Source organism: Sus scrofa, chromosome 1 (genome assembly GCF_054392235.1).
Source record: "Sus scrofa isolate SSC_HxYL_T2T_F1_AM1 chromosome 1, Sscrofa_HxYL_maternal_Yorkshire_Landrace_v2.0, whole genome shotgun sequence".
NCBI lineage: Eukaryota > Metazoa > Chordata > Mammalia > Artiodactyla > Suidae > Sus > Sus scrofa.
The window spans coordinates 139,723,602-139,953,105 of record NC_139383.1 but is presented as its reverse complement, the minus strand read 5'-3'; the positions used below and the strand labels follow the sequence as shown (position 1 = coordinate 139,953,105).

Below are 229,504 nucleotides of genomic sequence, written 5' to 3'. Positions count from 1 at the left end.
TTGGTTCTGAAGCCATACCCTTCTCATATGAACATCCACCTATTTGAAAACTCAGATAAGATTAAAATATCTGAGGACCTTAATGAAGGAAGTAGGTACAAACCATAGTTAATCCCTGTGTCGCTGAAGAACAGTAAAAGAAAATTGTTTTGAAGTTCCTCATGAAACTATCATTTCTCAAAAATGAGCACATCCATTGATATTGAATGATCAGTATTATCTATAAGACAGACAAATATGAAAAAACCTTACCCAATCTGTAGTCAAATCCTAATCATGATAATTTGATTCTTATAAGTCTAAACTAAGATATATTTGCATTTTTAAATATTTTGCTTTATCCTTCAGGATCAGGTTAAATTCCTGTGGTCCTATGAATGTTATCTTTCCTTTTGATTGGCTTTTTTTCTCAGCTATTACTCAAAGGATCAAATGGTCGTTTACCTTCAAAAGTCAAAATTCATTTGTCATAAAAATAAAGATGTAGGTGTTCTCTATTTTTGCAAACTTCTTGAAAAATTTTTAAAGTCACTAATATTGTCTGTTACCCATGAAACTTAGTTTTCTTACTGGAGTTGTTTTATTTCTTTTCTATAAGCCTAAAAAATAAAAGTTTTGTATTGTGCATTTTGGTAACCTGGAAAGGACAGTTCAAAGAATCATTTGGCTTGTAATAATGGTCTCTGCTTTCTCGGGTTTGAAGTACATAATTGTAATACTTTTTCTAGTTATTTGCATTTGTATTTGTTCAAAGTATTGGCTATTTTTATAACATTCTTTGGAAGTTTTTCCTTTACTGATGGGAAGCAGATTTTTTTTTGCACTATTAAAGTAAGTTTGTTATATGAAATCTTTTTTTTTTTTTTTTTTTTTTTGTCTTTTTGCCATTTCTTGGGCCGCTCCCGAGGCGTATGGAGGTTCCCAGGCTAGGGGTCAAATCAGAGCTGTAGCTGCCAGCCTATGCCAGAGCCACAGCAACTCGGGATCTGAGCCGCGTCTGCGACCTACACCACAGCTCAAGGCAACGCCGGATCATTAACCCACTGAGCAAGGGCAGGGACCGAACCCGCAACCTCATGGTTCCTAGTCGGATTCGTTAACCACTGTGCCATGACAGGAACTCCAAATGAAATCTTTTTAAAGCAATGTCTCTTTATGAAGTGCAATTTTTTTTTAATGATGTATCCACTACATCTTTGTAGATATACAAAAGAAAATTCCCTTTAGGAACACCCACCTATTTGAAAACTCAGATAAGATTAAAGTATCTCAGGACCTTAGTGAAGGAACCAGGTACAAACCATAGTTAATCCCTGTGTCTCTGAAGGACAGTAAAAGAAAACTAAATTTTTTTTTTGTCTTTTCTAGGTCCACTCCCGTAGCACATGGAGGTTCCCAGGCCAGGGGTCTAATCGGAGCTGTAGCCACTGGCCTACGCCACAGCAACAGCAACTCGGGATCCGAGCCGCGTCTGCAACCTACAGCACAGCTCATGGCAATGCCAGATCCTTAACCCACTGGGCAAGGCCAGGGATCAAACCTGCAACCTCATGGTTCCTAGTCGGATTTGTTAACCACTGAGCCACAACGGGAACCCCAAAGAAAACTGTTTTGAAGTTCCTCATGAAGCTATCATTTCTTATGAGTTATTGGAATGGTTCTCAAAGTATAGTCCCTGGATTAGCCACATCAGCTTCACCCTACAACTGCTGATTTAGAAATGCAAAGTAGGTTGTCAGTTTTTACTTCCTGGTTTTTTGCTTGTTTGTTTGTTTGTTTTTGTCTTTTTCTAGGGCCACACCCGTGGCATATGGAGGTTCCCAGGCTAGGGGTCTAATCGAAGCTACAGCCGTCGGCCTACGCCACAGCCACAGCAACTCAGGATCTGAGCCGCATCTGCAACCTACACCACAGTTCATGGCAATGCCGGGTTCTTAACCCACTGAGCAAGGCCAGGGATCCAACCTGCAACCTCATGGTTCCTAGTCGGATTTGTTTCCACTGCAACACGACAGGGACTCCTCTGATAAGGGTTTAATATCCAGAATACACAAAGAACTCCTTCAATTCAATAACAAAAAAAAACCCCAGACTACCCAATTTAAAAATGGCAAAGACTGGAGTTCATATGCCGCAGGAGCGGCCCAAGAAATGGCAAAAAGACAAAAAAATAAAATAAAAATAGGCAAAGAACTTGAATAAATGTTTCTCCAGAGACAATATACAAATGGCCAACAGGTACATGGAAATATGCTCGTTATTTGCATTAGGGGAATGCAAATCAAAACCAAAATGAGGAGTTCCTGTCGTGGTGCAGTGGAAATGAAACCATGAGGTCTGATTGGACCCCTAGCCTGGGAACCTCCATATGCCGTGGGTGCGGCCCTAAAAAGACAAAAAGAAAAAAAAATGAGATACCACTCACACCTTCTATGATGACTATAATAAAAAAAACAGAAGATAAGTATCGGCATGGATGCAGAGAAATTGGAACCCTTGTGTACCGTTGACAGGAATATGGAATGTTGTAGCTGAAAAGGTGCAAGCAATTCCCATGTCCATCAGTAGATGAACAGATAAACAAAATGTGCTTTATTACAATGGAATATTAGTTGACATTAAGGAAAAAAAATTCTGATACACACTTCAACGTATACGAATCTTGAGATGTTATGCAAAGTGAAATAAGCCAGTCATGAAAAGATAAATACTAGGTGATTGCACTTATTTGAGATACTTAGAGGGAGTTCCCTGGTGGTTCAGTGGGTTAAGGATCAGCCATTGTCTTTGCTGTGGCTTGAGTCACTGCTGTGGCTCAGGTTCTATCCCTGGACTGGGAAATTTTGGATGCTGAAGTCATGGCCAAAAAAAAAAGTAACTACCATACTATTTTTCAGAGCGGGTGTACCATTTTACATTCCCACCAACAATGCATCAAAGATCCAATTTCTCTATAACCTCATCATCATTTAGTAGTATTAGCACAATTTTACATTCATTATTCCAACAGATGTATATTGATGAGTGTGGTTTAAATTTGCATATTCTAGTAGCTAACTTTTTTTTTTTTTTTTTTTTTTTTTTTTTTGGTCTTTTTGCCATTTCTTGGGCCATTCCTGCGGCGTATGAGGTTCCCAGACTAGGGGTCGAATCAGAGCTGTAGCTGCCAGCCTATGCCAGAGCCACAGCAATGCGGGATCCGAGCCGAGTCTGCGACCTACACCACAGCTCAAGGCAATGCAGGATCCTTAACCCACTGAGCAAGGCCAGGGATCAAACCCGCAACCTCATGGTTCCTAGTCGGATTCGTTAACCACTGCGCCATGACGGGAACTCCCATCTTTTTGTGTATTAATTGACATCTGTATGTCTTTTATTTTTTTCTTTTCTTTTCAGCCATGCCCATGGCATGCGGAGGTTCCCAGGCCAGAGATTGAACCTGCAGCACAGCAGCAACCTGAGCCACAGTATTGACAATGCCGTATGCTTAACCTGCTGAGCCATGAGGTAACTCCTGTATGTCTTCTTTGATAAAATATCTGTTCATGTCTTATGCCTATTTTCTAATTGAATTTTTTTTTAACTGCTACACCTGCAGCATATGAAAGTTCCCAGGCTAGATCAAATCGGAGTTGCAGCTGCTGGCCCACACCATAGCCACTACAACATCGAATCCGAGGTGCATCTGACCTACACTGCAGCTTGCGGCAATGCAAGATCCTTAACCTACTAAGCAAGGCCAGGGATGGAACCTACATCCTCATGGAGACAGTCAGGTTCTTAACTCACTAAGCCACTATAGAAACTCCTAAATGGATTGTTTTTATTTGTTTTTTCAGAGTTTTTAAGTTCTTTATGTTTTATAGATATAACTCCTTTGTCAAATATATAGATTGCAAATGTTTTATCCCAGTCTATAGCTTGCCTTTTCATCCTCAGAGTCTTTGAAGAACAAACTTGAAATTTTAGTGAAATCCAACTTTATTGTATGGGTTGTGTTTTCGGTGGCATATCTAAGAATTCTTCACTTAGTCCTAGTTTCTGAAGATTTTCTCCTACATGTTCTATAAGTTTTATAGTTTTATGCTTTACATTTAAATCTTTTATCCATTTTAAATTAATTTTTTAGAATGTTTTTGTTTTTTATTTTGGGTTTTTTTGTTTTGAATTAATTTTCATAATAGGTTTAGGATGAGGTTCATTTTTTGCCTACGCCTGTCTAATTGCTTCATCAGTTTTTTGAAAATCCTATCCTTCTATTGAATTACTTTTTTCAAGCAATCAACTTTCTTGGTTTGCAGTAATTTTATAAAATAAAATATATAATATTGATCACTTTAACCATCACTTTAACAATTCAGTGATAGACATTCTAGTTGTTTTTGATGCAAATGTTACTCTAGGCCCTAGAATATAGGGCATGTTTTGAAGAGAGAAGTTGCTAAGTCAACAGATAGCTAAATCTTAAACTTTACTAGATAAAACCAAATTGTTTTCACAAATGTGTCAATCTTCAGTCTTTTATTCTACCTTCTGAAACTTTATAATTTTCCTATTCACATTTAGATATTTAGTAAACTTGAAGTTGGTTGTTTTTGTTTGTTTTGCTGCACTCGCAGCATTTGGAAATTCCTGGGCCAGGGATCAAACCCACTCCATAGCATCAACCCAAGCCAATACAGTGACAACACTGGATCCTTAACCCACTGCACCACAAGAGAACTCCTGAAGATGGTTTTATGTATAATGGGAGATAGAAGTTTATCATTTTTTTTGCATAAGCGGATACCCAATTGTCTGAGCATCATTTATTGAAAAGGCCATCTTTTCCCTACTGATAAATGATTTGTGATACCTCTGTCATAAATGAAGAATTCATATATGCACGGGTCTGGTTCTAGGTTCTCTATTTTTTTCCACTGATCTATTTGTCTATAGCCAAGACAATAAAACAAAATTTATCAAAGTTCCTGATGTGGCACAACTGGTTAAGGATACAGTGTTATCTCTGCGGTGGCACGGGTTCAATCCCCAGCCCAGCATGGTGGGTTGAGGATCCAGTGTTGCCACAGCTGTGGCCTGGATTCAATCCCTGGCCCGGGAACTTCATTTGCTGTGGGTGCGGCCAAAAAAAAATTTTAACTTAAAGCCAAGCTCAGTCCCAAGGTTACAGATCAGACTTGGAACACAGACAAAATTTTGAAGTTGTGTTCTTTCACAAATGAAGAACACCTGAAGGCCAAGAGATTGACTCCTAACTGTGATAAATTTGCTCCTAAAATGTTCATATCTTCAGTTTCAAAGTTTGTGAAAATAAACAATAACATATCAGCCTAGGTAAGACCTATATTGCTCACAGCTGAAGAAAATCGAGATGTTTAGACTGAAAAAGGTATAAATCCCAAGTGGTGTAATATATCATATATATATATATATATACATACATACATACATATATATATATAACCTATATAATTTTCTAACTCTTTAAATTTCACTAGGAGTAGCTTAACTAGGGCAAAAAAGTAATGAAATAGAAAATTTTAATCACCACAGTATCATTTCCTTTGAGAGAACCTCAAAATCCAGTTTGGGAATTCCTGTTGTATCTCAACATGTTAAGAACCTGACTAGCATCCATGAGGATGTGGGTTCGATCACTGGCCTCACTCAGTGGGTTAAGGATCCGGAGTTTCTGTGGGCTGTGGTGAAGGTCACAGATGTGGCTCAGATCTGGTGTGGCTGTGGCTGGTAGCTGTAGCTCTGATTTGACCCCTAGCCTGGGAACTTTTGCCGCAAGTGCCGCCCTAAAAAGCCACACACACACACACACACACACACACACACACACACACACACACACACACACACACACACACACACACACACACACACATCAGCCTGATGTGCATCTTTGAGCTGTTTTTGCACAATCTAAACCTCCTTGAACTTTCAACCACCAAATTAACTGGAGCTTAAAAATTGATGACGCTGACCTTTGCTGACCCTCTTGACTTCACTCAACTAGGATTTTTGTCAACCTAAAGTAAATTTTGCTTCATTTTAATGCTAAAATGGCCACTGCAAGGGCAGGAATTGCCAGTGTTTTTGAACATGCAAGTATGTTTGAGCATTTTGTTGTGCTGTTCAACTAGAACTCCATCTCTACGTGGACAATCACACCTGCCCTTTCATGAATAGGCATGCACCCTTAGCTTAACATTTCCCTGATCTTGCTGTTCCAGAAGACAGTGCTTTGAGAGCTATCTCCCTGTCTATTTACATGTCACAAGGAATAAAATTTCTGCCATGATCAAAAGTACTTGGTGTGTTCATTGGCTATGCACCCCAAACCATGGATCCACTGAAGTTAATAACAATTTCTGGCGACTCTGGCAGGTCCTGTAGTGTTGATCCGGCCACCTGGGGTCTCTTAGTCAATCACAGGTCTGCTTGGTGACTATCAGTTCAGAGACTGCTTATCAGTTGATCTCTGTGGGCAGAGTGACCACCTGAACAAATTTATTCAGCGCCAGCAGACCTCAGAAGGTGAGTAGAATTCACAACTGGTGCTATAATAAGTGCAAATATGGGGATAATTTCATTTTTGCTTAAACAACTGAGATATGGCTGAGGAAGAAAAGGACAAGAAACTCAAAGTACAAGGCACCCTTCTGGCTATTGGTCTCCAGTCCACCTCAGGCAACCCATGGGATTGGATGGATCAATGTGGGTGAGTAACCTCGGCCCCCACTGAGGGCCCAAGTGTAGCCACCAGTGAAGTTGGGCCCAGTTAATGTGCTTTCTGCAAGAAGGAAGGGCACTGGAAAAAGGAATATTCTGACCTCAGAGAAGGAGACCACAGAAATTCCAATGCCCATGATACCATAAGTAATGGAGGACTGATAGGGCCTTATACTCCTGGTAATGTACTATGCTGATCTCCCCAAAGGAGCCCCAGTTTGCCTTAGAACTGGAAGGGAAAAATGCAGAATTTTCCACTGCATGCAGGAGTTCCCAGGTGAGGGGTCGAACCCAAGCCATAGCAGTGACAACTCCAGATACTTACCCCCTGTGCCACCAGGGAGCTCCCCAAGAGCATTTTAATTATTATAGTTTTATCATTTGTCTTAATTGCTGGTCTGTTGAGGCTCTTTTATTTCAGGATTTTTGTGAGTCTCCTTGCTTTTTATTTTACCATATAAAAGTGAGAACTAGCGTGCTCAGTTCCAAAAAAAAAATAATGTTGGCATTTTTACTGAGATTCTGTTTCATTAAATTTATTTTTTGTTTGTTTGCTTTTTAGCGCCGCACTTACGGCATATGGAGATTCCCAGACTTAGGGGTCTAATTGAAGCAACAACTGCCAGTCTATGCCAGAGCCACAGCAATGCCAGATCTGAGCGATGCCTGTGACCTACACCACAGCTCACGGCAACGCCGGATCCTTAACCCAATGAGTGAGGCCAGAGATGTCACCTGCGTCCTCATGGATGCTAGTCAGATTTGTTTGCCACACCCGCAGCATATGGATGTTCCCAGGCTAGGGGTCCAATGGAGCTGTAGCCACTGGCCTATGCCAGAGCCACAGCAACGCAGGATCCGAGCAGCATCTGTGACCTACACCACAGCTCATGGCAACGCCAGATCCTTAACCCACTGAGCAAGGCCAGGGATCAAACCCGCAACCTTACGGTTCCTGGAAGTCAGATTCCTTTCTGCTGCACCATGACAGGAACTCCTGTTTAATTAAATTTAAAGATCAACTAATGGAGGACTACTATTTTTAAGATGTTGTGTCTTCTATTACAAGTAGATAGCATGCTTTTCTGTTTTGTGTCCTTTAATATCTTTAAGTTTCCTTTAATGTGTATCTTTCTCATTAAGTTTATTTTATAAACATATGACATTTTATATTTTTGTTGCAATTTAAAATAATCATAATAAAGTCAAAACAAAATTTGTACCAAAAATTCAAACCAAGCACAAAAGAATACAGATGAAAATAAAGTCATCCAAAATTTTACTAGTGAGCATCCATCCACAAACTAGGTTCTCTTAGCCATAGAGAAGGGCAGTGACTATTGGGTATGCAATCAACAGTGGTTGCCACAAATCTCTTTGGGATTTCTATTGGGAATTCACTGATTTTGGAGAATTTTTAACTTTATAATATTGAACCCTTCTGGGAAAATACTTTTAGATTTCTTCATGCAGGTCTTATTGCTAGACATTGCTACTGTGAGTGGGATTTTTTTTTATTACATTATATTATCTAGTTATTGTTAGCACATATTTAATAATGCTCTGACCTTTTTATATTTTGTAATTACACCAATGTACTGTCTTATTGTCCTTTATACTATCTAGGTATATTATCATATCTGTAAATATTTTCCAACATTTGCATCTTTTTTTTTGTCTGCCCCATAGCATATGGAGTTCCCAGGCCAGGGATCAGATCCAAGCCACAGTTGTGACCTACGCCACAGCTGCAGCAACTCTGGATCCTTTAACCCACTGTGCTGAGCTGGGGGTCGAATCTGCATCCCAGACCTCTAGAGACATTGCTGATCCCATTGTTCCACAGCAGGAGTGCCAGCACTTGTATCTTTTATTATTCATTTTTCATCTTACATTATTTCACTCTTGTATTACACCTAGGAGCACTTCCTGGACAATAGTAAATAACAGTGGTAAGAGACAATTTTTTTTTTTGGTCTTTTTATTTTAGGGCTGCACCCGTGGCATATGGAGGTTCCCAGGCTAGGGGTTGAATCAGAGCTGTAGCTGCCGGCCTACACCACAGCTCACAGCAATGCTGGAACCCCAGCCCACTGGGTGAGGCCAGGGATGGAAACTGCATCCTCATGGATGCTAGTCAGATTTGTTGCCTCTGAGCCATGGTGGGAATTCCCTTGTTCTTGATTTTAATGAAAGTCATTAGCAAAGATGATTAGCAAAGAGATGATGAAGAGCAACTTTTTTTATATATAATTGATCATGTTAAGCAAATATATAATTCCTTTGTATCTTTTCTTTAATCAGGAATTTATTTTGAATTTTATTGGATATGTAAGAGAGCAATACTTGGCATGCTAAAATGTCTCTTTGGTTTATGAAATATTTCAAACTGAAACCCAAAAAAGTTGGGAAGTAACTTTGACCTTCTCCCTAGCTACATTAACATTTTTTAGATAGAGGGCTTATTCCCATTACAGAGCTGTCATGAGTTCACTCTGTGTCCCATTGTCTCTGCATTGCCCAGGAAACTTTTGCCAAATGTTTGCTTTTTCATCTACTTGTGAATTGCCTTCCTCTCCTTTGAAGTCCAAATATCCTTTGTCTTTAGCTAAAGATGGTACTTGGAGTTCCCATCGTGGCTCAGTGCTTAACGAATCTGACTAGGAACCATGAGGTTGCTGGTTCGATCCCTGGCCTTGCTCAGTGGGTTGAGGATCCGGTGTTGCCGTGAGTTGCGGTGTAGGTCACACATGAGGCTCAGATCCCGAGTCGCTGTGGCTTTGGTGTAGACCGGCGGCTACTGCTCCGATTAGACCCCTAGCCTGGGAACCTCCATATGCTGCAGGAGCGGCCCTAGAAAAGCAAAAAGACCAAAATAAATAAATAAACCAAGGGGCTCTCTCAAAAAAAAAAAAAAAAAAAAGGTATCTAAGGTGAGGGTTTCTCCTATTTTGGGGATTACTCAGATTTTGTGGGGCACTCCCAGGTATACATATTATTAAACTTTAGTTTGATTTTCTCCTGCTAATCTGTCTCATGTCAATTTAATTTTTAGACCAGCCAGAAGAACTTAGAAGGGTAGAGGAAAATTTCTTCCTCCCTGATAGATGCTTCTCCAAAATGATGAAATTAAGCGTATGTTTTTTTTTCCCTTGACCTACTAATATAGTCAGTTATAATAATTGACTTCCTAATATTGAATTATCTTTGCACTACTCAAATAGATTACTTGGATATGACATGGAGTTTCTCTTTCTGGATTTTCCTTTTTATGCTCCAGACTATGCTGAGATCACCTTTTTTCCTAGAGACAAATGATCAGATTTCTGCTCATCAAGTTTTGGTCTGATTATTTGCCTTCTTGAGATTTCAGATAGGTCACTTACATAGTAATGTAGGATATATTCAAAATTTTTCAATTACATATTTATAAATATTCTCATGGATTGCTAATTTAACTGTTGGTGAGAAGTCTATTTTGTCTCATTTCCAACTTCTTAGTGAGTTGGAAAAGAAAGAGGAAAGAAACATAAAACTACTCAAATTTGTTTAAGCAGAAAAAAAAAAAGGGAGATCATCAGAACATAGGGTTATCTCACAGACCTGGAAAGCAGTCAGACTTCAAAACTGTTTCCATCTTAGACTCTCCTCTACTTAGTTTCTCAATTTCTTAATCATCTATTGATGGAGCTTCTCTGGTTTGACATCCCCACAGCCACAGGAATTTTATTTTATTTTATTTTATTTATTTTTTGTCTTTTTAGGGCCGCACCTGAAGCATATGGAGATTCCCAGGCTAGGGGTCCAATCAGAGCTGTAGCTGCAGGCCTACACCACAGCCACAGCAACACCAGATCCGAGCCATGTCTGTGACCTACACTACAGCTCACAGCAATGCTGGATCCTTAACCCACTGAGCAGGGCCAGGGATCAAACCCACATCCTCATGGATCCTAGTTGGATTCATTACCCCTGAGCCACAACAGGAACCCCAGGAATCTCACTTTAATGAAAGGTCAAAATCATGTATCTTCACTCAGCCAGGAGGAGCTGTCAGTTTGCAGATGCTCTAAGGAGGAGAGTATGTGAAAAATGGAAAGTGAAGGTTTGTATTGCTAGTATGGAAAGCAGTACAGTATTATCTCCAAGTACTATGTATAATTTCTATATTAGGTTGATTCTACCTCCAGAATGCTTCCTGAATCTGTTCTCTTTGTCATTTGCTCTAACTTAAGCCTTCATTTCTTTCCTGAAATATTGCAAGGGCTTCCTAACAGTTTTTACTGTCTTTACTCTCACTCTCCTGTCCTTCAATGCCACAAGGTAATGGTGTGAGGATTAAATAAAAAACTACAAACTTTCAAGCACTCCATAAATACAAAGTAGTGATGGGAAACAAAAAAATAGATCAAAGTAGGATTCCCCTTAGGACACGCAGATCAATCACTTCCCCACCCCTGTAGGCCCAAGCAAGCCAGATGGGGGGCAGGGGATTGAAGAGGGACCAAAGCTCCCCTAGACCAAGATGCTGGGTGCAACTCTTCCCACACAACAGGTGTGGCTCCAAGCAAACACATGGGATTCAAAAGAAACTTCTTGAACGGATGCTCAATTTCCACCAAAAACAGTGAGGATATAGTTTACCTCTGCATCCTCAGTAACTACAAGAGCACCTGGCATATGGTCACCTCTCAGGACCTTCTGAAATGGGATTAACACTAAATGTGGGCTCTAGAAACAATCAGGCAGCGTGCAGTGAGAAGCTCTCTTGATTGGAGAAACTTGGGTCATGTGGTTAAGCACAAAACAATGTGGCTTTAGATTTCGCTGATGTTCTAGGCAATCCTGAGTCTAGGAGCATTCACTGTGCTCTGCAGCACTTCTGGAGCCCGAATGGAGCACCACCTGATCCACAGCAACTGAGCCTGAGGCACAGGATGGAATTCAGTGTTTACCTACCAGAAAGGGTGGGGGTGGGGGGGGTAATGGATGCTGGGCAAGCAAAGTCAGCATACTGAAAATAGAATTATTAAGTCAGAAAACACTCCTTTTCAGTTTTTTTGTTTGTTTGTTTTTCTTTTTACGGCTGCATGGGCGGCATATGGAAGTTCCCAGGTTAGGGGTCAGATCAGGAAGCAGCCTTGGAGATGAACTTGAAATTCGAGCTGGACTGAACTTGCAAAGAGAAGGGAAGAAAAAGGAAAGTGTGCATTTCCTTGCAAGGTGATTGTATCCTCTGAAATGTCAGTCCCATTAAGGCAGGTATAGTCTAATTGTCTTGTTTGTTTTTTAGGGCTGCCCAGCAGCATAGGGAAGTTCCAAGGCTAGGGGTCAAATTGGAGCTGCCTACACCACAGCCACAGCAGCGCTAGATCCCAGCCGCCTGTGACCTACACCGCAGCTTGCTGGGCAACACTGGATCCTTAACCCACTGAGCAGGTCCAGAGACTGACCTGAGTCCTCAGGGATACTAGTTGGGTTCGTTACCGCTGAGGCACAATGGGAACTCCCATTGTCTTGTTTGCGATTGTAACCCCAATGACATCAGAATGTCCGTCACTTAGTAGGTAGTCAATAAACATTGGTTCAATTATTAAAAAAAAAAAAATCTAAGCATATGACTTGTCCACTTAAAAACTGAATGATTTCCCCATTACCTAAGGAATAAAGCCAAAGCTCCATCATGGTCTTAAGCCTTTTCATAGCCTGAGCTAAATGTAGTTTAACAGTCTCAGCATCTCTTAAGACACTTTTCTTCCCTCATCAGAGAATGCTATTCCTTGACTATTGTTGTTAATTTCCATACCCATACTACTCCATCCACTTGTACTCCATCTCCTATTCTTCGCCCAGGAAAACCCTGCTCACCCTTTAAAACCGGAATAAACTTTCTAGCAAACTACGGTAAGATTTATAGTCTCAAAATCAATGTTCCCTTCCTTGCAGTTCTGCAAATCTCCAGTAAAGTACCACAGCCTGACTAATATTTCAGGTGTTCCTCTTTCTCCTTCACTAGCTCTGTGTTCCAGTTTCATCCATCTACTCAAGGGTCCTCAGCTCCACCACCTACAAGGGCCAGGGAGCGCCTGGCTCTGGAATTGGAGAGTCAGGGGCTCTGAGAAATCTGAAGGGCCAAATGCCCCAGCTTAGATACCTAACAAATCAAGAAAAGCTCTCAAGAACCTACGTATTTCCCAGAGGGGCTGAGGAGCCCGCCCGCAGTGCACACTGGGAGACGTAGTTTGGGGCCGACCCACTACCTCTTGGGAGTTGTAGTCCTTGGTTTCGTAAAAGGAAGAAGGAGGCGACTTCCAAATTTTGAATTAGTCCTTGTGGGAAAAAGAAGAGGGAAATCCATAACCTTCTGCAAGGTCTGGGCCCTATCTCTGGGTCTCAAGAACGTTGGCCAAAGGGGAGGAAGGCGGATCCGAGAGGGGCGGGGAGACGTTACGTTGACGCGGACGTGACCCTGCCCAATAGCATTTGGCGGGATTTCCGAAGGCTGCAGGTTCGGCGCGCGCTGCGGCCTGAGACCGAGGTCTGAGGAGAGCTCAGACGCGCAGCTGGGAGCTGAGAAGTTTCGTGTATTCCGTGCCGAAGGCCGGAGCAGGGGAGTAGAGAGGTGGACGCTGCGAGGGGCTCTGCACTCCGTCCGGGGTCGAGCGCGCGCGGGTCCAGCGGACTGAGGTTCGGAACGCTCAGCCGGCCAGAGCGGGTAGCGCTGCAGGCCGAGGTGAGTGTGAGGCGCGGACCCGGCCCCTTCCCATCGCGGGGTTTGGCTAGGGGTAAGCCGGACTCGGACTGGACCCAGGCCCCGGGCTCCAGCTCCCGCCGCCGGCTTGCGGGCCCCTCCGCGCCAATTGAGAAAGTCGGAGAAGGCGGGGCGGAGCTGGGATGTGCCCTGGCAGATCTGACCCTGGCAGCTCTTTGTGGCGAAAATAGCAGCTCACTCTAGTCTTTGGAGCTGGGAGGAACTTAGAGGCCTTCACTTCCAACATCCACTTTCTGGGCATGGGCCAGGAAGCCAAGACCCAGAGAAGTGTAGAGCCTTAAAATCACAACTGTTAAGCCAGAGCCAGGGTTTCCGGATTTCTGGTCAGTCCCTTTTCCATAACACAAAGTTTAGCTTACAAAATACCCACCTCCAGTTGCCCAAAAGATATTTGAATTGTCTGATGTGGGAGACCTTTCACGTGATGCCTAGGGAATGATCTGTAGCGAGGTTTGTTGTTTTTTTCCTTAAACTTTAAAGTGAAGTGTAATATAGAAAAGTGTACAGATCGAAAGTGTATACAGCTTCATGAATCGTTATAAAACGAATATATACCTGTGTAATCACCACTCATGTCAGAAATAGATTTTTCTCAGCACCCCGGAAGCCTCCCTTGTGCCCCCTTATCTAATACTCTCCTTTCTCCCGAGAGCTAACTAGTTGACAGACGGCTAACACCGTTGACTAATTTTGCCTGGTTTTGATTTTTGGCCGCACCAGGGACAGCCCCAGGACAGTGATGGAACCCGCCCAACAGCAGGACAACGCCAGATCCTTAACCTCCTAAACCATAAGGGAATTTCTCCGTTTTTGAGGGTTTTTTTTCTGTCTTTTGTCTTTTCAGGGCTGCACCCATGGCATATGGAGGTTCACAGGCCAGGGGTCGAATCGGAGCTGTAGCCGCCAGCCTACTCCACAGGCACAGCAACGCCTCCCCAACCCACTGAGCAAGGCCAGGAATCGAACCTGCAACCTCGTGGTTCCTAGTCGGATTCGTTAACCACTGAGCCACGACGGGACCTCCTGTTTTTGAGTTTTATGTAAGTAATACTGTATATTTTCATGTCTGGCTTTGCTCAACATTTTGTCTTTAGATTCATACGTCTTTGCATTTGGCAGTAGTTCTTTCTGGTTGCTGTATTGTATTTCTTACTCATTTTACCTGTGGTAGATATCTGGATTTTTTTCTGCTTCTCAGCTTTTATGAGAAAGGTTGTGGAGAACATTCCCACATACATTTTGGTGCACACGTGTATGGTTTGCAGTTGGTTAATAACACAGAGTAGTGAAATTCCTGGGTCATGGCATTTGTCTATCTTTTCTTTCTTTCTTTTTTTTTTTTTTTTTTGTCTTTTTACCTTTTCTAGGGCCTCTTCTGCAGCATATGGAGGTTCCCAGGCTACCAATCAGAGCTGTAGCCACCAGCCTATGCCACAGCCACAGCAACGCTGGATCCTTAACCCACTGAGCAAAGCCAGGGATCGAACATGCAACCTCATGGTTACTAGTTGGATTTGTTAACAGGTGAGTCACGATGGGAACTCCAGCATTTGTCTATTTTCACCTTCCATATTTAATACTAGTTTTCTAAAGTGGTCTAATTTACACTTAAACCAGCGGTGAATGAGTGTTTAGTTATCCTACACATTGGCTAACATTGTCAGTCTTTTAAATTTTAGCTATTATATAATGGTTTTAATTTTAATTTTCTTGATTAATGAAGTTGAGCATTTGTTGATAGGTTTATTAGCCACTGGGGTATCTTCTGTTATGAAGTGCTTGTTCACATCTCTTGCCTATTTTTCTACTGGGTTGTCTTTCTTATTGATTTGAAAGAATTCTCTATGTATTCTGGTTATCAGCCCTTTATATTCATAATTGTGGTAAGTATAACAGTTTATTTTTGTGGTAAATATTTTCTCCTCGCATTTTTCATTCTTTCAGTGGTGTATTTTGATGAACAGGAGTTCTAAGTTTAAATATAGTCTAATTTTCCAGTCTTTTCCTTTTTGATTATTGCTTTACGTGTGCAGTTCAAGCCACCTTTTTCATAAATTACAAAGGGAGATATTTAAATTGCATTCAGGTGATCCTGATATTTGGAATTATAGATCACATTATGCTAAATCCTCAGTCTAAGAGCTGTACTTGAAATACTCAAGAACAAATGTCATCTTTCAAGTCCAAGAATGGAGATTTATTTTCCTTTTCTCTTTTCTTTCTTTTTTTCTCTCTTTCCCTCTTTCTCTCTTTCTTTCCCGCACCTGTGGCATATGGAAGTTTCTGGGCTATGGATTGAATCCCAGGCACAGCTGTGTCCTGTGCCACAGCTGTGGCAACTCCAGGTCCTTAACCTGTTATGCCACAGCAGGAACTCTTGTCTGTTTTCTTTTGAGTTAAATTTATCCTATTGTTAAATTGTCCAGCTTGTTGTGGTGTGATTTGAGTCCATTTATTCTTGTGGACATCAATACTTGTTTGCTTTTACAATACCTCAAGAAGATATTTAACATTTTTTTGTTCTCCGTTCTTTTCAAACTGAGCAATCTTAACTCTTATCATATTAATCTGACTTTTCGTATACCCCTTACACTTATGGAATATTTCAAAATGAGTAGGATACCTGCATATTACTTACTCATTTGTGCATTCAATGAGGTCTAGAATTGATTAAACTAGTGATCTTTCATTTTCATTCATGTCTGGGAGTTCCTGTTGTAGCTCAGTGGCTTAAGAACCCAACATAGTATCTGTGAGGATGTTTGATCCCTGGACTCCCTCAGTGGGTTAAGGACCTGGTGTTGCCACAAAATGTGGTTTAGGTTGAAGATGCAGCTTGGAACCCACCTTGCTGTGGGTGTTGTGTTGACTGGCAGCTGCAGCTCAGATTCAGTCCCTAGCCTGGGAATTTGCATTAGCCTCAGGTGTGGCCCTAAAAAGAAAAAAAATTTGGATTGTGATGATTGTTGTACAACTATAAATGTAATAAAATTCATTGAGTTAAAAAATAAATATTTAAAAAAAAATTTCAGAGTTCCTGTCGTGGCTCAGCGGTAATGAACCTGACTAGTATCCATGAGGATGTGAGTTTGATCCCTGGCCCCTCTCAGTGGGTTAAGGATCTGGCGTTGCTGTGAGCTGTGATGTAGGTTGCAGTTGTGGCTTGGATCTAGCGTTGCTGTGGCTATGGTGTAGGCCAGTGGCTACAGCTCCGATTTGACCGCTGGCTTGAGGACTTCATATGCTGCAAGTGTGGCCCTAAAAAGACTAAATATATAAATAAATTTCATCCATGTCTATTAGAAGCAAAATGTGTGACTACAAGCTATGATCCTTGTCTAAGATGGGAAGTACTTCTCTCATTTCAATCCATTGTTTCTCTATCAGGAATGGAAGCTTATGGCAATTAACCTATACCTTCATTTCACTCCTGTTCCATCAACCTCAAACCCTGTTTGCTGGAAGGAAACAATGGAACTGAAGCAATTTGTTTATTTTTAAAAAAGTTTTAAATTGTTAATTTAGAATGTTCTGTCAATTTTGCTCTATAGCAAAGTGACCTAGTTATACATATATATATATATAGTCTTTCTTTCACATTATCCTCCATCATGTTCCATCACAAGTGATTAGATATAGTTCCTGGTGCTGTACAGCAGGATCTCATTGCTTATCCACTCCAAATGAAATAGTTTGCATCTACAAACCCCAAACTCCCAGTCCATTTCCACTCCTTCCCCTCCCCCTTTGCAACCACAAATCTATTCTCCATGACCATGAGTTTGTTTCTTTTCTGTGGATGGGTTCATTTGTGCCATATACTCGGTTCCAGATATTAGTGATATCATATGGTATTTGTCTTTCTCTTTCTGACTTACTTCAGTTAGTTTGAGAGTCTCTAGTTCCAATCATGTTGCTACAAATGGCATTATTTTGTTCTTTTTTATGGCTGAGTAGTATTCCATTGTGTGTACATGTACCACATCTTCTTAATCTATTCATCTGTTGTTGAACATTTAGGTTGTTTCCATGTCTAGGATATTGCAAATAGTGCTGCAGTGAACATAGGGATGCATGTATGTTTTTGAATGAAAGCTTTGTCCAGATATATGCCCAGCAGTGGGATTGTTGGATCATATGGTAGTTCTATATTTAGTTTTCTCAGGTACCTCCATGCTGTTTTAGGTAGTGGTTGTACCAGTTTACTTTCCCACCAACAGTGTAGGAGGGTTCCCTTTTCTCCACACCCTCTCCAGCTTTTGTTATTTGTAGACTTGCCAATGATGGCCATTCTGGCTAGTGTGAGGTGGTACCTCATTGTAGTTTTGATTTGCGTTTCTCTAATAATTAGTGATGTTGAGTATTTTTTCATGTGCCTGTTGACCATCCATGTGTCTTCTTTGGAGAAATATCTATTCATGTTTTCTGCCCATTTTTCTATCCCGTTTTTTTTTTTTTTCATGTTTCTTTTTTTTGTTTGTTTCTTTGTTTTACTTTTGAGTTGTCTGAGTTGCTTGTATATTTTGGAGATTAGGCCCTTGTCAATTGCATGGTTTGCAACTATTTTCTCCCATTCTCTAGGTTGTCTGTTTGGGTTTTGTTTTGTTTTTGTCTTTTGTCTTTTTAGTGCTGCACTGGCAGCATATGGAGGTTCCCAGGCTAGGGGTCTAATCCAAGCTGTAGCTGCTGGCCACAGCAATGCTGGATCCTTAACCCACTGAGCGAGGCCAGGGATCAAACCCGCAGCCTCATGGTTCCTAGTTGGATTCGTTTCCGCTGACCCATGAAGGGAACTCCCAGTTTTGTTTTGTTTTTTTGTGGTTTCCTTTGCTGTGCAAAAGGTTGTAAGTTTGATTAGGTCCCATTGGTTTATTTATTTATTTATTTTTGTCTTTTTGCTATTTCTTTGGGCCGCTCCCGCAGCATATGGAGGTTCCCAGGCTAGGGGTCCAATCGGAGCTGTAGCCGCCGGCCTAGGCCAGAGCCACAGCAACGCGGGATCTGAGCCGCGTCTGCAACCTACACCACAGCTCACGGCAACGCCGGATCGTTAACCCACTGAGCAAGGGCAGGGACTGAACCCGCAACCTCATGGTTCCTAGTCGGATTCGTTAACCACTGCGCCACGACAGGAACTCCTATTTTTGTTTTTATTTCTGTTGCTTTGGGGGACCAACCTAAGAAAACATTTGTATGGTTGATGTCAGAGAAGACTTAAGAAAACATTTGTATGGTTGATGTCAGAGAAGACCTAAGAAAACATTTGTATGGTTGATGTCAGAGAATGTTTTGCCTATGTTCTCTTCTAGGAGTTTGATGGTGTCTTGTCTTATGTTTAAATCTTTAAGCTTTTTTTTTTTTATTACTCAATGAATTTATTATATTTGTAGTTGTACAATGATCATCACAATCCAATTTTATAGGATTTCCATCTCACAACCCCAGTGCATCCCCCCATCCCCCAAACTGTCTCCTTTGGAAACCATAGGTTTTTCAAAGTCTGTGAGTCAGTATCTGTTCTGCAAAGAAGTTCATTCTGTCCTTTTTTCAGATTCCACATGTTAGTGAGAGCATTTGATGTTGGTGTCTCATGTCTGACTGACTTCACTTAGCATGATAATTTCTAGGTCCATCCATGTTGCTAAAAATGCTGCTATTTCATTCCTTTTAATGGCTGAGTAATGTTCCATTGTGTATATGTACTACATCTTCTTGATCCACTCCTCTGTTGATGGACATTTAGGTTGTTTCCATGTCTTGGCTATTCAAAGTAGTGCTGCGATAAACATCAAGAGTACCTGTGTCTTTGCGAGTCATGGTTTTCTCTGTATAGATGCCCCGGAGTGGGATCGCTGGATCGAATGGTAGTTCTATTTTTAGCTTTCTGAGGAATCTCCATCCTGTTTTCACAGTGGTTGCACCAATTTACAGTCCCACCAACAGTGTACTAGGGTTCCTTTTTCTCCACACCCTCTCCAGCACTTATTGTCTGTAGACTTTTTGATGATGGGCATTCTCGCTGGTGTAAGGTGGTAGTACCTCATAGTGATTTTGATGTGCATTTCTCTAATAATGAGTGATGTTGAACACCTTTTCATGTGTTTTTTGGCCATCTGTGTGTCATCTTTGGAGAATTGTCTGTTTAGATCTTCTGCCAGGTTTTTTGATGGGGTTGTTTGTTTTTCTGGTATTGAGCTGCAGAAGGTGTTTATAAATTTTGAAGGTTAATCCCTTGTCAGTTGCTTCAGTTGCAAATATTTTCTCCCATTCTGTAGGTTGTCTTTTCATTTTGTTTAGGGTTTCCTTTGCTGTGCAGAAACATTTCAGTTTGATTAGGTCCCATTTGTTTATTTTTGTTTTTACTGTCATTAAGAGGTGGATCTGAGAAGATGTTTACTGTTGTTTATGTCAGAGAGTGTTTGGCCTATGTTTTCCTCTAAGAGTTTTATAGTGTTTGGTCTTATATCTAGGTCTTTAATCCACTTTGAGTTTATTTTTGTGTATGGTGTTAGGGAGTGTTCTAATTTCATTCTTTTCCATGTGACTGTCCAGTTTTCCCAGCACCACTTACTGAACAAGCTGTCTTTTCTCCATTGTATATTCTTGCCTCTTTTGTCATAGATTAGTTGGTTGTAGGTGTGTGGGTTCTTTAAGGTATTTTGAGTTTACTTTTGTGCATGATGTGAGGATGTGTTCTGGTTTCATTGATTGATATGCAGCTGTCCAGTTTTCCCAGTACTACTTGCTGAAGGACTGTCTTCTTCCCATTTTATATTCTTGCCTCCTTTGTTGAAGATTAATTGACCATAGGTGTCTGGGTTTATTTCTGGGTTCTCTGTTCTGTTGCATTGGTCTGTCTTTTTTGGTACCAGTACCACACTGCTTTGATTACTGTGGCTTTGTAATATTGTTTGAAGTCTGGGAGAGTTATGCCTCCTGCTTGGTTTTTGTTCTTTAGGGTTCCTTTGGCAATTCTGGGTCTTTTATGTTTCCATATAAATTTTTTGATCATCTAGTTTGTGAAAAATGTCAGGGGTAATTTGAATCTGTAGATTTCTTTGGGTAGTATGGCCATTTTAATGATGTTAATTCCTTTAATCCAGGAGCATGGGATAACTTTCCATTTCTTTGAGTCTTTTTTTTTTTTTTTTTGTCTTTTTGCCATTTCTAGGGCTTCTCCCGCAGCATGTGGAGGTTCCCAGGCTGGGGATCTAATCGGAGCTGTAGCCGCCAGTCTATACCAGAGCCACAGCAACATGGGATCTGAGCCACGTCTGCAACCTATACCACAGCTTACAGCAACACAGGATCCTTAACCCACTGAGCAAGGGCAGGGATCGAACCCACAACCTCATGGTTCCTAGTTGGATTTGTTAACCACTGAGCCACGACGGGAACTCCTCTTTGAGTCCTTTTTAATTTTCTTAATTAATGTTTTATAGTTCTCAGCATATAAGTATTTTACCTCCTTGGTCAGGTTTATTCCTAGGTATTTAGTTTTGGGGGGTGAGATTTTAAAAGGTATTGTATTTTCATGTTCCTTTTGTAATAGTTCATTCTTGTTTTGTTTAGTTTTAGGGCCAAACCCACAGTATATGGAAGTTCGCAGGCTAGGGGTCGAATTGGAGTTGTAGCTGCCAGCCTACAGCACAGCAACACCAGATCCAAGCCACGTCTGCTAACTATACCACAGCTCACAGCAACACAGGATCCTTAACCCACTGAGCAAGGCTAGGGATTGAACCCACAACCTCATGATTCCTAGTCAGATTTGTTTCTGCTGAGCCACAAAGGGAACTCTGACTTTGCTTTCGTTAATGTGGTATGCTAGTCAGGTTCATTACTACTCAGCCACCATAGGAACTACCTCAAAATTTTTTTTTCAGAGTAGTGTCTTGAGGAGTTCCAACTGTGATACAGTAGGTGAAGAACCTGTAGCAGCTAGGGTCACTGTGGGGTGTGATCCCCAGCTTGGTGCTGTGGTTTAAAGGATCTGGTGTTGCTAACGCTGTGGCTTGGATTCAGTCCCTGGCCTGGGAACTTTCATATGCTGTGGGTATGGCCATTTAAAAAAAAAAAGAGGAGTTTCCATCATGGCACAGTGGTTAAAGAGTCAGAATAGGAACCATGAAGTTGCAGGTTCTATCCCTTCCCTTGCTCAGTGGGTTAACGATCTGGCGTTGCTATGAGTTGTGGTGTAGGTCGCAGATGTGGCTCAGATCCTGCATTGCTGTGGCTGTGGCATAGGCCGGCTGGCTACAGCTCCAATTAGACACCTAGCCTGGGAACCTCCACACGCCGAGGGAGCAGCCCAAGAAATGGCAAAAAGACCAAAAAAAAAAGAGTGGTGGAAAGTCTGCATTCATTTACCAGTTTACCAAGCACCTGATGTTTATAATGTATCCTAGGGTATATATACATAAATAATTCTTGGTCTCTATCTTTAAGGAATATGAAACAGGAGAACAGGGGGCATAGGTGATCTCATTAAGCTGTCCTTTAAGAAGCAGAATAGTCTTGGCTCTACCTAATGTCTTTTTTTTTTTTAGTTTATTTTTTATTACTCAATGAATTGTAATACGTATAGCTGTACAACGATCATCACAACCCAATTTTATAGCATTTCCACCCCAAACCCCCAGCCCATCCCCACTACCTCCCAACCTCTCCTTTGGAAACCGTAAGTTTTTCAAAGTCTGTGTGAGTCAGTGTCTGTTCTGCAAAGAAATTTATTGTGTCCTTTTTTTAGATTCCACATGTAAGTGATAGCATATGAGGTTGGTGTCTCACTGTCTGACTGACTTCACTTAGCATGATAATGTCTAGGTCTACCCACGTTACTGCAAATGCTGTTAGTTCTTTTAATAGCTGAGTAATACTCCACTGTATATATGTACCACATCTTCTTGATCCACTCCTCTGTCGATAGACATTTAGGCTATTTCCATGTCTTGGCTATTGCATAGAGTGCTGCAATAAACACTGGAGTACATGTATCTTTTCAAGTCATGGTTTTCTCTGTATAGATGCCCAGGAGTGGGATTGCTGGATCAAATGGTAGTTCTATTTTTAGTTTTCCGAGGAATCTCCATCCTGTTTTGCATAGTGATTGCACCAATTTACAGTCCCACCAACAGTGTACTAGGGTTCCCTTTTCTCCACACCCTCTCCAGCATTTATTGTTTGTAAACTTTTTGATGATGGCCATTCTGGCTGGTGTAAAGTGGTACCTCAGTGATTCTGATGTGCATTTCTCTAATAATGAGTGATGTTGAACAACTTTTCTTGTGTTTTTTGGCCATCCGTGTGTCATCTTTGGAGAATTGTCTGTTTAGATCTTCTGCCAGGTTTTTTGCTGGTTTTTTTTTTTTTTTTTTTTTTTTTTGGTATTGAGCTGCAGAAGGTGTTTATAAATTTTGGAGATTAATCCCTTGTCAGTTGCTTCAGTTGCAAATATTTTCTCCCATTTTATGGATTGTCTTTTTGTTTTGTTTAAGGTTTCCTTTGCTGTGCAGAAACTTTTAAGTTTAATTCAGTCCCATTTGTTTATTTTTGTTTTTATTGTCATTACTGTAGGAGGTGGATCTGAAAAGATAGTGCTGTGGTTTATGTCTGAGAATGTTTGGCCTATGTTTTCCTCTTAAGAGTTTTATGGTATCTGGTCTTATCTTTAGGTCCTTAATCTGCTTTAAGTTTACTTTTTCATATAGTCTTAGGAAGTGTTCTAAGTTCATTCTTTACATGTGGCTGTTCTGTTTTCCCAGCACCACTTATTGAAGGGGCTGTCTTTACTCCATTGTGTATTCTTGCCTCCTCTGTCATAGAATAGCTGACTCTAGATGGGTGGGTTTAATTCTGGGCTTTCTTTTTCTGTCCTGTTCCACTGATCTATATTTCTGTTTTTGTGCCAGAATCATATGGTTTTGATGACTGTAGCTTTATAGTGTAGTCTGAAGTCTGGGAGCCTGATTCCTTCAGCTCCATTTTTCTTTCTCAGGATGGCTTTGGCTGTTCTGGGTCTTTCGTCCTTCCAAACAAACTTTAAAATGTTTTGTTCTATTTCTGTGAAAAATGCCACTGATAATTTGATAGGGATCGCATTGAATCTGTAGATTGCCTTGGGTAGTATAGTCATTTTGATAATATTGATCCTTCTAATCCATGAGCATAGTATGTCTTTCCATCTGTTTGTGTCATCTTGATTTCTTTCATCAGCATCTTATAGTTTTCAGAGTACAGGTCTTTTGTCTCTTTGGGTAGGTTTATTTCTGGGTATTTTATTCTTTTTGATGCAATGGTAAATGGGATTGTTTCCCTAATTTCTCTTTCAGATCTTTCATAGTTAGTATATAGAAATGCAGTCGATTTCTGTGTATTAATTGTGTATCCTGCGATTTTGCCAAATTCATTGATGAGCTCTAACAGTTTTCTGGTAGCATCTTTAGAATTTTCTAGGTATAGTATCATGTCATCTGTAAACAGTGATAGTTTTACTTCTTCCCTTTCAATTTGAATTCCTTTTATTTCTTTTTTTTTTGTCTGGCTAGGACTTCCAAAACTATGTTGAATAGTAGTGGCAAGAGTGGACATCCTTGTCTTGTTCCTGATCTTAGTGGGAATTCTTTCAGGTTTTCACCATTGAGAATGATGTTATCTGTGGGTCTGTCATATATGACCTTTATTATGTTGAGGTAAGTTCCCTCTATGCCCACTTTTTGAAGGGTTTTTTATCAGGAATGGGTATTGGATTTTGTCAAAGGCTTTTTCTGCATCTATTGAGAGGATCTTATGGTTTTTATTCTTCAGTTTGTTAATGTGGTATATCACACTGATTGATTTGCAGATATTGAAGAATCTTAGCATCTCTGGGATAAATCTCACTTGATCATGATGTACAGTCCTTTTAATATATTGTTGGATTTGGTTTGCTAGTATTTTGTTGAGGATTTTTGCATCTATGTTCATCTGTGAAATTCGCCTATAATTTTCTTTTTCTGTGGTATCTTTGTCTGGTATTGGTATCAGGGTGATGGTGGCCCCATAGAATGAGTTTGGGAGTGTTCCTTCCTCTGCAATTTTTTGTAATAGTTTCAGAAAGATAGGTGTCAGCTCTTGTCTAAATGTTTGATAGAATTCGTCTGTGAAGTCGTCTGGTCCTGGACTTTTGTTTGTTGGAAGTTTGTTAATCACAGTTTCAATTTCAGTACTTGTGATTGGTCTGTTCATCTTTTCTATTTTGTCTTGATTGAGTCTTAGAAGATTGTACTTTTCAAAGAATTTGTCCATTTCTTCTAGGTTGTCCGTTTTATTGGCATATAGTTGCTTGTAGTAGTCTCTTCTGATCCTTTGACATAGTTGATCTCATTAAGCTGTTCATGTTTAAGAAGCAGAATAGTCCTGGCTCTTCCTAATGTCTTTCTGATAACACCTGTCTAGATGGAGGGGAAAACCTGTGACAGATTTGTTTTTACTGCCATGAACTCATGGCAGTGATTAAACCAAAAGCCTAGCAAGCAATTCTTCAAGGCATTTATTATAAAACTATGTTAGCACCTCTGCTTTCTCTAGAATTTGTCCTCATGGCTATCTATATTTTTCAGTATTGAACACTGAGTAATGGCTGTGCAGATGCAGCTTGAATCAAATGCAGATACTTCGGTGGAAGAGGAGAGCTTTGGCCCACAGCCTATTTCACGATTAGAGGTATGTGCTTTGTTGTTTATTTTGGAATTACAATGCTGGATGAGACTGTTCTACCATTTGGAAAAGTCACAACCTTTACATACACCACTGGTTTACTACCTAAGGTCAAGACTCAAATTAGAATTTTCAGGAGGATTCTCAAGTGTTCTGTGGAAAGGCTTAAGTCAATTGCTGAACATGTCTGGCTAGATCTTTTCTTTTGTCAAGAATTCTCCTACTTTATCATTGTTCTTTCTTAGAGCTGGATTGTTAGAAACTAAGGAGCCCTAGGATCCCATGGTAGAGTCTCTGCTCTTTGTCTTAAGTATGAAATTACTGTCCAGGAAATTACAATGACCTAGGCCAGCGATGCATTAGGGGAGAGGAACAGTGTCTCTCCATTGACCTGGATCTGTGCTGAAGTAACTAGAAAGACAGCTGTCATAGGCCCGGAGAAGGGGTTGGTGTTAAAGTGTAAGAGCCAAGCTTCAATTCAAGACTCTTCAGAAGAACATCAAGCACCAGAGCTGGGCCTTTCACTGTTTCTGCCCATTGCATTGTACAGAGACCCCCATGGTGAGTGCAACTGACTTGGGCTGAAAAAAGTAGGAGAGAATGCTGAGAAAGCCTTTATTCTTTTATCTCTTTATGCATGTCCCTCCCGTCCCCAGCTAAACTTGAAGACTCTATAGGTTACTTAAACAAGTTGCTGATAAATGTTGGAGAGTTCAGAGTCATAACTTGGTTTCGTGAGCACAATACCTGTGTATTGAATATTGCTTAAATATTAACAACAGACCTGGTTTCTATGGGCAGCGACTATTCTCTCTTCTCTCTCAAACCTTCCCTGACCCCCTAATATACACACATCCCCCCTTACTCATTCTCTCCCATAAATCATGGCTTTGGTGGCTAATAAAACCAAAACTGACTTTGTCTTTTTTTTTTTTAATTATTTTATTTTTTTTTTTTTTTTTTTTTGTCTTTTTGCTATTTCTTTGGGCCGCTTCCACAGCATATGGAGGTTCCCAGACTAGGGGTCAAATCGGAGCTGTAGCCCCCGGCCTACGCCAGAGCCACAGCAACGCAGGATCCGAGCTGCGTCTGCAACCTACACCACAGCTCACGGCAATGCTGGATCCTTAACCCTCTGAGCAAGGGTAGGGACCGAACCCGCAACCTCATGGTTCCTAGTCAGATTCGTTAACCACTGTGCCACGACGGGAACTCCTTTTTTTTTTTTTTTTTTTTTTTAAGGCCACATCCATGGCATATGGAAGTTCCCAGGCAGGGGTCGAACCAGAGCTGTAGCCGTTGGCCTGCACCTCAGCTCACAGCAATGCTGAATCCTTAACCCACTGAGTGAGGCCAGGGATTGTACATGCATCCTCATGGATACTAGTCGGGTTCGCTATCCCTATCCCTGAGCCATGATGGGAACTCCCTGACTTTGTGTATAGGAAGAAAGAGATGCCTTTGAATGTGGTTTTTTTTTTTTTTTTTTTTTTTTTTTTTCCCGTTCTTTTCTAGGGCTGCACCCATGGCATATGGAGGTTCCCAGGCCAGGGGTCTAATTGGAGCTTTAGCTGCCAGCCTACACCACAGCCACAGCAACAGAGGATCCAAGCCTCGTCTGCGACCTACACCACAGCTCACAGCAATGCCAGATCCTTAACCCACTAAGCGAGGCCAGGGATCGAACCCACAACCTTATGGTTCCTAGTCGGATTCACTAACCACTGAGCCACAACACGAACCCCTGGATGGTTTGTTTTTGAGAAGTGGTCTGTAAATCCCTGACCAAGAGTAGTTTTCCCCATTATTAATATCAGTTGTTAAAGCAGAGCTTTCCAGTCTTTGTGCTCCCAAGAAGGTACTGACATGCTAAGATAGTACTCCCTTTAGCTCTGGGGCAGTCTTATCTGTTTATCCCAGCTTAGTGTAAAACATATTGTTTTATGTAGAAAACATTGAGGAACACTGGCTTGAAATGGCCTTTTAGGGCTCAGGATCTCAAAGCTCATTTAGAGTCCCAGTTGTAAAAGGTCGAAAGTTACAGGTTTAATCCAATTCATGGTAGGAGTCCATTCTAATATACATTGTGCTAGTTTACTGGTTTTGATGATGAAAAGGTTGATAATACCTCATATGTAGGACATACTTTTCACAGCTTTTGCATATAATTTCACAGTTACTAAAACAGCTCTGTTGGAGTTCCCATTGTGGCACAGCGGAGGCGAATCTGACTAGTATCCATGAGTACGCAGGTTCGATCCCTGGCCTTGCTTGGTGGGTTAAGGATCCAGCGTTGCTGTGAGCTGTGGTGTAGGTCACAGATGCAGCTCGCATCTGGCGTTGCTGTGACTGTGGTATAGGCCAGTGGCTATAGCTCTGATTCTACCCCTAATCTGGAACCCTCCATATGCCATAGGTGTGGCCCTAAAAAGACAAAAAGAAAAACAACCAAAAAAAAACCAGCTCTAAAAAGACAAACAAATTTTAAACCCCACCTAAAACAGCTCTATCAAGTATGTAGGGACAATATCCATATCAGATGGATAAGCATACCGAAGCTTAAATTTATCCATGGTTTTGTTCACTTGCAGCAATGTGGCATAAATGCCAATGATGTCAAAAAATTGGAAGAAGCTGGATTCCACACCGTGGAGGCTGTTGCCTATGCACCAAAGAAGGAGCTAATAAATATTAAGGGGATTAGTGAAGCCAAAGCTGATAAAATTCTGGTGAGTACGGCTTATGTGACCAAGTGAGGCAGTAGTGGAAATAGTGCAAAAGGGTGTACAGTGAAAGGCAGCAGTTGTCCTCTTTCTCTCCCTCCTTCTGTCATCGTCTTCGTCTTTACAGAGGTGACCGTGTTAATTGTCTTTGTATGTGCCCCTTCACATAAATTGAGATATTTTCTAAGGAATTGCGGAATCATTGAGTATGGCATAAATACTGCCACATTGACTACCAGTTTGCACTCCTGCCAGCAGTAAGTGGTATGTGTGTTTCTGGATAATATGATCTCATGCCTTAGAAATATACTCGTTAGTATGCAGCCACAAAAAAATTTTTTAAGAATATTCACTGACATAGGAAAAATGTTCCTGATAGAAGAAAGCAGGTTAATGGGAGTTCCCGTCGTGGCGCAGTGGTTGGCGAATCCGACTAGGAACCATGAGGTTGCAGGTTCGGTCCCTGCCCTTGCTCAGTGGGTTAACGATCCGGCGTTGCCGTGAGCTGTGGTGTAGTTTGCAGACGCGGCTTGGATCCTGCGTTGCTGTGGCTCTGGCATAGGCCGGTGGCTACAGCTCCGATTCAACCCCTAGCCTGGGAACCTCCATATGCCACAGGAGCGGCCCAAGAGATAGCAACAACAACAACAACAACAACAACAACAAAAAAAAAAAAAAAAAAAAAAAAGACAGAAGAAAGCAGGTTAATGAAATATGTTTGTGCACATATATGTTTTTGTTTTTAAAAATTGTGTAAATACAATTACACAAATACAGTGTATACCACACACACTGGGGATAAATACATTAAAATATTACTGTTGTTTCTAGGAGTTACCGTTGTGGCTCAGTGGTTAATGAATCCGACTAGGAACCATGAGGTTGAGGGTTCGGTCCCTGCCCTTGCTCAGTGGGTTAACGATCCGGCGTTGCCGTGAGCTGTGGTGTAGGTTGCAGACGTGGCTCGGATTCCGCGTTGCTGTGGCTCTGGCGTAGGCTGGTGGCTCCAGCTCCGATTCGACCCCTAGCCTGGGAACCTCCATATGCTGCAGGAGCGGCCCAAGAAATGGCAAAAAGACAAAAAAAAAAAATTACTATTGTTTCTAGTCTAGTTAACATGACTAGCCTTTCAGCATGTATAATCTGTTAGTCAGCTAGTTATAAGCGAGATTCTTTAATAATAAAAATAAAATATGGGAGTTCCCATTGTGGCATAGCGGAAACCAATCCCACTAGTAACCATGAGGATGTGGATTCAATCCTTTGCTTCGCTCAGTGGGATGGGGATCTGGCATTGCTGTCAGCTGCAGTGTAGGTTGCAGACAAGGCTCAGATCCCACGTTGCTGTAGCTGTGGCATAGGCCAGCAGCTGTAGCTCCCATTCGATCCCTAGCCTGGGAATTTACATATGCCGTGAGCGCGGTCCAAAAAAAAAAAAAATCATATATGTATATATGATTACAAGTCATATGTTTAGTTTTATTAACCTTAATAAATGACATAAAAGTGATTTTACTGGCTTAATGTAAATGAGTTATTAATAATCTTTTATATTATTTAGCACTTTAACTTTGAAATCCCATCCATTTCGTAAACATGGTATTCTCACTTGGGCTTCATACCGATGCTGAAAAAAATAAGTAAGGCCGGTATTATCTCTTTCTTACAGATGAGGAAACTTAGGCACAATACTTCTATCTTAGTGATAGAACTAAGACTAGAATCCAGTTATTTTCATCCTGCTATACTGTGATCCTTTATCATTTCCCTCTAATGTCTTACAGCTTTTATTAATTTTTCTTGTTTCATATACTCCTTTGTTACTCATAATACCTCATGATTACATTTAATTTTATGCACTTAGCCTTTGGTATTTACGGGCTTTCCCCCCTCCCCAAATCTATGGCATATAGAAGCTCCTGGGCCAGAGACCAAACTCTTGCCATAGCAGCAACCCTGGCTGTTGAAGTAACAGTGACGGCTAGTTAACCTGCTGTGCCACAAGAGAACTCCTACAGGCATGCTTAGAGATAATTGTGGGTTTGGTTCCAGATCACCACAATAAATTGAATATTGCAATAAAGTGAGTCAGAGTTTTTTGGTTTCCCAGTGCATATAAAGGTTATTTTTATACTATGTTGTAGTCTGTTAAGTATGCAATAGCATTATGTTTTAAAAAACAGTGTTCAGGAATTCCTGTTGTGTTTCTGGTTAACGAACCCAACTGGTATCCATGAGAACCCGGGTTGGATCCCTGGCCTTGTTTAGTGGGTTAAGAATCTGGCATTGCCGTGAGCTGTGGTATCGGTCACAAATTTGGCTCAGATCCTGCGTTGCTCTGGCTATAGTGTAGGCCAGCAGCTATAGCTCTGATTCAACACCTAGCTGGGGAACCTTCATATGCCATGGGTGCAGCCCTAAAAAGACGAAAGATTAAAAAGCAAAAACAAAAAGTAGTGTACATAGAGTTCCCACTGTGGCTTAGTGGGTTAGGCATCCAACTGTAGTGGCATGGGTTGCTGCATAGGTGAAGGTTTGATCCATGACCCAGTGCAGTGGGTTAAAGGATCGGACATTGCCAGCAGCCTGGGAACTTCCATTTCCTATGGTTATAGCCATAAGAATAAATTTTTTTTTTTTTTGTCTTTTTTTGCTATTTGTTGGGCCGCTCCTGTAGCATATGGAGGTTCCCAGGCTAGGGGTCGAATCGGAGCTGGAGCCACCAGCCTACGCCAGAGCCACAGCAACACGGGATCTGAGCCACGTCTGCAACCTACACCACAGCTCACGGCAACGCCGGATCGTTAACCCGCTGAGCAAGGGCAGGGACCGAACCCTCAACCTCATGGTTCCTAGTCGGATTCATTAACCACTGTGCCACGATGGGAACTCCCAGAATAAAAATTTTTAAAAATGTTAAGCATCATTTAGCCTTCAGCAAGTCATGGTCTTTTTCCTGGTGAGGGTCTCACTCCAATGTTGATGGCTGCTAACTGATCAGGGTGGTGGTTTCTGAAGGTTGGAGTGGCTATGGCTATATCTTAAAATAAGACAACAATGCAGTTTGCTATATCGATTGACTTATATCCTTTCATGAACAATTTCTCTGTAATATGCAGTGCTGTTTGATAGCATTTTACCCACAGTAGAAATTTTTTCAAAGATGGAGTCAGTCCTCCCAAATCCTGCCACTGCCTTATCAACTAAGTTTTTGTCATATTCTAAATCTTTTGTTGTCATTTTACCAGTCTTCATAGCATCTTCACCAGGAGTAGATTCCATTTTAAGGAGCTACTCTTTGCTTATTAGAAGACAGTCCTCATCCATGAAAGTTTTATCATGACATTACATCTGATCTGTACTTCCTCCACTGAAGTCTTGCACCCATCAGAGTCATCTGTGAGGGTGGGAATCAACTTCTTCCAGACTGCTGTTAATGATATTTTGATCTCTTCCCATGAATCATGAATGTTCTTTTTTTTCTTTCTTTTTTCTCTTTTTTGCCATTCTGCAGCATATGGAAGTTCCTGGGCCAGGGATCAAATCTGAGCTGGAACTGGGACCTACACCACAGCTGAAGCAGTATCAGATACTTAACTCACTGCTCCAGGCTGGGAATCAAACTAGCACTTCCACAGAGACAAGCTGGATCATTAACCTATTTCACCACAGCAAGAACTCCGACAATTGTTCTTAATGATATCTAGAATGGTAAATACTTTCCTACTCATTGTACATCATTGTATATCTCTATCACAGCTCTTGGGTGACTAGGTGCATTGTCAACAAGCAGAAATATTTTGAAAGGAATCTCTTTTTCTTTTTATGGCTGCACCTATGGCATATGGAAGTTCCCTGGGCTAGGGATTGAATCTGAGCTGTAGCTGCCAGTCTACACCACAGCCATAGCAATGCCAGATCCGAGCCACATCTGCAGCCTATGCCACAGCTTGTGGCAACACTGGATCCTTAATCCACTGAGCAAGGCCAGGGATCAAATGCGCATCCTCACAGAGACTATGTCAGGTTCTTAACTAGCTGAGCCACAATAGGAACTCCAAATCTCTTTCTAAATAGTAGGTCTTAAAAAAAAGTAGAGGAGTTCCCGTCGTGGTGCAGTCGTTACTGAATCCGACTAGGAACCATGAGGTTGTGGGTTTGCTCCCTGGCTTTGCTTAGTGAGTTAAGGATCCGGCATTACCATGAACTTTGGTGTAGGTCGCAGACACGGCTCGGATCCCGCGTTGCTGTGGCTCTGGCGAAGGCTGGTGGCTACAGCTCCGATTTGACCCCTAGCCTGGCAACCTCCATATGCTGCAGGAGCAGCCCTAGGAAAGGCAAAAAGACCAAAAAAAAGTAGAATTTGAAGAATTAAGTAGTAAGTCTTAACAGTGGATTCAGTGGGTTTAAAATATTCAGTAAACTGTCGTAAACAGATGTGCTGTCATCCAGACTTCATTGGTGCTTTTATAAAACACAGGAAGAATAGATATAGCATAATTCTTAAGGGCCCTAGGATTTTCAGAATGGTAAATTAACATTAACTTCAACTTAAAGTCACGAGCTCTATTAGCCCATAAAAAGAGTCAACCTCTCCTTTGAAACTTTGAAGCTAGACATCAACTTCTCTGTAGATAGGAAAGTCCTAGAGGGCATCTTCTAATATAAGACTGTTTTGTCTACATTGAAAATATGCTGTTTAGGATAACTTGCTATAGCTTCTATATCAGCTCACATTGCACTTTTATGGTTTTTTGTAGTTGTGGGAGTTTTTTGTTTTGTTTGTTTTGCCATGCTGTGCAGTGGCTCGATGTGGGATCTTAGTTCCTAGGCCAAGGATTGAACCCAGGCTGCAGTGGTGAAGCTGCTGAATACTAACCACTAGACCAGCAGGGAACTACTTGCACTTTTATGTTGTGGACCTAGTTTCTTAAACCTCATGAACCAACCTCTGCTAGCTTCACACTTTTATTCTGCAGTTTCCTACTGATTAGGCTTTGGCTTAAGGGAATTGTTGTGGCTGATTTGATCCTCTATTCAAACCACTGAGACTTTCTCCATATCAGCAATAAGGCCATTTGGCTTTCTTACCATTCATGTGTTCACTGGAGCAACACTTTTAATTTCCTTTAAAAACTTTTCCCTTTGCTTACACAACTTGACTAATTGTTTGGCACAAGAAAGCCTAGCTTTTGGCCTATTTCAGCTTTTGACATGCCTTTCTCACTTAGCTTAATCTTTTTTTTTTTTTTTTGTCTTTTTGCCATTTCTTGGGCCGCTCCCGTGGCATATGGAAGTTCCCAGGCTAAGGGTCTAATCGGAGCTGTAGCCACCGGCCTACGCCAGAGCCACAGTAACGTGGGATCCGAGCTGCGTCTGCAACCTACACCACAGCTCATGGCAACGCCGGATCCTTAACCCACTGAGCAAGGGCAGGGACTGAACCCGCAACCTCATGGTTCCTAGTCAGATTCGTTAACCACTGCGCCACGACAGGAACTCCACTTAATCATTTTTAGCTTTTGATTTAAAGTGAAAGATGTGACTCTGCCTTTCACTGAACACTTAGAGGCTACTGTAGGGTTATTGATTTGCCTAATTTCAGTATTGTCTCAGAAACAGAGAAGCCTGAGGAGAGGGAGAGAGATGGGGGAATAGCCAGTTTTTGGAGCAGTCAGAACACACACAATGTTTTATCAAGTAAGTTCAGGGTTTTATATGGGTGTGCTTTGTGGTACCTGAAAACAATTACAGTAGTAACATCAAAGTCCACTGACCACAGATCACCATAACAAATGGAATAATAATGAAAAAATTCGAAATATTGTGAGAATTACCAGGATGTGACACAGATATGAAATGAGCAGACGCTGTTGGAAAAGTGCAAGGTTGCCACAAAACTTCAACTTGTGAAAATGCAATACTGTGAAACACAATAAAGCAAAGAACAGTAAAACGAAGTATGCTTGTATGTGGTTGCATAGTTTGATTAGCTTTACTCTTTAAGTTTTATATAGTATTTATAAAATTATGTTTTTATAGTTTACATTGACTACTGTTATAGCTTCACAGGAATTGTCTCTGAAAAATAATCTTCAAAGGCTAATGAATCTTGAAAAAAAATGCATCCTACAACTTAAGTGCATGTAGTTCTGCCACATAAATTAGTCAGTTGGACAGTGTCTGAGATTTGTGTGTACTTATTTAATGCCTCATACATCAATATATACACAACTCAGTAAATTGTTTTCTTGGATATTATACTAAGAGCTTTGATTTTTTAAGCACTGTCAGGGCTATTTATTTAGTAGCATTCTATAATACTAATTCAGTCAGGGGTTCCTGTTGTGGCTCAGCAGAAACAAACCCAATTAGTATCCATGAGGATGTGGGTTCAATCCCTGGCCCCGCTCAGGGTTAAGGCTCTGGCGTTGCCATAAGCTGTGGTTTAGGTCACAGATGCAGTTTGGATCCTGTGAGTGGCTGTGGTGTAGGCTGGCAGCTGCAGTTCCAATTCAACCCCTAGTTAGGGAACTTCCTTATGGCACACCTGCAGCCCTAAAAAAATAAATAAATAAAAAATTGCTAATTCAGTCAGAGCTCAAAAATCATAAGTAATTATTAATTTAAACTCTTAATGATATCGATGTCCATGGCAGTACAAAGCTGTCATATATTGGGTTACTCAAATAAATAAATGTTTGTTGAAATGGTAACTTAATTGGAAATACGGAGTGTGAGGGGGGGATAGAAGGAGCCTACCTCAACATAATAAAAACCGTATATGAAAAACCCACAGCTAACATCATTCTCAGTGGCGAAAAATTGAAAACACTTCACTAAAATGAGGAACAAGAAAGGATGTCCACTTTCACCACTATTATTCAACATAGTTTTGGAAGTCCTAGCCACAGCAATCAGAGAAGAAAAAGAAATAAAAGGAATACAAGTTGGAAAAGAAGTAAAACTATCACTGCAGATGATATGTTACTATACTTAGAAGACCCTAAAGATAGCACCAGGAATTTCTGTTATGGCTCAGCAGTTAACGAATTGGACTAGCATCCATGAGGAGGCAGGTTTGATCCCTGGCCTTGCTCATAGGGTTATGGATCTGGTGTTGCCGTGAGCTGCGGTGTAGCTTACAGACACGGCTTGGATCCTGCATTGCTGTGGCTGTGTCATAGGCCTGCAGCTACAGCTCCAATTTGACCCCTAGCCTGGAAAATTCCGTATGCTGCGGGTGCAGCCCTAAAAAAAAAGACAGCACCAGGAAACTGTTAGACCTTATCAATGAATTTGGCAAAGTTGTAGGCTACAAAATAAATCCACAGAAATCAAGTGCATTTCTATATTCTTTTTTTTTATTTATTTATTTTTTTTTTTGTCTTTTTGCTATTTCTTTGGGCCGCTCCCGCTACATATGGAGGTTCCCAGGCTAGGGGTCTAATTGGAGCTGTAGCCACCGGCCTACGCCAGAGCCACAGCAACGCAGGATCCAAGCCGCGTCTGCAACCTACACCACAGCTCACGGCAACGCTGGATCCTTAACCCACTGAGCAAGGGCAGGGATCGAACCCACAACCTCATGGTTCCTAGTTGGATTTGTTAACCACTGCGCCACGACGGGAATTCCGCATTTCTATATTCTAATAATGGAAGGTCAGAAAGAGAAATCAGAGAAACCATTCCATTTACAATCGCATCAAATAGAATAAAATACCTAGGAATAAACCTATCTAAAGAGACAAAAGACCTGTCCTCTGAAAAACTATAAAACGTTGATAAAATAAAGATGACACAAACAGATGGAAAGATATACCATGCTTTTGGATTAGAAGAATCAATATTGTCAAAATGACTATATTACCTAAGGCAACTTACAGATTCAGTGCAATCCTTATCAAATTACCAAAGACATTCTTCATAGAACCAGAACACAATATTTTAAAATTTGTGTGGAAACATAAGAGACCCTGAATAGCCAAAGCAATATTGAGAAAAAAAAAATGGAGGAATCAAGCCTCCTGACTTTAGACAGTACCACAAATCTACAGTCATCAAAACAATATGGTACTAGCACAAAAACAAATAGAGACCAACGGAACAGGATAGAAAGCCCAGAAATCAGCCCAAGTACCTATGGTCAACTAATCTATGACAAAGGAGGACAGAACATTCGGTGGAAGAAAGATAGTCTCTTCAATAAATGGTGCTGGGAAAACTGGAAAGCTACATGTAAAAGAATGAAAGTAGAACACTAACACCATATACAAAAAACTCAAAATGGAGTTCCCATCATGGTGCAGGGAAATGAATCCAACTAGGAACCATGAGGTTGTGGGTTCCATTCCTGGCCTCGATCAATAGGTTAACGATCTGGCATTGCCATGAGCTGTGGTATAGGTCACAGATGTGGCTTGTATCTGACATTGCTGTGGCTTTGGTGTAGGCCAGCAGCTACATCTCCAATTTGACACCTTGCCTGGGAACCTCCATATGCCTCGAGTGCAGCCCTAAAAAGCAAAAAAAAAACAAAAAAAGAATAAACTCAAAATGGATCAAAGACCCAGATGTAAGGCCGGATATATAAAACTCCTAGAGGAGAACATAGGCAGAACTCTGACTTAAATCGCAGAAACATCTTGTTTGATCCACTTCCTAGAATAATGACAGTAAAGACACAAACCATTGGGACCTAATCAAACTCAAAAGATTTTGCACAGCAAAGGAAACCACTAAAAAACGAAAAGACAACTCACAGAATGGGAGAAAATCTTTGCAGTGATGCAACAGACAAGGGCCTAATCTCCAAAATATACAAACAACTCATACAACTCAACAAAAAGACAAACAATCCACTTGAGAAGTGGGCAGAAGGCCTAAATAGACATTTCTCTAAAGACGTACGGATGGCCTACAGGCATATGAAAAAAATGCTCAATATCACTAATTATTAGATAAATGTAAATCAAAACTAAAATGAGGTTTCACCTCATACTGGTCAGAATGGCCATCATTAACAAGTCAACAAATAACAAATACTGGAGAGGGTGTGGAGAAAAAGGTATCCTCCTCCACTGTTGGTGGGAATGTAAATTGTTACAACCACTATGGAAAACAGCATGGAGGTACCTCGGGAAACTAAATATAGAACTACCATATGATCCAACAATCCCACTGCTGGGCATATATCTGGAAAAGCTTTCACTGAATAAGATGCATGCATCCCCGTGTTCATGGCAGCACTCACTATTCACAATTGCCAAGACATGGAAACAACCTAGATGAATGGATTAAGAAGATGTGGTACATATATACAATGGAATACTACTCAGCCACAAAAAAGAACAAACTAATGCCATTTGCAGCAACATGGATGGAACTAGAGGCTCTCATACTAAGTGAAGTAAGCCAGGAAAAAGACAAATACCATATGATGTCACTTATTTGTGGAATCTAAAATATGGAACAGATGATCCTATCTTAAAAAACAAAACAAAACAGATCATGGCCAAGGAGAGCAGACATGGAGTTACCCAGGGGGAAAGGGGAGGGAGTGGGATAGATGAGCATTTGGGGGCTTTTTTGGATGCCAACTCTTATTTTGGAATGGATAGGCAATGGGACCCTAATGTACAGGACAGAGAAATGTATGTGATTGGGTCACTTTGCTGAACAACAGAACTTGACAACACATTGTAAATCAACTAAACTTTAATATGTATAATAAAAAGATGCAAGTTTCTTACACTTCATTGAAAGACTGTGGTATTAAGTCAATTGATGTCCCTAAAACTATTTGTTGTTTTTTTTTTCTGGGAATCAGTTTTTGTGACTGAATAAATCCTGACCTTACTTATGACTTGTCAGACATAAACTCCTTGTCAGACACTGAAAACTTCTACAGACTTAAGACTTACCTAGCACAGATGAAAGCAAGTTTGTTATTATATCAGTAAAAAAAAATGTAAGTAAAGTTCTGCCAGATAAGGAAGTTACATGGTTTTTACATCAAATTTCACTTTGGAGTTCTTGTCGTGGCGCAGCAGAAACAAATTCGGCTAGGTACCATGAGGTTGCGGGTTTGGATCTCTGGCCTCGCTTAGTGGGTTAAGGATCTGGCATTGCTGTGACTGCGGTGTGGGCCAGCAGCTACAGCTCCGATTCAACCCCTAGCCTGGGAATCTCCATATGCTACGGGTGTGGCCCTAAAAAGACAAAAAAATTTTTTTTTCACTTTGGTTGTAATCTGTTCTTTAGGAGCTCATAGACTAGAAGATGGAGGGGTTAAAATGACAGAAAGGGAAAGCATCTCCTTCTATGAAATTTTTTTTCCCTCAACAATTTTAATTAAAAATTTTGGTTCCTCTTGTGACTCAGCGGTAATGAATTGAACTAATATCCATGAGGACTCAGGTTTGATCCCTGACCTTGCTCAATGGGTTAAGGATCCGGCATTGCCTATGGTGTAGAGCGAAGACGTGACTTGGATCTGGCAATGTTGTGGCTGTGGTGTAGGCTGGCAGTTGCAGCTCTGATTGAACTTCTAGCTTGGGAACTTCCTTGTGCTTTGGGTGCGGCCCTGAAAAAGACAAAAAAAAAAAAATTTCTTTTTTTTTGAACTTACTACAAAGGTGAAAGAATTTTTCAGTGAATATTTATATACCCACCACCAAGACTCTACCATTGACTTTTCTTTGATCGTTTTAGGGCTGCACCTGCCTGTATTTGGAGGTTCCTAGGCTAGGGGTCAAATCAGAGCTGGAGCCGCTGGCCTACACCACAGCCACAGCAATGTCAGATCCAAGCCGTAACTGTGACCTGCACCACAGCTCTTGGCAATACCAGATCCTTAACCCACTGATCGAGGCCAGGGATAGACCCTGCGTCCTCATGGATGCTAGTTAGAATGGTTTCCTCTGAGCCGTGATGGGAACTCCTTTTTTTTTTTTTTTTTTTTTTTTTTAAGGGCCACACCCACATCATATGGAAGTTCGCAGGCTAGGGGTCAAATCAGAGCTATAGCTGCCTGACTACACCACAGCTCACAGCAATGCCAAATCCCCGACCCACCTAACAAGGCCAGGGATGAACCCATGTCCTCATGGATACTAGTTGGATTCATTTCCACTGCACCACAACAGGGACTCCCAACATTTTAATGTACTTCCTTTATCACCTATCTAGCCATCAGTCAATTTTAATGCTTTTCTAAGAAAGTTGTAGACATCAGAACATTTCCCCTTAAATATTTTAGCATACACTAACTAGAGTTCAGTATCAGTTTATAGTTTCTTCCCCCCTTGTTATTTTTATCTTCTAATTTTCTTTTTTTTTTTTTTCCATTTTTTGGATGACATTTTATTTTTTTTTTTTTTTTATTTTTCCTAGGCATATGGAAGTTCCCAGGCTAAGGGTCATATCAGAGCAGCAGCTGCCTTAGTCTATGCCACAGCCACTGCAACACAGTATCCCAGCTACATCTGCTACCTATGCCACAGCTTGTGGCAGCGTTGGATCCTTAACTCACTGAGCGAGGCTAGGGATTGAACCTACATCCTCATGGATACTAGTTGGGTTCTTAACTTGCTGAGCCACAGTGGGAACCCCTCTTTTCTAATTTTCATTAATCTTTTTTTTTGTCCTGAAGATTAGTAGAAGTTGTAGGAAAAAAGAAGAAAGACATTCTCAAAGACATTTTCTTTTTTTCCTCAAAGAAAAATTCTGAAAATTTGAGAGAGAAAAATGTAAGTGGATCTCTACAGGTATAAAAATAAATGATAGCACATTTCTTTTCAGAAATCTGGATGGTAGAAACTTTTAGAGCAATGCCTTCAAAGTTCTTAGGGAAAATAGTTTTAAACCCAGAATTCTATTTGTAGCTATATATATATAAATCTTTTTAGCCACACCTGTGGCATGCAGAAGTTTCTGGGCCGGGGATTGAACCCACAGCACAGCAGTGACAATGCCGGATCCTTAACCTGATGCACCACCTGTCCTGAAGCAATATTATTAACCCGTTGTTAGGGCAAAATACATTTTTAGAAATACAAAAATTCAGAACACTTTTCTCTCATTCACTCTCTTAGGAAGTTACTTGAGAACATACTTTCTAAAATGGGAGTAGAAAACATAGGTTGTAGGTTAGAGTGCCTCCAACTCAAGGAGTCAGTGAAGGAAGGCCCAAGACAGAAGACAGCCTAGAGACAGACAGCCCCCTTTAGAGAAGGAAAGGAGATCTTCAGGGGAAAAGGAGGATCAGGAGAATACATAGTAAGACTGAGAGGTTGGAAATTTTGAGAAATAATAGAGAATACTAGAGAAAGACATGGCTCATATATAAAAGGAAGGTAAAATGGAGCATGGTTTTGAAACTAGTGGCATATAAAAAAAAAATTCATTTGAATTTGGGAGTTCCTTGGTGGTCTCGTGGTTGGGCCCGAGTTCATTTTCTTAATCCCTGGTCTGGGAACTAAGACCTCATATTAACCTGCTGCAAACTGTATCGAAAACAAAAAACACTCCCCCCCCAAAAAAAGAGATTTTGTTGGAATTTGATAGAAACCTTTGAGAGACATTGGTTGATAACATTGGAACTTTAGGAATTCCTGTCATGTCTCAGTAGAAACAAATCTGACTAGCATCCATGAGGACACAGGTTAGATCCTTGGCCTTGCTCAGTGGCTTAAGGATACAGCATTCCATGAGATGTGTAGGCTCAGATCCCATGTTGCTGTGTCTGTGGTGTAGGCCAGCAGCTACAGCTCCAGTTCAACCCCTAGCCTGGGAACCTCCATATGCCATGAGTGCAGCCCTAAAAAGACCCCCCCCCAAAAAAAAGGGGGAGGGGAACTTTACTGAAAGAATTGTGTTTCTACTATAAACATTGTAATGAATTTTCACTTCAAGTATTAAGTATATAGAGAAGTTTAGAGAATAACGCAAATCTGCTATTAGCTATTCATTGATTTTAATTTTTCCTTTGTGGAAAGTTTTAAATTACAGGTTTAATCTCTCTACTTGCTATAGATCTATTCGTATTTTCAAATGATGTATTTTACCGAATTTAGGTTCAATTTCAGCTGATCGTTTGGTGCCTGGACTTCGATTTATGTCTTTCTAGGGATTTGCCTATTTCATCTAAGTTACCTCATTTATTGACATAATTTTGTTTTTGTAAGGTTTATAAGTAATGTCCCCTCTTTGATTTCTGATTTTAGTGATTTGAGCTTTTTAAAAATCAACTTCGTTGACTTTTTTCAAAGAACCAAACTCCAGTTTTAATGGGGTTGTTTTGTTTTGTGTTTTTTTGGTTGGTATTGAGCTGAAGGAGGTATTTATATATTTTGGAGATTTATCCCTTGTCAGTTGCTTCAGTTGCAAATATTTCCTCCCATTCTATGGGTTGTCATTTTGTTTTCTTTAGGGTTTTCTTAGTTGTGCAAAAACTTTTAAGTTTAATTCAGTCCCATTTGTTTATTTTTTGTTTTTATTGTCATTACTGTAGGAGGTGGATCTGAGAAGATGGTGCTATGGTTTATGTCAGAGTGTTTGGCCTATGTTTTCCTTTAAGAGTCTTATAGTATCCGGCCTTATATTTAGGACTTTAATCCATTTTGAATTTATTTTTGTGTATAATGTTAGGAAGTGTTCTAATTTCGTTCTTTTCCATGTAGCTGTCCAGTTTCCCCAGCACCACCTTTTGAAGGGACTGTCTTTACTCCATTGTATATTCTTGCTTCCTTTGTCATAGATTAGTTGACTGTAGGTATGTGGGTTTAATTCTGGGCTTTCTGTACTGTTCCACTGATCTGTATTTCTGTTTTTGTGCCAGTACCATATGGTTTTGATGACTATGGCTTTTAGTGTAGTCTGACATCAGGGAGCTTGATTCCTCCAGCTCCATTTTTCTTTCTCAGGATGGCTTTGGCTGTTCTGGGTCTTTCATACTTCCAAACAAACTTTAAAATATTTTGTTCTAGTTCTGTGAAAAATGTTCTTGGTAATTTGATAGGGATTGCATTGAATCTGTAGACTGCCTTGGGTAGAATAGTCATTTTGACAGTATTGATTCTTCCAATCCAGGAGCATGGTATATCTTTCCATCTGTGTCATCTTTGATTTCTTTCATCAGCATCTTATAGTTTTCAGGTAGGTTTATTCCTAGGTATTTTATCCTTTTTGATGCAGTGGTAAATGGGATTGTTTCCCTAATTTCTCTTTTTGATCTTTCATTGTTAGTATATAAAAATACAGTCAATTTCTGTGTATTAATTGTGTATCCTGCAACTTTACCAAATTCATTGATGAGCTCCAACCGTTTTCTGGTAGTGTCTTTAGGATTTTCTAGATATAGTATCATGTCATCCGCAAACAGTGGTAGTTAAACTTCTTCCTTTCCAATTTGGATTCCTTCTATTTATTTTTCTTCTCTGATTGCTGTGGCTAGGACTTCCAGAACTATGTTTAGTAGTAGTATGAGAGTGGACATCCTTGTCTTGTTCCTGATCTTAGCAGGAATTCTTCCAGCTTTTCACCATTGAGAATGTTAGCTCTGGGTTTGTTGTTGAGGTAGATTCCCTCTAGCCCACTTGCTGGAGCATTTTTATTGGAAATGGGTATTGGATTTTGTCAAAGGCTTTTTCTGCATCTATTGAGAGGATCATGATTTTCTTCAGTTTGTTAATGTGGTGTATTATCCTGATTGATATGCAAATGTTGAAAAATCCTTGCATCCCTGGAATAAATCTCAGTTGATCATAGTGTACAATCCTTTTAATGTATTGTTGGACTCTATTTGCTAGTATCTTGTTGAGGATTTTTGCATCTATGTTCATCAGTGATACTGGCCTGTCATTTTCTTCTTTTGCAGTATCTTTGGTTTTGTTATCAGGGTGATGGTGTTCCTCATAGAGTTTGAGAGTGTTCTTTCCGCTGCAATTTTTTGGAATAGTTTCAGAAGGATAGGTGTTAACTCTAAATGTTTGATAGAATTTGCCTATGAAGCCATCTGGTCCTGGACTTTTGCTTGTTGCAAGGTTTTTTGTTATTGGCTTTTTTTTTTTTTTAAGTCCACACTTGTGGCATATGGAGGTTCCCAGGCTATGGGTCTAATTGGAGCTACAGCTGCCGGCCTACACCACAGCCACAACAACACCAGATCCTTAACCCACTGAGTGAGGCCAGGGATTGAACCCGCAACCTCATGGTTCCTAGTTGGAGTCGTTTCCACTGCGCCACAATGGGAACTCCTATTGAAAGTTTTTTAATCACAGTTTCAATTTCAGTACAGGTGATTGGCCCGTTCATCTTTTCTATTTCATCTTGGTTTAGTCTTGGAAGATTGTACTTTTCTAAGAATTTTTCCATTTCTTCTAAGTTATCCCTTTTATTGACATATAGTTTCTTGTAGTAGTCTCTTCTGATCCTTTGTATTTCTTTGATGTCTGTTGTAACTTCTCCCTTTTCATTTCTTTTTTTTTTTTTTTTTTTTTTTTTGCCTTTTCTAGGGCCACTCCTGTGGCATATGGAGGTTCCCAGGCTAGGGGTCTAATCAGAGCTGTAGCTGCTGGCCTACACCACAGCCATAGCAACGTGGGATCCAGGCCATGTCTGCAACCTACACCACAGCTCATGGCAACACCGGATCCTTAACCCACGGAGCAAGGGCTGGGATTGAACCTGCAACCTCATGGTTCCACAACGAGCCACACTGAGAACTCCTCCCTTTTCATTTCTAATTTTATTGATTTGAATACTCTCCCCCTTTTTTCTTGGTGAGTCTGGCTAAGGGTTTATTAATTTTTTGGATCTTTTCAGTGAACCAGCTTTTAGTTTCATTGATCTTTCTGTGGTTTTCTTCATTTCTGCTTCATTTATTTCTGTTCTGATCTTTGTGATTTCTTTCCTTCTACTAACTTTGGGTTTTGTCTGTTCTTTCTCTAGTTGCTTTAAGTGTAAGGTTAAGATGTTTATTTGAGATTTGAGATTTTTCTTGTTTTCTGAGGTAGGTTTGTATTGTATTAAATTCCCTCTTAGAACTGCTTTTGCTGCATCTTGTAAGTTTTGAATTGTGTCTTTGTTGTCATTTGCTTCTAGGTATTTTTTAATTTCCTCAGTGATCCATGGTTGTTGAATAGCATGTAGTTTATTCTCCATGTGTTTGTGTTTTTTGCAGTTTTTTTCTTATTGACTTCCAGTTGTATAGTGTTGTGGTCAGAAAAGATGCTTGATAGGATTTCAGTTTTCTTAAATTTACCAAGGCCTGATTTGTGGCCCAGAATGTGATCCATCCTAAAAAATGTTCTGTGTGCACTTGAGAAGAATGTGTATTCTGCTGCTTTTGAATGGAGTATTTTGTAAGTATCTATTAAGTGCATCTGGTCTAATGCATCATTTAAGGCCTGTGTTTCCTTGTCGACTGTCTGGATGATCTGTCCATTGTTGTAACAGTCCACCACTATTATTGTGTTATTGTCAGTTTCTTATTTTAAGGTTGCTAGCAGTTACCTTATGTATTGAGATGATCCCATGTTGGGTACATATACATTTACAGTTTTATCTTCCTCTTGGATTGATCCTTTGACCATTATGTAAGGTCCTTCTTTGTCTCTTACAATATTTTATGGTTCATTTTGTCTGACATGAGTATTTCTACTCCAGCTGTCTTTTGATTGCCATTTGCATAGAATATTTTCTTCCATCTTCTCACTTTAATTTTTTATGTGTCCCTAGAACTGAAGTGGGTTTCTTGGAGATAGCATGTATCTGGGTCTTGCTTTTGTATCCATTTAGCCAGTCTGGGTCTTTTGGTTGGTGCATTTAGTCCATTTACTTTTAAGGCAATTATCGATATGTATATTTTTACTGCCATTATGTTAATTGTTTTGGATTTGTTTTTGTTGGTCTTTTTTCTTCTTTTGTTCTCTAATCTTGCGGGTTCGATGACTAGCTTTTTTTTTTTTTTTTTTTTTTTTTTTTTTGTCTTTTGTCTTTTTAGAGCCACACCTCATGGTTTCTAGTCATATTCATCTCTGCTGTGCCACAATGGGAACTCCAATCGATGACTATCTTTAGTGTTGTGTTTGGATGGCTTTTTCTTACTTGCGTATCTACTGTAGATTTTTGGTTTGTAGTTACCATGAAGTTTTGATAATAGGACGCTATATATGTACAAGATTGTTTTAAGTTGTTGGTCTCTTAATTTTAAGTGCATCTTCAGTATCCTGCATTTGTACCTTCCTCTTTTCAAGATTTCTGGATTGGGAAAAAAAAAAAAAAGGAGTTCCCGTCGTGGTGCAGTGGTTAACGAATCCGCTAGGAACCATGAGGTTGCGGGTTCGGTCCCTGCCCTTGCTTAGTGGGTTAACAATCTGGTGTTGCCGTGAGCTGTGGTGTAGGTTGCAGAGGTGGCTCGGATCCTGCATTGCTGTGGCTCTGGCATAGGCCAGTGGCTACTGCTCCGATTTGACCCCTATCCTGGGAACCTCCATATGCCTCGGGAGCGGCCCAAAGAAATAGCAAAAAGACAAAAAAAAAAAAAAAAAAGATTTCTGGACTGGGTAGCACATTTTTGGGTGGATAATTTCCTACCTTTACTATTTGTATACCTTTACTGGTGAGCCTTCTCATTTGTAATATTTTTGTTTCTAGTTGTGGCCTTTTCTTTTCTACCTAGAGAAGTCCCTTTAGAATTTTTTGTGGAGTTAACCTTTGTGGCTCGATGGTTAATGAACCCAACTAGGAACCATGAGGATGTGGGTTCGATCCCTGGCCTCGTTCAGTGAATCTAGTGTTGCTGTGAGCTGTGGTGTAGGTTGCAGACACGGCTTGGATCCCACTTTGTTGTGGCGTAGGCCAGCAGCTACAGCTCTGATTCGACCCTTGCCTGGGAACTTCTGCATGCCTTGGGTTGGACCTAAAAAGAAGAAAAGAAAATTGTTGTAAAGCTGCTTTAGTGATGCTGAATTCTCTTAGCTTTTGCTTTCTGTAACACTTTTGATTTCTCCCTAGAATCTGAACGGGAGTCTTGCTGGATAGAGTAATCTTGGAGGTTTTTTCCTTTCATCACTTTAAGTAAATCATGCCATTCCCTTCTGGCCTGCAGAGTTTCTGCTGAAAAATCTGCCAATAACCTTATCGGGCTTCCTTTTATGTTATTTATTTCTCTTCCCTAGCTGCTTTCAGTATTTTCTCTTTAATTTTGGTCAGTTTGATTAATATATGTTTTGGGGCGTTCCTCCTTGGTTTTATTTTATATGGTACTCATTGTGCTTCCTGGATTTGAGTGATCCCTTTCCCATGTTAGGGAAGTTTTCGGCTATTATCTCTTCAAATATTTTTTCTGTCCCTTTCTCTCTCCTCCTTTTGGCATCCCTATAATATGGATGTTGGTGCATTTAACATCGTCCCAGAGTTCTCTTAGACTGTCTTTATTTCTTTTCAGTCTTTTTTCTATTTTCTATTCTACGTCAGTGATTTCCACCAGTCTGTCTTCCACCTTGGTTATTCATTTTTCTGCCTCCTATATTATACTGTTGGTTTCTTCTAGTGAATTTTTTATTTCAGTTATTGTATTTTGCATCTCTGCTTGCTTAATCTTTATATCTTCTGCTTCTTTGTTCAGTGTTCCTTATAATTTTCAATTTTTGCCTCCAGTGTATTTCCAAGATCCTGATTCATCTTTACTATCATCAGTCTAAAGTCTCTTTCATAGAGGTTGGTAATCTCCAGATCACTTAGCTGTTTTTCTAGGGGGTTTTTTTTTGTTGTTGTTCCTTTATATGAGTCACTATTCTCTGCCTTTTCATTTTGCATAGATATTTGGATGGTCTCCTTCTTGTAGCCAATGGTTGTAGCCTCTCCTGCTTCTGATGTCTGTTCTCCTCATGGCTGAAGTTTTAGTAGTTTCCAACCTATTTTGTTGAACATTGTTCAGCACTTGGTTTTGATTTCGTTGTTTTCATGAGAGAAGGTGAGCTCCATTCTTTCTACTCTGCCATCTTAATCTCATCTTCCCCCACTGTTCTTGTTTTACTAAGCATATTTTGTTGATTCGCCATTTGTTTTTCCCAGACCGAGGCAGCTAAATTAGTTCCAATGGGTTTCACCACTGCTACTGAGTTCCACCAAAGGCGATCCGAGATCATACAAATTACTACTGGCTCCAAAGAGCTTGACAAGCTACTTCAAGGTATAGTAATCCCTTATCCTGTGTTGTACGCTGCAGTTAGCAAAGCATCCAGTTATAGAACTTACCTAAATAAAATATTTGGGTCCAGTTTATATGTTAGATAGATTAAGAAAATAAAGAGTAGCATTCACATTGAAGCAATAAGACCACTTACAAAGTACTAAAATTATCTGCCAGTTAAATAATCTAACCTAATCTCCATTTAATATTCTATTCTTAATCTCCTTCTGCCTAATAAATACTTATTCTTAGCCATTAAAAAAAGAAGAAGAAAGAATCCTTCTATTCACCACAAGTTAGAAAATCTGATGGCTGGCTAAAATACTCCATATTTCAGTACTACATTGTCGTGTCAACAAATGTAGTGACATTAGTCTTCAGGACTTTATGGAAAGCTGTAAAGTTTTTGAATTTTTGAAAGCATCACAGTCCTACATTTTTAGAAATTTAGCTTTGATTCTTGTTGTTTCCTCAAATATTTGATCATTCCAGTTTCCCCTTTCTTGGGTGCAAAATAGCGTGGGTTCAGGAATGCATACACAAATTTTAGCATTTGCCCTCCTTCTGTTCTCCTTCTCATCATTTACTAGCTATATTACATGGTATTTGTTTTATACCTCAGTTTTCTTCATAATGAGGACAAAAAGACTTCCTATCTTATGAGTTTTTGGAGTTAAATGAATTGATACATATAAATACATAGCACAATGACACATACATAACGGACATTTATTAAATATTAGGTGTTACTTATATATATAGTTTTGGCTGTACCATGGCATGCAGAAATTCTGGGCCGGGAATCCAACCTGTAAGGAATGCCAGATCCTTAACCCACTGAGCCACCAGAGAACTCCTGTACACATCTTTCTGATGAGCTCCTAGGACATTTTTATGATTATTATTTCTAAATATTTGTATTGTGCTGTTTTTTATTGCCGTTTTATTAGGAGGAATTGAGACTGGATCCATCACAGAGATGTTTGGAGAATTCCGAACTGGGAAAACCCAGATCTGTCATACATTGGCTGTAACATGCCAGGTGAGCTGCTGGGCCTCTAACTCATCAGAGCAGCAAGAATGAGTTGATTCCTGCTATTAGCAAGCATCTGTTAGCATGGACAAAAAAGGTACTTTCTCTGTCTTCAAGAATGCTCTAGGAATTCCTCTTGTGGTGCACTGGGATCAACAGCATCTCTGCATTACCAGGGTGCAGGTTCAATACCCGGCTCAGCACAGTGGGTTAAAGGTCCAGTGTTACTGCACCAGTGGCGTAGGTCACAACTATGGCTCAGTCTGATTCCTGGCCCAGGAACTCCATATGTCACAGAGTGGCCAAAAATAAAAGGGAAAAAAAGAATACTCTAGTTAGTTCAAAGATAGACTCCTAGTACAAAACTTCCACAGCATAGAAACTTTCAGATTATCAATTTCATACATTTTCTTACCATCCGCTAGTCCTCCCCTGGCTTCACCTGCCCTCTTCACTAGTCTAAGTTTTTATGATTCATCATTAAATAATTCTTTGTTAGTCTTTCTTTACAACTACTCTCAGATTTACATCCCCATCCCAAGAGATGTCAATCTTAGATGAATGCTCTTTTCAGCACCTCTTCCCAAATAGCTGATCATATTGGAGAAAAATTCTAACATTTCTAACCATCTAAAGATGATTGGTGGAGTTCCAGTTGTGGCTCAGTAGGTCAAGAACCTGACTAGTATCCATGAGGAGGTGTGTTCATTCCCTGGCCTTGCTGAGTGGGTTAAAAGGATCTGACATTACTGCAAGTTGTGGCACAGGTCGATGCTGTGGCTCAGATCCTGTGTTGCTCTGGGTGTGGTGTAGGCCAGCAGCTGCAGCTCCAATTCGAACCCTAGCCTGGGAACTTCTGTATGCTGCAGGTATGGCCCTAAAAAGCAAAAAAAAAAAAAAAAAAAAAATTTAATATACCTAAACCTACTGACCATGGTAGCTTACCCTCGACTACCTTAAACATGCTGAAAACAGTGAATTGAGCAAAATCATCTAATACAAAGCCTATTTTATAATAGTGTTGACTTTCTCATTTAATTTATTGAATACTGTACTGAAAGTGAAAATCAGAATGGTTATAAGTGTATGTTCGTTTACCCTCTGGCTCATGTGGCTGACCGGGGGCTGCTGCTCACTTCTGCTGCCTAGCATCATGAAAGTATTGTACTTCATACCAATAGCCTGGGAAAAAAATCAAAATTCAAAGTACACTTGCTGATGAATTTGTTTCACTTTCACACCATGGTAAAGTCGAAAGATTATAAGTATAGCTGTAGTTAAATTGAGGACTATACATATTTATATATATATATATTTTTTAGGGCCGCACCCTGTGGCATACGGAGATTCCCAGGCTAGAGGTTTAATAGGAGCTATAGCTGCTGGCCTACACCAGAGCCCACAGCAACACTGGATCCTTAACCCACTGAGTGAGACCAGGAGTCGAACTCACAACCTCACAGTTCCTAGTCGAATTTGTTTCTGCTGTTACATGACAGGAACTCTGAGGACTGTATTTTATTTATTTATTTATGTATTTATTTATTTTTGTCTTTTTAGGGCTGCACTCATGGCATATGGAGGTTCCCAGGCTAGGGTTCAATTGGAGTTGCAGCTGCTGGCCTACGCCACAGCCATAGCAACACCAGATCCAAGCCGCGTCTGCAACCCACAGCACAGGTCAATACCTGATCCTTAACCCACTGAGTGAGGCCAGCGATCAGACCTGCATCCCTGTGCATGCTAGTCAGATTCTTTTCCACTAAACCACGCCAGGAACTCCCATAAAAAATATTTATAATGTCAATGTAATGCTGTGAGATACTTAGAGATGGTATGTGCCATAAAAAAAAAATAATGGATTTTGTTAGTATTCTGTGTCTTAGGTAGGGTTCAGATTTAGTGAAACACATATATCTTCAGAGACTAATAGGACTGATTTTGCTCAAGTCACCCAAGAAGAATTGTTTTTTGTTTTTTAATCGGAGCTGTGGCCGCCAGCCTACGCCAGAGCCACAGCAACGTGGGATCCGAGCTGCATCAGCGACCCGCACCACAGCTCACAACAACGCCGGATCCCCAACCCACTGGGCAAGGGCAGGGATTCAACCCACAACCTCATGGTTCCTAGTCGGATCCGTTAACCACTGCGCCATGACAGGATTTCCAGATCTTTGATATTTTTTCATAGAAAAATAATGCTAATTCATCAATATTAGAAAGGATTACATGTCACTAGCCTAAGAGCTGGAACCAGAGGTGTAGAGATGTTAAGTTACTGTTTAAATCTAAATATTTCACTTCTCATTTGTTCAGATTTTACAGCTAAATTAAGTGAAACCCCATTATGTATTAGATCTGTCTGATAATGAGGTTATGTAAAGTTGAGAGCCATACTTAGGTTACAAAATTGAATAGCCCATGTCTCTTCAAAGTACTAAGAGTAATTTTGAAATTCTGAGAAGACAGTTTAACCTAAGTACCAATTTAAAAAGTGCATGCCCTTGACAGAAAATATGTTGCACAGATCTTTTCACATATAGTCAAGGATACATTTACAAAGAATTTACACCCCCCCACACAGCATTATAAAATAGTCAAAGTTCATCGCTTCTCGGCCTTTTGGTTAAGATCAAGTGTAAAATAGTCAAAGTTCAGAACAACCTGCATCACTACAAAGTAGGAAGAAGAGTTGAATTATGGTACTAAGCAGTTATCAAAAATAGCTACCTTGGTGCTGCCCCAGCCCAGTAATACAAGATGGCTGCAGTGGCTCCCTTCTGCCTCAGGAGGTCTGTTTATCTGGGAAAGAAAACTCCCTCTCATACTAGAACTAAAGACACAAGAAAATGAGAGAAGAGAGAACCTTAATTCTTAGGGACATAGCCCCCCAAATACCAAGATTTTCTCCTCCCCCAAAACTGAGGCAATTTCTGCTTTTTGTCCTCTTGGCCAGTGGTTTCAAACCTTTCCTCTATCAACACCCTCTTTTGTTGTATTCATATCCTTTCTTTCTTCCATGGATTCTGGTGATTTGAAGGATTTTATCTGCCACCCTGCCAAATGATAACATAATTATTTTCCCCTTTCCAAATTAACAGAGTTTTCCATAATTGAGTATATACTAAACTCAGTGCCCTAGAAGTGGAGTGTAACATAGGTCTTCCAAGTGCTTTCTGTGTGTCAGGCAGTGTGCTAAACACTTTACATGAACTATCTAATTTTCAAAACAGTGACATAGGAAGGGGGAGGGCCAAGGAAGTGGGGTGGATGGGGCGTTTGGGGTTGGTAGATGCAAACTATTAATTACATTTAGAATGGATAAGCAGTGGGGCCCTACTATATAGCACAGGAAACTATATCCCATCTCTTGGGGTGGAGCTTGATGGAAGATAGTGTGAGAAAAAGAATGTATATATATGTATGACTCGGTCACTTTGCTGTACAGCAGAAATTGACACAACACTATAAACCAACTGTAATTTAAAAGAAAGAACTATGCCATAGGTAGGTTTTATCTACATTTAGAAAAGGAAACCGAGAATATTCTCAGAGTCACACAGTAAGTGGCAGAATCATATGTATAAAAGGTGCACAGAAAATTATCTGGAAGATTTCTCCTGAGAGATGGGAATGATGGAGAAGAGCTTTCAATTTTTACTCTACCTATTTTTATATTGTTTGATTTTTTTTTGTTTATTTTTGTTTTTATTCATGCCCTTGGCATGCAGATGTTCCTGAATCAGGGATCAAACCTGAGCCACAGCAGTGACATCACCTAAAGATTTGGTGCTACCAGGAACTTAATGTAAACTTTCCTGAGGGATTTTCCTCGAATTTAAAGTTGTATTAGGCTCCAGAGTAGATTTCAACTGTGGAAACTACCCCTTAGCAACATTCACTTGAAATTTGTAGAACTCAAAAGGGTGTCTGGCATAGAATAGGTAGTCTAAGAAATTTCCCTGAGCAGCTCATGAGAACAGTTTTCATGGCTTTCCTTTCTTAAGCTCTTACTTTCTCTTATTTTTCTTTTTCTATTGTGTTCATCTTTAACATCTCTTGTGTACTATTGGAGCAAACACCTTTTTATTCTTTCTTCCTCATACTTTAAATGTGCTAGGGATGCCCCTGGTGTATTGTCAGTCTTCTTCAGCAATTCAAAGGAATGAACTCTGCTCAGTAAAGGGAAGTGTAAGTGTGGTCTGGATATGCTAAAATTACTTGAGTATTGGATCAGGGTCTCTTATTTATTTATATATATTTTTTGCTTTCCAGGGCCGTACCCGCGGCATATGGAGGTTCCCGGGCTAGGGGTCAAATTGGAGCTACAGCTGCCAGGCTACACCACAGCAATGCAGGATCCAAACTGCATCTGTGACCTACACTATAGCTCATGGCCAGATCCTTAACCCGCTGAGCGAGGCCAGGGATCAAACCCACAACCTCATGGTTCCTAGTCGGATTTGTTTCCGCTGCACCACGACAGGAACTCTCAGGGTCCTTAGCTAAGTAAATGATCTTCCAAATAATTTTTGTCTTGAAAGTATTGATTGGATTTGTGTTGGTATAGTCATAGAACTTTTTTATTAAAACATTAGAAGTTTTTAGGAGTTCCAGTCATGGTGCAGTGGAAACGAATCTGACTAGGAACCATGAGGTTGCGGGTTCAATCCCTGGCACTGCTCAGTGGGTTAAAGGATCTGGCATTGCTGTGAGCTGTGGTGTAGGTCACAGACACGGCTCGGATCCAGTGTTGCTGTGGCCATGGTGTAGGCTGACAACTATAACTCCAATTAGACCCCTAGCTTGGGAACCTCAATGTGCTGCAGGTATGGCCCTAAAAAGGCAAAAAAATAAATAAATAAAATAAACCTGGTAGTTTTTAAAAATAATTATTTATTTATGTATTTTTTTTGTGTTTTTAGGGTTGCACCTGCGGCATATGGAAGTTCCCAGGCTAGGGGTCCAGTCGAAGCTCTTGCTGCCAGCCTACACCACAGCCACAGCAACGCCGGATCTTTAACCTGCAGAGCAAGGCCAGGGATCAAACCTGCAACCTCGTAGTTCCTAGTCAGATTCGTTTCTGCTGTGCCATAAAGGGAACTCCTTATCACCTACTTTAAACTATATTTCTAAGCAGTTCATCTCTGGCTGGATTCTAGCCTCAACATATTATGGGTCACCACGAGCTGGGGAAGTTGGTCAGTTCTATCAGAAGTACACTGTCACTTCCACTTTTTTTTTTCCTCTCTAGCTTCCCATCGACCGAGGTGGAGGTGAAGGAAAGGCCATGTACATTGACACTGAGGGTACCTTCAGGCCAGAACGGCTGCTAGCAGTGGCTGAGAGGTAGGTTATTGGATCAGATGACAAAACTATGGCTCAGTCTATCACTGTACTAATTGCTAGGGTTAGTCTGGCTGAAGGGTTCTCCTATTGCTCCATATCCTAAAGTTGTATGTATTTCAAAAGAATAACCTCCCTTAGAGAAAAACATTTCTTTTGTAGTCAAAAATCTATGAGTTGCTGTCAGACTGGATTAAAAAAAACAAGATCCAACTATATGCTGCCTTCCAGAGAACCACTTTAGATTCAAAGACACAAGTAGGTTGAAAGTAAAAGGATGGAAGAAGATACTGCATGCAAACTAACCATAAGAGAGCTGGAGTGGCTATACTAATATCAGACAAAATAGACTTCAGACAAAAAATTAGTAGAGGTAAAGAACATTTTATAACTAAATAGTTTATCTGTAAGGTAAAATAAATAGAAACATATACATCCCTAATAGAACCCCAAAATATATAAAATAAAAATTGATAAAATTGAAGGGTGAGATAGACACTTTAAGCATAATCACTGGCACTAAAACTTCACTCTCAATAATGGATAGAACCTTTGCCAGATGCCCTGGTAAAGAGCATCTAGAAAAAAACCTACAGGGTTCCCATTGTGGTGCAGTGGAAAGAAATCCAACTAGTATTCATTGCAGGTTCCATCCTCCTTGCTCAGTAGGCTAAGGGATCTGATGTCGCTGTGAGCTGTGGTGTAGTAGGTCACAGTCGGTGGTTCAGGTCCTCTGATGCTGTGGCCATGATGTAGGCTGGAAGCTGTAGCTCCGATTCAACCCCTATCCCAGGAACTCCCATATGCTGTGGGTGCAGCCTAAAAAGCAATTTTTAAAAATTTTTATTGAACTATAATTAAATTACAAGGTAGTGCTAATTTCTGCTGTACAACAAAGTAATTCAGTTACACACGTATACACATCCATTCTCTTTCAGATTCTTTTCCAGTGTAGATTATCACAAAATATTGGGTAGTTCTCTGTGCTATACAGCAGGTCTCTGTTGGCCAGTCATTTCATATGCCTCAGTGTGCTTATGCCAATCCAAAACCCCCAGTCCATCCACCCCACCCCATCCCCGCTGGATCCCCTTTGGTAACCATAAGTTTTTCAATGTCCTTAAGTCTGTTTCCGTTCTGCAAATAAGTTTATCTGTATCCTTTTTTTAGATACCACATATAGGTGATGTTATATGATGTTTGTCTTTCATTGTCTCACTAATTGTGATAATCTCTAGGTCCATCCATATGCTGCTGCAAATGGCATTATTTCATTCCTTTTTATGGCTGAGTAATATTGTATATATGTACATCATTTTCTTTAGCTCTCTGTCGATGGACATTTAGGTTGTTTCAGAAAGACAGGTGTTAACTCTTCTCTAAATTTTTTTTTTCCCCCATATGGACTCTATTTTTTTTTCTTGTTTTATTATTTTAATTTCTTTCTGTTGTACAGCATGGGGGCCAAGTTACTCTTACATGTATACATTTTTTTTCCCCACTCTTCTCTAAATTTTTAATAGAATTCTCCCATGAAGCCATCTGGTTTTGGACTTTTGTTTGTTGGAAGTCTTTAAATCATTTTCAATTTCAGTCCTTGTGATCGATCCAGTCATCTTTTCTATTTCGTCTTGGTTTAGTCTTAGAAGATTGTACTTTTCTAACAATCTGTCCTTTTCTTCTAGGTTGTCTGTTTTATTAGCATAAGTTGCTTTTAGTAGTCTCTTATGATCCTTTGTATTTCTGTGATATCGGTTATAACTTCTCCTTTTACCTTCCTAATTCTAGTGATTTGAGTCCTCTACCTTTTTTTCTTGATGAGTCTGGCTAAGGGTTTCTCAATTTTGTTGATCTTTTCAATGAACCAGCTTTTAGTTTCATTGGTCTTTTTTCTTTTTTTGTTTCTTCTAGGGCCACACCTGTGGCATATGGAGGTTCCCAGGCTAGGGGTCAAATCGGAGCTGTAGCCGCTGGCCTATCCCACAGCCACATCAACGCTAGATCCAAGTCGCATCTGCGACCTACACCACAGCTCACAGCAATGCTGGATCCTTAACCCACTAACTGAGGCCAGGGATTTAACCTGAAACCTCATGGTTCCTAGTCGGATTTGCTAACCACTGAGCCACAACAGGAACTCCTCATTGATCTTTTCTGTTGTTTTTTTTGTTTCTATTTAATTTATTTCTGCTCTGATATTTATGATTTCTTTCCTTCTACTAACTTTGGGTTTTGTTTGTTCTTCTTTCTTTAGTTATTTTGGGTGTAAGTTTAGATTGTTCATTTGAGATTTTTCTTGTTTCCTTAGGTAGGCTTTTATTGCTATAAACTTTCCTCTTAGAACTGCTTTTGCTGCATCCTGCAGATTTTGGATCATTGTGTCTTCATTGTCCTTCATCTCTAGGAACTTTTTTTTTTCTTTTTTAGCCACTTTGTGGCATGTGGAATTCCCAGGCCAGGATTCAGATCCGAGCTGCTGTTGTGACCTATGCCACAACTGTGGCAACACTAGACCCTGAACCCATGGTGTCTGGCAGGGTATTAAACCTGCATCCCAGCCCTCCAAAGACACTGCTGATCCCATTGTGCCACAGCAGGAACTCCTCTAGGTATTTTTTTATTTCCTCTTTGATTTCTTCAGTGATCCACTGGTTGTCTAGTAGCATATTGCTTAGTCTCACTTAGTTGTATTTTTTGCAGTTTTTTCTTGTCATTGATTTCTAGTCTTATAGTGTTGTGGTTGGAAAAGATGCTTGATATGATTTAAGTTCTCTTAAATTTACCAAGGCTTGATTTGTGACCCAGAATGTGATCAATCCTAGAGAATTTTCCATGTGCACTTGAGAAGAATGCGTCTTCTGCTGCTTTTGAATGGTATATTCTATAAATATCTTTAAGTATATTTTATTATATATTCTATAAATATCTATTAAGTCCATCTGGTCTAATGCATCATTTAAGGCCTGTATTTCCTTGTTGATCTGCTGTCTGGATGATCTGTCCATTGCTATAAATGGGTTGCTAAAGTCCCCTGCTATTATTGTGTTGTTGATTTCTCTTGCACTGTAGCAGCAGCCCAAGCCACTGCAGTAAGAATGCCAGATCCTTGACCTGCTACACAACAAGGGAACTACTTTTTCTATATATAGTAGTTTCTTCCTCTTAATCCCCTACCCTTATTATGCCGCTCCCCCGCCCCTCTCCCTGGCAGCCATTGGTTCTTTATATCTTTGAGTCTGTTTCTATTTTGTTATATTCATTTGTTTATTTTTAAAATATTACATATAAGTGATAACATACAGTATTTCTCTGACATATTTCACTAAGCATAATACTCTCCAGGTCCATCCATGTTTTTGCAAATGGCAAAATTTCATTATTTGTTATTGCTTTGTAGTATGCCACTGAATATGAAAAAAATATATAGATATATATCTCACATCTTTTTTATCCATTCATCTATTGTTGGCACTTAGGTTGCTTCCGTATCTTGGCTGTTGTAAATAATGCTACTATGAACATTGGGATATATCTTTCTGAATTAGTCTTGTCATTTTCTTCAAATAAATACCCAGGAGTTGGATTGCTGGATCATATGACAGTTCTATTTTTAGTTTTTTTGAGCAGTCTTCACACTGTTTTCCATAGTAGCTGCACCAATTCACATTCCCGCCAACAGTGCATGCAGGTTCCCTTCTGTGTACATCTTACCAACACTTACTTTCTTTTCGATAATTCTGACAGGTGTGAGGTGATATCTCAACCGTGCTTTTGATTTGCATTTCCCTAGCGATTAATAATGTTGGGCATCTTTTCATGTGCCAGGTATTTGTTAAATATGCAAATTACCATGATTCTTCCCTGAAAATTGTGATTCATTAAGTCTGGTTTAAGCCTTGGAATTTATTTTTTTTTTTTACAAGTTATTCTTATCCTTAAGGAAGTTCTAGAAACACTAAGAGAGGGTGCTTATTTCCAACTAAATTTTCTAAGTGAGGAGAATTAAAAATTCCATATGCTACTTTAGGAATGTAAGCACAGAGCTCCCCATAACTTTCTCTGTGAATTCGCTGAGAGAAAAGCCAACATGGTTCTTTTTTTTTTTTTTTTTTGGCCACGCCCTTGGCATCTGGAAGTTCCTGGGCCAGGGATCAAACCTGAGCCACAGTAGTGATAATGCTGAGTCCTTAACTCCTAGGCCACCAGGGAACTCTGGGAGGTATTTTTAAATGCAAAGGGTGAAAAAAATCATTGAGGTATATAAGATGAATTAAGGTATCACTTATTTAACCATACCAGATACATGTGCCATATTCTATAATAGCTGTAACTAGTTACTAGCAAGAAAAAAGGAGAAAGTAGAGATGAAATGTACTTAATTCTCTTGAAACACTTAACAATTTTAAGTCCTTGCTTGGGTTTTATTCCTATATAACAACAGTTTATCTGAATTTGTTTGATATTTGAGTGATTCATTTTTTTTTTGTCTCAGTCATAATTCTGTCATGCTCCCCTTGGTTTTTCCAGAACATTGTTTCCTTATATTTGGACATTCTCATTTTGGTTCAGGAATCTCAGAGAATAGATGTGATTTATTCTGAAGTCCTACCAGGTAGAGCTACTCTAAAGTAGTTGCTTCTGTCATCTCTTTCTCTATAATTTGCCTAGGCTCCCTAACAAAAGGGAGTTATAGTCTTTAACCTTCTATCACTTCTTACCTACTCATCCAGGTAATTTTGTGGTTAGAGATGAATTTCTGACTTGCCCATTTGCCCGAGTTCTGTGTGCAGCTTCAGAATGTTCTTTCTCCTAGATACGGCCTCTCTGGCAGTGATGTCCTGGATAACGTAGCATATGCCCGGGCGTTCAACACAGACCACCAGACCCAGCTCCTTTATCAAGCATCAGCCATGATGGTAGAGTCCAGGTGTGTGGTCAACAGAAAATACTCAACATGTTCCCAGAGCCCTTAGCCTGAATTTTGTATAGGCTGTGGCCAGTTTGACAGTAGCTTGAATTAAAAATGGGGAGATTGAAGTTTTAGTTCCTATTTTAACCCTGTTTTGTAGTTTAGGTCAAGTCACCATTAAAGTATGAAGCCTTAATCCACGTGAACTTGTTAGAAATTCTACTTTGTTATAGGTCAACTCAGAAATGGATGTTGTATAAATAAATAACTGTAAATATGAAAGTTTAGGGTAGTGAGGAAGGAAGCAGATTCTGACACAGGTAGGCTAGGAGTAGACTTCAGAAAATCCATGTTCCCTGTAGGTATGCACTGCTAATTATAGACAGTGCCACCGCCCTCTACAGAACGGACTATTCGGGTCGAGGTGAGCTTTCAGCCAGGCAGATGCACTTGGCCAGGTTTCTGCGGATGCTTCTGCGACTTGCTGATGAGGTGAGTTGTGGGGTAGGGACAGAGAATGCCTACTTTCAGGAGCCGTGAATTCTAAGCGCCTAGCTGGGAGGCCAGGATACCAGGGCCTGGTAACGTCAAGATATCAGATATAGAGACTTGAGTCATTCATTCTTTATGGGGGTAGGGTTGGCAGCAATAAGGTTCTTGGAATATTGACCACAAAAAATATTTATCCTTTCCCTGTCAGTTTGGTGTAGCAGTGGTAATCACCAACCAGGTGGTAGCCCAAGTGGATGGAGCAGCCATGTTTGCTGCAGATCCTAAAAAACCTATTGGAGGAAATATCATTGCTCATGCCTCAACAACAAGGTAAAGTGATGGGACAGATGGCTTCATCCTGTAATGTCATACTAACTGTGATGATAACATTTCCATTTAAACCCTGTTAAAGCTGCTGTTGAGTAATCAGACACAGGAGCCCTTGCTTAGCTTAATTGTCATGCTCTGGTTAGAACAGTGTTTCCTTTTAGTTCATAAAAGAATTAAAAGTACTCAAATGTGGAAGGATGAATATGAAGAAGTGTTATGTCTCTCATTATTAAAAAAAAAAAAAAGTTTCGATATGGAAAATCCTCTTGGGCAGGAAGTAGAACAGAAATGGAGAAATGGATTCTTCTCGAATTGGAAGTGCCCTAAAGAATGCAGAAAGATCCCCAGTCCTTCTAGGAAGTACATATGCCTAAAAAGGTTTTAGATCTATCATAAATAGGAATAGAATTTTTATTTATTCATTTATTTATTTTTTGTCTTTTTGCCATTTCTTGGGCCGCTCCTGTGGCATATGGAGGTTCCCAGGCTAGAGGTCCAATCAGAGCTACAGCTGCCAGCCTACACCAAAGCCACAGCAACACTGGATCCTTAACCCACTGAGTGAGGCCAGGAATCGAACCCGCAACCTCATGGTTCCTAGTCAGATTCGTTAACCACTGAGCCACAATGGGAACTCCAGGAATAGAATTTTTAAATTATAACTTTGGTGCTTTGGCCTGTGTCTTTGCCTCAGACTATACCTGAGAAAAGGAAGAGGGGAAACAAGAATCTGCAAAATCTATGACTCTCCTTGTCTTCCTGAAGCTGAAGCTATGTTTGCCATCAATGCGGATGGAGTGGGAGATGCCAAAGACTGAATCATTGGGATTTTTACCCTGTGACAAACCTGAAGTGCTGCAGCCTAATGGAGAGGACTGCTCCCTGGGGTTCTTCCCAGGCCTCTTTCAGCTGTGACTGCCAGGAAAAGGCTTCCAGGAAAACAGCTATTATATTGGCTTTTTTATGGTGTAAACACGAGCAGGTCAGTAGTCACAAGCTGATCTGAAATGTTTATTCCTTCTAGAGTGTATTAATCTCTCTGTGAATTCTTTGGTTTTGGGGGGTAGGTATGAAATACCTTTGACATCATAGTGCCTTGGAGTTGACTCAGGATTAACTGCTGTCTACTAGACAGTCTTAGGTCTCTTGAAGAACTAAAGCTAGGGAGGCAGGCATGACTTCTCTCACTGTCTGAATAATGTTGAAAAAAAAAAAGATGCCTGAGCTATGTACAAAGAGAATGGATCTCCTCACAGGTTTCTTTTTCTCTGTTTATAAAACTGTTAAGTCAGAAGCAGGTTTTTAAGTTTGTGTTTCTGAATTATCGTATATAAGAATTCACTGTTAGATAAGGGTATGGAGTAGGCCCGCTGGGCCAACAGCTCTTTATCACTTACTTGATTTTTTAATGCTAAGGCAATTCAAGAGAGTTCTGGAGTCTTAAACATTTCAGAAGCTCTTTAAGTAAATTCACTGTGGAGCTGCTAATAAAGTAGTTATTTGTAGTAAATGTGCTGGCTAGAGGAGTTACTCTGGTACAAGCTGTATATTTTAAGATAGGGCCTTCACAGTATTCTTTTAGCACTGGGTGGGGAATCACTTAATACTGCTTTAAAATCGAAACTTTAGAAGGGAAGCTCCACATTCAGATGATCCTGTTTATTCTCCTTCCACTTAATAGAGATTATTATAAGATGGCTACACCATGGTTTTTCTCTGGCCTTTGTTTTGTATTGTATAGGTCTGGTACATACCCAGATTATTCTACTTCAGGGGTTTCAGATACTCCTTCTCCTTCAGACTTCTACTCAGGATGGGTGTTAACCAGCTCTTCCAATTTCAAAGGACCTCTCAGCTAGTATCAAGAGGAGAGGCAATGCAAATCTCTCCTGTTGCCTGTGTTAATCCTCCTGTTTGTAGGGAGATAGGATGACACAACCTAATGCAGCTTTGTTTTAAAAACAGTTCTGTTCCCTCACTTTAAAGAACAGAATATACCTCTTAGGTCTTTTCTTAGACTTTGTGCTATTGGTCCTAAGAGGACCAGGGTATACCTGCTTAGTTGGTACAGGCCCTTGTTAGACTAAAAATAAGCTCTTACCTGTGTTTACATGTAACTAAAATTTTCTCTGGAAGTAGCAATAACCAAAGAGCTTATTCTAAGCTATTTGGTGCTATTTTTCTGCAATAGCCTGTGTAGTGGGAAACAGTTATGGAAGAAGCAAGCAAGAGTAAGTAGCTGAGGGAGTTCCCACTGTTGCTTAGTAACAAACCCAACTCGTATCCATGAGGATGCAGCTTTGATCCCTGGCCTCATTCAGCAGGGTAAAGGATCCAGCATTGCCGTGAACTGTGGTAGGTTGCAGACACAGTTCAGATCCCACGTGGCTGTGGCATAGGGTAGCAGCTGCAGCTCTGATTTGACCCCTAGCCTGGGAACTTCCATATGCCACAAGTTCAGCCCTTAAAATGCAAAAAAAGAGAGAGAGAGAGAGAAAGTAGCTGATAACAAGCATGGAAAAAAGAATATAATCACTTCTAGTTAAATTTGGTTTATTTCAATTTTGTACCAAAATATATTCCAGGCAACTCCTCAGATCATCACTTTAACAATCTCATAAATCTTATGTATTTCTTTCATTCCAAAAGCTGCCAGGACTCTGGAAGTTAGGTGGTCCAGCCCTTGGCCCAGGAATATAGTTAGAATCCACATGATAGGTAAAAAGAGGCAATACCCATGGCCTGCCCTGACGCTTTTATTCTGGCAGGTTAGGGAGTAATCTTAGGACTATATACTTTGGTATTGAATATTATTAATCAGTGAAAACGATTAGAGAGTACAAGTTCTGTGTTTTGTTCCTATAGCTCTTTAACATTCATCCACCTCACCAGCAGGTGGAAGGCAGTCTTCAGTGCTCTACCCACACTCAGGCCTAGGGCAGATATTATACTAGCCTTGATTTTTCAAGAATTCACTTTAGTGAGAGAACGACAGAAAACCCAGGCCTCAAGTACTTCCCCAGTTTCAGATTGGATAAGGGATTAGAATAAATTAACCAGTGGACAGTAGGGAGAAATTGGGGAATGGTTGCAGGTAGCAGGCAGACCCAGGAGTCAGGATACTCCCTTAACCAGTCTTGTTAAGTTTCCTGATCTAAGCAAGGTCTCTGGGAAAAAAGACTTGATTTTCTTTTTTTCCTCCCTCTCAAGTCATGAAGGCCACTGAAATGTGATTATTCTCCTAAAATTACTTCCAATTCTTCCAGGTCCTTTTGGAAAGCTGAATCCTAGGAAGACAAGAGAATAAGACTAGGACTCAGAATCTAAACCAACATTTCCCACACCTCTGGTGCCTGAGAATGGGCCCTTTGCTTCCTTTCTGAGCTGTTATCATAGTCTTTTTTTCCTACTTTCCCAGGATAGCTTGAAGCCTATGAAATCTGTCCCCTCTCCTATGTGGGATGTATAAGAAAGCCCACATGCGGAAGTGCACCCTCTTGGAGGGAAAGACGACCTCAAGATACAATATTCTTTCCTGAGAAGGTCACACAATGGCTCAGTGAAGGATCCCAGTGTTAGAAAAGCTCTGAAGTATTTATTACCTCTTTAGTGACATCTGGCAGCTCCAGGGCCAGCTTCACCCACTGTTTTGCTTCAGGGTTTTTCCCTAGTTCTCTGTAGCACTGAAAAGAGACAACAGTGAAAACCTGGCACAAATGCCACCAGGAACTAGAAGGGGAAGAGTATGTATGTACACTTTCAGGAATTCAGGCAGGCAAGTTTACCTTGGAAATATATATCCTTCCTGCTTTGGAAAATCCTGGTTTCAGTTCTTCGGCCTAGAGATGGGAGAAGGCATTTTAGTAAAGGGTTCCCAAAGTCGAAATCAGACTAGAGTTGGTTAAATAGAGAGGTCCAGTGCCCAACCTGGAGACTGATTCAGTGAGTCTGGGAATCTGCTTTTTTTTTTTTTTTTTTAAGCTCTTTGGTAGTGCTAATTTTCCTGTAGAACAAGCACACATAAACCTGCCCTCTACCAGAAACCCCTCCCAAAATGTCCTTAGGGAAAACAAAGTCGCTCTGGCCTTTCTGGCTGCTGTCCACCACTCCCTTCCTTTCCCGATACCTTTAGGAAGCTCTGGAGGGCGTCCTGCACGGTGGCACTGAGAGGGCTTTCAGACAAGGCTGTAGCAGTCTTTTTTTCTAGCCAGCTCAGGTGAGAGACCTGCCACAAAAGATCAAGGTATTACCAAAAAAACTTAAGTATCTTTAGGAACACTGAATGTTCTTTATGGAAAGCAAATAGGAGTGGATCCAATCACCACTAACTTGACTGTTTGGAGGAAATGACACATAAGCCAGACCAGGTGATCCTCCAAGGTGATCAGTGTCTCAGGACTTTTAGGGCCCTCATGTTAAACCCTGGAATTTGGCTCACCTGGTAGCACCACCTGCCAAGGAGAAAGTGAGTCATGGGATTTTCTGGCTGGAGAGCAATGGCTTTGTCCACATGTTCCTGAGGGGGGAAATATAAACGAAGATCATATTCAAGAGTTATTAAGGGAAGAGGAGCAAGCCACAGAAGCTGTAGGAACACCCTTCTCAAGGAGGTAGGATGGAGCAGGGAATCTGGTCTAGATCAGCACCAGGGAAGGAGGAGAACCCTTTCCTCACCTTGAAGCTAAAGCCACTCTGGATGCGCTTCTGGATGCTCTCATGCTCAGCCAGCTGACCACAAAGCACTGCATACCTAGGGGGAAGCAGCAGCAAGCTCAGGCCAAGGACTAAGTACCATCCCTGCCAGGAATAGGCTTCCCACCCATGCCCTCATTGCACTGCCCCTGTGCCCACATCCAGAGCTGAAAATAACATTTCCATCTGTATACAATTCCTCTTCTCATAGACCTGTGGTCCCAATTCATATGCTTTAGCAAATACAGTGGTAGGCTCACAGTTCTCCAAAGTACACTAGGTACAGAAAAGGTGAGTCTTTCACAGTATTTAAGCAAGGTCGCAAATCTCCAGATATCCCCTCATAATGAGCATAGCCACAGCTGTCATAAGAACTTAAGCAGGTATCTAAAAATCAGCATCAAAGTGTATGAGACCTGAGCATATTGTTTTTTGTCTCCTGAATAGACAATAAAAGAAGGTCTCGTTAGCCTTGGGAAGCTATTTTGGAATGGGATACTCTAGGAATTTCTAATGTTAGCTTGGGAACCAAAAGCAGCAGAGGGAAAAAAAGGCTTCCGATTTCAGCTCTCTCCTCCACTTCCTCCCTCTCAGGGGAACAAAGCCAGCCAGCTTCCCATCTTCTGCCTTCAGAAACAAAGGTCTTATTACCTGACCCCCCTCTAACACTGTTTTTAGAAGCACAGTTGACAAGTAAGTATCGAAAGGCCCAAGTTGCTTTTTCGTGTATTTACTAAATATCCAAGTATATTCCAGAAGCACATATCCACTTTTAGTTCCCCAAAAGTAGCTAAGAAAGCCGGAAGTCTATTTCCATTCTTGGGAGCCCAGGAGCCTCAAGGAAAACAGCATCTGTGATACCCAAGTAACAGTGACCTGGCTTCTGAGAGAGCCACTACAGAGACAAAGTCTTCAGCAATAGATAGAGAAGCAGCCTCTCTCAGCTCATGATCTGAAGGCAGTTATGGGAAGCAAGCAGGGAGGTGGGAAAGGAATACTGTCACTAAAACTCTGAGGTGCTAGAACCAGGCCCTTGGACACAGTTTGGTTCTGACCCATGCAAGCTGGCAGAACTATTGCCTCATGAGACCACAAACAGGGCTGATGTTTTTGTAAACTAATAAATTGACTACTAAACTTCCGGGGGTGAGCTCACATCTACTTTTCTTCACGCAAGCCAAGTGAAGAAGCCAGAGTCCATCACCAGCCAGGGATAGAAGCTAGAGGAATGAAGAGCTTGTGAGGAGGGGAGCTGCAAATGTCCCAGCCTCCCTGAGGAACCAAGAACCCACAAGTTTTGTAGGGTGACTAACAAAGCTACTCATTTCTCCACGCCGCAACAGAAAGCTGTACTACTTACTCTCCCTCGTCTCACCTTCAAGACACTTCCCAAAGAAAACCCCTGGGTCTCTAGCTTGGGTAGGATGGGACATATGGAAATAAATGTCTGAGCTCCCTCTCCTGGCCCCTCTGGTCAAGGCAGAGAAAAGAAAGGGCTCTCCTCCACTCTAACCCATGCTGGCTCTCCCCTGCAGGGTGTTATTACCACTGGTGACTTTCAGCATTCTCATCCCCCTTCTCCAGGGCGGCCTCCGCTGCTTCTTTTCCTGTAGGACAGAGGGGATCCAGAGTTAACAAAGGGCTCCCACGCACCCTTCCACAGGAAAGGCTGTGAAAGAATGACTGCTCCAGCTCTCACCAGTCCCCACCCAAGGTGGAATTGTAAATAGGTGTGCATGTGAGCAGAATCAAGAGCTTCAAACAGCTTCTCAGGGACGACTTCTGTTTCAACCTTGTCATCAGCTGCTCCAGTTACCTTATAACACCCACCTGAAATGCTCAAAGCATTTCAAATATAAAAGGACTCAAAAGCAATCAGAAACTGTCCCCAGTAAACCATTTCCCTGGAGGGTTAGTGATTTGGGGTCTGTGGATAGGCTTCAGGCTGTCCATGAATCCCTTTGAAGTTGTGTATAATTCTAGGTAAGTGGGCATTTTATTGGGTAAAGGATCCATAGCTTTGATCAAATTCCCAAGAGGATCCATAATCTAGGAACATTAATCATGGCTCTAGGCCAGAACTCCTCAGCAGAGCCAAATGGACTGAGGTCTGACCAAAGATGACTCTCACGCAGTCTTACCCCAGTTTTCCAGGCACCAAAACTAACAAATCAAAGCCTAAACCCATGCAGGCTCTTGACAGAGGTCCCCTATAACATCAAGGGAGCTACAGCCCTCGAGATGAGTCTATCCCGTCTATACTCTAGAGAAAAGAGCACACTGCAAAATGAATTTATTTACAAAGCAGAAACAGACTCACAACTTAAAGTTACCAAAGGGAAAGGGGGAGGGAGGATAAATCTGAAATCTTGGAGTAACAGATACAGACTACCATATATAAAATAAACACTAAGGACCTACTATAGCACAGGGAACCATATCCAATATCATGTAGTATCTTTTCCTAAAATGGGAAAGAATCTGAAAAATAAATATAGTTCTCCTGTGAAACAGCAAGTTAAGGAACTGATATTGTCACTACAGTGGCTTGGGTCACTGCTGTGGCACAGGTTCAATCCCTGGCCCAGGAATTTCCACATGCTATGGGCATGGCCAAAACAAAAAAGATAAAAAGATAGACTTTACATGTCTATCTATCTATCTATATACACACAGACATATATGTACACATATCTGTATATATATAACTGAAACTCTTGGCTGTACACTAGAAACATAAATCAACTATACTTCAATTTAAAATTTTTAATAAAGTTTATTTAAAAATTTTTAATGGAGAAGCCTTGGAAGAGACCATAGAATGGAACAAAAGTAATGTGTTGAGGTGGTTAACGACAGTGGATGAGAACCCTACATTCCTCTAAGCAGAAAACCCATACAGCCCCATCACTGAGGGACACTGTCTCTTAGGGGACTTCTCTCTGCCTCCTTCAAAGCACTATCTCACTAGGAAAATAAAGGTGAAGAATGAGGCAACTGGTTCCTACTGCCTCCTAGTGGTCCAGCTTCTGGAGCCAAAACAAAATGAAGACATATAGATCTAGCAAGGATGGTCCTAAAAAAGCCAGAATCCCAGAGCAGAGCCTTCAGTGCCACTCCATAGTCACCTGACCTCTAGCAGGAACAAATCTGTCCCAGGGTGCTAAGCTTGGGACCAGTGCTGGCTGCAGCCATTCCTTTTTGACCCACTGCCCCACTACTTTTTCAGGGTTCACACTGGCTGTTACTATTAAGAGGCGATCAAAAGGGAAAGGAAAGTTTGTTGCGGCCAAGAATCCAAAAATCACCCCCAAAGGCTGATCAGAATCCTCACCTGAAATGGAGGAGGGGAAGCAGAAACTGTTTTGAAAAGAAGGAAGTAGTAATTAAACAAGCCCCTTTTGTTAAAACTTCCAGGGGGTTTTCTGAAGGTCTATATCAAACATTGAACACAACCGACCTGTTCTTTCCATATTGGCAGAAATCTACTGTTTAGAACAATGACTTTGAGGTACTGTCAGATTCTATGTTATCAAAAATTCAGTGTTTGCAAGGCTGTACTTACAAAAGTGGGAAACCAGACAAATCTACTTGAGATAGTTCAGTTACTCTGAATAACTGAATCACAAAATCTGGAAGTCCATTGATGGTACCTGACTCAAAGGATGTGTAACTAGGCAGTACACATCATCTTCCCCACAAAACCAGTCTCGCTTTAAAAATCCCAGGATTCTCAACAACCTCTTGACTGAGAAGATGCGCCCTGAACCTGGCACAAGTCAGATGCACCCTATACCCCTGTGTACAGATTCTGACTATAGAGTTGCCAACCAGACCCCAGGGACTTCGAAGCTAGCAGTATGCTTCCAAACTGCTCCTTCCGGGTGCTCAGCAAACACACTCCACTCATTATATTCCTAAACACCTGCCATGCAGGCTCCATGACTGAACCCAGATTCCTAAAAGCAGCAGCAAAAAAACCTCAGGTTAGGAAAGGTTTTGCCCTTTGTAATTGAGAAATGAGCGCCAAAACTTGTGATACAACCACAATTGACCCTTGAGCAACACAGGGGTTAAGGCACCGCAGTCAAAAATCTACATGTAACTTAGCCCTTTGTATCCTGGGTTCCAACCAACCTCAAGACTAGTAATGTAGTGTTTCCTCTTGAAAAAAACCCACACGTAAGTGGACCTGTGCACTTAACAGGTCAGCTTTACTTCTAAAGTCATATACACTTGTGTTACTCAAGCACCACGATGTGCAGAAATGCAGAGGCTGCTCTCCATCTCCCGAGGAAGTGGGTCCTCGGGAGCCAGTCTGTCCCTAGCAGCTGAGCCCCGACAGCCTGCATCTTGGCAGTTCCCCTGGGCTGTAAGACAATGGGCTGGCTCACCCCCAGAATCAGTCGCCTTCCCATGGGAACCTGTCCACACTCACCACTGAGGGCATGGGACTTCTTCTCACTCGCCTCCTCAGCAAGCTCACACATGTCACTGTAGGCCCGGGCCAGGCGCCAGAGGAAGTCCTGCCGGCTTCCATGCTGCAAACCAAACAGAAGAATGAGGCCTCCTTCGCTCAGCTACAGAGAATTGGGGTTTTGGCCTCCCCATACCCTACATCTGAGTGTGCTACAAACACCGATATCCAGCCCTATGTGACTTCTCACCTGCAATTAGCTGATGACATCATCTCTAGTCTAGATTGCACAACCCCCAGACTGAGGGCATTCTGGCCCCCTAATACTGTACGGAGGAAAGGTCAACTCCAACTTAATGAGGCACAGTAAGAGGAGTCTTGCTGACAAAAAGTTGTGAGAATGCCCAAGAAAAGGAAAGACTCTAACTTTGGGGGCATTTATGGCGATAAATTCTAGCGGTGAACCTGAGGAAAAGGGAGCTGTGGCTGGGTGACCTACACACTTTGTCACTTGTGATGAGAACTTCAGATGGGCCAGGCAGCTTTGGCTCTGCCTCAAGAGAAATAAAAGGACGAAAACCTTCCAGTTCTTTCAACAGTTCTCCATTGGAGAGAGAGGGAGCTCTTTTGCAGCAGCTCTACAGGAGGCAGCTGGCAGTCCTGGTGGTGGCAGGGAAGGATGCTCTGGGGCAGCAGCACACAGGCCCCTAGGGGTGGTGTGTGGCCTCCTTGGCAGAGGATGTACAACCCCGAGAGGCAGATGCAAAACTCGCCATCCCGCCCTCATTTCCCTTCCTGACACATCACCTTGCAGGGTCAGTGACACAGTGACCTGCTTCATTGGCTGGGGGTTAGCAGCGGGGAGGGAGGGCAGACAGGCATCTGGAGCCTCACCACAAGCTTGTTTTTGAGCAGCAGCTGGAAGCCCTCACGCTTGCCCTGCTCATCGCCCTGGTGCAGCTCGTCCGCCTGCTGCAGGAGGGGTAGCACATGTTCCAGGCCAGGGGAACCTCCAGCCTCCAGGGCTCCAGGCGCCGGCCCCAAAGCCACCTCTACTTCGAGGTCCAGAGAATCCCTTCTCCCCATCTTCACAGTCTCACAGCTCACTTCATCTTCCCCGTCATCATCACTCTCCCTTTCAGAGTCCCGCTCGTAGTCTGACTCAGCGTTGGCTGTTGTGTAACTGTGGCAGAGAAATGTAAGTGACAGGGTCAAGGGAAGGGCTTATTTAGCCTCAGAGCCCCTAGGGTCTGGGCTCCACCCACAAAGAGGCACTTTCCATGGCACTGTTGTGCCAAGCACCAAGAAAGAACCATTCTCCCCATTTAGGGGCAGGAATTAGTCCTTGAGAGAAAGGTTCCTATGGGAAATATGATCTGGAAGGGGAAGAGAGACCAGCTGGGGGCCCTGTGACAGAGGCCAATATGAGGATCCCCTGCTTAGCTACCAAGTCTGCCAGAGAACAGAAAAAGAACACCTAGAAAGACATGTACCAAAATGTCAGCAGATCTCAGGGTAAAGGAGTTAATTCCCCCCCCCCATATTTTAGTGTCATATATGATTGCTTTAGTGAGTGTATATATATATATATATATATATATATATATACACACACACACACACACACACATATATATATTCTTATGAATAAAGAAGAATTTAAGATAACAACCTTAAGATGTAGGTAGAGCTGATCTGAACTAGATGGCTCACCAGGCTAAGGGTTTGTCAATCATTTTTGTTTTATCAGCCAAATGCACCTGCCAGCCAACATGGGTGGGTGCCAGCCTCCGTGGCCATGGGCGCCCATAGATACCCACATTTTCTTTCTCAATTCAATGTATACCTCTATCCCAAGTTAGCAACCAAATCGAAACCACAATAGGAGGAGCCCTTGGAAATTTTGGGAACTTGCTGAGGAAGTCGGACAGAGAGGGGAACTTTGCAGCTGGAAACAGAAAAGGAGGAAGATGCAGACAGAACCCCTTAGGAAGGTGTCTGTGAGGCCACTGAGAGCCAGGTGTCTCCTGGGGAGCCCAACCCTGATGCATCCACCGAAGAGGAAGCCAAGTGTCTCCTGGATCTTGGCCTCCTCCACCAGCAGCTAATTATGGTGTTTTCCCTAATGAGCAACTGAATCAGACAAAAACTGAGCAGAGCAAAAGGTAAGGCTTCCAGGGGATCACAACCAGACACCAAAGAGCCCTCGAGACTGAGTGAAGGAAAAGTAGGTTCTGTCAGAGCCAGAAGGTTCTAAAGCACAGGGAAGATCTTTGGATCATTTAGGGATAAGTTTCCCTCCATCCTGGAATGAAGGGGTAGGATCCCTTGGGGTGAAGCAAGGCAGACCTAAAGCAGAGATGAGGTAATCTATAAGGCAGCCCACAGTCCGGGGTTGAATGCCATAGGCCAAAGTGCTGTCATCATCCAGAAAGCCAGAGATGGCAAGTAGCAAGTGAGCAACCAGACCTGGTGCCTGATCCATCCATGCGGTTTCTCTATAGAGGAGCTTTCAGACTCATTTAACTATGGAGCTCCAAGAACATCCACTATAGGAACTTGCAAGGTATTTAAAACCTTCCTAACCTTGCTTTTTAAGAGGTTATCTAAGTATCTCTCTCCTCCAGCAATTTGCAGTAAAAACTATAAAGGTATAAGGAAAAGTGGTGTCAGATTTCACAACCAGCCTGAGTGGTGATGAGCAAGACCACACATGGGCAGCCTAGAGAGACTCCCTACCGATTTGAGGCTTGGACAATAAGCTGCTGCAAGAGAGAAAGTCAAATCAGAGTCCACCACTGCCCTACTCAGCCCAGCCAGGCCCAAAGGCAAAATGGGTAAATGGGTTATTTAGGGTGGGAGCCTGAGTGTCATCACCTTCTCTTGCAGAAAGAAGGGGAGACACCCTTCCCTGCTCAGCTGAAGGCTGCCTCGGCAAATCAGGACACTCCCAGTGAGGAACCCCACTTATTCCTGCTAGAGCCCTGGCATCAGCACAGTTTCTCCAGGGAGCTGAGCCAGGAGAAAGTGCTACAACACTGTGATCTTTCTAAAGGCCAGGGAGCTCAGGTGGACAAGGAAAAGGAGAGGTCGGGAGGGGCCTTGCTGCCAGCCAGAGTGAGAGCTGGTCACCCTGTGAGGCAAGGAGGCTCTAGAAAGGCTGGCATGAGGAAGCCTTTTATTGCACCTAAGCCCCATTTCAAGGAGCTCTGCCTCACTAGTCGGCAACCCCGCTGCCTGACATGCAGTGGGCAGGCAAACACCTGCTGAGTGAGTGCTGCCATCAGGCCCAAGGGTTCCAGGGCTTGAGAAGAGATTTATCATGTGCCAGAGTGACAAGGGCTCCTGTCTTGACACTCACCGCATTCTCACATTTCCTGGACCACCAACCTCAAGAGAAATCCACCAGAGAAAAAGGGGCGGCCCTTTTATTTCACATGCCTGGCAGCTTTTGAGATGAGTCAGGAACAGGCAGGGACCTTTGAAAAGGCCCTTTGGACCTGTGCACTCGGGCGGGGCACACTTCCTCCTGTGGGCTGGGACCTGAGGCTCCCTTGAAGCAAGGGAGGCCAGAGCTGCCCAACTGTCCTCCTTGAGGACAGGAGAGCCTCCAAGTCAGTGATCAAGGACTCAGTTACACACACACCCCCTCTTAGCAATTAAGTTTCTTTGTTTCTTTCTTTCAACTCCTAAGCCCCTTTAGAGGTGCTGAGCTGAGGCATTCAAAGACAACCAGGCATGAACGCTGACCCTGAGAGACTCAGTGGTGGCAAAGATAAGACCAAGCATAATGAGGTGATAAAGGAGTGTTGATGAGGCTGCAGGCAATTGCTCTTGGCTGGGATGCTGGCAAAGGAGCTGGTGTTTTAGGGCAAGTTGGGTTTTGCCAGGGGACTAAAGCTTTGTTTGGTACAATGCTCTAGGAACAAGCTCACAGACGCACCCAGGGACTCTGACTCTGACACATTCAGTCAATCCCCTGGGAGCTCAAAGGTGCTATTTTATTTGGACGAAAGAGGGCTGTCAGCAGAGTAGAGTCACCCATCACATTGTCTTATCCTTTCATCCCTCAAAGCATTCCTTCTCTGGGACCCACGTACTGCCCACGTACTCAAATTCCTCCCAGAATTCTCCCTTGACCTATATGGCACTGACCATGGCCACTGCTCCAGATAGAAGCCAGCTAAACCAGAGTCTTGCACCACACCCACCGTCAGCTTCCACGTGCCACAGGATGATGGGTCGTGAGGCTGAGCCTTCGGAAGCTGTAATTAAGAGAGCCACCCTTTGGAGTTGCCTTGTGGCACAGCAGGTTAAGGAGCCAGCATTGTCAGTGCAGTGGCTTGGGTTGCTGCTGTGGTGCAGGTTCAATCCCTGGCCAGGGAATTTCTACATGTCTCAGGTGTAGGCAAAACAACAACAACAAACAACAAAAAAGAAAGCCATTCTTCATCTCACTCCTCTATGGATAGTCGGAAGCCCTGCCCTACCCTTTATGGCCCCAGTGAGCACCCCAAGCCATGAAGCACCCACAGGCTTCCCTGGTTCTTACTGCCCCCAGAAGTTTGTACAATTTCTTAAAACCATTATTGAGGGCTTTGAGTTCTATATCCTAGTCTTAGGCAGAGCTGTGACCTCTCTTCTTCCGTTATACACTCTCATACAGTTCAAATGTCAAAGAATGGGTGTGTATATATGTATAATTGAATCACTGTTGTACAGAAGAAATGATCACAACATTGCAAATCAACGATACCTCAGATGAACTTAAAAGTTCAAATGTCAAGTGACCTGCTTCCTGGGGTTCCTTAAGTCTCAGGGCTCACTATCAACTTCTTCACCCTTTCTTTTCAGTCCAGATGTGTCAATTCCCTTTTTTTGGCTGCGCCCATGGCATGTGGAAGTTCCTGGCCCAGTGATTGAACCCGCGCCACAGCAGTAACCAGAGCTACAACAGTGTCAACACCAGATCCTTAACCTGCTAAGCCACCAGGGAACTCCAGATGTGTCCATTACTCATTTCACTGTTGTCCCCTCCACCGCAGCCCTCTGGAAGCGTGTGTCAGCCCAGAGGTACTAGGTAAATTGAATAGAAAAGGGACACTTCCATGTGCCCTTGAGAACACAGATAATAGGGATCAGACAACCCAGGCGACTGCAGTCATAAGGGAGGACTAACCTCTCTACAAGACTACAGGTGTATCAAGAGCCACCTGAGCAATAATCAAATTCAGCACAGATGCCCAATGGCAGTGACATGGAAAAAGACAGTAATACTACTCTTTCATTAGAAAAGCAAATGAGAGGCAGGAGAATACAATCCTTCAAACACGAAAACAAGGCTGAAATTTCTGAGTAAGAGGTACTAAACAGAACAGGCTGTACTGCTCTGGGCAGGCAACATGTCTTCCTGTGGAAGCCATTCTGTGCCCTGACCACCAAGCCATCCCTCAGATGGGAGAGGAGCCTGGCTGAGCCTGATCGTAGGAGCTATACCCCTGGGGCGAGCATGCATCAAACAAAGCCTCAAGTCTCCGTCTGAGAACAACACCTACTTCATAGGCTCCTAGTGAGGACTAAGTGAGGAAATTCCCCAAAGTGCTTTGCCCAGTGTCTGTCACAGAGGAAGAATAAATGATAGCTAATATAATAAAGTGTTTCAGCTAAAGAGGGTCATGCCGCAAAGATCATCCTCAACGGATGGTTCTAGCTTCCAGTTGCCATGTGTGTTTACAGCTAAATCAGTCATTCTGACCCAAGAGAGGCTTGCCTGTTTACTTAGTCTTTTCCTCGAGGTGGAAGAAAGGTTAGCAGAGGCCAGCAAGGAGAGATCAGCCTCTAGACCTCACACAGGCCACGTGGATGACTGGACCTTGAAGCAGATAAGGGCAGAGGCTGCCACTGAGAGCATCGGGCTCCGCAGCAAAAATGTCATTCAGACTCCAGCCTTGGGACCAGAGATTCAAAGTGGGACTATTGCTTTAGAATCCCAAAGCCTGACCAGGTTTGGAGGCTGTCCACCAAACTCCTGCCTGCAGCCCTGTCTCCCAGTAAGGTCACACCTGCTGGGCCTCCAATTATTACTCAGGTCAGTCACTGCTCATCTGTGAAGCTCCGTGAGCCTGGCTCAGCCACTCAGTGAAGGAAACGCAGTCACAGAACACAGCTTACCAAGTCCTTGTGATAACACAGGAAAACACCCAACCAGTGTTACAGGAGAACAAAAATAAAAGATAATAATAACTACGTAAAAAACAAACCTACTCAGAGTAAATAAGAGATGCAGGCACGAACTGCTATTAACAAATGGAAATCCTTTTGACTGGATGATGTAAGGTGGATGGTTTTTCTTATTTCAACTATCCTATATTTCATTTATTTACACCCTTACTTAATTCCAAAAATTATTTACAGCAGCTTGGTATGAATTTTCCATTATAAACCTTACTTTTACAAAATGTAACCTAGCTGAAGCCACAACTGTCTCCAGGAGAGATGACTCACCCCCCTTCGCTCTCTGCATCTGTGAATGTGGTCCCCGAGGTGGCTGTGAAGTAGACAGAGCTGGAGCCAGTGGAGTCACTCCTCTCCCGGGAAAACAGGAACCTTCGCCGACGAGCCACTTTCTGGTTCTCTTCAATGTGGGATCTGAAAAGCAGGCCTCTTTCTAGAGGGTACCATTGGGCCCCATCCAGCCTGCCTTCCTCCTAACCAGGAGGGAGCCTCTTACAACTGCTGCTCATTAAAGGGCCAAGAGTGGAGAAAATCCTGGGTCTCTCTCCGCAGGACAGCAAGGAGAGCAGCTCCCTAGACCCAGCCGTATGGCAGACCAGATTAGTCAGAACGAAGCATTTCCACTGCTACAACAGGCCATGAGGGCCCACAGGCAGCAAGAACTTGTGGAAGGCAAGGAATCACGCATATGGCCGCCCTGCCAATTAGGTGAGAAGCTATAAAACTGGCTTTGGGAGTTCCTGCTGTGTGGCTTAAGGATCCAGTGTTGCCACAGCTGTGGCACAGATCACAGCTGCGGCTCAGCTTCGACCCCTGGCCCAGGAACTTCCATATGCCACAGACGTGGCAAAACAAAAACAAAACCAAAACTGGTTTCCTCCTTAGAGACAGAAAGCAAAGGCCGAAAAAGTTGGAAAGGCAGGGAAAATTTGGGGTGTTGGGGGCAAGGCAAGGCAGGAGAGGAGGCTGCATTACTCACCGGACCTCCCCCACAATCTGCCCAGCAATCCCCTGCAGGCTGCTCCTCAGCTCCTCCACCTCCCGCCGCAGCGCCACCAGGCTGGTCAGCACAAACTCCAGGCGGTCCAGTACCTCCTCCTGCCCTGCTCGTGGAAGAGTGGACAGCACTGCAGCATCGCCAGCCTCACCTGGGACAGCCCTCAAGGGCCTCACTGGAGGAAGGAAGACAGGAGACTGTGATGATGTCCATGGGATAGAGAGGAAAAGATCTTGCACCCAGAATTCAAGAATACTTGCTTCTGACTGGAGTTCAATTTACAAAGCCTTTTTTTTTTCTTTCTTTCTTTCTTTTTTTTTTTTTTTTTGGCTGCACCCGAGGCCTATGTAAGTTTCCTGGCCAGGGACTGAACTTGTGCTGAAGCAGGGACCCAAACCACTGCAGTGACAATTCCAGATCCTTAACCCTCTGTGCCACAGGAGAACTCCTACAAAGACCTCTGATGGTCAGAGAACAATGTGGTTTTTTGTTTTTTTGTTTTTTGGTTTTTTTTTTTGTCTTTTTAGGGCCGCACCCACGGCATATGGAGGTTCCCAGGCCAGGGGTCCAATCGGAGCTGTAGCTGCCGGCCTATACCACAGCCACAGCAGTGCCAGATCCGAGCTGCGTCTGCGACTTACACCTCAGCTCATGGCAACGCTGGATCCTCAACCCACTGAGCAAAGCCAGAGATTGAACCCGTAACCTCATGGTTCCTAGTCAGATTCGTTTCCGCTGAGCCACGACGGGAACTCTTTTTTTTTTTTTTTTTTTTTAAATACGTTGTTTTAGTTTCAGGATATCCAGGAAAAAAATAAATAAATAAAGGTCACATCTCTAAACAAGTGCCCTCTCTTCCAAAAACCTTACACACCAGAGCCCCTCAGCAGTACTGCAGACCATGGCAGATACTGTAAAATGCTTGCAAGAGTGTGGTACCTAGAAGGCAGGACAGTGACCTTGCTAGAGTGAAATAAAAAACCTTTACCTGCCTATATCATCCCCAAATCCCAGTCAGTCAATACAAACCACAGAGCAAAACTAAAACTGAGCTCACTCAAATTCTGATCTTTCATTTCACAAAGAAGAGCAAAGAAAATTCTGAGCTCCTCTTAAGAACTTCATTTAGTATCATCAGAGAGGGGCAAAGAGAAAAGGGGCAGCTACTGAAAGAAAAGGTACACCGGAAAAAGCCCATTCAAACCCCATGGTGAAACACCATTGCCAAGCCCTGAATTGAGCTCTAGCTCTAACAGTAAATGCTGGAAAACTGATAGCTCCCTAAGGCAAATGGACTGGAAAATGTAAAACAGAAAGGAAACCAGGAAGGCAGGACCCACAGTCTAAGCAAGCATAAAGCTGTTAAAGGAGATCCAGTAACAATCTAGGCCAGGTTACAATACACACCCAACAATGTTCCACTATGTAAGGCAAGAAAGATCCCTGGTGGGGGGGGGGGAGAAAGCTCCCTGGGAATGTGGCCACTTTCACCCAACCTCCATAGAAGAATGACTACTGCTAAGAAATTACAAACAATACAAGGAAAAGAAAGGAAAGATAAGCACACTTGCAATTCTAGGTTATCACCAGGCTATAAAATGCTGACAAACAATTGCAATCTAAGGTGATTGCAAAAGAAGTCTTTGAAGACTCCTCTTGCAAACCTTCTGGCATTTGGTAAGAGGAGAAACCACTCGTTCCCATTAACACAGGGTGAGATGATTTGAATGCTTCTCTATCATGCAATCATGAGGGGAGTGATTTAAGCCAGCCCTAGATGCTCTACTGTAATGAGTTAACTAACATGAAAGCTTTATGAAACTGAAAACATTACCCATTTCAGCTATGATTGGCTGTCAGCCACATTCTGCTTCAGCTGAAGTAAGTGCACTCCCAGCTCCATGGTATGGCAAGTCCACAGGACCAGGTGACCAGGCCCAATCCTGAACTTAACTTGCTCTGTGACAACCTCAAGAAAGTTACACAATCTTTTTTTGGGGGGGAGGTGAAGGAAAAAAAGATAGCTTTATTGCTTTGCCAGGCAAATGGGGCCACAGCAGGCTAATGCCTTAAAGACTGTGCTCCCACACAATCCTTTTCTTTTTTTCCCTTTAATTTTATGTCTGCACATGTGGCATATGGAAGTTCCTGGGGCAGGGAGTGAACTTGAGCTCCAGCTGCGACCTACAGCCCAGCTGCAGCAAGGTCAGATCCTTTAATCTAAGGCACTGGGTATTGAGCCCATACCTCCTCAGTGACCCAGCAGGTTCTTAACCCACTGTGCCACAGTGGGAACTCCAAGCTTTTTCAATCTGTACTTCCTCATAAGAAGGATTAAAAGAACTTGGACTAGATAGTCTCCAAAGTGCTTTCAAATTTTAACACCTAATTTAATACAAATGCCTCAAAAATTTTAATTCCTATAAGATTAGTTTTTCCTTTGGCCTTCTTTTGGACTATTCCTTTGCTTATTAAACATCTCATCCACATTAAGCAAGTGCCTTTAATATATACAAAGAACTACTGTGACCAGAACATACATACATATATATATATATATATATGTATATATATATATATATATACACACACACACACACACACATACACACACACTCTCCTGGGATTACAAGGGAAAGACTACAGACATAGAAGACTGCTTTTCCTTTTCAATAAACTTTCCCCAAAAGTGAAACTCTCGGGCACCGCCCTCACCCCCCTACTCCTTTCTCAGTTATCCTGTCCCACGGGTTCTGCTAAAGGCAGCCCCGACCCCAGACCCATCCCTCAGCAGCCACTGCGCACGGCCTTAAAGGACCAGCTCCTACCGTGGCGTCCAGGCTCTGAAGTCTGCGTATAGTCCAGGGAGTTTGACTGGCTCTGGCCGTGGCGCCGGGTCCTTTTCCACCGCTGACTGTAAAGGGCACACAGGAATCCAAGGCCCGCGGCGGTGCCCAGCAACAGTCCTAGCCCGGCGCGGGCGCCACCCAAGGCCCCCAGACTAGACATGCTGCACCTGCAGCCCGCGTGAGCCAGCAGGAGCAAGCAGGCGGGAGTGGGGGAGAGAGATTCGTGAGTGTGGTCCATCCATTCCCAACGCCGAACCCGTGGAGATGATTTCCCTGAGCTCCCATCCCCCCTTCCCTAAGGTTTCCGCTAGCCCCGGCGCCGCTCACCCAGCCTGGAGGCAGCCTCCCCTCCAACACGCCGCCTGACTGATTTCAGCGTCAGGTTGCTGGGCCTCCAAACGCCTCCCCCAGCCTCACGACACTGCAGACCGCAAACCCGCCGCCTTGGCTGCAAACTCCTGGTCTCCGGGCCGCGCCCTCTGAAGGAGCCCTGGACTGTCAGGAGTTCAGCTCAGGGTCTCACCCTCTTTACGCCGCCGCTTTCCACTGTGGCAGCGGCAGCAGCCTCGCGCTGTCAATGACCGTGACGTCATCAAACGGCGTCAACCATCATCCCCGCGAGCCTATAGGAAGGCGCGGTGAGATGACAACCGAGGCTTCTTCACGGGGCGGGGCCATGGGCACTTCTAAAGGGGCGGAGCCAGCAGAGAGCGGGAAAGTGGAACCTAGAAATCAAGAAAAGGAGGAGAGCTGGGAAACTCCCTGGGCTGGATGCTCTCGCAGTAACCCGCATCGTCTGTCCAGCTGGGGTTCCATTTCCCTCCAGTCACACCAGATGACTTAGTGTTCTCTGAATATGCTCCGCATATTCACACTACCTTTGCATCTACTCTTTCTGTCTACAGTGACCCTTTCAACACCTGGAAAATGCCCCCTTTCCTTAAATCTCGGTCATAACTCAGACTTTATTTGATTGCAGCTTAATTTGTTTATGCTTTTTTTTCTTTTTTGGCCACCCCACAGGCATATGCAGTTCCCAGGCCAGAGTTCAGATCCTAGCTGCAGTTGTGTACCTGAGCCTTGAATCCTTCACTCACTGTGCCTGCCAGGATGGAACCTTGTGGCCCAGGGCTCCCGAAGCCGCCAATCCAGTTGCGCCACATCAGAAACTCCAGTTTATGCCTTTTTGCTCAAACCATTTACTAAGCATTAGACAATAGTGCCTTTGGACCTTCAAATTAGAACAGATAGATTGTTGATTATCCACAAGAGGTCCCTGACACTCCAGAGTCAGCTTCTGCCATCTGACACCTAAAAACTTATAGAACCATACCCCAGCATTAACAAAAATCTTACACCTGGAAGTCCCCTGTGGCACAGTGGGTTAAAGGATAGGGAGTGGCAGAGCAGTGAGGCAAGCTGATTCCTGGCTGAGGAATTTCAACACAGGGGGAGGGGTGGGGTGTGTAGCCAAAAAAAGAAAAACAAATATACCCCCATGTATACAAAAACATAAAAATCTTAAACCTTGCGCTGACTTTATTACATTAATCAGGGACAGGATTATTACAAACTTTTTTCATTTTCAAAATGTAAATAAAATTAATTCCTCTAATTACTTTTTAATTTTTTTGGCCACACCCTGGCATGTGAAAGTTCCTGGGCCAGGGATGGAAACCATGCCATAGCAATGTCCCTGCAGTGACAAAGTGGGATCCTTAACTTGCTGCACCACAAAGGAACTCCTAATGATAATATTTTTTAACATTTGGGTGAGACTGAAACTGGAGATGGTCTCTGATTGTTCAGATAGCATTTCAGGTTTGTTTTTATTCTAATTTCTGTTAATCTTTTTTTTCTCTTAACCCACCTGTGGCCCATGGTCTCTCTCTCTCTCTCTTTTTTTTTTTTTTTTTTTTTCTTTTTGCCATTTCTTGGGCCGCTCCTGTGGCATATGGAGGTTCCCAGGCTAGGGGTCGAATTAGAGTTGTAGCCACCGGCCTTCGCCAGAGCCACAGCAACTCAGGATCCGAGCCGCGTTTACAACTTACACCACAGCTCACAGCAACACCAGATTCTTAATCCACTGAGCAAGGCCAGGGACCGAACCCACAACCTCATGGTTCCTAGTTGGATTCGTTAACCATTGAGCCACGACGGAAACTCTGGCCCATGGTCTCTTTTATAATTCCATTTTACTCCTGTGATTGTATGCAACTTGTAATTTTAGAGACTAAGACACGATTTTATGGACTATGGAAAATACAGTTGTCCACATTCCTTAAGAGTTAAATTATAATTCAGTGGGGGTTGAAATATCTGGACCAGCCCTCTCCAAATCCTTGACTAGATATTACATTGATTTACTTTTAAATCGTGAGGTATTTTACACATATAAAAGTACCTTTGATGAGTTCCCATCATGGTTTAGTGGTCGTGAATCCGACTAGTATCCATGAGTATAAGATTTGATTCTTGGCCTTATTCAGTAGGTTAAGGTGTCTGCATTGCCCTGAACATGAGCTGTGGTGTAGGTAACGGACTTGGCTGGGATCTGGCTTGTTGTGGCTGTGATGTAGGCAGCTACAGCTCCAATTGGACCCCTAGCAGCCATAAAAAGTAACAAAAAAAGTAAAGAATCATTTAAAAGCGAGGTGTACCCATCTCACAGCCTAAGGAATACTAAGGAATAGAACTTCACCAATACCTCCTACTACCGCTTAAGGATTTGGTTTAATTAGAACCTCTTGAGATACACTAAGGGTAACTTTATTGGTGGTAAGAAAATAATGTTTTTTATATCTTTTCCGTATTTTTTCCTCAAGTTACTGAAGTAAGTATATATTTCTTTTTAATAAGAAAAAATATTCAGAGTTCCCGTCGTGGTGCAGTGGTTAATGAATCTAACTAGGAACCATGAGGTTGTGGGTTCGATCCCTGGCCTTGCTCAGTGGGTTAAGGATCCGGCATTGCCGTGAGCTGTGCTGTAGGTTGCATATGAGGCTCGGATCCCAAGTTGCTGTGGCTCCGGTGGCTACAGATCTGATTAGACCCCTAGCCTGGTAACCTCCACATGCCACAGGAGTGGCCCTAGAAAGGGCAAAAAGACAAAAAAAAATTTAAAAAAAAAAAGAAAAAATATTGGAGTTCCTGTCATGGCGCAGCGGAAATGAATCCAACTAGTAACAGTGAGGTTGCAGGGTTCGATCCCTGGCCTCGCTCAGTGGGTTAAGGATGCGGCGTTGCCATGAGCTCTGGTGTAGGTTGCAGACGCGGCTCAGATCCTATGTTGCTGTGGCTGTGGTGTAGGCCAATGGCTGTAGCTCGGATTTGATCCCTAGCCTGGGAACCTCCATATGCCACGGGTGTGACCCTAAAAAGAAAAAAAAAAAGAAAAAAAAAAAAGGAAAAGACAAAGAAAAAAGAAAAAGAAAAAATATTTACTTTGGTGGGAATGAAAACTCATTTCCTCTAGGAAAACTTCCCTGACCACCTGCTTGGTGGAATTAATATTTTTTTTTTATCTTTCTTTGCTTTTGAGGCAACAATTGGTTCCATGATTATTTGCATTCTAGTCTGTCTAGGCCATTGGACTGCTCACTCTTCCAGAATAGGATTCATGCCTGATTCATGACTAGCACAGCCTTAAAGCAAAAGCTGTCCATAAAAGCTGAATGGAGGAAGGAAGGAATAAAGAATGACCAATATCCAGACCCGGTCACACTGACAATGCTTTTGTTACAAAACCAGGCTTGTTTGCCCAACACATGGCAAGCCAAATGCCAAGACACAGAAATTTGCAGCAGAAAGAATACATTCACAAGGCAGCCAAGAGACACCAGGAGACAAGAGAACAAATCTCAGCTCTGCCTCCCTAAAGGCAAGGGGCTTGCGATATTTATGGGAAAGAAAAAAAAAACCAGGGTTGTCTTGGGAGTTCCTTGATGGCTCAGTAGCTTATCTACCTCTTTGTCTCTGCCGTGGCCCTGGTTATTGTTGTGGTATGGGATCTATCCCTGGTCCAGGAACTTTCGCGTGCTATGGGTGTGGCATATACACATACATACACATACACATATACGTGTGTATATATATAGAGATACATTTAATATGTTATATACACATATATTCCTTTTTATGTCTTTTTTTTTTTTTTGCCATTTCTTGGGCCGCTCCCGCGGCGTATGGAGGTTCCTAGGCTAGGGATCGAATCAGAGCTGCAGCCACCGGAGCCACAGCAACTTGGGATCCGAGCTGTGTTTGCAACCTACACCACAGCTCATGGCAATGCCAGATCCTTAACCCACTGAGCAAGGCCAGGGATCGAACCCGCAACTTCAGGGTTCCTAGTTCGATTCGTTAACCACTGAGCCACGACGGGAGCTCCCCATATATTCCTTTTTAAAGAAGCAGAGTGGTCTTAAGCATGGGGAAAGGTGACTGGTGGGAGGAGAAGGGGAGGTAAACAATATTCTGCACAGGCATATCTGGATTATATGCTTCTTCATAGGATGCATGTTCAAAAATGGAGGTTCTTAGCATGGTCTGAGGTGAAGTTTTGGCACTCTTAGGTCAAAAGGTGGTTCACTGGACACCTGTACAGGCTCACTTTTAGGGCCAGTGGACTCAACCAGTCTTAGCCAGCTTGAACTGATCAAGAGATGACTCCAATTTCCTAAAAAACAACATAAGCCCCCCATTACAATAGCGTCTCATACTTCAGAGGTGTTATCTATAGAGGTGACTAATGAGTCTTCTGATATGTTACCTAGGCTATATGATGCTTGGAGGGTATGCAATTAAAGAAAGGAAAAAAAACAAACAAACTAAAGCTAGCTTAATCAGTGGAGGCAGTTTACAAGCAGAGGGGTGTTAACAAGCTGTTGTCTTATCTGTTGTTTTGTAAAACAGGCTCGAGAATTCTCAAAAAAAAAAAAATCAATCAGGAGGCATAACTCTCCTAGACTTCATACAATATTACAAAACATAGTAATCAAGACAATGTGGTACTGGAGTTCCTATCGTGGCACAGTGGTTAACGAATCCGACTAGGAACCACAAGGTTGCAGGTTCAGTCCCTGGCCTTGCTCAGTGGGTTAAGGATCCGGCGTAGCCATAAGCTGTGGTGTAGGTTGCAGATGCAGCTCAGATCCCGAGTTGCTGTGGCTCTGGCATGGGCTGGTGGCTACAGCTCCGATTAGACCCCTAGCCTGGGAATCTCCATATGTTGCGAGAGCGGCCCTAGAAAAGGCAAAAAGACAAAAAAAAAAAAAAAGGCAGTGTGGTACTGTACAAAAACAGACATACAGGCCAATGGAACAGAACAGAGAACCCAGAAATAAACACAGACACCTATGTTCTATTAATCTTCGACAAAGGAGGCAAGAATATAAAAGGAGAAAAAAACAGTCTCTTCAGCAAGTGGTACTGGGAAACTGGACAGCTGCATGTAAATCAATGAAACTGGAACACACCCTCACACCATGCACAAAAATAAATTCAAAATGGCTTAAAGACTTAAACATCAGACAAGACACCATCAAACTCCTAGAAGAGAACATAGGCAAAATATTCTCTGAAATCAACCATACAAATGTTTCTTATGTCAACCAACAAGGGCTTAATCTCCAAAATATACAAACAACTCATAAACTCAACAGCAAAAAAACCAATTGAAAAATGGGCAGAAGACCTGAATAGACATTTCTCCAAAGAAGACACATGGATGGCCAATAGGCACATGAAAAAATGCTCAACATCACTAATTATTAGAGAAATACCAATCAAAACTACAATGAGGTACCACCTCACACAGGTCAGAAAGGCTATTATTAATAAGCCTACAAATAGGAGTTCCCATCGTGGCTCAGCAGAAACGAATCTGACTAGCTTCCATAAGGATGAAGGTTTGATCCTTGGCCTTGCTCATTGGGTTAAGGATCTGGTGTGGCCATGACCTGTGGTGTAGGTCAAAGATGCAGCTCAGATCTCACATTACTGTGGCTGTGGCATAGGCCAGCAGCTATAGCTCCGACTCAATGCTTAGCCTGAGAATCTCCATGTGCTGAGGGTGCAGCCCTAAAAAGACAAAAAAAAAAAAAAAAAAAAGTCTACAAATAACAAATGCTGGAGAGGGTGTGGAGAAAGGGAACCCTCCTACACTGTTGGTGGGATGTAAATTAGTACAACCACTATGGAAAACACTATGGAGGTACCTCAAGAGACTAAATATAGAATTACAATATGTTCCAGCAATCCCATTCCTGGGCATATATCCAGACAAAACTTTCATTCAATGAATACATGCACCCCTTTGGACTTCTCATGTGGCTCACAACAAAAAATACATGCACCCCCTATATTCATTGCAGCACTATTCACAATAACCAAGACATGGAAACAACACATATGTCCATCGAGAGAGAATGGATTAAGAAGATGTGGTACATATCTACAATGGAATACTACTCAACCATAAAAAAAAATGGGAGTTCCCATCGTGGTGCAGCGGAAATGAATCTGACTAGGAACCATGAGGTTACAGGTTCAATCCCTGGCCTCTCTCAGCAGGTTAAGGATCCAGCATTGCCATGAGCTTTGGTGTAGGCCACAGATCTGGCGTTGCTGTGGCTGTGGCATGGGCCAGCAGCTGTAACTCTGATTAGACCCCTAGCCTGGGAACCTCCATACGCCATGGGTTCGGCCTTAAAAAGCAATAAAATAAAATTAAATTTAAATTAAAAATAAAAAAGAACAAAAAATGCCATTTGCAGCAACATGGATGGAACTTAACTTCTCACACTAAGTGAAGTAAGTCAGAAAGAGAAAGACAAATACCATATGATATCGCTTATATCTGGAACCTAATGTATGGCACAAATGAACCCATCTACAGAAAAGCAATAAACTCACAGACATGGAGAACAGACTTATGGTTTCCAACAGGTAGGGGGAGGGAGTGGGATGGACTGGGAGTTTGGGGTTAGTAGATGCAAACTATTGCATTTGGAGTGGACAAGCAATGAGATTCTGCTGTACAGCATAGGGAACTATATCCAATCACTTGTGATGGAACATGATGGAGGATAATATGAGAAAAAGAATGTATGTGTACCTGGGTTCACTTTGCTGTATAGCAGAAATTGATGGAACATTGTAAATCAACTCTACCTAAAAAAGATCTTTTTTTTCTTTTGTCTTTTTAGGGCCGCACCCGTGGCATATGGAGGTTCCCAGGCTAGGGGTCAAATTGGAGCTGTAGCTGCTGGCCTACGACAGAGACACAGAAACACCAGATCCAAGCCGCATCTGCGAACTACACCACAGCTCATGGCAACGCCTGATCCTTACCCCACTGAGCGAGGCCAGGGATGGAACCCTAAACCTCATGGTTCCTAGTCGGATTCGTTTCCGCTGCACCACGATGGGAACTCCAAAAAGATTTTTTTAAAAAAGAATTCCTGCTAGTCACAAGCCTTTGTTAAAGTTAACCCTGTGGGCACAGTTCACTTTCACAATGAAAAGCTGAGTTGTAGAAGAACAATTTCCTCTCTTTTTACAGAGAAGATCTGCCAGATAAACCGAACGTGGCGAGAGGTGAGACCAAATGGGAAGACCGAGGGGGGGAATTCATTTCCTGCTGGATATTAAAAATGTTATCTGGAGGGCATGAATCTGCCAGGGCAATCAGTAACGGGGTGGGTGATTCTGCATGGAGCACCCTATCTTATACTGCATCTGCAGACCTGTCTTGCAAATGTAATAAATCCCTGGCAGTCTGAGATAGGCACTGCCCTCATGTCTATTCCCCACCCATCCACAGCCCAGCCTGAGAGAAGAGAGCAGAGTAGACCCTGAGCCCCTGTCCTGCTCTCTGCCTAGAACATGAGAGCCTCATGTGCCTGGCTCTTTTAAGAGAGACAGCATATGCCTTTATGATGGCCTTACCTCTTGTGTCTAACCTCTAAGGTACTTGACACTAAAAAAGAAAAAAAAAATCTTATAAAATACCTAATGGCTACAAAAGAATATTTATTTATTTACTTACTTATTTTTTGCTTTCCAGGGCCGCACCTGTGGCATATGGAGGTTCCCAGGCTAGGGGTCAAATCTACAGCCTCCAGCCTACACCACAGCCACAGCAACATCAGATATGAACGGTGTCTGCGACCCACACCACAGCTCACAGCAGCACGAGATCCTCAACTCCCTGAGCGAGGCCAGGGATTGAACCTGCAACCTCATGTTTCCTAGTGGGATTCGTTTCTGCTGCACATCAATGGGAACTCCTACAAAAGAATATTTATAATATGTGCATAAAAATTGAGTACAGGAGTTTTCCCTGTGGCACAACGAGATCGGTGATGTCTCTCTCTTCAGCACAGGATGCATAGCATAGGATCCCCTGCCTGGTGCAGTGGGTTAAAGGATCCAGTGTTGCCCAGCTGAGGCTCAGATCTGATCCTGGCCTGGGGAACTCCATATGCCATGGAGTGGCCAAAAAAGAAAAAAAAAAAAAGGAGTGCATTCATAATCCTTTGCTCCCTTGTCCTAGTGTATGAAAGAGAACATTGATTTTGTCTTTTAAGAACACTGCCTGTCTCCATCCCATCTCTTTCAGAGATAACCATTACTCTAAATGTTACATTTATCATTTTCTTTCCTTTATAATTTGAGTATATGTTTTTATCTCAAAACCATCTACCACTTAATTTTGCAAGTTTGTGAACTTGAGGTAAACAGATTCTGTATTTTTCCAAGATTCACTGTTTCATTCAGCATTTTCATTGCTATAGTTTTTATTGTAAGAATCAACCAAAAATTTACTCTAGGAATTCCCTGGTGGCACAGCAGGTTAAGGGTCTGGTGTTGCCACTGCTGTGGCAGAGGTGCAATCCCTGGCCCTGGAACTTCTGCAAGCTGTGGGTGCAGCCAAAGAAAAAAGAGGAGGAATTCTTGCAGTGGCTCAGTGGTTAATGAGCCCAACTAGTTACCATGAGGTTTCAGGTTTGATCCCTGGCCTTGCTCAGTGGGTTAAGGATCTGGCATTGCTATGAGCTGTGGTGTAGGTCTCGGATACCACTGGGTCCCGCATTGCTGTGGCTCTGGCGTAGGCTGGCGACTACAGCTCCGATAGACCCCTAGCCTGGGAACATCCATATGCCTCAGGTGCAGCCCTAAAAAGACAAAAAAAAAAAAAAAAAAAAAAATATATATATGTATATATATATAAAGACAAAAAACCTTATTCCACTTCTGATGGCCATAAAGACTATTTCCAGGGTTTTTTGCTAATTACAAACAGTGCTGTGGTCAGTGAGTTTTCCTAGGTTTATCTAGGAGAGGTTTGGTAGGTCACAGTGACGCATATCTTAAACTTTATTAGGTGATGCCAATTTGTTTTCCAAGGTGATTGTATCAGTCTATAACAATTTGCAATCCTAACAGTAATATTTCTTTTCTTTTTTTGGCAGGGAGGGCAGAAGCGGCATGCCTGAGGCAAATGGAATTTCCTGGGCCAGGAATGGAAACTGCACCACAGCCGTGACCTGAGCTGCTGCCATGAAAATGCCAGATCCTTAACCTGCTGCACCACAAGAGAATCCCCCCAACAATGTTTCAGTTGTTAGACATCTTCACCCAATATATGATGCTTACAAATTTTGATTTCTTATCTTTTGGGAAATCTGTAAAGCAGTATCTCATTGGGGTTTAACTGGCATTTCTGGGATTTCTAATGATATTGAACATCATGTTATATGTTTGTTGGTCATTTCCACTCTCTCTTTTGAAAAGTGCCTACTGGAGTCACTTGCCCATGTTTCTTCTACTCATTTATCTTTTTCTAATTGGCATGCATTCTCTATATGTCCTGGGCATTGATCATTTGTCAGTTTACCAAATCCTTTTTTGAGCACAAACATGTCTTTTCTTTCTAGCTAAACTGTTGGTCTTGGAGGTAGATAATAGGGTTAGAGAGTAGAGGATAATAAACAGTAAGGATCCTTTAGGATCACAATTTTCCATTTTCCTTGTACCTCTCTTCACATCCATCACTGTGCTGAAAGTTCTGAGCATGCCCTATGAGTGTCCTTCGGTGATATGAAGATTTTTCAGGGGCCTGGGAGGGAAGGTTACAGCCTGTCTTCATTTGGCTTTGCTTTTTAGAGAACCAATCACAACGAGGCAGATAAAGAATGTTGCTCTGTCCAGAGTTCCTGTCGTGGTGCAGCGGAAGCGAATCCGACTAGGAATCATGAGGTTGTGGTTCCATCTCTGGCCTTGCTCAGTGGGTTAAGGATCCAGCGTTGCCATGAGCTGTGGTGTGGGTTGCAGACGGAGCTCCGATTTGGCGTTGCTGTGGCTCTGGCGTAGGCCAATGGCTACAGCTCCGATTAGACCCCTAGCCTGGGAATCTCCATATGCTGCAGGTGCGGCCTTAAAAAGGCAAAAAAGCAAAAAAAAAAAAAAAAAAAAAAAAATTGAGCTGTCAGATTTTGATACATCCAGATGAGGGGGTGGAAACGGGAGTTAAACTCGCTGCTCTCTCTTTGGTGGCTTGTGTGAGGAAATTTTTTTTCCCCCAAATGTTGCCTTGTGATCTCTTGCTCATGGTGCCGGGTCTCTCCAGATTCGAGGGAAGCTCTGAGAACCGAGGTCCAGATTCCATTAGTTTTAGTCCCTTCAGGCCTGGAGCTCAGCCAACCGCTCAGTTCCCTTTACGGATTTACCTACAGGGCCACAGAAGTGCAAGCTTCCGCCGCTGTACTAAGAATTAAAGTCAGAGGCGGGAATGCGTAAGTGCACCCAAAGCAATTGCTGAAGCACTGAAGGAATCTCAGGAGACAGTCTTGGGGCCAGGAAGTGGGGATCCGCTAAATGCTTTAGAAACGTCACTGGGTGGGATAGGCAGGAGCTTAGGAAGCCTCAGTAGGGTCGCTATTTGCTCCCTGCTCCATTTCACTGGGTGGTGGTGGTGGTGTGGGGGGGGTGGGGGGGTAGGAGGGACCAGCACGACTTTGGAACCTGTTACTCTGCAGGCGTTGCAGTAACAGAGTGCAAAGTCAACTAGCGAGCAGAGCGCCACGGCCCCCCAGCCAGCCGAGCCCGGCGGGCTACCCCAGCCTTCAGTGCGGGGGTGCAGGGGCGGCCTCCCCAACACACAGCCCCCTCCTGGTCTCCGGAAGATCTGAGGAAGAAGGTAGCTGGCTGGGCGGGTCCCAGTGCGTAGCAGGAGGGTAGGGGGCAGGACCCGAATCGCTGAGCTTCGGGGCGCGTCACGGGCAAACGTTCCTGATTGGTCGGCCGCTGGCGGTCACGGACTAGGCGCTCTGGGATTGGCGTCGCCGGAGGCCACAGCCAGAGTAACCGGACTCCGGGCGGAGGGTTGCAGACCAAGTACAAGCGGCTGGAGTCCGCGCTGGCCTAAAGGGCAGAGAGGTAGCCCGGCCGGGTCGTGCCCACCATGCCCTACCTGCTCATCAGCACCCAGATCCGCATGGTGAGTTAGTTATCTGTCCGCTGTTCTTGGAAGTTGGCGTTGGGCCGGGGCCACGGCCAGGAGCATGGGGTGGAGGGAGAGAGCCGGGGGGCGGGGGGGGGCAGGACGGCGCTGCAGACCGCACATTGGTGCCTCTATCCAGGGCCATGCCCTCTGAAGGCTGGACCCGGAAGCTACCCGGGACACGCCCCCCGGCCCGCGGGGGAGGGAGGCTGTGGATCGAACCCAGGCAGGATCCAGGGACTCTGCGAGCTCCTGCGGCCCGGCGCCTCAAGGGCCGCGAAGGGGGCCAGGTGCATGTCCTCCCCGCCACCAAGCAAGCTGCAGGCGCCTGCGGCTCCAGTCCTACCTGCCTGCAGGAGATCGGAGACTCCGGGGGGACCCAGGAAGTTCCGGTCTCACACGTGCAGCATCCACTGCCCTACACAGAACCGCTATGCGCGGCATGGGGTGGGGACTAACCCAAGGGAAAGAGGTTTGGGAAAGGAAAGGATGAAGATGCTCAAACACCTGTGCCAAGTGACCTCACCCACAGCTACTAGCTGCACCCTTAGGCACTTCCAGGAAAAGCTCTCCCTGAGGCCTTAGGAAAGGAAGAGAAGAACCAGAGACAGCCCATGGGGTTAGAGGTTTAAGAAAACCAGGCACCATCAAAAGCCACGCCCCTTTTCAGTTTACTCTGCAAAAAAGAAGATGCTGGCCGCTCCAGGAATCCCCTATTAGTTTCTCAATATGACTGGGTCCCCCAGATGGGCAGCAGGATGTTTGTTCTTCTGCCCTCTCCCTCCCCAGGGCTTGGAGGGTCCATCAGAGAGTACCCAGCTCCCTTGGGATGCAGGAAATAGCAGGTGGGCTCACCATTGGACAGGAAGGGTCTTGGCAGTGTCACAGTGTTTTAAGAACCAGTTAGGGGGTTCCCATTGTGGGGCAGCAGAAACGAATAGACTAGCATCCGCGAGGACGAAGGTTTGATCCCTGGCCTTGCTCAGTGGGTTAAAATGATCCCATGTTGCCGTGAGCTGTGGTGTAGGCAGAAGATGCCACTCAGATCCTGTGTTGCTGTGGCTGTGGGGTAGGCCGGCAGCTAAAGCTATGATTTGACTCCTAGCCTGGGAACCTCCAAACACCCTGGGTGCTGCCCTAAAAAGACAAAAAACAAAAACAAACCCAAAACCAAACAGACAAAAAACCCAGTCAGCTGTGTAGTTGTTAAAATGTATGCTTCTGGGTCTCTTGACAAACCTCTAGAAGCACTCTTTAAGCCTGAAGCTTGGGAACTCAGTGATTCTCAGGCAAATAACAGTTTTATTGACATAAAATACATATAATCATAGAATTCACCAATTTAAAGTATACAATTCGATGGCAGTGGGTTTTGTTTTGGTTTATTGAGAATTATGCAACCATCACCATAGGCAACTTTAGGCTTTTCCATCACCTTGAAAAGAAACCCTGTACCTACACCCTGTACCTCAGCTGTCACTCCTCATTGCTCCTGGGCCCCTCAACCCCAGGTAACCACTCATTTACTTTCTGTCATAATATGCGGTCTCTTTCACCTACATGATGTTTTTAAGGTTCATTCATATGCATCAGTACTCATTATTTTTTGGGGGCTGCTCCCAAGGCATGCACAAGTTTCCGGGCCAGGGACCAAACCTGTGCCACAGCTGAAACCCAAGGCATAGCAGCGACAGCAGCAGATCATTAGCCTGCTGAGCCATCAGGGAATTCCAGTACTCATTCTTTCTTATTGTCAAGTAAAATTCCATTGAATTGCTTTACCACATTCTATTTATCCACTGTTCATTACTTTTGGTTTTCACCTTTTAGTTATCATGAATAATGCTACTGTGAACATTTGTGTGCAAGCTGTCCTGTGGACATATGTCCTCATTTCTCTATTCTCCAGGTGACTCTGATACACAGATACGGGTGATGGTGCCTGGCATGAACGTGCCAGTAGTTAGGTATTGCCCAGCTAAGAGGGGACAGGGAGCCCACACTGCTCAGTCTCATCACTGGTGGACTTCACCCCTTCCCAGCTTGTGTTTAGACCCAAGATTCCTTCCCTTCCTCTCCAGCCTTTAACTGAAGGTGGCTCAGAGCCAGCAGGCAGGGGAGGAAGGAGAGGTGAGATCATTTACCTCTATCTGGCAGCCAGCCAAGCAGCCACTGTGGCTTACCTTGCAGGAGGTGGGCCCCACCATGGTGGGTGATGAGCACTCGGATCCAGAACTGATGCAGCATCTAGGAGCCTCAAAAAGAAGTGTCCTAGGAAACAACTTGTAAGTAGTAGTATTCCTAAGGATCTTCTCCCTGCCAGCCCCGAGTCCTGCCCTTGTTCCTATTACACAACCACCAAGCCCAGGACAATGCCACTGCCCAGCCTCAGGGCCCCTCTGACTGCATCCTGGGGCTCTGTCCTCTGTAGGGTGGGCTCCATCTGCCCGCTCTCCCACAACCCCCCAGGCCTGATCTGAGAGTCTTCCCACTGGCCCTCCCTTCCCAAGAGAACCCCTGGACAAAGTCCCAGAACAGAGGCCAGGTCCCTGAGTACAGGACTCCCAAATGGGCTGCTCCTTGCCCTGTTCTCTCATTTCTAAGCTAGACCCCCCATGGAGGCAAAGACAGGCACCGAGAAAGGCCTCTGCCTTGAAGAGCTGGTTGAGTGACAAAGCTAAGCCCTAGAAACATGGGTCTTGCTTCCACTTCAGCTGATGCTTGGGGACTTGGCCACATCCCTTGGCCTCCTTCATAAGAGCTCCAAAGTCTAAACAGTGCCTGCTGCTTCCTTTTCTGTCCCTCGCTCCTTCCTACCCTGTAGGAAGGAAAAACCCTGGCTACACAGGCTCGAACTCCTGAGAAGAATCACCAGAGTTCCCCCCAGTTAAAAGAAGGCGGAGGAGGCAAGCTGGTCCCAGCCCCTTGGTCAGGGTCAGAGGGCTGAAGCCAACTCCATCCCTTTGCCAGGAGGTTTTTGTCTCTGACATGGCCAGCCCTTTATCTGCTCAATGGCCCTTTAGAACCAATTAACCCTGAAAGAAGGGAAACCAAGAATTCTCCATGCTAGGGAGTGGCACCCAGAGGAAGGAGCTCTTGGGGGCCAACCTTATCGTTCATGACTGTAGGACAGCCAGGCAGCAAGAGGGCAGAGGTCAGGGAGAGGAGGCCGCTCCTGCTGAATGGTCAGTAACCCCGGGCATGTGGGCCTGTTGCAGGTTCTACTATCTGGATGACATCGGGAAAGCCGCTTTACCCCTCTGTTTGCTCACTTATAAAATGGGCACAACTGTAGTACCTGCTTGAGGTTGTTGGGAGGAATAAATGAGATGATGCAAAGTGCTTAGCAGGTGAGGGGGCAGCGAATGCGTAGTCAGCTGGGCACCCAGAAAACCTCAGTCCCTGGTAGGAGTATCCCTGATCAGGCCTGATTTGCAGCAGAAACTGGGTCTGTACATGGGGCTGCACTGCGTACCTCCTCATACCACACTTCTTCTCTTGGCAGTTGTGAGTACTATGTCAACGACCCTCCTCGAATAGTCCTGGACAAGCTGGAACGTAGGGGCTTCCGTGTGCTGAGCATGACAGGGGTGGGCCAGACGCTGGTGTGGTGCCTGCACAAGGAGTGACCCTCTCACAATGAAGAGCGACTGGCACCCCTTCTTTGGAATGGCTGCCACGGGTGCCAACCCCAAGCCCCTGCCTCACTTACTATCCTGCCCGTTCTTCACAAATCGTCATTTTCCTCCACCCAGCACCACTGGCAATGAATGGCCTTCTCAGAAACCTGCCTTGGCCTGTGGGGGAGAGCAGAGCCCCTGGTCCTGGTGCCCCAGCTGCCCCTCCAGCTTCAGACCTGGTGCAGGGCCTGGAGGAGACCCTGTCCTGTGGCAGACTGAGGGGCTGGCAAGAGCCAGGCTGCCCCTGGCAGTGAGTTGGTTGTCCGCCGCATGGCATGGCTCCAGGACTGGGCAGGTGGGTCCTGCATAGCTAGTCCAAGCCAATAAAGAACTGTGATGAGTGGTTGCTCCTCTGCTCTTCTGGCCACTGACTCTCACTGCTTGGAGTACCTCCCTGGGGGTCTGCCCACTCCCCAGGAAGGACAGCCAGGCCTGGGTAGGGCCCTCCGAGGCAAAGCCCAGAAACTGGGGCCATGCACAGGGCAAGCCTGCACCCTACACCTATGTATGCCATAGAGGTAGACTCTTAAAAAAAAAACAGAAAGAAAAAAGAAAAGTTTATTGGTGATGTGTAAGAAAAGGGCTGTAGGGTGGGAAGGCTTGGGGTAGGAGGCTAGGTGGGCTGCCCCGCCTGCTCCTCCTGCTGCATCTGGGCAATCAGCTGCTGCCGCTCAGCGGCCTGGCGCATGCGCATCATGACGAGGCTCTCGTAGTCCCTTTCGGATAGCACTGAGCCCTGGAGGACAGAGGGGGGACAGGGAGGGGTCAGCTCACAGCCTCACAGACTCGGAGGCAAAGCTGCCACCAAAAGTCAAGGAAGGAGGACGTCCAGGAAGGGAAGGACCCCAGAACATCCCACAGTTCCAACTCACCCTTGTTCTTTCCGAGCAAGCAGGCCCCCGGCCAGGTTCTCTGCTGGCTCCCCTTCAGCCCATCTCAGTCAGCTGTCACCCCGGACTCACCTCCTCTTTCCCAGGCCCTTCACATCTACAGTCAGCTCCGGTCTTTTCCCGGTGAATCACTTCCTCACCCTCTAGCCAGGCCCTTGACTCTTTTCATTTCCTCCACCCCATGGCTTCTGCTTCTCACAGGCTTCCAGTGAAGGGGAGTTGTCAGAGGCATACAAGCACACCCTTCTCTGCCAGGTGGAGGTGAGAACAAGGCCCCCTCCCAGCTGCTCACCCTTCCCGTGGTCTGGCTTCTGCTGAGGATGCTGAGGGAGCCCTATCCTAGACATGGCCTCGCTCAGCCTCACCCCAGAGGCCAAGAGAAACAAGCAAGAGCCTGGCTTGCCTCTAAAAATACATACCAGGGCTCCTGGAGGGCAGGGCCCTGTGGCTCTTTCTTTTATGAACTTGTCAGCACAGTGTCAGGGATTAAAGGGTGTGATATTTTAATAATCAAAAGAATAATAAACAACTACCTGAGTGGGCCAAGGCTGTGGAGTGGAGGCAGCTCTACCAGACAGCCCTGAGCCACCAACCCCACACCCTGATAAGGTTGGCAGTGAGACTTAAATCACTTCCTCCCTCAGTGCAGATGAAGCTGTTTGAAGCCCAGCGGAACTGGCACAGGAGCAAGCCAGGCCAGGGGGCTGCACAGCAGAGAGCTGCTAAGCCCTGTTTCTGTACCTCCGGCCAGTGCACCCTTGTGGAATAAGCCAGGAAAAAAGTCTGGTGGTCAGTGACCCGAGGAACAAGAAAGGAGTGGCTGGGGTTAGGATGCCAGGCCTTGGCCAACTGGTTTGGACTCAGGGGTGTACGGAACCAGGAAGTGTTACTCAACTCAGATCCCCCTGCTTCTCCTATCAGCCCCACCCCTCCTCCTCTCTCCAGGGCTGGAGAGTTGCCCTCCCAGCCAGGCCTACGTCCTAGGCTTGACCCAGCCCCTTCCCCAGAGAGGGTCCCCAAATGAGGCCCAGGCAGCCTGATGGGAAGAACTGGAGGTAGTAGGACCTTGGCCCACAATTGTCCTTTCCCGCCCTGAGGCCATCCAGAATAAATGGAGGAAGGATGAGGAAATGGAACAGCCAGACTTGGTGTCAGGCCAAGGGGAGGGCAGTTCTCCCCTCTCCAAGGTAATGCTGCTCTGCTGAGAAAACCTAAAGTCACCCTTGGCATGCCCCAAGCCCAGCCCTGGGAGGAGCCAGCCCTTTATAGGCCTCCTTCCCCATCCCTGTAGGCTCTGCTAATGAGGGCCTGTCACCGGGTCCCAGGGCTGAGTCACCCACACCAGCATCAGGTCTCTCTCTTCCTTCCCCAACAATCATTCCACACACCTGCCTTTCAATTAACCCCACCTCCCTGAGCCCCACCCCAGACTTCTGGGGGCTGGGGGGCCAGGCCTGCCTGCGAGGGCCTAGGGCACAGGGGCTGCGAGGCAAGAGGCAGCTGGTGACACACAAAGCAGGGCTGCCCCTACAGGAGTCCCCAGAGGAATCTTACGCTCCCCAGTGCCCTGGGGTGTTGGCCGCGCTGCCCCAGTCCCTGCCTGCGGATGCTGCAATTACCTCAGAGCGTGAAACCGGGCTTCCCACCTGACTGAGTCAGCTGAAGACAACAACATATCTCCAGCGCACACTAGCACACAGCCAAGCCACTAGTCAGAGGCCAGGAGCCACGGCAGAGAGGCAGGCCCTGCGCTGGGGAAGGAGAAAAATCCACCTCTGACTGCGGGAGAGCTGCCCTCACTCAGGCTCCGTAAGTGCTCTTCCCTCCTCTCAGGGTTTTTCCACTGCCCTGTCAAGTATCCAGGTCACTCCAGTCCCTCTGGGAAACTCCCACCAGGAACTCCCAGTTCCCTGCTGTCCCAGACAAGATCACCCACTTCCGCGGACCTCTGCTCACCATCCAGGACACTTGTGCTGAACAGAAAGCTGGAGGCCTCTGCTTCTCACCATTCACTGCTCCAGCGGACCCGATGGTCCCCAGCTGCCCTTGAACCAGGCTTCTGAGGTACCAGGCTAGTCTGCTGGCTCCCTAGGGCCCCATGGAGACCTGGCGGAAAGGCTCCTTCCGCAGCGCCTCCTTCTTCAAGAGGCTGAGTCTGGGGCGGCCGAGGCGACTGCGGCGACAAGGCAGCGTGCTCAGCCAGGCCAGCACAGCCGGTGGGGACCACGAGGAGTATAGCAACCGAGAGGTCATCAGGGAGCTGAGAGGGAGACCTGATGGGCGGCGCCTGCCACTGTGGGGGGACGAGCAGCCCCGGGTGACCCTGCTGGCCCCGCCCAAGCCCCCGCGCCTCTACCGAGAAAGCTCCAGCTGCCCCAACATCCTGGAGCCCCCGTCGGCCTACACCGCTGCCTACTCAGCGACCCTGCCCTCTGCGCTCTCCCTGGCGGAAGCCCTTCACCAATACACAGAGGAGGAGCTTCTGGACACGCCCCCCTGCCAGAGGACACCTGCTCCGGACCTCAGTGATCCCTTCTTCTCCTTCCAAGTGGACCTGGGGATTTCACTCCTTGAGGAAGTTCTACAGATGCTGAGGGAGCAATTTCCCAGTGAGTCCAGCTTCTGAATGGGGGGCAGGTGGGCAGAGGTGGGGCAACGGGAAGAGCCTGAAGCCTGGGGACCCAGAGAGGGAGGGGACAGTCGTGGATTAAGAAAAAGGTAGGGATAGGAATCCTGCTTGCCCTCTGGGTCCTGAACAGTCCTCTGAGTCACGCCTGAGTGGAGGGACAGAGGTGCAGAGGCAAGTTGCAGATGTGCGGGGGGTGGGCACCTGCTGGCAGGAGCCCTGAAAGCAGAGAGCTGGGTTGGGAAAGGGAGGCCACATGGCCACCAGAGGGACCAAGGCCAGCAGGGGGAGGGCGGCATAAGGCATGGTCAGGGAATGGAGGACACACAGACCAGGCACAACAGCTCCCTCTGATACCACTGCCAACAGAGAGAGGTTACAAACAGGCTTGGGCAAAAAGTGTTCCAATCCAGGCTGGAGATGAAAGGAGGAGATCTCAGGAGAGAGAGGTGAGCCAGGCCCAACCTTGTCCAACATGGTAGCCACTAGCTACATGTCTCCGTTTAGCCATATATGATTAACAGCTACCACACTGAATGGCACAGAATGAGCGTTAACACTGTTGGAGAAAGTTCTGTTGGGCAGCGCTGGCCTAGACTATGGCCTGGGGCCTGGTGGGTTAGGGGAAGCATGTGGGGCCTGCGAGGGAAGGGGGGGCTGGCACAGTTGGAAGTGAGGCAGGAAGAGATGGAGAGTAACTCAGGAAAAAGGCCCAACAAATGACTAGCAGAGAAGGGGGCATGAGAAACTCAAAGTGCCAACACAGCTGCCTGGAGCACCCCCTGGAGCCCAAGGACGCTGGCTCTAGGGAATGCCAGCTTATGAAGGGGGCTTTGGGGAACTCCCAGAATTATGAGTGATGGGGGTCCCCGGGAAAGGCAGCAAAAATGGTGGCAGGTTTCCCTCCTTCCTGTGTCTAAGAGGCTATCAGAGGACTGGATTGGGGATGGACTCAAAGCTCCTGGCTATTATGGTGAAGAGGCACAGCTGGTCTCCAGAATCCTCACCAGGACTGAGAAGCTCTGCTCTGCTCACAACCTCTGATGACAGGGGCTATGGTCCCACCCCGAGGCCTGGAAAGAAGATCTGGAGCCAGAGCCAAACTGGCTGCATGTGGTTCTTTCACTCAGGCCTTTGCAGGCATGGCAGAAGGAGAGGGAGGCGTGGATGCACACTGCCTCCACGACCCAAACCTGTGGCCTTCCCTCATCCTGTGTGGACGTGCTGAGCTGAATGGCTCCCCCATGGGCACAGGAGATGATGAATAAAGTTCTGTATAACACAGCCTGTGGAGTGTCGACTGGGGCTGTGAAATGCTGAAACTTAATGGTGGGGAAATGGTCTCTAGAGAAGGGTCCTCAGTCAGGCTCAGACCAGTTCCTTTTCCTGCTCTGTCCGGGGTCTGGGACATACTCTAGAGAGCTTCTTATCCTCACAGCCTGGCTAAGGGGCATGTAGGAGGTGGGGGGAGGGCACGCCTGAAGCAATGGGAGCAGACACCTTGCTGACCCGAGGGGCATTCTTCTCCACAGAGGGGCTGGAACACATCAGCCTGAGGCTCCCACAGACTCCCAGGCACTTCAGAGAAAGGAGAGAGCCCTTGTCCCACCAAAATGGGGGTGGGTGTGACCAGGGCTGTGTGTGTGTAAGCATGTGCATGTGGCTGAATGTAAGCCTTTGAGGATCTGTGAGGACTAAGACCTGGCACTGGGCATGGGTCAGCTCAAGTCTGTGCTTCACCTCCAGTTGGGCACCAGGCAGCGCCTCAGTGTCGGCAGGGTAACCAGTGTCATTTCTAAAGAGGAGATATTTCCAATTGCCTGTAGGTCCCTGTCTGGGGCAGCCACAGACACACTTGGAAGGAAGTTGGGGAAGAAAGAAGAAAACCTGTCACTGGTCCTTTCCCTGAAGCACCGGGTCACCTCAGCACCAAACACTTCACACCACAGCCAAGCAACCTGCAGGCCAGGACAGCACCTTTGGGTGATGGTGAGAGCCGCAGCAAGAAGCCAGAGGGTGAAAAGTCAGGTCTAAGAATTCCCGGCACTCAGAGAGGAAAGGGAATCACGTCGTCCTGCTTGGCTTGGCGGACCTGCTGGTCTCACTGTATTCCCCATGACCAGGATTTGTGGGAAAGGGCCCTGAGAAGAGCCCGAACAGGAAAAGGTGTCCTGAAGCCTGAGCAGGCTCTGCTGGGTGAAGCCTGGCTCCTTACCTGGGATGCTCCTGGGTGGCTGGGGCCCATCGAACTCTGGGGCCGTCCCTCCAACCAGGAAATCTTCAGAGGGTTATCGACCAGGCCCACTTCATTCTGGACAGCCAGCTCCTGTCAAACACAGCATACAGTCCGGGTCCCATCATTCCCATCAGCTACAACTGGTTCTACCCCCATGGAAAAAACCAGAACCAGTGCTCTCATCCTCCAAGCCAGGTGGAGCAACCTTCACAGGGCAGTGTGCTGAAGCTCAGACCCTCCTTGTGGGCCTCATGAGCCATCTGACTGGGGAGTGGAGGAAGGGGAGAAGGCAGTGCGTGGCCCCAACATGGAGGGACACTGGCTCCCAGAGGGAGGACATACGGAGCCTGGCAGCAAGAAATGAAGCCATCCCTGGAACATCCTCCCACCCATCCCTTTATTCGCTGTGCCTCCACTCCCGAGAGCTGGAGGGCCCCTCTCTGCGAAACCTGGGCTCTGAGCTGGCCCGGAGATCCCCTGGGAGTGTGGATACCTAAGCTCACAGGGCCCACAGAATTGGGTTCCTCCCCTGGAACAGAAGGGCTGTCTGAGGCCCCTAAAGCCCCACATAGCACTTACCGCAGCCCTGACGGTCGCAAACTCCACCACGGCAGTGCCTGCCTTCTTACTGGAAAGTACCAGGTTGAGCACCTCTCCATACTGTGAGGATAAGGGGGTCCCAGTAAGCATGGCTCAGCCTTCAGGGTGGCCCAGCTCACGCCAGAGACAAGCCTGGGCTGCCCTGAGGCCACTAGGCCATTATCAGACAGAGGATAACCTCTCATTGCTAGGTTCCTAGATAGGGTAGATCGGAGATGGGAAAGAAAGGTATTTTTTCCAAAATACAGAGGACAGCAAAGGAGAGCTGGGCAGAGGTGGAGATTTAGACCTGCAGAGATGTGCAGCCACCTCGGTGAATGAAGGACACGAAGAGGACAGGGCTTTGGTGCCAGATGCCAACTCCCTCTCTCCCCACAGACCCGGCCAAGCCCTTTGCTTCCAAGGATGGCCAGAGCTAGACCTGGCTGGAGTGGGCACATGGCAACATGGGTGACTACAGGGCCGTGGCCTGGGGAGAAGTTTCTAGACTGTCCTTTGGTCTATGACACAGAAAAAAAAAAGGCAGGAGCTGTGAAGGAAGGTTAGGCCTGGAGATCCTGGGGTTTGGGCTGATGTGGGGCCTCAGGTGATGGGTAAGAGGGAAGTCAGCAGGGCAGACCTTTTGTAAAAGCCGCAGGAGGACATCTTTGGAATAGCCACCTTGGGACTCGGACTCCTTTGTGCTCTTCCACTTGAGCTGGAAATATAGCAGTGGGTGTCGCCATTCAACACTGACCTTCATCCCAACAGGACCAGCCCCTGCACCCAAGCTTTACAATCTGAGAAGACACCCCATTGGTCTTTAAGACACAGGTAATCTAGGGGGCACCCCCCCAAAATGTGTTCCCCTTGAAAATGGACAGGCAGGTGGTCTGCTCACCCACAGCCATGCTTCTAGCCCTAATGAGGCTCTCCTTTAGGGCCTCAGGGAGGGCAGCCCTGCAGCCTTAAGAGCTAAGAGCAGCCTTTCCCAGCCAGCTCTGACACCTAGGCAGTGGGAGGATGGAAGGGTGGGGGTAGTGGTGGGGCTCCCAGAGATCCAGCATCCCCCAGAAGCCCTTGTTCCCCCAAAGCATTTATTCTTGCTGAAGAAGACAGAAGGAGGTGTGAGGTGGCCCGGGGATCCTACAGGGCTCACCTTTAGCTTGGGGGTTCCTTTGCTTTCAAGATTTTCTGTCATTCCTAGAAAATTTAGAAAATAATTCCAGGTAAGATAGAATACGAGGGAGTCAGTGGTTCTCCCAAAGGAGAAACAGCCCAGGGCCAGAAGGACTTAGAAAAGGTCATTCCTGACCAGGGACAGTATTTGCCCTGCCCTGAGTAGGGTCTGGTAGGGAAAGTAGAGGGGCCCCCACCCCGAGGAGCTGCCATCTTGGGGGCAGCTGCCCAGATGCCTGAAGGCCATGGTCAGCATTCTGCCCAAGAAGGGCTGTGAACACCTCTGGGGGCAGGAGGCAGAGGTAGAGACAACACAGTTCTACTGAAACAAAGTACCCCAGAGCCCCCCCGCTCCACTCCACTGGGTGATCGGCTCCAAAACAGAGCCAGCTCTGCTTGGGACTAAAGACCAACTGGGCCAGGAGGTCTCAAGAAGGGTGAAAAGCTAATAGGCCCCAGAGAACTGGAAGGAAGAAGGGACAGGCGGCATGTGTCCCAGTGGGATGCCTCCGGGGTTTCTAGCAGGTAGAAGCTTGCACAGCAGCTCCTCTAGGCAGCCAGTGTGGCCACTATGGGCTTTGGGAGCTGCCTTAGAGGGGAAGGTGGGTATGGGGGACGGACTCTCACCTCTCAACCTCTGTTCCCGTTCCTGTCGGATCTGCTCCTGGATCAGCCTCTGCTGTTCCTCCAGCTGCCGGGAACCCTCTTCTCGCAGGCGTTCGATCTGCAGGGTGGGGGTTGGGGAGGGTGACAATTCTGTGCAGATCCAGTTCCAGGTTGGCTCACCTTGCAAAGGTCCCTGGGACGTTCCACCTGCAAGCTGGGCTCAGCCACCTGCAGGTAGGACAAATTACCCAGATCCCACGGAGAAGGTGGACAGGGCTGCCCTCCCCAGTCATGGCAACTCCTGGGCCCACCCGTCACCTCCTCCTGCAGATGGTCACATGGCTTGGATGCCCACCTCTTGTTCTAGCGTCCTGGCACTCCGGCTCTCCTCCTCCTCCTCGCTGCCATGGGTCTGGGCCTGCAGCTCCCTGGCCTCCAAGTCTAGGCACAAGGGTGGAATGACCCGATGTCTGGTCTAAGTAGTTTCTACATGTCCCTGGCCCACCTGGCTCTGGCTGCTTCCCAAAGCCTCACGCAGGATGAACCCACCCAGCAACCCTGCCTGCCACCTCCATGCGCATGAGCTCCCGAGTTCATTTCCATTGAGAAAAGTCATCACAAGGAAGGAGAGGCTCCAGCTGAGTGGTCAGGGTCTGGGAGAGTTACATCAGCTCACAATGACCAAGCTGGTTCTCTAATCAGTGAACAAGGTATGGGTGGGTGCTTCTGTTAGCAGCCCAGGGCTGTGGGTCAGAGCTGCCAATGGGTGGAGCTGCTGGCTTCTCTTCCTGTAGTTTGGCACTGCAGCCTGACCTGCGACCTTGTTTTTGCTTACATGTTCTTCCCACCACTGAGCTCGGGTTCCTGCCGTCTCTTCCACCTCCCCTTCAACTCACATAAACAGAGCCTCACCGTGGACCTGGCTACAGCTGCTCCTATGGGCAGCAGCCTCCATGCAAGGACATCACCTCAGGTCCAGGAACCCTTCCCACTTTCTAAGAGGAACCCGCTTGTGGCCCCCTCCCAGGCCAGCTGCCGGGGCAAACACTTCTCTCAGGTCTGGGACTCGCTACCTTCTTTTCTGTTCACTTTACTTACCTAAACTCTTCAGGTTTGTTTGGTTGTTTTTGATGGATGTACTCGGATGGTATATATACATATTAAATATATGGATATCAAAACAGGCAAGGAAAAGGGGAGAAAAACCAAATAAAGAATACCCGGACCAGTCTTATGGGGTTAGTGAAGATGTTCTAAAATTGATTTCCAATTACAGTTGCACCATTTGGTAAATTTACTAATAATCACTGAATTGTTCACTTGAAATTAGTGGAGATAAGATAAACAGAATGTACATCAATAAAGCTATTTTTTAAAAGATGAATGCCCAGATCTCTTTGGATCCTGCAGAGGGGATTTCTCAGAGTGAAAGCTCTGTGCCAAAGAGAGCTGCTATGAATGAAAAGTTCCAAGAGGGCGTGGCCAACACAGACAGTGACTGGATCCATGCTGTACAGGTTCACATCCTGGCTCCAGCAAGTTCTTATCCTTTTGGTGCCTTAGCTTCTTGTAAAAAATGGGTTTCAAAGAGTTCCTGTTGTGCCTCTGTGGGATCCTGACTAGTATCCATAAGGATGTAGGTTCAATCCCTGGCCTCTCTCAGTGGGTTAAGGATCCAGTGTTGCTGGGAGCTGTGGCATAGGTCACAGATGTGGCTCAGATTCTGAGTTGCTATGGCTGTAGCATAGGCCAGCAACTGCAGATCCAACTCAACACCTAGCCTGGGAACTTCCATATGCTGCAGGTGCAGCCCTAAAAAAAAAAAGGGGGGGTGGGGTTTCATAACACCCAGCTCCTTGGATAGATGTGATAATTAAAAGAGGCAGTAAAACATGTGTCACAATGCCTAGCTAATAGCACATCCAGTCATTGTTATTATTTCTAAAACTGTCCTTTAAGAGCCACCCTAAAGGTAGATAGGAAATGGTTCTGCCCAGAGCCAGGGCCACAGAGCTCTGAGTTGCTGGAACTGAAGCTGCAGGAAGAAAGGTGGAGGAACTGGATGAAAATGGTCCAGGGAAACCGCAGGCCACTAGCACCATGCTATCACCTACCAAGCTTCACTTTCTTCCTTCTTTCATCAAGTTTCTGGGTCCTCTCTGCTGCCTGCTTCTTGGCTTTCCTGACCTTGTCATATGCAGCCTGGCAGGAGAAACGAGCAGAGGGGAGGTGTCAGCCGGGAACCCACACAGAGCTGGCCATCTCCCAGGCCTTGTTATCAGCCCCAGAGTCGTCAGCTGGCAGCCTGGTGACCGGGTCTCCAGGCTGGGACAACAAGGACCTTACTGCACAGCTGGGTCTAGAGGATAAAGCACACAGTGGTCTCTAAATTCAAGGACAATTCAGATGGAAGAGGATGCACTTACCCTGGCAGCAGCATCGGTCAGTACCTCCAAGGCCTGAGAAAGCTGGTGGAAGAGTTCAGCTAAACATAGGGATCAAAAAAAAGAGAAAGGAGAAAAGTCAAGTTAGACTTGGTGATGATGTGCTCCCTAAAAAAGCACCTCAAAGAAGCCACAGGGTGCCAGAAAAGTAGACATCAGCAGATAACAGCCCAGGAAGGATGAGCACATCAGCAAGTGACCAGGTGCCCCTAACCTGTGAAGTGCACCCACGGGGCCCAGCTCCCAAAGCCAGGCTGAGGGTGCGCTCAACACCACACCCCAGGGGGTCGGTTTACTTCTCTCCGTGCCTATGAGAGGCTCACCTGCTCTGGGATTATCCGGATTTTTGTCTGGGTGGCAGGAGAGGGCCTTCTGTCTATACGCCTTCTTCACCTGGAAGAGTCAAGATTTGGTTATTCATTTGGTTCATTCACCCCAGGACGGACAAGAAAATGTTGCTAAGGTGATAAGGGAAATCCAGGGACTGCTCTCCATCACTAAAAGAAAGGCTGCCACACTGAAACATCACCTCACAACCACAGAGAAGATCTGCAGCAGAGGCAAAGGTGGTGGAGGGAGCCAGCACTGTGGCAGAGGGGCAGACCTGCTTCCTGCTGGGTCCCCTACCTCACTACTGTGGGCTCCTGGCAGGGGCAGGTTTCCCTCCAGTCACCTGGAAACAGGCACTCTCCTGCACTCGGTGTAATGGAATGTAAACTGGGGCAATCTTTCTGGAGCAAAATTTAGCCAATAAAATTTTAAATGTACTTTTCCTTTGACTTTTTCTGGAATTTGGACTTGTGGAGGCATGCCAAAATAAATATACAAGGATGTCCACTAAAACACAGTCTATATTAGCTCTCAAGTAGAGCCAACCAAAATCTCTGACAATAGGGAGACCTGCAAAAAAAAATTCATAGACGAAGTCTGTATGTGCTGACTAGGAAGATCTTCAAGTCCTTGTCACAAGGAAAAAAACTGTAAATACAGATGGTGACAAGTAGCAAATCATTATGTTGTACATCTTTAACACAATGGTATATGTCAATTGAACCTGAGCCACCACAGAGACAATGCCAGATCCTTAACCCACTGAGCCACAGTGGGAACTCCTACTTGGCATCTTGGGAGTACTGGGATGTGAGTTCGATCCCCAGCCCAGCACAGTGGTTTAGGGATCTGGTGTTGCCACAGCTGTGGCTTGGGTCACAGTTGGGGCTCAGATCTGATTCCTGGCTCAGGAATTCCATATAATGCAGTGAGGCCACAAAAGAAAGAAAGAAAAAAAAAAAGAAACAAATAGCAAATCATGTTGTACACCTGAAACTAACACAATGGTGTATGTCAATCAAACCCATGCTACCACAGAGACAACACCAGATCCTATGCCACAGCAGGAACTCTTACTTCTCAATTTATACTTTCCTGAGCTTCAAATTTTCAAACCTTAAACAATTCTTACTTTATTATCTTTTTTGGATAACAGAGGTTATCATGATGGGGAGGCTACGGTCCATTTTTATTTTTATATTTGCACTTCTCTGTATGAAAAAGAAAAAAAGTTGGTTTTTCTTTTTTTGGCCACATCCATGGCATGTGGAAATTCCTGGGCCAAGGACTGAACCTGTGCCACAGCAGTGACCCAAGCTACAATAGTGACAACACTGGATACTTAACCACTAGGCCATTAGGGAACTTCTAGGTACTATTTCTGATGTTAGTAAATATAAACAAACATAGCTACATGATTCTCTTTTATATATTCTCCACTCATAAGGGACAGCAGAGCACAAAATCCCAGAATCTGCTCTTTGCTTCCAGAGGCCTTGCCCTCACTTCTACCTGTACACCTTCCCTACTGTTCAAACCTCTTGGGAGGAGGAGCCCCTAGACTCAGAACGTCTACCAGTAGCTAAGCGGACTTTGCAAGCTTCCGGGAGGAAACCAGTGTGCTAAGTAAGGGTCTTCAGAGGCAAGCAGCTAGCACCTCCAGGGGAGGGCCTGTGGGCAGATGCTTAACTCCATTCCCACCTACAGAGCCCGGGAGGGCCAGCAGTCACGTAGCCCAGGACCGCTGGGGTTGTGCTGCCATCTGGTGGGCCAAAGCTAGCACCACACTTTCACCTTGGCGAGGCCAACCAAGCCTTTCTAGCTCTCCCGGCTGAGCCTGGAAGCAGGAACCACTCCCAGGACAGGCTTTGAGCAGAGAGGGCATAGAGGGCGTAGACCTTCCAAAGGCCCACCTGTGTTCACCCCCCACCCCAACTTAGGCCTTCACCATTAAAAAGTAATGACAACAATAACAAAATCTATCTCTGTTTCCACTATTTAAAAAATAAAAATAAGGAAACAAGAGGTGATAGTTTTATACACAGTCTTTTTTTTTTTTTTTTTTTTTTTTGCTTTTTAGCGCCACACCTGTGGCATATGGAGGTCCCAGGCTAGGGGGTCGAATTGGAGCTGCAGCTGCCAGCCTACACCACAGCCACAGCAACGCGGGATCTGAGCAGCATCTGAGACCTACACCACAGCTCACAGCAACACCGGATCCTTAACCCGGTGAGTGAGGCCAGGGATCGAACCTGCCACCTCGTGGTTCCTAGTCGGATTCGTTAACCACTGCACCACGACAGGAACTCCCTCAAATCAGTCTTTAAAGGCATAGGGGGCTGAATAGTCTGTGTTTTAAGATCCTATTAGAAAAAATTACAAGGTGAAGACAGGATTAAGATGGCAGAGTAGAAGGAATGAAGCTCACCTTCTCTCATAAAAGCAAAAAAAATGAAAACCAACTGCTGAACAACCTTCAACCAAATAGACTGCAAACTATCAAAAAAGATATCCTACTTCAAAAGACAAAAAGGAGGCCACATCAAGATTACACGATATAAGCAACCCCATACCTGCTGGGTGGGCAGCCCATGAACTGGAATGTAACTGCATCACAGAGACTTACCCACAGGAGTGAGAGTTCTGAGCCCCACATCAGGTTCCCTGCCTGGGGATCTGGCATTGGGAGGAAGAGCCCCCAGGGCATTTGGCATTGAAGGCCAGGGGGTATGTGTGCAGGAGCTCCATAGGACTGGGGGAAACAGAGAATGAATTCTTTTTTTTTTTTTTTTTTTTTGTCTTTTTGCTATTTCTTTGGGCCGCTCCTGTGGCATATGGAGGTTCCCAGGCTAGGGGTCGAATCGGAGCTGTAGTCCCCGGCCTACACCAGAGCCACAGCAACGCAGGATCCGAGCCGAGTCTGCAACCTACACCACAGCTCACGGCAACGCCGGATCGTTAACCCACTGAGCAAGGGCAGGGACCGAACCCGCAACCTCATGGTTCCTAGTCAGATTCATTAACCACTGCGCCACGACGGGAACTCTGAGAATGAATTCTTGAAGGGTGTACACAGGCTTTCATGTGCACTGGGTCCCAGGGCATAGCAGAGACTCAATAGGAATCTGGGTCAGACTTGACTGCAGTTCGTGGAGGAGCTTGTGGGAAAATGGGGTGACTGGCTCACTGTGGGGGAAGGACATTGGAGGCAAAGGTCTGGGGAATAATAATGAGCATGTGTTCCTTTAGATGTGGCCATTTTGGAAAAATCCGGTCCTACCCATCAGGGCTGAGAAGCCCCAGGCCAAACAATTATCCAGGTGGGATCACAGCCCTACCCATCAGTAACCATATTGCCTAAAGAACCCCCAGGCACACAACCTGGGCCTTCACCCAGAGACAGAGCCCCACCCACCAGAGGGATAAGAATCAGCTCCACCCACCAGTGGGCAGGCACCAGTCCCTCCCATCAGGAAGCCTGCAGCAAGCACCTGTACCAACTTCAGCCACAAGGAGGGGGACATCAGAAGCAAGAGAGGCTACAACCCTATTGGCTGCAAAAAGGAGACCACACCAAAAAGCTAAACAAAATAAAAAGGCAGAGAATTATGACTCAGATAAGGGAGCAAGAAAAAACCCAAGAAAAACAGCAAAGTGAATGGAGATTATCAAACTCCATGAAAAAGACTTTAGATTGATGATAGTGAAGATGATTCAAGACCTTGGAAATAAACTGCAGGCAAAAATTGATAAATCACAAAAAACAATGAGCAAAGAAATACAAGATTTAAGGATTAAGCAAGCAGAGATGCAAAATACCATAAAAAAAATTGATTAGAAGCAAACAACAGCAAGAATACAGAAGGCAGAAGAATGAATAAGTGAAGTGGAAGACAGACTAGTGGAAATCACTGATGGGGAACAGAAAAGAAGATGAAAAGAAACAAAGACAGTCTAAGAGAACTCTGAGACAATGTTAAATGCAAAAAAAAAAAAATCCATTTTATAGGGGTGCCAGAAGGAGAAGAGAGAGAAAAAGGGTTAGAGAAGATACGTTTAGAGATAACAGCCAAAAACTTCCCTAATATGGGAAAGCAATCACTCACTTAAATCCAAGAAGCACAATGAGTACCATATAAAATAAACTCATGGAAGAATACCCCAAGACACATATGAATCAAACTCACCAAAGACAAAGAGAAAATATTGAAAGCATCTAGGGAAAAGAAATAAATAACATACAAGGGAACCCTGATAAGGTTACTGACTGATTTTTCAGTAGAAACCCTGAAGGCCACAAGTGAGTGGCATGATATACCTAAAGTGATGAAAAAAACCTCTAACCAAGATTACTCTACCCAGCAAGGTTCTCATTCAGATTTGAAGGAGAAATCAAAAGCTTTACAGGCAAGCAAAAGCTAAACCACTAAACCAGCTTTATGACAAATACTAAAGGAACTTCTCTAGGTGGAAAAGAAAAGGCCACAACTTGAAACAAAAATACTACAAATGACAAGGCTCACCAGTAAAGGCATACATATAGTAAAAGTAGAAATCGTGCACACACAAATAAGCTACCAAAATCAGAAATCTTGAGATGAGGAGGGTACAAATGAAGGACACTGGACATGCACCTACAATTAAGAGACCAACAACTTAAAACAATCTTGTATATATAGAGACTCCTATATCAAAACTTCAGGGTAGGAGCTTCCATGTGGCACAGCAGAAACAAATCCAACTAGGAACCATGAGGTTATGGGTTCGATCCCTGGCTTCACTCAGTGGGTTAAAGATCGGCATTGCCATGAGCTGTGGTGCAAGTCACAGACGTGGCTCAGATCCGGTGTTGTTGTTGCTGTGGCTGTGGTGTAGGCCGGCAGCTGTAGCTCCAGCAGATTCGACCCCTAGCCTGGGAACCTCCATATGCCTCAGATAAAAGCAAAAACAACAACAAAACAAAAAACAAACAAAAACAAACTTCAGGGTAACTGCAAACCAGTAATCTACAAAGGAAACACACAAATAAGAAAAAGCAGTCCATACAACACTAAGGATAATCATCAAACCAAAAGAGAAGAGAACAAGAGAAGGGAAGGAAAAAGACCAATAAAAACAAATCCAAAAGTTAATAAATTGGCAATAAAAACATACATATCAATAATTCCCTTAAATGTAAATCGACTAAATGCTCCAACCAAAAGACATAGACTGGCTGAATGGATACAAAAACAAGACTCATATATATGCTGTCTTCAAGAGACCCACTTCAGTTCTAGGGACACAGAAAAACTGAAAGTGAGAGGATAAAAGAAATTATTCTATGCAAACGGTAACCAAAAGAAAGATGGATAGCAATACTCATATCAGACAAAATAGACCTTAAAATAAAGAATATTATAAAAGACAAAGAAGGAAATTACATAATGATCAAAGGATCAATCCAAGAAAAAGATATAACAATTATCAATATATATGCACCCAACACAAGATCACCTCAATATATGAGGAAACTGCTAACAATGTTAAAAGGAGAAATTGACAATAACACAACAATAGCAAGGGGCTTTAATACCCCACTTACAGCAATAGACAGATCATCCGGACAAAAAATCAACATGGAAACACAGGCCTTAAATGATGCATTAGACCAGATGGACTTAATAGATATTTATAGTGCATTACATCCAAAAGCAGCAGAATACAAATTATTCTCAAGTGCACATGGACTATTCTCTAGGACTGATCATATTCTGAGCCACAAATCAAGCTTCAGTAAATTTAAGAAAACTGAAATCATATCAAGCATCTTTTCTGACCACAACACCATACAACTGGAAATGAACAAGAAAAAAACTGCAAAAAACACAAACACATGGAGACTAAACAACATGCTACTGAACAACCAATGGATCACTGAAGGAATCAAAGAGGAAAATAAAAAATACCTAGAATCAAATGACAACAAAGACTCAACAATCCAAAACCTATGCGATGCAGCAAAAGCAGCTCTAAGTTGGAAGTATATAGCAATACAAGCCTACCTTAGGAAACAAGAAAAAGCTCAAATAAACAACTTAACTTTACACCTAAAGCAACTAGAGAGAGAACAGACAAGAGCTAAAGTTAGCAGAAAGAAAAAAATCATAAATATCAGAGCAGAAATAAAGACAACCACAGGAAAAAAAAAATCAATGAAACTAATAGCTGGTTCTTTGAAAAGATCAACAAAATTGATAAACTCTTATCCAGACTCATCGAGAAAAAAAGGGAGAGGACTCAACTCAATAAAATTAGAAATGAGGAGTTCTTGCTGTGGTGCAGCAGAAAGGAATCCGATTAGTATCCATGTGGACGCAGATTCAATTCCTGGTTGCATTCAGTGGGTCAGGAATCCTGTGTTGCTGTGGCTATGGCTGTGGCCAGCAGCTGTAGCTCTGATCTCAAACCCTAGCCTGGGAACTTCCATATGCCATGGGTGTGATTCTAAAAAGCAATAATAATAATAATAATAAAATAAAATGAGAGAATGATGCCCCAGTTATTTAAAAATAAAATAAGGAGTTCCCGTCGTGGCGCAGTGGTTAACGAATCCGACTAGGAACCATGAGGTTGCGGGTTCGGTCCCTGCCCTTGCTCAGTGGGTTAACAATCCGGCGTTGCCATGAGCTGCGGTGTAGGTTGCAGACTCGGCTCGGATCCCGTGTTGCTGTGGCTCTGGTGTCGGCTGGTGGCTACGGCTCTGATTAGACCCCTAGCCTGGGAACCTCCATATGCCGCAGGAGCGGCCCAAAGAAATAGCAAAAAAAAAAAATAAAATAAAATAAAATAAAATAAAATAAAATAAAATTAGAAATGAAAAAGAAGTTACAACAGACATTACAGAAATACAAAGGATCATAAGAGACTATTACAATCAACGGCAATAAAATGGAACCTAGAAGAAATGGACAAATTCTTAGAAACTACAATTTTCCAAGACTAAACCAAGACAAAATAGAAAAGATGAATGGACTAATCAATCACAAGTACTGAAATTGAAACTGTGAATACAAACGTTCAACAAACCAAAGTCCAGGACCAGATGGCTTCACAGGTGAACTCTATCAAACATTTAGAGAGGCATTAGCACCTATGCTTCTGAAACTATTCCAAAAAATTGCAGAGGAAGGAACACTCCCAAACTCATTCTATGAGGCCACCATCACCCTGATACCAATACCAGACAAAGACACCACAAAAAGAGAAAAGAAAATTACACGCCAATATTATGATGAACATAGATGCAAAAATCGCCAACAAAATACTAGCAAATTGAATCCAACAATGCAAAAGGATTGTACACCATGATCAAGTGGGATTTATCCCAGGGATGCAAGGATTTTTCAATATTTGCCTATCAGTCAGTGTGGTCCACCACATTAACAAACTAAAGAATAAAAACCATATGATTGTCTCAGTAGATGCAGAAAAAGCTTTTGATAAAATCCAACACCCATTTCTGAGAAAAACCCTCCAGAAAGTGGGCATAGAGGGAAACTATCTCAACATAATAAAGGCCATAGATGACAAACCCACAGATAACATCATTCTCAATGGTGAAAAGCTGAAAGAATTCCCACTAAGATCAGGAACATGAAGACAAGGATGTCTGCTCTTGCCACTACTATTCAACATAGTTTTGGAAATCCTAGCCACAGCAATCAGAGAAGAAAAAGAAATAAAAGGAATCCAAATTGGAAAGGAAGAAGTAAAACTATCACTCTTTGCAGATGACAGGCCATAGATGACAAACCCACAGATAACATCATTCTCAATGGTGAAAAGCTGAAAGAATTCCCACTAAGATCAGGAACATGAAGACAAGGATGTCTGCTCTTGCCACTACTATTCAACATAGTTTTGGAAATCCTAGCCACAGCAATCAGAGAAGAAAAAGAAATAAAGGAATCCAAATTGGAAAGGAAGAAGTAAAACTATCACTCTTTGCAGATGACATGATACTACACTGAGAAAATCCTAAAGACACCACCAGAAAACTGTTAGAGATCATCAATGAATTTGATAAAGTTGCAGGATATAAAATTAATAGGAGTTCCTGTCATGGTGCAGTGGAAACGATTCCAACTAGGAACCATGGGGTTTGGGTCCGATCCCTGGCCTCACTCAGTGGGTTAAGGATCCACTGTTGCCATGAGCTATGGTGTAGGTCACAGATGTGGCTCAGATCTGGCATTGCTGTGGCTTTGGTGTAGACCAGCAGCAACAGCTCCCATTAGACCCCTAGCCTGGGAACCTCCATATGCCACGGGTGCAGCCCTCAAAAGACAAAAGCCAAAAAAAAATAAATTAATTAATACATAGAAATATACTGCATTTCTATATGCTAACAATGAAGGATCAGAAAGAGAAATTAGGGAAACAATCCCATTTACCACTGTATCAAAAAGAATAAAACACCCAGGAATAAACCTACCCAAAGAGACAAAAGACCTATACTCTGAAAACTATAAGATAACAATGAAAGAAATCAAAGATGACACAAACAGATGGAAATAAATGCCATGTTCTTGTATTGGAAGACCGAATATTGTCAAAATGATTATTCTACACAAGGTGATATACAGATTCAATGCAATCCCTATCAAATTGCCAAGGAGATTTTTCATAGAACTAAGAACAAAATATTTTAAAGTTTGTTTAGAAGTACAAAAGACCCAGAACAGCAAAGCCATCCTGAGAAAGAAAAATGGAGCTGAAGGAATCAGGCTCCCTGGCCTCAGACTACACTACAAAGCTATAGTCATCAAAACCATATGATTCTGGCACAAAAACAGAAATATAGATCAGTGGAGCAGGAGAGAAAGCCCAGAATTAAACCCACCCATCTAGAGTCAGCTAATCTATGACACAGGAGGCAAGAATACACAATGGAGTAAAGACAGCCCCTTCAATAAGTGGTGCTGGGAAAACAGAACAGCCACATGTAAAGAATGAACTTAGAACACTTCCTAAGACTATATGAAAAAGTAAACTTAAAGCAGATTAAGGACCTAAAGATAAGACCAGATACCATAAAACTCTTAAGAGGAAAACATAGGCCAAACATTCTCAGACATAAACCACAGCACTATCTTCTCAGATCCACCTCCCACAGTAATGACAATAAAAACAAAAATAAACAAATGGGACTGAATTAAACTTAAAAGTTTCTGCACAGCAAAGGAAACCTTAAACAAAACAAAAAGACAACCCACAGAATGGGAGGAAAAATATTTGCAAATGAAGCAAATGATAAGAGATTAATTTCCAAAATTTATACACACCTTCTGTAGCTCAATACCAAAACAAACAAACAAAACAAACAACCAACCAACCCCATCCAAAAACCTGGCAGAAGATCTAAATAGACAATTCTCCAAAGATGACACACGGATGGCCAAAAAACACATGAAAAGATGTTCAACATCACTCATTATTAGAGAAATGCACATCAAAATCACTATGAGGTACCACCTCACACCAGACAGAATGGCCGTCATCAAAAAGTCTACAAACTATAAGTGCTGGAGAGGGTGTGGAGAAAAAGGAACCCTAGTACACTATTGGTGGGAACGTAAATTGGTGCAACCACTGTGGAAAACAGTTGGAGATTCCTCAGAAAGCTAAAAATAGAACTACCATTTGATCCAGCAATCCCACTCCTGGGCATCTATACAGAGAAAACCATGACTTGAAAAGATACATGTACTCCAATGTTCATTGCAGCATTATATGCAATAGCCAAGACAGGGAAACAACCTAAATGTCCATCGACAGAGGAGTGGATCAAGAAGATGTGGTACATATATACAGTGGAGTATTACTCAGCTATTAAAAGTAAAGAACTAACAGCATTTGCAGCAACATGGATGGACCTAGAAATTATCATGCTGAGTGAAGTTAGTCAGACAGTAAGACAACAACATCATATGCTATCACTCGTATGTGGACTCTAAAGAAAGGATACAGGAGTTCCCGTCTTGGCGCAGCAGAAACGAATCCAACTAGGAACTGTGCGGTTGTGAGTTCGATCCCTAGCCTTGCTCAGTGAGTTAAGGTTCCCGCATTGCCATGAGCTGTGGTGTAGCTTGCAGACATGGCTTGGATCTGGCATTGCTGTGGCTGTGGCGTAGGCAGGCAACAACAGCTCTGATTAGAACCCTAGCCTGGGAACCTCCATATGCCGTGGGTGGGGGCCTAAAAAGACAAAAGACAAATAAATAAATAAATAAATAAATAAAAATTTAAAAAGGATACGATGAACTTCTTTGCAGAACAGATACTGACTCTGACTTTGAAAAACTTATCGTTTCCAAAAGAGACAGGTTGGGGGGTGGGGGGAATTTCCGGGCTGGGGGTTTGGGATAGAAATGCTATAAAATTGGGTTGTTGTGATGATTATTGTACAACTATAAATGTAACAAAATTCATTGAGTTAAAAAAAAAAAAAGAATTCCTGTCATGGCGCAGCAGAAACAAATCTGACTAGCATCCATGAGGATGTAGATTTGATCCCTGGCCTCACTCAGTGGGTTGGGGATCCAGCTTTGCCATGGCTTGTGGTGTAGGTCACAGATGTGGCTCAGATCCTTCATGCTGTGGCTCTGATTTGACCTCTAGCCTGGGAACTTACATATGCCGCAGGTGCAGCCCTAAAAAAAAAAAAAACAAAAAAAAAACAAACGTTACCAGTCTGATGCGCTGGCTAGACCTTAGCAGCAAGAGAGGTAAAACAAGAAAGTCAGAGCCAGATTGGTATTCGTTTGTTTGTTTGTTTTTTTCTGCGGCCCCCATGACATATGGAAGTTCCCAGGGCAGGGATTGAATCTGAGCTGGGGCTGTGACCTACACCTCGGCTACAGCAATGCCAAATGCTTAAGCTACTGCACTGGGCTAGGGATCCAATTGATGCCGAAAGAGACAAGCCAGATTATTAACCCACCATGCCATACTGGGAACTTCAGGCTGGCATTCATTCTTAGGGAGAGAGGTCTAAAGGTAGGAGGGGAGCTCTCTGAGAGACCTTCTGTACAGCATGGAATCTACCCCACCTACTGGGGCCACTGATGGCATATAGGAATGGAGGGGCTGAGCTAGAGCTGTGGATACAGAGAAAAAACAGGAATTTCCCTGACACTGAAAAAGAAGGACACTGCTTAGTAAGGAGGATGGCGGTTGCAAACAATGAATCACATTGCGGTTGTGAGATGCCTGTAGAGAAGTCCTTAAGAATGGAAAAACAGAAAAAAGAGTGGCTAATTTTAGCCCTGAAGGCCTCACAGAGGAAGCAGTATCTGAGTTGGATCTGAAAGGTGAGTAACAGTTCTCCAACCAGAGCCAGAAAGGGCAATGCAAGACAAAGAGTGTGGAAGAGTCTGACTTCTCTTTAAGGCCCAGACCAGCTTAGAGGAGAAATATGTTTTCTTTAATTAGGAAAAGGTACTGAGAACATAAAAAGACATGAAAAAGGAAAGACATGATTGCAATAAAACATGGGAATAAAAATACAGTTTTTGTCAAAAGATAGTCAGCTAATGAAAAAAAAAAGGACTTCAAGAGTTCCCATTGTGGTTCAGCAGTAATGAACCTGACTAGTAACCCTGAGGACATGGGTTCTATTCCCAGCCTCACTCAGTGGGTTAAGGATGTGGCACAGGCCGTGAGCCGTGGTGTAGGTCACAGACACGGTTCAGATTCCACATTGCTGTGGTTGTGTCACAGGCCAGCAGGTGCAGCTCTGATTCTACCCCTAGCCTGGAAACTTCCATATGCTGTGGGTGTGGCCCAAAACAGACAAAACCAAACCAAACCAAAATAAACTCTTCAGCCAAAGAAAAGCAATGGAAGAAAACCAGGAAAAAAATAAATTCATACCACCAAGTTTTAAAGCACAAACTTGGAATGAAGAAATGATAGGGAATAAAAGCATACCTATAGGCAAAGAAATGCAAACTGGGGCTGAGAAGAGGAAAAAAGATTAAAGAATGATAAAGTTAACTCATGTATGATACTGAAAATATAAGAAAGTTAACATGATTCATAAGGTATGTGTGATTCATAAATCGGAGGGTAGAACAATTAGACGAGAAAGCCCCACGGTGTGTGTGAGCAGGGCCAGAGAATGAACCAGGATGCATGAATGAGGAAGCTTTTAGGGTCTTAAAGCCCTAAAGAACCTGAACCTCAAAGTTCTCTGTCAGCTAATGAAAATTTAATGTAAAGTAAAAGGCAAGATTAATGGAATATATAAGCAAGGCCAAGAAACAAACAGTAATAAATGTTAAAGTTCAATGTATGATAAAAAGTATTACTAAAATTCATTACACTGAGCGAAAAGAAGTTAGATCTTCATGTCAAACCAATATCAAAATAATTCCAAATAGATTAAAAAAAAAAAAAACCTAAATACAAAAAAATGAAACTAGGAGAAGTTCCCAAGAAGCTCAGCAGGTTCAAGATCAGGCATTGTCACTGCTATGGCTCAAGTTTGACCCCAGGCCTGGGAATTTCTATATGTCGCAGGAGCAGCCAAACAGAAAAGAAAAGAAACTAAAAGAACTCAAAGAATGAAAATGAAAATGATGGGACCATTTATCTGCTTTTAGGACAGGAAAGAAATTCCTAAGCATTAAAAGGGAAGAAATCACTCATGCACATGCATGGGCGCGTGCGCGCTTGCCCCCACACACACACACACACACACACACACACATATACACGCATACTTATACAAAATGAGTGGATTTATAATGAAAAAATCTTTAGGAGTTCCTGTTGTGGCTCAGCAGAAATGAATCTGACTAGTAACCATGAAGTTGCAGGTTTGATCCCTGCCCTCACTCAGTGGGTTAAGGATCCCGCATTGCCGTGAGCTGTGGTGTAGGTCACAGATGCAGCATGGATCCTATGTGGTTGTGGCTGTGGTGTAGGTCGGCAGCTGTAGCTCTAATTAGACTCCTAGCCTGGAAACCTCCGTATGCTGTAGGTGCAGCCCTGAAAAAGCAAAAAATAAAAATTAAAATAAAAATTAATTTATCCAAGTAAAAAATCACAGACAAAATTAAGACAGGGAAATGAAAACATGTATCTGCATGAAAGATGACAGACAAATAGTCTTTACAAAGAAATCACACAGAAAAAAAAACAAACAAGAAAAAGACAACTATAAGAAAAAAGAAATAACATGAAAGGACAATTCATAAAATATAAATGGTTAATAACATGAAAAATGCTCAGCCTCACACACAAAAAGTAAGCTTCTTTCTATCAACTGACAACAAAGGAAAAAAGGATGGTATTTTATATTGGTGGCTTTGTGGTGAATATGTAAATGGCCACAATGATTCTAGAAAGCAATCTGGCAGTATATTTCAAGAAATTTTAAAAAGTACAGACCCTTTGATCCATCAAGCCCTCTTGTAAGAGCCTGTTCTAAAGAAATACTTAGAAATTTATACAGTAGAGAGTTTCTGTCATGGCTCCAACTAGGAACCATGAATCCAACTAGGAACCATAAGGTTGCAGGTTCGATCCCTGGCCTCACTCAGTGGGTTAAGGATCCAGCATTGCTGTGAGCTGTGGTGTAGGTTGCAGACGTTGCTCGGATCCCTCATTGCTGTGGCTCTGGTACAGGCTGGCGGCTACAGCTCCGACTGGACTCCCAGTCTGGGAACTACCATATGCTGCGGGTGCAGCCCTAGAAAAGACAAAAAGACAGACCAAAAAAAGAAAAAAAGAAAAAAAGAAATTTATACAGTATTTATAAACTCTGCAGTACATTTCTAACAATATATAAAAGAGAAAGTCAGAAATCATTTACATTTCAAAACAACAAAAACAGTAGGTAGCACTCAGACCTACAATGCTTTCCCTGTAGAAAGCTCTGTTTGAAGTGCTTTACACAGAATAACTTATTTAACTCTTAACACAGCCCAATGGGATAGAAATTGTTATTATCCTCATTTTACAACCGAGGAAACTGTGACATAATGAGGCATTAATTATGATACTGAAAATCCATTCAATGAAAAACGATGCAATCATTATTTCAGACAATAACTGTTCTCCTCTGGCCAAAGATAGATTTTCTTTTTCTTTTTTTTTTTTTTTGTCTTTTTTTTTTTTTTTTTTTTTTTGCTATTTCTTTGGGCCGCTCCAGTGGCACATGGAGGTTCCCAGGCTAGGGGTCGAATCGGAGCTGCAGCCACTGGCCTACGCCAGAGCACAGCAACGCGGGATCCGAGCCGCGTCTGCAACCTACACCACAGCTCACGGCAACGCCAGATTGTTAACCCACTGAGCAAGGGCAGGGATTGAACCCGCAACCTCATGGTTCCTAGTCGGATTCGTTAACCACTGCGCCACGACGGGAACTCCCCAAAGATAGATTTTCTATAAGAGTTTTTTCTATCAAAGAAAACAGTGTGGCTCCTGGCCCACCCATGCCATCAAAGGCCGAACTGGGAGTCTACACTTCCACCCTCGCCAACTGTAACAAAGCATCCCAAACTTTTTGCCAAGGTGGCATCAGAGAAGGCCAAGAACGGAGTTTGTCCTCACCAGACGAAAATATTAAAATATCCCTGAAGGAGAGGGTCATAGTTGACATTTACTTTTTACAGTGAGCTTGTATTACTTTTCAGATCAAGAAAAAACTGTTAAACAAACAAACAGGGGAGTTCCTGTCGTGGCGCAGTGGTTAACGAATCCAACTAGGAACCATGAGGTTGCAGGTTCCATCCCTGGTCTTGCTCAGTGGGTTAAGGATTCGGCATTGCTGTGAGCTGTGGTGTGGGTTGCAGATGCAGCTCAGATCCTATGTTGCTGTGGCTCTGGCATAGGCCGGTGACTACAGCTCCGATTAGACCCCTAGCCTGGGAACCTCTGTATGCTGCAGGAGCGGCTCAACAAGAGACAAACAAAACAAAACAAAACACCCCAAAAAACAAACAGAACTAAATTCTCAAAGTTAGAGTGGATGAATGGATAAAAATAAAGAAACAAAACAAAAAAGATCTATTTAAGATAAAGGAGTCAACTCACCAACAGGAAATAACATGTGTAAGTATCTATGTAGCCAACACAGGAGACCCTAAATATATAAAGCAAATATTAACAGACCTAAAGGAAGATATAGATGGGAATTCCCATCGTGGCACAGCGGAAATAAACCTGACTAGGAACCATGAGGTTGCAGGTTCAATCCCTGGCCTTGATCAGTGAGTTAAGGATCTGGTGTTGCTGTGAGCTGGTGGTGTAGGTTGCAGATACGGCTTGGATCCCGAGTTGCTGTGGCTGTGGCAAAGGCCGGCAGCTGTAGCTCCGATTAGACCCCTAGCCTGGAAACCTCCATGTGCTGTGGGTGTGGCCCTAAAAAGAAAAAAGAAAAAAAGGAAAGATATCCCATGCTCATGGTTTGGAAGAATCAATATTGTTAACATGTCTTTCTTTCTTTTTTTTTTTGTCTTTTTTAGGGCTGCACCCATGGCATATGGAGGGTCCCATGTTAGAGGTCTAATCGGAGCTGTCCAGCCACAGCAACACAGGATCCAAGCCTACACCACAGCTCACGGCAATGCTGGATCCTTAACCCACTGAGCGGGGCCAGGGATTGAACCCGCCACCTCATGGTTCCTAGTCGGATTCATTAACCACTGAGTCACGATTGGAACTCCTGTTAACATGTCTTTACTGCCCAAAGCAATCTATGGATTCAATGCAATTCCTATCAAAATTCCAATGGCATTTTCACCAAAATAGAAAACACAATCCTAAAATTTGTATGGAACCACAAAAGACAAGTAGGCAAAGCAATCAAGAGAAAGAAGAACAAAGATAGGAGTTCCTGTCGTGGCGCGGTGGTTAACGAATCCGACTAGGAACCATGAGGTTGCTGGTTCGAATCCTGCCCTTGCTCAGTGGGTTAACGATCCGGCGTTGCTGTGAGCTGTGGTGTAGGTCGCAGATACAGCTCGGATCCCGCGTTGCTGTGGTTCTGGCGTAGGCTGGCAGCTACAGCTCCAATTCGACCCCTAGCCTGGGAACCTCCATACGCCGTGGGAGCGGCCCAAGAAATGGCAAAAAGACAAAAAAAAAAAAAAAAAAAAAGGAGAACAAAGATATAACTGTCAAACTCCTGATTTCAAACTGTATTACAAAGTTACAGTGATCAAACTGTATAAAAAGGATACACATGGGTATAAAAACAGATATAAACATCAATGGAACAGAACAGAGGGCCCAGAAATAAACCCACACATACACAGTTAATTAATTTATAGCAAAGGAGCCAAGATATTACAATGGGGAAAGGACAGTCTCTTCAGTAAACGGTGTTAGGGAAACTGGACAGCCATATGAAAAAGAATGAAACTGGACCATTATCTTACATCATGTACAAAAATTAAAGTGGATTAAAGATTTGAATGCAAGGCCTGAAATCATAAAACTCCTAGAAGAAAACATACAGAGTAAGCTCCTTAACATCAGTCTTGGCAATGATCTTTTGGATTTGACAGCAAAAGCAACAAAAGCAAAAATAAACAAGTGGGACTTCATCAAACTAAAAAGCTTCTGCACAGCAAAGGAAATTATCAACAAAATTAAAAGGCAACCTATGGAATGAGGGAGAAAATATTTGCAAATCATATATCCAATAAGGGGTTAATATCTAAATACATAAAGAAACTATACAATTCCACAGCAAATAAATAAAATAAATACCCCCAAAATCACAAACAACAACAAACCAATATGATTAATAAATGGTAGAGGATCTGAAAAGACATTTTCCCAAAGAAGGTATACGGATTGCACACAGGTACATGAAAAGGTGTTCAATATCACTATTAGGCAAATGCAAATCAAAACCACAATACATTACCTTACACCTGTTAGAATGGTTATTATAAAAAAAAAAATAAGAAATAAGTGTTGGAGAGGATGTGGAGAAAAGGAAACCCATATCCTCTATTGTTGAGAACATAAGTTGGGGCAGCCACTATGAAAAACAGCATGAAGGGTCCTCAAAAAATTAAAAACAGGAGTTCCCTTCGTGGCGCAGTGGTTAACGAATCCGACTAGGAACCATGAGGTTGCGGGTTCGGTCCCTGCCCTTGCTCAGTGGGTTAACAATCTGGCGTTGCCGTGAGCTGTGGTGTAGGTTGCAGACGCGGCTCGGATCCCGCGTTGCTGTGGCTCTGGCGTAGACCGGTGGCTACAGCTCCGATTCGACCCCTAGCCTGGGAACCTCCATATGCCGCAGGAGCAGCCCAAGAAATAGCAACAACAACAACAACAAAAAGACAAAAGACAAAAAAACAAAAAAAATTAAAAACAGGAGTTCTCTTGTAGGGCAATGAGTTAAGGATCCGGCATTGTCACTGCAACAGCTTGGGTTATGTTGTGGCGTGAGTTCCACCCCTGGCCCAGGAACTTCCATATGCCTTGGGTGCAACAAAACAAAACAAAAGAAATTAAAAATAGAACTACCATAAGATCTAGCAATTCCACTTTTGTGAATTTATCCAAAAGAAATGAAAACACTAACTTGAAAAGATACATGCACCAAGTTCACTGAAGCATTATTTACAATAGCCAAGATATGGAAACAACTTAAGTGTCTACTGATGGATGAATGGATCAATATGTGAGATTTTACACACACACAGATAATATAGTCAATGGAATATCATTCAGCAATAAAAAAGGAGCTCTTTCCATTTGTGACAATATGGATGGACCTTGAGAGCATTATGCTAAGCGAAATGAGTCAGACAGAGAAACACAAATGCCACATGATCTCACTTATGTGGGGAATCTAAAAAACAAACAAATTAAGAAACAAACTCACAGATACAGAGAACAAATTGGTAGTTGCTAGAGGCAGGCAGGCAGACAGGCAGTAGGGGATAATGGTGGGCAAAATGGGTGAAGGGGATCAAAATGTACCAACTTCCAGTTATAAAATAAGTAAGTCATGGTGAGTTTTTTTTTGTCTTCTTAGGGCCACACCTGAGGCATATGAAGGATCCCAGGCTAGGGGTTTAATTGGAGCTGTAGCTGCTGGCCTACACCAGAGCTACAGCAACGCCAGATCCGAGCCGTGTCTGCAACCTACACCACAGCTCACGGCAACGCCAGATCCTAAAACCCACTGAGTGCAGCTTCCTCATGGATATTAGTCGGGCTCGTTAACCACTGCGCCATGGCAGGAACTCCACTAAGTCATGTTAATAAATAAGTAATGTACAGCATGGTGACTATAGTTAATATTGTATGGTATATTTGAAGGTTACTAAGTGAGTACATTTTAAAAGTTCTTATGACAAGAAAAAAAAAGTAACTATGTGTAGTGCTGGATGTTAGTCTTATTGCGGTAATCATTTCACAATATATTACTATATTGAATCATTATGTTGTATCCTCAAACTAATATAATGTTATATGTTAATTATATTTCAAAAAAAACCCCAAAACAAACAGGGTTGTTTAGCTTCTTTCAACTATTCTAAACTAGGAGGTAACGTGGTTCACTGAAAGAAAGAAGGTTCTGGAGTAGAACAGATGTGTTTTCAAATTGTGAATCTTCTGCATATTACTAGCATGACTTTGGGCAAATTATTGAATCTCATTCAGTTTTAGATTCTTCAACTACAAAATGCAGGAAGTATCCCCTACAAGGAGGGCCGTTGAGAGGATTAAAGAAAATAATCCATGTGAAGTCCCTGACAAAAACCAGGCACAATATAAGGCCCAAACCTCTCACTTATCCACTCCTGGGAGGGAGGTAAAATGTGACACCAGTTCAGGATGATGCCAACATGACAAGAACTCCAGGGAAGAGCACAGGTCTACAGAGTGCCCAGGTCAGCCCAGTATGAAATCTTGAGGTAGACAAGCTGATTTTGAGTCTGCTGAGGGCAGTTCCAAATTCTATCCTTGGTTAGCCTCCAGGGGCTCTGAACTACTCTCATTCAAACTGCTGAGGGCACGAGTAGGTAGAGCATCTAAACTGACTGTGAGCCAAAACCCAGCAGGCCTGAGACTACCGGTCAAGTGTGTCTGTCCTGATTAACTAGTTATGACTATCTTTAGCTGCTAAACCTGCCCTGGGCAGGACCCATTGCTGGCTTTTATCATGGAAGGCCAGTTTTGACTTTGAACCAATTGGCCTGGAGTTTGGTGTTTTGTGTTACAAACAGGATTCCCAGCTTTGCCCAGACTTCCTGGATTGACTAGTGCCAGAAGAATTCTCATCATGTAAACACAATTCTACAGCAGGCCCTTGAAAAGCTTCCGTGTCAATATTGTTTATTACGAAATAATTCCACCTTTTTAGCAGCTCAGGAGGTGGGTTCAGGGCAAAAAGATGCAACAATATTTTTCCTAACTATGATAAATTGGGAAGGAAGAGGAACTGTCTGAAGAACAAGAAATAGAAGGACTCTATGTGTAATGATATAGGAGAAAGGACCATCTAATCCCAGGCATGGGGGGGAGGGGCAGCTCCTCTATGACACCGAGTCTGCAGGTGCTGGGACACCTAGGCAGGGTTGCAGCAGCCACCAGAAGGTGCCAAAGGCTACTACTAGCTTGTCTTGACTCTGGCAACTTTCCTCCTTTACCTATAGATCTTTCCTAAATCCTCAGTCCCCCAGCACTTGGAAACATTCATCTGCATTTCCTGAGACTTCACAAAAAGGAGCCATGTGACAGTTGAGGGGTCACCCACCCAAAACCCCTTGCCCAGACAATGGTTTTTCAGAGGACCAGGCCCAGCCTCAGAATGACAGAGATCTCAGATGATCATAATCTCCATGGGGACTTTATAAACTCCAATTTGCAGAAGTGTGGTCTTTCTAAAATGTTACTGGCTACCCTCTCCCCTTCTCCATCCTAGGACACTACTTGAGTTTTATCTGACTTCCGTATTGCAGGGTCATCATTCAGACAATAAACTATTGAAGAGCACAACATGTTCAGATGCTACTGAGGGCAGGGTGAGGCTTTTCCAATGCTTCCTTAGGTGGTGATCATCTTAAATTCTACCTCTTACTGTTTTCCTTTTTTTTTTCTTTTTTTTTTGCTGTACCTGCAACAGGCAAAAGTTTCCAGGCCAGGGACTGACCCCAAGCCATAGCAGGTACTCGAGCAGCAGCAGTGACAATGCCGGATCCTTAACCCACTGAGCCACCAGGGAACTCCCTCTTTTTATAGTTTTTCTGTCTCTTCCCTAGTCAGCCTCTACTAGACCATGCCAGATGCCAGAGTGTCTCTGGAAGTGCTTATTATCTATTTTTATTCTGGTATAATCTGGAAAAACAGATAAATTGGTTATAACTGTACTTCAAATGAGACCATACAGCTATAGGATATTATGGAGGTTCTTACAAATAAAAGGAATGTGCTTTAGGGGACGGGGGCTTTGCTTATCCCTAGGGCCCAGAACACTGGACAGCACCCAGTACTTGGGCACACAATAAATATCTACTGAATGAAAGGGGCAAACACTCACTTGTTCTCAAATTAGGAAGCCTTAACTACGTTCATAACTTGAGGCCTATTGAGGAGCTGAAGGCAATGGGTGCTGTCCCGACCCTGGGAGACCTTCCCATGCTATTTCGTAATTTACCCTTCTATCTGCTTACACTTCCTCTTGAGAAACTAAGTCTGGAAAAGGGGAGAAATCACTATTGCAGACTGATAAGAGAAGTGGGAACTAAATGCTATCCCCCTAAGCCCACATCACAGAGAGAAAGAATAAGTCATGAATTAACAGCCACCCACCCAGCCCTTCCTGGGGGCTCCATCACTCGTTCGTCCACTGGCAGCAACCTGAGCCCAAAGCAGGGAGAGGAGCTTGGACTTGGGTCTCCCACCATCTCCCTTGGGCTTGGTGCCAAGCACCCAGCAAGAGTCTCTGAAAATCCACCTGCCTCCAGCTTTACCTCTTGAGAGGAATGAACCCTGACTCACACAAAAAAGCCAGGTACTGAGCAGTCTAATAAATAATAGCCATCATTAACCTAAAAGAAAGGTGCCCTACAAAGAAGCAATCATTATTTTTTAAAAGACTGCTATCCTTTCCTATAACAAAACTTGGAGCCAGGTAAGTGGTGCAAGTAATTAAGTCCAGTTCTCAAAAGCCAGACTCATCGGTCAGACAATATTTATTGTGTGCCTCTGTACTTCCAGATATGGAGGACACACAAGGAGGCAACTCTATGCGACAACAGTTACTAAATGAACAAACCATGCTGGTGAATCAGCTAGGAAGCCATTACAGGCCCAGTTCCAGGACTGAGAACAGTCAGTAATCTAGGTCTGGGCAGTAATTTCTCCCCAAGCCTGGGGAGGCATACAGCTCCCCACCCCTGTACTAGCCACAATGCCAGAGGTTATGTGACTGCCTGATGTCATAGGCAGGAAGTAATCCACAGAGCTCTAAGCACTTACCTGGAAGTCCCCTCTACCTAAAAGATTGGCCACTTTCGTTCCCTACAGCTTGTGGTCCACACTGCAACAGCACTACAGAGAAATCCCCAAATTCCTGCAGAAACTGTGAGCAGGCAGGATGCCAGCCACCCCCGAGACCAGCACCCTCAGCTCAACATTCCTAAACGCGGGCCTGCTGGTGGTACCAAGATGACTCTGGGGGAACCCAGATCTTACACCAACATCTCTTGTAGTCGGGTAACCATGGCCCATGGCCCAGATTCGAGACAGAGACCTGCATAGCCTAGACCAACTGGGACCACGCATGGTGCCTGGGCTGCTTCTCCCCTTGTACTTCCCTTATGCGCCCTTTGGGATCTGGACCCCAAGCCCATCCCTGAGGTCACTATTCAGGTCCTCCCATTCCTTGGGCTCTGGCCTCTAGGTCCCCCTTTAGCCCTCCCAGTATCCCTTCTTGGGCCTTAACTCCTGCCCTGTCCTCCTCTCGACCCACTTCCCCAAACCAGCTACCCACCTAGAGCCCGGTCTACAGCCTGCCACCCCCCGCCGCCGCCGCCGCCTCAGATGCTTCCTGCTTTCTGGGTCTGCCTCTCTCTCCCACCCTTACCCTGAGCAGACTTGCATCACACTCAGACTTCAAAGTCCTTGCCTGCCTTCTTTCAGGTTGGAGATCCCACCCCTCAGATACCCTGGGTCTCGAAGCCCATCACCTCTCCCCACTGCCTGCTGTCACTCTCAAGCTCTGGAGACCTGGGTCCCTATACCCGAAGCCATTCTCTGCTGAGAGTGCAGAACTCTCTCTCTCTCTCTGGGCCCTGGTACTTCCTACATCATATATATGTATTTTTTTCCCCTTAATGCACTGGTGCCCTTTATAAACAAATTCATATTAGTAAAAACTAGTGAGTAGGTTTAAAGAAAAATAACTAAATTTAACAGTGCTCAGGAACAGCAAAAAATAGGGAAAGCAGCTACACAAACAGAATATTTTGAATTCTACCTTAGCTGAAATGAAAACTCCACTGCGGCATTTTTCACGGAAATTTAAACACACTTCCTCAAGCTGTCCAGGTCAGCTTAATACCCTTCGGGTTCGCCCAGGTCGTGCAACTTCATGCACGGAGTCAAAGCTCTATCTGTATCACTGATGGGAATGTGAGGCTCTCTGGGGCCTGCAGACCTGTCTCCTGTTGCCCTAATTGCTCCTGAGGTGTGGGTCATGGAAACAGCTCTGAAAGAAGAGTAGAAAATACAGGTTTGGGCAGGTGCTCTGCATTTACTAGCCACCTTATGCTGGGCAAATCAATTAAACCCTTTCAGCCTCAGTCTTCTCATCTATAAATTGGAGCTAATAGTCCTTGCATATCTCACAGGCTTGTTTTGAAGATCACATCAAATGAGCTAATTTATGTGAAAGCACTGTGGTGTCATATAAATGTGAGGTATTATCTTGAATGCTAATGAATAGCTTACAGCTTACAAACACAAATGAATCATTCCTTTTGACCTAACAGGCAGCCAAGTAACTTCAGAAATCCAGAGCCCCAGCCTGACAGCCAAACCCAGGAATGAGTTAACTATCAGAGAGAGACTGAGAGGACCTGGAGGCCTGGCTCCTGGTCCCACCCAGTGTTGGTCAGGCCCTTGATGAATGAACACATGACTGTCATGCCATCAAGTGAAACCAGGCTCAGTGCCCAACCTCAAAGTCTCAGTGCCTGCTCTGGAGGCAAGAAGCTTTGGGAAAGGCTCCCGCTAGAGACAGTGGACTGAGTCAGGCACACCTCAAACCCAGAAAGTGCCCCTAGATGCCCACAGAGTCAAGTCCAACCTCCCCAGGGCCTAGAGGCCCAGAGATACCAAGTTTTTCAGATTCATCTCCTGCCATGTCCTCAACAAACCCTAGGCCATGCCCTGTTCCTTGTCATGCCAGACACTTTGCCTTCTACATCTTCATGCCATTCCTTCAAGCCCTTCTCCGTCCTCAAAAAAATCACCCTTCTTAAATCTGTAAGAAACAACATTGGTGTATCACATTCTATAGTATAACAAGAGTGGGGAGAGGTGAGGGGCCTCTAGATCCAGGGTATCTGACAGGTTTCTGTGATTTATATAAAGGTATTAGCTAGCAAAAAGGTAAATTAGACTCTTGCCTAAAAGCAATGATAAAATATAACCTGAAAAGGTCAATGTTAAGTCTCTATGGTAGTTTTCCTGATAAATACACCTAAAATTTGAGACTTTAGGAGTTCCTATCACAGTTTTCCTGATAAATACACTTAAAATTTGAGTCTTTAAGAGTGGCACAGCATAAACGAATCCGACTAAGAACCATGAGGTTGTGGGTTCAATCCCTGGCCTCAATCAGTGGGTTATGGATCCAGCATTGCTGTAGGTCTCAGACACAGCTTGGGTCTGGCGTTGCTGTGGCTGTGGCATAGGCTGGAAGCTATAGCTCCGATTAGACCCTTAGCGTGGGAACCTCCATATGCTGCGGGTGTAGCCCTAAAAAAACAGACAAAAAACAAAATCAACCAACAAACCAAAAAACTGAATGGCTTGGAGCTCTTCCTAGTGCTTCTCCCTAGTCTGATTGCACCCTAAACACAATCACCTGTAAACTAAAGATGAGGTGCCATGAGCACAACAGCCTGTGGGTTAAAGATTATAAGCACATGATGTTTTTTAGGAATTTTCCTAGTTTGTTCTAATCTCTGATAAATACGCCCTTTTCGCAAGTATTGTCATTCCAGGAAAAGTCAAGATGCCATAACCCAGGGGACCGCCACCAGGATTATGCTGAGATCTCTTGACACCAGCTTTCATGACTAAGTTTCCCAGAGAGAAAGAATGCATGTTTGTCTCAACCCTGATTCTTATCTGGAACCCTTGTTTTGTTTTTTGTGTTTTTGTTTTTGTTTTTTTTTTTTGGCCATGCCTGCAGCATGTGGAAATTCCCTGGTCAGGGATCAGACCTGAGCCACAGCAGGGTCCAAGATGCTGCAGTGACGCTGGATCCTTAACCCGCTGCACCACAAGGGAGCTCCTGAAACCCTGTTTTTCTTCACTTAGACTATAAAACTCCTTGCAATTCTTCCCCAAAAGAGGGCACAGTCTTTAGGGCATTAGCCTGCTGTGACCTCCTTTGCCTGGCAAAGCAATAAAAGCTATTCATTTCTCCTTCACCCAAAACTGTCTCTGAGTTTCTATTCGGCACCAGGGGACAGAGGCCAAATTTTGGAAACAAGGATAAACAAACCGTGTATATACATACAATGGAATATTATTCAGCCTTCAAAAGGAAGGAAATTCTAACATTCAACAAAATTGATGAATCCTGAAAACATTACATTAAATGAGATAAGGCAGGCACAAAAGGACAAATATTATATATTTGTATGTTCATTTATATGAGGTACATAAAATGTCAAGTTCATAGAAAAAAGTAGAATAGTAGTTAACAGGGCTGAGGGAAGAAGGGAATGAGGAATTAATATTTAATGGTATGTAACTTCAGTTTGGGATGATGGGAAAGTTCTGGAGATGGACAGCAGTGATGGTTGTATAACAATGTGAATGTACTTAATGCCACTGAATTATAGACTCAAAAAAGGGTTAAAAATGGAAATTTTTATGTTATAAATATTTTACCACAATTTAAAAAGGAATTACAGGCGGACTGGTGTGGCTGGAGCACAGACAGCAAGGGGAGAATGGCAGGGAATGTGCAGGAGAGGCAATGAGGGCAAGGGCCCCAGAGGACCTTCAGGCTGCATTCTAAGACTGAAGAGATGCCACCTGGGCAGGTGGGAGCAGAGGTGACACAATCGATTTACAATCTAAGGGCTCACTGGCTGCTGTGTGAAGAGGCTCGAGGAGGCAAGAACAGAAACCAGGAAAAGAATTGGAAGGCCACTGCAGTCCCCTAAATCCCTGAGGTTAGTTCAGAATCTTTTTAGGATCAACAAATGGCATTAATCCATGATCTATTCTTAATCTTGGTAGACTCTGGGGCCCTGCCCTGTCTGGTGAGTGGGAGAGGGAGGGAGAAAGAGAAAGGGAAAGGAGAGAGAGAGAGAGTGTGTGTGTGTGTGCGTGTGCTTGCACAGGCACACGTGCATCACCATATAGGAATCCAGGGTTTACTGCCTCAGATTCTAACAGGAGACTGAATTCCTGGGGTGTTATCCTCTCCCCAGGAGCACTTCTACACCGAACCCAGATCCTCAACTCAAGGCTTTCCTAAAAGAAAACAAGGCCTTGCCCTACCTGTCTCCTCTAGGGCTGGATGAGGAACACAAATGTTTACCTTTGGGACTTGCTGACTCCAAGTTCCCATGACACACGATCTTGTTTTTATTTTGTTTAGTTTGGTTAGTTGTTTGCTTCTATTGTAAAAATATATAACAAAAGATACACATTAACACAAAAGATTGTTTTAACCGTTGTGTTTTTTGGGGGGGGTTTTTTGGCCACCCTGTAGCATATGGAGCTCCCAGGCTAGGGATCAGATCCTAGCCACAACTGTGAACCAAGGCTGCGGCAATGCCAGATCCTTAACCCACTGAGTGGGGCCAGGGATCAAATTCACATCCTCATGGATACTAGTCGCATTCATTTCCACTGAGCCACAATGGGAGTTCCAGAATCTCCTTCCTTTTTAAGGCTGAATAATATTCCATTGTATGTATATAGCTCATTTTGTTCATTTGTCTATGACCACTTGGGTTGCTCCCATCTTTTTTTTTTTGGGCCACGACCATGGCACACAGAAGTTCTAGGGCCAGGGACAGAACTCATACCACAGCAGCAACCTGAGCCACTCCAGTAACGAGGCTGGATCCTTAACCCACTCTGTGCCACACAGGAGCTCCCTGATCCCACCTTTTAACTATCATGAATAATGCTATTATGGACTTAGGTGTAAAAATATCTGTTGCTACTTTCACTTCTTTGGGGTATATACCCAGAATTGAAATTGCTGGATGATATGATAATTCTACATTTAATTTGTTGAAGAAAAGCCATACTGTTTTCCACAGCAGCTGCACCACAAGCAATGTACAAGGGTTCTAATTTCTCCACATCCTCACCAATACTAGTAAGTTTCTGGTTTTGTTTTTTGCTTTTTTATAATAGCCATCCTAATAGGCCTGAGGTGCTATCTCTGCAGTTTTAATTTGCATTAATCTAATGACTGCTAGCACAACCACAATGGAAAACAGTATGGAGGTACCTCAGAAAACTAAATATAGAACTATTATATGATCCAGCAATCCCACTCCTAGGCATATATCCTGACGAAGCTTTTACTAAAAAAGATACACAAACCCCTATGTTCACTGCAGCACTATTCACAACAGCCAAAGGATGGAAACAACAGATGAACAGATTAAGATGTGGTATATATATATGTATATATATATATATATATATATATATATATATATATATATATATATATACACACACACACAATGGAATACTACTCAGCCATAAAGGAGAAGAAAATAATTGAGTGGAACTAAAGACTCTCATACTAACTGAAGTAAGTCAGAAAGAGAAAGACAAATCCCATTGATATAATTTACATCTGGAATCTAATATATGGCACAAATGAACCTATCTACAGAAAATAAACAAACTATGGACATGGAGAACAGACTTGTGGTGCCCAGAGACAGAGGCTGGGAGTTTGGGGCTAGTAGATGCAAACAAATGCATCTGGAATGGATGACAAATGTATAGCCCAGGGAACTATATCTGATCACTTGTGATAGAACATAATGGAGGGTAATATGAAAAAAAAAAGAATGTATATAGATATATAGCTGGGTCACTTTGCTATGCAGCTGAAATTGATAGAACATTATAAATCAGGGAGTTCCCGTCCTGGCTCAGTGGTTAACGAATCTGACTAGGAACCATGAGGTTGAGGGTTCGATTCCTCGCCTTGCTCAGTGGGTTAAGGATCCGATGTTGCCGTGAGCTGTGGTGTAGGTCGCAGACATGGCTCGGATCCCGCATTGCTGTGGCTCTGGCATAGGCTGGCGGCTATGGCTCCAATTTGACCCCTAGCCTGGGAACCTCCATATGCCGCAGGAGTGGCCCTAGAAGAGGCAAAAAGACAATAAAAAAAAAAAAAAAAAAGAATGCCTCCAGGGAGTTCCCATCGAGGCACAGCGGAAATGAATCCAACTAGGAATCATGAGGTTGCAAGTTCAATCCCTGGCCTTGCTTAGTGGGTTAAGGATCTGGCATTGCTGTGAGCTGTAGTGTAAGTCGCAGACGTGGCTCAGGCGTTCCTGTGGCGTAGGCTGGTAGCTGTAGCCTGGATTAGATCCCCAGCCTGGGAACCTCCATATGCCTTGGGTTCGGCCCTAAAAAGAAAAAAAAAAAAAAGAAGAATGACTCCAGGAGTTCCTGTCATGGTTCAGCATAAACAAACCCAACTAGTATCCATGAAGACGCATGTTCAATCCCTGACCTTGAGCAGTGGGTTAAGGATCAGGCATTGCTGTGAGCTGCGGTGTAGGTTGCAGACATGGCTTGGATTCTGGCGTTGCTGTGGCTGTGGCCATCAGCTGTAGCTCCAATTAGACTCCTAGCCTGGGAAATTCCATATGCTTAGGGTGCGGCCCAAAAAGCCAAAAAAAAAAAAAAAAAAAAAACCAGAAAGAAAAAGAATGACTCCAGGTTTCTTCTCAAGTGGATGGATGGTGGTGCCAATTACTGAGAAGGAGAAGTTCAAGGAAGGAGCAAGTACGGAGAGAGAAGATTAAGAATTTCATTTTGGATGTAGTAAGATTTAGACTCCTGTGAAGCATCCAAATGGAGAGGCAGATGGATACACAGACTGGGGATTCAGAGAAGTGGTCTGAATGAGAGGTGAATTTGGTGTTGGTGCCCACCACCACTAGCTGTACAGCCAGAGGGACACAGTGGAAGGGGATCAACCTGGGCTGGGCATCAGGGGATCTGATTCTAGTTCCCATTTTGTCATCTACCACCTGCTCTGAGTTTCAGTTTCACCATCAGTTACACAGAAGGTTGACCTAGATAACTTTTTTTGGATAAGAATTACCTCTACTCCTCCAAAATAAATACACAAATTTACTTAGTTCTTGGCATCTTTCTTTGGACCCAAAATAAGAACTCCTAGACCAGAAAATCAAAGTTTAGGAGGCCTTCTTTGCATATACTTTAAATATTTTTTGGTCCGCCAGTGCCTCTAGAGACTATGACAAGCACTGAAACAAGAAGAGAGGATTCCAGACCCTAAATCCTTTGCTCTCTACCAAAAAGCATGTGTTACCACGGAGCTAATCAGTGTACCCAGAGGCCCTAACCTACTTTTTTTTTTTTTTTTTTTTTGCTTTTTAGGGCTGCACCCATGACATGGAAATTCCCAGGCCAGGGGTCAAATTGGAGCTGCAGCTGCTGGCCTACTCCACAGCCACAGCAATGCAGGATCTGAGCCACAGCTGACGGCAATGCTGGATCCTTAACCCACTGAGCCAGGCCAGGGATCAAACCTGAATCCTCATGGATACTAGTCAGATTCATTTCACTGCACCACAATGGGAACTTCCCTAACCTACTTTTCAAGGTTTATCTTCTTATACCCTTTCTTCTTGGCCTGTGCTCCGTACAAATTAGACTATGCACACTCTCCCCTTTCTCAGAATACCCTCCCTCCATCTCCACACATCTAAACTCTACCCATTCTTCAAGGCATCAAATGCCTTCTCTATTTCCCTCACCCCATCTCGCAAACTAGAAGCAACCTCAGCCTACTCTGAACATGCACAGCACTTTATCTGTATTCCTCTTAAGGAACTTATATTCTGCCTTGTATTATAGTTCTGCATCCCCTACTAAAAAGCCAGAGCAGCACCTGTTATCTTTTCTGAAGTGCCTTCTCACATATCCCTTATCTCATCTGGGTGAAAACTGGATCCCAACTTCATTGTGCTGCTTAGACCTTGGTCTCTTGTGTCGACAACATTCCCACCTGATCCCCTAGCAGCAGCTCCTCCACCTGCCCCCCACTCCAATCCTTTCTGCACACTGACATTGAATTTTTTTTTTTCCTTTTGGCTATGCCTATGGCATACAGAAATTTCCAGGCCAGGGACTGAACTTACGCCACAGCAGTGACCAAAGCCACATCAGTGACAGTGCTGGATCCTTAACCTACTGCACCACCAGGAAACTCCGAATAATTTCTTTAAAATCTATGTCACTTCTCTGATTAATATATACATCAGCGGGAGTTCCCACTGTGATGTAGTAGGTTAAGGATCTAGCATTGGCTCTGGGCAACACCAGTTTGATCTCCAGCTGGCACCGGGGGTTAAAGATCCAGCATTGCCACAGCTATGGCATGGTTTACAGCTGCAGCTCAGATTCAACTCCAGCCCAGGAACTTCCATATGCTTCAGGTTTGGCCAAAAATAAATAAATAAATATTATATATACACACACACACATTAATGGCTCACAACTGCCTTCTTTAGGAGTTCTCAACTTCAAGGTTCAAACACACTGGTTGGATCTGGTGTGAAATGTCTGCAGTAATTTCTCACTATTAATGAAGCTCTAATTAAAGATTTACAAACGTAGAACACTTAGAATAGTGTCCAGCACATATTATATGGGTGTTAGGAATTATTAACAGTGAAATTGTAAGCCTTATGAGACAGGTATAGCAGATGCATTTGGTGCTCTATGCATGTCCCCATGGCCCACTTCTAATTTCAGCTGTAGCTGTAGGAAACAGTTCTGTGCAGGCTGACAGCAACCCTCCTCAAGGGCCTTATCGGTCCCCTTGCTCTTTTGCCCCAGAGCTTCCTCTTCTCACAAGCTCACTCAGCCTATGAGCAGAGCCACCTAAAAGTACATGGGCATTTGTAGGCATTAATTTCCATCTGATGAATCACCTGCCACCCTTTCCCACATTGCTACAACTACCATGACAATCCAGGGGAAAGTAGTAGAAATCTTAATTGCAGCTTGATCAGTGTCCCACTCTGGCATATTTTTAAAAAATTATTGGAGTTCCCGTCGTGGCGCAGTGGTTAACGAATCTGACTAGGAACCATGAGGTTGCGGGTTTGGTCCCTGCGCTTGCTCAGTGGGTTAACGATCTGGCGTTGCCGTGAGCTGTGGTGTAGGTTGCAGACTCGGCTCAGATCCTGCGTTGCTGTAGCTCTGGCGTAGGCCAGTGGCTACAGCTCCGATTCGACCCCTAGCCTGGGAACCTCCATATGCCGCGGAAGCGGCCCAAAGAAATAGCAAAAAGACAAAAAATAAAAAATAAATAAAAATAAAAATAAATAAAAAATTATTATATACATATTTTTTGCTTTTTATTTTATTTTTTATGCACATGCAGCATATGGAAGTTCCTAGGCTAGGTCGAATCAGAGCTGCAACTGCTGGCCTACACCATAGCAACAGCAATGCAGAATCTAAGCTGCACCTGCTACCTACACCACAGCTCATGGCAACGCCAGATCCATAATCCGCTGAGGGAAGGCAGGGATCAACCCTCATTCTCATGGATACTATTCGGGTTCATAACTTGCTGAGCCACAATGGAAATTTCCTTTTTTAATCTTTTTTTTTTTTTTAGGGCCACACCCATGACATATAGAATTTCCCAGGCTAGGGGTCCATGCCACAGCCTCAGCAACGCCAGATCCAAGCTGCATCTGTGAACTATACCACAGCCCACAGCAACGCCAGATCCTTAAGCCACTGAGCGAGGCCAGGGATCAAACCTGCGTCCTCATGGATGCTAGTTAGATTCGTTTCCGCTAAGGCACCACGGGAACTCCCCTATTTTAATTTTTAATGGCTGCACTCACAGCATATGGAAGTTCCTCCCAGGGCAGCTGCAGCAACGCCAGATCCTTTATCCCATTGTGCCTGGCCTGGAGGCAAACCCGTACCTCCACAGCGACCTGAGCCGCTGCAGTGGCATTCTCAACCCACTGTGCCACAGTGGGAACTCCTCTCGCGCATTTATCAACACCTTCCTGTGGAATTCCAGGCCATTTGCCTTACCCTTCTGATCCTGCTTTTGACCCATTAGAACATGCTGAGAGGACAACACCTGAGCAACTGCTACTTGAAGAGTCAATGGGCTGGGGTGTAAAAGAAAACAGAGATGGCAGAGTCATAGGTCACACTGCCAAGGAGGGGATGAAGAGGGAATGGAGAAGCCTTAAGACCTGTCCTCTCCTAGGCTCTAAGCGAAGTTAAATCAACCTGCTGGAGAGAATGAATGACTCACGTCTGCACAGTGTAGCAGAATCAGAAGCTGACATTGCGCAGGCGCAGTGAGGAAGCAAAGATTGCCCGCCTGGCTGGCTATGCCGCCTCCTTTAGACAAGGGCCACGGGGAGACGTCAGTACCGTACTCCACTCAAAGAACCTCCTTCCTGTGCTCTCTCTTCCTCATGAAGTCCTCAGACCACTAGGAAAGGTCTCGGAACCCGCTTCTGAGGCCGTCGGGCCGACCCCTCGTTGCCAAACACCCAGGGCCGGGTCGAACCTGGAAAGCTGGTGGTGCCAGCCTCGGGAGAGAGGCCAAGACCGGAAGAGTCGCCAGGTCGCTCGGGAACGGCCCTCCTCGCTCCAGTTCTCACCTCTTTGTCCGCCGCCTTCTCCCCGATACCTAGCAGCGCGTACAGATCCATCTGTAAGAGCTCTTTGGTCACCGCCATGGTTCCAATCCTGACTGGATTAGTACTACAACTCCCAGGAGTCTAAGCGTGTCGGGACCGGGGACAGTTGGATCCCAAGCCAGCTGAATGGCGCTTAGCCCCCTGGGAAATGTCGTGATCTGGGCCAGCCAGGCTTGACTGCCTCTGAGAGAAGTTGGCAGGGGTGAAAGAACTACGACTCCCAGCAGCGTCCGCGCACGCCACTACTGCTCTCCCGCAGGGGTGACTGTCGTAATTCCTTGCTCCGAGGCCTTGGCTCTCGCGCGCAAGTGGGCGTGGGGAAGCAGGGGCGGGGCTGGGCGAAGGTCCTAGGGCTTCTGGACCTGACTCACAAGAAATCAACTCTGCAGACCCTGTTACGCCGGGAACCAGGATGGAGAGTAGGTGCTACGGCTGCGCTGTCAAGTTCACCATCTTCAAAAAGGAGGCGAGTCTTCTCTCCCCGGGGGTCTAGAGGGCCAAGGAGGACGCAGAGAGGAGGGAAATGCATAGGACTTGCATTCTTGGTTTTACGGAAAATTTCCACCTGTCTGATTTTGATGAAGCCACTCAGCTTCAGTTTCCGTTTCTGTAGAATGAAGTTAACACTCCGTTGGGGTTGATGCGAGGGTCCAGTGAGGTCCAGGAGGTGATAGTTCTTTGTAAACTGTGAAGCGAACCCCTGTCATTTTTGGAAAGCTAGGTTTTTCTGTCCACCAAGTGTAGGGTTCAGCTGTTTCCTTCTCTCTAGCCTACCCATCTGAAGCCTGGACTTTAGTTAATGCTCTGTGACTGACCTCTCCATCACACCATGCCCGTTTTTTTTCTCTGCTCTGAAACCTTCACCATCAAGCAGCCTTCCCTGCTTTCTTGAGTTAGATTACCACCTTATCTTCTGCCCCCAGGGCACCATGGCAGAATCTCACTTGTCCTCAGCACTGACCTGTCAAGTTCCTCTGGTAAACTGCAGGCTTTCTCTGCCTCCATTGCGACCAGATAGGATGAATGAATAGCAGGTGGTGAAGTAGATCCGTGTGGCCCTCAGAAACCTGGGTTTTGGAGTCAAAGTGATCAGAATTCAAATTTGAGCTCTGCTGTCATTCATGGGGTGAACTTGCTTTGGACAAGTCATGTAACTTTGCTGATCCCTTCCTATTATCCCAATAGAATAAGAATGGTGATCATCAGGATTAAGTAAGATAGTGTGTGTAAATTGTCAGAATTAAATTATGTGATGAACGTTGAGTACTGAGCTTAGAGCCTGGCACACAATAGGTGCTTAATAATGGAGGCTTTTGTTACCATCCCATCCTAGTCAAGCCGCCCTCCATCTCTGCTAGAGCAGAGAAGGCATGGACTCTGCACTTTATTGCTCCTTTGCTGAAGAGTCAGTGACCTGAAGCATGGTCTTTTGCCTGTTTGTCTTCTGCACCCCAATGTCAGGGAATTAGAGGAGAAAGCATGAGAATTTTGCATGAAGCTTTACCTGATTTGAATGGAAGACTGGAGACTGAGGAATTGCTTTACCCTCCACCCCTGTCTCTCCCCAGGCCTTAGGGGCCCCACTCCTCCTCCTCTCAGCAGCTGGTTACAGTTTCAGTGCCTGTTCTGTGTGTGTGTTCAGAGAGTTCCAGGGAGGAGCCTGCAGGGGGGAGTGAGAGGTGGACCCCCTGCTTCATGTTTCTTGTAGTACGGCTGTAAGAACTGTGGCCGGGCGTTCTGTTCCGGCTGCCTTAGCTTCAGTGCAGTGGTGCCCCGGGCTGGAAACACGCAACAGAAAGTCTGCAAGCAGTGCCATGAGGTCCTGACCAGGTGAGAAACCAACACAGGTGAGGGTTCAGCCAAGCATGGAAGCAGGCAGCTGGCAAGGCCTTGCAGCCTCATGCTCCGTGTCTAGAGGTCAGCCCAGGAAGTGTTTGGGGTGGGGGGCACTGATAGGCAGATGGCAGGTGGCTTCTGACACCAGATTTCTTCTCTATAGAGGATCTTCTCCTGCCAATGCCTCCAAGTGGTCACCACCTCAGAACTATAAGAAGTAAGTGCTAAAGGGACAGAGACAAATGGGGGTGGGGAAAGGACAAGGGAGCTCTAGGGTAGGACTCTCTTCTCAGCCTCTAGATCAAATGAGCACAGGGTCAGGAAAATATGTATCTCTCAGGCTCCTGACTGCCCTTTTGGGTGCAGAAAGCAGCTCCTCAGTCCTTTCTCCACAAAACGTTCCTAATAGACCTCGCCTTCTCAGCTAGACCCTCCTGCTCATTGGCTGGGTTAGGGTGCAGGGTGCCATGAGCGAGGGCCACAGAAGAATGTCCACTGAAGGCCTCCTTATCTGCCTAGAAATGATTTGAGTGGGAAGCAGTGAGTGGGTGCCTTCCTGCCTCCCTTCTGCATTCTTCAAGAGGCTCTATCTTGGAGTTCCCATTGTGCCTCAGCAGTAATGAACCCAACCAGTATCCATGAGGACTCGGGTTTGATCCCTGGCCTTGCTCAGTGGGTTAAGGATCCAGCGTTGCCGTGAGCTGTGGTATAGGTCACAGTCATGGCTTGGATCCCGTGTGGCTGTGGCTGTGGCTGTGGTCGGCATCTGTAGCTCTGATTTGACCCCTAGCCTGGGGACTTCCATATGCCAAAGGTGCAGCCCTAAAAAGAAAAAAAGAAAAAAAAAAAAAAGAGCCTTTATCTCATATCCTGCCAGGCGTGTGGCAGCCTTGGAAGCCAAGCAGAAGCCCAGCACTCCCCAGAGCCATGGACTGACCCAGCAAGACCAAGTCATTGCTGAGCGCCTAGCACGGCTCCGCCGGGAGAACAAGCCCAGTGAGTAGGGGACAGACATCATCCGGGGCTCCTGGGACTCGTATTCCTCTGGATCTTACAAGGCTCCCCTATGCTAATTGCAGAGTCAGTGCCCTCTCAGGCAGAGATAGAAGCGAGGCTAGCTGCACTGAGGGATGAACCCCAGGGTTCCATCCCTGCCACCCGGGAGATGGAAGCACGGCTTGCTGCACTGCAGGATAGAGTTCCATCTTCTCAGACCCCTCAGTGGGTGAGTGCTGTGGCTTTGGAGGATAGAGATCCTGCAACAGGACCCAGCAGAAGCCCTGATGCAAGTATATTATATATTTTGCAGGAGTACCTTGTGCTCCTCAGGCCTGCTGCCAGGCCAGGGAACCAGGGATGAGCAGCAGGATTGCACAGAGCACAATCCTGTCTTGCTGGGGACTGCCAGACCTACTTGATTACATGGCCTCTGGATTAGTCCCCTTACCCTGAGCTTTGCGAATTACTCAGCATCCACCCCTGACCCAAACTGCTTTGAACTTTATGGTGTGGCTTTTCCCCTACCCTGCTCCCCACTAAGTCTCCCTCTTCTGAGCAGACACATCAGCCACCAGACACTAGGACCCAGGCCCAGCAGGCACAGGATCTGCTGACACAGTTAGCAGCGGAGGTGGCTATTGATGAGCACCGGGAACGAGGAAGCCCAGGTATTTTCTCCACCCGGCTCCCCCAGGGACCTGCCCCTCACTCTCCTCAGGTTGGGGGAGGCTCTGCTGCCCACCCTCTGGGAGATGAATATAAATCAGAGCATAGGAGATCCTGTTGTGGCTCAGCAGGTTAAGAACCTGACTAGTATCCGTGAGGGTAGCAAAGGTGGGACTTGAACTCAAAGCTGTCTGCTTTCAAACCTCTTGCTCTGAAACTCTGAGCTAAAGGGGACCATGTCAGAACCACACCCACTCATAAAATTCTTACCATCTAGTGACATACAAGGCCTCAGCTTCCTTCATGTCATTTCTGATTCCAACCAGTAAGGGAGAGAGACTGGCTGGACCTTGGCCTCCCCAATCCTGCTCCTTTCAGGCAGTGATTCTCATTACCATGGGGCAACCCACCCTAAGGGCAGGATGTTAAAATATCATGTGGGTGAAAATAGGTGTAATTTTTTTTTACTGTCTAAGATGACTGGTTTTTTACATTTGGGAAAATGGAGGAAATACTCATGTGCAATATAGACCACAGGAGCTACTGCTAAACAAAAAGCTGATGACCTATGGGCTCAGTGGTTTTGATGGGAGATCTTGAAATGTCTGCCCACCTGCTTCACTCTTTCCAGCTGCCTCTACCCAGAATGACCTCAACCAGGGGGGCCCAAGGGCCCAGAGTGCCAGTTCTGAGGGGCAAGCCACCGGGTCCCTGGAGGAGGAGAAGAGCAGGCTTCTGGCTGAGGCAGCAGTCGAACTTCGGGAGGAGAACACAAGGCAGGAGCGGATCTTGGCCCTTGCCAAGCGCCTGGCTGTGCTTCGAGGAGAGGACCCAGATAAAGGTAGAGGCTGGGGAGTGGCTCACTCTTGTCCAGTGGGCAGGCCCTCAACTCCCACCCCCAGGCCAAGCTCTGCCCAGTGGCTGCTGTACTCCCTGCCAGACTGGGTCAGGGGCTGGGGGGCCCTGTGCTCAGGAGTCTGTCGAGCTTTGTCCAGAGCCATGAAGAAGGTGCTGAGGCGATGCAGTGGATGAGGAACAAGTGGCAGCTATCAGGGGGCAGGGGACCCTGGGTCCCTTCAGGTGCAGATCCCCAGCCTGGCAGTGTGGCACAGGGTCTGACCAGAGTGACTGCAGAGGCTACTCAGCTCTGGAACAGATGCCACTGGAAACCAGATTACTGGGGGCAGGAGCACAGCCACTCAGGTGAGCTCTCAGCCTCATTCCTCCTCCCCTGCTCCCGTCTCACCCTCTTCAAGTGACCCTCCAGGACTATCACCTTCCGGACAGTGATGATGAAGAGGATGAGGAGACAGCCATCCAGAGAGTCCTGCGGCAGGTTGGCCCCACCTTATCCCCCTGACCACCCTCGTCCTGTTCCTGCCCCACTGCTCCAGCACCCACCTGGCCCCATTCACCCCGCCTCTTCTCTGGGGTTCAATGGGCAGTCACTCTGCAGTGCCTGTTCTAGCTGGGACTGCTCTGCCCCTCTGACCCAGCCCCGCCCCCCCTAGCCCCTTGAGGTGGAGTGTCAGCAGCCATAGGCAGCAGATGAAGGAAGGTGGGCTGAGAGCTAAGCCACAGAACACAAAAATACTGGGTGTTGGGGGCATGCCTGAGCAGGGAGCTGTACCTCTTCACTCTGTCCACAGCTCACTGAAGAAGCTGCCCTGGATGAGGCAAGTGGCTTTAACATCCCTGCAGAGCCAAATCTCCAACCCCAAGCCCAATCCAGCAGGGTAGAGCCTAAGGTGAGAAAAGCTCCAGACACAAACCCCCCCAGGCCACCATCACAGCTTCCCCTCCCCGGACCCCATCAGGTACCTTACATCCTCCATTCCTCTCTGGTCCCAAAGGCCCAGGCCATGGCCCCCAGGCCTGAGGCTGAGGAAGAGGAGCTCCCCTGGTGCTGTATCTGTAATGAGGATGCCACGCTGCGCTGTGCTGGCTGTGATGGAGACCTCTATTGTGTTCGCTGCTTCCGGTAGGTACAGGTGGAATTCCTGTGGGGCCAGGAATGTTCCAAGGCCTCCTTTGACCCCTGACCTGTATCTCTGCTCCACAGGGAAGGCCACGATGCTTTTGAACTTAAAGAGCACCAGACATCTGCCTACCACCCCTTGCACAAAGGGCGAGAGCACTGAGGGAACCCTGGTCCTCCCGGGAAGGCCATCCTACAGGCAGTCACACAGGCCGGGGCACCCACCAGCGCATCTGATGGGAGAGCACATCAGGCTAGACTGCTTACCGGGAGTTCCCTGGTGGCTCAGCAGGTGAAGGATCCAGTGTTTTCACTGCTGTGGCTTGGGTCACTACTGTGCTGTGGGTTTGATCCCTGGTCCTGGAACTTCCGCATGCCAAGAATGCAGCCAAAAAAAAAAAAAAAAAAAAAAAAAAAGAGCTAGACTGCTTGTGAATGTGTCCTTTCCTGAGCCTCTGTGTCCCTTGAAAGAGGAAGGACTCTCCATTTAACAGTGACTAGAGAAGCCAGAGGAAAGCAAGAAGTTGGGAGCTTTCCCGCATTGACATCTGGACTGGGAGTGAGAGGCATGCTGGGAGGAGACCAAGCTGAATCTAAGGAGGAGCCCTAAAACTTGCTCAAGGGCCCAGGGCTCTCTGCTGGCACTTAGGGGATCTAATAAAGTATGTTGATTCCTTGGACCCGGTGTCTTTTATCTGTAGAACTGAACCATACAGGCCCTGAGCCTGGGCCCGAGGAGAGATGGCAAGAATAGTAGGCTACAAGTCCAGTCCTGTGAAGTGAGGGAAAAGGTTAAGCCATCCTGCAAGCTTCCTGAGGCAAGAAGAGTCCCACCCATCCTGGTGGCCTCACAGGCAGTAGGCATCAAAATTCATCAATTGAACTGAACTGCATCCTGCTCGAGGCAGCCCAGCTTAGCCCCCGGGGCACCACCATCTTGGGTTTCTCAGCTTCTCTAGTACTCCAACACTGCATGCAGTAACAGTGGATGCATCCGCTGCCTCCTGCCTTACTCCCAAGAACACCACCTCCCAGGGGTCCTGTCCCACCCTCCCGGCCATGCAAACCCAGAGTGTTTTTCCACCAATGATTCTCAGGCCCTCTGCTTAGCCCCCCCGACCCCTGCTTTTTCTCTTGCTGCCTCTGGCTTGGAGCTGGCTCAAGAAAGAGTCCTCAGGAGAGTTCCCTTAGTGGTAATGAACCCCACTAAGGTCTACAAGGGTGCGGGTTGGATCCCTGGCCTCACTCAGTGGGTTAAGGACATACTGTTACTGTGAGCTATAGTGTAGGTTGCAGACTCGGCTCAGATCTGGCGTTGCTATGGCTGTGGTGTAGGCCAGCAGCTGTAGCTCTGCTTTGATGACCCCTAGCCTGGGAACGTCCATGTGCTATGGGTGTGGTCCTAAAAAGCAAAAAAAAAAAAAAAAAAAAAAGAAAAAGAAAAAGAAAAAAAAAGAAATAGTTCTCAGCCTGAGGCCTCCTGAATCATTTAGTCCCGGAGGATGGTTTAGCTTTCCCTGATGCCCCCAGACCAAGCTAGGTTTTTCCTGTTACCTCCCCTGTGGGTCTCTGCCACTTGAGCTCCCTATTGGTGATGCCAGGATATTGTGTGTCCTAGCCAGATGCCCTCTGCTTGGCCTCTGGGCCTTGCTTGCTTGAGATTTCTCTGAAGCAGAATTCTGACCCTTTGAATTCTTGAGGCCTGTGTGTATGAATGGATGGATGGATGGGCGGATGAGGTGTGTACATAGAGCCTAGAGACTCAGGATGGCCTTCAGACTTGACACTTTACCCTCTCCCTCCCTGGTCCCTCAGATACTCCACACTCCATTCAGCTGGGTCTCCCAAAGGTTTTATCCGTTTGGCTACCAAGGAAAGCACTGGTCAACAGCCATGACTGGCTCCCAGAAGGCGCAGCTGACCACACACACACAGGGGTGTCCAAATGTCCCTCCTTGTTCTCCATGTTCCTTGTCTGTAGTCCAAGGAGCTGTTTCCCTCTCAGCCCAGGATCCAGAGGTTCCTGGCAGACCTGGCAGTGCTGAGGCTCCTGAAGATAGTCTCACAAGGCTTATTTCTGAGGCCGACTAAGTCTCCGGAGTTTCTTGAGCTGACCGAGCAGCTCAGAGATAAAAGTCTACAAAAGAAACGGGGATGAGATCAGGCATGGGGCCACACCCTCCCCCCACGCTGTCCTTTCTCATCTCCACCTGACCCCAGTGCCTCAGAGCCAGGGAAGGGGAGAAGGACCCAGCGCCAAATTTCCTCTTCATTAGCTGCCACCCCTCTGGTCCTCCTCTTTCCCCCAGACCATCCCTTACCTCTGTGGGGCGGGGGCAGTTTTGGAGAACAGCCTGGTGGAAGAAAGCAGAAAGTGTGTTCCCAAGCCACAGCCTCTCATAAGTCTCCCAGGCAATCTCCCCTCTGAATTAGTTCTTATTGTGGGTAGGTTCTTGAGTTCCCTTGGTCCAGGCCCAGCTTCCATCCCTCAACCCCTGGGCTGCCCACCCCCACCATTCTACCTCCAACTGAGTCTTCTGCTCCTCTGTGGATAGTTCCATGAGAGCCTCCAGGTCAATCTCCAGCTCAGGAGTTGGTTGATCCTGCTGGGTAATCAAACAGGGTTCAGGGGAGCCAGGCCAGCTGGTGCTGGAGTGAAAGTTACTGTCAGGGGTTCACCCATCTCCCACTCTATTTTCCTACCTTCAGTTCCTCTCTTTATCTTACTCAAAACACCTATTCATCCTTCCATTCAACAATTACTGAATACCTGCTATGTTCTACCTGAAACAGTCTAGAATTTTAAAAAAGAGTGTCTGTTTGGAGTTTCCACTTCAGTGCAATGGGATCAGTGACATCTCTCGAGCACTGAGCACAGTTTCAATCCTGGGCCCAGCACAGTGGATTAAGGATCCAGTGTTGCTGCAGCAGTGGTGTAGGTCCCAACTACAGCTCAAATCTGATCCCTGGCCCAGGAATTTCCATATGCCAAGGGGTGGCCAAAAAAAAAAGAAAAGAAAAGAAAAGAAAAAGTATCTGTTAATGTTAAGAGTTACTGGAGTTCCGTGGTGGCTCAGGAGGTTAAGGATCTGGGGTTGTCACTGCAGTGGCTTGGGTCACAGCTGTGGTACAGGTTTGATCCCTGGCCCAGGAACTTCTGCATGCTGTGAGCATGGCCAAAAATATTAGTTCAAAAAATTTTAAAGAATTATATGTAATTATATATATTGTTAGTGGGGATGTAAAATGGTGCAGCTGCTTTGGAAAACAATTTGGCAGTTGCTTAAGTTATTAAATATAGAGTATCATCTGACCCAAAAATTCCACTCCTAGGTCTATTCCCAGGAGAAGCGAAAACATATGTCCATGTAAAAATTTGCTTATGAATGTTCATATTTGCATTATTCATATTCAAATGTCCATCAACTGATGAATGGATAAATATGATAGAGCCATACAATATATTTCAGCAATAAAAAGGAACAAAGTACTGAGTCATGCTACAACATGGATGAACCCTGAAAACGTTAGTGAAAGAAGCCAGTTACAAAAGGCCACATGGTATATGATTCAATTTGTATGAAATGTCCAGAATATGGAGTTCCCGTCGTGGCGCAGTGGTTAACGAATCCGACTAGGAACCATGAGGTTGCGGGTTCGGTCCCTGCCCTTGCTCAGTGGGTTAACGATCCGGCGTTGCCGAGAGCTGTGGTGTAGGTTGCAGACGCGGCTCGGATCCTGCGTTGCTGTGGCTCTGGCGTAGGCCGGTGGCTACAGCTCCGATTAGACCCCTAGCCTGGGAACCTCCATATACCGCGGGAGCGGCCCAAGAAATAGCAACAACAACAACAACAACAACAACAAAAAAAAAAAGACAAAAAGACAAAAAAAAAAAAAAAAAAAAAAGAAATGTCCAGAATAGGTAAATCTATAGAGACACAAAGTAGATTACTGGTTGCCTAAGGCTGGGAGTGGTAATGGTAGGGAATAGGGTGTGGCTTCTAATGAGTACAGGGCTTCTTTTATGGGTGATAAAATATTCCAAAATTAGACTGTGCTGAAGGTTGTACAACACTGTGAAGAGACTTAAAACCACTGAAGTGTACACTTTAAGTGGGAATTGTATGGTATATGAATTATATCTCAATAAAGCTGTCTTTAAAAATATATACATTGAAAAGTTCTCTTCATGGCATAGGCCAGCGGCTACAGTTCCGAATGTGAATGGACCCCTAGCCTGGGAACCTCCATATGCGGGGTGGTGGGGGGGCTAAAAAATGACAAAAAGACCAAAAAAAAAAAAAAAACTGAACAACCCAGTTTAAAAATGAGCAAAAGAACTGAATATCTGCCTCATCAAATAGCAAGATTTGCAAGATGGCAAATAGCATATGAAAAGATACTCAACATTATATGTCATGAGGGTATTGCAAATTTAAACAACATTAAGAAACCATTACATATCTACTAAAATGGCCAAAACAAACAACTTAAAACACTGACAGCACTAAATGCTGATGAGGCTGTTGAGCAATAGGAACTCTCATTTATTGCTGGTAGGGATGCAAAACAGTATAACCACTTTGGAAGACAGTTTGGTAGTTTCTTACAAAACGAAACATAATATTACCATACAAAACAGCAATTGTGGAGTTCTTGTAGGGATTTCCTGTTACGGCTCAGCGGGAACAAATTTGACTGGCATCCATGAGGATGCGTTCGATCCCTGGCCTCACTCAGTGGGTTAAGGATCTGGCGTTGTTGTGAGCTGTGGTGTAGGTCGAAGATGCGGCTCGGATCTGGCGTTGCTGTAGCTATGGCCCAGGCCAGCGGCTACAGCTCCAATTTGACCCCTAGCCTGGGAAGCTCCATATGCCACAGGTACAGCCCTAAAAAGACAAAAAAAAAAAAAAAATAGCACTTGTGCTCCTTGATTTTATCCAAATGAGTTGAAAACATGTCTATACAAAAACCTGCACATGAATGTTTGAATGTTTTGTTTTTTGTCTTTTTGCCATTTCTTGGGCCGCTCCTGTGGCATATGGAGGTTCCCAGGCTAGGGGTTTAATCGGAGCTGTGGCCGCCAGCCTACGCCAGAGCCACAGCAACGCGGGATCCGAGCCGCGTCTGCAACCTACACCACAGCTCACGGCAACGCCGGATCGTTAACCCACTGAGCAAGGGCAGGGACCGAACCCGCAACCTCATGGTTCCTAGTCGGATTCGTTAACCACTGCGCCACGACGGGAACTCCACATGAATGTTTATAATAGATTTATTCATAATTTCCGAAATTTTGATGCAACCAATAGGTCCTTCAGTAGGTAAATGAGTAAATGGTGGTACATCCAGACAATGGAGTATTATTCAGTGCTAAAACAAAATGGGTTATCAAGCAATAAAAAGACATGGAGGAAGCTTAAATGCCTATCACTAAGTGAAAGAAGCCACTCTTAGGAGTTCTCATCATGTTCAGAGGAAATGAATCCAACTAGGAAGCATGAGATTGCGGGTTCAATCCCTGGCCTCTCAGTGGGTCAAGGATCTGGTGTTGCCAGGAGCTGTGGTGTAGGTTGTAGTCATGCCTCAGATCTTGTGTTGTTGTGGCTGTGGTGCAGGCCAGCAGCTACAGGTCTGATTAGACCCCTAGCCTGGGAACCCCCATATGTCACAGGTGCTGCCCTAAAAAAACAAAAACAAAAAAAAGACGATCACTGTACAACTACAAATGTAATAAATTCATTGAGTAACAAAAAAAATAAAAATAAAAATAAACAAAAAAAAAAAGAAAGAAGCCAATCTTGAAAAGTCTACATAGGAGTTCCCTTGTGGCTCAGTGGGTTAAGGGTCCAGCACTGTCGCTACTGTGACTCTGGTTATAGCTGTGGCACAGATTAGATCCCTGGCCCCAGAACTTCTGCATGCTGTGAGTGTGGTGCAAAAAAAAAAAGAAAGAAAATCTATAAAAGTCTATATACTGTATAACTCATAACCATATGACATCCTAGAAAAAGCAAAACTACAGAAACAATAAAAACATTAGGAGTTGCCAGGAGTTAGGGTGGAAGGAAGGATGAATAGGTAGAGTACAGAGAATTTTTAGAGCAGTTAAACTACTCTATATGACACTATATGGCAGACTATGTCATTATATCCAAACAACATCATACATTTGTCAAAACCCATAAAATATATAATACCAAGAGTAAATTCTAGTATAAACTATGAACTTTGGGTGATTACAATGTGTCAATATAAATTCATCAACTGCAACAACTATACTGCTCCAGTGGGGGATGTTGACAGTGGGACAGGCTATGCCTCTCCACACTTTTTGCTTAATTTTGCTGTGAATCTAAAGCTGCTCCTTAAAAAATAGTCTTCAAAAAAAAAAAAAAAAAGACATTCACAGCAAAGGAAATGATAAAAAAAATGAAAAGGCAACCTACTGAATAGGATAAAGTACTTGTAAATTATATATATGAGAGGGGTTAATATTCAAAATATATAAAGAACTCATACAATAGAAAAAAATCTGATTTAAAAAATGGGCAGAGGATCTGAATAGACATTTTTACAAAGAAGACATAAAGATGGCCAATAAGTACATGAAAAGATGTTCAAAACGGCTAATCATCACAGAAATGAAAATCAAAACCACAGTGAGGAGTTCCCATTGTGGCTCAGCGGGTTAAGAACCTCACTAGTATCCATGAGGATGGGGGTTTGAACACTGGCTTCACTCAGTAGGTTAAGGATCTGGTGTTGCCACAGCTGCAGAGTAGGTTGCAGATGTGGCTCGGACCTGGCGTTGCTGTGGCTGTGGCTTAGGCTTAGGCTGGCAGCTGCAGCTCTGATTCCACCCCTAGCCTGGGAATGTCACATGCTGCAGGTGAGGCCATAAAAAGAAAAGAGAAAAACAAAATGAAACCAAAAAAACCACAGTGAGATGTCACCTCACACCTGTTAGAATCACTAACATCAAAAGATGAGAAAAACAAGTGTGGGCAAGGATGTGAAGAAAAGGGAAACTTTGTGCACTATTGGTAGGAATGTAAACTGGTACAGGCACTATGGAAAACAGTATGAGGTCCTTAATTAAAAATAGAACTACCATATAATCCATCAATTCCACCTCTGGATATTTACCCACAGCAAATGAAAACACTAGTTCAAAAATATACATGCACCCCCATTTTCACTGCAACATTATTTGTGACAGCCAAAATATGGAAACCATCTTAAGTGTCCATAAATGGATGAATGGATAAAAAAAGATATAGATAGATGCAAAGGAATAATATTCAGCCCTAAAAAAAAGAAGGAAATCCTGGGAGTTGCCATCGTGGCGCAGTGGAAACAAATCCAATTAGGAACCATAAGGTTGTGGGTTCGATCCCTGGCCTCGCTCAGTGGGTTAAGGATCCAGCGTTGCCATGAGCTGTGGTATAGGTTGCAGACGGGGCTCCTATCTGGAGTTGCTATGGCTGTGGTATAGGCCAGTGGCTACAGCTCCGAAAGACCCCTAGCCTGGGAACCTCCATATGCCATGGGTATAACCCTAAAAAGTCAAAAAAAAAAAAAAAAAAAAAAAAAAAAAAAAAAAAGAAAATCCTGCCATGTACAATAAATAACATGGATGGACCTTGAGGGCATTATGCTGAATGAAATAAGTCAGACAGAGAAAGACAAATACTGTATGATCATTTATTTATGTAGAATTTTTAAAAATGAACTGATAATACAGAGAACAGATTGGTGGTTGCTAGAGGTAGGAATAGGGTGGAGGTGGGCAAAATGGGTAAAGGGGGTCAAAGGAGACAAACTTACAGTTATAAAATAAATGTCTTGGCATTCCCATTGTGGCTCAGCGGTTAACAAACTGACTAGCATCCATGGCGATGCGGGTTGGATCCCTGGCCTCGCTCAGTGGGTTAAGGATCTGGTGTTGCTGTGAGCTGTGGTGTAGGTCGAAGACATGGCTCAGATCCTCCGATTGGACCCCTAGCCTGGGAATCTCCATATGCCACAAGTGGGGCCCTAAAAATGACTAAATACATAAATAAATAAGTCCTGGGGATCTAATGTATGGCTAAAATTAATAATACTATACTGCATATTCAAAAGTTGCTAAAAGAGGAGTTCCTGTCATGGCTCAGCAGAAGCGAATCTGACTAGTATCCATGAAGACTCAGGTTCAATCCCTGGCCTCGCACGCACAGTGAGTTAAGGAGCTAGTATTGCTGTAAGCTGTGGTGTGGGTGGCAGACATGGCTCGGATCTGTCATTGCTGTAGCTGAAGTGTAGTCCAGTGGCTACAGTTCCGATTCGGTCTGGGACCCTCCATATGCCATAGGTGCAACCCTAAAGACAATAAATAAACAAACAAACAAACAAATAAATAAATAAATAAATGTTGCTAAAAGAGGAGTTCCTGTCATGATTCACCAGTAACAAAACTGAAAGAGGAGTTCCCATTGTGGTTCAGCAGTAACAAACCTGACTAGTATCCATAAAGACTTGGGTTCGATCCCTGGCTCTGCTCAGTGGGTCAAGGATCCAGTGTTGCCATGAGCCTTGCCTAGGTCACAGATGTGGTTAGGATCTGGCATTGCTGTGGCTGTGCTGCAGGCCAGCAGTTACATCTCCAATTTTATCCCTAGCCTGGGAACTTCCATATGCCGTGGCCCTAAAAGAGACAGATAGATAGATAAATAAATGTTGCTAAAAGAGTAAATATTCAAAGTCCTCTTCACATGAAAAAAAATTTGTAACTATGTATGATGATAAATTTCCTTTTTCTTTTTCTTCTTGGCTGAGCCTTCGGAAATTTCCAGACCAGGGATGAGCCTGCACTGCAGCAGTGACTAGAGCCATGGCAGTCACAATGCCAAGTTCTTAATCTGCTGTGCCACCTGAGAACTCCATGACAGATGTTGACTATGCCTATTATGGTGATCATTTTGTAATATACGCAAATACTAAATCATTGTATTGTACACCTGAAACAAATGTCAATTATACCTTAATAAAAAAAATTTAGTGAGTTCCCGACGTGGTACAGTGGAAACGAATCCGACCAGGAATCTTGAGGTTACGGGTTCGATCCCTGGCCTTGCTCAGTGGGTTAAGGATCTGGTGTTGCTATGGCTGTGGCGTAGGCCAGCAGCAACAGCTCCAATTAGACCCCTAGCCTGGGAACCTCCATATGCCATGGGTGCGGCCCTAAAAAAAGACAAAAAAAAATTTAAAAAGATGTAAACTCAAGGGCTGAGATTTAATAAACAATACATTTTTACTGTTTTATCCAGGACTTTAAGTGAAAGTGGCCTGGTGGAGAGGAACCTGTCTATAGTACAGACTGATGCTCTTTCCCTGACTCATGCCAAGGGCCACCAGGGCCTTTACATCATCAGTGCAAATGTCAACATAGTAAAAAAGGGGTGGGGGGAGACAACATCTTATATTATTTATAAAAATAATCACGGACCCCCTGAAAGTGTCTTGGTGTTCTCTGGGCTACCAGAACACACTTCGAAAACTGCTGCCTTCTCCATTTTTCTATTTGGTCGTTGAGGTGTTTTAACTGATTTAAGAGGTCTTGGAGTTCCTGTTGTGGCTCAGGGGAAACGAAATCTGACTAGTAATCATGAAGATGCAGGTCCGATCCCTGGCATCACTCAGTGGGTTAAGGATCTGGTGTTGCTGTGGCTGTGGTGTAGGCTGGCGGCTGCAGCTCCAATTTGACCCCTAGCCTGGAAACCTCCATGTGCTGTGGATGTGGCCCTAAAATGACCAAAAAAACAGTTTTTTGTTTTTGTTTTTTTTAATTCTGACTAGCTCTAGCATTCCACGTGTGATGGAAATATTATTCGCATTTGGGGGAAGCACTGGGGAAATAGATGTATTATGTAGTTGAATGTAATGGTCTTTTTCAGTGTGAGTTCTGCCTCCTCCCTCCTTTTTTTTTTTTTTTTTTTTTTTTTTTTGTCTTTTTGCCTTTTCTAGGGCCGCACTTGCAGCATATGGAGGGTCCCAGGCTAGGGGTTGAATTAAAGCTATAGCCGCCAGCCTATACCACAGCCACAGCCACAGCCACGCAGGATCCGAACTGTGTCTGTAACCTAAACCACAGCTCTTGGCAACCCCAGAACCTTAACCCACTGAGCGAGGCCAAGGATTGAACTTAAGTCCTCACAGATGCTAGTTGGGTTTGTTAACCGCTGAGCCGTGACGGGAACTCCGTCCTCCCTCCATTTTTTTTTTTTTTTAAACGCTTAGCAAGTTCTTCTTATACTGACTTGGGTAAATATTTGATATTCACCTTTATATTTTTCTAGAGATTTGATCATTTCACTTTTAAAATGTTGATACGTAAAAGTTGAGTTTATTTCTTATAAAAGCAATCATACTAAGAACTGACAGATTCTTAGTAGCATGTCAAAGTGGGGAGAGCAAAGGCAGGATATTTATGACTACTGGGGTCTGGTTTGAGACTGGCCTTTTGATTAGAATTGGGTAATTTTGTGACATTTAGTATTAGTGGACACTGTGCAAGGCAAGGCATCTTGGAGCATAAATAATTGTTTAAGGCTATATATTGCAGTAGATATAGACTAACTGAGTAATATACTGTTCATTTAAATAAACTTTCAGGAGTTTCCATTGTAGCTCAGAGGAAAAAAATCTGACTAGTATTCACGAGGATACAGGTTCAATCCTTGGCCTCGCTCAGTGGGTTATGGATCTGGCGTTGCTGTCAACTGTGGTGTAGGTTGCAGATGCAGCTCAGATCCTGCATTTCTGTGGCTGTGGTGTAGGCCAGGGTTACAGCTCTGATTCGACGTCTAGGCTGGGAACTTCCATATGCTGAGGTTGCGGCCCTAAAAGACAATAAATAAATAAGTAAATAAAATAAATAAGCTTTTAGAATATTCCCGAAATGAATAATAAAGTTATTTGCAACTTTATCTTCCTGGGCAAGAATGTCTTGTAATAACCATGCTGATGAAGACAGTGGAGAAACAGTCATGTTTATTTAGGCAATAAGCTAGGGGTTGCAGATAAATTCTGTTCTCAAAGATAATGCTGACAACTGCCATTTATTAAGTGGCTATTGCACAAGATATTTTTACTTTTATTATTTATTTATTTTTGTCTTTTTGCCTTTTCTAGGGCCACTTCCCATGGCATATGGAGGTTCCCAGCCTAGGAGTCTAATCAGAGCTGTAGCCAGCAGCCTACACCACAGCCACAGCAACACGGGATCTGAGCCGAGTCTTCGACTTACACCACAGCTCACGGCAATGCTGGATCGTTAACCCACTGAGCAAGGCCAGGGATCGAACCCACAACCTCATGGGTCCTAGTCAAATTCGTTAACCACTGCGCCTCGATGGGAACTCCAAGATATTTTTACTTTTAAATTGGAACTCCTGTTGGGAGTTCCATTGTGGCTCAGTGGTTAACGAATCCGGCTAGGAACCATGAGGTTGTGGGTTCGACCCCCTGGCCTTGCTCAGTGGATTAATGATCCAGCGGTGTCATGAGTTGTGGTGTAGGTTGCAGATGAGGCTCGGATCCCTCATTGCTGTGGCTGTGGCGTAGGCCGGCGGCTATAGCTCCGATTAGACCCCTAGCCTGGGAACCTCCATATGTCTCGGGAGCGGCCCTAGAAAAGGCAAAAAGACAAAAAATAAAATGGGGGGGGGAGCCTGTGTTTTCTCCTGCCTTGTTTTTCACCTTATTCCAGCCCTTAATTGAGCAAGTGTCTGCCCTGTATTAACTGTCTTTAGATCCTTGCATTTCAAATTGGGGTCCTGGGACTATCAGCATCATCAGCGTCCCCTGAGAGCTTATTTGAAACACAGAATCCAGGCCCCACCTCACACCTACTGAATCTGAATCTTCATTTTAACAAGATTTCCAGGTAAATGATATGCACATTAAAGTTGGTTAAAGTTTTTCATCAGCTTTGGCAGAATGAGATTTAAAATAAAAATTAGTTTCAGGTTTAGAAAGATATCTTCTTTTGATACCTAAGCTTTTGGACTGATGTTTGTTACCCTTTCATAGGTATTATCTGATTTAATACCTATAATAACCCATGAAGTAGGCTTTAAATTTTTTTTTATTGATTTACAATATGCTAAGTTCCGCTAAATAGCAAAGTGACGTGTGTGTGTGTGTGTGTGTGTGTGTGTGTGTGTGTGTGTGTGTGAGTATATTGGCCAGTACATATATATAGGCCATGCCCACAGCTTGTGGAAGTTCTTGGTCCGGGGATTGATTCTTGGTCATGGCAGCAACCTGAGCCACAGCAGTGGCAATGCCAGATCCTTAACCAGCTACACCACGGGAGAACGCCTTCATATTTTCCATCGTGGTTTATCACAGAATATTGACTATAGTTCCCTATGAATTTCAGCTTTTCTATTTGATTATTTAATCCTTTGGAATTTATTTATTCAGCAATTGCATGTCCAGTGGCTACTATTAATCGGCACTGTGAACTTGGGAATCTCAGTGAACAAAACAAAGATCCTGCCTTCAAAGAACCTAAATGTTTGGGGCAGTTGAGGAGACATAATAAAAACATATGCACTAAGTAATTAATTGTACAATTTTTGTAAAGGTAAGTGCTATTTGGAAAACTTTCTTAATGGTGGAAATATTCCATCTGATGGGATAGTGATTACATACGGTAAAGTTCATCCAAATGTACATTTCAAATAGGTAAATTTTGTCTGCCAATTATACTTCAATAAAGTGGTTTAGGAAAGAAATAACAAGAAGCCCACTTACCCTCTCATTTCCTCCACTGCCAATGGTTAACCATGGTTAATAGTTTTGATCCTTCTATATCCTTTTAAAAATAAATAGTGCTAGGGTTCTGAGTTAGTTCTTTAACTCAGAAGAACTAGCCTTTTCCTTTTGCTTTCTTGGTTTTTAGCTCATCTGATTTAGCATTCACTCATTAAATGCATATTTACAAAGCATGCTATGCACAAAGCATTGTGATGAGTACTGGGGCCACAGCAGCAAGACAGACAGACATAATCCTGCCCTTGAAAATCTTGTAGGGATTTCCTTTTGTGGCTCAGCAGAAATGAATCTGACTGGCATCCATGAGGACGCAGGTTCAGTCCCTGGCCTCACTCAGTGGGTTAAAGATCCAGCATTGCCATGAGCTGTAGTGTAGGTTGCAGATGCTGCTTGGATCTGGCATTGCTGTGGCTGTGGTGGAGGCTGGTGGCTATAGATCCAACTTGACCCCTAGCCTGGGAGCTTCCATATGCCACGGGTGTGGCCCTAAGAAGCTTTAAAAAAAAAAAAAGAAATAAAGAGTAAAAGAAAATCTTTTAGCCTCCTGAGGGATACAGACAAGTGGAATGGCAGTTACAATACAGAGTGATAAGCACTTTGATGAGATACTGTGGGAGCATGTGGAAAGGGGTATAGGAGGCTTTCCAAGGAAGAAGCGACATTTAACCTGAGACCTAAAGGCTGAGTAGGAGTGAACAAGATGTTTATACTTCTGGTCATGATGGAGTAACAAGGACTGGATTTATTCTCTCAACAAAAGTAAATAGTAAACTAGACAAAAATATATGAACAGTGTTTTCAGGCTTTAGACCACAGCGTGACCTGAGAAAGAAGAGAAGCAAAAGAGGTAAACTCTTTGGAGGCAATTTCCAAACCGCATACCACAGAGGGAGATCCCAAGCAGAGGACAGTGGTTATACTAAATTTATATGAAGACAGAGGACAGAGTTTGGGGTTGAGGTGGCTAGAAGTTGCCAGACAAACTTCTGGAAAAGAAGGCGTTATGAAGAAAAAGACCTCCAGAAAAATGCATAAGGGGTCTTGAGTCTGCTGAACATGAGACACACATACATAAGGTAAAAGTTCACAAGACCAGGTACTATGAGACATTGAGAGCACAGGGATAAACAGTTCCCAGACCTCACAGAGGACTGGGAGACAAATCAAGTTCCACTCAGCCAGGGTGGACAGTCATCATTGTTCATGCAGGAATTCAGGAGAGACCTCAAAAGGGCCATGCTCTATGCGGGGGTGGGGATGTATTTATTTCCTAGATTAAGGGCTACTGTAGACTAACCCCAACAGAACTTAAAAACAAGCTTCAGAAGGCTGAAACTGAACCACAAGTAACCAAACTGCCTACTAGAATAAAGTTCAACACTCTAAAGGAAGAAAAAAATTCCAGTTACCCAACAACATAAAATACACAATGTCCAGCATCCAATCAAAAATCATTAGTCAGGCCAAGAAGCAGGAAAAATGACCTATAAGCAGGAGGAAAATCAGTTAATAGAAGCAGACAAGATATGACAGAGATGATAGAATTAGCAAATGAGGAAAATATGAACATAGTATGAAAGAAATGGAAGATATGAGAAAGAACCAAATGAAGCATCTTGAGTTGAAACATACAATATTCTAAAGAAAAAATTTACTGGATGAAATTAACAGCGTAAGAGACAGGATTAGGATTCAGATGGTGGACTAGAAGGACTGGAGTTCACCTTCTCTCATAAAAGCAATAAAATTACAACCAACTGCTGAACAATCTTCAACCAAATAAACTGCAAACTATCAAAAATGATAACCTATTCTAGAAAACAAAGAGGAGGCCACATCAATATAGTAGGAGGGGCAGTTATGTGATATAAGCAACCTCATACCCACCACGTGGGCAGTCCACAGACCAGAAAGTAGCTAGATGGCAGAGGCTCACCCATGGGAGTGAAAATTCCAAGCAAAACAGGGGGTGACTATGGCTCGTTGGGGGGGAAGCACATTGGAGGCAAAGGTCTTGGAAATAATCATCAATGTGTGCTCCTCTAGAGGTGGCCTTTTTTTTTTCCCCATTAGTTGTCAAATTAATCTTTATGTAATTTTTCTTTGCAGTTCCTAGCTAGCTGGGCATTCCACTGCACCACTGTTGATGTCATCTATGATGTTGTGAGGCTGGTGGCCATCAACATTGCAGCCCATAGACTCGGCAGTCCCCAGGATCTCTTTAATGGTTCCAGAAAGTTCTCTAGCTAAAGATCAGTGCCGCATCTGTTGGGCAATGTTGACAATCTCATCAAAAGTGATGTTTCCACTGTGCTTAATGTTTTTCTGCTTCTTTCTGTCTCTTGGTGGTTCCTTTAGAGCTTTGATGATCAGGGCAGAGGCAGAAGGTGCCACCTTGATCTGGGCTTATCTGTTCTGAATGGTCAGTTTCACTGTAATTCTCAGACCCTTCCATTCACCAGTTGCCTAGGTGATGTCATCATCAACCTTTTTTGGAGACAGACCCAGGGGGCCAATCTTGGAGGCCAGGGCAGATGTAGTACTGACTTCTCCACCAGTGCATCTCAGGTACACGACTTTGATCTCATTGGGGTGGAACTTAGGCGGCATGGTGGAGGTGGCAGGTGTCAGATGAATCCAGATTCGGGACGACCGAAGAAAGTTGCACCGTGGCCTCCTCTGAGCCGAAAGCCGAATGTGAGGTGGCCATTTTGGAAAAAAATATGGCCCCACCCATCATGACTGAGAAGCCCCAGGCAAAACAACAAGCGTGGGGCGGGGGGGGGGGGGGGAGAAATAGCACCAACCACCAGCAAGTAGGCTGCCCAAAGTCTCCTCCCCCGCAGCTCCACCTATCAATGGGCAAGCACTACTCCATCCAGTTGGGAATTCTAGAGCAAGCCCCCCATGCCAACTTCAGCCACAAGGCGGGAAGAAATCAGAAGAGAGGCTACAACTCTACTGTCTGCAAAAATGAGACCACACCAAAATTCTGAGACCACACACAAAATGAAAAGGCAGATAATTATGACTCAGATAAGGGAACAAGAAAAAATCCCAGAAAAACAGCTAAGTGATCTGGAGATTACCAACCTCCATGAAAAAGACTTTAGACTAATGATAGTAAAGATGATTCAAGAACTGGAAATAAACTAGAGGCAAAGACTGATAAATTACAAAAAACAATGAACAAAGAAATAGAAGATATAAACATTAAGCAAGCAGAGAGGCAAAGATACAATAACTAAAATAAAAAAATTCACCAGGGAGTTCCCACCACGGCTCAGCAGAAATGAATCTGACTAGTATCCATGAGGACATGGATTCAATCCCTGGCCTCACTGAGTGGGTTAAGAATCAGGAGTTACCATGAGTTGTGGTGGAGGTTGCAGATGTGGCTCAGATCTGGCATTGCTGTGGCTGTGGCATAGGCCAGCAGCTACAGCTCTGATTCCACACCTAGCCTGGGAACCTCCATTTGCCATGGGTGCGGCCCTAAAACAAGAGAAAAAAAAAATCACTAGATGGAACCAACAGCAGAATACAGGAGGCAGAAGAATGAATAAGCAAGGTGGAAGACAAAATAGTGGAAATCACTGATGGGAAACAGAAAAGAGAAAAATGAAAAGAAATGAAGACAGTCTAAAAGAACTCTGGGACAATATTAAACACACCAACATCCATATTAGAAGGGCACCAGAAGGAGAAGGGAAAGAAAAAGGGCCAGAAAAAATATGTGAAGAGATAGTAACGGAAAACTTACCTAATACGGGAAAGGAATTACTCATTCAAATCCAGGAAGCACAATGAGTACCACATAAAATAAACACAAGGAGGAACACCCTGAGACACATATTAATCAAACTGACAAAAATTAAAGACAAAGAGAAAATATTGAAAGCATCTAGGGAAAATAAATAAATAACATACAAGGGAATTCTGATAAGTTTATTGGCTGATTTTTCAGCAGAAACTCTTCAGGTCAGAAGACAGTGGCATGATTGGAGTTCCCGTCATGGCGCAGTGGTTAACGAATCTGACTAGGAACCATGAGGTTGCAGGTTTGGTCCCTGCCCTTGCTGAGTGGGTTAACGATCTGGCGTTGTCATGAGCTGTGGTGTAGATTGCAGATGCGGCTCGTATCCTGCATTGCTGTGGCTCTGACGTAGGCTGGTGGCTACGGCTCCGATTCGACCCCTAGCCTGGGAACCTCCATATGCCGCAGGAACAGCCCAAGAAATAGCAAAAAGACAAAAAAAAAAAAAAAAAAAAAAAAAAAAAAAAAAAGAAGAAGACAGTGGCATGATATACTTAAAGTGATGAAAGGAAAACCTCTAATCAAGATTGCTCTACCCAGCAAGACTCTCATTAAGATATACATTTTTTTCTTTCTAGGGCTGCACCCATGGCATACGGAGGTTCCCAGGCTAGGGGTCAAATCAGAGCCATAGCTGCCAGCCTACACCACAGCCACAGCAACTCAGGATCCAAGCCGAGTCTGCAACATACACCACAGCTCATGGAAACACCAGATCCTTAACCCACTGAGCGAGGCCAGGGATTGAACCCACATCTTCCTGAATCCTAGTTGGGTTCGTTAACCACTGAGCCATGAAGAGAACTCCTCTCATTCAGATATGAAGGGAATATCAAAAGCTTTACAGACAAGCAAAAGCTAAGAGAATTCAACACTACTAAACCAGCTTTACAACAAATACTAATGGAACTTCTCTAGGTAGAAAAGAAAAGGCCAAAACTACAAACAAAAATATTACAAATGACATGGGTCACCAATAAAGGCATACATATAGTAAAGGTAGGAGATAATCCACATGCAAATATGCTACCAAAATCATAACTCGTGAGAAGAGGAGGGTAAAAATGCAGGACACTGGAGATGCACTTGCAATTAAGAGACCAACAACTTAAAACAATCTAGTATATATGGAGACTCCTATATCAAAATTTCAGTGTAATTGCAAACAAATAATTTACAGCAGATACACACACAAGAAAAAGCAATCCGAATACAACACTAAAGATAGTCATCAAAGAACAAGAGGAGAACAGAGAAGAAGGGAAGAAAAAAATATCAACAAAAACAAATCCAAAACAATTAATAAAATGGCAATAAGAACACACATATCAAATTACCTTAAATGTAAATGGACTAAATGCCCCAACCAAAAGACATAGACTGGCTGAATGGATATGAAAACAAGATTCATATGTATGCTGTCATCAAGAGACCCACTTCAGTTCTAGGGACACAGAAAAACTGCAAGTGAGAGGATGGAAAAATTATTCCATGCAAACGGTAACCAAAAGAAAGATGGAGTAGCAATACTCATATCAGACAAAATAGACCTTAAAATAAAGAATATTATAAGAGATAAAGAAGGAACATTACATAATGATCAAAGGATCAATCCAAGAAGAAGATGTAACAATTATAAATATATATGCACCCAACATAGGATCACCTCAATATGTAAGACAACTGCTAACAACCTTAAAAGGAGAAACTGACAATATCACAATAATAGTGGGGGACTTTAACACCCCACTAACAGCAATGGACAGATAATTCAGACAGAAAAATCAACATGGAAATACAGGCCTTAAATTATGCATTAGACCAGATGGAGTTAAGAGATATTTATAGAACATTCCATCCAAAAGCAGCAGAATGCATATTCTTCTCAAGTGAACATGGAACATTCTCTAGGATTGATTATATTCTGGGCCACAAATCAAGCCTCAGTAATTTAAGAAAATTGAAATCACATCAAGCCTCTTTTCTGACTACAATGCTATGTGACTGGAAATCAACAACAAGAAAAAAAAACTGCAAAAAACACAAACACGCGGAGAGTAAACAACATATTACTAAACAAAAAATGGATCACTGAAGAAATCAAAGAGGAAATTTAAAAATACCTCAAAGCAAATGACCACAAAGACACAACAATCCAAAACCGATGGGATGCAGTAAAAGCAGTTCTAAGAGGGAAGTTTATAGCAACACAAGCCTACCTTACCTTAGGAAACAAGAAAAATCTCAAGTAAACACCTAACTTTACACCTAAAGCAACTAGAGAAGATCAAACAAAAGCCAAAGAAGAAATGAAATCATAAAGATCAGAGCAGAAATAAATGAAGTAGAAACAAAGAAAACCATAGAAAAGATCAATGAAACTAAAAGCTAGTTCTTTAATCAACAAATTGATAAACCCAGAGCCAGACTTATCAAGAAAAAAAGGACTCAAATCAATAAAATTAGAAGTGAAAAAGGACAAGTTACAACAGACATCACAGAAATACAAAGGATTATAAGAGACTACTACAAGCAACCATATGCCAATAAGATGGACAATCTAGAAGAAATGGACAAATTCTTAGAAAAATAAAATCTTTCAAGACTAAACCAAGACAAAATAGAAAAGATGAATGGACTAATTACAAGAACTGAAATTGAAACTGTGATTAAAAAACTTCCAACAAACAAAAGTCCAGGACCAGAAGGCTTCACAGGCAAATTCTATCAAAAATTTAGAGAAGATGGAGTTCCCGTTGTGGCTCAGTGGTTAACGAATCTGACTGGCATCCATGAGTACACAGGTTCGATCCCTGGCCTTGCTTGGTAGGTTAAGTATCCAGCATTGCCATGAGCTGTGGTGTAGGTCGAAGACCAGTTTGGATCCTGCATTGCTGTGGCTCTGGCACAGGCCAGTGGCTACAGCTCCAATTCGACCCCTAGCCTGGGAGCCTCCATATGCTGCAGTTGTGGCCCTCCCCCCAAAAAAAGCAAAAATATAGAGAAGAGCTAACACCTACCCTTCTGAAACTATTCCCAAAAAATTGCAGAGGAAGGAACACTCCCAAACTCATTCTATGAGGGCACCATCACCCTGATACCAATACCAGACAAAGATACCACAGAAAAAGAAAAGAAAGAAAAGAAAAAGAAAATGACAGGCCAATATCACTGATGCACATAGATGCACAAATCCTGAACAAAATACTAGCAAACTGAATCCAACAATACAAAAAGATTGTACAACATGATCAAGTGGAATTTAGCCCAGGGATGCAAGGAATTTTTAATATTTTCACATCAATCAGTGTGCCACAGTACATTAACAAACTGAAGAATAAAAACCATATGATCCACTCAATTGGTGCAGAAAAAGGAGTTCCCGTTGTGGCTCAGTGGTTAACGAATTCAACTAGGAACCATGAGGTTGCAGGTTTGATCCCTGGCCTTGCTCAGTGGGTTAAGGATCCGGCGTTGCCATGAGCTATGGTGTAGGTCACAGACGCGGCTCGGATCTGGCATTGCTATGGCTGTGGTGTAGGCTGCTAGCTACAGCTCCCATTAGACCCCTAGCCTGGGAATCTCCATATGCCATGGGCGTGGCCCTCAAAAGACAAAAAGACAAAAATAAAATAAAATAAAAATTAAAAAAAGAACACTCCCTAACACCATACACAAAAGTAAACTCAAAAATGGATTAAAGTCCTAAATATAAGACCAGATACTCAAAACTCTTACAGGAAAACATAGGCCGAATACTCTCTGACATAAACCACAGCAATACCTTCACAGATCTACCTCCTAGAGTAATGACAATAAAAACAAAAATAAACAAATGGGACGTAATTAAACTTCAAAGTTTTTTCAGAGCAAAGGAAACCCTGAACAAAACAAAAAGACAACCCACGGAATGGGAGAAATTATTTGCATATGAAGTGATTGACAAGGAATTAACCTCCAAAATATACAAACACCTCCTGCAGCTCAATCCAAAAAAAAAAAACCAAAAAACAAAAAAAACCAACCCCATCAAAAAACGGGCAGAAGGAGTTCCTGTCAGTGGAAACGAAGCTGACTAGTAACCACGAGGACACAGGTTCGATCCCTGGCTTTGCTCAGTGGGTTAAGGATCCAGAGTTGCCATGAGCTGTGGTGTAGGTCACAGGCACTGGCTCGGATCTGGCCTTGTTGTGGCTGTGGCATAGGCTGGAAGTTACATGTACTCATATGTTCTAGGATCCATGAGGATCCATGAGGATGTGGGTGTGCTCCCTGGCTTCACTCAGTGGGTTAAGGATCCCACTGAGTTGCTATGAGCTGTGGTGTAGGTTGTAGGCATGGCTTGGATCCCAAGTTGCTGTGGCTGTGGTGTAGGTCAGTAGTTGTAGCTCCAATTCAACCCCAGCCTGGGAACTTCCATATGACACAAGTGGGGCCCTAAAAAAAGTAAAAAATAAAAGATGTGATGCATATACACAATGTAATATTACTCAGCCAAAAAAAGGAATAGAATAATGGCATTTGCAGCAACATGGGTAGACCTAGAAATTATCATGCTAAGTGTAGTCAGTCAGATAGTGAGGCGCAAATAGCATATGCTATCATTTACATGTGGAATCTAAAAAAAAAAGGATACAATGAACTTATTTGCAGAATAGAAACTGACTCACAGACTTTGAAAAACTAAACCTTATGGTTACCAAAGGAGACAGGTTGGGGGGTGGGGGAATGCACTGGGGGTTTGGGATGGAAATGCTATAAAATTGGGTTGTGATGATCATTGTACAACTATAAATGTAATAAATTCATTGAGTAATATAAAAAAATAAAATTGGGTTGTGATGATCATTGTACAACTGTAAATACAATAAAATTCATTGAGGTTTTTTTTTTGTTTTTAAAGAGGTAGCTCGAAATTTGGTGCAGCAGAAATGAATCCAAGTAGTATCCAAGAGGATGTGGGTTCAATCCCTGGCCTGGCTCAGTGGGTTGAGGCTCCTGAGTTGTTCTGGCTGTGGTGTAGGCCGGCAGCTATAGCTCTGATTTGATCCCTAGCCTGGGAACTTCCATATTCTGTGTGTGGCCCTAAAAAGCAAAACAAAACAAAACAAAACAAAACAAAAAAAAAAAGTAAGAAAAAGAAAGGAAATTAGCAGCTTATTTGACACTACAGAAAAAAAGATCATTTACCCTTGAAGAAGTAGCAAAAGAAACTAAGCCAAAATGAAGCACAGAGAGAAAAAAAGAAGGTAGAGAAAAAAAAAGATGAGGACAGACTAGAGCCTCAGTGACCTGTGGAAAAATATCAAGTGGTCTAACATACATGTAATTGGAATCCCAGGAGGTGGAGGGTAGAGTCAAATAACCAAAAAAAATAGTCTAATGATTAGAACTCCACCTCTGAAGAAGGATTTTTCCTGCTCCCAAAACCATTCTTTATGACTTATGACTTTAGCTATAGGGTATGTGTATTACTGAGAGTCAGATTGCCATTGCACCCTAGTATTGAGATTGTGGGCTCATACCATTAATGAAAATATTCTTTCCCACAAGTATTTTGTGAATTCTTAGAAAATGAGCAGATATATCAAATAACTCTTATGAGGTGGGCAAGTGTGGTCAGCTTGTGAGTCTGTATTACATGTGGTGGTTTCCTGACAGATGCTGCCTGACCTGACCCCCTGCTCAACTCCACTCCACACTCTGTCCCCTTCTCCTGATCTCTCTGCCATGAAAACCCACAACGGAGTGAAGCTCAGAGATGAGCTAACAAATGCTTGTTTCACTGTGCCACAACGGGAACTCCCCCATTTTAAAGTTGAAAAATTTGATTGTTTCTTAAAATGTCATTGCATCAAAAGCAATGTATCAAGAGTTCCCATCATGGCTCAGTGGTTAATGAATCTGACTAGGAACCATGAGGTTGTGGGTTCAATCCTTGGCCTTGCTCAGTGGGTTAAAGATCTGGCGTTGCTGTGAGCTGTGGTGTAGGTCGCAGACGTGGCTTGGATCCCATGTTGCAGTGGCTGTGGTGCAGGCCGGCAGCTACAGCTCTCATTAGATCCCTAGCATGGGAACGTCCATATGCTGTGGTTGTGGCCCTAGAAATAGGCAAAAAGACAAAAAAAAGAAAAAAAAAAAAAAAAGGGCTGTGTCAAAATGCCAGCTGCCCTCAGGAAAAGATGGTGTCATGGAAGCTATAAGAAAGGAATAGTCCAAAACTCTGGGAGTGGTCAACAGTAGCCCCTGCTGATGTGTACACGAGCTTTAGCCCCAAGGGAGTGACTGGTGACTTTGTCAAGAGGGCTCAATATAGTGGTAGGAACACAAGTCAGATTACAGTGGTTGAAAGATGACAGGAAGAGAAGTAAGTAAAGGCTCTGAGTGGGGACAAATCCTTTAAGGAGTCTTACGAAGGAGACATGAAATAGGGAGTGGTAACCAAAAGGGGGGACATTGCTAAGAAGAGTCTCTCCCTGGCTCCCCTTTTTTGTTGTTGTTGTCCCATGGCACATGGAGTTCTGGGGCCAGGGATCAGATCCAAGCTGCAGCTGTGACCTCTGCCTGGAATCCTTAACACACTGTGCCAGTCCAGGGAGCAAACCTGTGTTTCAGTGTTCCAGAGACAGTGTCAGTCCTCTTGGGGCACAGCTGGAACTCCAAGAGTCTCCTTAAAACTGGAGAAACTCATGAGTACTGAGGTCCCTGCTTAGAAGCCAAATCCACATTCTATTCCTGGACAACAGGAGCTCCAGGGCCCCAAGTCTGTCTGTTCTGTTGAACCCAGACTTGTTCCTGTAAAGAGCCTAAAGCAGACTGCACACCCATTGAGAAGAGGTGGGGCCTCCAACAAAGGAAGGTTGGGTCCCACTAAACTAAACAAATAGTGATGCAACCCACTCGTGGCACCATCCCCAGGGGTGCCATCCAAGGTGGGCATGCGAGAGCAGCCCCAGTGGGTGGAGAGGGGCTCTGTGAGGGTAGAACTGGAGCAGGGTACTCCTGGAGGCTGGGTTGCCTCAATCTCTGCCCAGGATTACCAGCTGCCTGGGGCTTCCCCAGCCACTTGGCTGCTTCCTGCTGAAAAGACCGGGGATTATGAGAGGAACTGCCACCTGGCACCTTTGGCCAATTGCCATGGCAACTGCAGGCCAGGTATTTTATTCCGGTCATTGCCTGGGAGTGGTCCTCCCACATGTCCTGTTTTCCAATGTTACGAGCTCATTATTCTATAGCTTTTCCCTGCCTGGATCTTGCAAAACAAGATTCTTTGGCTTGTGTCTCTCTCTAATGCCTGGAAGGACCTGCCCTGAGGTGTCTGAAATATGAGACTTTTAATACAAAGGTACAATTTCAATCTGAAATTGAAACTGATCCAGAGAGGGAGGGTGCTGGCAGGAGCGAAGGGCAGTGGAGGTGTCCTGCAAGGTCAGAGCAGACACAGGCCAACAAAGTTTGTCTCCCCTGCCTCCTGCTCTAGAGCATTTCCTTCTCTTCCATGAGTGGGCCGAGGATGCCCACTGCTGAGACACCGTCAACACTTGGACCAAACCAGTACACGACCCAGGGAGCCTCACGAGGCAGCCTGGCCTCACATGTCACTTTTCCCCACCCCCAACCACAGGAGCACAGACATAGCTCTTACCTGGAAGAATCACAGGCCCTTGCTGCCCGCAAAAGAAAAGACAGGACCTGAGTCACGAAGGAGAGAGGCAAAGACCGTGGCCTGTGGACAAGGAGGACTCTGGCCTTTGGCTTGGTGCAACAGTTCTTGCTAGCCACACACTATAATCAGTGGTGGAGCTTATATCAAAGACCAGTACCAGCCCCCATGCTAGTAGATTGAAATTCAGCTGAAGCACAACCAGGGCATCAGATTTTTCCTGAGGTGTCTCAGGTGTGGAGAACCACTAGCAGCTCAAATAAGCACTCAACTCGCTCAAGTCAGAGCCCCAGCTGTAGCTCCTGGTTCCGTGGCTCCCTAGGGGTGTGACCTTGGGCAAGTTACTCAACATTTCTAAGCCTCCATTTCCTTCACCGTAAAAGAGTACCAACCTCACGGAGTTGTGGGGAAGGCTGAATGAAAGAACCCAAGTCAGGTGCTGGGCCCTATGCCCAGCATGCAGTTAAGTGCTCAAACTGTTATCTGTTATTGGAGCAGCATTTGTTCCCACACTAGGATCCCGATTCGGAGCTATCTAGGTTTTAAAAAGTGCCACTTTCCCAGAGTGGGGTTGAGAAGAGCCAGTTGGAGCCAGGGCCAAGGCTAGGTCAAGGGCTGGTGTTGCCCCTCGTGGTTGGTCACTCTGATACATTCTAGTTCAACACTAGCCTTTCAGAGACGATGGAACTGTTCTATGTCTGTGCTGACAACTTGGTAGCCACTAGCCAAATGGGGCCATAGGGCCCTTGAAATGTGGCCTGTGTGACTGAAGAACTGAACTATTAATGTTTTTCAATTTTTATCACTTTAAAGTTAAATAGCTACACATGGCTGACAGCCACAGGAATGAACAACGCTGCTCTAGACATGTATGTGTGTTGAAGATGAAAGTAAGCAAAGACATAAAGAAAAATAGCTCTTCTACTCTCTCATCTGAACCTCAAGAAGTCCTCATACAAAGGAGATCTGACAGGCACTGAGAGTCCCTTTTTACAGATTAGGAAACTAAGCCTCAGGGATGTTAAAACACCTGCCCCAGATTAGGAAGAGAGAGAGAGGCAGAGCCCAGAGCAGAGGGAGACAGATTTCAGGACTGCAACCCATCCTTCATTTGTGGGGAAAAGCTTTCTCTCCAAGGGAGCATTTCACATTCCCCCACCAGCCCCTCCTGAGGCCTCAGAGCAGGCTCCCTCCTGGCCCCCTGACTCCCGTGGCCTCCCCCTTCCCCGCGCTACCCACCTGGAAGAGCTCCTGAACCTGAGTGTCCACCCACTGCTCCATCTCCAGCCAGCGCTGGAGCTGCCCCAGGTCGTACTTCACCGTCAGACGAGTGGGTCTCCGGGAACGGGACACTTTGGAAGGGTCGGAGTGGGACTTTGACTCTGAGTCTGTGGATGATGTCCTCCTCCTCCCAGAAGCCCACTGGACCTTCTTACTCGGGTTCTCCTTGTCCGGGCTGGGAGATGTGCAGGAAGCAGGGCTTGAAGACAGCATGAGAAGATCGGTCTGGGCGAGGCGCTGGGAAAAACTGCCAGTCAGAGCAAGAGTGCCAGGGAATGAAGAGAGAGAAGTGAGAGAGAGGCCAGCAGGGAGGAAAGGAAGGCGGGCGGGAGGGAGGACCAAGGCTCCTGGAGGGGTGGGGGTCAAAGATCAACAGGCCTTTGTGTGGCGCTGGGAATGCCAGTCTCTCGGCTCCTGGCTGCCAGTGAGTGGCACTCCCGAGCCACCGTGCCCCGGCCTCCCTTTCTGCAGCTGCTGAGCCTGAGTGATATAAACTGCAGACGAGCAAAGGTCAGGAGGGTGCCATGTCTCCGGAGGAGGAAGAGGCCCTTGGGTCCTGAGAGGTGCGAGGCTCTGACCTGAGTCATACTCACCTGAGTGCTCTTAGCATCCCACCCTCCTGGGACTAGATCCACCTGGGCCCCCCGAAGCTGCGGTCATAGGGATCCTACAGGAGCAGGGTCCCTGGCTGGCCAAGGCTCCAGAGTGTGGCGCTGCTGAGGGCAGCATCTGACAGAAGATAACTAGTAGGCTGGTTGTCTCTGGCCCTCGTGGGATCAGGACCCTCTTGTCCTAAATGTGAGCTGGCTTTAGGAAGGTGAGAGAAGAGGCACTCCCGTTGCCCTGATTCTGTGTTTGCAAAGGCAATCTTGTCTCCCAAGCCCACTCCCCAGACGCAACTGCTTAGGAAGCCATGTTCATCATCACATCACACCGCCCCCTAAGCTCCGACTCACGTCCTTCCAGACACACAGAAACCTTGCAGACCTAACATTTACCTGGGTGTTAGGATTATTACTTCTAAACATCCTTGCATTCTAAAGGGAGGGTGTTTGTGTTTGTTTAGTCTTTTGTAAACAAAGATTTCAAAACTTTACAAAAGTTACACAATGGGAGAATACTATATATATATATATATATATTTGTCTTTTTAGGGCTGCCCCACGACATATGGAGGTTCCCAGGCTAGGGGTCAAATGGAAGCTGTGGCTGCTGGCCTACACCATAGCCGACGGCAACACTGGATCCTTAACCCACTGAGGGAGGCCAGGGACTGAGCTCATGTCCTCATGGATGCTAGTCGGGTTTGTTAACCACTGGGCCATGATGGGAACGCCCTATAATTTTTTTTTAAATGAACAGTTCAGAAGGACAAAAGAAAAATGAAAGTTTCTCTTCTCTCCCCAGCTCCACTCTCTATGGCAACCTATGAACAGCTTCTGTTTTTAGTTCTCCTGTGATCACCATTATCCCTTTGTGTAATATCATAAATTATTCCATTTTAAACAGTATTTTGTCTCCTCAATAGGAAGGATAAATTAACTCCCAGAGTTCCCTGGTGGCACAGCAGGGTAAGGATCCAGCATTGTCATTGTTGAGGCTTGGGTTGCTGCTTTGTCTGAAGTGCCCTGGACAGGGAACTTCCGCAGACAGCAAAAAAAGAAAAAAAGAAATTAACTCCAATACTCATACTTACTCCCTCATCCTCTTTACTTTCCACATTCCAATCTTTGTTTATGTAATTATTTTTAGGTCTTGTAGTGGTTGCTTTTATGACGATTTTCTGTTTCTAAAGTATCAGCTTCAAACATCATACACTGACTACTAAAAGAGAATTTTAGACAAAAGCCAATGGATGAGTCTTTTCTTTTTTTTTTTTTTTTTTTTTTTTTTTTTTTTTGCTTTTTAGAGCTGCTCCCAAGGCATATGGAGGTTCCCAGGCTAGGGGTCTAATCAGAGCTGTAGCTTCCGGCCTACACCACAGCCATAGCAACACAGGATCCAAGCCAAATCTGTGACCTACACCACAGCTCACGGCAACAGTGGATTCTTAACCCACTGAGGGAGGTCAGGGATCGAACCCGCAACCTCATGGTTCTTAGTTGGATTTGTTTCTGCTGCACCACAACGGAAACTCTTGGATAAGTCTTTAATTATGAAATTTAGGCCCTAAATTGACAGGGTAGGGGAGGTGTTTAAAGGCTGGAGGCCAGGATGGTAGCTTAGAAAAGCCTGGGCTTCAGAGGGAGGATCCCAGTTCAAACTCAGTTTTGCTCTGTATTGGTTTAATTACCCTCAAGTTTCACAACCTCTTTGAGTCTGTTTTCCTAACTGCAAAATGTGGTTTTGGGGAGGATTAAATGAGATGATGTATGTAAACATTTAGTAAAATATCCAAACTTTCCCTTCTCAAGATATCCCTTCCTCTTTTTTTTTTTTTTTTTGGCCTCCCCTGTGACATATGGAAGTTCACGGGCCAGGGTTTTAACCCTCACCACAGTTGTAACCAGAGCAACGGCAGTGAAACACTGGATCTGTAATCCACTGAGCCAGGGGAAAACTCTCCTTCCCTTCCTTTGTTTGCCTTCTCATCCTCCCTGCTTTCCTGGTGAGGCTCTGTCTGTCAAAGCCTGGCCTTGGGGTTTCCCTGAAGTGGCTTCCTTCCTGGCCCTCTTTGGAAGAGGGTGGAAATGAGGAGGCCTCTAAAATGCAGCCTGCAGACCCAGCTGTTACCTTGATGACCTGTTACACTCTGATAGGCAAAAGGTCAGAGTGTAGTTCCCTCCCTCTTCTATTTCTGTCTTCTGAAGGCTTTGGGAGCCCTATTCAGGAAAAGGAACCTGTTCAGAAGAGTCTATGGGTTTGGTTCATTCATTAACACATTCATTTAAAAAAGATTTTATGAGTTCTTCTGGTAGACCAAGCATTATGCTCAATCCTGGGGATTGGTGATCCAAAAAAGACACAGTCTCTGCTCTCGTGGAACTTACAGTCTAGTGTTAAAATAAACAGTATTTGACTAATCAAATAAATGTAAAACTGCAATTGTATTTAATGATCTGAAGAAAAGCTAAGAGGTGCTATATGTCTAGTGATGGTGTTACCTAGCAAGTGGTAACATTTGAACTAAGTTCTGAAGGATCAATAGGAGTTTAACTAGGCACAGGGGCCAGCAGGAATAGACCTGACAGAAGGCAGAGCACATGCAAAGGCCCTGTGGCAGGAGGCAGAGGGTGAGTACAAGGGACTAAGGAAGGTCAATGAGGCTGGAGCAAAGAGATGAGAGAAGCAAAAATGGGCCATGAGGTGGAAAGGGTAGAGGTATCTACTCAGGGCTCTGTGAACCATGTTAAGGAGTTTTGTCTCTATCCCAAGAGCACTGGAAGTCACTGCAAAATCTTAAGCAAGGGTGGTCAGGCAGGCTGACATGTTCAGATTTATTTATTTTTTTTTCTTTTTAGGGCTGTACTTTCGGCATATGGAGGTTCTCAGGCTAGGGGCTGAATTGGAGCTGTAGCTGCCGGCCTATACCACAGCCACACCAACACCGGATCTGAGCCAAGTCTGCAACCTACACCATGGCTCACATCACAACGGGATCCTTAACCCACTGAGCGGGGCCAGGGATCAAACTCTCAACCTCATGGTTACTTAGTCAGATTCATTTCTGCTGCGCCACAATGGGAACTCCCAGATTTAAATTTCTAAAAGATCATCCTGGCTGTTGAACAGAAAGGGAGTCAGAGGATGCAAAAGGCCTGGGAGGCCATTGCTGCTGGGCTTGACTCGAGGAGGAAATGTTGCTGGTAGGGAGAAGTGGATGGGTTGGAGAGCAATTTAGAGGGTAATGTTTAACAGAACTTAGTGATGGATTGGAAAATGCAAACTTCTTGAATTCCTACACAGGATCACAGACAGGTTCATGCCTGGACCCTCCCTGAGCATACTTCCTCATCTGTCAACTGGGGGTTTGTGAGATTTTGCATGAGCATACAATATGGCCCCAGGGAAGCTCTATATGTACACGAATGAGGTATAACCATTATTTACAGTGTAAGGCTCCTTTTTTTTTTTTTTTTTTTTTTTTTGGTCTTTTGTCTTTTTAGGACCGCACTTACGGCATATGGAGGTTCCCAAGCTAGGGGTCTAATCAGAGCTGCAGCTGCTAGCCTACACCACGGCCACAGCAACGCCAGATCTGAGCTGCACCTGTGACCTACACCACAGCTCATGGCAATGCCAGATCTTTAACCCGCTGAGCGAGGCCAGGGATCGAACCTGCAACCTCATGGTTCCTAGTCGGATTCGTTTCCCCTCTGCCACTGCGGGAACTCCAGTGTAAGGCTCCTTATTTACATTCTCCCATTATAGCACCAACCTACGCGTGTCACCATTCACCAGTTAAGTTTGCCCAAGATAAGGGAACTCAAGGTTCAAGATAAAATGTGAAGAAAAACCACTAGGACCACAGGGTCATATCAGGGTGGGGAAATAAAGAAGGTACAGGCCTGGCAGAGGTCTGGCCTGGGTAGGACAAAATAAGCAGCAGGCAGACCCCATCAGAACTAGACTGTTCTTAAATGCCTATTCTTTTCTTTCTCATTTTTTCATTTATTTATTTTTTTGGCTTTGTCTTCTTTTTGAGGGCTGCACCCAAGGCATGTGGAGGTGCCCAGGCTATGGGTCCAATCAGAGCTGTAGCCGCCAGCCTGTGCCACAGCAACGCAAGATCCAAGCCTTGTCTGCGACCTACACCACAGCTCACAGCAATGCCGGATCCTTAACCCACTGAACGAGGACAGGGATCAAACCCACAACCTCATGGTTCCTAGTCAGATTCGTTAACCACTGAGCCATGACGGGAACACCATCTCTCTAGTATTTTTCTACGCATATATATTTAACACAGATGAGAAAACGCTATATATAATACGTATTTAAAAAATTGTATTATAGTTGATTTATCCTTTTAAAAAATTTTTTAATAAAATAAAGTTGATTTACAATGTTGTGCCAATTTCTGCTATACAGCAGTGACCCAGTCATATATATACATATATATACACACACACATATACATTCTTTTTCTCATATTATCTTCCGTCATGTTCTGTCACAAGTGATTGGATATAGTTCCCTGTGCTGTACAGGGGGTCCTCATTGCTTTATAGATACAAACCCAATGGCCAGTCCTTGCCACTCCCTCCTCCACTCCCCCTTGGCAACCACAAGTCTGTTCTGCATGGCTGTGAGTCTGTTACTGATCTGTAGACAGATTCATTTGCACTATATTTTAGACTCCACATATAATATGTAATTATTTAGAAAATTTTAAAAATTTCCCATTGTGGCTCAGCAGGTTAAGAACCCAACTAGTATCCATGAGTATATGGGTCCAATCCCTGGCCTTGCTCACTGGGTTAAGGATCCACAAGCTGTGGTGTAGGTCACAGATGCAGCTCAGATCCTGCATTGCTGTGGCTGTGGCACTGCCGGCATCTGCAGCTCCAATTCAGTCCCTAGCCTGGAAACTTACATATGCCCCAGGTGTGGCCATAAAAAGAAAAAAATAAAAATAAAATAAAATGCCCCTTCTAGGGAGTTTCCACTGTGGTGCAGTGGGTTAATCTGACTGCTCTGGAGGCATGGGTTCAATTCCCGAAGGTCCAGTAGATTAAAGGATCTGGCGTTGCCAGGGCTGTGGCATAGGTCACAGCTGCAAGTTTGGATTTAATCCCTGTCCTGGGAACTGCCATAGACCACAGGTGCATCTATTTAAAAAAAAAAAAGTCCCTTTTAGGGTTACAGCAGTATCTGAGGGGACTTGTCTCCTTTAAATAAAGATTGAACCAATGACAGCAAATTCACTTTGAAAAATCTTGCATTACTTTTCCCAAAAATCCCTATCAAAAATCCTTGGCTCTGCATGATCAAGGGAATTCGTGGGCTTTTATTTAGATCATTAAAACTAAAATTTATAAAATTTATATAAGATCATTAGATAATTAAAACTAAATTTTGTTCTGTGAATATCCTTCTGTTGCAGTTATTATTGCCAACATAAATCATTACCCCAAAACAGGATTCACCTCTCGGTGGGTGTCCAGCCAACAGACACAACCACGCCAAAGATTCAGAGAAGGAAGGATTTATTATAACTTACAGCACGTAAGGAGAACACTGGGGACCTTTCCCAAAACAGTGTCTCCCCAAACAGCAAAATTAGGGACCTTTTGAGCTAAGGGTACCTGCATATTCATGAAGAGACTTGAGTAGACAAGAATCCAGCATAGAATTGGGACGAAGTTTGACTGAGTCCAAGTCTTGGTTAATTGAAGTCAGAAAGTCAATACCACCCTTCCATCCTCCACCTGGGGCCTTAGGTTCCTAAAGAACTCAAAAGACATATTATTATGTGTATATGTATCCATAGAGGGGGGAACTAGGACTCTGCTGTATCACTGCACTATTGTTTGGCTGCCTTTTCTCTGTACCTGCAATCTGTCCTTTGTTCCCTTAAGATCATTAGTTCTGAGACCTGTTCAAGGGTAAGCATTGTGGCCAGGCTTAGATCACAAAATGGTTAAGACCAAAACAGGTTCTCTTATTCCATTAAGCTATTCCTGGAGTTCCCATGTGGCACAATGGGTTAGGGATCTGGCATTTTCACTGCAGTGGCTCTGGTCGCTGCTTTGGGTGGGTTCTGTCCCTGGCCTGGAAACTTCCACATGCCACAGGTGAAGCTTAAAAAAAAAAAAAAAAAAAGAAAAGAGGAGTTTCCCTTGTGGCTCAGCAGTAACGAGCCCTGACTTGTATCTATGAGGACTTGGGTTTGATCCCTGGCCTTGCTTAGTGGGTTGGGGATCCGGCGTTGCCATGAGCTGTGGTGTATGTCACAGACGTGGCTCGGATCCCCCGTTGCTGTGGTGTAGGTGGGCAGCTGCAGCTCCCATTCGACCCCCAGCCAGGGAACTTCCATATGCTTCAGGTGAGGCCCTAAACACACACACACACACACACTCAGCCACTCCTGGTTCTCTTTCTCCAGTGACCCTTTAATCTATCTGCTTACAACATCACCCCAAAATGTAAAGGCTGATAACACAGCCATTTATTTGCTCATGATTCTCAACTTGGGTAGGGCTTGGCAGGTGCAACTAGTCTGCATTGGGCTGAGTTGCCTGGGACTAAGAATGCAGGAAGGCTTCATGAAGCTACTCAGCTGGGGTGGCTGTGAGATAGCAGAGCCCCCTCTCTCCCTTCAGTCTCTCATCCTCCAGGATCTTGCTCTCTTCCAGCGGCCTCTCTCTCCCACAGGGTAGTCAAACTTCTTTACATCAGAACTGGGTGTAAGAGCAGAAAATGAAAGCCTCTAGGGTGAAGCCTGGAAGTCATGTGGTACCACTTCTACTAAGTCCCATAGGTCAAAGCAAGTTACGGATTCAAAGAGAAGAGAAAGGTAAACGCCACTTCCTTGAGGGAGGAGCAGCACGCACCTACAGGTATAGGTAAGCTGCCAGGCTAGGTGGAGAATCAGAGCTGGAACTGCTGGGCTATGCCACAGCCAAGCAACGCCAGGTCCTAGCTGCATCTGCGATCTACATTACAGCTCAAGGCAATGCCAGATCCTTAAACCCACTGAGCGAGGCCAGGGATCAAACCTGCATCCTCTTGGATACTAGTCTGATTCATTACCACTGAGCTACAAGGGGAACTACCCTTGCCTACCATCTTTAATGCCCATCTTTGAAGGCCATCCATTTTCCTACCTATAGAAACCAGCAGACCACCAGCCAAGACAAGGCATTCAGTGTACCTTTTTTACCAGTGGTGTTATGGACTGAATATTCTCACCAAACCACCCACCGCTAAGATCAGTAGTTGGTACTGGTGGTATGGCAAATATGAAGGAAGGCTGTAGCATAAACACAGGCTTTCTCTTCCCCAGGTTCATAGAGGGAGAGGGAGCCACATGGTCAATAAAAGAGCTAACTCACTCAGACAGCTCCCCTCAGGCCTGCCATATACAATTAGAAAACAATATCATTTGGAAATGCTTTGCAGGAAGGCAGGTCAGAATCTCAGAAAGGGGAGTTCCTGTCGTGGCTCAGCAGTAATGAACCTGACTAAAATCCATTCAACCCTTGGCCTAACTCAGTGGGTTAAGGATCCGGCATTGCCGGGAGTTGTGGTTTAGGTCGCACATGCAGCTAGGAACCCACGTTGCTATGGCTGTGGTGTAAGACGGCAGCCACAGCTCCAATTCGACCCCTAGCCTGGGAACTTCCATATCCTGCGGGTGTGGCCCTAAAAAGACAGAAAAAAAAAAACCCTCAGAGATGGCCCTAGATTGGCAGTCAGAAGACCTGAGGTCTGGAGGTAGCCTCTGCCACCTACTAGCTCTGCACCTCTGAACAACAAATCAAGGACTAATCTCTGGGCCTCAGTTTCCTATATGGGAAAGGAAGGGCTTTATCTAAGTCCTCCAACAGCTCCAATGCTCTCCACCTCTCCACAAATCAAACTTTATGAATCCATCCAGAAAATAGCTGGCTCTGTACACACTGTTAAAGAGGCTCTTGGGAGTGGGGGTTACCAGGGGTCTGAACCAGTGAAGGACAGAGGAAGGCAGTCTGGAGAAGGGAACCTCATGCTGTGTGCAAGGTGGCCCGGAGTCCATCTGGAGGCTGGCAGAGAGCCCAGAGAAAGGGCAGCGGTGGCAATAGAGTAGAAGGGATGCATGTGAGCAGTTACCAGGGAAGAGGGGGGAAATATGCCAGAACTTGGGGGCTGGCTAGATGTTTGCAGGGAAAGCCCAAGGAAAGGCAGGGGGGCATAGATTACTCCAAAGTGACTGGGACAGTGAGACCAGGCGAGAATGTGGAGAAAGGAGCAAAGAATCAATTTGAGTTCTTGTTTTGCCTCAGCAGGCTAAGAACCCAACTAGTATCTGTGAGGATTTGGGTTAAGGATCCAGCATTGGTGTGAGCTGTGGTGTAGGTGACAGACTCAGCTCAGATCTGGCATTGCTGTGGCTGTGGTGTAGGCCGGCAGCAGCAGCAGCTCCGAATGGACCCCTAGCCTGGGAACTTCTATATGCCGCAGGTGCGGCCCTAAAAAAAAAAAGGTCTCTTCGTGGCGCAGCGGAAAGTTTTTGGGTTCAATCCCTGGCCTCGCTCAGTGGGTTAAGGATCCAGTATTGCCATGAGCTGTGTTGTAGGTCTCAGAAGTGGCTCAGATCTGGCATTGCTGTGGCTATTGTGTAGGCCAGCAGCTGTAGCTGTGATTGGACCCCTAGCCTGGGAACCTCCGTATGCTGCAGGCGTAGCCCTAAAAAGCAAAAAAAAAAAAAAAAAAAAAAAAAAAAAGAAGAAGAAGAAGAAGCAGTTTGTGGCTAAATATGATGAATGTGGAGGTTTTCGTGATGTATTTTTCTCTTCATCATGGAAGCATTGCATACTCACCAAAAGAAACTTCAGAAATAATTTTTGTTTGTTTGATTGGTTGAGGGTATTTTTTGGCCACATCTGTGGCATGTGGAAGTTCCAGACTAGGGATCAAACCCATGCCACAATGCAACCTGCACCACAGATGCAGTGATGCTGGATCCTTGACGTGCTATGACACATGGGAACTTCCTCAGAAATAATTTTTAAACTAGAAAGAAGAAAATGTTACCCCATATTCCCATCATTCAAACACCATCACTTTTACCATTTTGGTGGATTATCTTAGTCTTCCCCCACCCCATGTGTAGTTGTTTTCTTTCGGATCTAAGAAGCAGCATAAGGTAGTGAGAAAAGTGTAGTTTTTGAGGTCAGAGACGCTCGAGATAAAATTCTGGTCCTGTCACTTTTTTCAGATAATGTGTACTGAGTACTCACAGTGTGAAAAGTTTTATCTGTATTAACTCATTTAATATTTATACTAACCCTGTGAAGCCCCACTTTGTGTACAAGGAGACTAAGGCACAGGGGGGCTAAATAAGTTACCAAAGACTACACTGATCGTAAGTGGCAGATGAAAGAGTTGAACCCAGTAGTCTGAATCTGAAGCCCACAAACTGAACCCCTACCGTCTTGCCGCTACTCTTTTTTTTTTTTTTTTTGGCCACGCCTGTGGCATGTGGAAGTTCTGGGCCAGGGACTGAACCCACATCCGAGCCCCTGCAGTAACAATGCCAGATCCTTAACCCACAGCGCCACAAGGGAACTCCTATTTTTTTATTTTTTATTTTCTCCTCCCACTCTTCGCTAGTCACCTTGATGGAGTTTAGTGAGCCTCTTTGCAAAGCTGAATCAACTCATATGTCAAGTGTCTGGCACACAGCAGGTATCTCAACAAATGGTGGCTGCTCACCACTTGAAAGTGTGTGTTTCAGGCAAGTTGAATATGAGGTGGGGGTGAAACTTCCAGCTGAAGTCAGATTGGAAGTCGAGTAAAGCCCAGTGTTTAGGTGCTGAAGCAATGAATTGGCCTACCTGGATTCTAGTCCCTGCTCTGCCACCTAACTGCCATGTAACCTGACAAGTTTGTTCACCTGTCTGAGCCTGTTTGCCGGTCCATAAAAGGGGGATGAAAATATTACCTTCTTTCTTGGTTTGAGTATATGGGGCAAGGTGTGGGAAGTAGTTAGGGACAGGGTTTGGGCATTGGCAGGGCTTGATAAATGCAGGGTTTTGTAATGGTGTGTATGATGGAAGTAATGATAAATCTGTGGTAATATTACCATAAGGTAATAGTCTCCTGTGTTAGGATTCTTGTGTGTATAAGGTATTGAAGGAGGCAAATCTCAACAAAATCCTTTCCTTCCAGTAACCGCACAATCCTGCGCTTCATTCTCAGCATACTGTCATTGCTCTGTGTTCCCCATTGTGCCTGGACCAGTGGAAAAACTCAGAAAATCCAGAGAAGGGGAGACAGATTCCCCCCCCCCAGGCTCCAGATTCCCACCCCAAAGCCCATAATGTGGGCAACTAGGGAATGTTGCAGTTTAGCCAGGAAAATGAAGGTTTGGCTATAGCACCTCATAGGTTAAGCTGCTCTAAATGTGAAAGGGGGAAAATCATACCCACTGGGGGGAGGAGGGTTGCTAATTCATCATGAAAATGTGTGGAATCTCTTTTTGGGGAGAGCATTAATAGGACAAATCTTGCTCTGTAAAGAATGGGCTTTAAGAGGAGTGCTTCACTCAGAAAAAGCAGTGAGCCTGGCTTCAAGGAATCCGTGGTTCTGTGAAGGTCAGCTACTGTGGTGAACATCCTCTAGCTTTCAAGGATGCTATTTCACTAGAAGAAAGTCAGCTCCTGACCAGGAGCACCGCTTTGGTGGAAGAGGAGAGGGATTCTGCGCTCCAGGGAAGGGATCAGGAGACCAGTGAGGCTAACAGGGACTCAGCTCCAAAAGTGCCCCGAAGGTAAACGTTAGTACAAGATGAGGAAGCGCCTCAAACAAAAAGAAAACCCTGCGGATCAAGCAGGGAAGTCTGGCGGCGGGAAATCGCCTGTTTCTCACTCTGGCAAAAAGGAGGGTTTCTGGAGCTGGCGAAGGTGGTGATGATGGAAGAGGCTTCTGCATTCCAGTTACCAAAGGTGCCGCCACACACCTTTCGGTCTCTTCCGGCCATAATAATTTGGAAATAATTTCCCGAGGGTTGACGCTGGCAGCGAAATCATTTGCATCGGGCTTGGGCTTTCCCCCATTTCTCCTCCTCCAGCCCCTTCACTAGTGCCTCAGGCCTGGGTCCCCAAACGGGACTGGAAACAGCCGCCCAGAGCGCCCAACCCTCGACTTCTTTGGGGCGTCCTGAAGCGTCCGGGCTCCCGGGATACGGGTGTACTTCTGGGGCGCGTGGACCCTCGCGAGGCTGGACTCACAGCCAGAGTAGAGCAGCCTCGAGGGGCGCGGCCCCGGGCAGGTCGCCCCGGCCTCAGCCCGTCAGGGGGACCATGCCGCAGGGGAGGGGTCGGAGACCGCGGGGAGGCAGGGAGGCGGTCCGGAAGCTTGGGCAGCCCAGGTGCACCGGGCGTGGGCGGGGCCGGCCGCGCGGGGTTAAGGTCCGCCCCGCCCCGGCCGCGCTGACTCAGTTTCACCAGAAACTAGGGGAGGAGGAGTCAGCCGATCCCCCGCGCACCGGACACCGGAGCGGAAGCTGCGGCCTGAGCCACGCAGGAAGCCGGGACCGGAACCTCGGCAGGCCCGACTCCACCCCACTCACCTGCGCAGGTAACTTGGGCGGAGGAGAGCAAGGCAGAGGCGGAGCGAGTCCAGAGCATGTTTGGCCCTTTGTTCTGCGCTCCTGCGTGTGTCTGGGTATGTGAGCTCCTTACCCGTCCGTCTGGAAGTCTGTCAGGCGCCGGGGTCACTGGAGTGTGCTTGGGAGGATCGAGGCTGCGTGCCCTCTTCACTCCTGGGGTGCACGATGCTCCCTGATCCTCCCCTTCACTTCCTCCCGGCCGGCCCGCCTCCCTTGAAGTCTCCCTGCTGATCCGGTGTCTCCTCCTCCGTTCCCTCCCCTCTCTCAGGCCACAAGCACCTTCGGAGCCCAGAGGCCCTCAGTGTGAAGGTTACCCCGAGGGGAGGAGGGCGACGGTCCCTGGGAGGACGATGGCCGAGGGCCGCCTCTCCCAGGCCAGCATTCCAGCGGTCGCCGTGTGGCTTCTCTTCGGGGTCTGCCTCCTGCGCACCGAAGCGGGGCAGCCGCGGGTGACCCCTGATCTGCCCACCGCGGATAACTGCCTGAACAGCTTTACTCCCGGAGTGCCTGCCTTCGTCCTCGACACCGACGCCTCGGTCAGAAACGGGGCCACGTTCCTGCGCTCCCTCACCTTGCGCCGCGGCCGGGACTGCGTGCACGCCTGCTGCAGCTCCAGCGACTGCAATCTGGCGCTGGTGGAGTTGAAGCCCGACGGTGGGGAGGACGCCATCGCCTCCTGCTTCCTCATCAACTGCCTCTATGAGCAGAACTTCGTGTGCAAGTTCGCGCCCAGGGAGGGCTTCATCAACTACCTCAGGCGGGAGGTTTACCGCTCCTACCGCGAGCTGCGGACCCAGGGCTTTGGAGGTAGGGACAGGGGTGCCAGAATTTGGAGCGACTGAGAGGAGGGGCTAGTTATGGAGTCCTGCGCGAGGCAGCAGAAAGGAGATAGGAGAGTCCCATTCTACCCCAACTCCTCCACAAGTAGGCGGTGTAAACAGTAAATAAAAGACAGGCTCCAGGAGTGGGGAGGGGTGACATTCTGGAGCGCAGACTGGCGCCTGAATTCCGGTTGTAGAGTGGGCTGGTGCTCTGGGATATGTGTACTGGGAAAGAGGACCCAGCTTCCTGGGATTCCTACTTTGGGCCCTAATAGGCGAGTCAGGGAGTGAGCTGTCTGGAGGCCACCTCCAGACAGATAGGTACTCCTAGCCAAGCACTGTTCTAGGCACTTTGAGGCCATGCCAAGTGAACCTGGTGAAGGATAGGCTAGTTCTCCTCTGCTGGCCTTGGCACTGGTTATAACAGCTCTCTGTGCCTCTTCCCACAACGCAGGTCTTTGGGTGGTCTGGGGAAAACTGCCAGACCTCAGAGCCTAAAGAATAAGTCTAGTCTGGGGGTGACCCGGCCAGGAGGGGGTGATCCTGTGGGCACAGGAGCCTGGAGGCTCTGGGGTGGGGGTGAGGAGGGTTGGTGGGTGAGTCAGCCCACTGGTATGTATACCTGGTAAGAGAGGGATATTAACTGTCCAGGCAAGTGTGTGTGTGTGTGTGTGTGTGTGTGTGTGTGTGTGCGCGCATGTGTGTATGTGTGTGCGCCTGTGCATCCAGGCAAGGCTCTCCCTGCTGAGGATCTGGTAGCCAACCTGTCTGCTCACCTCCTTTACTTCCAGGTTAAGGATAAAGTGGGGTCCAAGGTTCCTCCTCTTCCTCTTGGGACTGACCAGTTAGCTAGGATCGGGGCCCCTCCAGAGACCTTCATTCCCCATTCTTTCCACCTGCTCTTTCTGGCCAGGTGGGGCACTAGGGCAGGGATGGGTCACACTGATAACCTCTGTTAGCACTTTACAGTTTGCTGATTGCCATGCCATTCAGTCTCCACTTAGGCATCATGACAACCACCTCTGAAAAGGGTGCTATTAGTAGTCAGCCTACATTTTAGATTAGGAAACTGACTCTCCTGTTAAATAATCTGCCCAGGATAACAATGGGAGACCTGGGAGACCTGGGACTCAGCCCTAGGGAGGACCTCTGAAATTCCTCACACAAGACCACCTTTCTAGTGGAAATCTGTCTCTGACTCAAGGTAGCCCAGTGGACAACAGAATTGGAGCCCACGGAGCCCTGGGGCCAGGATGTGGCTGGGGCTGAGTCTTGCTGTGGTTTTAATTCTCCAAAGTGGGGAGTTCCCATTGTGGCTCAGTGGTTAACGAACCTGACTAGTATCTATGAGGATGAAAGTTCAATCCCTGACCTCTCTCAGTGGGTTAAGGATCCAGCATTGCCGTGAGCTGTGGTGTAGGACGAAGATACGGCTCGGATCTGGTGTTGCTGTGGCTGTGGTGTAGGCCGGCTGCCACAGCTCTGATTTGAACCCTAGCCTGGGAACTTCCATATGCTGTGGGTGCAGCCCTGAGAAGCAAAATAAAAAAAAAAAGTTAAAAAGTAAAAAAAAAATTTAATTCTACAAAGTGGGGAAGGGACTTTCCTTCTTTCTCTCCAGCCTTTCCTCTTCTCCCTGTCCTCCCAGTAACTCTCTTGGATCTCTGGGGAAGGGTGGGATGGAGATCCTGGGATGAGGACACCATCTCTAGGCCAGGCTGGGCCACTGGGTCTCCCACTGGGCCAGGGCCCGAGCCTGTTCCTCAAGGAAGCAGCGGAGAGTGTAGGTGGTGATGACTCTAATTGACCTGAGCTCCCTGTGCCCTCCCTGCCTTGACAGGACCTATTGGAGCCCCACTGCGGGGCCAGTGCCTGGAACTCTGGGGTCTGGCCAGCGAGCTGAGCTGGACAAGGACCTTCCTCACCTGGAAACCTCCCCACCCCCTAACTGGCCTGAGTGGCACAAGATAGGACGGAGTGGGGATTTCCTGGAGCCTCTGGGGAGCTGGGTAGAGTCTGGACTTAGTGTAAACCCCAGGCCATTTCAGGGCACCGCAGTACTAGGCGGTGTGGGGAATGCTGCGCACCTGTCACAGAGTCCATTCGACTGAATCCGGTACAAACAGGGTCAAGCCAGTATGGCATCTTGAAGGCTAGGCTAGTGTAGATGGAGGCAGGCAAGGTGGGCGAGTGCTCAGGGCTTCTAAACCTTTCATTCTTGTACTGGGGGGAAGCCTCTCCAGGGTGGGTTAGTCTGTTCTTCTTTCCCTGGCTGGGACCAGGCCAGTCCAGATCCCTGGAGCCCTCTGAGGACCCTGCTCTTCCCCTCCCCTTCCCCTCTTTCTGTAGGAGGAGTGGCTTAGGAGGTGGAGTCTGTATTTCCCTGGAGACTCCTGAGGCCTGGCAGCTGGGGGAGGGGCTGGCTTTATGGCCACTCTGGCCCTTCTGTCTCTTCTTGGGGCGGGGGAAAGGGAGTGGTTGGGCAGGGCATCTGCCCCTTGCTCCTGGGAGCTGGGGCTCGGAGAGGACCAGCTGTGTGTGGGTGGATACTGCCGATTTGGCCCAAGGACTGATATATCACTCTGCCTGTCACTTCCACCCTGGGGGCCAGTGGGGCTAGCCTGTCTTTCTGCTAGAGAGACTCTCACCTTTGCGACTGCTGATTACTTTCTGAAAAATGCAGGGAGGGAGGAATGGGCTCCTCCTAGCTCTCTCCCTCCTTGCTTGGCCTCTCACCCTAAGGAGCCTGGAGCTAGCCCCTGTTGGGCCTTCAAGCCACTGGTCTGGGGCTTGGTTCCATACAGGCACTTTCCTGCTTTCCTGGTCTTATTTCTCCTCAGCCACTGGAAGCGAGGCTCCCTTTTCTCCTTCCTGTAGGCCTCTGCACCCTTGGACATGTTTCTCTGTGGAAGCTCTCCCCTCCTATCACTTTGCTGTTACCATGTGGCCTGGTCTTCTCACCTCTGGGACCACCCTCTGTGAGTCCCCTATTGGCTCTGCTTTCTCCACCTCATCATCCAGGAATCCCTGTGACTCAGCCTCCTACCAGCTGTTCCTCCCTCTTTATCTTCTCTTCCTCCTTTTGAACTCTTCTACCTGACATAATCCTCATTCTCTGTGGAGGGCTTTTTTTTTTTTTTTGTCTTTTTTTTTAGGGCTGCGCTTTCGGCATATGGAGATTCCCAGGCTAGGGGTCAAATCTGAGCTGTAGCTGCTGGCTTATGCCACAGCCATAGCCACACCAGATCCTAGTTGCGTCTGCGACCTATACCACAGCTCACGGCAACACTGGATCCTTAACCCACTGAGCAAGGCCAGGTATTGAACCCACATCTTCTTGGATACTAGTTGGGTTTGTTAACCACTGAGCCACGATGGGAACTCCAAGGGGGCATTTTGACAATAGCCATCAAAAATGTAAATGCACATAGCCCTCAACACAATTCCACTTGCAAGAACTCATCTTGGGGCTATGCTTAAACATGTGTAAAACAACTTACCAGCCAGTCAGCCACTGTAGCATTGTTTATAATAGCAGAGAAGAGTTCTCTGGTGGCTCAGCAGGTTAAGGTTCCAGCATTGTCACTGCTGTGGCTTGGGTTGCTTCTGTGGCTTGGGTTCTAATCCCTGGCCCAGGAACCTCCACATGCCATGGGCGTGGCCAAAATTATATGTGGGGGGATGGGGAGTTCCCACTGTGGTGCATTAGGATCGGATCGGTGGCATCTCTGCAGAGCTAAGACGCAGGCTCCATCACCATTCTGGCATAGTAGGTTAAAGGATCCCACTGCCACGGCTGTGGTGTAGGTCACATAGGTCACAACTGTGGCTTTGATCTAATCCCTGGTCTGGGAACTCCATGTACCTCGGGGTGGCCAAAAAAAGAAAAAAATGTGTATATACTAGCAAAGAATTTGGAACAAGCTCAATGTCTGTCAACACATTCTATAGTTGGATAGTGTGGTGCTTTTTTAATAACAATAATAACAACCTCCGAGGCAGCATAGGTTAGTTCTGTAAATTATGGTGCATTCATATAATAAGTACTATGCAACCAAAAAAAAAGAAGTGTTTTATGTGTTGCTGTAAAGGATTTTCCGTATATAAAGGAAAAAGCAAGATGAAGAACTTGCATGCTGTGAATTCAATACTCTCTCCCTCTCTTTTTTTTTTTCTTCTTTTTTTTGGCTTTTTAGGACAGCACCCGAGGCATATGGAGGTTCCCAGGATAAGGGTCAAATAGGTGCTGTAGCCACTACACCACAGCCACAGCAACGCCAGATCCTTAAACCACTGAGCAAGGGCAGGGATCGAACCTGTGTCCTCATGGATGCTAGTCAGATCTGTTTCCACTGAGCCACGACAGAAACTCCCAATACTCTCTTGATATTCACACATTCACACCCAAACTAGTAAGAGTGGATGTCTCTGGAGAGAGGATGCTGAAGGGTTAAGAAAAAAGGACTTAATTTTCTTTACCCTTCTTGTTTTTTGTTTTTTAAATTTTTTATCATGTGTATGTGTTACCTAAGCTAAAAAAAAAACCCAAAACAAACAAACAAACAAAACCCTAATATAAAAGGAATAAAAAATCATACCTCTAAGCAGGCGCTCTGATGTTTTAGAAAGGGCATGGGTCAGACCACAGTTCAAATCACAGCGCAGCATTTAGAAACTGGGCAAGTTATTTAACTTCTCTGGAATCAATTTTCTCATCTGGAAAGAGGGATGAGCGTGGAGATGTGGCAGAATGGTTAGGAAGGTAGGCAGTGTAGATCAGGGGTCAGCAAACTTTCTGTGAAGTTTCAGATAGTAAATATTTTAGGCTGGAGTTCCTGTCATGGCTCAGGGGAAACAAATCTGACTAGCATCCACGAGCATGCAGATTCGATCCCTGGCCTTACTCAGTGGATTAAGGATCTGGCATTGCTGTGAGCTGTGGTGTAGGTCACAGATGAGGCTCGGATCCAGTGTTGCTGTGGCTGTGGTGTAGGCCAGTGGCCATAGCTTTGATTCAACCCCTAGCCTGGGAACCTCCATATGCCATAAGTGTGGCCCTAAAAAAGACAAAAAAAAATGTTGGCTTTGTGGGCTGTATGTACAATATTGGTTACAACTGCTCAACTCTGCTATTGTAACATGAAAGCAGTCATCCAAATATATAAACAATTAAGCTGTATCTTAATTTATAGACACAAATTTGAATTTTATGTGCTTTTTTCACATCATGAAGGTGGGGTTTTTTTTGGCCATGCCAGCAGCACGTGGAAGTTCCCAGGCCAGGGATCAAACCTGTGCCACAGCAGTGACCCAGGCCGCTGCACTAACAATGCTGGATCCTTAATCCACTGGGCCACAAGATAGCTCTCACAAAGTATTATTTAAAAAATTTTTTTTCAACCATTTAAACATATAACAGGTGGTGGGCTAAATGTGGCCTGTGGGCCATAGTTTGCCAAACCCTGATGGAGATGCTGCAAGTAAAGTACTTTGCATGGGGCCCGGCGCACTTTCAGCAAGTGGTAGCATTGTTAATATGACTCCAGCTTTTTCTCCACCTCTGGCTTCTCTGGAGCTCCCACTGCGGTCCTCCCCTCCCTCAAATTCGGCTTCTCAGAGTTCCTGTCGTGGTGCATCGGGAACAAATCCAACTAAGAATCATGAGGTTGTGGGTTCGAGCCCTGGCCTCACTCAATGGGTTAAGGACCCAGTGTTGCCGTGAGCTGTGGTGTAGGTTGCAGACATGACTCAGACCTGGCGTTGCTGTGGCTGTGATGTAGGCCGGCAGCTGTAGCTCCGATTAGACCTCTAGACTGGGAACCTCCATATGCTGTGGGTGAGGCCCTAAAAAAAAATTCAACTTCTCTGTGACTGAGGCCACATGTTCCTGCTAGATCTGATTTCCCTTCCATCTGTGTCCTGGCTCTCCCTCCCCAGTTCCCCAGCACCTGTCATGCACGGAAGTCTGAAATGTCTGCCCAGCGTTCTCATACCCTCCTTTCCATCCCTTAGCTGTCCCTTAATCCAGATTGTTCCTGTTGCATCAGCCTTGAACTCCTGCCCTCCTTGTTCCATAGAAGTAATTTCATTTGAAACAGATGGGTAAACAGCTGCTGCCTCGAGCTCAGGAGTTCCCCTGCTGCCCAGACCCTTGGCCCCTCCCTGAGGACTCCTGGACCTCGATCAGGCATCTAGGAGGTCAATGTCTAATGAGGCCAGGGCCTCCTGGACTCTGTGCCACTGCTCATGGCCAATGTCTATCCTCTTCCTGTTCTACCAGTTGCTAAGTATTTAAGTATCACTCCTGCTGTGTCCACATGCCCTGGACCCAGCATCCAGGGCCCTTTGAGGTCTGTCCTGGCCCAGCTGGTCTCCTTAATGTCCACCAAGTTCCCAACTCCTTGCTCTGGCTCATCATGTTTTCTGCTGTCATCAACAACACAGAAGTTCTCTTCCACGACTAAATGAGTAAGAACAAAACCAAAAGTTCCCTTTGTGGCTCAGTGGGTTAAGAACCTGACATAGTGTCTGTGAGGATGTGGGTTTTATACCTGGCCTCGCTCAGTGGGTTAAGGATCTGGCATTGCTATGAGCTGGGTGTAGGTCCCCAGATGTGGCTCAGATCCAGTGTGGATGTGGCTGTGTCGCAGGCCAGCAGCTACAGCTCCTATTCAACCCCTAGCCTGGGAACTTCTTTATGCCATAAGTGTGGCCCTAAAAAAAAAATTTAAAAAAAAAATCAAAAATTCTCTCTTCCTTCTTCATAGAGCCTTGCCTTCCCCTTTAGCTCGCTGTCTCTTTCCCTTCTCTGAATATGCACTTCCTTGTCTTGTACATGTACCACAAGCCCCTTCATCTTGTTGGGTCTAATCTGCCTGAATGAACCATAATACCCTCAAGGGAAGTGGGTCAGTTTCCTGGGGCTGCTGTCCCTATTACTACAAACTGGGTGACTTAAAACAAGAGAAATGTATTGACTCACCATTCTGGAGGTCAAATGACCAAATCCAAGGTGTCAGCAGGGCCATATTCCCTTTGAAGACCCCAGGGGAGTATCCTTCCTTGCCTCTTCCAGCTTCTGGTGGCTCTAGGCATTCCTTGGAGCATGGCTGCATCACTCCAATCTCTGCCTCTGTCTTCACACAGCCTTCCCTTCCCTTCCTCTACCTTCTCCTCTTTTTTTATAAAGACACTTGTCATTGGATGTAGGGTCTCTCCGGTGAAACCACGATTATCTCATGTGGACTTCTGCAAAGAACTTTCTTTCAAATAAGGTCACAGCACGAATTCTGGAGGTTAGACATGGACATATATTTGGGGGGGAAGGAGGCCACCATTCAACCCACTATAGGCTGGAATCCTGCGTTATGCTGGTTTCTGTCTCCAGCCCCTAAACTGAGACTGGAGAAAGCCTCAGGCACAAGCGCTGTTTGGTTGAGGGAGGACATGGTTCCCTTGAATCCCCTTATAACTGGAGGCAGAGTCTGTCTGAAGTGGCAGAGACACCCTCCTCATGGCCAATCATCCTAGGACATGGGGACTTGATCCAGTGCCACCCAGGGACTCTGCTTAGGGCTTCTATCAGGATGGGCTTCTCAGCAGTGATCTGGGCTGCAGAGTGAGCCGTGATGGTGTTATTACACATTAACTTATTTGGCTTTTCAGAAGTATTGTGGGTTTTGTTTTGTTCTTTGTTTTGGGGGGGTTTTGCAGGGTTTTTTTTTTTTCAAGGTTGTTTGTTTGTTTGTTTTTAGGGCCACACATGCAGCATATAGAAATTCCATGGCTAAGGGTCTAATCGGAGCTGCAGCTGCCAGCCTACACCACAGCCACAGCAATGCAGGATCTGAGCTACATCTGTGACCTGTACCACAGGTCACGGCAGCACTGGATCCTTAACCCACTGAGTGAGGCCAGGAATCGAACCTGCATCCTCATGGATACTAGTTGGGTTGGTAACCCACTGAGCCACAGCGGACACTCCCACTCTAACTTTTTAAGCAGTTAGGAGTTCCCTGGTGGCTCCGTGACTTAAGGATCCAGCATTGTCACTGATGTGGCTCTGGTTACTCCTGTGGTCTGGGTTTAATCCCTGGCTCTGGAACTTCTGCTTGCCCCAGGTGTGGCCAAAGGGGGGGGGGATTAATAAATAAAAGCACTTAGCCAGGTACCTGTTTATTGGAGAAAACAGGAAAAGCCCCCTCCTTCCAAATATATGTGCATATATTTTTTTCCCTTCCTATATGGGATCAGATGGCAATACTATTCAGTTATTTGCTTCAGAAAGTTGGTTTTACACTATAAAATGTCTTAAGTATAATATATGTAAACAGAGGGCCAGAAGATGGTGTAGTTGTGAATGCCCATCTGCACCTCATGCCTGTGGCTGAATCCTAGGCTGGTCTAGTGAGCCATTCTACACCAGCCCCAATTCCAGGAGAGACCCTGTCCATTCAGTGAGAGCTGACCTTACCCCACTTCCTTCCAGGGTCCCGGATCCCCAAGGCCTGGGACGGCATAGACTTGAAGGTACAGCCCCAGGAACCCCTGGTGCTGAAGGGTGTGGAGGACACAGATTGGCACCTACTGCAGGGTGACACAGACGTCAGGGTGGAGGTGAGACCCTGGGCTGGGTCCCTGACCCCCACTTTAGCTCTTCAGGGTCCCCTTTCTGGTGGCACAGGCCAGACTGTGGCTCCAGACTGGGTGAGGTGGATAGAAGCTGAGGAGCCACTTATTACCAAAGACTTCTGCTCTCCTGGTGGGGGAGGGTGCTGATGGGGAGGGCCTGGGGCAGTCCAGGGCCATCGGGCATCCTGGCCTGATGGCCACTCCTGTGTGTAGAGGAATGAACCGGATCAGGTGGAGCTATGGGGACTGAAGGAAGGCAGCTACCTGTTCCAGCTGACAGTGGCCGGTTCAGATGAGCCAGATAGCACATCCAACATCACGGTCACTGTGCTGTCTCCCAAGCAGACAGAAGGTGAGGAAGGGGGTGGGGAAGCAGCAGCGGGGACACACCCCACCCCCATTGATGGCCCCTCAGATCCCCCTCACCAGCCCCCCCTCCTCCAGAATATTGCCTCGCATCCCGCAAGGTGGGCCGCTGCCGTGGTTCCTTCCCCCGCTGGTACTACGACCCCACAGAACAGATCTGCAAGAGTTTCGTTTATGGAGGTTGCTTGGGCAACAAAAACAACTACCTTCGAGAAGAAGAGTGCAAGCTCACCTGCCAAGACGTGCAAGGTGGGCCTTTGCGAAGCAGTGTTAGGGCTCAGGTGACATTCCCCCAGGGTAGGTGTTCTTTCCTCACAGGTCGGGAAGGTGGGCGTGGGAGTGCCTGTGCCCAGGTTCCCCATCAGCTCGTCCCTGGGGGGGCCTGGCCCTGCCTCCTCTCATTCTTCTGTCGTTCTCTCCTAGGCCCCTCGATTGAAAGGCACCATCCAGGTGGGCTTTGCTTCTTTCCCTGCTCTCCTCCCCCCGCTGGCTCTCCAGCCCATATCAAGTCCAGGCCCCTGACCACGCTGCCTTGGCCCAACCCATTGCTACCCTCATAGGACAAGAAGGCCCACAGCACCTCCTTGCAGCCCAGCATCCTCCTGTCAGGCTCTGCCCATTTTGAGTGTAGGAGGGTTTGAGGGCTGGGGGTGGAAAGGGAACAGGGGTCGTGTCATGAGGCTGCATTGAGGTGGAGAGGGCCAGGCACGGGAGAGACCCTTGATATTTGCTGCACTCTGCTTGAACCTGACCTCCCCCTCCATGCTGTCCCACCTCCTCCTAGTGTGCTCTGGTACCTGTCACCCCAGCATGTTCCGCTGCAGGGATGGCTGCTGCATCGACAGCTTCCTGGAATGTGACGACACACCCGACTGCCCCGATGCCTCCGACGAGGCCACCTGTGAAAAATGTGAGGCCTGGGGACGCAGGGCGGTGGGTGGCAGCAGCACAGGTCCAGACCACTCACCCTGCACCTCCGGGAGACTCTTGTCAGGTCCACGCCTCTGATCTTTCATCTTTACAGATACCAAGGGATTTGATAAACTCCAGAGGATCCACTTCCCCAGGGACAAAGGTGAGACCCTGAGCATGTCCCCTGGGTCAGGACTGGCATCAGCGTGCTGAAGGAGTGTGCTGTGTGTACCAGGCTGTGGGCAGAAAGCCAGGGCGGTTGTCGGGGGTGCTCCTGGGCTTGCTTTCTGAATTTCCCAAGCATCAGACATCCTCTTAACACCTTCAGAAGTTTAGCCATGTCCACATATCACTGAGATGTTATTGATTTAACTTAATGTATTAAAAAGAAAATTTCAGGGAGTTCCTGTTGTGGCTCAGTGGGTTATGAACCTGACTAGTATCCATAAGAATGCAGGTTTGATCCCTGGCCTCACTCAGTGGGTTAAGGATCCAGCATTGCTGCAACATAGGTCACAGATGCAGCTTGGATCTAGTATTGCTGTGGCTGTGTTGTAGGCCGGCGGCCGCAGCTCTGATTCAACCCCTAGCCTGGGAATTTCCATATGCTGCAGGTGCAACCATAAAAAGAAAAAACAACCCCCCCCTCCAAAAAAACAACAAAAAATGGGAAATTTCATATCACTACCATAATGGAAAGCCACTCTTATATGCTACCAACTGAGATTGACTTCTGCAATAAGTAGAACATGATAGATGATACTATGAGAAAAAGAACAGATGTATATATGCGACTATCACTTTGCAGTACAGTAGAAGATGACAGAACATTGTAAATTAACTATAATTTAATAATTTTTTTTTTTTTTTGGTCTTTTTAGGCCACACTCATGACATATGGAGGTTCCCAGACTAGGGGTTTAGGAGTTGAATGGGAGCTGTCGCTGCTGGCCTGCACCACAGACACAGCCACGCCAGATCTGAGCCATTTCTGTGGCCTACACTGCAGCTCACGGCAACACCGGATCCTTAACCCACTGAGCAAGGCTGGGGATCAAACCCGAGTCCTCATAGATACTAGTCGGTTTTGTTACCTGCTGAGCCATGGTGAGAACGACAAAAAATTTTTTTTAAATACTCAAAGAAAAAAAAAGATAGCAGTTACTCAAATAGGGACCAGCAAGCAAAGAACTTAAAGGTAATGGCAATGTCATAACATTTGTTTGTATGTACTTAATAATTAAAAATAATAATAGGAGTTTCCATCATGGCTTAGCGGAAACAAATTTGACTAGTACCCATGAGGACGCAGGTTAGATCCCTCACCTCGCTCAGTGAGTTACGGATCCAGAGTTGCCGTGAGCTGTGGTGTAGATTGTAGACGTGGCTTGAATCTGGAGTTGCTATGGCTGTGGCATAGGCCATCGGTGATAGCTCCCATTCAACCCCTAGCCCGGGAACCTCCTTATACCGTGCTTGTGGCCCTAAAAAGACAAAGTAATAATAATAGTAACATAAAATTAAAAATAAGTATAATAAAACATGGTAATAAATTTTACCTGGACATTGTTGCCTGCCAAGGCTCAGACCCTGAGCCTTCTTTATAAAAAGGTAGACCATCCAGTGTTGGAGAGACAGCTAAGACTGATATAATGAGGAAGGCTGAAAGAAAATTGAAAAAGAGTTATGTGAGGCAGCCTGGGGTAATTCTGGGCCTAAGATTACTGTGCTGGATTTATCGTACTTGCTTCTGGAAATACTGCAGATGGGCCAGATATGTGGGCCTCAGTGTGAGGAGGGTAGGGAGGTGGCAGGTAGCAACCATGTGGAGCCTACTGATGGCACGGAGGCCCTGTGAACACACACCCCTTTGTCTGCTCCTTACCCACCAGGCCACTGCGTGGATCTGCCAGACACCGGCCACTGCTTGGAGAGCATCCCTCGGTGGTACTACAACCCCTTCACTGAACGCTGTGCCCGCTTTACCTACGGTGGATGTTATGGCAACAAGAACAACTTTGAGGAGGAGGAGCAGTGCCTGGAGTCCTGTCGTGGCATCTCCAGTGAGCCGGGCGCTATGGGATGGAAAATGGGGAGGGGAAAGGCTTAGCTAGAGCACTAGAGCAGTCCCTAGGCCTGGGCTGGTCACATTTCTTTCTCAGAGCACCAGGAATGGGGGTGGGAGAGGGTAGCATTGCGGGGGGGGCGGTGGTCTGGGCACTGCTAAGGAGCAGCTGAGTCTCTGAGTATTAACTTGTCTCTTCCCTCTCACCCCCATCATTTTGCAGAGAAGGATGTGTTTGGTCTACGGCGGGAAAGCCCCATTCCCAACGCAGGTAAGCCCTGGTCTGCCCTGTCACTACTGAGTAGGTAGCAACTCAAGGATCAACTCCACATAATTGACTGTGACTGCCTAAACCTGTGTTGAGAAGGATCCTGAGGTTGGCTAAAGGGACAGAGCACCACAATCAATAGTGATACCTGCCAGTAGTTCCCGTTGTGGTTCAGTGGATTAAGAACCTGACTAGTATCCATGAGGATGTGGATTTGATCCCTGGCTTTCCTCAGTGGGTTAAGATCTGGCATTGCCATGAGCTCTGGCGTAGGTCGCAGATGCAGCTCAGATCTGGCGTTGCAATGGCTGTGGTGTAGGCCAGTAGCTACAGCTCCAATTCAATCTCTAAACTGGGAACCTCCATATGCCGCAGGCACAGCCCTAAAATGGGTGTGTGTGGGGGGAATAGTGACACCTGCCATGGGCAAGGAGAGGAGCATAAAAAAATGCATGCCAGATGTGTGCCATAGAGTCCCCTGCCCTTTCCCCATACCACCTGCAAGTGGAGTGACCTGGAGCTAAGACTGAGGCTCATGAGAATCTCTCCTGCTGAGCTCCCAATGGGCCCATTCAGCCGTGCAGTGCCCAAGGTCCTTCCACACCTGGCATCTACCTGCCGTCGTCTCTTTGATACAGGCCAAGGGTGGGCGTTGAACCAAGCAGGCCTTGGGAGCTCATTCGGCCCCTTCTTTCCCCCAGGCTCTGTAGAGGTGGCCATTGCCGTGCTCCTGGGCACCTGCATTGTGGTCATGGTGGCCATCCTGGGTTACTGTTTCTTCAAGAGCCAGAGAAAGAGCTTCCACAGACACCACCACCGCCACCCCCCACCCCCTACCCCGACCAGTTCCAAGGTCTCCACCACCGAGGACATGGAGCACCTGGTCTATTACCAAACAACCCGCCCCCTCTGAGCCTGGGGCTGCCTTGGCCCTCGGGCCTGGGGCTCTGGAGAGCTCTGGCCAGCTCTCACCTGGCCCTGCTTCCTTCTTGCCAAGATGGAGGTCTGGGCAAGACTTTGGGACCAGACTCCTCCCGCCTGTTTCCCAGGCCCATTCTACCTCCAAGGCCAGGCCTCCAGCCCCTCTCTGAGGTCGCTCAGCTAAGCTCAGGCCACTGGTTCCTGAGAAAGAGCAGAAAACCTTTGAGCTAGAGGTTCCACACCCAGTTGGACCTGTCTGCCTAGGATTTCAGAAGAAGTTGGAGTTTTGCTTTTGGTTCAGCGCTGCCCGCCCCCACCCCTTGACCTTGGGAAGGGGCCCAGGGCACATCCGAAGCTGGGGCCACGACCCTGTCTTCCAGAACCACCCCTCCCACTCTGCACAGTCCAGGGCTGGGGGAAGAACTTCCCTGTATAGTTTGTGTTGTACAGAGTTACTTTTTGTTTATTTAATGCCGTGGGGGTGGGCAAGAGGAGTGACAAGTGGCTCTCTGGCCCCTGCTTCCTCTTCCCCCTCCCCCGAGAGTGAACCCCAGCCCTGCCTGGCCCGGCACACAGAGCCAGAGCCTCCACCGCCCAGGGCTCTCCAGCATCACCCTCCCACCTGCTCCCCTACCTCCCACAGGCCCAGTCCACCCACCGTGTAATAAAATGATTTGTTCTTTCAGTCTCCTGCCTCTGCTGTGTGGGCCAGGAGAGGGACAGAGCTGCTGTGGGGCGGGGGTGGGGGGAGGTGGGGGGGAGGAATGGGACTGCCCTGTCCAACCGGTTCCTGCTTTGGTCACCCTGTTCAGCAGGTTTTCCCACCCTTCCCGAAACTGTGCTAGCCCCAGCCCCTGAAGGCAGAGAGAAGCACCAAGTCTGACCCCCAGAGGGGAGGGGAGAGAAGGCCATGGGAGTAGGGGCCTAGGGAGGCTGCAGGGCACTATTTCTTCCTGGTTTGAGCCTGTCAACAAGCCTGCTCAGCAGCTGAGGCCAGTCACCTGGGGGTGCAGTTGAGGACTGGGGGGTGGGGTGGGGGTGCACCGGCTTGAACCCTGCTTCTCATCTCTGCTCCCACTGGTGTGGGGGATGAGGACAAGGGTCCCATCTGGCCATACACAGAAGGAATGTAGCTGCTCCCCAAGATCTAAGCTGTCCAGAAGGAACTTTTAGTGGAGGTGCTCCCCTCCATTTGTTTGGAGCTACGCACCTCCTGGTGCCAAAAACAAACAAACAAAATCCTTTTAATTCATTTCTTCAACAAATTATTTATTAGGGAGTTCAGGGGTAACAAACCAACTAGTATCCATGAAGACGGGGGTTTGATCCCTGGCCTCGTTCAGTGGGTTAAGGATCCAGCATTGCAGTGAGCCGTGGTGTAGGTCACAGACATGGCTTGGATCCCATGTTGCTGTGGCTGTGGCGTAGGCCGGCAGCTGCAGCTCTGATTCAGTCCCTAGCCTGGGAACTTCCATTTGCCATGGGTGCAGCCTAAAAAGATTTTTAAAAAAATTATTAAGCTCCTACGTGCCAGGTACCGCCAATCATTAGGAATTTGGTGTTAAATACACAGGAAGCACTATGTAAGTACATGTCTCAAGTGATGGCCTCAGCACACAACCCTGGAATGATCCTCATTTTACAGGCGAGGAAACTGACTCAGCAAAGTTCAGTTCCTAAGGTCCTAGAGCTGGTACAAGAGGATGGATTCAAACCCTAACATTATGTCTCCGGAGTCTAGTCTTACAAAAGAGATGATTTTAGATTGTGATCAGTGCTGTACAGAAAAAAAAAAATGGCAATGTATGCTTGCATTTTTTAACATGATTTTTTCTTTCTTTTTTGGCTATCCCGTGGCATATGGAGTTCTTGGGCCAGGGATCAGATCCAAGCCACAGTTGCGACTGCAGCTTCGGCAATGTCAGAACCTTTAAGCCACTATGCCTGGTTAAGGATTGAACCTGTGTCCCAGCACTGCAGAGACACTGCCAATCTCATTGTGCCACAGCTGGAACTCCTCAAGTGGCATGTAGAAGGTTGGGGGCTACTTGTAAAGGACTAAAGTGCAGCAGGTGAATAAATATTTGAGTCCTTAAGTGTACTGTTCAATGAATTTCTGTAAATGGATACTAGTCAGATTAATTTCTGCTGCGGCACGACAGGAACGCTTACTTATCTGTCTTTGCATTGGGTGTGTGGGCTCCTGGAGACACAGATGGCATCCTACTTGTCTCTGGGTCTCCAGCAACCCACACCCCCCATAACCTTAATAAATGGTAGTGGTTCAATAAACACTGAGTAGATGGCGGAGGGTAGGGCTGTTACCTTACTTCACCAGTTCCTATTTCACCAGGCACTGTGTTTTGTTTTTTTTTTTCATACTTCACCAGCCACTCATCCATCCTTTGAGGCTCTTGATTCCTCCTCTGGTTTCCCCAGTACCAGGAACAACTCTCATTACCCCTTAGTTCTCTATGAGCACTTGCAGGCTGAAGTATATTCGGTATCCTAATGCCTAGAAGAGTCATCAACATGGAATAAGAGCTTAGTAAGTGTTTGTTGAACCAAGGGGAACATCCTCTTTTTAGGAAGGGGTGAAGATGAAATGAGATGAAGGCAAAAAAAGCACTGCCCTGGGATGGAGGAGGCCAAGCCTGGGTCAGCCAGGTGATGGGAGGTGAGAGTGCAGAGGGGCCACGAGGGGGCGCTCTCACCACTGCTGGGCGCTGGCTTTGCTGCAAGGGTTTGATCCAGAGCTCACAGTCCCAGGCAGGTGTCAGGTGTGCAGCGAGGAAAGCTGAGACACAGCACCTGCTCTTTCGGAGCTTACACTCTGGAGTGCAGGCCAAAGGAATGCAAATACTGTAACAAAACAACTTGGTCCCCAAACCACTGAGATTTCCCCAGCTGTTCTCTGCTCTATCCCCAGCCAAATGATTCCCTTTCTCAGAACTTTCCCGACTCCGTTCTGTTGCCTCCACCTCACAGGCCTCTTTGCTCCCGGAAAGCTCCTACTTACCCCACGATGCAGCTCAAAAAGCCTCTGATGTTTCCCCAGCCAAAGTTCATCACCGCTCTCTCCACTCAGAGTTCCGCCACAAACACATGACCCATGTTACCTTTCATCTGTCCTTATCAAGACAAGGCTCCTTGGGACCAGGATAGGATCTGGGTCTTATTTATCTCTGTATCCACCATGCCAGGATCTGCACTGAATCCAAGCAATCCCACAAATGGCTGTTGAATAAAACAGAGGCTGTAAGCCATGGAGATTAAGGAAGTTGAGAAACAGCTTCATGAAGGAGGTAAGAAATGGCACGAGCAGGTGGGTGTGGGTGTTCCAGGCAAAACAAAGTCACAATGAGCAAAGCTGTTCAGTGGGGATCATCTTTTTTTTTTTTTTTTTCTTTTTTTTGGCCACACCTGCGGAAATTCCTAGGCCTGCACCACAGCAGAGACCCAAGCTGCTGTGGTCCTGCAGTGACAACACCAGACCCTTAACCTGCTGTACCACAATGGAACTCCCATAGGTTTTGTTTTGATTGTGGTCCAGTCAAGCTGTTCAGTTTGGCTCAGTCATTGAGAAGAGAAGCTGGGAGGCTGATAGGTGAGGTCACGGTGTTGGGCACTTGAGGATTTGGGCAAAAGGGGACAAGGAAAGAAGTAATGCAAACTCAGCTTTAAAGAGTAGACAGGAAAGCAGGCCATATCACTAGAGGTTGTAACAGGAGCAGGAAAGGAGGAGGAAACCACAATGAGTAAATTTGGTAGAGTAACTTGTGGGAGGCATAGAGTAGATGTGTAGTAGTCTTTTCGGAAAGGTTGCACACTGGCAACCAACGGGCTGTGACCCAAAGAAATCCATTTAATTTAAGTTACTAACATTTAAAGAATCAGGAAACTGTTTTTAAAATCCATATTTAGTTACTAACATATTTAGTCTCTAACACTTAAAGAATCAGGAAACTTTAAAAAATCCATATTTTAGGGAGTTTCCATTGTGGTGAAGCAGAAACAGATCCGACTAGGAACCATGAGGATGCGGGTTCGATCCCAGGCCTCGCTCAGTGGGTTAGGGATCCAGTATTGCCATGAGCTGTGGTGTAGTTCAGACTGGGTTCAGATCTTGCATTGCTGTGGCATAGGCCAGCAGCTGTAGCTCTGATTCGACCACTAGCCTGGGAACCTCCATATGCCACAAGTACAGCCCTTAAAGAAAAAAAAAAATGCAAGAAAAAGAAAAATCCATATTTTAGGAAATTCCTGCTGTAGTGCAGCAGGTTAAGGATTCAGCGTTGCCACAGCTATGGCACAGGTCTCAGCTGCAGCTCTGATTTGTTCCCTGGCCTGAGAACTTACATATGCCACAGGTGCAGCAAAAAAAAAAAAGTGCCAAATTAAAAAAATCCATATTTCTAGCTTCTTGTGAAAACTTGGGATACTGGCCATCGGGGCCTCATCCTTGAAGCAACTGAAGCGCTAGGTCCTCTTGAACCCCTCTCACGCTGACCATCCTCAGCCCCCACCCAGCCTGCTGCTCCCAAGGTTAGGTGCTCTCCTGGGCTTTCAACTTTGAGACGCCCATCATCTTACCCCTTACAACTCATCCTGACTTCCTCATATGGAGGAGTTTCTCCAAAACATATTGGTCCCAACAGTTCAAATAAACACTGACAAAAACTGGGTTGTTTCTCCCAAACTCATCCCTACCCACTTAAACAAACAACCGTGAATGCGGAGTGGTGCTCCCTGTTGCACAAGACCACTCCCTTCCCTACCCACCGCAGCTAGACTGGAGCCTGGGAAGGCACCTCTCAGCTCTCCCAACTCCCACCCCCCAAAGGGTTGTGGTCAATAGCGCTACCTGGAAACTCCAGACCTGGAAGCCCACTTCAGCCCTGGAGGTGGCCCAAACTCTCCCACAGTCTCTCCTTCCCCCACATACAGTGGCTCCTGGGGTTCCGACAGCGGGGCCCAGACCCAGGAAGACCATGAAAATAGACTGGGAAAGAAATTGAGGGCACCCCCCCCCCACCTGCCCTGTCATGGAGCTAAAATACTAATAATATTTTAAAAGGCAATATGTTTAGTGAAACAAAACTGAAAAAATACATTTACCCAAATATCCAAAGTGTTTCTCGCGTATGGATAAAATCACAGGTGATTTTCACTTTCTTCTTTTTGTCAATCTTCCTTTTCTAAATTTTCTGCAAGGACTATCTATTACTTTTGTAATAAGAAAAAGTTATCTGGAGTTCCCTTCGTGGCTCAGTGGTTAACGAACCCACCTAGGATCCATGAGGATGCGGGTTCGATCCCTGGCCTCGCTCAGTGAGTTAAGGATCTGGCGTTGCCATGAGATGTAGTGTAGGTCCAGATGAGCTTCAGATCCCTTGTTGCTGTGGCTGTAGTCACTGGCATAGACCAGTGACTACAGCTCTGATTCAACCCATAGCCTGGAAACCTCCACATGCCGGAAAAAAAAAAAAAAAAAAGAAAGAAAGAAAAAGTTCACTGGAGTCCCCTAGTGGCTCAACAGGTTAAGGATTTGGTGTTATCACTGCTGTGGCATGTATGGGTTCAATACCCGGCCCCAGAACTTCCGCATGTGACAGGCACTGCCCCCAAATAGAAAAAGTTACATTTTGAAAAAAATATTGAGATCTAGTTCAGAAAGAAACAACTCATCAGGTCAGGAAGTTCTGAGGTGGGACAGAAACAGGGGTTGGAGAGGGAGACAGAGCTTCTGGAGTTCTGGGGGAAGGGAGAAGCCCTTGATGACTGGCTCAGGCAGAGGGAGATGCTGAGTCAGTGGGGCCTTCAGGTTTTCTGTCCCAGGAGCCCACCGCCACCACCAACAGAAACAGGGCTGAGGGGAGGAGGGCAGCTTCAGGAGAACCTGGCAGAAAGTGAGGGGCCTGCAGGTTCCATTGATTTTATTGTGAGTTACTTGGGTTTTGTTTGTTTTGCCTGTACTTCCCAGGGAAGGATTTAAAGGCAGCTCCAAAGGGTCTACAAAACTATGAGATAACAGGAGTATAAAGTAGGAACAAGATTTTCTTAGGAAGCAGGAAGGAACATAACACAGGGTTAAGAATGAGGCAAAAACATACACGTCTTGCAGGCTTTGGGCCACCCACTTAGCTCTGGGTTCCAGCTGTGGTGCATCCTGATGAGGCCCCAAACCCTCCGGAGGTGCATGTGGGGCCTGGTGGAGGGAACGAGCCCCTGGATTTGGGCCCCGAGTGAGGGTGAAACGGAGGAGTGGGGAGAGATTACTGGGAGAGAGAAAGCGGGCGGAGAGGAGAGCAGAAAGTGAGGCTGGAGCCTCTTCTTGGAGGGAGGAAGCAGCGGAAGAGGGGCCAGAGAGGCGGAGAAGACCCAGGAAGAGCAAAGCCTAAAGGGGGCTTTCAGAGCTGCCCTGGTAGGGTCGGGAAGGAGGGGCTCTGGCCGAGGAGCCAGCTGGTCATCATGAAGGCTGAGGAGCAGGGCCGGGATGGAGGCTGTTGTAGGAAGCGTGGGGAGAGAAGGTGAGCCCACACCCCAGCCCTGGAGAGCAGTGGGGTAGGGAGAGGTCTTTGCTGGGTTTCAGGTGTGGAGGGAGAGGCTGATGGAGTACAAAGGATGATATGGTTGACCCACTCACTCGGGGTTGTCTTCCCAGTGGGTTTTCTCTGACCCACTGCATGATCCTCTTTGCATCTAGTTTATGCCCTTGGGTTAACAAGGTTGACCAGGATTAGTCTGTGGCCCCCAGAAACCCCATAGTAGTCTATGAAAAGTAAAGACTTTGGACTAGATGGCAAGATCCTTTCTAGCCCCAAACTATGGTTACAGGTTATAGGCTCTAGGGCCCCCTGAATGCACAGCTAGGGGAGGCTGTCAGAGTCAAGTTGTTGAGGCCCAGAGAGGGGCAGTGACTTGTCCAAGGTCACACAGCCAGTGATTGCGAACAGAGCTAGGCCTGGAGGCCTGAGCCCCCAACTTTTTGCTCTGACGTCTCCCCTTCTCTAGACGACCAGACTCCTGGGTTCAGTTTCTGTCCTTTCTCTGGAAGTGGGACAAAGGAGCCAGGAACCAGGCCAAGAAGCTGTCAGGGCTGGTTCCAAGCCTCAGGAGGCTGGGAACCCAAGGTCCACGCCCATGTAAACACAGGCCAGCACTGATACCGCTCTCTTGGCTCTGGATAGCTTCCTCCAAATCGGTTCCCCACTATTATCTTGCTTATCCCTGCAGGTCTCCTGGGAGCCAGGGAGGGGCAGAGAGTACTAGCCCCGCTTCATAAGTGGGAGAAACTCAGACAAGGAGAAAGGCAGTAATTTGCCCAAAGTCGCCCAGCAAGTCGGGGAGGGGTTGGAACAGGAGGTCCCCGTGGGAGAGGGGGTGGCCAGAGGATCACATGGTCTGGGGGACAGGGGGTGAAACGGTGCCAGAGGTAGACAAATGCCCACAGTCTCAGGCGTCGAGGACCCCATGTCTCACCAGGAGAGTGGTCTCTCTGTCCCTGGAGGGAGATGGCTGGGGACAAGCTCTGCTTGCCTCTAGCTGGGTTGGGGTCCTGGGCAGGGAGAGAAGATGGGCAGAGGCAGCGGATCTTGGCCACAGAGAATACAGATCTGAGGGTGAAGGTAATCACAGGTCAGAGGCCTGGGTGGGGACTATGCTCCCTGCTTTTCTGCCAGATTCCAGGGGCCCCAGGGAATCCCTAGGCCCGTAGTGGGCCCAAAGGCTCCCCTGTACCCTCTCACTGCTGAGGGTCCAGGGAATCAGCTAGACACCTAGGGGCAGAGGCAGAGACTGTGCAGGTGAGGGTCAAGGATGCCGTGGAGCTGCTGACAGTGACTGGCTCTGCCTTCCAGAGGGGTTATGAGTAGAGTGACTGTAAACCCAGGTTATTTTTTTTTTCTTTTTAGGGCTGCACCTGCGGCATATGGAGGTTCTCAGGCCAGGGGTCAAATTGGAGCTGTAGCTGCTAGCCTCCACCACAGCCACAGCAACAAGGGATGGAAGCCTCGTCTGCAACACACACGGAAGCTCATGGCAAAGCCACACCTTTTAACCTACTGATCGAGGCCAGGGATTGAACCAGTGACCTCATTCAATCTTGAAATATCCTGAGTCTGATAGTGAATTCCGTGGTCATTCCAGTTAGGGAACAAACCTTTGTTCAGTGGAAAAAGCCTCAAGGAGTTCCCATGGTGGCTCAGTGGAAACAAATCTGACTAGCATCCATGAGGACGCAGATTCGATCCCTAGCCTCGATCAGTGGGTTAAGGATCCATCTTTGCTGTGAGCTGTGGTGTAAGTCGCAGATGTAACACGGACCTCATGTTGCTGTGGCTGTGGTGCAGGCCGGTGGCTATAGCTCTGATTGGACCGCTAGCCTGGGAACCTCCATATGCCGTGTGTCCCCCCGCAAAAAGAACATTCCACTGGGAGGGCAGGCCCCACTGAATGCTAACATCTCTCCTCACATCTTACCTCCAGCCCTGTCTCCCTTTGCCCACTCTCAATCTTAGGACAACCTAATCTGTCCATAAACCATGCCTCCCAGCCCCACCCTCTGAGAAGACCATTTTCCAGGTGGCACACCAGAAAGAAGCCTGGACCCAGAGTCGGGACCCAGGACCCGGGCCCCTGCTCCATCTGCTTCCCTGTGGCTCTGTCCTTCATTCTCCATGTCTGAAAATTGGAGCTAATAAGAGCCACGTGGCCCGTCTTGAAGTGGGGTTGTAAGAACTGAAGGTGATCAAGGAACAGACTAGACTGCCTAAGCATTGCCACATATAGGGATAAAAAGCAGCCAGCACGGCCCAGACCCAGGAAGTCACTCCCCACTGCTGCCACAGTGTGACTAATGTGGCCCCTCTGCTCACTGGAAGATTTGGCCCAGGCCCAAGGAGGACGCTGACGGCACAGCCCTGCTGGGAGCCAGGGTTCCTGGCAGCCAGGCACAGTGGGCAGGTCTGACCTGTGAGAGCCCGGTTACCGCCTGGGGCCTGGGCTGGTTGCAAAAGGGGCTGGTACTACTGACGCAGTCTGCTCTCGGTCTCACTCTCCCAAGCTGGTTCCCAGGAGAATGAGGAGCTCAGAGGGTGCGTCACCTCTGCCCTGGGCACCGCTCTGCTCCCAGGCAGAAAGCAAGCGAGGCCCAGCTCCCTCAGGTGTGCTCACACTCACACACCAGCCAGCACGCACACCAGCACAAAGGTGCCGTGGAGAGAGACAGCTCCCTCGCTGGATACACAGAGTAGAGCCTGGCCACACACAGACACATAGACACATGGTCCCCAAGAAACCTGGTCCAACCAAGACATGCACACACAGGTACAGATACACACACACACCCAGACCCACACATAGGGTTGTGTATAATACACACTCCTAAGAGCCAACATCATATGGATACACAGACATACACACAGAGCCACACACATCTCACATAAAGATAGGCACCCATAGGAATTCTCTGGTAGCTCAGCAGGTTAAGGATCAGGCAACGTCACTGCTGTGGCTGTGGTTACAGCTGTGGTTTGAGTTTGATCCCCCCTGGCCCTGGGAACTTGCACAGGCTGCAGGCATGGCCAAAAAAGCAAAAGATAGGCACCCACGTTTACAGATGTAGATACACCTCTGTAGAGGCAGATATATGGAATGACTTAGAGTTTTGCACAAAGGTAATACTCACTTGAAATGCACAAGAGCAGATAGAAGATAATATGAGAAAAAGAATGTATATATACATATAACTGGATCAATTTGCTATAAGGCAGAAATGGACAGAAGATTGTAAATCAATTATCATAGAAAGTTTTGTAATAAGAAATATACAAGAGCAAAAACAGGAACGCAGAAATGTATATGGACACAAATAGATAATATATATTCACCTGCCATCATTTAGTATTTATTGAACGCCCACAATCTGCTAGTCATGCTCCAACAGAAAGAGCCCCCCATGATTCACAGAGACACAGAAACCCAAGCTCCGTCACAAGAGCTACCTGGGATTCTATGGGGCAGAGTCTCCAAGCCAGAGATGAAGAACTTTTTTTCTGTAGATAGTCACCAACCCATGGTGAAAAAAAATAATCAACTGTGGACGTAGCCTCATTTATACAAGAAAAAGAAAATAAAGGAAAACAAATTAAATGCCCCCAAATGGGGGTCTAGTTGAAGAAATTATAGTCAGGGTGAAATAGTAAGCAAACATACACATATGGTTACAGATTCTGCTCAGTTTATAATAACATGGAAAACGCTGTTGAAATTTTAAGGATAAAAAACAAAAAATACAAAATTGTACATACCACACAATCACAAGAATTCTTTTTAAAATGTGAGTAGAAAAAAAGACTGGAAGGAAGTACATCAACATGTTATTATTTTAACATTTAACTTTGGGAGTGAAGACTATTAGTACATTTTTGGAGTTCCCGTTGTGGCTCAGCAGTAATGAACCAGACTAGTATCCATGAGGCCTCGGGTTCAATCCCTGGCCTTGCTCAGTAGGTTAAAGGATCTGGTGTTGCCATGAGCTGTGGTGTAGGTTGCAGATGTGGCTCAGATCCCACGTTGCTGTGGCTGTGGCATAGGCCAGCAGCTGCAGCTCAAATTCTACCCCTAGCCTGGGAACTTCCATGTGCCATGGGTGTGACCCTAAAAAGACACCCCCAAAATTTTTTTAAATTACATCAGACAACTAGGCTCCACTGCATAGCACAGGGAGCTATATCTAATCTCCTAGGATAGATCATGATGAAAATCATAAAAAAAGAATGTATATATATATGACTGAGTCACTGGTGTACAGCAAAATTTGGCACAACATTGTAAATCAACTATACTTTAATTTAAAAAAAAAGGAAAAACATTCACAAATCACATACAGAAGCAAAAGAAAAAAATTACAATAATTTACATCAGTAAGGACGAATGTGAGATTGTATATATAAGAAATATACGCTTTTTTTTTTTGGCTGTGCCTGTGGCATGCTGGTGTTCCAGGATCAAACCCACATCACAGCTGTAACCAGAGCCACAGCAGTGATCCTTTAACCTGCTAAATCATGAGGGAACTCCAGAAACATACACTTTTATCCAGTTAATATAATCAATGTCTTTTTAAATTTAGATTCGAGAGCAGAAAAAGCAGGGAGAAAAGGCAAGAGAAAGAATGATAAAAAGATTAAAAACAGTCCCAGAAAAATAGAGACCATGTTAGAGAAAGAGTTTGGAACCAAAGATAAATCCCTTTTGCTCTGCATGGGCTCCACCCCGACTCTCACCCCCGTGCCTCAGAGGAAACCATGGCTCTTAGGACTGTCTCCAGGCCTCTGAGACACAAACCTGGGGATGAACTTGGTCCTCAGGATCCCCTGAAGGGCTCTCTGGTGGGTTTTTTGTTTTTTGTTTTTTTTAATCTAAGCATTTAATGGCCAGCAGCAAACGCTGCCTGAGCCCAAGATCCTGTGGGAGCACAGGAGCATAAGTGGGACTTTCTCTTTCCATTTAACTGGGGAGATGCAGCCCCAGCAAGTGACCAAATTGAGAGTCCCCTCAATGTGCCAAGAGAGCAATGGGGACACTAATAAATTTCCTGGAGAAGAGGGGAGTATTGACTGGAAGGTAGTCAATGGAGAAACACGGCATCTGGCGCTGGGGGTTGGGAGGCGATTTGGCAAAAGCAAGGCTTGGAGTCATTGGGGTAAGCAGATGCAAACTATCGCATGTGGAGTGGATCAGCAATGAGGTCCTGTTGTACAGCACAGGGAACTATATCCAGTTACTTGTGATGGAACAAGATGGAGGATAATGTGAGAAAAAGAATGTATGTATGTGTAACTGGGTTCACTTTGCTGTATAGCAGAAATTGACCAAACATTGTAAATCAACCATAATAAAATTTTTTTTAAAAGATGGAGTCAGAAGTAAAAAAGTTATTGGTGATCAGGGAGTGGGAATCCCTGGGACAAGCAGGCCTTGTCCAGGTTGGTGTCAGATATGAGGCTCTGAATGCTGAAATGAGGAGCTGGGAGTTCCCTGCGGGCACTGAGATCTAGTAACAGTCTGGAGTCAGAAAGATGCCAGAGAGAAGGAAGCAGCCCTAGAGGGACTGGAGTGGGAAGTGCCAGTGACAGAGATGTAGGGGTGAGACTGACAAGGCTCAGGGACCCAGCAGGAGAGGAGACACAGTGACGAGGATGTTATTTGTACCTCAGAGAATAGGGAAGAAGTTGGAGGTGCACCCCACTCCACCCTACCCTACCCCCGCTTCCCCCCTACCTACCCCCGTCCCATGATCATGTGACTGGGTTTCCTCCCCCTACTCATGGCACCTCTAAGTCCCCTGGGAACAGTTTGAAAACCTATAATCCAACCAAAGTCTTAAGTGTTTCCTTGGTTTTTTGTTTTGTTTTCTTTTCTTTTGGCCAGCCAATGGCATATGGAGTTCCCAGGTCAGGGATCAGAGAGATCTAAGCCACAGTCATGACTTACACTGCAGCTGCAGCAACATGGAATCCTCAACCCACTGTGATGGGCTGGGGATCAAACCTGAGTCCCAGCACTCCCAAGATGTAGCCGATAGTGTTGCACCACAGTGGGAACTCCTTAAGTGTTTCTTTTTGCAAATGAGGAAACTGAGGTACAGAGAAGGGAAAAAATTTGCCTAAGGTCATGGTCAGTACCAGTGCCTGAACTTGAATCAGGGTCTCTGCCCCAGGAAGGGAGTGTATCAGGCTGGGTTGAGGTGAGAGCCCACGATGGAGCTGTGGTGTGAGACCCCCTCAAGACCTGGCTGTAATTGTACAGCTCAGCACCTCCACCTGAGGGGGCAAGGGGACCAAGGGAAATAGGTGGCTGGAGCTCTGGGGGATGGGCCCAGGTGGGGCAGAAGCCGGACAGTCTTGGCTAAAACTAAACTTGAGGATTATCTGAGGTTTCACTTGGCTAGGATTTCTGTCCCTCAGCCATGTTCTTTCTCCTATTCACAACTATAACTTCCTGCAGAGGGAGCTGGGCTGGGACAGAGGGCTCACCTGGCCCATTAGTTGCCTAGCAAGTGTCCCAGGTGTGCCTTAGAATAACACTCACCCAAGTACCAAATCTAGAGTCTGCAAAGTACTCTTATAGCCACTTAGTGATAATATCTCCCTTGAGGTGTTACCATTTTTTTTTTCTCTGAACCTCTCTTTCCTATGGGTAAAATAAGGTGGTTTCCCCTTACCTCATCCCAAATGTGCCTTTCCAGCTCCAGTTCCAGAGAATGTTCTCGGGATCCCTGCTCTCTCCAAGTCCTTACTCGATGAATGCTCACTCTCAAAGGTTTTCTGGGACCAAGTTTCTATTTAAATTGTTGACAGCTGGCATCCTGACTGTCACTAGGTCCTTATGCAGACTTTGAGAGCCAAGACCAAAGACTGGGTCCAACCAACCCAAGTCCAAGAAGTTTGGCCGGTGGTTGGTGTTTGAGCTGTCCGGTGGGTCTCTTCATGCTCAGGGTCTCAACGGGGGAGCCCCCCAAGCTGAGACCCTGTGGACTATCAGAAGGATTGAAGGAGGAAGGTTAGAGGGCTCAGGATTTCCCCAGAGCCCAGCACTGAGCACCTTTCTCCAGAAGGGAGGGAGAGAGGGGAGGGGCACCACCCGCCTGGTGAGGTCATGGGAAAGCAGCTCTGGCGCTGACACCTGGGGAAACCCGTTTCCAGGCTGCTTCCCACGCTAGCTCTCCTGGGAACCAGCTAAGCCCCAGGTGAGGAGCCCCAAACCTGCCCCCCCCAAGTCCAGTTTCCATCACACTGTCCCAACTAGTCCAGCCCCACCTTTCAAACTAGTCTGTCCTTGGTACACAATCCGTCTCTAACCAAACTGCAGGGCCTTGAGCGACCAATGTGCTGACCACTCCAGAAAATGACACAGAGACAGCAGCTTCAGAAACTTAAGGCTTTATTTGTAGACTCCACACTGCCCTATCTTCCAGACTGTGACCTTGGAGAAAGCCCCTTCTTCTTTCAGGCTCCAGTTTGCAGCTCCTCCCCCTCCTCTTGCTGCGCCTTGCCTCTCACTTCCTGGCCCAGCCAGTTTGGGCAGTGCCTAGGGAGACCTGAGACCCAGTTCTTCCCAGGGACCAGCCCCGCCCTCCATGGCCTTGGGGGTTAAGGGCAGCCCAGGTGTCAGCCTTGGTTCCCAGCTGCCCCACTTCTCTGCTCTCCTTTTCTTTTCTTCCTTCCAAGCCTGGCCCTCTGATCTGCCTCCTCTTCTCCAGCCTGCCTCCGGTCCCAAGGTTCCAAGGCTTTACCCTCTGCTCCCTCTCAATCTCTCACTGACCTTTGTCTTAACTAATCCATCCTAATCTCCTCTCCAAGTCAGGGCCAGACACCACAGCCCTTCAGGATGCTGTTCCCCAGGCTCTTCCTCACCCTGGTGCCAAAGAGCGGGTGGGGACCACTATGAGGGGTCCCAATTCATGCAGGATGATCTGAGGGCCCACAACAAGAAACTGGAAATTGGATCCCAAACTGCTTGGAGATGGCTGACACTGTTTGGATCACCCCATGAAAATCCAAGTACTGGGATCTCTCTGTGAGCCCTGACCATAGAAATCCAAGTCAGAGCCTTCCCTCCTCCAGGCCCTAGGCTCACCCGGGCACACAGAAGTAAAGGCCCGAGTCTCCACAGTGTTCAGACAAGAACTGAGTCCCATGGGGTGGCTGGGCCCTGCCAGCACAGCCCTCAAAGGCCCTGTGCCCCAGGTTCTAGAAGTCTGTGGCCATTAGCCTATTGATCATTGTGCTGCCACAGCTGTTCAAACAAAGCAGAAGAACTTCTTCCAGCGGCAGCGGGAGAGGGTGCGCACACCTTTGGCATTCAGTTTCTTCTCCAGCCGGGCTTTGTTTTCAATGGCACTGAGAATGGCAGAGTCAAACACCTCCTTCAAGTTCTTCTGCGTCAAGGCTGAGCACTCCAGGTAGCAGCAGGCCCGGATTTTCTCTGCCAGACCCTGAGCCTGGGGTTCGGGCACAGGTCCCTCCCGGCCTCCCTGGTCCAGCTCAATCAGTACATTGACATCGTCTCTCAGATCTGCCTGCGTGCCCACCAGCAGCACTGGCGCCTGGGGGTTGTGAGTGCGGATCTCCGGCAGCCATTTCTCTGTGATGTTTTGGAAGGAGCTGGGCTGCACCACGCTGAAGCAGGCCAGGAAGACATCCGTATCTGGGTAGCAGAGCGAGCGAAGGCGGTCAAAGTCTTCCTGGGATGGAAAGGCCAGACCATTAGTAGGATTATTCCCTGTCACAGGAAGCGCGAATCGTCTTGTCACCTGAGGTTGGAGACTGAAACTCCAAACAGAGGGCCCAAGGCCTTCTCCATTCCCGATGGATCTGGGATCCTCCCAGCTTCCAGCCCACCTCACCGTAGACCAGTAGAGACCTCTCCCAATTTCTCACCTGTCCCGCTGTGTCCCAGAGCTCAATGCGCACCGGGGCTCCATCAACCAGGACTTGCACTGCAGGGGCGGGGCAGGGGATAGTCCGCGTTAGGAGAGGGTCCCAGGTCCCACCAGGCCTCACCAGCGCCACCTCTGGGCCTGCACCCGCCTCCCTCCCCTTGGGCTTCCGTGTACTCGCGCTTCGGCGCGGGCCCCAGCCCCCCCGGTGCACAACCCCACGGGCAGCCACGCAGCCGCCAGGGCCGTTGAACGTACCGGAGAAGGTGTCCAGCGCCGTGGGCCTGTAGCGCGCGGGGTACCCATTGCAGGTGTAGCTGACGATGAGGCTGCTCTTGCCCACAGCGCCGTCGCCCACCAGAACGCACTTGATGCCCAGCTCCGGGGACGCGCTGCCCCGCCGCGGGGGAGGGGTCGGGGCCCGAAGCGGGGACGACTCGGCCTCGCTCAGCTCCCGCGGGGGCATGGCCCGCTCCGGGTACAGCCCGGGACCAGGTTCCGGCGCGCTCGAGTAAGCCGGTTCCGCAGACTGCCTCTGACTGAGTCCAGCTCGCCTGCCCGCCGCTACCCGCGGGTATTTGTGGAGCCCCGCCCACTTCACCTGCGTATCCGAGCGGTCTCAGACCCCGCCCACCCCCCCCAACCTCCTCCCGGACCTCCCTCTGCCGCGCACCACCCTGCGGGGTCAGGCAATCTCTAAACTGAGGGAAGAAAAGGGAGCCGAACTGACAATCACATAGGTACGAGGACAAAGAATCGCCCAAATGAAGCAGATCTAGGTATCCTAGCAAAGAAATATATCCAGGACTGATTGTTAGGAGGAAGAAGCAAGTTGCAGAACACATAATGCAGCATGTTCAAATTAAATTGTAGATATATATATATGTTAGTATAAAAAAGTCGGAATAATATTTTACTAATAATTATTTTAAAAAATATAAAGATCATGAAGAGCCAAAAGATAAATCCATGTGTGAACACAGCAGGCAGGAAAGTCTTTTACCCTCTTCCATGAAAGACAGTTCTCTAGGCTTGGCCTGAAGGGAGGCTTGAAACACCTTCACTTTGCTCCAACTCACGGTGCTGAAGAAGCTAGCTGGGGAGGACCTTCAAGGACAATTCTCCAGTTGAATATTTTCTAAATCCCCAAAGTCCCTAATATTACCTTCATCATCATCCTCAAAAGCACATAGTAATTAGCTATTTGCTGATGTTGTTCTGGGCCACCCACTGTCCTTGCCCTAGAAGTTTACAGATAGGAGATATCCCAGGTAGCCCAAGGAAGGTCACCAAGAGAGCAGGCGCAGAATAGCCTGATCCCAATTTCCTCTCTCTACTGCGGCCATACCAAGTGATACTAGGCCCAGAATCCTTTTCTTTGAATTCCAAGTCTATACAAAGATCACTGAAAACACCTCATTCATGGAAGTTCCCTTGCGGCACAGCAGGTTAACGATCCTGTCTTGCTAAGGCTGTGGTGCAGGCCCGACCTACCTCGGGGGCTTGATCCTTGGCCTGGGGACTTCTATATGCCGCAGGTATAGCCAAAAAAAAAAAGAGAGAGAGAGAAAAGAAAAAAACACCTCATTCATGAATTGTTGAAGGGAGAGTGTTGAGAGGAGAGGGCAGTGAATGTTAAAGAAAAGAGATGACCTTTCTCAAACAGCTGGTGATACAAAAACCTCTAAGTCCAAATCTCTAAATCTCTTGGAAAAAGCCCCAGGATCCCTGATATTTATTTATTTATTCCCCCCGTTCTTGGTCAAAAGTTGAAGACAACAACGAGAAAATTGCTGATTTAACCATTAAAAGCTTGACTGTGAGGAAATGGTGGCATCCCAGTATCCACTTCTGCATCCCAGAATCCACATCCTCCCTACCCTACAGCCCAGTGTCTGGGGATCTAATATTTCCTAGTTAGAGCCCCAGTGCTTCTCAGACACATCCACACAAGTTTATTCACTCAAGTGAAAGAAGCCTCAACGTGTTGTCTTGCCATTGCATCACCCAGAAGGTCTAAAAGCTATTCTTTTTGCTCTCTTGGAAAGGGAGGCAAGAATGGGAATTTGAAAAAGAACTGGACATCAAGATACCTGTCCCAGTATTCCTAGTTCTTCAGCTCATTAGCTATGTGGGTCCTGAGAAGAATCACTTGCTCCATCTCAGAGCTATAAAATGCCCAGTGAAGCATGTTTATTTCTTGAAGTCCTTCGGAGCTGGCAAGCTGTGATTCAAGGAAAACAGGGAAGGTGCCCCAGCCCAGGTGTGCAGGACAGAACTACTACTACTACTATTACGACTACTACACACACACACATACACACACACATACTCTTTCACAGCACTCTTGTCCTTTCACCTAAGTTTTAATAATAGTTTTATTGTAGCTATAAATTTGAGGGTAATCCTGTTTAATCATTTTGCAGGTAGAAGGGGTATAAGTAGTACACAAATGGGGGTGAAGTATCAGCTGGGTATGGTTAAAGCCCTAACTGGGCTTGCAACAGGCCATTCTTCCCTGGCCCCATGGGTGGAGACACTTTCTAACTTAAGTCCCTCTGTCTGAGCTGGTTTAGGGACAGTCTTGTCAGCAAGAGGGGGAGGGAGGAGACAACCTAGGGAGCTGATGAGTCACCTATTTCTCAGCTAAGAACTAGCAATTCTGGCTGCTAGTGCTGGGAAAGTCCCCTCCCGGGGGTGACTTGAATCTTATTCCTGCCCACCTGACTGACTGTCCATCCCAACTTCCAGTCAGATGCACACATGCTAAGATTAAAACATCATCTTGACTTTCTCCCTGGAGAAATGACTGGTTTTAGGATGAGAGCAGGAAATACACAAGATGAGCCTGGAACATTTTGTAGTACAGAAAGTAAGGAAGTGGTAAACAAACAAACCCAACAGGAAGATGGAGATACATTAGATGACAGAGGAGCCAACTGAAAGAGCTTCCACAGGCTAAGTCCAGGACAATCTGAACAACAAAATAAAGTAGTATTTCATTATAACCCAAAGTATAAAATACACAAGTCAGTTCTGATATAAATGATTGACTATATTACCAAACGGGGGCTAATAGACCAATCTTCCATAGAGAATTCCAAATAATACAGGTAGACAATGCACCCTTGAGGAGTGTAAACAGTGGCTGTGCATGGTGACTTCCAAAAAGGACAGTATGAAAAGGGTGGGGAAAAAGTAATTTTAGAGTGGAGAATGCTGACAAACACTCCCTCAAGCAGGTGATCAAGATTAAGATCAACACTGATAAATCAAGTTGATAGTATATACCCTTAGTGTGATGTGATAAGAATGACATTTTAACTCTGGTTTTCCTCACAAGAACTCCAGTCTAATCATGAGAAAAACATCAGGAAAGTTCCAACTGAGAGACATGCTGGCCCAGTGTTCCTCAAAACTGGCAAGAAGTTCCTGTTGTGGCCCATCAATAACAAACCCAACTAGCATCATGAGGATGTGGGTTCAATCCCTGGCCTCATTCAGTGGGTTAAGGATCCGGGGTTGCTTGTGAGCTGTGGTGTGGGCTTAACCTGCTAGGCCACCAGGGAACTCCTAGCATAAGATATTTGTAATGGGAGAACCTGGGTGTGAGATAGAAACTCTGTGCTATCTTCTCAATTTTTCTATAAACTGTTCTCTAAACTGTACTAAAATAAAGAACAGGAGTTCCCATCTTGGCGCAGCAGAAACAAGTCCGACTAGGTACCATGAGGTTGAGGGTTTGATCCCTGGCCTCGTTCAGTGGATTAAGGATCCGGTGTTGCCGTGAGCTCTGGTGTAGGTCGCAGATGCTGCTCAGATCTGGCGTTGCCGTGGCTGTGGTCTAGGCCAGTGGCTATAGCTCTCATTAGACCCCTAGCCTGAGAACTTCCATGTGCCGCTGGTACAGCCCTAAAAAGACAAAAGACAAAAATAAAAGAACAATTTTTCTACAAACTGTTCTATAAACTGATCTAAAATAAAGTTTATTTTAAAAGCTACTAAAAAAAAAAAAAAAAGCATGGTAGTGGCACAAAAGCAGACACATAGGTCAATGGAACAGAATAGAGAGCCCAGAAACAAGCCCACACTTACACGACCATGCAAGGCAAGAACATACAATGGGAAAGAGATGGGCTCGTCAATAAATGCTGTTGGGGAAACTGGACAGCTACATGCAAAAGAATCAAAATGAACTACTTTTGCACACCATATACAAAATAAAGTGGATTAAAAACTTAAATGTAAGACGGGAAACCCTAAAACTCCTAGAAGAAAACATAGGCAGTGTGCTCTCTGACACCAATCTCAGCAATATTTTTTTGGATCTGTCTTCTCAAAAGGGAAACAAAAGCAAAAATAAACAAATGGGACTATATAAAACTAAAAACCTTTTGCATATGGAAAGAAACTATCAACAAAACAATGGAGTTCCTTCCGTAATAGCTCAGTGGGATAAGGATCCAGCACTGTTACTGCAGTGGCTCAGGTTGCTGCTGTGGCATGAGTTTGATCCCTAGCCCGAGAACTTCCGCATGCCACAGGTATGGCAAAAATGAAAACAAAAAACAGAAAAACAAAACAACCTAATTTAAAAAATGGGCAGAAGAGCTGAATAGACATTTTCCTAAAGAAGAAATACAGATGGCCAACAAGTACATGAAAAGATGCTCGGGAGTTCCTGTGTGGCTCAGCGGAAACAAACCCAACTAGTATCCATGAGGAGGAGGGTTCAATCCCTGGCCTCGCTCAATGGGTCACGCTGACTGTGAGCTGCAGTGTAGGTCACAGACCTGGCTTGGATCCTGAGTTTCTGTGGTTGTGGTGTAAGCTGGCAGCTGCAGCTCCGATTTGACCCCTAGCCTGGGAACCTCCATATGCCATGGATGCAGACCCAAAAAGCAAAAAAAAAAAAAAAAAAAAAAAAAAAAGAAAAGAAAAGAAAAGATGCTCAACATCGCTCATCATTAGGGATGTGCAAATTAAAACAACTGTCAGAAGAGCTATCATCAAAAAGACAACAAATATGTATACACGTAAGGATAACCTGACCCCCTTGCTGTACAATGGGAAAATTAAAAAAAAAAAAAAAGACAACAAATAATAAATGTTGGAAAGAATGTGGAGAAAAGGGAACACTTACGTATTAGTTGTAGGATTGTAAATTGATGCAGACACTATGGAAAATGGTATGGAGTTTCCTCAAAAAATTAAAAATAGGAGTTCCCGTCGTGGCTCAGCAGAAAGGAATCCGACTAGTATCCATGAGGACGCAGGTTCGATCCCTGGCCTCACTCAGTGGGTTAAGGATCCAGCATGGCCATGAGCTGTGGTGTAGGTTGCAGATGCTGTTCTGATCTGGCGCTGCTGTGGCTGTGGCTGTTGTGTAGGCCATCGGCTACAGCTCCAATTAGACCCCTAGCCTGGGAAACTCCATATGCCACAGGTGCGGCCCTATAAAAAGACAAAAAAAATTTTTTAAATAGAACTACTAAATGTTTCAGCAATTCCACTTCTAGGTGTTTACCTGAAGAAAACAAAAACAATAATTTGAAAAGATATACGCATGCCAATGTTCATTGCAGCATTATTTACAATAGCTAGGATATGGAAGCAACCTATGTGTCTGTTGATAGATAAGTGGAAAAAGGTGTCGTATATATTTACAAAGGACTATTACTCAGATATAAAAAATTAAACCAGAGTTTCCACTGTGGCTCAGCGGCAACAAACCTGACTATTATTCATGAGGATGTGGGTTAGATCCCTGGCCCTGCTCAGTGGTGTTGCCGTGAGCTGTGGTGTAGGTCGCAGACATGGTTTGGATCTGGCATTGCTGTGGCTGTGGTGTAGGCCAGCAGCGTAGCTCTGATTCAACCCCTAGCCTGGGAACTTCCATATGCCACAGGTGCAGCCCTATAAAGACAAAAAAAATTAAAAAAATAAATAAAATGAAAAATCAAGTATTGCCATTTCAACATGAATGGATATAGAGAGTACTATACTAAGTAAAATAAGTCAGAGAAAGACAAATACCATATATCTTCACTTACTGTTTTTTCTTTTCAGGGCCACACCCGAGACATATAGAAGTTTCTAGGCTAGAGGTCAAATAGGAGCTGCAGCTGCTGGCCTACACCACAGTCACAGCTATGCCAGATCTGAGCCTCTTTTGAAACCTATGCTGCGGCTCACAGAAACTCCAGATCCTTAACCCAACGAGTGAGGACAGGGATGGAACCTGAATCCTCATGGATACTATCAGGTTCTTAACCCACTGAGCCACAATGGGAACTCCCCATTAGACTTCACTTATATGTGGAATCTAAAAAACAAAACAAAATAAAAACAAACTCATAAGAGAGTTCCCGTGGTAGCTCAGTGGTTAACGAATCCAACTAGGAACCATGAGGTTTCGGGTTCAATCCCTGGCCTTGCTCAGTGGGTTGAGGATCTGGTGTTTCTTTTGGTGAGCTGTGGTGTAGGTTGCAAAAGCAGCTCGGATCTGGCATGACTGTGACTCTGGCATAGGCTGGCAGCTGTAGCTCCAACTTGACCCCAAGCCTGAGAACCTCCACATGCTGCAGGTGCGGCCCTGGAAAAGACAAAAAAAAAAAAAGACAACAGTGGTCTTGGTATACTCAGAGGGTACGCTTTCAGGAAGAAATTCATCAAGCGTTGACTTAAAGGATAGAGTTAGCAAATAAGTGGGGGTTGGAGAGGATGATGTCAGGTAAAGAAGCTGCACAACTGAAGGCCCAGAGGCCAGAGAAACTGACAGAGCCCTTAAGGCTTAGGGCGTGGTGGATGTAGTGGAGGAAGGTAAGGTCTGCGGTAGGCAGGAATTTAAACTTTATTGTAGGAGTTCCCATTGTGGCTCAGAGGTAACAAACCTGACTAGTATCCATGAAGATACAGGTTCGATCCCTGGCCTTGCTCAGTGGGTTAAGGATCTGGCGTTTCCTTGAGCTGTGGTGTAGGTCACAGATGTGGCTGGGATCCTAAGTTGCTGTGGTTATAGTGTAGGCCTGCAGCTTCAGCTCCGATTTGATTCCTAGCCTGGGAACCTCCATATGCTGCAGGTATGCCCCTAAAAACACAAAAAATTAAAAAAAAAAAAAAAACAAAACAGACTCATAGGTACAGAAAACTAACAGATGGATGCTAGAAGGGAAGAGGGCAGGGGTAAAATACTGAAGGGACTGAGCAGTACAAACCTCCAGTTATAAAATAAATAAGCCACAAGGACGTCACATACAGCCTAAGGAATATGGTCAATAACACTGTAATAACTTTGTATGGTGACAGATGGTTACTAGACCTATGGTGATCATTTAATAGTGTATGCAAATGTCAAATCACTATGTGGTACGCCTGAAACTAACATAATATTGTACTTCAACTATATTTTAAAAAGACAACACAAAACAAAACCAATCCCTAAGTAAAAAAAAAAAAAAAAAAAAAAATTTAGCTACCTTTGGGAGAACATAAGATTAATAGAATAGTGTTAATTAAGGGAAAAATAGAAACAAAAACCCCTAAAAGATGGCTCTGTTATTGAATCACGGCAGTCATAACATCTTTGTTTCCAAAATGTTCAACACAACTGTATGGAGCTTTAGACTTACAAAAGGGCTTTAGTTTGCCCTAATCTCATAAGATACCCAAGTGTGATTACTGGGGGAGGGGTTGAGGGGTATACTGGGACCCAGAGAAGTTAGGAGACTAGCCTCAACATCAAAAAGGCTAGAAAGTGGCGGACAGTCCCAGAACCAGCAGTCCACAGGTTCACCCTCAGGTGTGGTCAAATTCTCAGGCATTTCTGTTAAGCCCTTATCTTATTTAAAATTACTGCATACACTGGAATGCCTGCAGCAAAACTCAACCCAAACAAGAATAAATCAAAAGAAATCTATCCATATTCCACCACCACGATTCTCCTATTGCTGGAAAAGGGATTAACAAAAAAGGAAGAGTTTACTCAAAAAGTTCAGTACGGAAGTTCCTTGTGAGTGAAATGCCCCTGGTGTTGTCCTTTTCTATATCCTCTCACACTCCACTCCAAGGCCTCCAAATCAGGCTGGCTGCTCAGAAGGAGCCCAGAGAGTCAGATGGGCAGGTCTGAAAGAAAAAGTGGATACAAGAAAAAGAATTTTATATATAACAGTTTCTTTCTCCACAATTTCTTTGGATGATTTATTTTTATTTTTTGTTTGTTTGTTTATTTGTCTTTTTGTCTTTTCTAGGGCCGCTCCCTCAGCATATGGAGGTTCCCAGGCTAGGGATCTAATCGGAGCTGTAGCCACCAGCCTACACCAGAGCCACAGCAACAAGGGATCTGAGACGCGTCTGCAACCTACACCAGAGCTCACAGCAACACTGGATCCTTAACCCACTGAGCAAGGCCAGGGATCAAACCTGCAACCTCATGGTTCCTAGTTGGATTCGTTAACCACTGAGCCACGATGGGAACTCGGGACAATTTATTAATTTATTAATAACAATTTATTTGTCAACAAAGCTGGGGAAAACACCACTTATTTACTAATATACTGATGGTAATAATGACACAATAATTAGATTGCACATTTGCCAATCCTTCCAGTTGATAGGGTTTTTCTCTGTTGACTGTGCTGGTGTCCTGGGAGGGAATTGGTGGCAAAATTCAGCGCCTGGGCTGAGTCAGCCTCCTGGTGCCTCCAGGAACAGGATCTTGATGGCCAGCCCTCCAGCCTCCACAGTCCAACCCCCTTCATGTCATCTGTCCTCAGGCTTAGGTCACCTCCTGGGCTCCTGTCCCTCCCTGCCCACTCCCACACCCAGCCTTAAGCTTCTCCCTGCCTTTCTCTCTACTTCCTCTCTGTCCAGCTGATCCCAGCTGCTACAGCCTCCTTAAACTTCTTTCCTGCCTAGACTTTGAACTCAAGCCCTGGCCACTATTTCTTGGCACTCCTGCAGGAGTTGCCACCTCAAACATTCATCTAAAAGGACTCCCCCCTCCTTTCATTAATTGCGCTCCCCTCCTAACTTCTTTATTTTGTTTTGTTTTTGTTTTCGGCCACACCTGCAGCATGTGGAAGTTGCTGGACCAGGAATCAAACCCATGCCACAGCAGTGATCCAAGCAGCTGCTTTGACAACTCCAGATCCTTTATCTACTGCACCACAAGAGAACTCCTGTTTTGTTGGGTGTTTTTCCCCCTTGGCCTCATGGAGTCATTTGAAAGTTCTCTGACTGAACTTGAGCCACGGCAGTGAGAATGCCAAATCCTTAACCACTAGACCACCAGAGAACTCCCTAACTCCCTTATTTCGGACAACGGTAGCACAATTCTCTTAAACTAATAAACTGTTAATAGTTGAAGCCTATAAGCAGGTTAAGAACCCAACTAGCATCCATGAGGATGCCAGTTTGATCCCTGGCCTTGCTCAATGGGTTAAGGATCTGGCGTTGCTGCAGCTGCAGCATAGGCTGCAGATGTGGCTCAGGTTCAGCGTTTCTGTGCCTACGAAGTAGACTGCAGCTGCAGCTCCAGTTCTACCCCTAGCCTGTGAACTTCCATATGCTGCGGTGTGGCCCTAAAAAGAAAAACATATATATCTCACATATATATATAACACACACATATATAAAACATATATACATATAGAGAGAGAGAGAAAAAAAAAAAGAGTTCCCATTGTGGCGCAGCAGAAACGAATCCGACTAGGAACCATGAGGTTGTGGGTTCAATCCTTGGCATCACTCATGGTGTTGCCATGAGCTGTGGTGTAGGTCACAGTTGAGGCTCGGATCTGGCATTGCTGTGGCTGTGGTGTAGGCCAGCAGCTACAGCTCCGTTTCAACCCCTAGCCTGGGAACCTCCATATGCTTGGGGTGTGGCCCTAAAAAGACAAAAGACCAAAAAAAAAAAAAAAAAAAGAGGAAATGCACCAACATGTCAACAATGATTACCTCTGAATACAGAATTATGAACAGTTTGTACTCATTCATTTCTTCATTCCATGAGGTTCTTTTGAACCCACTGTGGGCCAGGCTCAGCAGAAAGTGCTAAGTGCACAGCAGTGAACAAAACTGGGCTCATCTATTCTCCCACCTTGCTCTACCCTACATTAATCCCCCTTCTCTAAATTCATGGCCCGTCTCACTCATTTTGAGAACATGCCATGTTTCCTGTGTGCATATCTCATACTTCAAGTGGCTGGGGACAGGGAAGGTCCTCTATAATTTCTGACTCTTACTGCCTTAGGCCAGAGGCATCTCACTTAGCAGGAGCTTATTAACTCATTGTGGACTGAATAAATGAATGGTGAGGCAATATCTGTCAAATGATAAAGAGACTGGTGGGCAGCCCCAACTTCCCTGATGTCACAAGCACTTGTCCAAATGGCCAGGCCCTGGGCTCAGCCAAATCCTTAGCTACTTCCCCTCGAAGATGGGCTCCACTAGTCCAAAACCTCCTCTTGAATAGAAGCCAAGGCCTGAGATAACTGAGGTCCATTCAAGTCTCTGGGGTTAACCCTAGAACGCATGTTTGCCTTTGACGATGAGATCATGATGCACACCAGCAACTTTAAAAGAAGACCCGATAACCAAGCATTCAATTAATAATGACATCACTCCAAATGTTCTTCTTGGCATTGATTATATAAATTTGCACTTTACATAGGGTTTTTTTTCCCCCATGCCCACAGCATGTTAAAGTTCCAGGACCAGGGATCAAACCCAAGCCACAGCAGCAATCAGAGTCACAGAAATGACAATACAAGGTCCTTACCAGCTGAGCCACCAGGGAACTCCAACATTTTACATAATTTTAATCAGAGATGATATTTACATTATTGAACAACTGGTATGGCCTCAGAGAGATGACAGTCCTTGTGTTGCAGCAGCTTTTCAGAAGATCTGTATTGTGCCTGATATTAACATTTTAGTGGCTGGATCCTGGGGAGTAGTGATGGAGAGGGGAGGGGCACACTCAGGGAAGTGGATTTTTTTTTTTTTTTTGTCTTTTTTGGGCTGCACCTGCAGCATGTGGAGATCCCCAGGCTAGGGGTCGAACTTCGAACTGGAGCTCTAGCTGCCAGCCTATGCCACAGCCACAGCAACTCAGGATCCAAGCCGTGTCTGTGACCTAAACCATAGCTCATGGCAACACCGGCTCTTTAACCCACTGAGCAAGGCCAAGGATCAAACCTGTATCCTCATGGATACTAGTCTGGTTCGTTAACTGCTGAGCCACAACGGGAACACCGGAAGTGGATATTTTAACAACTGGTGTGGCCACACTGGTGTGTACCTGATGAACCTCATCAGTCTGCTTGGATTTGGAATGAGTGTGAACCAAAGAGGACTTGGAAACAGCCTGAAGGACAGCAGCAATCAGGCCCAGAAGGAAAAGAGTCTGATCCATTTTGGAGCTCAAACGAGCTTAGTCTGGCTGAGGGAGAGAAAGGCATGGAACAAACTGGAAAGGCAGGCAGGAGTTCAATCTAGGTCACACCACAGCTTTTCTTTTCCTTCAGGGAAAAGCTAGGCCTAGAGTAACCAGGACTAGGGGGTATGCAGGGACACAGAACTTTCAGTGCTAAAATCAGGAGGGTTGCTAATGGCCTAGTGGGTTAAGGACTCGGCATTGTCAGAGCTGTGGCTCAGGTTACTGCATGCTCAGTTTCAATCCTTGTCCTGAGAACTTCTGCATGCCTCAGGCACGCCCAAAATATATAAATAAGGAGTTCCCATTGTGGCACAGAGTAACAAATTTGACTAATATCCATGAAGATGCGGGTTTGATCCCTGGCCTCACTCAGTGGGTCAAGGATCTGGTGTTGCTGTGGCTGTGGTATAGGCCAGCCCCTGTAGCTCCAATTTGACCACTAGCCTGGGAACTTCCATATGCCGAGGGTGTGGCCCTAAAAGGCATAAGTAAGTAAATAAATAAATAAACAAACAAACCCAGGAGACTTGGGGAGTTCCCATTTTGGCCCAGTGGGTTTAGAATCTGACTGCAGTGGCTCAGGTCATTGGGGAGGTGCAGATTCAATCCCTGGCCCCATGCAGTGGGTTGAAGGATCTGGCATTACTGCAGCTGTGGCATAGGTCACAGCTGTGGCTCAGATTCAATCCCTGACTTGGGAATTTCCATATGCCACTGGTGCAGACACACACACACACACACACACACACACACACACAACACCAAAAACAGGGGGCTTGGTCCACCTAACTAGATCTCTTCTGTTCCTATTACCATGTCCAACCTGCTCCTCCAAAAGATCACAAGAGTTGAAACTAGAAACAGAACAGGATTTTCCAAACCAATTTGAAAAAAGGTTTCACTATTTTTTGTGGAAGTGCTAACATGAAAGGCATGGGTTTTGTTCACGTTTAATTTTACAGAAAGCTAGTATTTCTTTATTATTGGTTGGTGGCGGGGCAGGGGGAGGCAGGGAGGCTGCACCTACAGGATGCAGAAGTTCCCGGGACAGGGATCAAACCAAAGCCATTGTAGCAACCTGAGCCACAGCAGTGACAACACCAGATCCTTAACTGTTAGGCTACCAGGGAACTCCTAAAGCTAGTATGTCTAAGTCAAGTTCCTTTCCCTTCCTTTATGGAAAATTATTCTTTTGTCAATAAGAGATGTTAGCTTGATGAGTAAGAGCATGGGCTTTGGGCCAAAGCACCTGGATTGGTATCCAGGGTGTGTCCCTTGCTAGTTGTTGTCTTCTCTGGGCCTCAGTTTTCTTGTCTGTAAAATGGGATTAAAATAGTACCTGTCTCATAGAATGTTGGGGATTAGATGAATTATGGAGACTGCTTAGAATAGAGCCTGTACATAGAGAGTGCTCTGCAAGGGTGTACTAGGATTATAATTATCTCCTCTTGAGTCAGGGCAAGTTTTTTCAGATAAAGTCATAGCCCCACCTGAGAGTGAAAAATACAAATTTGTCAGATAAGGTAAGTTCAGAATTTTGTCTTCTGTGACCCAGATAGGGACATGAAAAGTCATCATTCTAATATACTGATATTGTTATTCTCTTTATATACGAGGAAACTGAGCTTTCATAGAAGTTAAGTGACTTGTCCAAGGCCTCACGGCTAAGGTAAAGCCTGGATTGCAGTGCCCGGTCTGTTACTCCACCCCACCCCATTTTCAGTCTTCTCCTTAGCATGACAGCTACACCATCAATAGTTGATTGCTTTAAGAAGATATGGTGTAAGAGTTCCTGTCGCGGCATAGCGGTTAACGAATCTGACTAGCATCCATGAGGATGTGGGTTCAATCCCTGGCCTTGCTCAGTGGGTTAAGGATGCAGCATTGCCGTGAGCTGTGGTATAGGTTTCAGACTTGGCTCATATCTGGCATTGCTGCGGCTGTGGTGTAGTCTGGCGGCTACAGCTCCGATTGGGACCCCTAGCCTGGGAACCTCCATATGCTGCAAGTGCAGCCCTAAAAAAGCCAAAAAAAAAAAAAAAAAAGAAAAAAGAAGATATGGTGTATACACACACACACAAACTGGAATATTAGCCATAATAAAGAATGAAATATTGCTATTTGCAGCAACATGGATGGACGTAAAGAATATTAATCTTGGTGAAGTAAGTCAGAGGAAAAATAAAAAAATTATATGGTATTAGTAAAAAATAATACAAGTGAATCTACATACAAAATAGAAACAGGCTCATAGACTTAGAAAACAAATTTATGGTTACCAAAGAGGAAGAGCAGGGGAGGGATAAATAAGGAATGTGGAATTAATCGATACACACTACTATATATACAATTGACAAGCAACAAGGATTTACTGTATAGCACAAGGAAAGTATATTCAATTCTTATAATAACCTATAATGAAAAATAATCTGAAAAAGATAACAGATACTTTGCTGTACAGCTGAAACTCACACAGTATTGAAAATCAACTACAATTCTAAAAATGTGGAAAAAAAAGTATGGGCTACAAAGCAGATTATCTATTGCTTTATTATCTTTTGCCTTGTAAACACTAATTACCATTTTGACATTTGGACAGAGATCTTTTTAAAACTGAGTATTGTAAACTACTCTGCTGAGATATCATTTATGCATAAGATACACCCATTTAAAAAAATTTTTTTTGGCCACACCCATGGCATGTAGAAGTTCCCAGGCCAGGGGTGGAACCCACGCCACACTTGCAAGCTGTGCCACAGCTGTGACAACGCTGGATCCTTAACCTACTGACTGCACCAAGGAAAATTCCTAAGATGCATGCATTTTAAGTGCATAGTTCAATGAGTTTTGATGGGTGTGTCCATCTATGTAATCACCACCACAATCAAGATATAAAACATTTCCATCTCCCCCAAAATGTTCCTTATTCCTTTCTAGTCAATCCTCTACCCCCATGCCAAGTCCCAGGCAAACACTAATCAGCTTAATTTTTGCCTGTTTTAGAATTTCAAATAAACATAATGATACTCTGTGTACTCTCTTACATCTGGCTTCTTACACACAGCATGGTTTTTAGATTCATTCATGCTGTCATGTATAAGCATAGCTTGTTCTATTTTATTGCTGGCTAGTGTTCCACTGTATGGCTGTAGCACTATTTGTTCTTATGGACATTTGAGTTGTTTCCAATTGGTGGCTATTATAGATAAAGCTGCTATAAACATTCATATCCAAATCTTCATGTGGACAGGTTTTCTTTCTCTTAGGTAAATACCTAAGTATGGAACTGCTGGGTTATAACATCAGTGCATGTTAAGTGGCTATGGACGGTTGTACCATTTTATATTCCCACCAGCCATGATTTCCATTTGCTTCACTACCTCACAACACCAAGTATTGGTGGTCTTTTTAAACAGTTTGGATTTTATTGTGTGGTTGTGTTGTTCTGCTGTTTAAAATTTTTTTAATCTATCTCTCTCTCTCTCTTTTTTTTTTTTTTTTTTTTTTTTTTTTTTTTTTTTTTTGTCTTTCTAGGGCCGCATCTGCTGCATATGGAGGTTCCCAGGCTAGGGGCTGAATCCGAGCTGTTGCTGCTGGCCTACACCACAGCAACGCCAGATCTGAAACCTGTATCCTCATGGATACTAGTCAGATTCATTTCTGCCGAGCCACGATGGGAACTCCTAAAAATCTCATTCTTTTTCACAAGTTTCAAAAAAGTTTCCGGAAGAGGCCATGTGGGTGAGTGTATAGGCAAGTTGAATTCCCACATGTGCAGTGTGGTGGAGCGTGTGCCTATAAGTGCACATTAACACATCAAGTCATGCATTCCTTCAGCAAACACTTCTCAAGTACTGACGGTGTTTCAGGTCTCATGATCTAGAAGGTTGGAGGCAGGATGAGGGCTGGTAGATAGATTTTATTGGGTTTCACATAAGTCAGAGAAAGCTTCCTGGCTGAGGCATCTTGTGAAATATATCCTAGATGAATGAAGGGATAGATAAGAAGCATAGCAAAACGGTTTGGAGGCAGTGCTCTGCAAACCATTATTCCCTGGGGGCTGTCCCCAAGTATCTCTAAGCAAACTGGGACAAGGGTTTGGCTTTCAGAGAATCACAGACTGTTAGAGATGGTCTCATTCTTCCCTCACTGTTTACAGTTGAGGAAATGAGAGCAGTTCAGAGGGCCTAGGTGACCTGTACAGCAGCATCAGGCTGAGTTAGTCTCCACATCTTGAGAAGAAGGGGGCTGGAGCAACAGCACAGAGGGTGGTGATGGGGAGAACCTCGGGAAGCCTGGGTAGGGGTCCTGGCAAAGTAGTGCTGGTACAAAGCAGGCACCCCACCAAGACTCCCAAACTTCCTCAAAGTGTATAAAATTATAGGTACTGACAACTATAAGTTTTTCATCTTAAGACCAAACAGTTGCAAATGATGCCACTTCTAGCATACTAGGATATTGATGTTTAAATAAAACTATGACCTCATTCTTTTACAAATACACATTGAAATATGAAATACCAAAGCAGGGAGTTCCTGATGTGGCTCAGCAGTAACAAACCCAACTAGTAACCATGAGGATGCAGGTTTGATCCCTGGCCTCACTCAGTGGGTTAAGGATCCAGCATTGCCGTGAGCTGTAGTGTAGGTTGCAGATGTGGCTCAGATCTTGCGATGCTGTGGCTGTGGCATAGGCCAGCAGCTGTAGCTCGATTTGACCCCTAGCCTGGGAACTTCCATATGCTGCAGATAAAATTAAATTAAAATACCAAAGCAGCTTGATACCCTATCACATCCATTTAAAACAATGGGAACAAATTCTACTTTAACAGGGGAAAGTATGTTATTCACTTTTTCTTTCAATGTTTCCAATCATACTGTAATGTATGTTATGATTGAAAGTTTTTATTGATAGCTTTTCCTGTGTGTAATTAGTATATACATTTTTTGGGGGGGTGGGGGGCCACACATGCAGAATGCAGAAGTTCCCAAGCCAGGGATCGAACCTGTGCCACAGCAGTAACCAGAGCCACAGCAGTGACAATGCCGGGATCCTTAACCTCCTAGGTTACCAGGGAACTCTAGGATATATATTTTTTGTTTTGTTTGTTTGTTTGTTTGTTTGTTTAGCCCTTTCAGGGCCTCACTCGTGGCATATGGAGGTTCCCAGACTAGGGGTCAAATCGGAGTTGTAGCCACTGGCCTACACCACAGCCACAGCAATGCCAGATCTGAGCCACGTCTGCGACCTACACCACAGCTCAAGGCAACCAGATACTGAACCCACCGATCGAGGCCAGGGATCAAACTCGCAACCTCATGGTTCCTAGTCAGACTCATTTCTGCTGCGCCACAACGGGAACTCCTATTTTTTGAACAATATAATGTTAATATATCTTGTGACTGTGAGTCTCTACATTTTAACATTGTCTTCTTTTTTAAATTAAAAAAAAATTTCTTTTCAGGGCCATGCCCACGGCATATGAACGTTCCCAGGCTAAGGGTCAAATTGGAGCTGCAGCTGCAGGCCTACACCACAGCCACACCAACACAGGATCCAAGCCTCGTCAGTGACGACTGTGAACTACATTACAGCTCACAGCAACACCAGGTCCTTAACCCACTGAGCAAAGCCAGGGATCCAATCCAAATCCTCATGGATACTAGTTGGGTTCTTAACCCGCTGAGCCCCAGCAGGAACTCCTAACATTATCATTTAAGTTATTCAACTGATCAAAACATAAATATATGACACATTTTGATAGACAGTTACACATAAAAAATAAAATTATATAATAAATACATCTTTTGAGCAGATGCATAGGGCTTTTCTGGGTTTGCTTTCAATTAGTTTCCATATTCATGGGTAGGATGCTTGCATGTGAAAAAGTTCAGCATCAATTCTTTTATTTTTTTGTTTTGTTTAGTGTAAATGAAGAAAACTGTTCACATAACAATTAGATACCAATGGAAGGAGGTTTGGTATACCAATGTTACTTGATCATTTGACTCCCTTCCAAAATGTATGCCAAAAATGTTAGCAATTTTGTTTTCAGTCAGTTAAAACCTGCCTAGGTTCTCAAACTGTATTCAATTTAGAGAACTAGAAAATCATTTGATGTTTCTTGTCACCTGGTCTTTATTCTCTTTGTGAGAGCATCAACAATAATTCCAGCGGTCTCTCTGCTGGGCTCTCTGCAGATTTTTAGACCCGCAAAACAAAGTGCTCTGGGGTGGGTGGTTTCCTTTTCACCATCCTGGTGGGTGTGTGTGCACTTTGCTCTTGAAGAGTTAGGAGCAGGGGAGGTGGAAGGGGCTGTGACCTTGCTCCAGGCACCTTCTCTTGCTGGTCAGTTTTAGCCCAGGGAAACTGCACACTGATTTCCTTTAAACTATTTGGTGTGTTGTGCTCCTTGGGAGAGACATCCATACCCCTAAGGACCTATGAACCCAAGTTTCAGGACATTTCACCTGAAGATACTTCCATTTCCCACCTAAACAGATGAAAAAAGTACCCTATCCCCTTCCACCCAATGGCTTCTATGGGGTCTTCAGAACCATAGAAGATGGTGGGAAGAAAGAAGGCAGACAGGGCAAGGCTTTGTCACTCAGTGAGAGAAGGGATGGCAGTAACAGGTTGGGAAGAAGGCTTTTTGAGGATTGGGACAATTTTGGGTAGATTTGGAAACATCTTGAAGGAAATCAAACAAGAAGAAGAGATTTACCTCTTGTAAAGTGTTGTAAAGTGGTGTTATGAGTAAGGCAAGGGTCTTCTTTCCTTTAGCATATTTTAATAGGAGGCAATAATGTGTCAGCCCTGTGCCAAGAGGGGGTCTGTAAGACACCTGTCCTTGCCTTCAGTGAGCTTATATAGCACACAGTAGTTGACCCAGAGAGGAGGGAGGAGAGGAGGAGAGTGGGAGGGGGAAGGAGAGAGAGCAGAGAGGGGAAGGAGGGGATGGAGGAAGAGGAGAGAGAGGTGGGGGGGAGTTACTAGGAAATTGTAACGCAGGGTGACCATAATGTGGGGTGACCAGCACAGGGGGTTGAGAGAGCATCCAGGAGTGGCCCTCATCCTGTCAAGGGGAGGAGTACCAGGGAAGAAGTCAATCCAGATGGAGCAAACCCCTGAGACCAAATATTCAAGTGTCTGTAAGGGTGGAGTGCATTCTGGGAACATCCTTAGATCAGCACTGAAAGATAAGAACAAACCAGATGTAGCCAAAGCAATTCTGAGAAAGAAAAATGGAGCTAGAGGAATAGGCTCCCTGACTACAGACTATACAGCAAAGCTACAATAATCAAAACAGTATGGTATTTTGCACAAAAACAGAAATATAGAACAATGGAACAGGATAGAAAGCCCAGAAATAAACCCAGCAACTAATCTACAGCAACAGAGGCAAAAGTATACAACGGAGAAAAGACAGTCTCTTTAATAAGCGGTGCTGGGAAAATTGGACAGCTACATGTAGAAGAAATTAGAACATTCTCTCACACCATACACAAAAATAAACTCAAAACGGATAATATACCTAAATGTAAGACCAAATACTATAAAACTCTCAGAGGAAAACAGGCAGAGCACACTTTGACATAAATCACAGCAATGTCTTTTTTTTTTTTTTTTTTTTTTTTTGTCTTTTTGCCATTTCTAGGGCCACTTCCCGTGGCATATGGAGGTTCCCAGGCTAGGGGTCTTATCAGAGCTGTAGCCGCCGGGCTCTGCCACAGTCACAGCAATGCGGGATCTGAGCCACGTCTGTGACCTACACCACAGCTCACGGCAACGTCAGATGCTTAACCCACTGAACAATGCCAGGGATTGAACCCGTGACCTCATGGTTCCTAGTCAGATCCCTAACTACTGTGCCATGATGGGAATTCCAGCAATATCTTTTTGGATCCACCTCCTAAAGTAATGAAAATAAAACCAAAAATAAACAGATGTGACCTAATTAACCAAGCTTTTGTGGAGTTCCTGTCATGGCTCAGTGGTTAACTAATCCAACTAGGAACCATGAGGTTGCGGGTTCAATCCCTGGCCTTGCTCAGTGAGTTAAGGATCCGGCGTTGCAGACTTGGCTCGGATCCCGCATTGCTGTGGCTCTGGTGTAGGCCGGCGGCTACAGCTCTGATTCGACCCCTAGCCTGGGAACCTCCATATGCCGCGGGAGCAGTCCAAGAAATGGCAAAAAGACCAAAAAAAAAACAAAAACAAAAACCAAGCCTTTGCACAGCAAAGGACACCATAACTAAAACAAAAAGACAACCCAAAGAATGGGATAAAATATTTGCAAATAGGAGTTCCCGTCGTGGCGCAGTGGTTAACGAATCCGACTAGGAACCATGAGGTTGCGGGTTCGGTCCCTGCCCTTGCTCAGTGGGTTAACGATCTGGCGTTGCCGTGAGCTGTGGTGTAGGTTGCAGACGCGGCTCGGATCCCGCGTTGCTGTGGCTCTGGCGTGGGCTGGTGGCTACAGCTCCGATTCGACCCCTAGCCTGGGAACCTCCATATGCCTCGGGAGCGGCCCAAGAAATGGCAAAAAGACCAAAAAAAAAAAAAAAAAATTGCAAATGAAGCAACTGGCAAGGGATTAATCTCCAAAATATACAA

The 229,504-nt window shown here is 45.2% G+C and overlaps 9 protein-coding genes and 1 pseudogene across 25 annotated transcripts; 5 read left to right on the top strand and 5 right to left on the bottom strand.

Annotated features, from left to right (window-relative positions):
- Positions 1 to 13,234: 13,234 nt before the first annotated feature.
- RAD51 (RAD51 recombinase) lies at positions 13,235 to 60,754 on the top strand. 2 transcript variants are annotated; one of them, XM_085009413.1, is made up of 11 exons: positions 13,235 to 13,477; positions 14,361 to 14,556; positions 25,117 to 25,219; positions 27,805 to 27,942; positions 47,017 to 47,134; positions 48,085 to 48,176; positions 53,422 to 53,516; positions 58,327 to 58,440; positions 58,785 to 58,914; positions 59,123 to 59,244; positions 59,939 to 60,754. In XM_085009413.1, exons 3-11 carry the CDS (start codon positions 25,133 to 25,135, stop codon positions 60,060 to 60,062), a joined length of 1,020 nt encoding a protein of 339 aa, XP_084865539.1. In that variant the 5' UTR covers positions 13,235 to 13,477; positions 14,361 to 14,556; positions 25,117 to 25,132; the 3' UTR covers positions 60,063 to 60,754.
- Positions 60,755 to 61,780: 1,026 nt separating this feature from the next.
- On the bottom strand, positions 61,781 to 79,016 carry RMDN3 (regulator of microtubule dynamics 3). 3 transcript variants are annotated; one of them, XM_003121593.5, is made up of 13 exons: positions 78,761 to 79,016; positions 78,413 to 78,600; positions 75,567 to 75,759; positions 74,858 to 75,001; positions 69,248 to 69,536; positions 68,375 to 68,477; positions 65,483 to 65,543; positions 63,919 to 63,994; positions 63,683 to 63,760; positions 63,371 to 63,469; positions 63,030 to 63,083; positions 62,847 to 62,927; positions 61,781 to 62,531 (listed from the first exon to the last, which is right to left on the bottom strand). In XM_003121593.5, the coding sequence occupies exons 2-13, from the start codon at positions 78,591 to 78,593 to the stop codon at positions 62,478 to 62,480; spliced, it is 1,413 nt and encodes a 470-aa protein (XP_003121641.3). In that variant the 5' UTR covers positions 78,594 to 78,600; positions 78,761 to 79,016; the 3' UTR covers positions 61,781 to 62,477. The 3 variants fall into 3 exon arrangements, with proteins under 3 accessions (XP_003121641.3, XP_005659803.3, XP_084830498.1); XM_005659746.4 differs by having other exon boundaries at positions 78,957 to 79,016; XM_084974372.1 differs by having other exon boundaries at positions 78,413 to 79,016.
- Positions 79,017 to 89,787: 10,771 nt separating this feature from the next.
- On the top strand, positions 89,788 to 94,167 carry GCHFR (GTP cyclohydrolase I feedback regulator). Its single transcript, NM_001243443.1, is given in 3 exon segments — positions 89,788 to 89,933; positions 92,127 to 92,221; positions 93,442 to 94,167. Coding segments are annotated over 3 exon segments (255 nt in total). The 5' UTR covers positions 89,788 to 89,897; the 3' UTR covers positions 93,566 to 94,167.
- On the bottom strand, positions 94,161 to 136,772 carry DNAJC17 (DnaJ heat shock protein family (Hsp40) member C17). 2 transcript variants are annotated; one of them, XR_014814387.1, is made up of 11 exons: positions 136,660 to 136,772; positions 104,500 to 104,569; positions 104,159 to 104,217; positions 103,847 to 103,934; positions 102,088 to 102,173; positions 101,754 to 101,960; positions 101,107 to 101,150; positions 100,588 to 100,665; positions 99,948 to 100,028; positions 99,348 to 99,458; positions 94,161 to 94,352 (listed from the first exon to the last, which is right to left on the bottom strand). XR_014814387.1 is itself a non-coding variant. In XM_001929383.5 (11 exons), the coding sequence occupies exons 1-11, from the start codon at positions 136,735 to 136,737 to the stop codon at positions 94,230 to 94,232; spliced, it is 915 nt and encodes a 304-aa protein (XP_001929418.1). In that variant the 5' UTR covers positions 136,738 to 136,772; the 3' UTR covers positions 94,161 to 94,229. The 2 variants fall into 2 exon arrangements, 1 of the variants encoding a protein (XP_001929418.1); XM_001929383.5 differs by having other exon boundaries at positions 101,754 to 101,850.
- On the top strand, positions 94,380 to 103,110 carry C1H15orf62 (chromosome 1 C15orf62 homolog). 2 transcript variants are annotated; one of them, XM_005659744.4, is made up of 2 exons: positions 94,380 to 97,115; positions 98,959 to 103,110. In XM_005659744.4, the coding sequence occupies exons 1-2, from the start codon at positions 96,605 to 96,607 to the stop codon at positions 99,039 to 99,041; spliced, it is 594 nt and encodes a 197-aa protein (XP_005659801.2). In that variant the 5' UTR covers positions 94,380 to 96,604; the 3' UTR covers positions 99,042 to 103,110. The 2 variants fall into 2 exon arrangements, with proteins under 2 accessions (XP_005659801.2, XP_084830790.1); XM_084974664.1 differs by lacking the exon at positions 98,959 to 103,110 and having other exon boundaries at positions 94,380 to 98,416.
- On the top strand, positions 136,353 to 142,857 carry ZFYVE19 (zinc finger FYVE-type containing 19). 3 transcript variants are annotated; one of them, XM_005659745.3, is made up of 12 exons: positions 136,353 to 136,959; positions 137,088 to 137,164; positions 138,407 to 138,528; positions 138,698 to 138,751; positions 139,412 to 139,530; positions 139,614 to 139,759; positions 140,093 to 140,201; positions 140,831 to 141,040; positions 141,456 to 141,535; positions 141,849 to 141,947; positions 142,053 to 142,180; positions 142,262 to 142,857. In XM_005659745.3, exons 2-12 carry the CDS (start codon positions 137,111 to 137,113, stop codon positions 142,338 to 142,340), a joined length of 1,200 nt encoding a protein of 399 aa, XP_005659802.1. In that variant the 5' UTR covers positions 136,353 to 136,959; positions 137,088 to 137,110; the 3' UTR covers positions 142,341 to 142,857. The 3 variants fall into 3 exon arrangements, with proteins under 3 accessions (XP_005659802.1, XP_084830615.1, XP_001929437.1); XM_084974489.1 differs by lacking the exon at positions 136,353 to 136,959 and adding an exon at positions 136,969 to 137,006; XM_001929402.6 differs by lacking the exon at positions 136,353 to 136,959 and having other exon boundaries at positions 137,018 to 137,164.
- A 1,156-nt stretch (positions 142,858 to 144,013) lies between these two features.
- On the bottom strand, positions 144,014 to 180,193 carry PPP1R14D (protein phosphatase 1 regulatory inhibitor subunit 14D). Of its 7 annotated transcripts, none has more exons than XM_021062855.2 (5): positions 179,981 to 180,193; positions 167,722 to 168,010; positions 144,700 to 144,783; positions 144,499 to 144,531; positions 144,014 to 144,314 (listed from the first exon to the last, which is right to left on the bottom strand). In XM_021062855.2, the coding sequence occupies exons 2-5, from the start codon at positions 167,974 to 167,976 to the stop codon at positions 144,249 to 144,251; spliced, it is 438 nt and encodes a 145-aa protein (XP_020918514.1). In that variant the 5' UTR covers positions 167,977 to 168,010; positions 179,981 to 180,193; the 3' UTR covers positions 144,014 to 144,248. The 7 variants fall into 7 exon arrangements, with proteins under 7 accessions (XP_020918514.1, XP_084829822.1, XP_020918436.1 ...); XM_084973696.1 differs by having other exon boundaries at positions 144,700 to 144,780; XM_021062777.2 differs by having other exon boundaries at positions 180,093 to 180,193.
- LOC110261377 (large ribosomal subunit protein uL11 pseudogene) lies at positions 156,978 to 157,666 on the bottom strand (annotated as a pseudogene).
- SPINT1 (serine peptidase inhibitor, Kunitz type 1) lies at positions 179,924 to 194,688 on the top strand. Of its 3 annotated transcripts, XM_013993159.3 has the most exons (11): positions 179,924 to 179,988; positions 180,288 to 180,826; positions 189,329 to 189,456; positions 189,685 to 189,823; positions 189,916 to 190,086; positions 190,261 to 190,287; positions 190,622 to 190,747; positions 190,862 to 190,912; positions 192,642 to 192,812; positions 193,038 to 193,085; positions 193,784 to 194,688. In XM_013993159.3, the coding sequence occupies exons 2-11, from the start codon at positions 180,370 to 180,372 to the stop codon at positions 193,993 to 193,995; spliced, it is 1,530 nt and encodes a 509-aa protein (XP_013848613.1). In that variant the 5' UTR covers positions 179,924 to 179,988; positions 180,288 to 180,369; the 3' UTR covers positions 193,996 to 194,688.
- A 13,245-nt stretch (positions 194,689 to 207,933) lies between these two features.
- Positions 207,934 to 210,030, bottom strand: RHOV (ras homolog family member V). 2 transcript variants are annotated; one of them, XM_085023114.1, is made up of 3 exons: positions 209,707 to 210,030; positions 209,450 to 209,508; positions 207,934 to 209,249 (listed from the first exon to the last, which is right to left on the bottom strand). In XM_085023114.1, the coding sequence occupies exons 1-3, from the start codon at positions 209,912 to 209,914 to the stop codon at positions 209,079 to 209,081; spliced, it is 438 nt and encodes a 145-aa protein (XP_084879240.1). In that variant the 5' UTR covers positions 209,915 to 210,030; the 3' UTR covers positions 207,934 to 209,078. The 2 variants fall into 2 exon arrangements, with proteins under 2 accessions (XP_084879240.1, NP_001231346.1); NM_001244417.1 differs by having other exon boundaries at positions 207,934 to 209,253; positions 209,707 to 209,996.
- Positions 210,031 to 229,504: the final 19,474 nt, after the last annotated feature.

Excerpts from the sequence above, each read along its gene's own strand:
- RAD51 (XM_085009413.1), top strand. The coding sequence starts at position 25,133 with ATGGCTGTGCAGATGCAGCTTGAATCAAATGCAGATACTTCGGTGGAA. Across the intron at positions 27,943-47,016 it reads CCAAAGCTGATAAAATTCTG|ACCGAGGCAGCTAAATTAGT; the intron begins GTGAGTACGGCT and ends TGTTTTTCCCAG. Across the intron at positions 48,177-53,421 it reads CATTGGCTGTAACATGCCAG|CTTCCCATCGACCGAGGTGG; the intron begins GTGAGCTGCTGG and ends TTTCCTCTCTAG.
- RMDN3 (XM_084974372.1), bottom strand. The coding sequence starts at position 78,671 with ATGGACCACACTCACGAATCTCTCTCCCCCACTCCCGCCTGCTTGCTC. Across the intron at positions 68,478-69,247 it reads TGCTCAAAAACAAGCTTGTG|CATGGAAGCCGGCAGGACTT; the intron begins GTGAGGCTCCAG and ends TTTGGTTTGCAG. Across the intron at positions 65,544-68,374 it reads GAAGTCCCATGCCCTCAGTG|GAAAAGAAGCAGCGGAGGCC; the intron begins GTGAGTGTGGAC and ends TCTGTCCTACAG.
- C1H15orf62 (XM_005659744.4), top strand. The coding sequence starts at position 96,605 with ATGGAGACCTGGCGGAAAGGCTCCTTCCGCAGCGCCTCCTTCTTCAAG. Across the intron at positions 97,116-98,958 it reads GCTGAGGGAGCAATTTCCCA|GTCCCTGTCTGGGGCAGCCA; the intron begins GTGAGTCCAGCT and ends AATTGCCTGTAG.
- DNAJC17 (XM_001929383.5), bottom strand. The coding sequence starts at position 136,737 with ATGGCGGTGACCAAAGAGCTCTTACAGATGGATCTGTACGCGCTGCTA. Across the intron at positions 101,851-102,087 it reads CCAGGACGCTAGAACAAGAG|ATCGAACGCCTGCGAGAAGA; the intron begins GTGGGCATCCAA and ends CCCACCCTGCAG. Across the intron at positions 100,029-100,587 it reads TCCTGCGGCTTTTACAAAAG|TATGGAGAGGTGCTCAACCT; the intron begins GTCTGCCCTGCT and ends TTATCCTCACAG.
- ZFYVE19 (XM_005659745.3), top strand. The coding sequence starts at position 137,111 with ATGGAGAGTAGGTGCTACGGCTGCGCTGTCAAGTTCACCATCTTCAAA. Across the intron at positions 141,536-141,848 it reads TCCAGAGAGTCCTGCGGCAG|CTCACTGAAGAAGCTGCCCT; the intron begins GTTGGCCCCACC and ends CTCTGTCCACAG. Across the intron at positions 142,181-142,261 it reads TATTGTGTTCGCTGCTTCCG|GGAAGGCCACGATGCTTTTG; the intron begins GTAGGTACAGGT and ends TCTGCTCCACAG.
- PPP1R14D (XM_021062855.2), bottom strand. The coding sequence starts at position 167,976 with ATGCTGTCTTCAAGCCCTGCTTCCTGCACATCTCCCAGCCCGGACAAG. Across the intron at positions 144,784-167,721 it reads AGGTTCAGGAGCTCTTCCAG|CAGGATCAACCAACTCCTGA; the intron begins GTGGGTAGCGCG and ends TTGATTACCCAG. Across the intron at positions 144,315-144,498 it reads ACTGCCCCCGCCCCACAGAG|ACTTTTATCTCTGAGCTGCT; the intron begins GTAAGGGATGGT and ends TTTCTTTTGTAG.
- SPINT1 (XM_021101449.2), top strand. The coding sequence starts at position 180,370 with ATGGCCGAGGGCCGCCTCTCCCAGGCCAGCATTCCAGCGGTCGCCGTG. Across the intron at positions 180,827-189,328 it reads GCGGACCCAGGGCTTTGGAG|GGTCCCGGATCCCCAAGGCC; the intron begins GTAGGGACAGGG and ends ACTTCCTTCCAG. Across the intron at positions 193,086-193,783 it reads AAGCCCCATTCCCAACGCAG|GCTCTGTAGAGGTGGCCATT; the intron begins GTAAGCCCTGGT and ends TCTTTCCCCCAG.
- RHOV (NM_001244417.1), bottom strand. The coding sequence starts at position 209,914 with ATGCCCCCGCGGGAGCTGAGCGAGGCCGAGTCGTCCCCGCTTCGGGCC. Across the intron at positions 209,509-209,706 it reads GGCGCTGGACACCTTCTCCG|TGCAAGTCCTGGTTGATGGA; the intron begins GTACGTTCAACG and ends CCGCCCCTGCAG. Across the intron at positions 209,254-209,449 it reads TCTGGGACACAGCGGGACAG|GAAGACTTTGACCGCCTTCG; the intron begins GTGAGAAATTGG and ends TTTCCATCCCAG.